At 40.5% G+C, this 219,045-nt stretch overlaps 8 protein-coding genes and 1 pseudogene across 9 annotated transcripts; 5 read left to right on the forward strand and 4 right to left on the reverse strand.

The window, feature by feature from the left end:
* Nucleotides 1-765: 765 nt before the first annotated feature.
* On the reverse strand, nucleotides 766-12,685 carry LOC141802292 (uncharacterized; annotated as a pseudogene).
* Nucleotides 12,686-44,988: 32,303 nt separating this feature from the next.
* Nucleotides 44,989-88,838, forward strand: htr1e (5-hydroxytryptamine receptor 1E). The gene is made up of 2 exons (XM_074684699.1): nucleotides 44,989-45,434; nucleotides 87,493-88,838. Exon 2 carries the CDS (start codon nucleotides 87,563-87,565, stop codon nucleotides 88,694-88,696), a length of 1,134 nt encoding a protein of 377 aa, XP_074540800.1. The 5' UTR covers nucleotides 44,989-45,434; nucleotides 87,493-87,562; the 3' UTR covers nucleotides 88,697-88,838.
* Nucleotides 88,839-91,414: 2,576 nt separating this feature from the next.
* Nucleotides 91,415-113,570, forward strand: znf292b (zinc finger protein 292b). Its single transcript, XM_074684698.1, has 8 exons — nucleotides 91,415-91,610; nucleotides 99,426-99,580; nucleotides 99,719-99,797; nucleotides 99,887-100,022; nucleotides 101,747-101,949; nucleotides 104,506-104,642; nucleotides 104,971-105,112; nucleotides 106,712-113,570. Exons 1-8 carry the CDS (start codon nucleotides 91,446-91,448, stop codon nucleotides 113,123-113,125), a joined length of 7,431 nt encoding a protein of 2,476 aa, XP_074540799.1. The 5' UTR covers nucleotides 91,415-91,445; the 3' UTR covers nucleotides 113,126-113,570.
* A 4,376-nt stretch (nucleotides 113,571-117,946) lies between these two features.
* gjb7 (gap junction protein beta 7) lies at nucleotides 117,947-118,735 on the reverse strand. Its single transcript, XM_074685341.1, has 2 exons — nucleotides 118,029-118,735; nucleotides 117,947-117,995 (listed from the first exon to the last, which is right to left on the reverse strand). The coding sequence occupies exons 1-2, from the start codon at nucleotides 118,733-118,735 to the stop codon at nucleotides 117,947-117,949; spliced, it is 756 nt and encodes a 251-aa protein (XP_074541442.1).
* A 3,891-nt stretch (nucleotides 118,736-122,626) lies between these two features.
* smim8 (small integral membrane protein 8) lies at nucleotides 122,627-125,639 on the forward strand. Its single transcript, XM_074685684.1, has 2 exons — nucleotides 122,627-122,924; nucleotides 125,205-125,639. The coding sequence occupies exons 1-2, from the start codon at nucleotides 122,796-122,798 to the stop codon at nucleotides 125,361-125,363; spliced, it is 288 nt and encodes a 95-aa protein (XP_074541785.1). The 5' UTR covers nucleotides 122,627-122,795; the 3' UTR covers nucleotides 125,364-125,639.
* Nucleotides 125,589-137,101, reverse strand: ddx51 (DEAD (Asp-Glu-Ala-Asp) box polypeptide 51). The gene is made up of 16 exons (XM_074685683.1): nucleotides 136,823-137,101; nucleotides 136,124-136,473; nucleotides 134,578-134,747; nucleotides 134,343-134,493; nucleotides 134,101-134,246; nucleotides 133,954-134,025; nucleotides 133,600-133,706; nucleotides 131,072-131,180; nucleotides 130,835-130,980; nucleotides 129,994-130,183; nucleotides 129,790-129,905; nucleotides 129,580-129,696; nucleotides 127,583-127,684; nucleotides 126,345-126,408; nucleotides 126,111-126,245; nucleotides 125,589-125,716 (listed from the first exon to the last, which is right to left on the reverse strand). Exons 1-16 carry the CDS (start codon nucleotides 136,843-136,845, stop codon nucleotides 125,693-125,695), a joined length of 2,022 nt encoding a protein of 673 aa, XP_074541784.1. The 5' UTR covers nucleotides 136,846-137,101; the 3' UTR covers nucleotides 125,589-125,692.
* Nucleotides 137,102-137,563: 462 nt separating this feature from the next.
* On the forward strand, nucleotides 137,564-188,173 carry cenpe (centromere protein E). The gene is made up of 56 exons (XM_074684803.1): nucleotides 137,564-137,737; nucleotides 139,727-139,839; nucleotides 139,924-140,013; nucleotides 140,103-140,221; nucleotides 140,303-140,422; nucleotides 143,281-143,362; nucleotides 143,457-143,524; nucleotides 143,603-143,677; nucleotides 143,781-143,832; nucleotides 143,950-144,037; nucleotides 145,769-145,898; nucleotides 148,932-149,051; nucleotides 149,154-149,306; nucleotides 149,385-149,541; nucleotides 149,642-149,735; nucleotides 149,819-150,086; nucleotides 150,179-150,235; nucleotides 150,351-150,518; nucleotides 150,687-150,740; nucleotides 151,064-151,132; nucleotides 151,408-151,539; nucleotides 153,954-154,131; nucleotides 155,290-155,444; nucleotides 155,526-155,798; nucleotides 156,243-156,389; nucleotides 157,988-158,092; nucleotides 158,178-158,345; nucleotides 158,438-158,587; nucleotides 158,985-159,197; nucleotides 159,503-159,736; nucleotides 159,990-160,223; nucleotides 163,079-163,300; nucleotides 163,385-163,477; nucleotides 163,585-163,668; nucleotides 163,778-163,894; nucleotides 163,987-164,103; nucleotides 164,200-164,433; nucleotides 164,678-164,890; nucleotides 166,102-166,185; nucleotides 166,294-166,410; nucleotides 166,503-166,619; nucleotides 166,716-166,949; nucleotides 167,041-167,115; nucleotides 168,683-168,763; nucleotides 168,861-168,983; nucleotides 169,088-169,267; nucleotides 169,359-169,568; nucleotides 170,569-170,781; nucleotides 173,770-173,973; nucleotides 182,742-182,918; nucleotides 183,008-183,108; nucleotides 183,247-183,344; nucleotides 186,608-186,743; nucleotides 186,829-187,172; nucleotides 187,260-187,298; nucleotides 188,034-188,173. The coding sequence occupies exons 1-56, from the start codon at nucleotides 137,682-137,684 to the stop codon at nucleotides 188,111-188,113; spliced, it is 7,815 nt and encodes a 2,604-aa protein (XP_074540904.1). The 5' UTR covers nucleotides 137,564-137,681; the 3' UTR covers nucleotides 188,114-188,173.
* A 2,200-nt stretch (nucleotides 188,174-190,373) lies between these two features.
* On the forward strand, nucleotides 190,374-197,262 carry rad51 (RAD51 recombinase). 2 transcript variants are annotated; one of them, XM_074684823.1, is made up of 10 exons: nucleotides 190,374-190,470; nucleotides 191,191-191,285; nucleotides 191,431-191,568; nucleotides 191,663-191,780; nucleotides 191,906-191,997; nucleotides 193,371-193,465; nucleotides 193,573-193,686; nucleotides 193,767-193,896; nucleotides 194,014-194,135; nucleotides 195,595-197,262. In XM_074684823.1, the coding sequence occupies exons 2-10, from the start codon at nucleotides 191,202-191,204 to the stop codon at nucleotides 195,716-195,718; spliced, it is 1,017 nt and encodes a 338-aa protein (XP_074540924.1). In that variant the 5' UTR covers nucleotides 190,374-190,470; nucleotides 191,191-191,201; the 3' UTR covers nucleotides 195,719-197,262. The 2 variants fall into 2 exon arrangements, with proteins under 2 accessions (XP_074540924.1, XP_074540926.1); XM_074684825.1 differs by having other exon boundaries at nucleotides 190,382-190,470; nucleotides 191,087-191,285.
* Nucleotides 197,263-198,393: 1,131 nt separating this feature from the next.
* On the reverse strand, nucleotides 198,394-213,420 carry rmdn3 (regulator of microtubule dynamics 3). Its single transcript, XM_074684815.1, has 12 exons — nucleotides 212,776-213,420; nucleotides 211,220-211,409; nucleotides 210,854-210,997; nucleotides 207,073-207,418; nucleotides 206,676-206,778; nucleotides 203,174-203,234; nucleotides 202,904-202,979; nucleotides 202,745-202,822; nucleotides 200,784-200,882; nucleotides 200,424-200,477; nucleotides 200,197-200,277; nucleotides 198,394-199,497 (listed from the first exon to the last, which is right to left on the reverse strand). Exons 1-12 carry the CDS (start codon nucleotides 212,978-212,980, stop codon nucleotides 199,438-199,440), a joined length of 1,497 nt encoding a protein of 498 aa, XP_074540916.1. The 5' UTR covers nucleotides 212,981-213,420; the 3' UTR covers nucleotides 198,394-199,437.
* Nucleotides 213,421-219,045: the final 5,625 nt, after the last annotated feature.

Raw genomic sequence — 219,045 nt, forward strand, 5'->3', positions numbered from 1 at the left:
GATGATGAAATTAGGTCCGACGACCTTTTTTTTTTTTTTTTTTTTTTTTTAATAAATGATGATGAACTGAGGTCCATCGACCTCTTTTTTTTTTTTTTTTTTAAATATATAAATGATGATGAACCGAGGTCCGATTACCTTTTTTTTTTTTTTTTTTTTAAATAAATGATGACGAACTGAGGTCCGACGACCTCTTTTTTTTTTTCTTTTTAAATAAATGATGATGAACTGAGGTCCGACGACCTCTTTTTTTTTTTTTTTTAAATAAATGATGACAAACTGAGGTCCAACGACCTCTTTTTTTTTTTTTTTTGTTTAAATAAATGATGACAAACTGAGGTCCGACGACCTCTTTTTTTTTTCTTTTTTTTTAATAGATGATGAACCACCACCAGTTATATGCTTACCAAGGATGAGGTTGCAAAGATCTTTGATTTGCGATGATCGTTTCAACATCTGGGCGGATGTATGATGTGTAAGCGGAAGAAGACCAGCGTCCCAGTCGTTGCAGTGTAGAAGCTGAAAGTCCATGAATGGCGGCAGTAGTGGCAGCTCCTATCCTGAATGAATGCCCTGTGTATAGCTTGGGTGATAGGTTACTTTTAATAAGCACCTTCTCTAAATGGATATAAAACCAAGCTTTAGAAAGAGGTTGGTTCCCTAAAAGGCAGAAAAGGGGTGAAAAAGGGCCTGAATTTGGTCTGAGCTTAAGATATCTGACCATGGATTTGAATGGGCAATAAACAGAATCAGTTCGAGCGACAACTACTTCATGCTCCTCATGAAAGGCATAATGACACTGGAGGAGGAGCGCCCTTTATTGATAATGCTGACTACAGCCTCATTATCACATAGCACTGCGATGCCCTTGCGATGCCAGTGATGCCCCCACACGTGGCATGCGACTGCTATGGGATAGATCTCATACAACGCCGATGACGATTTGAGCTGAGGAAAATCGTGAGGCCAGCGGCTGGCGAACCACTGACCCTGGAAAAAACCTCCGAAACCCACGGATGGAGCTGCATCCGTGGAGAACTGAAGTGAATCAGAGGATTGCACGAGCTCGTTATAAAAGAAAGTGACGCCATTCCAATGCTCCAGCAGATGAGACCAGAAGCGTAAATCTGAGCGACAACCTGCATCTAAAGAGATGTTATCGTGCAAATTTGGAACTGAAGAAGCCAAATCTAACAAACGGGAGATGAATGAACGCCCCTGAGGAATGACGCGCATGGCAAAGTTTAAATGGCCGAGAAGAGAGAGCAGCTGCTGTTTAGTGACGTTCTCTGCTGAGCAAGAAGAGGGGGCTATCTCTCGAATGTGCTGCAGTTTGTCTTCAGGGAGAGAAGCTTTCATAGCGACAGTATCTAATAAAATACCAAGGAACTCCAAACGAGTTCCTGGCCCTACTGTTTTCTCTTGTGACAAGGGGACGCCCAAAGACTCAAAACAACATTTTAGCTTCTTTAACGAAGCGCCAGAACTGTCATGAGGAGGATCTATCAGAAGGAAATCATCTAGCAGGTGGAGCACCGCGGGAACTCTGACCCTGTTGAGCAGGATCCAACAAAGTGCCTCTGAGACCTGGTTGAAAATAAATGGGCTACTCCTGCATCCAAAAGTCAGCCGCACCGCAAAGTAAAACTTTGACTCCCACTTAATCCCAAAAAGATGCCACTGAGAAGGATGAATAGGCACTATTTTAAATGCATCTGTGATATCAGCTTTGGGAGCCATACTCCTTGCCCTACGAGTTTAATGAGCTTAATGGCGTGATCGACTGATGTGTAATGGAGAGAAAAAGGCTCAGATGGAATGAGACTGTTAATGCTCGGAACGGGGCCAGAGTGAGGCGCTGACAGGTCGAAAAATAATCTTTTCTTGCCTAAATATTTCCTTGTCGCTACACCTAGAGGACTGGTACGGAAAATAGAAAACGGAGATCATTTAAAGGGGCCGATGACGTAACCTTTCTCCACCTCCCTCTCCAGTAACTGAGTAACTATATCGGGCTCTTTAACAGCTGACTGGAGATTATTGGCCACAAAAGTACAGGAGGGGAGAGAAAGAACCCCTACTCTGAAACCCTGGGATAACCCTGTAAGCAGGTGATCTACAAACACAGGATCGGGATGAACAGACAGTTCTGCTGCCAAACGTGAAGTGTTTATTGGAGTTGATGGGTGTTTGATTAGGAAGTCTTTGAACCTCGCCGGTTTTGCTACCGTGCAGAGGTCCAAGAGAACCGGCAGCGCCGGGGGCAGACCGAGCGGGGGTGAGCATCCTTGCAACCACTGCAAATGTGCAGAAACATGCATTTGGGAAATGTACACACATTCTCATTAAAATTATTACAAATAGGAATGTTGTTAAACACTAGAGAAGTTGCATTTCCTTGCAGCAAATGCGTTGAAATGCTGAAGCAGAAAAAGTTAAAATAGAAGTGGAAAAAGCTGAAAATGTAAAATAAAATAGCTAAATAGTTGAACAAAGTATGAACTGAAAAGAGGAAGAAAGAGGAAAGAAACAAAGAGTGAAAACAGAGTAAAGAAAAGTGAGAATACTAGTGGAAAAAAAGCTAAATATTTGAACAAAGTATGAACTGAAAGCTGAATGAAAGCTGAAATATGTTAAGTAGACAAAAGGTGAGTAAAATGAGTGAAGAATCACTTCACCACGCTAGGGGAGCATGAGCAGCTGATGGGGTTCGAACCGATGTCATCAGAGCGAGAAAAGAGGAGAAACCTATTGAGCCATACCAGAAACACGACTTGTAATTTTTACTTTGCTGTATGATGATGTAGTGATTGGTTGTATGCAGATGGTTCCTTGAGGACCATTGGAATTTTCACATCAATGACAAAAATACAGGGTCAAATTAAATATACAGCTTTTCGCTTAACTAGGGCGTACAATCTCCAGGACGCAAACTCGGGCCGCTGGGGTGCAGGGCAGGGAGGGACGGACAATGCCATTTGATGTGACATGTACAGGAAGTCAACGACACTATATGATCATTACTACTGTCAAAGTGCTGGTGCTCCGTCTTTGTATTATACTTATTGATATTAGCACAATTAGTATTATTATTATTATTCAGGGCCTCTGTTTGTCTTGAAAACGTATATGTACGTGTGAGTGAGTGTGTGCATGTGTGTGTGTGCGTGTGTGTGTGTGTGTGTGTACGTGTGTACGTGTGTGTGGGGGGGGTTCTTCAATTCTTGGCCTATTCTTAACATGAAAGTAAGAAATCCTGAATCCTGAATCCCCAACATGCAATATCGTTGAGGTGAGAAGGACTTGTGATTTTTACTTTCCTGTGGTAAGCTTCTGGAACAAGATCATAAATGAAGCATACCTTATCTTACCATGCACCACTTCTCATCAACAACAACATAGTTGTGGAGATGGTCAGCAGCACAAAGTTCCTGGGAGTGCACATCACAGACGACCTCACTTGATCTGTGAACACTGCATCACTGGCCAAGAGGTTCGCAGCAGTGGATGTACTTCCTGCGGAGGATGAGAAGAGTTCACCTGCCCCTACCCATTTGCATCACATCCCACAGGAGTACCTAATGCCGCGGCCACACCAAACGCGAACACGCGAATTTACTCGCGCGAATGGCCTGGCACGCGCCGCGTGAACGCCCGAGTCTCGCCGCTGGACTTTTTTGACAAGCTGAGGCGCGAACACGCAAATGCGCGGTACTGCGCATGCGGAGTAGAGAGCTCGTTCATTTAAAGACTGAAAGTCCAAAAGAGCAGCTGAAAAACAATGAGCTGTGGTTTCCAAAGCATGACAGGAGAGTGTGTGAAAGCTTTGGAGATCACAATCAATGCCTGCTGCCTCTCCCTGGTAATCCACCAGCCCTGCTTGGCTGTTCCCTGCGATCTCATCCCCGATCCCCCGAACCTCCGACCCCCCGTACCCCCGACCACCCGAACCCCCGACCCATGTTCCCGGAGGTCTCCCTGGGGATAATGAAGGGGTAGAGGAAAGAGAGGAGCACAGAGAACTTCCATCTTTTCCCTGGCTCTGCCCTGCCCCGCTCTTTCCTCCTCTCTATCAGGCTCAAAACTCTGCTGAGGAAAACACAGTCGGACTCAGTGATAGCCCGTGCAGGCAAATCCAGCTGGGAACGAATGTTTTCAGAACTTACATTCAAAACCTGTCTCCTCAGAGACTTTCAACCAAGCCTGCTCCTGTTTTCCTGGTCTCTGTGGAGCACACACGTCGTATCGTATAACTCTGGATGATGACACACCGCACAGATTGATTTCTCCTCCATCCTCCGGCGGAGTTGGAGCCGGAGCAGGCGGCAGTTGCCCCCCAACGTCGTCAAAACAATGACATCGTGGGGGAATATTTTGAACTTGAGCGAATTTGCGTCTACCGCCCAAACGCGTGAACGCTCCAAACGCTCGAATTGCGCCGCCCGAAGCGAATCAGCGGCTAAACGCGTCTTTGCATTGACTTTGTATGTAATCGCGCCGCAAATTCGCGTTTGGTGTGGCCGCACCATTAGAGAGCATCCTGACCAACTGCATCTCTGTGTGGTGTAGAGACTGCAGTGCCTGGACCGGAAGGACGTGAAGAGAGTGGTGAGGACAGCAGAGGGGATCAGTGAGAGCTCTCTCCCCTCCATCCAGGACTCTGCTCAGAACCACTACACGTCTTGCGCTTGGAAGTTCTGCACTGACTCTTCACACCCCTACCACAGACAGTTTACCCTACTAACCTCCGAAAAGAGGTTCCACAGCATTTGATGCAGGACCATCAAGTTCTACAACAGCTTAATAATGTCTTTTCAAAGCCCCCAATCCATCAGATTGTTAAACTGTTCAATTACGAACAATACTCACTGCTACTGGACATTATTGCACTACAACTGGATACTCATTCGTTTCATTCTGTAAAAATTCACTGTTTCGACACACAACACTACTGCTGCTTATTTATTTATTTATTTATTTATTTATTATTGTACATCCCACTGCTGTTGCACTTTCTTTTACCAGTCAACATTTACTGATTTTGGTTCATTTTATCATTGCTAATGTACATACTCTCTTCTACTAAACATAGGACCACTGCTGCTAATTTTTTATTACAGTCCACCATAACTGCACAACTGTCACTACTGCTAGGTTTTTTGATTGCATCTTACTATCACCTGCTGCACCTTACCACCCCTGCTATTTAATGTACCATTGCACCTTGTTACTGTTTGCACCTTGATCCCTCTTCTTTTGTACTGTATCAGTGTACTGAAAAACTGTGGCCTCTGCAAATGAAATGTTATCCCGTATACACCTGACCTTGCAGAGCAGATGGACCTGCCTGATTCAGTTTCTGAACTCCTGCAGGTCGATCTTGCCAGGCTCCAATGACAAACAATTTCACTCGCTAAATTCTAAACGGCCCAATCAGGGAAGAGAGGCGGGAGCTGTGGGAGCAAACGTGACGTCAGCAGACTTTCGTACTTGTCAGCGTTCCTTTGATTCTGAAGTTCAATTTATAAAAACGGAAGCTGTCGTCTAACGCCTTTTTCACAGCTGTTTCTCGTGATTCAGTAGTTGTTCATCTATTGTTTCTTTTTTTTTTTTTTCATCTATTGTTTCTTAGAAGCATCGGCTCACATAAGCTACGTCATACGGTGGCTTGATGTGGATTGGTCTGTGGTGAGCGTGTTAATGAGAACGGTCGTCCAATCACCAGCTGCTGATTTTTTTTTAAAGTCTCGCCTCTGAAAACAAATCTGAAGAGCTGCTACCCAGATGGACTAGTGAATATTTCTGTGGCGGATATATGAAACTGTTTGTCTGGCGTGTCAGGTTAGTAAACACCTGCATACAGAATGAGAATAAAGTCTAAGTCTAACTCTCAGTTATCTTGTTTTAACCTGTCTTATGCTAACTTATCTTATCTGACTGCCTGCTTCTGTGAAAACGGTGACAAGTGAGAACAAATATTGAAAGTTAAATAGTACATTTTATTTTTAAAGACAATCTGATTAAAAAGAGAACTGATTGGAAAAAAAAAACTTTTTAAAAAGAGAACTGATTAGAAAAAAAAAAATTTTTTAAAAGAGAACTGATTAGAAAAAAAAAAATTTTAAAAAGAGAACTGATTAGAAAAAAAAACTTTTTAAAAAGAGAACTGATTAGAAAAAAAAAAATTAAAAAGAGAACAGATTAGAAAGACAACTTGTTAAAATTTCTTAAAAGGCAAAAAAAAATAAAAAATAAAATAAAAAATGAATTTACTACTCTACATCTGCCTTTGTGTCCACCTTCCTGGCTTCTGTGATTTTGCCTCCTGTGATCTGCAGTTCCAGCACCAGGGGGGGGTTTCTCTAGGCATTCCTCAAAGGGGAGCCACACTTCTTTTGGGCTCAAGAATGTGGCTCCCCCTTCCAAAAGGACGGCAAAGTCTCCTGGACCATCTTCGTAGGCCCCCAGAACCCTCACCACCCTGGTGCTTTGGTTCTGCTGTTAGGCACAATTGAGAAAATTTTTGTTTTGTTTTGTTGTTTTTAAAAGATAACCTTTTGTTCAGTTTGACATGTGAACAAAAGAAAGAAAAAAATCACCTTCAGCTCAGTGAGTCTGGTTGATTGGAGCCTGAAGCCGAAGGCTGTCTGCTGTCCTTTCAGGTGACTAAATGTGTATTCGGAGCCCAGGATAACTTTGAGCAGCACAGCCTCCCTCCACAGGTTCACTGCGGTGAGGCTGTCGTCCTTGAAAACATAGGAAAAAAATGTAAGTCTTATATTTTAAATTTCTTACTTGGATTGTATGATACGATGACATTCAGTCAGACAGGATGTCAGTAAGTTGCAGGTCTAAGGTATGAGTTTGTAAAGCAAGGTGTCAGTCAATCAGACACTCAAGTACAGCAGAGTTTTTGTTTGTTTGCTTTTGTAATGATCCCAAAGTAATAAAGCTAATAAAGCCAGAGTATAAATACAAATTCTATAACAACAGAAAAACTTTGTGTATCTGAGGATTCCAGTCCAAAAGACAGTGTGTTAACTCAAATTATTTTATTTTATTTTTTTAAAGGGGGTTAAAATTGTGGCAGACTTTCAGAATACAAGAACTTATTTTAGGTTTTTAAGTGTTCATGACAGTCCATGTGTCCTGTGGGTTGGCTTATCTAATTATCTTTTTTTTTTTTTGATTCAAAGTCTTATTTTGCATTAGAAAAAAACACAACAGGTGTCAGTTTGTCAGGTAGAATGTATCTAAGTAATTCCAGTAGTGTTGTTGCCAGACAAAGACAGCTCTTTTTTGTTGCTGTCACTCTGTAGAACTTACCTGTCTTATTGTGACCACTTTCAGTGGCACCGCCACATTGTTAACAATAACCTTCCTTGTGGTCGACAACTGAAAAAATGGATGTTGGAAAGTTATTTTTAAATATAACGGTTAAAAAGCATGTAACAACATCTCCAGACATGAATTTACCAACCTCTGGCACTGTTCCCGATACACTGATAAAGCCCTGCTGACCCTGGACTTCAAACAGTTTCTTTTCAATACTTTTCGGGAACAGCAGCCTGGTCCCCTCTTCCCTTGCCTCCTCGGGCACAGGAAGTTTGGACGACTTGAAAAACTTTGTCTCTCCCGTGATATTAATCTTTGAGGTGCCGTCCCCCTTCAAGGTGTACCCAGTAATGTGATACCCTGTGTTCTCATAGATTTGGCCCTTTACATTTTCAAATAAAATAATTTGTTGGACAGATTTGCCATCCCAAATGATGACTTTTCTGTTTTTTCTGGAAACATTTTTTGTTGCTTCTCCTTTTTCATCAAAGTACCACTTGGTACATATTTCCTCTTCTTTTATGAGAAGCACCATGATGTGAAGAGGTGGGAGCTGGCTCCTTCCACCCTGCGCTTTCAAATGGTATACATCCATTTCGGCTCACTAGACAATACACACTATACACTACACACTTCACACAGACAGACACACACACACACACACACATATATATATATATATATACATATATATATATATATATATATATATATATATATATATATATATATATATATATATATATATATATATACACACACACACACACACACACACACACACCAAAATAAAGCGTTAGGACAATGCACCTCAAAATAAAACAACACTACTAGTTCAATCACTGCTACTGCTATAACTATTACATCTACTTTAAAGATCACTTATAACAAAAATAGAAATTATCTTTATTCTTGAAACTGTCAGACACTTTTTTGTATATTGTTGACAGAGTTGAAGTTTAAATCAAGTTTAAAATAGACTTATGGCCAAAAAATGTGAAACAATGTTTTATTCTGTTATTACACCACATTATTGATCTGTAGCTACATTAAAAGGATTTTTTAAATCAATCATTTTTTTAAATTACTTAATGTTCTTAATTTTATATGAAAAGAAAAAAATACAGCACTGTAGTTATGTAATCATGATAAAAAAAAAACAACAATGAAACATGTATTTATTTAATTATTCAAGTTTCGTTTTGAAGTAACTGACACCATTTGTTGTACGAAATTCTTTGTGACATTTCAGAAAATTTGGCGTGGACTATGCAAACAACCGATTTTATATACGTCACGTCCGTATAAACGTAATTTCCGTAAACAACGCTGGTAGCCCGGAACCGTGGTGCGTTTGGGCACTTACAGAAACTGAAGGTCATTGACCTCTGAAGCTGCTGCTTTCTTGCCGGAGAGTAGCAGCCTGCAGGCTCACAGGCTGCAGACGGACTGTGTCGCACTCAATAACTCACCCACTCACTCAATCAATCTTTATTCATCTCCCAAACTCGCAGCTGAGGCTAGTCCCTTTGAGACTACTGGACTACTACTCATCTAACGGTAAGTTCTTCAACGGTCACGCGCACGCATGTACCCGTCCTAACGGTTGGTAGCCGGACAGTTTTCCAACGGTTGTGATTGATAGCTGGCTATCGACGTTTTCCATCGTGTGAAAATAGGATAAAGGACCAGTTTTAAGGTCCCATATTCTGCTCCTTTTCTGCAGTTTAATATGGATCATTGATGTCTTCATGAAATGGTAGTAACATTTTTTGGTCCAAAAAGCCAATAAATCAAGCACAGCAGTATTGTTTCCAGGCTCTCATAGCCCCTCTGTTCAGAACGCTCTGATTTAGTGGGCGTGGCCTTAATATGTAAATGAGCCACAGCTGATACCGCCCCGCTCTTCAGCGTCACTGAGAACAGCGCCACGAGCTCCGAGTGCACAATGTTTAGAAAATAGCGAAGCTTGTTTACCGTAACATTACAGGCTAAAACAACAGGCTAACAGCAGCTTGAGCACATCCTTAAGCTAACACAGACATAGGGGGGCACTGAGGAAAAGATAGGAAGCTTGTGCATGGAATTATGTGGTTGTTTACAGCCAAAAACAGCCACACTCCTTTCCCTGTTGCTGGAGAGATTTCTCTACAGATGCGGGGAGAGGAGTGGGTGGGGAGGGGGTTCGGGGGGTTTTGCTCCAGCGGACCAATCAGGTCAGATTTGCTCCTGATTATTAAAAAAAGGGACTTGCTGACGTCGGCATACCCCGGAAATTCCAAACAGCTCATTTTAGGTCAGGATTTTATTTTCACAAGCACTACTAAGTGCAGGTTTTGTCATTAAATATCACATTTTGTGGGCTGGGAGGAAAACCAAACCCAACAATTTAACCAAAAGACTTAATAAAGTGATTTTTGCACAATATGACCTTTAATGTGTGAACAGATTCTTAAGTCGAAATCTGCAGAAGTTAGAAAAAAGTTGAAGTTGAAGGAGTTTTAGTGGATCAGCGGATTATTTCAGTCACTGTTTTTGATGGTAAAATGTTTTAAGTAAAGTTTAATCATTTAAAAGTTAAAAAAAAAGGGTAAAGATGTGAACCAGAGCTGAAAATGTGGAATGGAGAGAAGAAGAAGTAGCAGAAATAGGGGAAGAAAACAACAGTACAGAGATTAATATAGCTCTAGTAATGGAAGAAAAAGTAGCAGTTTGAGAATTATAAGGTGTGGGAAAAAGTTATAAGAATAGTGGAGCATGTAGATTAAGTCAATGGGGGAGGTATGGTATTATAAGTAACTGAAGTACATTTGTGTCTTTGTTCCTGAATGTTTTGATTACTTAGTATAAACAGCTGTGTGAGCTGAAAGATTGTCATGGTTACATGCTCCTAAGGCTGCAGGTGCAAGGCGACAGAAGATTCAAAGTAAGACTTTGAATCTTCTGTCGCCTTGTCACCGTTTTTGATGGTAAAATGTTTGTGTGTGTGTGTGTGTGTGTGTATTTGTGTGTGTTTTTGGGTTGGCTGTATGTGTGTGTAAGAGAGTTTGGGTTGGCTGTTTAGGAATAATAAAGAAACACATGTGTTTCTCTGTCCCTCAAAGACCTCATCAGTGATTATCCGCAGCTGTGTTGTAACCATGGTGATCATGATGATGTCATAATGAGTGTGAAGTGGCAGTTGAACTTTGGAGCACCTTTGTATCCACTGATCTTAAGCTGGATTTTTGGGCTAGACATAGGTCCGAACAAACTGCATTTACGCTGAAACCCTAAGGGCTAGAAGAAAAACAAAAACATTGAGAGAATCTGGAGACTCTGATGAACAAGATGCTGTTCTTCCCAGAACTGTGGGATTAAAACTGACCGCAGGAGGATGATTTATAAATGTAGTTAGGAATGAAGTTGATGAGAAATATAGGTCAGATTTTAACATTACTCCAGGTTACGGGGATATGAGCGTTACTCTCACACTGAGGCGTTTTTTGGCAAAACTGTACATTTTTTGGGTAAAATACTCCCTTTGTAAGAAGCAGGAGACGTCAGTGAATGTTTTAATGTACTTTTTATTTCTCTGCTGTGAAGATTTTGGAAGTTATGACAATTTGATCGAGATTTGCACAACCTGTCTGCAGCGGCCTGTCTCACTCTGGCCGAAAACATTCTGCAGTCTAAGAGCTGCGATTTTAGGGCAAAGTGGGAAAAGTTTATGTTGCTTGAAGAGTGAAATCTCAAAAACAGGAAAAGCTGTTTAAGAGTACATAAAAACCTGAAGAGTGGAAAGATAGCTGAACATTTTAAGTTTAATTGAAGTCTGTAAGTGGAAGTTAGAAGTTAGAGCTTGTTAAAGTTGAAGGAGATTTAAAGGAAAGAGCTGAAATTTTCCATCTGCTTAAAATAGAGAATTTTTTTTGGAAAAAGCTGAATAAATCAAAAAGTTATAATAGTTAAAAAAGTGAAGATATATAGCACACATTTCCTAAACAAGCTGAATAGTTTAAAAGTTAAACGGTGAAAATCGGACAAAATTTGAAGGTTGTGAAAAGAGCCAAAAAACGTACGGAAGAATATTGAAGAAGAAGATTAATAAAGTAGAAGAACAATAAGCACCTGCCGCCCACGAGCATCGGTGCGCGGAGAAGGATACGGCGGCTGCGTCTGGGGAGGAAGAGCCACAGGGGCGGGAGTCTGAAACGGTACTGACGGACACAGGGGATCGGAGTGACCTACAATGCCGCAGGTGCCGCATGAGACAGCCTGAGTCCCGCCAGCGACCAAAACCAGGAGCTCTGTGTCCAAAACCGACCAGTCCAAGCGAGTGTTAAACTGTGTAATGAAAAGTGCTGCTTTGCTGGAGAAGGATTTATGGTACTGATAGAATGTTTTGCCATATTTTAGGTTGAGATCACCTATTAAGGCCAGAGAGGCATCTAATTCTGCCCTTCTATCGGGATAAACGGAGCAAAAAACATCCCAGAAAATGCCGAAAGCTACCAGGAATTTGCCGATGGACATATCTCTGATGAGGCGAGGGTCTGTGTTTTTGATTACGGCTGTGACATTTTCCCCTAAGAGAGTTTTTTGTCACACTCAGGGGATAGCAGAATCAGGCTCAAAAGATTGATATCTTTGCCTTGCAGGATTTTTGACCTGAGGCGCGCTGAGATGTTGGCAGCCTGAGGAATAAAGGGCCTACCTCGAGGTGGAGCCTGGACGGCGGAGGCCAGGGAATGCTGAACGGCGGAGAGCGTGCCTGAAGCCGGGGTAGCTGTGAGCGCTGGCTGCGGCAGGAGCGCCTGGGTGGCCGGGAGGGTGGAAGGCGGCGCGGACGCAGCATTCTCCAGAGACCGTAAGCGAGCCTCAATGGATCCCAAGGAGTTTGCCAGGGACTGGATTGTAGTTGCCAGGAAAATCGCCCGATGATGATGGACCAGAAGTCGCAGGAAAGGCAGAAAGTCTCCGGGGAGTGATCCGGTGGTGAGATGAGTTTTCTCTTCTGAGCTGGGGTTTGCGTATTATTGGCCTCCCTGGTTCTTTTCCGTCCGCGTGAAGGAGCAGCTGGGGGAGCCGGCACCACGGGATCCGGACTCTGAGCGATTCCCAGCGGGCTACTGTGGGCTGTAATTTCCGCCAGCTGACGGAGTTGAGAGAGGGGCAAATCTGGATCTGGATTGATGCCGAGATCTTTAAGATGGAACCTTATCGCCGCCTCTTCATGAGTGGAAGTGTCCCGAAGCGGGAGGCGAGCGCTCCTGCGTCGGAAGCCAGAGGAGGTGGAAGCGGTTTCTACCCGGAAATCCTCGCCTAAATCCGGATCGCCCGGGAGCTGATCATGCTCGAGATCTGACATGGATACGACCGACAGAAGAATCAAAACGATTGTGAGTAAGTATGTTGCCATACGCGCACAGAGCCTGAAAGACAACTGACACCAGACAAGGCAAAATTAAAAATTTGACAGCTTCGTGATGATTGGCTAACCAATGAAGCAGGGAAGTTGTGATTGGATAGAAAGAACTGGCACGCCTCCCTCCTAGACAGCTGTTGAGAGAGTGAATGAATGAAAGGAACACCCAGACAGTCTTCCTGACTGAAATTACGCTATAGCTTCATATCTGTACAGGCAACAAGTGGAGAGAGGAAACTGATGTTTGTTCATTTAACTGTGTGAGTGTTGAATGCCTAAAAATCACGAGTTAGCACTCTGTCCTCATCATCATTACAGAGGATTAACACGACAGCTGTTATTGTGAGAAAGTGGTCAGTGTGTATCCTGTGCATGCAGCAGCACATTACAGCTGTGGCGGTTTGCCCATGGAAAGGGTAATAATTTGACCCAGAGTCCACAGCCACTGATGGCAGGCTGTGATTGTTTCTGCACGGATGTGAAACGGGTTTGAATCTCCATGGAAACGTGCTGAACAGCAGCAGGATGTTGATAATGAGTGTCTGCTCATTTCATGTGTCGACTGAACACACAGAGGATTTAGAAATCCACCGTCGCATGTCCACCATTCAGGGGCTTGGAATGGCTGGTTAATTTAACTGTGTGTTTGTGAATGATAAAGAAATAATCTATTTAGGAACCTCACACAGACAGCAGCAGGAGACTGGTGATAGCAGCTCAGTGTGTGCATCTGTTTCATGCTCTGTGTCAGAGCTACATCAAAATGCATCGTCAGATAAAAACTTACCCGAAGGCAGCCTTTAGACGGTGGATTCAGGTCATGTAGGAGAAATAGTAAACAGATCTATTAGCGTACAGGTACGCATTTAAAAGGCCCTTTAAGAGTTCTTACAGGCATGATAATCACCTAATTCAAAACTACCCACAGCCTCTTTTGAATCCTGAGTTACATTACATGTTATACCAACACTTTTTCAACCAGTTACAATGGTTCATAGAGAAATCATTTAGTGTGCCTTAAAAAATGTTCAATTTCTGTGATTCTCAAACAAAAGAAAATAAATACTTTTACTGTGTAGCCCGATGTTTGGTGTTATATTGAATATATAAGCAGTATAAACCCATTCTCAATCTATGTCATCATCCATTTTGGAAACAGAAGCCATGTTCAGCTCCATCCATTCATTGGCCCTCATTAATCAAACATGCGTACGCCCAAAACGTGTGTACCAAGGGACAACATCCAGTCAGTAAAAGTGAAGCCTATTGGGAATGACTAAAGAATGGCTGCAGAGAGACATAAGTCACGTACAAACCCAGCCATAAAAACGGACTTTTACCGCTTTAAAAACATATTTACAGCCTAGTTCAAAAAACGTCTTGGGTCTAAAATGCTGATTTCACTATCGGCACACACTGTACAGTGAGAGATTTTTTTTTTTCTATCTCTGCGGTTTACAAGTTATTAGGATTGTTTGATTTTCCAATCAGAGGCACAGTTCAGGTCACATGACCGCCAGGCGCCCTGTAGCTGCTCGGAGAACAACTCACAGTCGGCGTCATAGCGAATGTGGCTGCGTCCGCGGATTGGCTTCATTTCACGGTTTCAGGAACAGACGGGTGACGTCGCGGATGCTTCGTCCATGGTTTATACAGTCTGTGGGGTGTACGTTCCTTTCCACGCACGGATCAGCATTTATCAATCTGAACGTGGGCGTCAGGTACGCTCAAACCCCACACCAGGTCTCAGTTTGTGTACACAAGTTTCAAGTCAGTGGGGAGTGCGGTGCAGCGAGAGAAATCCATCTGTGGAGAAGAATTATTAGATCATATGAGCGCAAAACATTTTCAGAAATAAAAACTGATATTCTTAGATTAATATTTAGATCATTGAATTAGATACGACACCGAGAATGTTTGTAACATTTCACTCTTCCTTTGCCAAACTGTAAAATACATTGCTGTGAAAGAGCAGCACGAGCTGTCAGCCCCCCCAAAAAAGCACACATTTTTCACATTATTTCAACAAAAAAATTCCTTGTCTCCTATTCAAGTAAATATGGTATACCAAGGTTAATTAACCAGCTTTTGTGTCTTTCGGAGCTGTGGGCAGGAGCCACGTCCTGCTGGAAAGAGAAATCAGCATCTCATAAAACTTGTTAGCAAAGGGAAACATGGAGTGCTCTAAAATTTACTGGTAAACATCTACGCTGACTCTGGATTTCAGACAACAGTGGACCGACAGCAGAAGATGACATGCACCCCCAAGCCATCACTGTCAGTGGAAACTTTTCTCTAGACTCTGGATCGCTTCATTCCTATCAGATGAATTCCAAACACCCAGGCCCTGAAAGAAAGCACTTGAAACTGTGGGTCTGCTTCACTTTTGGTACCATGGTAGATTGAAATCATAGATCAGAGCGACTGCTGGATTGTTGGTTTCTGTGCTCTAGATTTGCCAAAGACTGGCGCTGAAACATGAACACAGAGATGAGAACAGAAAAGATCGAGAACCGGTCCAAACAGGATATGACAATAATAGAGAAGCTTGCCTGTCACATTGACCCATCGCCCACTTTCATCTTCCCTTGGCAGTCAAAGTCTGGAGCTACAGCGATCTGATCGATACAGAAACAATAGAAGAAGAGAGGGGGGAGGCTGTAGGTTTCTCACAAGTGATACACACTCCTCACTCTGGGTTTAGAGCCTCATTCATTGGACTCTGACTTCATCTCAGCTCTGACAACGCCTGAAGGCAAACCTAATCCCATCGGTACACACAGAGGTTATTGACCAGAGGCAACATGTAGGGACAGGATTATCCTCCCTCTGCTGTGTGTCAGACGTCCATCAGTGTCTTTCTGTTTGCTTCAAGCATATTAGCTGAGACAAGAGGAAAGATGATAAGATACAAGAAATCATGATAAAACCTCATCTTTTTTTTAAATCAGTAATCCAGAGTGAAGCCTCTGTGTTCCGTACTATTTACAGTAAAGCTGGGACTCAGCGGCAGATGAAGATTAGCTATAATGAACCATGAAGTTACAAGCTGTACTTTGAAGATATACTCTGGGGGGAAAATTTGATTTTGATTTTTTAAGCTAAACCATCAATTCTCAATGAGGTCCCAAGCTTTCAGCTTTGCTGCCCCCCATCCCTGGAACTCCCTCCCTCAAGCTACCCAGGACATTACCTGTCTCTACTCTTTCAAATCCCAGCTTAAAACTCTTTTGTTTCTAATAGCCTATTCTGATTGACTTCGCAATCCTCATTTCTGCTTTTTGTGGTTTTTATGTCATTCTTATTTTTATACTTTTATACTGTGGGGCACACAGCCTTCCGGGGCCCCCAGGCATCGCCCTCTGCAGCTGAACTGTAACAGAGCCAAAAAAGACGTTCAGTCCAAGGTTGTTGTGTGTGCCATGTGACTCCATGTGAGTGTATGTGTAAGCCCATGGACTACTTCCGCTCTGGACTCAACAATGTCTCTGCCATCTGATGGTGTCCGTTGAGGCGAGCTCGAAGAGTTCTGATCCAGAGACAGGTTCACAGGAGAAAGGTGGGGATGGGAGGGGGAGAGCATCTTCCTGCATGCCATCCAGGAGAGTTAAGCGTCATCAGCCTGCCAAGGCCAACGAGGAGGAGCCGAAAGAGAGATAAAATTAGTTTCGATCAGGCAGACTGTAAAATTTTCCATCTGCTTTAGAGTTTTGCCGGTCATCTCTGTGGCGATCCAAATGACCTAATTTGGTGGCTTATTACAGCCGAGCCAAGCTGACAACTTCTCCAAGTTGTTATCCATCTTATCCTGCCTGTGATTCATTCACATGTCACTTCAGTCAGAGTGTTGAGAGCCCTGCCCAATTCTTCAAAGACGGCTGCTTGTGGATAGAAATAACAGCCTGCAGCTTCTGAAATTTGCGATACATCAGGAAACCGAACAGCAGAACGCCTGTTATCATAAATCCAAATACGTAAATATCTTCAACATCCTTGACAGAACGGATCGACAGGATTACGGTCCTCCAAGTATCCAAAGTTGATCGTATACCCAAATGCAAACGTTCTGCCGGGACAGGTGGGCACCACTTTGCCCAGTTTCCTCATTGAGAAAATTTGACCAATTGCGTTGAGAGACCAGCCAATCAAATCCATGATTTTAGGTTTTGGATAGGACACAAAGAGAGGCTCTGATAGTTCAGACAGAGACAGACCAAGAGGGCAGATAGGGAGGAGGGAGCTAGAAGAAATGCATCCTCCTTCATTGAGAGCTGAGAGAAGAAAGTATAGGGTCCTTATACTTATGATGATGTTATGCTGATGTGCCAAAGATAAAATAATTCCTCATTTGTGAAAGCTATACTAAACTTCACAAGATACCAATACTGTTGAACAAAAGTGAGAATTGACAGCAGCAGCAAAAGAACCTGAATCACACACGAAATCAATCCACAGATAGTAGTATGTCTTATCTCTTCTCTGCCTGTTGACTCTGTGGTTAAAAAAAAAAAAAAAAAAAAAAAGGTTAGTGTCGTCCCCAGCTGGTCTCAGATCAGAGAAATACTGGTAGTTAGTTAGCTCAGATGTGAGAGCAGCCTGAGGAGCCACTGGACCTTCTCTGATAGAGGGAAGAGGAGCAACATCCTGTCCTGCAATCCAGACAACAACAGCAGAGCTGTAGAGAGACTCTGAGCTGCTGACCTCTGTGAAGTCATTTCAACCAGAAGAGGACGAGATAACAGCAGTGAAGTTCAAGGATGAAACATGCTTCTTGTTTTTGTTTAAAGGTGTCAGAGCCAAAACTCTACGAAGGAGCTGATCACCATGTCTCACCTTATCTCTAATGGGAGTGTCCACTCAGAGGAGGAAGTATTGGGCTTTTTTGGGCTTTAATCCGTTCCATCTGATGCCTCCATAGTAGCTTTACATGAATTTTAGCTGCTGTCTCTTTAAGGCTCCATAAACCCCCTTCCCTCTGATTAACCTGTCTCTGGAGGCCGGTCAGGCAGACTTTCAAGCTCCTCCAACATTTATTGAACCAGCTAGGAGGTCCTGATGTGATGACCTCATCATTTCACCAAGTCTTGTGAAGATCTCATGAAGATCTTGTGCTATTTTTAGAATGGAGTGTTTGGATCAGTTTACAGTTTCAGGGATTCCTAAACATATGGATATGTAGAGGTTTGAGAATCTGCATGCTGAGTCTGAACAGCCAGCATTCTTACTGTTTATCCATGAACAAGATATGTGTAAGCAGAATACTCCCTCTTTAATAAAAACATCATGGTGAGCCTTGTATAGTTGACACTCTGGTAATGTGATATAAACGACCTTTCAGTTCTCTCTGCTCCAGAGCGATCCCGTTAAAATGACCTTTGAGATCTAAAAGGTCTCCTTACTGCACATATATGTACGTGTCATGTGGCTGAGCCTTCATGGTCTGCAGCCTGAGGATAAATTCCTGCATTTCATCCATCCAGACCTTTGTGGACTGCTCACAGGGTTTGATTCCCACTGAGCTGATGCTGTTTGTCCAGCACAGCTCAGCCCTCTGCAGCACACCGGGGTGGGGAAACAAGAAGCAGCTGAAACATCTTTATGTCTCCATTTATTTTATCCTCTGCTCTCCATGTGGGGATCGGGTTTCACGGCACAAACACCCCGGATAGCCTCATTAACTCGTCTGGGCTGCAGCCAGGAAGTAAGGAGAGAACGTGCAAAGCCTGGCTGCTGCAGGAGTCTCCACTACTGTGGATGTTAGAGGTGTTAGTGATCCAAATACCTCAACCAAGAAGGACTTATCCACATGAAAAAATATCGAAATTGTTAATCATATGAAGGATTCTAATTAATTTACTGAGCTGGAGGTTTATAGAAGCCTCTATCTACTTAACCCTTCTGTTATGTTCCGGGTCAAATTGACCCGTTTTCAAGTTTGAAGATCTAGGAAAAATAGTTTAAAGTATTTTTTTGGTATGAAACTGCCTCTGCTTGCCTTAATTTGTGTAAGCAACATGCAAAATGAAAATGGTTAATCTCACATATATGCAACCCTTCCCTGCATGTTTATATCACATAGATACTGTTCGGGTCAATTTGACCCAGCAGTCAAAGTGGAGGTCAAAGGGTGTCAGAAATGTCAGACTACGGCTGTGTCCGAAATGGCATACTAACATACTACATACTACATGGTCGTTGTGTATATACTGCATACTACATTCTATAAGTATGATTAGAGTGCCAACCGTTTACACTGTAGTATACTACTCGGTTTCCCATGATGCATTTCAAAACCTCCGACGACAAAAATTGGAAGCACACATAAGTCTATGGAAGCACACCAGGCTATCAAATATCTCTGTTGATTCACCATATTTGAAAGTTTTAAGAACATTTAAGGCGAGAAAGTCATCATGTAGAATATCAAAATGTGGTCATTTGGGCCACAAAACGCTCGGATACAAATTTAATTTCGACATTTCGGACATTCTGTTAAGAGCGCCAATATGCTATCGAAGAAACTTCCAGTCCGCTCCAAAACAAGAGCCCAATTTACAAAAGTGTTAAAGAATTAAAGAAGATAATAAAAGATGCTTTTATTTTGAAAACGGGAAGTTCGCTAGTGGATGATTTTTAGCTAACACCGGTCTCAAGACGAATTCATCACTCTTCGAATTAAAAAATGTTTACTGCTCGCAGACACCGAAGACGATCCGTCCGTCGCCTCAGGCACTTTATTTCTATGTACTTGCGTTTAGGTTTCCCTGTACAGGTAAGTCCATTTTAGTTGCTTCTCATCTTGTCATCTCATTCTGTATTTACTTTTATGAATACGGGGCTCGCAATGCATTATGGGGCGTGTCAGTGCGACTAGTATGCCCACTACCCATACTTACAATTTTTACCGATATAGTATACATCCTGGTATTTCTCGCGCACACAATCTTTTCATACTATTTAATGTGAACGCACTACATACTATTTTTGACGTCACAATTAGTATGAGTAGTACGTTAGTATGCCATTTCGGACACAGCCTACTTATTTATTTCTTTGTAACTGTGAGACATATTTCACCCCAATTCAACACCCCCCCCCCCCCCCCCCCCCCCCCCCCCCCCCCCCCACACACACACACACACACACACACACACACACAGGTGCAGATGTTATAACTCATTTATGTTCCGGCGGGAAAACTCCACCCACACTCAGCAGAGGGGGGGGGGCAAAACATATAGATTCTCTACGTGGGAGTCCTGCCAACATTACACTCTGTCAGGCAAAGCTTTACAAAATGAGCAGCAGAAGCAAAACTATGACCGTCCAGGAGGCTCTGGAAGTCATATTCGATCATGACAGTGAAATAGAGGAGGATGTCTCTGAAAATGAAGACTATCTTGAGCTAAATTCTGATACTGATGATTCTGATTTTGAACCAGATGAGGGAATTGATATTCCTATTCCTCCAAGCAAGACATTCATGTCAAAAAATGGTGAAATACAGTGGTCTTCATCCCCAAATATGCGTCAGGCAAAACTGTCTGCAGAAAACATAATAAAAACAGTGCCAGGGCCCACTAGGATGGCAGTGACTCGTGTGACAGACATCAAGTCAGCTTTTGAGCTGGTCATGCCTAATTCAATACAGAAAATCATTCTGGAAATGACTAATCTAGAGGGGAGGCGTGTTTTTGGGGGAGAAGTGGAAAGAGTTGGACAAAACACATTTAGATGCATATTTGGGGCTCCTCATCCTGGCTGGGGTCTACAAGTCAAAGGATGAATCGACAGCCAGTCTGTGGGACGCAGAGACAGGCAGGACTATATTTCGAGCCACAATGTCTCTAGAGACTTTTCACATTTTCTCCAGAGTGATCCGATTTGATAATCGAGAAACAAGGGCTGGTAGACGGGAGAGAGACAAGCTAGCAGCTATTAGGACAGTGTGGGACAAGTGGGTAGAGCAGCTCCCACTTCTCTATAACCCAGGCCCTAATATCACAGTGGATGAAAGGCTGGTGGCATTCAGAGGTCGCTGCCCATTTAGGCAATACATGCATTCCAAACCAGCTAAATACAGGATAAAAATCTGGGCAGCATGTGATGCAAAAACTAGCTACGCATTGAACATGCAGGTTTACACTGGAAAGCCTGTTGGAGGGGCCCCAGAGAAGAATCAAGGCACAAGAGTTGTGCTGGACATGGCACAGGGTCTCAGGGGGCACAACATAACCTGTGACAATTTTTTCACAAACCACAACTTGGGTCAGGAGCTTCTAAAGAGAAAGCTCACAATGGTCCGAACTGTCCAGAAGAACAGGGCTGAGCTCCCTGCTGAGCTGCTGGTAATCAAGAACAGGGCCCCTCAATCTTCCATGTTTGCTTTCACAGACACCACTGCCCTAGTGTCTTACTGCCCCAAAAAGGGAAAAAATGTTGTGCTCATGAGCACTCTGCACAAAAATGCTGAAATCAGCACAAGAGAGGACCAGAAACCAAGCATGATCCTGGATTACAATGCCACTAAAGGGGGGGTAGACAACTTGGACAAATTAACAGGGTCCTACAGCACCAAACGAATGACTGCTCGCTGGCCATTGGTCATCTTTTATAACATGATCGATGTATCTGCCTACAATGCATTTGTCATCTGGACCGAGATCTTTCCTGACTGGAATGGGTCAAAGCTGTTCAAGAGGCGCATCTTTCTCGAAGAGCTGGGGAAGGCCCTTGTGACACCGCACATCCAACAGAGGCAGCATCTGCCAAGGACCCCAGCTGCTGCAGCCACAGTGAGGGAGATCCAGGAGAGGACCGCACCTAGTATGCCGGTGGTGAGGTAAGTAAGTGTGTGTGTAGGTCTGTGTGTTTGTGCATGTCTGTGCGTGTGTGTGTATGTATATAGGTCTATGAGAGTGCATTGTGTGTGTCTTGGGATCAGCACTATAGTAAAGTAATCATGGTCCTCTTGTTTCTAGGTTGCTGCTGGGGGAAAAAGGAAGAGGTGCCAGGTCTGCAGGTCATCTGATGATGTCAAGACGAGTATGACCTGTGCAAAATGTGCAAAATCCATTTGCACAAAGCACAGTGTGATGACATGTCACTCCTGTGCTGTGTAGATGTACAGACAGACACATAGACACATTGCTCATATTGTTGTTGCTTGTTATTTTGTTCATTTCTGGTTCACAAATAGTGCGTGTATGTAAAATAAAATTCAATGTTATGTTTCAATGTTGTGCAAAAGTATTGTGTTTTTTATGTTGGTCTTTCAGAAGTAATAAAGTGGTGAAACAATAAAAAACAGTTTGGATATGTATTTTTTTCAAATGAAAAACAAGTGAAATATCCTAATTAAACGATTACCTTTGAGAGGTAAGGTACACCATTGCACTAAACATTGATAGAAAAGTTAGTAATGGAGTTAGTAGTGAATAACTAACAATGCTTGCAGGGATTTTTGGGGTTTTGGACATCTTTCGGATAAATAAACATGCACCGGGTCAAATTGACCCGGGAACATCATGGCTGTTCCTGACAAACGAACATAACAGGAGGGTTAATAAACTGGCATTTTTGATTCATGGTTTTCTTTTCAATTTTTTCATTTATTTCATCATTTTATGTATATTTTTGTTCTTTATTAGAGGTGAGTGTAGGCAAGATCCTCATGATACAATACCCATCGCGATTCTTGGGTCAGGATACAATAATATCACAATATTGTGATACTCTACCCTTTTAACAAATTAATTAAAAACAACTTTTCTTTTTTATTATGTTTTAAATAATGAAAGTCTGATGCAGCCTTTCATACAGACAATAAACTTGGAAACATAAAGTGCATCAAGTTTGTGACATTAAACTGATATTACAAAAACATGTTATTGGGAGAAAGACGTAGTCAGTTGGTGAAACTGATTAATGTCACTTGGTGTAACCAACGTTACTCTTAAAAAAAACTGACATTGCAGAAAACGTGACTATGATTATCATTTTTCAATCTACTACACTGTAAAAATTAAACTTGAAATAAGTTTAAACTAACTGACCCAAGAACAGAGAGAAAAGATTGATGTTTACCACATCAAAACCCACATCCTCAAGTTTAAGGAAAATTATTTTGAATATACTTTGAGACTTTATTTATTATACAGTTTATGGGCAACATACAGCAAAGTAGCTCTTCGCCGCCATCTCTCAGTGGAGGTGTGGAAGATGTATTGTACTTCCAACTCCCCTAAAATATGTATTTTTATTTTAACAAAAATATTGATATTAAGGGTTTTATTTTTTTATTTTTTTTATCACAGGTCAAAGTATCGTGATATATTGCTGTATCAATATTTTTTACACCTCTATTCTTTATAGTGTTTTAATATCTAACAGTTGGACCACTGATTTTTTTTTTTTATATTTTATTTCAAAGAGGCTGTAAGGACTTTCTAAGTGAACTTGAAAAAATAATCATAATCCACAACTCAAAATGATATAATCAGCTCCAAAATGGGTTATTTTTTAAATGTTATCCTTCAGCTTCTCAGTCGGGTTAGGCAGGAGTGAAAAATTCATGTAAAAATTCCTATACAGGGATTATCAGTCTGTGTCATCACAAAGAAGCGCACGCATCTTGACCACAGAAGCAGTGTTTAACTCCATTCATTCAAATGAGTTAGTGTTTTTAAACACTAAATTTAACCTGTTAGCAGCATAAAAATGTACGGTTGTTCTATGATCAGTTTTTAGAAACGATACTATACAACAGAGGCAACGTCTATCAAGTTTTGACCGTCACAGAGCAAGCAGTGTTTTGGAGTTTATACCAACCATGCTAACTGGTGACTCTCAACTAACAGTTTTAGTGATTAACCAAGCCACAACCTTTGGTCTAAGAATATGAGACAATGCTGAAGTGCTAAAATCTGCTGTTTCTCAAGTGTCTGCTTGAGACTGGCTCTACAGGAAGTCAAATTCACACCAAGACAAAAAAAAAAAAAAAACTGTTTTCAAAGCAGAAATTAACCTATTTACAGCCTGGTTCAAAAAACGTCTCCTGTCTGAGCCGCTAATTTTACTACCGGCACCCACCGTACGGGGGGTGAATTTTTTTCTAACTCGGCTGTGCAGAGGATATTAAGATCACCAGCTCGCCCAATCAGAGGCACAGCTCAGGGTCATGTGACCGACAGTCGCGCTATAGCTGTACGCAAAGCCCTTGACACTTCTAATATGGCTGCTATAGCCAATGTGCTTCATTTACCGTTTCAGAAACAGACATATGACGTTGGGGAGATTACGCCCATGTTTTATACAGTCCATGTGATTAACAGTGGAGAGTCAGCAGTTAACAGGGTCACACTTTACTCTGAAACACCAGCGATGTCTGCGGGTAAATAATTAACTCTGGACGTAGTTTTATGGTTCTTTTATTATGAACCAGGTCTCAGACTCAGCAGTCCGTGTGGGGGTTTTTTAGGTTTGGTGGGGTTTCTGATTTATTGACACATGTTTACCTCCTGGTCTGTCACAGTCTGGTAGGTGTCCACGGATAATGCAGTCATGAGCATCAAGGGACAGTGGTGTGTTTAAATTGGTCTCTGGGTACACGGCGGATTTCTCCTCTAAAAACGTCTGTTCACCTAATATCTGTCCACTTAATGATCTCTTCTGACCACTCACTGCTTTTTCACAAAACTGGGAGCTGTTAAACATCTGTAAAAGTGGTGATATTTAGTTAAATAATGTGTTTTTCCTCCACGTCAGTTGACAAACCATTTTATTCCACAGTGCTTCTGCACCCAAGTTGCGTACACATCCGGTTGTTGATACACACATAATCCCTCTACTTACCACCAGCTGATGAAGTTTAGCAGCAAAGAGAGAAGTCTGTGTTTTTCTCTGCTGAAAAAGATTTCTCAGATTTAATCAGTGGTAATAGAATAGAATAGAATAGAATAGAATAGAATAGAATAGAATAGAATAGAATAGAATAGAAAATACTTTATTTATCCCCGAGGGGAAATTCAGGAGTCACCGCAGCATTTAAGAAAACAAAAGTAAGAAAGAGTATAGAAAGTGTAAAAAGGTCCATAAGAAATTAGATGACGACATCCCATCCACCACTCTCCAGCCCAGCCAGTCTCCACCTCCACAGGGTCCAGGACTGAGCCTCCCCAGCAGTCTCTTCCGGTCTCTGTCTCCTGGATCGTCCAATGTCAGCTCCGTCAGCCACGTCCGTGATCAGCACGATGCCGCTGGGTTAGCACGGCTAGCTCGTCCATCCCCCGGAGCTAGATCCCACATTCCCAACAACGATGGATGGAAGGACAGGTCCACGTCGTCACCTCCCGGCTCACACCCGAGAACCAGCACGTCGTCCTCACCTCGTTCGCCTCACCTCGAGGGAAATCATCAAGCCCTACACTAGTTAGCATTGACATGCTAACTAGTGTAGGGCAGCTGCTAACAGCTGAGTTCCCATGTAAACAATGCAGCCATGGTTACATGTAGGATCTCCAGACAAACACAGGTGAAAAGTAAGGAAAAATATCGCCGAAGCCACAAAAAGTTTGGTGTCCATGACCGACAATGAACCATACAAAGTAATGATCCACTCCAAATACAAAGATGACGAAAAAGAGACAAAGAAAATTTACAAGAAACGGACAAAGATGAGAGAGCTGCTGCAACAGGCAGCTACTTGGGCAGCGCCTCGCAACGGAAAAATGGTTGACACTGAAGCCGGACTGTCAAAAGGAAAAAAGAAAATCAGAACAGAAGAAAGCTAAACATGAGAGTGATGGAGCACAGGCTGAGGCAGAACCCAGGCAGCAACCTCTGGTCTTAAATGATGAGACAATAGGGGAAAGCTAAAGTCTGGATCTTTTCTTACTGGGCATTTTAGAGGATATGAAGATGGTGAGTCTGCCCAATCAGAGGCACAGCTCAGCTCACATGACTGATGGGCGTCCTCTAAGTGTTAGTGAGGAGACCTAAAGCTTGCTTTATTCCCAATATGGCTGCACCTGTCCATTTGCTTCAGAGTTCTATTTCAGAAAAAGACAGTTGAAGTCAGGGAGAGAAAGTCTTTTTATCGTACAGACTACAATCCCAACAAGGCTGCTACATCAGTGAGGAGATGTTGGAGTCATGTTTTAGGCTGGAATAATGAGGAGTAAGCTGGTTAGCCCTTTTAAGATCCCTCAATGTGTGAAAAAGACCTCAGTTTAATGTGTGTAGATCCTAACTGATCATTTCCTGACATGGTTTAAAGAGAAGAGCCATGCGACGGGCATGAAGGGAGGAAAAAATCATGGTGAGGCCACCATCTCCCCCTGACCTCTACTCTAATGAGAACCTGTGGAGCTTCCTTAAAGGTAGATCTCTGAGAGCGTGTAGCTGTTAACCTCAAACCAGCAGCTCTGGGAGGCTATTCTGAGCCACGCCAATTTAACCCAGGCAGCAAGTAAACATGGACTTACGGGTTCAATGGACGGGAGAGCTGTGAGGGGACATCCAAGAAGGGCTCCTGTGTTACAGGTTTTCTTGATTGTTGACACACATTTCTTAAAGCACGTCTCATACTTTCAGAATTCTATGAACAAATCAAAACACACAGGATAGGTAAAACTGCTCAGTTCTCCTGAAAAATAAAACGTAACATTTAAGAAATGGTATTTCTTATCCAAATGATATTTTGTTTCCAATGACACACACAAACCACCGTATGAAGAGACATTTGTAAGAGCCAGTTGAGAACTCATTGTAAAGCACTATGATAAATGGAAAACACCTCTTCTCCATTCATCATGAAGACATGAGCCTTTTCTTAAGTCTAGTGTAACACTGACTACAGACAGTACAGACAGATGTTGTTTTCATACTCCGAACACTCAAACACACTGTAACTTGTATTTTGTTTATCCCACAGAAACAATGAACACAGTGTACATCCCGACCAACATAAAACTGTAGTCCACATACAAATTAACAGAAGAATTTACTGTAAACGGTTGCAATTTAAACAGTTTAATTAACCCTTGATTTTACAGTATTTTTTCTGTTTTTTTGAAAAAACATTAGACAAAACTGTAAAATTACAGAAATTATCTGTTAATTGACACCCTGGATTTTTTTTTATTATTATTATTTTGGTTTTATGCCAGCCATGGACCCTGTACCCTTCTCACTCGTGGTTGCAATTCACTGTTCAAAAAAACTTAAAAAAAAAAAAAAAAAAACTGTAAAAGCACTGGCAGCAAAGTTTTCAGACAAATACCATAAAATACAGTCAAACACTGTAAAAATGCAAAACTACATAAAATAACTGTAAAAAATACAGGAGTACACTGAAGAAAACAAAAAGAACTGTAAAAAAAAAAAAAAGAAAGAAAAGAAAAGAAAAAAGCAATAAAAGCACTGGCAGCAAAGTTCTTCAGACAAATACCATTAAATTACAGTCATACACTGTAGGAACATGGAACTACATGAAATAATTATAAAAATACGTAACTTTACCATTAAAAAAAATAAAATCTGTAATAAAGCGGTAAAAGTATTGGCAGCAAAGTTTCCAAACAAATACCGTTAAATTACAGTCAAACACTGTAGCATAGAACTACATAAAAAACTATAAATATAAAGGAATGAATAGTTGTTTGATCAGAGACAAATTAAAAGAGAAAAAAAAAACTCCAAACTAAACACACTGCCCTTCTCCTAAAAACACTTTCTTTTCACACATTACTGGTTTTTCTTGCGATAGTGCTTGTAACTATGAGTGATGAGGACACACTGTGGATATGAGACTCTGCTATACAGGGGGCACAGCATGTTTGTGCTCCCCGGCGCGAACCAGCTATCTGTGCTCCAAGGAGCAGACCAGCTGTCTGTGCTCCAGGGGGCAGACTGGCTATCTGCGCCCCAGGTGGTGGACCAGCTCTCTGTGTCCTTTGGAGGAAACATCTGTTAAATAATGGTGTTTTTCTCTAAAATTACATTTTAACACTGAATATATGCAGATATTTATCTTTAGTTTTACGTACGGATGTTGTTTTTATACATTACAAATTTGATATTGTACATGGGAAAAATAGTATTTTCACAGGAAATTACTGAAGATTAATTTGACTTTCCTAGAATAAATAATTTATCCTATAAAATTACAGAGATGAACCTTAAAGTAATCTCATTTGAATGTTTCTTGACTGAACTTATATTTTATTTTACAGTACAATTGCCATTTATAGACTATGAAATTCTTGTTTTAATTTATTTTGACTGTAAAATCTAGTCCTGTATTTATACAATTATTTCATGTAGTTCCATATTTCACAGTGTTTGACTGTAGTTTTTCAGTATTTGTCTGGAAACTTTGCTGCCAGTGCTTTTACCATTTTTTTTTTTTTTTTTTACAGATTTTCTTTCTCTCTTTTTTTTTACAGTGATATGTTGTGGTCATTGTGTCTCAAGTACCAGTGTTTGTGTTTAAGTAGTTGGGGAAACTATAGCATGTAACTTTTTTCTTTTTATGTCTTCATTGAAAAAATTGAAGCAGCAATGCATTAACTTTGTTATGCATACAATTTGGGTCACTGAATTTAACTTATTCAAAAAGAAAATGCTTTTATTATCATCTGAAGTATTGGTTCATAAAATCTGGATTATTACGCAATCCCTGATGATTAAAAAAGTCAGACTGTTGTTTGTATTGACCATTAAGAAAATATAAACAAAACCAGCATGTTCATAATAATTTGGAACACAGTGTAAATGTTTTTTTAATGACTTGCTGTGGTTAGGAGGAGATAAACTTGATGTGACAGAGCAATGATAAATTAATTTCCCTGCAGAGATCCTCTGAGGCCCGGCAGCAGAATTGATGCTGTGTTAGGTTTCTGAGTTTAAAGATTTCTTCTGTGTGAGAGAGAAACATGAGAACATCTTTACCCAACACATCCACTTTCTCAGTCTGTGTAACATCACAGCCACACGCCACAGATGGCGTCAGCTCTGCTGGCTGTAAAGGTCATCACTGCTTTTTGTTATTTCAAAGGTAAACTCTGGGTTTTATGACCTGCAGAGCTCTCAGGGGAGGAGCGGAGCCCTCTCAGAGTCAGATCTGTGTCTTCACCCTTCTCATGTCTGATCTCTCAGGCTGAAACCTGTGAATTATTCACTTTTTCTCACTGAGATATCTTTGCTTTGAGATAATTATTTCATAAGAAACTCTCTGAGTTGTTTCTTTATCGCAATGCAACAGGGAGTTCATTGTTCCATGTGCTCTGTTGGTGTGCAGATCTTTCACCAGATGGTCTCCCCGTCGTCCTCTGCGGTTTAACAACATGACCAATAGTTTCTGTGTGAGTGTTTGTTTGTGTGTGTGTGTGTGTGTGTGTGTGTGTGTGTGTGTGTGTAGCCTTTGCTTTGCACCCTCTGCTTTATTTTTGTCTCTTAAAGAAGCAGCACATGCTCAGACACTGTGTGTGTCTGCTGCTTCTGTCCTAAATGTGTGTTTTGTTGCTGCTTCAGGACGGAAAAAGTTCAACAGGACAAAAACTGACAGAGGTGTGTCTTTGTATTCCTCAGAGTATAATTCTCGCTGCCATTATGTCATCAACACTGTCTACGTTTACATTATATTGATACAGAATCAGTTGGGTCTGGATTTTAGAGTTTGAAGTTACCTGTTCGTTCCATGCTTGAAGCCTGAGTGGAATCAACCAATCAGCTTTTGTCAGGTCTAGAAAACATATCAGTATGGAGAGCAAAAGCAGACGCAACACATTCCATTTTAATGACATCTTAATTGAGGATTAATGATTCTCCTCCAGATATCTGCATGCAAGTGTAGCTAACAGCTGTTCTTCAACAGACGTGTTTTCTTCAGGTCACTGTTCTGCTTGGTGCTGATTGGTGAAGCCCATTCCCAGACATCCTGGAAACACACACAGTAAAGGTAGTGTTGTTGATCTCCAGGGCCCAGTATTTCAAACATAATCCACCAGCATTAATCCTTGTGGATCGGATTAAACCCAGATCTGATCCAAAATTGGGTATTTCAAACAGCATTTACTCTTGATAATTTAAATCCAGATTTGGAAATCCAATCCTGCCTTTAATCCATAATTGAGCCTGTGTTGGGTATTTCAAAACTTCAGTCCCAAATCTGGATCAGTTTTATCCTGAAAAACAGCATTAAATTAATCCCACCTCAGGGTAGGATCAGAGTGTGATCCCACGTATTAGTTCCACATATACTCATCCATACATAGCTTTTACTTTCATTTCTCGCAATCATAACTATAAAAATATATTTTCAATAACTTAAACCTCCTCATGTACAGTTTTTTTTCTTTTTACAGAAAAAAAACAAAATTTCCCAATTGTCAGAAAAGTAATTCAAACAACAAAAATTTCCTCAACCCAAAATTGTAACACATAAACTTGAAGTTTTCACACTACTTTTCCATTTGCTTTTCCAGTAATTGTATTTTTAACTTGATGTGTTCTTGCTGAAGCATGGTAAGTTTTCTTGGCTCCTTAGCAAGTCGAATTTGCTGGTGTGCTGACTCACCATTTTCAAATGTGATCAGTGCCTCTCAACTGCAGTATAATATTGCCCTCAGCTCAACAAGAGGAACCATTTAGCGCATCAATGGCATTCTTAGACATAGATTTACCTGCTTGAATTATCTCAGGGTTGAACCCAAAAGAGCATGCAATAGCATTTGAGCCTGTATTGTGCTGCACAATATGGCTCAAGCACGAAAAGTTCCACTTTGTGAAGACGAGGCACCAGTAGCCCCAAAAGGTCCAGATCTTACACCACCTTTACCACATCTGCCTGATGAAGAAGCGGGAAGAGCAGTCAGAAGTGCTTTTGGTTGGTTTGTATTTTTCCCTGAAGTTCTAGGAATACTTTTGTTTTCCCTTTGTTTATGTTCAGTAAAGCTACTGGATATCTCACATTTGTTTTATGTTTTTATTTTATCACACTAGTCTGTGATGCCTTTTTATAAAATGCATCTCAAAATATGAAAGGTCAGTGACAAGGCAATTGTTTAAACAGAGAATTGAAGTGAACATTGACTCCATGCATCAGAAAATATTTTGAATGACTATATAATACTTTTACTTTTGGTACATTAATTTATCAAAGATCTCTGTCGCCTTAAGATGTACACAACACACATTCTGTCTCCTGTCTGTGACCCTGAGGGCGGGTTGATCCTAGGGGCGGGACGGATTTGAAAATCTCAATCCGAGAGGATCAGGATTATTCTGATCCAATCTAGTTAAATTTTGAAATACCGGGATAGAAGATCCTGATCCATAGATCAGGAAAGTGGGATTTGGAAATCTGGATCAATTTAATCTGGATTTAAATTTTTGAAATACTGGGCCCAGAGGATGGACCTGAAAAAGCTTTACTTTTTATGAGTCTGCATCAACCAGCAAACTTGACACCTGTCGAGATACACATGAATAAAAGACATATCTGACTGTTGAAGTAAGCCTGAGTGAAGCATTTGTGTATCTCAGCGGCTCCCAGAGTGGAAGACCAGACCCAGTGGGAGGTTGTGAATTACCTTCCAAGATCAAACACTGTTTACAACACATGTATCATCCATTATTATTAAAGATATTTTTAAAAGGGGGCAAGAAAACAGAAAATGTTTGATCTGTTTTCCATGTTCCTTTGTTGAAGACCCCCTAAGGTGACTAAACCAAGATAACGATGGCATCAGAGGAGGCATGCTGATTTAAGAAACTCAGCCACATGTGCTCAAAGGTAGATGAATTTTATTCCCATCGGCAAAATGAAGTGTCCCAGGCTCTTTTTTTCCCCTTGATTTTGTCTGGTTTTGGATCGTCCCATTTTGGATCAGTGAATTCCCACAGCAGGGGGTCACAGATCTCTGGCACCACTGTTATGGGGATCCCAGGCTGAAAAGTTTGGTAACTTACTTTTTACAGTGAAACTGAGATTCTCAAAAACTCACAGAATCTCACATCAAACGTGACATCAGAAGAAAAAAACATGGGGGACTTTGCTGGCTGTCTGTCCTGGCATTTGATCTGTTTTGGAAAAAGAAAGTTGTGAAAAAAATGGTGATAAAAAGGAGTGACAGTATGATCTTAATGTTCCACTGTGCTCAGGGCACAGTTGTGTTTCTGAAAGCTGCCATGATTGTGAGCTGTAAGAAGGCAGCATCATGTCATGGCGCCCCCTGTTTCCATTGCCAGTGTCATACCAGAGCTGCTGTTGGTCCTTGTTCCAGGCTGGTGTCTAGCTTAGCACCAGTTCTTTGTGTTTCCACTGACAAAGCACCAGCTTCAGCTCAAAACTGGTGCTTAGCAAGCAGAAATTCCGACCTTGGGGGTGTTCCCACTCGGAACTTGGAAATTCCAACTCCCAAGTTCAAATGGAACGCACCATAAGCACTGACAACATGGGGGCGCATGGGCGGGGCCAGTGTTGCCAACTGCCCAGCATCGGAAGTAGCTATAGGCCCGGCCAAAAGTAGCTAGAAGTCGGTAGGTTTTTTTTTCTTTCCAGCAAAAAAAAACATACACCCCCAGGCGGTGAGTAGGTAGGGTTGCCAGCTTTGAAGCAGAGAAATACAGGACACTCTCAGCAGGGGGGGTGCTAGTCTCTCGCTACACAGTACAGTGGAGGGGGCAACAGCCCCGCTGTTTTCAACTCAGCCCCCTGCTCCCTCTCTCTGCCTCTCAATCTAATTTCCTCTGCGGGGGGTCCAGGAAGTTCACAAGGATCCACTCACAGACACACTTATCCTGGGACAGATCCCCAAACTACCGAGACGAGCCATACCACTTTTTGGGACCCTTTCGTATGGGTGCCAGACTGAACCGATCAGCTCTCGGAGGCAGACTGTTGATTGGTCAAAAGAATTGTCTCTAACCCCGCGAAAGTGGCTGTATTTCTCCTGGCGGCTCACAGACTTCTCTAAAACGAAGCTTGATTGCACTTTGTATCAAAGAGCTACATGCCAATCACAGAGAGGACGAAATTCTGCATGTCTTCCATCTTTGCTCTTTGTTTACTGTGTCGCGTTTTTCTTCTTCGTTGGATTTATCAGCGGGGTAAACTGTGTCGCGCTGCTACGGCATCACGCTGTTGTTTAACAGCTGCTGATTTCGGCATCCAGCTTACACGCCCCCTACCACTAGAGGGCACAGTTTGCTGTTGAAACGCAAATGGGATCAGGCTTAACTGTACCAAACCGTGCCAAACCGTACTGAACCGAACCGGACTGCTTGGTGGAAACGCGGCTTATATCTAATCTCTGCCTATTTTTGAGGCTCCTAGCACCAACTTTGCTGCTGTCTCCTGCCCCCATGCATCCGCAGCCCACACCACCTCCGACGTGGCACAACCTGGCTCTTTGCCAATGGAAAACCAAACCCGGTTTTCGAAAGAAAGTGATTTGAACCAACCAACCAACCCCCCCCCCCCAGTGATGTTCTTATTTGTTGCACTGATGTGGATCCAACTTGGCTCTTTTAGATTAGAGGTGGTGACTGTGAACCTGACACAAAATGTCATTAAATAATAATGAAACCAAAAATTATGAAAAACTGATGATCTAAAAATCATACATTTAGAGTACAGGTATATGAAGTGTACATTTAAAAACAGCAACACACCAACAGATATTGTCATAAAATGTTGGGATGAATAAAAAACAGGGACATTGAACAGATGGCTGCTTTGATTGAGGAGACAGTCTGAAGCGGTGTCAATAGAGTTCAGTCAGTGTTTCCTGTTTCCTCCTCCCGTCAGCTAAAGTCTGAATTAATACTGTTAAGATTTTTACTCTACTCGCAGCCTTGGCTTTGTGTCTGTATGAGACGTGACTGTTGGATTCTGTCTCTCTCTGTTGGAAACGGATCAGCTGGTCTCTGCACGGCTCAGCGTCCTGCTGGGATCCTGCACTGAGGGTGTTGATGAGTTTCTGCAGCCTCCTCCTACTGTACGACAAGCACCATCTCCTTAAAGATCATCAGACTCCTTCTAATGAATCACACACTCAATTTAACAATCTGTGTGCTGTGAGGATAACAGAGGTACTAAAAATAAAGATATCATCTTTCACAGTGAGCGACAAAGCTAACAGACGAGAGACCAATCTGGAAAACACAGACACCGCTAAAGGACATCCTCACTGTGTGCATGAAATGTTTTTACACCAGCTTTAAAGATCATTGATCTGTCTCTGTGACGTCATTTCTTTTTATAGAAGTCAAACAAGAGCACCAAACGACCAAGTGGGGATGTTGGTGAAGCTAACGGCTACATTTCACCTGTGCGTCAGTCATCTCAGTGTCACAGTGTCAGCTGGTTTGCAAAAGTAGTAACACTAAAGGAAACACAACACTAGGAATGCAAAAGACACAACACAATGGAAGTTAAGAGGAAAGTTATTCTAACAGACACAGAAAAATTGTGAAAGTAAGGAAATTATTTTCTTTTTTTTACCATTAGCTATGATAAAAATAGCTCTAATGCTAACATTAATGATTCATAAAGCTAAATAAAAAATGACATATTTTTCTGGTACTTACTTTCACAATCTTGCTGTGTCTGCTTGGATAACTGACCTCTTTTAGCTGCCTTTTGCAGTCGGCCTCATGTGGACACTAGAGGAACTGCAGTTCTAAGCACTTCAGTATCAGTTTCATTTCTAAACACTGGTGGTTGCTGTTTTGGTTTAATGCTCTGAACGTAACTCTCATGAGACTTTTAACATAAATATTAGACACTATCTACTTCGTGACTATCTCTTGTTTTTTCTCCTGTCATTGAAATGTTTATGTTTCCTTAAACTTCACCTGACCTGAGCCATCCCAAACTGGAAAGTATAGGAATTAATCCAGTGTGCTGCAAGGCTCAACAGAAACACAGGGCAAATGTTTGTTGTCAAACCAATTACATGTTTAAATCAGTTCGCATGTTGTCTCAGACTATGCTGTACAGCTCCAGCAAGGCACGATGGGAAACGGAGTGTCTGAAAAGCAGGACAAACTGTGGATAACGGAGAAGGCATAAACCGCAGTCCCACCTTCTTCTCAGAGCTGTAGAGCGTAAATGTAAATGTATCCACATGTGTTCAATGGTCTGTTTTCACTTTCTAGTGTAATAAATTTCCACACTGCTGACATTTAACCTGCAGAGTTGCTGATGCTAAGCTAACAGGCTGTCCTGTTTCTTTCAGCTTATGAGCTATATATCTCTGGAGGCTATTGTTCCACATCAATGAACCAAACCTTATTTTATTATTTATCATTAACTTTACAAGGTTGGGCAAAGTCCTAAGTTACACTAATGCATTAGCATTTGGCAGCTCATTGTGCACAGTGAAGGCTAACATAAAAGATCAGATGAGATGATTGACTTAAAAACTACACTCTCTGATTAATTAAAAAATGCCAAAATTGGCCCTGGTCCAATACATTAGATCAGGGTAAGGACATCCCTACTGAAGAGTATTCATTTAAAAGGAGTTTGAGCTGTGAGGAGTTTGAAAGTGATCTGTGGCAGCTGTGGCTCAGGGGCAGTGTAGTTGCCTCTCAATTGGAAGGATGGGGGTTCCATTCCAGCTCCTGCAGTCACATGCCGAAGTGTCCTTGAGCACGGAACCCCAAGTTGCTCCCACTGTTGGGCAGTGGTGTGTGAATGGGTATGAATGTGTCAGTTAAAAAACTGGTGGTTTCCATAGGAACGCCACCATTCACCAGTGTGTGAATGTGGTGTGTATGGGTGAATGAGAGACTAGCAGTGTAAAGTGCTTTGAGTGGTCTGAGAGACTAGAAAAGTGCTATATAAGTACTGGACCATTTACCATTTATCTTAAAAAAGTTTCTTCTAGTGTGATCGTAACCGCACTTTGAAACGAGAGTATCAGCGCCAATATAGCAGGTTATAGGTCATTTTAAATTGCTACTTCTTTGCTTCCAGTTCGGATCGTCCAGGACCGGATCGATGTACTGTACGTCTAGGTCCCTATGACAACACCACACCGGCTGATGAAGTTTAGTAGAGAGACAAGATAAAACACAGAGATCTTTGTTTTTCTCTCCTGAAAACAATTTCTGGAGAGAAAAACACAACTGTTAACTGTCACTAAACTGTTTGTACTAATGTTCATTCCAACTGTCCAAACTGACAGTGTTTACTTGTTGTCGTGTTAGCCTACAGATACATCAGAGCACTGGGCTAACATATAGCCACTTGCTACAATGTTTGCTTGATGTCACGTTTTAAATCGTAGAGCGATGTTACTGTACTGATAAATACCTTACCTTGTACATTGTATCTATTGACTGTATAAAGAGTGGACAGCGTGGCTCCGCCATTTACCATTGTACAGTTTTGAAGCCAAAATACTACCGCCACAGGCGCAGCCATTGGTAGCAGTTGCAGCCAGAGTCTGCGCAGAAGAGACTGTGAGGGATTCTGGGAGAATCTGAGTGGAGCTGGGTGACAAAAATAATAATATTTTTTTTCTTTTGAGAGTCTAATCACCTCTTAACTCTCCCTCCCGACATATTTTACAATACCCGAAAATATACACGAGAACAGCAGCTGTCAATCATCGTTAAACATTACGTAAAACCTCGTTTTTAACCTCTCATAACTAATGAAAACGAAACTCTTCAGAAAAAACGAGGACTTGAATACAGACAGCCAAATGATATCTTCAAATCAACAGAACAATCGGAGAAACATTTCTACTTCTAAAGTTTGACCACAGCTCATCTTGAATGGCTGGAAAGCCAGATTTTTTAACCTATACTGCAGCCAGCCACCAGGGGGAGGTTGCGAGCCAAGCTTGCAAGCGTCAATTTTTTTTACAGTCTTTGATTGTATCCAATAAAAAGTTGTCTTGAACAGAGAAAATTTGTTTAGATCTGATCTCCATTTAATTCCAAAACAAACACACGCCTCACTAAACGTAATTTACTATCAAAACAGATCCTCCTCATAGTATCTGTATAATCTGTATAATAACATTTTAATTAAGATGAAATACTCCCAGCTTTATTTTGCTTGATTCTACTATGATGAAGACATAATGATGTATGTTTGAGCAGTGCTATTAAAGGGTAGTGAGCAAACTCTTTTGGCATGTCGAGATTTTTGCTTTTATAACCAAGAGGTCTAAAACTTTGAAGCATTTGTTTAAAAACTGAAGTACATGGAGGCTCTGCTTGAGGACAACGTGCCATAACTGGACTCTATGGTCGAGTCAAACACACTGAGAAACAGACTTAGAGCTGGTAATCTCATTTCAAATTGTGGAGTATGAACAGACAAATATATAAAAGTGAGATTATTTTAAGATCATGTATAAAGGTATAGAGACTTCACAGGGCCTTTTCAGAATGCTAACTTGTCTGATTAAATAAAGTTAACGCTGCTTCTGTTTCTGCCAAAGTGCCCACAAGCCTGATTTAAAGATGATGTCAGAACGCAGCAAACATTCCTGTTTACTGTCTCCTCTCTTCTTCCTCTGAGCAAGTTTGTTATTCATGTCAGAGTAATTTATTGTTTCTGCTTGAATCCATTCAGACTGAGATGATGAATCGCTGCAATAACAGGAAACAGCAGGGAGGGACGACATTAAGGAGGATCAAGTGATTATAATACATTCAATACTAACACAGTAACCAAAAGGCAACACAACAAGAAAACAACTGAAACCTTAAGGTAAAAGAGGCAAATGAATAGAGGCTGAGGATGTAAATCATCCAGACAAATCTGCAGCTTTAATCATGAGCATGAAAATACAATAAATCCCCTGAAAATACTCTGATACCAAACACATACACTCTGAGGCTCTGTTTACACGACTACGTTTCACCTTAAAATGCTAAAACACAGTGAAAAAAATCTGTGTTTACATGGAAATGCTAAGTGACTGAAAAAGCTGTAGTGAGCATGCCAGGCCTGTAGTTGGCGCTGTAACTGTCTTGTCCAGAAGCAGCTTTTGGTAGATGTCCACCAAAGTAGAGTTGAGCCAATAATCTGGGGCCAGTTGTTCAAGGAATGCAAAGTGGATATTGTGAAAATGTCTGACATGTTAAAAAAAGGCTAAATGTCCAAAAGTCAGCGAAATAAAAATCTAAAAAATGTCTGTGGCTCTCTGTGAAGCAGAGTCCAGCATTTTTAAGCTCTGCTTATAGAAGGGAGATCTGAAGTTTTTCTCTGGTATTCTGCAGTTTGCTCAGCTTGATTTGTCCCTCTGCCAGGAGTATCCGTGCTTCTGCTCTTTCAGTTTCTCTTCGTTTTTACTTTACTGTACTGAAAAGCTTCATTGATAGCCTAACTAACTTTATCTACTTTTTCACTGTAATGGTTAAACAAGTCAAGTTCAAGATACAGATAAAAGTATCAACACCAAATTGTAAAAATGTTGTTTTATTTGACAAATTTTAAAGTTTTGCTCCATTTTCTTCCTGAAATCCTGCCCCCTCTTAGGATCAGGGTAATCCTGTTTTTTGGATCAAAGTGATCCAAATCCTACCGAAAAGTTCTGAACAACACAAACTGAAGGTTTGATCCGGATAAGAATCCGATTGAATTACCTTTGAACGTCTGGCCCCTGGGGCCAAAGTCCAATTGGATTGGGTCATCAGATTAGATTAAACTCTGAAAAAGGGTTGTTCAAAAGGGAAAGAAGGATTTCAAAATCGGACGAGATCATGTATTCCAGTTCTAGTTTTAATCTGAGAAAGTGAAAGAAACAGAGAGAGCAGAAGCACAGATACTTCTAGCAGAGGAACAAATCAAGCTGAGCAAACTGCAGCAAACCAGAGAAAAACTTCAGATCTGCCTTCTCAAAGCAGAACTTAAAAATGCTGGACTCTTCCTCACAGATCAAGAACTCTGATTTTTTTTTTAAATATTTTGCTAACTTTTGGGACATTTAGCTCCTTTTTTTTTTTTTTTTTATTTACATTTTAGACGTTTTCAGAATATCTACTTTGTATTTTTTGTGTGATCCAATCTGGCGTTACTTTGAAAAACAGGCATAAAACTGAGACAGATCACCTGATCCTGGATAGCAAGAAACAGGATTTCCAAATCCGTATCCTTTTGAGCCGAATGACATTTTTTTTAAGAACTGGCCCAAGTGTATTGGTGAATACTAAGAGCAAAAGTGTAAACGAGAGGCCAAAACGCAACAATACTTTTGTGTTTTACCCTAAAATCATTGTCATGTAAATGTCCCCTTAGATCAACGCTGACTGAGTGAAAACACTCTAAAAAAAGAAACACGGACACTCTGAGACCAAAAACACAACAATTGAAACACACCGAGAACAAACACAGACGCTCTAAAACCCAATCATAGTGAGTTTAAACACTCTGATACAGTCAGGTCTAAATATGCCCGTGATTGTGAACTCAGAAATGTATAAATATTAACTAGTTTATGATGTCTCAGAAACAGAAAATATAAATTGTGTTACCCTTTACAAACCTCATGCAAATGAACCTTGTGAGCTCTATAGGGAATGTAGCAAGTTTTTTTTGTTTGTTTTGTTTTTTACTTACACCTACAGTGTACCTACAGTTCTGTCAGACTCAAATTATTTACATAAAGACAAAGGGCTCTAATTTCGTAGACCAGGAGCAAGCGCAGGCGCACCTGCCCTGCGCCGGCCTTCGACGCGCGGACAGGGCGAGACCGGTGCACTTTGCAAGTTTCTTGCAGTGCCAAGAGAGGCGCAGTCAAGGCGCAGAGCTGCGCGTCCATGCCTCGCTCTGTGCAAATGGCAGAGAGGGAGAAGAAAAGCCATGAGTGGGTTTAACACAGTCGAGCACTGTTTTCACCAATCAAATGAGCGCCTCTCCACACCTTTAAATGCATTGCGGCCGAGGCGCAGCGTCTGATTGGTCTGACTTCTCCCCAGCACGCGGGAACAGTGTGCTGGAAAGACCCCATAGTGGAGACGGTCAGAGCCGCTGTCCCTGCAGCAGGTCAATGGACAGAGGGGCACATCGGAGGACAGGAAGTGCATCACCGTGTGGGCCAGCTCCAGGGACAGATTTAATCTGTTCCTTTGTCATTAATAGGAGTAAAAAATGAAGAGACAGTTACACAGCTGGCTTATCCATTCAGAATACTTTTGATCCACCTGCACTCCTGGTTTGTCATCGCCAAATAGCAGAACCTTTGGTGATATACTGTATACTCTCCCAGTGTCTCTGCCTCATCCTCCTTACAACAATGTACTCCATCTTTTTAGATCAGGTTAAAAATAAAGACTAAAACAGAGAAATATGGGAAATCACGGGTAAATCCTGAGTGACACACATTTATTTTGTCTCTTTTTTCTTCGTCTTTTCTCTCCCTCTTTTCTTTGAATTAAATGAAATGAGAGAACCAGATATACTCAGTATCAGATGTTAAGGCTGTTTATTGTTTAATTGTAAGATGTGCATCAAACTTCCAGCTGCCGTCAGGTTAACTTTCCATTATGACAAACAGCTTTAATCTGACATCAGATGTGACGGGACAGTTAATATAGATATAAATGTATACGCTGGTTCAGACAGTTACATTAAATAGTGATTGCTGTGAATGTTTACTGCATTAAAATGTGCCTGACACTCTGGAAACCTGCCTCTGAGGCTTTGATGACATGTGCGCACATGTGCGCCTGTCACCAAATTACAGCTGTGGAGGGTGCGCTCCGCTTTGCGCCGAGGATAGACCAGGTTAGGGCTGTCGAGCTTTCAGCGCACTTTTTTGGCACAAAACTGTCACTGCGCCAACATGAATCTGCTGACACCTCCCCCTGGTGCGCCGTCAACTCCCCCTGGCGCACAGTCACACCCATCTCTGCGCAGAAGGTCTACCAAATTGTCAAATTGGCAGCGCACGGCGGTGCGCCGCACGAAATTAGCACTGCACCGGCTGCGCCAGGCTTGCGCCCCCTGCGCTGCGCCACGAAATTAGAGCCCAAAGAATCAAGAGGAAAATGAACAAGAGACCGAACTAATGGCTATTAATTTTCTATTCTATTTTATTGAACACTTTGAATTAGTATTTAGTTAGATGATGAACCTGACCTAAACTTTTAAAAAGACTTGGTATTGATCCTCTGTTGTATTGATGTTGTGACAGTATTTTGGGCTTTGAACTCACATCAAACACTTTTTAAATCTTTTCACTGTCATTAAACTCCTGTAATGTGAAGTAGCAGAGAAATCTGAGCTGCTGCAGCGCCTGATCAGTGAGATATCCCTTACAGGGGCGATTCTGTCAGTTCTGATCTGAGTACTCTCCTGAGGAGGAGGCGGGACTTTAGAATCTTAGCCTCTTAGCAGACAGCTACAGCGTGATTACCTGTCAGTGAGGTCAGCCATGCCCATATAAGGACAAAACTATTACGTTTGATAACTTTGAAGAAACAAGAAAAAATAATTATCTCTTATACAGTTTGTGACCCAGGCTGTAAACATGTTCATTTTTGCTGTGAAAATCAGCTTTTTAAATGGTTGTGTATGTGGTTTCTTGTGTCTGCAGTCAGCCTCAAGTGGACACTTGATGAACTGCAGTGTCTGGCTCTTCCACATTGGCTTTATATTTTTAAACTGTGGGTTGATAAAAACAGGTTAAGGGTTAGCAGGGTTCGAGACATGCTGTATAAAGTTAAAGGATGTTTAGAAAACTAGAAAAGGGTCAGTTCTTTTTAGATAATGAGTATGAATGTCAAAACAATGGCTGTTTCAAGTGTAAGCAGTAGAGATGTCAATAGCTCAGGAAGTTCCTGAAGAAAACACATGTTTGAATCTGAATTAGGAGGCTGATAAACAATAGCACAGCGGATGGAGTGACCAACTGATCTGAAAACTAATTCTGTTCCTCCATCTCTTTATGTAGATCAGAAATGCTGCAGGAATTCATAAATTATAAATCATGTCCTCTGCTGTTTCTACTTTTTTACAGCTCAATCGCCGTTTTTATTTTCAGTGTCTCCCAAAGATTTCTCCACTGATCAGAAGTGATGTTCTTAAAGACAGTTATTCTACAAAACTCTATATTTGTTTTTGTTTTTTTTCTTTCTCCCGTGGTCTGGTCCTGGAGTCTAGCACCAATTAGCCCGATTTATCCGACAGTGTGTCTTTACACCTTACAGTGAGAAACAGTGTGATAAGGGAGGAGAAACCTCAGCTGACACAGTGGGTTCAGGGATGTGAGAGACGGTCTGTGTAGAGAGCTGATTGGCTTATTCTCTCAGATAGCAGCTGTCTGACTACTTTAAGGTTAAAGGAAAGAAGACTGCAAACAGGAAGTGGATGCCTACACCAAAATACCTCGAAGTAACATCCACAGCAATAAGGTAAACTGGCTGAGCCTTGTGGAGCCGCGGCTCGGCTCCCGTTAACGATAATGTAGTCGGCCTGGTGCAGCAGCGGTCTGATGAGTATGACGTCGTGTCCCGTTATGCGCGACTATGCTCAACGAAGTTGTGAAGATGAAAAAAATACCTTATCATGTGTCGATAGAGTGCGAAAAGTGAATTAAAAAATTAATAAACAATGTTAGCCTGGGGAGGGGAGAGCAGCTTATAATACCCTGGGGGAAACCCTGTACTGTTGTGTAGGAACCATGACACAGCGCGTACCGGAACAAAATGTTTTAATCACTCACTGACTTTGCTAACATTACTATGCTCAGGCCGTGACTAGCAGAGACAACCATGCTAATTAGCATGCTTGCAGCAGTAGGGCATTATAATTCATTATATTGTGTTGTTGTTTTTGTTGTTTTGAGTGTACGGTGGTTGTAGCCAGAGGCTATCAACTTCACTCCAGTCGTTGTGTGAGAGGGAAGTGGTAGCTGGCGCTCGCACTCCGTAAAGCCAGGTCAAACCAACCAATGGAAACTATTCTCTCATCCAACAGCGTAGGCCCCGCCCATTAAGTGCAGTAGAATTCGCAAGTAAAACTTTGGAATTTGCAAACAAAAAGGACTGATTTTCAAGAGAAGGTTTTCAACCTGAAAGCAAAGAGGACTGATTTATAAGCCAAATGGAAAGAAATATGTTTTCCGTTTTTATTTTATTCAATTGCAACCTGTTGTATTTTGATTTCATTTTTTTTCTCAATTTCAACCTGTTCTGTTTTGATCTCAACTTTTTTTTTTTAATTTCTCACCTATTCTCTTTTGCTTTCAAATCTCTTTTTTTTTTTGTTTCAAATCTATTCTTTTTGATTGAATAATATAGAAACAAAATTCTCTCCATATACACGTTCCTATACTCTCCTGTGTTGTGTCTAGCCGTACTCCTGCTCTGAGCGGGACGATAGTCGGTTCAATGAAGGCTGAAGACCAGCGGCTGAATAGTCAGGTTTGAACTTACATAAAACACATTGTTGTCTGTCTGCTATGTTACCCTGTGGTTGACTGGCAACCGGTACCGCCCGTCACCCAGTGAAAGCTGGGACAGGCTCCAGCACCCGCCCCGCAACCCTGAAAGGGATAGCCGGTATAGAAATTAGTTATTACATATACATATACACGCCCCTACATTTCTTACTGGGAACTCAGAGGATCCTCACCAACCCCTCTTTGACAATCAAAGATGGCTGCCCCCCATTCTAAACAGTTATCAGTCTCCTGTAATAATCATTTTATAAGCACTTCTGACAAATGTTTGTGACACTTAATCAGTCGTACATAGTATAGTTCAACTTATATTTGTAGAAATGCTGCCACAGTGTTATTTACACCCCTTGTGTGGTATTTGTGAACTAAAACACAGGGCTTGCTTACAATGCCTAACACAACGGCCCTGGTTAGTCTGCACGTTCTTTTTCCAACTTAACGCTGATTTGAAGAAGACGTCACTCCCAGTTCCTTCTTCCCAGGTTAATTGAACACATCACCACAGGAGAGTCCATGGAGGTGTAGAGGGTGTCTGAGAATCGGTCGTGTCGCTCTGAAGTGAAATTGAATTGTAAAACTGAATCTGACTTTTGTGAACTGAAATTGGATTCATGTGTTTTTGAATTTAAATTCTAAAAAGAGTTGAATTTTTATAGGTAAAATACAGTTTCAAATTCAATTTTAAAAAATACAATTCAATAGAAAAAAATTCAATTTCAAAACATTAAATTACACTACACATCATGCTTTTCAAATTCAGTATTTTAATTCAAATTCAGTTTCTGATAGCACAAATTTAACCTCATATAAACACTGGTCTGGATGGAGACTGAATACTCTCTTTTTTTTGGAGTAAACTTCTACATCTATGTTTCCAATCATGATCCAGACATGGCTATATAACAAGCTCGATGTAGATTGTTGAGCACATGACCAATCCAGCTGGTCATCCAGCCAGAGATGTTCACAAGTCTAACTGAAGTCTTAAGTCTGGAAAAAATAAATCTCAAGAGCTTTTGTCATCTGTTGCTATCTGACTGATAAGAATACTGCACAGCTAAACCTATGAAGAGCATTCAGAGCATTTACTGTGTTATTATCACTCCTCTATTAGTATAGAGTATCAGCACTGATTTGTTGTTTGTTATATGATCCTATCCAGGTGAGTTTTCAGGTGCCTGACAAAGTTTGACTTGGTGGATCCAGCATCTTTTCAGATGTTGTCCTGTTTAAAGTTTTTTATAACCAAATGTAATGACAAAAAGTACAGCAGCAGCTGCAGGTTTGCCACAAGTTGCCATCGTCGTGACCCGATGAACAAGTGATACTGTGTGATGCAGCGAGGCACACACTGATGAGTAAATTGGTTACCATGGTTACCATGAAAAAAGGAAGGAATCACATTAAGCTCTTCAGAGTTTCCTCAACCTTGATACACCAAAAAAAAAAAAAAAACGTAATGATTGTTTACGGGTCCCAAAACAGGAGTCAGAGTCAAGTCTCAGGCTTTTGAAGTCTTTCCTTGGAGGTGTTCAGCTGCAGATGTTTTGAACATCTGAGTTTTTCTGCATGTGTCAGAGTTCTACCAAGGTCAGAGGTACACATGGAGAACAAGGCTAGAGAGAGTGCAGGCCCCTGTGGTGCTCCGATAAACAGCCTGCCCCACCTCTGTGTGAGTTATTTTTTGTTATGTTCTTTCCACTACAATGGGACCTCTGGCAGGCTGTTGTTTGCAGAGTAACCTTGGTGACATGACCTCAAATAAACTGACCGCTGCCCAAAACTGACTTTTCTGTGCTGGGTTTAGAAGACAGAAGAAGTAGAAATTAATCATCACTGCATTTATTTTACATATTAACACTGAACAGAAAAGTGTTGTGTTTATATGAATCTGTCAGCTGTAGGTTTATTACCTCACTATGTTCTCATTTGGGAGCACAGGAGTCTTAATTCTCGATTTTCCGACAGCACTTGAACGCAGCAGCGCGCAGACGGATCCTGCAGGAGGAGAGACGGGCAGAGGAAACAGAGCGCGTGCGGGAAACAGAAGTTCTCCTGTTCTCTCTCCACGCGCAGGTGGATGACACCTGACTCGTCTCGTGGATTAAAACACGCGGGAGTGACAAGTTTATCTGGGGAGAAAACGCAGATCTGTGCAACAGGAGCGCAAAAGACATCAGCCCTGATTCAGAGAGTTGGCAGACGGGATGGAGGAGAGGAGGAGAAGAGGAGACAGGGATGGTGAATGAAGATCGACGGTGAGTGGATTTCACTGGAAGCTGTGCATCAATGTGGAAAAATAGATCGTAGTGTAGTGTGATGCGTTCAGGTTTCCACAGGTGTTTCTGTGTCCGTCAGTGAACAGCCTGCTGCTCTAACTGTGATTCATAAAACAAGTCAGATACTATCAGTCTCCGCTGCAGCTGCTCGCACAGCGCCAGGTGATGCTCTCAGGTGTCCACAGAGGACATCAGGAGACACACCACCAAGCAGATACATTTTATGGATCAGGGAGCCTGTGGATAGTTTTATGAATGATTTAATGAAAAAATAATAATAATGACAAACTCTAACAAAAAGGAAACGTTAGAATAATGGTCTAAGATGTTTTCATTCATCTGTGAAATTCTGGTTCTTCATTAAAACTTACATTCTGCTCAAAGAAATCGTTTGACACAGGTTGGGAGAGGTAAGATATGTCCATTTTCTCTGCTGGTAAGGATTTCTTGTATTTATTCTGTAGTGATGGTGGACACTGGAGTCAGAAGGTACAAGTGCAGCAGAGCAGGAGAAAGCTGAACAGGAGAGTGATAGAGCATGGGCTAAAACACGAGTTAATCTGTGTATGATAATGTTGATTCCAACCCACAGTCAGCAGTTATTCTGCAGTGGTCTGTTCAAACTTGAGAGTCTATCAATAAAATGAAGAGTGAGGTTACATCAGCTCTGCTTGGTGAGGTTGGAGTTGGTAGATGAGCTCTGGTAGGACAGAACCAGTATTCAGTTTAAGTTACGGACACGTCGGTTCAGGTCTCATGAAGATTAAGCAAATCAGCTCAGTGATGTGTGGGAATATTGCAACACACTACCAGACCAGTAGAGGGTAGTAGGATAACAATGCAGGACATCCAGTAAAAATGACACCATGGAAGTAAGCCGCCATCTTTATGTGTTAGCATGTTAGCATGGAGGATATTCAGCCTGTGCTGGTTTTGATTATGATTTACTGCACTGCAGATGGATTTGTTGACACTTGAGAGGAGAGGAGAGCAAGTTGCTCATTCATTTCAAAGAGGATATTTTCTGTTTTTTTTTAAATGTCAATCTTTGTTGTCAAAAACATGAAGACTTGGGAGAGCAAATGTTTTGGCTTAAAACCAGTTGATCGATAACTTTTAGCAGGATGCAATCATCTGATGTGGATATTTTTGAACACACAAAATTTAAATAGGAGGCATCCCTGAGGACTTCTTCTGTGTTTGAACAGCTGTTGTAAACTGGATACGTCCACTGACACGTTCAGCTGAAGGTCTCCAGTTTACAGGGTCACTCTTTTAACTGGAACACCAGGAGCTGACAGAGACAGATTCACACTATCACCAAATTAAACATAATTATGGCCATGAGTTTAACGTAACAGCTAATTTAACAAGAAGTCAAAGATCTTCAGTTGCTCTGTTAAGAACAGGAATCCTCCCACTTGCTCTTAAAGTTGGCAGATTTAAAGACATCCAGGAGGAACAAACTTTGTGACTTATGTGAATTAAGTGAAGTTAAAAAGGAAGCATATTTTCTTCTGTACTGTCCTTTTTACGATGAGTTGAGAGCTCCTCTGATGAATGAAATGTACATTAAAAGTCCTGATATGTGTTTGGGTACTGATGATGATGTAATTGAAATGGTTGTTTAGTTAAAATGTTTACAAGTTGGCTTCCTTTGTATCCAGAGCCTGGAAAAAATGCCAGGATAGTTTATTTTTGTGAGATTATTATTATTATCTATTTTTTTTCTTTGTAAACATCAACAATGATCCCTGAACTTAAAAATCAAATCAAATCAAATCAATCAAATCAATCAGGCTTAAAGAAAACCATTGTTTAGGAGGTACTAAGGGGCCGTTTACATGACAACGAGTGAAACGCAAAAGTTTTGTTGCGTTTCAGCCTTGCATTTACACAAAAAGTTTGCGTTTTAGCCGACCTAAAACGCAAACTTTTGAAAATGGATTGTTTCCTGAAATGCTGTCGCAGCGTTGCCATGTAAACAGTTAGCCAGCATTTTCAGTGGAAATGCTGACATCACACTCTGCTTCATGCGAGTGCATCCAACAGGACAACAGTACCATTGTTACGATCGTCATGATCTACCGTGTTGTGCTCGTGCTGCTCAATCTGCTGACTGTCTATACAAAATGAGCATCTGTTGCTCCACTTCTGCTCTTTGTATTCACCAATACACCAGATGATCAGCCCAACTCTACTTCAGTGGAGATCTACCAAAAGCTGCTTCTGGACAATCATCTATAGCGCCAACTACAGGCCTGGCATGCTAACTACAGCGTTTTCAGTCCCTCAGCATTTCTTAACGCAGATTTTTCTTCACTGCGTTTTGGGGTTTTCAGGGTGCTCCACTAATCAGAGACTTTCAGCTTTCAGGCCCCGCCTCCCAAAGTTCCTAGGCTTCTGGAAATTATTACCCGCACCTTCGGCAGGGCTGTTTCAAGGGTTGATTCCCCCAGAAATAAGTTTAGACCCTAGCTCCTGCCCTTCAACAGCACTGAAAAACAAGATTTTTTTTAGACGGAGAAGCTCTGGCTGATATTCGAATAGTTTGACCGCTGGCCGTACTTTCCAGCAGAGGAACGGGGCTGCAGCACGGTTAGAATGGCCTGTGTGACCGCACCCTAACAGAACATTACCTGCTCTGTCACACACACATATATATATATATATGTCGGTAGAAGTAAATCTAGAGGTTAGACCTCCAGGTGTCAGGGAGTCAATACAATGGATTGTGTTCTACCTGATTTTGCTCTTCATACAAGTTGTTGATATCTTAGACTAGTTCCAGTTTGTTAAACACTTTGAAGCTTGTTGTTTGATTCAATTGATGAAGAAAATGCGCTGCACTCCTCTCCCCACTGCTCTAAGAAAGACCCATCCTGTTCTGACAGCGAGCAAGACAGGATTGTGTGTTTCTGGGGAGCTAATATGACGCTTCTCCAGTTACACACTTTTAAAATCTGGCTCACTTTCACCAGAGTCTCAAAACATGGCTATCCCTGCTTTAATCTGCCCTGAGATTCATTTTTAGCTGATAATGAATCCGCTCAGGCTCCAATTATCTGCTGAATCTGAAAGTAAGAAGGAGTTTATTTGATGGATCCCAGCCATGATTACTCATAAGCAGTGAGATGAGTAATGTGTGAGTTTATTCTGAGGGCTGTAAGGTTGAGCTGAGCTGAGTCAGTCCTGTCTGTCTGTCTGTCTGTCTGTCTGTTTCATGTCAGACTGAAGTCCAAAAGGTGAGGAGTGAAGCTGAATGGTCATTCTCATAATGTGCTGCGTTTGGTGAATCGACTCAGGAGGAGAGTGGGCGCACTGAGTCACTGAGCGTGTGTGAAAGCACGCTAACTGAAGACAGAGCAGACAGTGAGGAGAAAGTTAGAATAAAAGTTTAGGTACTGGATTTAATCCTGATCTAACCATTTAAGTTAAAGATCAGGGCCTGTTGGGGGCGGGAAAAAAAAATGATTCACAGAAGTATCAGGATTCTTCAATCAGGATGTTTTATGTTCAAAAATCAAGTTTCACATTTAAATCCTTTGTTTCAGTCTTTGTTTGTAAGCTTGGTTGGAAAGTAGTTACTGCTGTTCTCTGTGAAAGGGGAAAATGATTTTCTCTGACCTATGTGATGTGCATTTTTTTTTAAGATATGGCTCCTGGTATGGTCTGTAGACTTTATCATCACCATTCAATTTTTTCACATGGTCTGGTGTTAAAAGCAATTAAAAACCAGAAAAAGCGGAAATATTGAAGAATCGCAATATGAAATGAATTGTAAGTGCAGCCATCAGCAATGAAAAAACAGACTGTTTGTTCTAATGGTGAAAAAAATGGATAAGGTGTATGCATGATCCAGGTTAAAAGAGCATTAACTGCAATGGAGGTAGACTCCAGCATTACAGATGCTAACATCAGGATTACAGCGCCTGTTTGGCTGTTTAAAGGATGGTGGACGTCATGCTTTTCTGAGTAGATTCTCATTTATTCAGATCGTGTTTTTCTGACGACTGTTTTGTTTATCAAAGAAAACAGATATAGAGATCAAACAAATTCTTTGGAAAAGTATGATGATGTGGAGCCATAAAGCAAATTTAGATTCAGGAGTAGGGATGGTTACCTTTCATGTTTGAAACGATACAGTACTGATGCCCCATAACTGGCAATTGGTATCGGTACTCAACGGTACCAATTTTAGGTACTTTTTTGTGTTTATATAGTAAAAATTAGAGGTGTCCCAGTCTGATATTGATATCGGATATTGGTCGGATATCAGCAAAAAAACAAGTATCTGTATCAAATTGGAATGGATCTTAAATCTCCGATATAAGCAGTTTCTGTTTCCCATTGGTTAATGATAAATGGGTCAGTTTTTCCTCATACCTACTGTTGCTGACTACTGTTCTTTGTTTGAATAAAATCACTTAATCAAGCCTTTTCTAACATGACAGACATACTACAAAATAAGTAATAAAAGTATGCATGTTTAATGCTGATATCGTATCGCATTAATATCGGTATCGGCCAATACGCAATGCTGCAGTATCTGTATCGTATCGGAATCGTATCGGAAGTGAAAATGTAATATCTAGACATCCCTAGTAAAAATATCAATTTGTTAAATAATAAAATGTTGGTTTTTTTTTTTTTTCAATTTAACATATTTATTCTTCAATATATAACTTGTAATGCTGTGTTCATGTCCAGCATGGAAAATCGCACACTCACAGTCACAAGGATGGATTGGGGTACCCAAACATGGTACCTTGTGTTTTTACGTGAATCAGTACCTGTTACTTTTAACATTATTTGGTTGGTACCTATGAAAGTACTTAATTTGGTACCTTTCTCTATTCAGGATGCATTTTTTAGTAAACAGATGAGATAAGGAAAGCAATTCAAGTCTCAAACTGCTGTCAGTTTTTTTGGTTTGCTTTGCTGTTTTCGTCTGCATCCTGCCAAGATGTTTGTGGTGAAATGTTGGAGTTCGTCAAACAGCTGCTTGTAGAGATTTTCCTGGAGTTCCTGGAGCTTTGATGGGGTGCACGTTCTACAAAGCAGCTTTCATTTTGCTTATTTTATTTTAGAGATTATGCGCTCAGAAACACCTCACACATTTACTCTGTTAAAGATCTTTATCCAAACATTTCCCCTTCTCTTTGTTGTTCGGCTGACTAGCTGATAACAGCTGTTTGTTCGTTCTCTATTCTTGCAATAAAATTTCAATTTTTTGGGCTGAAAACTATTTCTTATTGCTGCTCCCAGGTTCATTGCTGTGCGTGCACAGAGTAAGCATGTGCATTTTGGTTTTGTTGGAGGGGTTTTCCAGAAGGTTTCCCTGGCCTATCATATTCTGCACCTGCCTCATTCTCATGGTGCAATTAGTTAATCAGCCAATTGTTTGCAGTCGTGCATGGAGGCTCAGGACTCATACACAAACGGGACCATTAGTCGTAAAGTACTGTTATGCAACGGCCCTTTTGGCCGTAGCATTAGTCGCATGCACAGTTGCTAAAAAAAGGCCAGTTAACTAATTGCACCATTAAATTGAGGCAGGTGCAGAACCTTCTGAAGAACCCTTATCCAAACACACAAATTGAAATTGCACATCCTTTCTCTGCGTTAACAAGGACAAAAATGTTTGACAAAGACAAAAACTAGAGATGTTTTTGTTGTAAGTATGGTTTAGTTAGTTTTGTAAACTCATCATACAGTTTAAATTAGTTATTGTTTCTTGGTAAAGCCTTGTTTTTGTTTTTATTTTTGTTTGTATTTCAATTAATGTAAAAAAGAAAACTAGTTTTTACATTTCTTTTTCGGTAGTGATGATAACCTTGGTCCTCTTTGACTCTTCACTGAATGTCTTTCTCCAGTCTTTACATTCCAGGAGTAAAAGAAGAAAAGGTATATAAGCGAAGATATATGTGTGAAGAGGGGATGTCATGGCCACAGAAGAGTCTTTGTATTTGTGAGCGTATTTCACAACACATAAGCTGCTGTCTGATTATAAATCCACTTTTCTCTTCTCAAACTCCTCAAACACCAACATGACAAGGTGTGAATCATGCCCATCACAGGGAAGGTCAAGGTGCGCCACTCTCCCCGCCTCTGTCCCCGCGCTATCAGGGCTTACAGCACGGCACATATTATGGAAATCTGTTGGGCAGACTGGAATATAAATGGGAGAACATGGTAATCAGTCATGATCCCCTCAGCCTGTCACATTATCCTTTTCAAAATATTTATTCAGCCTCTGAAAAGATGACGGGGCGTCATGGATTGCTCATTGAATAGAGACGGCTTTTTAAAGGGCTAGTTGTGATGCAGGAAAAAGGCAGAAATGAAGCTTTCAAAGACAAATTTATGTATTTTGGAGGCACTGATGTGTGGTTAGATATTTGAGATGGCACTAAAGGAGTAGAGGAGATGGAGATTGGTGAAAAATTATTTAAGCCTGGTGAGCGTTTGGGATCCAGACACCAGTGTCTGTATTCATGAAGACTGTGCAGAGAAAACTGCTCATCAGTGCAATCTGGGTTTTTTTTCACTTCAGCAACGATTCAGAAAGTCCTTTAGTAGATTTTTTTCAGTTGTAATGATGCTTCATTCCTGTGGGGGCGCTGTGTGTGTTACCAAACTGTGATTCCTGTTGTATAGTGGCCCCTCATGATGAAATGTTTGGTGTCTGGATAAAAAAGTTGTGCAAACAGAAGAAAGGAAAGGCTTTATTTAAATACTGAAACTTTTCAGCAACCATCAGCCAACACCCCTTTCATCTCTGGTCCATCTGTGCTCTGTTGTATTTTAACAGCATGCTCTCTTATATGTCAACTCACATCATCTGTATGTTTAGTCTGGTATGTCAATGATACTCTATTTTTTACTAGGGCTGTCATTTTAACGTGATAATTAGATTAATTAATTACACTGAAAATTAAAGCGTTATAAAAATTAACGCAGATTAATCTGGATCCGGCGTTCAAAGACGCACTTATTTTCAAATGTCTGGCATTTACAAACCGTTTGTCCTACATGAAAAAAGTGGTGTTCTCGTCAGATTTTCAAATTTCCGATGGTCCCTGAATGTATCACACCTGACATCAGCAACATGCTTTGAACCGGGGGGAAGAGAGAGAGCTGTTAAGGGGACTGCCATCCACATCTCGTTTATTCACACGTCCTTTTTGAAAATCTACAGAAAATTTGCTCTAGCTCAATTCTGTAAAAAACGGGTAATTTTACACTCTTTACTGCACCAAACAAGCCCTGAATGATCGATAAATGTCTTGTATTTAAATTTAAAGAATTCTTTGAAAATTTCCTTCCATCATCCTGGTGTCATGTTTCAGCTTGGGGCTGCTCTGCACCAATCAGCAACAGTTTGTGTGTTCAGAGCATGTTAGACTGAGAATACTTCACTTTTCTTTGATCCAAGACTTGAAAAAAGTGTTTTGCACATAGTTCCTCACAGTATTTAGCCTTTAGCCCTGGTTCTCCTGACCTCATAGAAGAATAGAAGTTCATATTACAGTGAAAATTGAGTCCACATCGAGTAAAAATGTGAACAGAAGCAAGAAACGTCCCAAAAATCAAATCAGCTTATCTTAGGTGCAAGACTGTGTAGATTTTGTAAAGATAGAACCATAAAACTTTTTTCATGTGTTCCTTAAGCCTCAGGGTACCTAAAAATGTGTTGAATATATTCCCACCTTATTTTTAAATGTCTTTTAATGTAATTTTAATGTCCTGGAATTAGAGCTGCACGATTTGGGGAAAAGGTGCGATTTGCGATTAGGTGGACAATTTTGCGATTGCGATTGTGCTTGCGATTTAATAAAAAAAGTTGTGTCATGATGAGTCTACAGACTTGCTTGGTTATCATGGAGAAAAATCTGAATTGCATGTGCTGACATTGCGAATGCGAATGCGAATGCGAATGCGATTGCGATTGCGATAATCGTGCAGCCCTACCTGGAATTCAAATTCTTTATTTTGGGACCTTAATCAGATATGAGAATAAAATGCGATTAATTAGATTAATTAATTACAAATCCTGTAATTAATCGCCTGGCAGCACTATTTTTTACCTTATCTATTGATTATTCTGGAATTTAATCAAGTAATATTCTAATAAATTTTGCATACTTTTCTTTTTTATTAATTGAATTCCTGATCTAACAGTGCTAGTTTCCCTGATGTGGTTATATAAAGGATTATCTTCTCTGGGGTTCTTCTCTAGGCTTAAAAAGATAAATAAATACACAAATAAATAAATAAAAGTAAATTCAACTGGCTGGTGCATAAAAACTTTTAAAATGTATTTTCATTTTATATTGTTAAAGTAGAGAGTGAAGCGAAAGAAGATAATCTGTATGCATGCACACACCCTGGCCACCTTACCCGTGTCAGTGCCACCTCAGTCTGAAAGTCTGGACACGCCTCTGAACAGCTGCCAACAGAAAGCAGCGGGACCTGAACCCTGTCAGCCTGTCAGGTTTGTTCAGCGTGAGCTAAAGGAGAACTCCTCTGTACATTCCTGAAGAATAAGAGAACAGAGCCAATAGGTGTCACTTCAGTCAGCGTCACCTGCCCCGTCATGCTCACAGAGGTCAATGTCACAATGCGCCATGTTCAGTTCAGTAACACCATGTTCCCTCGACATCCTCTGCCATACGTCATGTGTTCACAGGAGCAGGAAACAAGAGGTGGAGGACCCAGTGGCAGATTTTACACACAGGTTTATTGAACTAAAATTAAAATCTGAAAACTCTTACAAAAGAAACAAAAAACAAAAAAAACTCACACAATGAATACAGGTGGAACCAGGAGACTCGAGACACCAAACACACAGCGACAGGCTACAACGATGATGAACTGATAAGAACTGAAGAAACACTGAGACAAAGACCATGTCCACACGTAGCTGGGGGTTTGAGAAACTGCATATATTTTTATGCGTTTCAGCCTGTCATCCACATGAAACCATAGCTTTACTTCGCAAAACAATGATGCCTCCCGAAAACTCTGGCCAAAGTGAAGATTTTGTAAAACTCCAGTTTCATGGCTTTATGCAGACGCCAGAAGCAGAGGCTGTTTGGTTAAAAAGGTAATTTTTGGTTTATATGGGCTTTTAATGGATTTATAGAGGTAAACGTCTTTTATTTGATTGAGATTTTCCCCTTTTTGCATTCAAACTTAAAAAAACTCAACTAAAAGGTCTGCTTGAATCATTATACTGATGTCATTTTATGCATCAAAGAGTTGGATTTCACATTAATAAAGTTATTTAGAGGAGAATTCAGAAAATTGAGATATATATCGTGTATCAAGATATTGAATTTTGGCCTTATCGTGCAGCCCTAGTTTGACATGCTCCAAACCACTCTCACCCATTTCACCCTCTCACGATTTGCCCAGTTCATGTGGACGAAAGTATTATTTAAAACAAATGAGGGGGATATTTATTTTTGTAAATACCCAGGCACGTGGCCTAAGTAGTCACAAGGACAATCAACACAGGTGTGAAACGAGACACAGCTGAAACACACAAGGAGCAATCAAACTAGAGAGAAAAGCAAGGGCTGTTTTCGAATTCACCTACTACATACTACATGTGAATGTAGTATGTAGGGGGCACTACATACTACCTACTACTTTTGCTTATAGTATGTAGTATGACTGTTCTGTTGGGTCTGTTTTGTAGTATACTACTCTGCTGGTTCCCAGTTTCAGATGCAGAACAACAGATGATGTCTTTTTGCCTTTATTATTTGATTGATTTGATTTTGATTTGATTTGATTTATTTCGGTCAATTTAACAGTGGAAAATAGATACTGAAAGTAGAAAAATACAAAGGCAAAAAACAAACAGAAAATGATCGAGTCGTCAAAAAAAAACAAAAAAACAAAAAAACAGAGACTGACCGAAAAGGTGTAGGCTGAAGCAGAGCTTATAACGCCTACCCTTATCTCAAAAAGTAAAAAAGAATGAAAAAAGAAAAAGATAAATCAATAAATGAATATATATATATATATATATATATATATATATATATATATATATATATATATATATATATATATATATATATATACATATTCATATGTACATACACATATACATACTCTCTCGCTCGTTCAAAAATAGGAACAATATGATATCTTCAGTATAATTATCTAAATAGCGTTTTGGACTACATCCATGTATACGTACACACATCCGAGTACACGAATATACATATTTATATGAAAATATATGAACTTAAGCATAAATATGTACAATGTACAAAATATTATATACAGGCATATAAATGTACAAAACAGTCTATGGACAGATCTCTGTATGTAGTTATTTTGTTAATCATATCACAGCAGTACCATCATACTTGATTTCTAATCCTACACCAAATGTTATCGTTTACTGAAAATAAATCTGAAAGGGATTTTTATTTTTTAAAGCTGATGAAAAAACACTTCTATATAATCCACGTATGGTTTAAAGAATGAAAAAAATGAACTAGTGATTTATACAGGCTAATGAATTTGTAGAAGTAAACGCCTCTTTAATGACTGGAAGTGACAACATTCACTGATCTTTCTTCACATTATTTCACTTCTATCTCATGGACGGTCTAATGTTAGTGTTGTGTTGTATTTATAATGCTGATTAATTCCAGTAGATGGTGGAAATTCACCAAAACCTGCCACCACATAGACGAACAGCATTAGCGCCGTGCATTGTGGGAAACAGTATGCCAGATAGACTGATCTGTTGCATACTGAGAAATTTTCCTGGATCAGTAGGACATCTGGGGACTTTTAGTGTACTGCAGATTTTGCAAGTTTTCCCAAACTGACTACTATATACTGAATTACAGCCAAAATAGTGGGAACTGCTGGTGTAGTGGGCGGTTTGGAAAACATCCAAGGCCAGGAGGGACAACTAAATGAAAAATACAAGAATCCTACAAACAGTGACAAGATGAATCCAAAACACAGAAAAACTAAGAACAAACATAAGACCTACATACGACAAGAACCAAATCAAAATGACATTAACAAGAACTATATACATAGACATAAACAGGAAACAGAAAATGCACAAGAATAACTCAGACTAACACATGAAATACCCATACCCAAGAAAATTCAAACTCCAGACAACACAAACACAAACCATCACAGATACCTCTCAGTGATGACGGAGTCATGAAACTGCTGTGGCTGGATTTTAATTGAAGGAAAACTTTCCTGTTTTTAAAATATAAACAAAAGAAACTTTTTTATTGATAACTTTGATCGACAAGATGAGCCATTAAAGGCAGTAATTACAAGAAAACAGGAGCTGCTCGATACCTCAGGATGTGGTAAATCGTCTTCAGTAATAAGTGAAGTATTTATAAATCCTCGCAGTGAACTCAAGGACAATTCTGACGTGGCAGAGCACGCTAAACAACAACACAATGGCAGGAAATGATGAAGAAGCTTGCATTCAATAAAACACACACTGTGTTCATCACCTGGAGCTGATGTCCACCCTCAATGAACAGAAAAAAGGACTAACAGTGTTAGTGCCGTGCAATTTTTGGCAAACTGCAGATTTTGCTCTTTATCACATACTATGTTTTGGCCACATCAGTGTGTACTGCTGGTATAGTAATCTCTACATACTACATACTACATTCATATGTTGTGTGTAGGAGGCAGGTTTGAAAATAGTCTATGATTCAGATTGACATCACTGGAGTATCTCCATGCTGATTGGCCAATGAGATGTGAGTGATTCACGGGAGTTCAGATTTTTCCATTTTTTTCAAACAGTAGTAAAGTCAGGAATTCATTGTGTGATACACAGATCTGCGTGCTAAGCCCCCTCCTCTACACCCTCTACACTTTCAACACCATCATCAAGTTCACAGATGATGCCACTGTGGTCGAACTCATCCCAGGAGGTGATGAAACAGCACAAAGGGATGAAAGCCAAAGACTAGCAGAGAGCAAAGACTAGTGAAAACAATCTGGCCCTGAATGCATCCAAGACCAAAGGAGTCATAGTGGACTTCCAAAAATAAAGCACAAGCTGCGTTTCCATTACACTTTGTTACAAAGTCAAAGCGATATTTCTGAAAATGGTACTGGAACTGTACACCAACCCTCCATCAGCAGAGCAGCCAACATAAGAATGACCCCTCACACCTGAACATCACATCTGAACCACTGCCCTGTGGAGGGCGGTTCAGGTTTATCCCATCACCAACCAGTTTCTATCCCAGAGCCATGCAGGTGCTGAACACTGCAAGAAACCCACTCAGTATTAAAAAATAAATGAAACCCAGGAAATGTTTACGTCTCATTGCACCTTCTGCTGCTGTTTGCACATTACATCTCTCCGAGTATTTATAACATTGATTTGATGTTTACATCTTTTTTTTCTGTTTACATCTCTGACTGATTCCCAATCCTGTACATGGTTACTTCCCTCAGTTACTACCTCCATGTCCACCTGGTAGTGTTTGTATCTATTACTGGTATGATTAGGCCTGTCACGATAATCAATAAATTAATTAAGCGAATGATAAATAAAAACGTCCTCGGTAAGTTTGCCAGCCTCGATAAACTGACACGTGCATGCATGTATGTTTTCCTCCTCTCTTTCCACCAAAGAGGCTGAATGAGAAGATGGCTCCAGTAAGGGCTTTAATTTGGGTGGAGGACTGCCCTGTGTCTTGACGGACAGCCAATCAGATCCTCCGGATCGAGCAGGAGTAATTTTTTTGGGTCTACCACTTGACTTTTTGTTCCATAATGCTCAGGATCTTTAAAAAATGTAGAGTGACTGTCTCACTGCGTCCAACCTCAGCTGCAATGGCACACATTCAGACCACGTTCAAGAAGAGACAGCTTCTTAGCTTTAGACATCAAGAGGGCATGACCGTGTGAATGCCTGACAGGAAATGATTTTTTTTAGCAGATTTTGGCTTTAACAGCCTGTGGTCTCGATCAGGTGATAAACAACATGTTTCAGTTTTCTTTTTTGAATTACAAGTTCCACATGTTTTTTTGTCGCACTCCACCATCTTGCTTTTGCATATTGTAGCTCTGCTTAAAACCTCATTAAGGTCCAAAAGTGCAAAATGCATTATATATAGTTATATATATATATATATATATATATATATATATATATATATATATATATATATATATATATATATATATATATATATATATATATATATTTATTAAGGGTGAGAGTGAGGAGTAGGGATAGGTCCCTTGCACGTTCAAAACGGTATGGTAAAAATGCCTGGTTCCCTCGCAATCAGTATTGGTACTCAATGGTACCAAATTTCAGCTCTTGTGTGACAATACATATTAATTTTTGTGATAATAAAATCTCAAAGATTTTCAATCCAACATATTTATTTTGCAGTTTGTAAACTTGCAATGCTAGAAAATTGCCTACTCTTCCAAAATCTCAGTCACATAGATGCATTTAGAAACCTAAACATGGTACCATTTGATTTTATATAAATCTGTACTCGGTACCATAGACAGAATTTAAGCAGCACCTGTAAAAGTACCTCATTCAGTACCCATTCCTATTGAAGAGTGGCATCAAGAAGGTTGAATTCGAGCATGATCAACCAGCTCGATGGCTAACATCATGGAGAGTTCAACCTAGACCACCAGGCCTTGCTGTTGGTGATGTGTCATGTTAAAAAGATACAGCTCTAGGAGCTGATGTTTTGTAGTGAATCAAAAGAGGAATGAGAGCTGACTCCCAATGTTTCTCCTTTCATTGCTCATCAGCTCAGCTCCCACTCAGTCACTCGGCTCTGCTCATTGCAGAACTTTGTGTTGATTGGCAGCATGGCAGTCTTACAGCCACACTGATCAAGTGTTTTGTCTTATTTGAAGTAAAATTTGTCTTATTATGATTTTATTCATGTTTTGTTTGAAAATATCACTTCTTATAACACTTACAACCACCTGCTCACAATACTTTATCCTCTTGCCTTTCCTTCCCCTTTAATAATACCATCAGCCATATTTTCATCCTCTTGGTGTTCTCTGAAACTCCACACACTGAAATCGATCCTCAGTTTCTTGAGGTGGCTCAAGTAAAAACAAAAACAGGAACTGCATCTTAACTGAGTGAACTTCCTGGTTGTTATTTCCTGTGTTCAAACTTTGTTCAGGTGAACGTGTCGGTGACTAAATGAGAGCTCAGAGCTCCTGAGCAGCAGTCAGGTGTGTGTTCTTACCTGCAGGCAGACTTTCAACATGGGGCTGCTTTTATTCCCGTCTTTGCAATCAAGGATAACAGATCAATAGTGTGTTTGGTTTGCAGGGCACCGCTGAACGCCGTGCTGTAAACACAGGCGCTGATGGCCTTGTGTTGCTGGCCGTCGTTATGAATAACACAACAGCAACACAACTCTGATTCCTGCTCACCTCTCATGATTCATTCTGTTTACAACACGCTCCGTTTCCTGTGCTGGTGTAATGATGTAAAAACAGCAAGCAGAGAGGCTCAGCAGTCAACAAATCAACAAAGTGAATTAAGCTGCAGGTGTACTGTTTTGTGTCGAGGCTTCAGCTCCACAGTAAACGTCGTTACTGCACCGACGAGGCTGATTACTGTGGGTAATGACAGGAGCTGCTGAGGTGAAGCTGGTCCTACAGCCAGTGCTTCCCTTAAGATTCACCTTCGATGGCTTTTCTATTCATGTTTTAATTGGTTGACTTATCCAACAACTAGTTTGTGGATCTCTATAAATAAATGATTTTTAATAACAATGATTTATTACGGCTGGATAACCAAGGGCTGGTCTTATTGGGAGAGAAATGAGCTCATTCAGGTTGGCCACAAGTATGAAAACCAAAATCATTTCAGTTTTGTGAAAAAAAAAAATCCTCTGAGTAGAAAAATGGGGAACATATTTTTCCTACTGGCTCCACTCACAGCCTCTTCTTGGTATTCACAAACAAGCCTGTGCACTGTAAGAAAGGAAACCAAGGGCTGCTCGCCTAACGATGTGTTTTTAGTTAAAGAAATACTTGATTTTCCCTCTAACCCCATTTAAGTAATTCCTCATTTTTCATTGATGAGTTTTGTTCAACCTTCTGAGCATGCTCAGGCTTCCTCAGTCAAAGAATAGGCTGTACCAGGGGGAGTGGTTACCCTAAAGATGTCTAAACATTTTTTCCAGAGATGGCCGCCTTTGATTTTTTGAAAATGACCAAGAACCAGTGAAGGCACCATGTGAATTAGACCTGGGGCCATGATTGGCCCCTGGGCCTGACTTGGGACATGCCCGCTCTAGATTAATCTCAGTGTTAGGAGGGTTACTTACCAAAAAGTAATCCAGAATAATTGTACTGGATTAAATTTTTAAAGTTTAAAATTACCTGTTAAAAAATGAAATCAGCGACTAACTCTAAGTATTACAATATTAAAGTAATGTACCTGATTACTTTAAGTTACTCTTGGATTACTTTAATATTAAACATTCACATCACAACAAGTGGGTATGAAAGATGTGTCATATATATATTTTTCTAGAGAAACATAAAACAATAAAATCTCCTTTTACACTGCATACAAGAAATCCTGTTTTTGTTGAACACAAAGATCAAGACAACCCACCGTATTTTGAAGAATCAGGTGTCCATATACTGAACTTTTAAAAAAGGAAAATTAACATAATGATGCAAATTCAGGCAGTTCACCTACTGATTGTAAATTATCCAAGCATTTGACTGAAAAACCATGATGTTTACAAAAATGACAGAAAATGTGCTTTTTCAAAGCAAACTTAAAATGTGCCCCTTTTTAAGAATAAACTGAAAATATGCTCCTTTTACAAGGTAAATAGAGAAGGCTCCATTTTAGTCCATGGGTTAAAGCGTCAACGCTGCTTTTTAAAGGTCCCATATTCTGCTCCTTCTCCAATAAATCAAGCACAACAGCGTTGTTGGTGGACTGATCAGATCAGACTTGCTCCTGATTGGTCAAAAAAGGGAATCGCTGACGTTGGCAAATCCTCAAAATCTAAACAGCTCGCTTTAGGTCAGGATTTTACATTCACAGGCACTACTAAGTACAGGTTCAGTCATTAAATATCACATTTTGTGGGCTGGGAGGAAAGCTAAAGACTCACAAATTTCACTAAAAGACTTAATAAAGCGATTTTTGCATAATATGGGACCTCTAACAAACCATGTGTCCACACAGTACAGTGGTTGTTTACAGCTTAGCAAGCTAGCGAACCTGGACTTCTGTGTATTTCAGTAAATGTTAGCAGTTTGTTTTCGTACCTGTAGATGTTTTGTATGTGGAGTCCCTGGATGATGACAGCACTTTGTTTTTCCTCTTTTCTGATTTAAACTCAAAATGGTGCTGCAGTTTCCTCCCAGCGAAGGCTTTTTTGCCCAGCAGTGACCGTAGTGATGAATGACCTTAGCTTAAGTTAGGTTTACATACCGCCGGTGGTTACTCCATGTGTTGGTTTGTTGTGGTGTTTCATCGTAAAGTGTCACAACTTGTGCTCACTGTGCATTATAGTATATCCCATTTTACTAATATAATCCTGCCAAACGATCCAGTAATCTGATCACACGTTTTTTTCTGTACTGTAACTGACTACAGTTAATCTTTCTTTTGTATCCTAATTACAGAACCCTTTACATGTAATCCATTACTCCCCAAGCCTGGTTATCTTTAGTTGGCTGTAACCCACAACAAAAAGTTGAGACTTTTATTTTCAAAAAGTGAGCTGTTAACATGACTGTTGGCTCCCTGTCTGTAACAGTGTTGTAAAGTTTGAATTGGTAATTATTTAGGTTATCTGTAAATGGAAAAACAATAATGCTGTTATTCCCAACACGCCAAAGTGAAGATTTTGGAAAACTCCAGTTTAGTGGTTTCGTGTATACACTAGAAAACAGAGTTTTTGGTTTTCAAGCAGATTCATTCTGATTGGATGACACAGGGTCCACATCGGAAAAACACTGACTTATATGGTTTGGCATTCTTCCAACCACACTCACCAGCAGATTTGCCCAGTGCATGTGGACCAAAGAATTTAAAAAACAAATGAGGGGGGATAATGGTTTTTGGAAATATCCAGCTGTATGTGTACATGGCCTCACATAGCAGGAGGTGACTCAGCCCACCTGTGTCCAGCATCAGGAGCCGTGTGATGGTAAATGTTTTCCTGTTGTGGTGCTAGCTCCTGTTGATGAAAGTGTTTCTCCTGTCAGTGAAGAGGGAGTTTCCCCTCTAAGCGTTAGTGACAAAAGTTTGTTTGGATTTCCTTAAACCTTGTTTCCTTCTTTACCCTGAGCCTGATCTTTATTATTACTCCCCTCATCCTCACACCATCCTTGAGGAACGTACCAGGGTAATATACTTACTGACAAGTAGCACACAGCCCCACTCACAGGAAACAAACTATCCCCTCGAGGACTGATTCGCAATAAAACTCAGTGAACCATCAGCTGGAGAGTCAGATCATCCATCAGCTCGAGGATGTCGTCAGCGTTTATTCCAGGAGATTAAAAACATAGGAGTGGGCTTCATGGCATCATCACTGTGATGATATGAAGATATGATAATAGGATGAAGCAAACAGGAGTTACAGAAGGTCAGAGCACACTGAAGAGTGAGTTTTTCATTCCTCACTCATGTGGAAAGATTAGAGGGAGCACGGTGTAACATTCACTGATGTTACGTAACCTTAACAGCCATGCAGAAATGACTTTATGCTAAGCAGCGCTGAAAAATGAGACCTGGTGTCTCGATAAGATTACCCGTCCAAACAAAGGTTCAGGAAATAAAAACAGAGCTCTGAACAGGGGGCTGCTGTCTTGACAAATAGCTGGAGCTCGTTTGCCTCAGACGTTTGTAAATCAAAAGCCTTTTTTTAAGTGCAGAGCCCACAAAGCCCCACATTCTTGTGTCTCTGAAACACTCCCACACTTCACTGTTGAATTGTCATTGAATTATTGTGGAAGAGGAAGCTGAGCTGCAGCATGTACCGACGAGGAGCCCAGCCATTGTGAAGCTCTGAACATCAAGCCAGCACTGCAAAAACTGAAATCTAAACAAGTGTGTGTGTCTTATTCTCAGAATAATTATCTTATTGGGCTAAGTATGAGCTACATTCACTGAGTTCAGAAAAACGTCTCATTTTAGGAGGTGAAAACAAAATAGGCTCCTGAAAAAAGTGCTTGTTAAGTTTCTTGTGTTGAGACTTTATTCTCATGTCATCAAACCGAAGGTCTTTGGATCCTGTCCCACCTAAAGTAGTAGCAACACCCAGTTTTAACTGTGTGCTCTGTCATCCGTCAACTCACACCAGCTGTGTGTTCAGTCCAGCACGTTACAGGACCGCCCAGCTTGTTGGAGTCAGGAGACCGAGGAGTTCCCACGCTTCCCACTCCACTGATGATCTGTTCTCGTTGGGCTGTAAAACCTCAAACCTGTTGACTTCTGGTCTGACTCCAATAAATATAACCAATTCTTGTTAAAGTCAAGCTATTTATGATCTTGACTTAACAGTTCAGTTTATTTTAAAAGTCCCTAAGTGTTTGTAGTAGTGTGTCGTTAGTGAACGATTTGTTCAAAATGAACAAATCATCTAGGTGAACGAAGTGAATCACTAACTGAAAAGAGTTGTTCATTTCTCAACTACAGTTGCACTCTCCTCTCTACTGTCTCTTTCTCTTTCTCTTTCTCATAAACAGCTAAAATATGTCTCCCGTCCATCACAGGAGCCAGATCAGACAGGTTTCCATTCAAGTCAATGTGTCAACTTACACTGGATCTGCTCCGTTGTGGTCCAGCTTTGATCCTATTTTTGCCAGATGCCACAGTTGTGACAAGTCAATTCACAGTAAGGACGATTGAGTGTAATAGGAGGTAGAACCTATCTAAAAAAAAAAAAAAACAGTGACTTTCAAAATAAAACAAACCATGTCAAAATCAGTCCATATTTAGCTTGACTACGACAACAAATGGACATGATGAGCGGAGCCAGACCAGGAGTCAACAGGTTTGAGGTTTTACAGCCCAACATGAATGAAGAGAGACTTATCAATGGAGTGGGAAGAGCGGGAATTCCTCAGTCTGTGACTCCAGCTGTCTGTCAGTCGTGTGGTTTGCCGGGCTGAACACGCAGCAGATGTGAGTTGATGAATGCAGTCAAAACACAAGGATCGCAGCCGGGCTGCAGATGTCTCTGGTATACATGAGGCATGAGTGTTGCCAAAGACCCCTCCTTTTCCCTTTCATGTTGTTAATACTGACAGATCCAACAGGGCAGGGTCAGTTGGGCGTCTTGTGTCATCGATGAACCCGGCTGGAGCAGGGAGACACACATCGGAGAGGATCTAGTGTTAGTTGATACATTGACTTGAATATGGTAAATGGTAAATGAACTTGTACTTACATTGGGCTTTTCTGGTCTCTTGGACCACTCAAAGCACATTCACACACTGATGGTAGAGAGAGTTCCTGAGAGGAGCCATCAGACTTAACCAACACATTCACAGCCATTCATACACCACTGACCAACAGTGGGAGCAGTGGGGCTCTTCCTTCAGGACACTCCATGCCAGCCTCTGCATGTTACTGCAGAAGCTGGACTATCAGATTGAGAGGCGCAGCTCTACCACTGACCCACAGCAACAAGAGAAAAAAATCTACACGAAAACGCTGAGGGACTGAAAACGCTGTAGTAAGCATGCCAGGCCTGTAGGTGGTGTATAACTTGTCTTGTCCAGAAGCAGCTTTTGGTAGATCTCCTCTGAAGTACAGTTGGGCCAATCATCAGGGCCCAGTATTTCAAAAAATTAAATCCAGATTAAATTGATCCAGATTTCCAAATTCCACTTTCCTGATCCATGGATCAGGATCTTCTATCCTGGTATTTCAAAATTTTGCTAGATTGGATCAGAGTAATCCTGATCCTCTCGGATTGAGATTTTCAAATCCATCCCGCTCCTAGGATCAACCTGCCCTTAGGGTCACAGACAGACAGACAAGAAGGGGAGCCAAGCACAAGTCAGAGCAGTGGGGAGGTTCCCCCTGTACCTCCACCAAGACATCACTGGAAGAGGCATCACTGGAAGAGGCATCATACCTACCAAAATCTCCTCAAGATGGAAACTGAGCAAGCACACCAGCAAATTCTACTTGCTAAGAAACAAATAAAACTTACCATGCTTCAGCAAGAACACATCCAGTTAAAAATAAAGTAACTGGCAAAGCAAATGGAAAAGTAGTGTGAAAACTTTAAGTTTAGGTGGTACAATTTTGTGTTGAGGAAATGTGTGTTATTAAAAATATCTTTTTATACTAATGATTGCGAGAAATGCAAATAAAAGCTATCTATGGATGAGTATATGTGAAACTAAAACATGGGATCACACTCTGATCCTACCCTGAGGTGGGATTAATTTAATGCTGTTTTTCAGGACAAACCTGATCCAGATTTGGGACTAAAGTTTTGAAATACCCAACACAGGCTCAAATCTGGATTAAAGGCAGGATTGGATTTCCAAATCTGGATTTAAATTATCAAGATTAAATGTTGTTTGAAATACCCAATTTTGGATCAGATCTGGGTTTAATCCGATTATGTTTGAAATACTGGGCCCTGGTGTATTGGGAAATACTAAGAGCAGAAGTGGAGCATCAGATGCACATTTTGTATAAAGACAGTCAGCAGATTGAGCAGCACAAGCACAACATGGTAGTTCATGATGATCATAACAATGGTACTGTTGGACTGTTATTTCATATTTGAAATGATACAGTACCAATGGTTGGTACCTGGCAATGAATACCGGTACTCAACAGTACCAATTTTCAGTGCTTTTTTTTGGTTTATGTGGTAAAAATGATCGAGTTGTTTAAATTTAAAATGATAATTTAATAATAATAATTTAAAATAAAAATGTATCAACTTGACATATTTAGTCTTCAGTACTTAACTTTGCAATGCTGTGTTCATGTTCAGCATGGAAAACTGCCTACTCTTCCACTCCCTCACAGTCACAAGGATGCATTCAGGTACCCAAACATGGTACTTTTTGGTTTTACGTGAATCAGTACCCAGTCTGTACCTATAAAAATACCTAAGTCGGTACCAATCCCTACGCTCAGCATACAGCAATGGGTGAAAAGCGTGCTGTAAAGCAAATGCAAACTTTATCTACTGTACATCTAATTTCCTTGTGCCATGGAAACCATAATCCAGCCTTAAGAGTGTTTAGGGGCATCCTGACTTCTCATTCATTCATGTGACGTCACATGACGTATCAACCGCTACAGGAAGTTACTGGACTGCTGCCAACAACATGTGAAAAACTATGTGAGGAAAGTAAAACAATCAGGATCTGGCTGTAGTTTTTTTACTGCAAACACAAAGAGTCAGGAGATGGCCTTAAGAGAGGGGGAGGAACGTGGATTAATCGTAGACGCTCCACCGTCCTTGGTGAGGGACCAAAATAATGGCGACAGGCAAAGTTGAACACATGTCCAGCTGAGGTGACGTCCCCTGTGTCTGATTGAGGAGCACTCATGAAGGTGGCCCAAACCTTGATTTAAAGAGAACAGACTCCACGTGACTCTGCTGCTTTGTACGGACCTGTCAGAAAAACATCAGAGCAGAGTCTCAGATGAGCAAACACTCAGATTCAGGTCACTTTCAGCGTGAACTTGTCCTATTTGTTTATTTAAGGACTCTTGAGTTTTCCACTTATAAAAACGATTGACATTGAGCCGTCGCAGAACAGCAAACTGTACCAAAAGTCATTAGACGTCAGAGGAAAGACTTGAGCGGTGTATGAGAGAAGCAGAGCTGCTGATTCTCCTCATGATGAATGCTGCAGCCCCTGTGTCTGTGTGCCAACAGAGCAACAATGAAGACCAGCAGGAGGGAGAGATTTATGCTTCTGACTAATAAAACCTTTCACTGCTGTGTCACACATGCTGCCTCTCAGCCAGAGTTACACACACACACACACACACACACACACACACACACACACACACACACACACACACACACACACACACACATCTGTACAGTCTGAGCTGATGCTACAGATGTTACTGATCCGCATGGTGCAAGTTGCGATACATGAAGTGAGACAGAAAGTTAAAAAACAATGAATTGTTGCTGAGAGAAAACTTAAAGTTATTTTGGGATATTTTCAAGAAATATTTTTTAAATCTTGTTTTATGTTTGAATAAATAAGATTCTGATTAAACACAAATGTTAACAACAGAAAACACTAAAACTTTGAGCTGGGATTGAGTCGCTAAGACTGTCCCCAGACAATGGTATGTTTTTGGCATGCATTCCCCACAGGCTACTTTTAAAACCACCTATACTAACAGTTCTTAGTGATTGGGCCAAAATTCAGAAAGTAGTAAAGAGCAAAATCTGCAAAAAATGAAAAGTAAAATGCAGTGCTGTCAGGCGATTAAAAAAATTTATCTAATTAATTACTGGATTTGAAATTAATTAATCTAATTAATCTCATTTTAATCTCATATCTGCTTAAGGTCCCAAAATAAAGACTTTGAATTCCAGGACATTAAAATTACATTAAAAGACATTAAAAAAACATTTTAAAAAAAGGTGGGAATATATACAACACATTTTAAGGTACCCTGAGGCATAAGGAACACATGAAAAAAGTTTTATGGTTCTGTCTTTACAAAATCTACACAGTCCTGCACCTAAGGTAAGCTGATTTGATTTTTAGGACGTTTTTTGCTTCTGTTCACATTTTTACTCGATGTGGACTCAATTGTCACTGCAATATGAACTTCTTTACTTCTATGAGGTCAGGAGAACCAGGGCTAAAGGCTAAAAACTGTGAGGAACTATGTACAAAACACTTTATTCAAGTCTTGGATCAAAGAAAAGTGAAGTATTCTCAGTTTAACATGCTCTGAACACACAAACTGTTGCTCATTGGTGCAGAGCAGCCCCAAGCTGAAACATGACACCAGGAAGATGGAAGGAAATTTTCAAAGAATTCTTTAGATTTAAATATAGGACAAATATCGATCATTCAGGGCTTGTTTGATGCAGTAAAGAGTGTAAAATTACCTGTTTTTTACAGAATTGAGCTAGAGCAAACGGTTGATTTTCTGTAGATTTTCAAAAAGGACATGTGAATAAATGAGATGTGGACGGCAGTGCGCTTTACAGTGCTCTCTCTTCCCCCGGTTCAAAGCATGTTGCTGATGTCAGGTGTGATACATTCAGGGACCGTTGGAAATTTGAAAATCTGACGAGAACACCACTTTTTTCATGTAGGACAAACTGATTGTAAATGCTAGACATTTGAAAATAAGTGCTTCTTTGAACGCCTCGCGGGTTTGGGATCCAGATGAATCTGCGTAAATTTTTATGACGCGTTAATTTGCGGTGTAATTAATTAATCTAAGTAACGCGTTAAAATGACAGCCCTTGTAAAATGTGTTTTCTACTACACTTTTCTATTGTTTTGTAATACCTTCTGTAAGATAACTAAAATTGTCTGGATAAATAAAACAAACATCTAGAATTCCTTTCCTTTTCAGGAAAAAGGGGAGTCTCTCTTTGTATATGCTCCCGTTGGGATCCATCTTCAAAAAACATGGTGTCTCTTTTCATTGCTATGCAGATGACCTACAAATCTATCTGTCTTTTAAAACCAATGAATCTATGAATGCATTGTTGTCCTATCTAGAAGATGTCAAATTATGAATGGCGTTCAACTTCTTAGTGTGAATGACAAGAAAACTGATGTTGTGGTTTTTGGTTCTCCTGATCTGCTGGATGGTGTCAACAGTGTTTTCGGTAATCTGGGATCTCACTGCTGTTCCTCAGTCAGGAACCTTGGAGTCATCTTTGATACCTCTTTCAAATTTGATAAACAGATCAGTTCTGTTGTGAAGACACGCTTCTTTCAGCTTAGACTCCTGAGTAAGGTAAAGGCATACCTTCCTCCTCACGATCTCGAAAGAGTTATACATATGCTCATAACATCTAGGCTGGACTACTGTAACTCTTTCTACGTGGGTGTTGACCAGTCATCCCTCCAGTGCCTCCAGCTGGTTCAAAATGGGACTGCATGCCTGCTGACTGGGGGGAGATGACGTGACCACATAACACCTGTTCTAGCCTCCCTTCACCGGCTTCCTGTAAGCTTTAGGATCCTGTATAAAGTTGCATTATTGGTTTTTAAAAGTTTTTATGTGTTGGCACCCCTATACCTAAGTGAGTGTCTGAACCTGCATGCTCCAGTCAGAGCACCCAGTCAGGTCGACACACCAGGTCCTTCCCGAGGTACCAAGAGTGAGGCTTAAAACAAGAGGGGAACCAGTTTGGTGTAGACTGACAGATAAGCCATAAAAAGTTAAAGGGGACATATCATGCTGATCCCTGATTTAATACTTACATGTAAAATAATAAAGTTGAAAACAAGACCTTTCACCCCCTGAATTTTCAAAAAATGAGATATTGTGTTTTTTCTGATATCCTAGAACGAGATTTGATGCCTCGGAAAATAGGTCATTGACATTTGGCTTTGAGATTTCGACCTTAGTGACGACACAAGGATCCTTTCTTTTTATTGGAGTAATCTGATAAAGCAGCTCCTCCTCTGTGATGTCAGTTAGTCACACAACCGCCACTGAGGGATACACCCACCAAGAGCCGGGTATAAACGTATAAACTATACATGTTACAGTACCGGTTTGACTCACCACACTGAAGCGTCCTGAGATGATCTGTGTCCAGGTGGATTTTCTTCCCCCTGAGCTGCAGAACAATCCGGGTCTGACTCAGGGTCCAATACAAAAGGACGTATCCTACACTCTGCCATTTTATTAGTGCTATCAATGCCTTACGGTGAAGTTTTGGCAAACAGCAAACTCGCTCGGTCTGCTCCATTCAATGTGCCATGCTGAAAAAACCGCCCCCTAGCTCTACCCCCTCCGCCATTCTGATAGAACTGACCAATCAGAGCACAAAGGGCTGTGACGTTGCGAGGTTACTGGAGGTCATTCTGGAAACGGAGCGTTTCAACAAGATCTTCAGAATGGCCTAAAATGAGGATATTGAGAACACTATTGTGGGGCAATGAAGGAACTAAATGACTTGTACTGAGGGCAGAAATGCTTTACAGGCATCCTAGTCTGGCATAGTGAAAAGGAGAAACAAGCATGATATGTCCCCTTTCATGACAACCGTCAACTACGAGAAGACTAAAACGATTTTTTTCAAGGAAAGAAAAGAATAACAAAGAGAGAGCTGCTGCACCAAGCTGCCTCTCGATTGGCACCAGATTCATTTCAACCGTGTCCATGTATGAGCCTAGTTTTTTCCTGTTGAAAGGAGTGTTCTTGCTCCTAGCAGATTAATATTTAGTGTAAAAATAACATGGTGGTAAATGATTAAAAACTGGCTGTATGTTTTGATAAAATGTCACAGTCATAAGAAGAAGTGAACTCCTGTCTTCTTATAGTGTTGGTAACAGTGATGCTGGTTGAGAGATGAAATAAGTCCTTCCTCTGTCACTTCATCCCTCCATCACTCTGATATAAAGTGACAGCTTCTCTTCCAATTTTGTTTTCTCATTTCATTTTCTTGTCGGAGTTGGTTTGTCTCTGTCTTCCTGTAAAATGTTTGTCATGGGCACTTTGGCACAGAGACATCTGTGAGTATCGGAGGAGGAATCTGACTTTCTAAAGGTCAGCGTCATTCGTCTGCGTTTGGGCCAAACCGTGCCCCGATGGTTGATAGCCGGCGTGCCAGAATGTCGGCACTTTTATGATGATGCAAAATCTCCCCTTCAATCTGCGCCCCAAAAAGGTCGTCTGTTCTCCAGGTGAGCCGACAGCTGAGTAATGGCCCTCACTGCTGGATTCTCCAGGCGTGACCAGCTGCTCGGAGAACGATTTAGAGCTGTAGTCCCTGAAGTATGGCTCTGGATTTACCCGTGTTATAAAAGTCAGTGTCTCATCAGAGGCTGGATGACAGACATCCGCCGCCACTGCGTCCCCTGCAGAGATGATTTCATTCTAACCTGACAGCTTTGTGTGTTCATGTAAGACCTCAGAGACGTATTTGGTGGATAAAGACTGTAAGAATTCTCAATCCTGTAGAAATAAAGCATGTCTTTGAGGGAGCATCAGGTCCAACTGATGATATAATTGCCTTGAAAAGACTTCAGGACATAGTTTATTTACACTGTCAGAGCTGATTAGTGCTGTGACAGCTCAGTTTTATTCAGGGATGGATTTGAGTGACATGTTGCTATTTCTGTAACTCGCAGGCAGAGGAATAAAAAAAGATGAGCCAGACCAGACAAGCTGCTTTCTGCGGAGAAGAAGAACCCTAAAAAAAGGACTAAAGAAAAAACAAGTCGTCTGGTGTGGATGATAAAGATCCAAGCTAAGATTCTGTTTTGTGCACAAAAAAAAAAAACTTAAAGCTACCTAATTTTTTTCAGGATTAAGACTCTATTTCCCATGAGCATTAGCATCTACATTCTTATAGACTCTTAAGCCGCGTTTCCACCAAGCAGCTCGGTTCAGATCAGTACAGTTTGGTACAGGTTGGCTTGGTTACGCTTAGTCCTGTTTGTGTTTCCACAGCTAACAGTGCCCCCTCTTAGTGGGCAGCATGTAAGCTGGATGCTGATAGCTGCATCAGTAAAATAATAGTGTGATAGTAGCATGACACAGTGTACCCTGCTAATAAATCCAATGAAGAAGAAAAACCGGACAAAGTAAACAAAGAGAGCAACAATGCAAGACATCCAACAAATCATCTTCTTTGTGTTTGGCATGTGGCTCTTTGGTACAAAAAACAATCAAGCTTTGTTTCAGAGGAGACTGTGTGCCCCCATGAAAAATACAGCAGCCGCTGTCGCACTGATAGTGACGATTCTTTCAACCAATCAACAGACTGCAGTGTTGTAGCTTCACCTTCTGAGCTCGGATAGGTTTAGTTTGACACCCCTTCAAAAGGGTGCCAAAAAGTGGGATTGTCTTGGTTATTTGGAGATCTGTCCCAGGATTAGTCAGTGGAAACGCCGTAACATGCCGAGACAAACCGAACTGAACCGCTTGGTGGAAATGGGGCTTTAGCAAAACATGCATTCGTTTTGGAGCAGGTCTTCTTCTGAACTCTACCTTTCTTTGTTCAAAACTACATTTCCCAAGATGCAAAGTGACAAGTTAATGCAGGGCCGTGGGAACTAGGGGTGCGGGAGGTGCTGCAGCACCCCCTAGCGAAATGAAGCCCTAAACTCCTATTATTTCGAATTATGTTGCTTAAACTAATTTAATAATTAATTCATGTATTTTTTAACTGCTTTTTAATTCATAAAATGAAATACAATGTGCTTAAAAATAGGAAATTAAACCTAAAGATGTGTGTCCCAAAAGAGACTGATACCTGACCCTGATCCATGTACATGGAGACGTCGTCATTCTGTGTCATTTTTTGTGCTGCCACTGAGCAGTTCACATTTGTGTGTTAAATTTAATGCATCATGCATAATTAAGTGTTGATTGTTAGCACCATGGTCCACGCAAAAGCACCTAAACAGATATTCTAACGATAGGCCCGGCACCGCGTGTGCGTGTTTATAAATGTGTGCACACCTGTGTGTGCCTGTGTGTGTAAGCATGGCTTGTGTGTGCAGGAAGTGCATTGTTCCCCAGCAGCAACTCATTTCATGTTTTAGTAATTTATCTGTTTTGTTTAACTCAAATAAGCTATGCAAAGTCGTCAATGCCACACACACACACACACACACAAACACACACACACACACACACACACACACACACACACACACACACACACACACACACACACACACACACACACACGCTTTATTTTTATTTACCTTATTTATACAAAAAGCAAACTTTGTCAACTCAGTTTGTAGCATAGTGAAGAAACCAGCTATATTAGTGCTGCTAGAGTCCTTTTTTTTAGAGTCCAGCTCCAGTGTCCACTGTTCCCAAATAAATCCAAGGAATCCTTTTCAGCAGAGAAAAACTCAGATCTCTCTTCTCTTTTGCTTCATTTTATTTTCACCATAGAGTCATCTCAGGGACTTTGATGGGTTTCTGTTCTCTCTGAAAACTCTGACAGATACTGAGAAATAACTGTTTCCATAACTCATTTTAAACCATAGATTATGGCCTGGTATATATATTTATTAAAGTGAGTCTATTTCAAGATCTCATATAAAGTCCACACAGGGTCTTTAAGTTGAATAAAAACTGAATGATTGAAGCCGAAGCACAAGGCTCCCAACTTTCTCCTGATTCTATTTAAGGCGACTCAATGAACGATGTGGAAAAGATATGACTGAAAATGGCGACTCACTCTCCACAGATGCAACTGCAGGAAAGCCTGGCTTCCCCAATTTAATTTTGCAAAAATAAAAACCATAAATAAGCTTCACCATTATATATTCTGTTTATGCTTTTGTTGATTTATTGTTGTCAAAACACTGCATCAGCGTACTTCTGCTTTGGTAAAGTGTGATGAACAAAACATCATGGCTCCCCCAGAGAAAAAAACAACCTGTATTAGCCAATCAGATCGTAGCAAGGCTTTAATAGTTGAAGCATCATTAAAAAAAGAAAAATTTGAGAGAGGCTTCATGAAACCTGGCGTGTAACCAATCACAAACTGCGACTAAAAAATCATCCACACTTCTTTAGGTGAAGTCGCTCTGTAGTCCACAGCTACCTTACAAATGCTGTTGTTCCCAATTCATTAAATATCAGTCAGTGAGAAGCATCGTCCCCAAAACAGAACTCAGGGGTTGTTGTGTTAGCTCCAGCACAAGTTATCATCTGCTTCAGTCTCCTCACACCTGGCTAGATAAGGTAGTTGGCCCCAGTATTATAAGTCTGTCCAAAAACTTTCAATATCTGAATCTTGTTGGCTTAAAAAGATGATTTGATGTGTTTAATTTCTTGCAGCAGGTTAAAAAAAACCTGGAAGCTTAAGAAAAATAGCTTCTTAAGTTCCTAATTAAAATCCCCTAGCCCTCCTAATTAAATTTTATGAGATGAATTAGTAAATCTTATTTTGAGAAACTCAAAGAAGAACATGTCAAAGCTGTTCTTGTGTGTAACAAAAGAAGATTTATACACAGACCTGTGCTGAACAGGGCTCACTCCAGGTGGAAAGATGTTTTGATTGAAAAGGATCTGTGTGAGTGGGAAAGGACAGGCTGATGGCTCTGTGGGGGGAGAGGTGGGTTGTAGGAAATCTCATGGGATCTCTGTGTCCCTGAAGACGTCATGCTTTAAAAGCTCTGACCTTCAGATTCTCCCTGTGTTAGAGGAGTTACTCAGATCGAGGTCAGACCAGTGATGAATAATACTCTGTGAACATGTCACCTTTAAATTAAAAATACATGGGCAGTTTGTCCTTCTATGCTTCAAATAAAATGAAAAATGAATGAAAAAGTTATGAGCCAGGTTAAAGCTAACTGTATCATTCTAGGTGTCGAAACTTAAAGAAAGGGTACTGGGTCTTTGTTAGTCTTTATTCTTACCTTCTGGCTTTCCATGATTTAAAGCTCAGAAGAAAATCCCCATTTTTCTGAAAGCACTTATGTTATTCCTCTGTGAGGTGTGCTTTGGCGTGGCCCAAGCACAAGCATGCGTACACAAGGTCATGACGTATGATCCATCACAGATAACTGCTGAGTACGCTGCACTTCAAAAGTTTTTCTAAATAATAAAGTATGGAATGAGATTTGTGACAAAAAAATCAAACAAAAAAAATTAAATTGCGGACAAAAAATAAAATTTGAGAGATATAATCTAACTAGAGCAAAAAAAAATGTATTGGTTGCAATAAAAATATTTGTGTAACTGTGTAAATATGTCATATTTTCTGTAACTTAACAAGAAACATATGGTGTATTTTAGAAGAAAGCAAACATACCTGAAAGATTTTTTTTGGTTGACATGTCGTCATCCTTAAGGGTCACTCTTTTAGCTCCTTTGAGCCAAATCACGTGTACTTCTACCATCAAACCAGGTTTCCTGATGGAGAAGATACAACTTCTGGGTCATGGTGATAAGAGAAATTAATAATTAAATCAAAATCAGCCAGTGGCCTGTAATTGAACTTCCCTTTATGTGATCTATATTATCAAATGTTATATTGGAAAAACAAAAATATTTTCTTTTGTTTGTTTTCATTTCAAAAAGGAATTTTTTTTTTTTTTTAAACTCACTGTTATTCTTTTTTTTAATTATTGTTAATGATTGAATATCAACTAAAGGATTGGACGAATGATACACGGAATCCTGAATTTATTTATTTAATTTTTTAATTGCTCACTCAGACTTTACAAAGGGTGTCACATGCCGCACAGAACCGCATTCAGGGCAATGGGTAGTACCCAAAAACTAGTCAGCCAATGAGGATGCATTCCAGAGGTTTGTGTCAAAAATCGCGATCAAAAAGTCTGGCAGCGCAAACGAGAAAGCTGACGTTGAGAACAAAAGTCTGATCAGCGAGAAAAAAAGGCAAAACTGTGAACAAAAGAACTGATGATGAAAAAAAAGTAAACGGCTAATTACTTATTTATACAAATATCCTGATTGCAACTAATTGTTTTTTGTTTTTTTTTGCTTGAGTTGGATTGTATCTCTCAAATGTTTATTTTTTGTTTGCTATTTACAATTTATTCTGATTCTTTTTGGCACAAATCTAATTCCATCATACAGGGATGTCAGAGGTCTGTTCTGGGCTACAGACCTCACCTCTCAAGCCCCCAGCCCAATGTCAAATAAAATTACTGTCCAGTTCCAGTTTCAGTTTATTATTTCTGTTTAAATTGACGTTGGTCTGACACTTTTGTCCCGAGAACACATCAGTTTATTTGAAAACAAAATTGGAAGTCACTTTTAGTCAAGCGTTTTGATCATTTATGTATAATTTTTATAATTTACACACTCCAGTTGTTGATTTAGTAAAAAGCGTGAGATGAACTTTTCAGTGTGAAATGTTTTCTTAACAAAAGCCTGCTGATGAAGCCTAAAGAGGTTTAGTCAGCAACATAAAGATTTCTTGCAATCCTTTTCAAACTGTAGTTACTTGTAAGCTGTGCAGCATTTTTAGCAGTAATCTCTGTACTCAAGATGTCTGTGCATCTCTATTCCCTCATTCACTCTCAATCATTCAGTGATTTAGTTTTACGTTTCTTTTTTTTTCTTTTTTTTTTTTTTTTTGAGCTTTAGAAATCAGACATATAAAATAATAGCTTAAACATAATTTTATTTAATGTGATGAAGTATTGTCCAGTCTTGGGTACATCATAGAAAAGTGTGCAGGTAATGATAGATTTATCCAACGCCTACCATTTTCTCTGTGTGTTATGAAGTATTTCTATATCCGGTCCAAACGTGATAAATCACAACATTTCTGGGGCTGACATCAAAAGCTGAGGTCAGCAGGATAGGGGCTTGGAGATGAGGTTCCCCTATTAAAACCCCGTCATACTCTCCAGTGCGGGGATGGTGCTGTTGCTTGCTTGTGCTCGATTACAGCACGGTATGGCAAGTCAGTGTGATCACGCCCCAAGACTTCTGCTCCACAGACGCCCTTTCCTCTGGCAGCTTGTTGTGGTGGAGCTGTTGGCAGACCTTGGTGTTTAAGTCCCGCTCCTCTATCATATCATAAAGAGATCTTATGAATATCTTTCGCTATTTTAAAGGGGACATATCATGCTGATCCCTGATTTAATACTTACATATAATATGATAAATTTGAAAACAAGACCTTACACCCCTGAATTTGCAAAAAGGAGATATTGTATTTTTTCTAAAATCCTAGAACGAGATTTGATGCCTCTGAAAATAGGTCATTGACATTTGGCTTCGAGATTTCGACCTTCATGACGACATGAGGATCCTTTCTTTTTATTGGAGTAATCTGATAAAGCAGCTCCTCCTCTGTGATGTCAGTTAGTCACACAACCGCCACCTAGGGATACACCCACCAAGAGTCGGGTATAAACGTATAAACTATACATGTTACAGTACCGGTTTGACTCACCACACTGAAGCGTCCTGAGATGATCTGTGTCCAGGTGGATTTTCTTCCTCCTGAGCTGCAGAACCGTCCGGGTCTGACTCGGGGTCCAATACAAAAGGCTGTATCCCACACTCTGCCATTTTACTACTGCTATCAAAACCTTACGTGAAGTTTTGGCAAACAGCAAACTCGCTCGGTCTGCTCCATCCAATGTGGCGATTTTGTAAATACTGCCATGCTGCAAAAACTGCCCCCTGGCTCTACCCCCTCCGCCCCTCTGATAGAACTGACCAATCAGAGCACAAAGGGCTGCAGTTGCGAGGTTACTGGAGGTCATTCTCCAAACGGAGCGTTTCAACGAGATCTTCAGAATGGCCTTAAATGAGGATATTGAGAATTGTGGAGCAATGGAGGAACTAAATAACTTGTACTGAGGGCAGAAATGCTTTACAGGCATCCTCGTCTGGCATAGTGTAGAGAAACAAGCATGATATGTCCTCTTTAAGAACATAACTTTTGATCAATTTACAGATTCAGGGAATTCTTTAACATAAGAATTTGTAGAGGTTTGACAATCTGCACACTCTTAAGCCCTATTTCCACCAAGCAGTCAGGTTTAGATCAGTACAGTTTAGGACGGGTTGGATCAGTAAACCTTGATCCTGTTTCCACAGCCAGCAGCATCTAAGCCAAAAGTCGTCAGTTACATGAAAGCACGACACCATAGCAGCACAAGGCAGTGTAACCCACTAATAAATCCAACGAAGAAGAAAAACACGACACAGTAAACAGAGAGCAACGATGGAAGACATCCAGCAGTTTGTCTTCTTTCTGATTGACATGTGGCTCTTTGCCACAAAGAACAATCAAGCTTTGTTTCAGAGAAGACTGTGTGCCACAAAGAGAGATACAGCCACTGTTGCTTGCTCTGAAAATGATGAATTTTTCAACCAATCAATGGTCTGCAGTGTTGTAGCTCCACCTTTTTAGTCTAGAACCCCTTCAGAAGGGTCCCAAAAAGTGTAACAGTTTGTCTTTGTTATTTGGAGATCTGTCCCAGGATTGGTCAGTGAAAACACCACAAAATGTGTGCTGTACCAAGATGAACTGAACTGAACCACTTGTTGAAAATGGGGCTTCAATCTGAACATCTAGCATTATATCTGTATGGAGAGCAAAAGCAGGAGGAGAATATTTCAGTCAACAGAAATATAAACAGGTGAATGGGAGTTACTCTGGGGTGTGTAACCAAGAAATGACAGCGTGGGTGTTGTCGACATAGCAAGAGGAATAAATTGACCACAGTAAATCAGAGACAGTGTCTTCTTCCCGTTAAAGTGCTGCTTAATTAATAATGTACTTTTGATGATCTAGAAACTTAATTTAAATCCTCTCACCTCAGAGGAGAACAAGGAGGAGGTGGAGGAGGGGGAGGCTAAGTGGGGAGCTTTGGGACTCAGCCTGTGTCTATAACAACCAGAGATCCTGTAATGAAAGGACAGCAGACTCCTCCACACAGCTCTCCTGTTCAGTTGTACTCAGAGGACTCTCTGATGACTCATGTTGGAGAGAAGTGGATTTTTGTCCAATCTTTATTTCTGCACATACTATAAAACTTGACTTTCTTTTTTTCCCAGGGACTTTATAGTTTGATATTTTGAAAAGTCTTCTTCAGTTCAGGCAACATAGAGATGGTTGATGCATGTACAACAAAGGTCAACATTAGACATTTTTGGTGTTACTTACAGATAACATGAAATTTGAGACAGTTTGTTGGTTACACAAACTGGAGCTGTGTCCTGAGATCACAGCTCAGAAAGATGATGATGATGACATCCTTTGATTTTTAGTAAATGAGGGTGTTCCTGTGAGGAGGAAGCAGAGTTTTTTTTTTCATACAGGAAAGCCAGATTGATGGCCTTCACACACAATCACAGCTGTGAGGAGACTTTCTCTCTAATCAGAGAGTAAAATTTATAGGGGACTTGGGGGTCTTTCCTCAGGATGGTGATGGCACATAGTATCCTTTTCTTTATCACCACCTGCACCTCTTTGAGCAGAGTTCAGACATAAGAAGGGAGATTAGAGCTAGCTAGCAACAAGCAAACCTTGACTTGTTAGCCTGTTTGATGAAAGTTATGTACTCCCACTTTGAGGAGGACCATGCTCTGCCACTTCCTCAGCAGACAAGGTGGTCATGGAGCTTTCAATAATTTGTCACACCAGAGAAATCAGGAAAGGTTTAAAAGGCTACATCTGTCGCTATGACTGCACCACACTCTCCTGGATGATATATATTAAAGCTACGGTCTGCAGGAATTTTCACTTCTTGTTAGTAAACAGCAGAGGTGGGAGAAAGTCATTGTTTTGCAAGTTTCAAGTAAGTCTCAAGTCCTTAAACCCAAGTCTCGAGTCAAGTCTCAATTAAAGACGTGCAAGTCCAAGTCGAGTCTCAAGTAAAGAGAAGACAAGTCAAGTCAAGTCTGAAGTCTTGGGCTTAAAATTTTCGAGTCCATTCAAGTCATAAGATTTTTTTTTTTTTTTTTTTTTTTTTTACAAAAAAATAAGTAATTTCAACAAATAATCTAATTTGACCAGTACAATTTATGTATTTTGAGGTACTTTATTTTTCAGATAAAATGTGACCAGTGTTACAGAACTTAATGACAAAAAAAGAGTGCTGATATAGCGTTCAGAAAACAATGAGTGCTGAGCGCTGCAACAACAAATGAACTTTTGAAAATGTGGTCATTTTGTGATGTGATCATTCATTTTAACTCCTCTAATGTGTGTATGAGCTGAGTGTGTGTATACGGGCGTGTAAGTAGATATATAGGGTTGGTGTGTGCAAGTGAAGATGTTGGACTGGTTAACATTGGGTTTAAGGTGTTATGTGTCAAGTTATGTGTTTAAGTTTCAGTCTTACTGAAATTTTCAAGTATTTTCAAGTCATCACGCTAAAGTCAGAGTCAAATCCCGAGTCACTGATGTCAAAGTCCAAGTCGAGTTGCAAGTCTTTGATGATATTGTCAAGTCGAGTCCAAAGTCATCAAAATTGTGACTTGAGTCTGACTCGAGTCTAAGTCACATGACTCGAGTCCACACCTCTGGTAAACAGCATCCTAACTGGGCTCCTCCTCCTTGGAACAGTGCCAGCGGCAGCGCACACCCACAGCCTCCAAATGTGATTGTATGAACACACTCACTAGCCCAGCAACCACCTGCAGCATAGCGTGTCTATGTGGGAGAGACTTGAGAGCAGCGCACCTGACTTGGCATGTTAGCACAGGCTAATCATGGGTATTTGACACATACCTGCAGGGCTTGACATTAACACCTGCCAACCCGCCAATTGCGGGCGAATTTCAGTTATGGCGGGTATCACCATCACTCCTACTAGCCACTTTGGCGGATTGAATTATTTAATTGGGGTTTTCTGAAATGTATCTGAATACTAAACCCATTGCAGTATGAGACTACAACACTACAACTCCCATGAGCACTGCCTGCACACAGTGTTAGCTCATTGGTCCATTCTCAAAGTCTTTTGCTGACAGGCGCTCAGACGCGCTCCTCTCCAGCCTCCGTCTTGGACACCATGACAGCTCCCGGCGCCTGCTAACATGATTTAAAAGTTCACCTGTGACTTTTTTACTCTCTTTTGTAAACAGATTCCTGGGTTTAAGTCACAAACTAGCGCCAAAACTCCCGAAACTTTTTGAAAGTGAGGTATGGTAAGGAGTGGAGCTCATTTAAACTAACACTGCACCATTCTCACCAGTAAAACTCACCTAGAGCAGGGGAGGGGAGGAGGAGAGGAGAGGAGCGCACGTAGAAAAGAGAAACTGGTCACAGATATGAAGAGCTGAAGGAATAATACTTAAACCACCTAATGTACAAACATTTATCAAAGTTAAATGTAAAAAGTTCAAACTGAAAATACTGTTAACAAACCAAATTATTCTAAATATATGAAACTTATGGTCCAGTGTGACTTATATCTGTTGTTTTCCTCTTCATTATGCATTTTTTGACTGATACCACTTTAAAAAGATGTATGATTATACTCCAGAGTAACTTATAGCCCAGAAAGTATTGTACTCACTTTATTATTAAAAAAATTACAGTTGTAAATAAATATTTAAGCAGACAGTGTTTCAGATTTTCAATTTAGTTTTATTTTTTCAATTAATCTCCAACCTTCACAGCTTACATGAAATGCAATAATAAACTCCTCCTTTTATTCCTTTGATTTAATGGTCTGCATATTTTCATATTTAAGAAGCACAACCATTTCAGAGCTGAATACCTGATTTATGTGGTATCTGTTTGAGTGTGCACAGGAGACATTTACATCTAAAAAGGTTGTAAATGTATTTCAAGTAAACTTTATCATGTCATCATCTACTAAAATCAAAAAGTAATACCACAGTTTAAGAGTACACTGCATAAAATATTTTTTAAGTGCATTAAGTCTTCGGAAATATAAGCATTTATCCGGACCTAACTAACTGGTCATGTATCCTTCTGCGCAGCGCTAGTGCGCTCTGTCCCCCCTCCTCCTTTCAGCTGCAGGGAATGTAAACAAGCTGTGCTTCAGGCGCCGGTTGTAGCCTCGTGTAAGTTTGATCAAGTATCGTAATTCTTTTGTCTGTACTCTGAGGATTGTGAGGCAGCGTAGGAAATTCAAAATGAGTGACTATGACAGCGACGATGAAGTTTCATTCACTTTGGAACCAAAAGGATACCTGTATGAACCACGGACGGATGTTTCCTCTGTATTCCTTTCAGTCGCCATCTGTAGCAGCTCTTCTTCTGTTTACTCCGGTTCATACAGGTATCGTTGCACGGAAGGACACATGACCAGTTAGTTAGGTCCGGATAAATGTTTATATTTCCGAAAACTTAATGCACTTAAAAAATATTTTATGTAGCGTACTCTTAAACTGTGGTATTACTTTTTGATTTTAGTTCTTGTAGGCAGAGAAAATAGCCTTTGAATTTGGTACGGTCTTTCCCTGTTAGCGTCTATTTCCTCGTCACCATTGATTAAAGTTTGTGTCTTACTGAGGGAGAGGAGACAACTTTCTACTGTATCTAATGTCCTTAGTGGTCACATAGAGCTCATACAACCCCACTTCAAAAAAACTGAACTATCCCTTTCATCACATTAAACATAATAATACAACAACAAAATGACAACAAAGCGTCAACTTTGTCCAAGTGTCGAAAGTGAGTGAAAATCGAGTCAAGCGTCACCCTCATTTAGCAAAAAAGCTTTATCTGTTGGATGTTTCGTTTCATTATTGTTGTGTTTTTCTTTCTCCGTGCTACGTCCACTATCGAAACCACTCAGGATAGCTTCTCCCACTCACTATCATTAACACGCAAAGTCACTTGTGCACTTGGGCGCGCTGTGATTGTCTGATGTCGCCACACTTACCCTCCACCCAGAAAAATCCTGACACAACCAAAACATCAACATACAGGGAGAGGAGGGGGTTGAGGCAGACACTGACACTGACACACACATGTATAGAGATGCATAGGAGACGATTGAGCAGGATTATTCCCGAAAAGGAATTCTGGGAAAATTTAGGAAAATTCTGCAGACTCTACCTTTAGGCCTTGCTTGCAATGATGGAGAAGGTGAAATCAAACCATAGTTTGCTTGTTTCTCATGCTGTCCATATTTTTCATGCTAAACAACATGAATGAATAAACGGAAATAAACACCATGATGCTACTTCCCCATTCAGTCTCTATATCTCCATCTCTCCATCCATCCACTCTTCCCACTCAGGGTCAGAGGGCTGAAGCATGTACATGAACACACAAACAAGCATCCACTCACACCTACAAGCAATTAAGAGTCACCAAGTAACCTAACAAGCATGTCTTTGGACTGTTGGAGAACCAGCTAACAAGCTGGTTCCTGGAGAGCCTGGATCATGCAAACACCACACAGAGATTTCTTCCTTGCCTGAGGAGGCATCAGGACTAACCCCCGCACCTCCTTGCAGCTCTGCTCAGCCTCATGAAAGGTTGTTCAAAACGTCAGAAGTAACATATACAGGCTGTATTTACAGACTCTCTATCTTGGCTGTTGGTGTGGGTTGCAATTACTTGCACAGAGCAACACAACCCTCCTGTGAATGAGGTCCCATGTGTAGCTCTGCTGTGCTTTCAAACACCTCAGGAGCTGCAGACATGCACTGTCTTACTTCCTATTACTTGTCCAATCCCATTGTTCACCCCAAAGCAGTGGCACCGAACCTTCAGAGGCATTAATGATGTCAGTGTGCAGTGCATGTCTCTGTCAGTCCATGAAGGCTTAAAAACTTCACATGCTCCTGAGAAACAAGATGCCCCATTAAAAAATAACAGAAGCAGTGCATCTTAATTGTGAGCTCACTCGTCCTACAGTAAGGTGTTTTTTAGGGATGCACGATATTGGATTTTTGCCGATATCCGATATGCCGATATATCGGAACCCCTTTTGGCCGATACCGATACCGATACCGATAATCACAAGTTTGTTTGTTTTTTTCACTGTAAAGAAAGCGAAGTCTATCCTGTACTGGAATTTATATGTTACTCTTATTGTGACATTCTTATTTGTTTAAGAAACACACATAAAACAAGACAAAAAACATTTGATTTCACCATAAATAAGAAATGTATTATTTTTTCAAACTCAAGACATTCAGTATTGAAATACAGAAAAATAATTTCTTTAGATCACATGAACTTTAAATGTACAATGCATTTTTAAACATAACCAAGTTGCATTTGATTATTTTGGAGCTACTGTAACAACCTGGTGACAGACACAGAGCTCTGCAGTGCAAATAAATGAAGTGCTACATTTTATTTAAGGAGCTTATTTTTCAGATGGAAAAAAATAATAATGCTAACTGAATAGCACATTATCGGCTGTGCATATGGGCAGAAATTTTCATATCTGCCGATACCGATAAACCTGTTTTTAAGCTTTTATCTGCCGATACCGACATTGTGCCGATAATATCGTGCATACCGAGTGTTTTTATATTTAAGTTTTTTTTTGTTGAAATCTATGTTGTGCACTCAACAGAAAACTGCACAGCAGTGTTAAAACAGCAGCAAAGAAAAAACGATGAGTTGGGACACTGACTCAGTGCCACAAAAAGTGTGACTCATGAGTTCAGGGTCTTCATCAGGTGAAAGTCAAACTTGTGGACTGAAAAAGAGTTTAGTTTCATGAGGGCTGTCTATACATTGAATCCTTTCCTATTGGATGTCTTATCATTTCTTACTATTTTTATTGTCAACAAATCAATCAGCTTTTATCAAGATTAACCCAGATCCTGAAGATGGCGTCATTTATTCTGATCATCATGTTGATGGTCGTCGTTGCTGCGGGAGAAACAACAGGCAGAAAGCTCCATGACAGCTTCATCACCCTCTGATAGCTCATGTTCTGTTTGACAGAGCTAGCCTTCAACACTGAAGCACAAATCCACCTCTGACTGTCAGTGAGAAAAGAAAACTCAAACAGAGAAATGGTTATGTTGGACTTTACGATCAACAATAATCAACACTGTCAGGAACCGATAAACATTGTTATGGTAATGTAAACGTGACTCCCACCGATGTTTACTCTCCTTTCAGTCGTTATCTAGCTGTTATCTTCATTTCTTCTTGATCTTTTAGATGAAAATGTGATGATGTAAACCAGAGGTTGGCAACCCAGGGCACAGATGCCAAAGCTGGCACGTGAGGCTATTTATGTTGGCACGTGGATAATAATTACAATGAGGCAGAGGACAAAATAATAAATAAATAAAACTATTGAGAAGTATTCTGTTTATCTCTTCACAATATGTAGTGGCACATCCTTCCATGTGTTTATAAACCACCTGAATGAGTGGAGCCTTAGCTGCTGTCCCGACACGTGTCCACTTTTCAACTTTTCAAAAATAAATCCATTACTCATGAATCTGGTCCATGACCCATTTATTTTGCAGGTGCAAACTCCATTTTTTGTTGTTCATTTTTTAGGAATCTCATTTGTCCAACTGAACACACACACACACACACACACACACACACACACACACACACACACACACACACACACACACACACACACACAAAAAAAAAAAAAACTTTCTCCATCATATGGTCAAAAAACATTTGGCTTAAGCTCCATTCACCCTGCATGAAACAAAAGACTGACCCTCACACCTGCACTGACTGGCCTAATAAACAAAACTTCACCCATAATCAAGCACATTAAACAGTTTAAATAAACCTATGAATCAACATAAACTACCTACTTAATTATTCTACATTTAATATATTTAAATGAATGTGGTCCTTAGAATAAATCATATGAACTTAAAACTGTGGTTAATTTGCTCTGTCTGAAGCAACTTAAAATGGCCTCTATACAATAAATAGAGCACACTATAAATGTTTAATGGAAAAATTTAACAGAAAAAATTAAGTTATAAATTAAATCATGACATTACAATCTAGAAAATGTGTCTTGCAAGTGCATCACCACAAATCTCTTGGGAGGTCAGTCTGCTAGCTCACATTCTCAGCAATTTAGCGGTTTTATGGCAAAAGGACCAAGTTCCGATCATTCATTCCAACATAATTAGACAAGGGAGCGGTAGAGTTTGCTCCCAGAGGCCAAGGGAGGCCACACTTCCTCTCTTTTTTCAGACTGTGATTTAATGAAAATACTCCTTTTAACAGTTTCAGTAATTCTTCTGTGTGGTCACTGTCATCCCTTCCTTTTTTCTCTCCTCTACTTATTAAGCCTTTTACGATGTGTAAAACAGCGCCCTCCTAAATGTTCTGTGGTGAATGAGTGGTGAAAATACGATACTGCACACTGTTGTCCGCCAAGCTGAGTTGGCGTCCCTTGGTGAAAAAAAAAAAAAAGATTAACCAATCAGGTTAGGCTGCAGTCATAACACTGCTCACCTGTGATTGGCCAAGACTGTGTCAAAGGAAGCCACACTGTCCTTGGCCTCAAACCAATCAAATCACAGTATCGTCATCATCAAGCCACTGAATGAAATCAGGGAGGTTAGCACATTAGCAGTGTGCATGAAGTGGTCGGTTGTGTGTTTGAGTGGGCGGTTGAGTAAATTAATAAGATGTTTAAAGTGATACTCCGGGATGGAACAAGTTGGGTCCTATCACAAGGTTTAGGGCAGAAATGACCCCTACAGCAGTGTTTTTGTGCAGCAGAAGCCCAGGGCACTCGCACCAAACACCCCCTCCCTGCTCCTCTGCTGGTTTCCTCTGCACTCAGACGGGGCCATATTTTACTTGACCAAAAGCACAAATAAACGGACTCCTGGCAGAAAAATCTGATATTGGTTTGCATTCAAGCTTTATTCAGAGAATTTTCAGCGCGTTACTTTCACACAAAAACACCGCTAAATAAGGCTCTAGTTCTTCTTCTCCACCTGACTTCCAGGTAGATTTTAGGACAAACAGCCAGGCTGACAGTGAAAACCACATTTCACCCTTTCTGTCCCCCAAAATCTGCTGTAAACAAACATGGCCATTCATTATGTCTGCCTCCATGTACAGGACCGTGAACAGTAATGTAAATATAAAACGCTTTTTTCTAACTTAATAAAAAGAAAACAAAAGTTTTATGTTCAATATTGTTCACTTGTTTCAAGATACTTCACAATCATATATAAACATCATATCTCATTTCCACCATTTCTGTTCACCAAATGCTGCCAACTTCTACAGACTGCAGTTTTGAATTGTTTTGCCTCTTTAAGTTGCTTAACTTTTGTTGTCTTGCTTTAACATAAACAAGACTGAAAGAAATGTCAAACATCCCGATGACTCAAACCGTCTCAAAAAGTCAGGTGTTCTTTTTTTGAGTCTCATTCTGTGTTTTGTTGTTTCAGACTGACCCTTGACCCCTGAGAGTGAGCTGTCTCCCTGGATTCCAGGGAAAGAGGGGCTGGACTGGTTTACATGATGGACGTGGACTCAGAAGGGATCACCTCTGGACCCAACATCACAAACTGCTCGACGCCCCCTGCTGGTGGCCTGCAGGCTGTGCACTTCACAGATGGTACGGCCGTCATGGTCTTTGTGCTCAGCCTCCTCACCCTTCTCACAGCGCTCATCAACGGTGGCGTCATCCTCGCTATCTGCACCACCAAGAAGCTCCACCTTCCCGCCAACTACCTCATCTGCTCCCTGGCCGTCACTGACTTCTTGGTGGCGCTCCTCGTCATGCCCATCAGCATCCTCTACATCACCATGGAGACGTGGTCACTGGGTCAGGTGGTGTGTGAGATGTGGTTGAGTCTGGACATGACCTGCTGCACCTGCTCCATTCTGCACCTGTGCGTCATCGCCTTGGACCGATACTGGGCCATCACCAAAGCCATCGAGTATGCACGCAAGAGGTCAGCACGCCGTGCTGCCGTCATGGTTGGAACCGTCTGGGTTATCTCGGTCTTCATCTCCATCCCTCCTTTGTTCTGGAGGCAGAGGCCGAACAAAGACCGCCTCCATCAGTGCATCATTGAGCACGACCACCTGGGGTACACCATATACTCCACTTTTGGAGCGTTTTATATCCCCATGATCGTCATTCTGATCCTTTACTACAGGATTTACAACGCCGCCAAAACTCTGTACCAGAAGCGTGGCTCCTCTCGGCACCTCAGCAACCGCAGCATGGGCAGCCAGAACTCCATGGACCACTGCAGGGTCTCACACACGTTCTGCGTGTCCGACCTGTCCAACTCAGACCCAACCCTGACCTCTGACAAACTCAACACTGGCATCCGCATCCCGTCCTTTGAGACGGATGTGGACGGGCAGGACGAGAAGAACCAGATCTGCACCACACGGGAGAAAAAAGCAGCGAGGATCCTGGGCCTCATCCTCGGGGCCTTCATCGTCTGCTGGCTGCCGTTCTTCTTGAAGGAGCTCCTGGTGGGTTTGCAAGTGTTAAAGCCCTCCCAGCTCCTTTCAGACCTCCTCACCTGGCTGGGCTACGTTAACTCTCTCATTAACCCCCTGCTGTACACCAGCTTCAATGATGACTTCAAGCTGGCCTTTAAAAAGCTGCTCAGGAGGAAGGAGCACACATAGATGTGGATATAAAGTGATGAGCACTGAAGGGAATGTACGTGTGTCGAACTAATCATCTCCTGGCGGCACAGACTGTGATTACAGCTAAAAAAAGTGACATCTCAAAGAGTATATATCCTCTGTTTTTAATAAAGGAATTATTAATGACCACTCTCCATTACTTATTTGGCTTTTATTCATAAAGTTCTACATTAAATACTCCTTTTTAGAAAATGTCTCTCTGTTCTTTTCTTAGTTTCCTCTGGTGCTTTGAATGCAGTGCAACTGTGAATTATTCCATTATCAAACATATGAGAAGGACCTGGATCTTAAAACACAGATGACTGAATCAATTAACTCTACATTAAAGGAAATTACATTATTATTTAAAAGTTTGTGTCCCATCATTTAATTAGAAAGTTTGCTTTAATGGACAAATAGTTGATGAATAGTTCAGAAATGTCTCCACTAGTTTTCCTCCTCTGCTAGTTCAGATCACTGACAGGAACACAATGTTATAACATCAAAGCTGGGACCTTGAGAAGAACAGACCTTTTATTATGAAAGATAAGGATCATTTACCGGTAAAATATGTTGCATATATGTTTCTATGGTGTTATATGTTACACAAACATTTCATAACTCTAAGGTCACTCTACGTCAAAGAGATTAAAGAGACAGAAACACTAACACTGGCTTTAAAAACACACATAACCATGTTCTCCTGACTGAGAGGTGACTGAGAGGTGCCCCCAAGTGGCCAGAGAAAAGACTGCAGCTGGAGAAGTGTGAGCGCTTTTTAGGCAGGGGAGTCCAGACCGTTTTGAAGAAGGCTACAATTGATTTTGTGAAAATAACCAAGGTCCAACACTTTTATTGTTCATGCAATTAACACATGAATGCTCCGTTTTTGAACTATTTCTTTTGGCGATTTCTGTAAAAATCAGTCACTAAGTGTGCTCAAGCCTCACCTGTCCCTTATTTGTCTCTTGATCCCAGATGATCAGTGGTCAGTTTTCTGCAGTGTTTTATGCACCATTTTTTTGTCTTTACTGCTTCATTTGATAACTTATCTCTAGTCTTGTTTCTTCTAATGTGTAATTTGAACCTTCACAATTTGACACCATGGTATATACAAATTACTTCAAGACGTCAGCTGTAAAAGTTATTGAGTTCCTGCAGAATGTACAGAGCTTCAACTTTATACAAGTAGCCTATACACAATCCAAAGATAGATAGATAGATAGATAGATAGATAGATAGATAGATAGATAGATAGATAGATAGATAGATAGATAGATAGATAGATAGATAGATAGATAGATAGATAGATAGATAGGGAGAGCAGCAACATAAGAGTCCACTGCTTTGTCAATAAAGAATTTAAATAATCATCCACAAACTCTTAAAAAATGAAACATACAAAAAGAATAACATTGTCGGGTTAATCGCTAACTTTTGAACAACTTGTCGTTCAAAGCCCTGTTTCCGCTGCCTCATTTGTATTTAAAGAACTTCCAAAATTTACAAGCTTCAATTTGAGCCTTTGATGACCTTTTTTATCTTTAAAACCATATTTTCAGTGGCCTGAAATACATCACCTGAACCCAAATCAGACAACAGAATTTCCAGTTTCTAGCATTCCAGTTGGAGGTTATCCTGTTACTTGTCTCTAACCCAAACTCTGTGTAATCTTCCTCTATTGCTGACGAGGTAAAAAATATCATAAGTGATCAAGTGTTTTGTTTTTTTGAAAACAAAAACAAAACAAACAAAAAAAACACCTAAACTAAATTAAAAGTTGGTTTTATCATTTTAAAAGGAAAAGTGTAAAGTGACAGCTCAGACTGTTACTGTACTTGATTGTATAAAATAACCATTTTTTTTAAGTACACTCCCACGGCACAATTTTAAACCTTGAGTTAATGATTCCAGTTAATATAAACTCTTTCAAAATCTATTTGTATTAAACCAGATGAGCAGAACCCCACTGTAGGAAGGATGATGATTTGGTTTATGTCATAGGTATGGAGTAAAAAAATAAAATCAATCTAATGAATTACTCTCAATGTTGTGATTGCTACAGTTTCCATCATTTCAGCCCAGCACTGTTAAACTATATAAGTCTGGTCTTGAACCATTAGAAATTAATAACTGAGATCATTCAAGCATTAAAATGTATTTGTACACCTGCAACTAATGTTTGCATAAATTGTTCAGGTAAAAAAGAATAACATCCCTTTTTTAATATCATTTAAACATGATTATGCCTCTCTATAAAGTTTTTTTATGTCTTTAAAAGCATGTGTTAATAGTGTGAATTGATATAGAAGTTTGGTTTGCAAACTTAAACTCCAACGAGGAATCCTAAGCTACTTAAATTCAAACTGATGTTTAACTGTGACCTACAAAAGCAAACATGACCACCAGCAACAGGAGTTACAGTTTCTAAAATGTTAGTTTCAATGGCTGAATCGGCTGTAAGCAGCAGACCAGAACACTGACAGCCAAAAGAGAGTGAGCTTTCTGTTACTTTTTGTTTTTATTCTTATTCCCTTTTCAACATATAAAAGAAATATAACTGAATTTTTACTCTTTTTTAAAGACTTTTTGAAAATAATATTAAATTTGTCTGGGAGGATTTGACCTAAATTCTAATGTAGACCAGCCCCGGTGTGACCTCTGCAGTCGTGACATCAACACGTAAACAACGTTTTGCGCTAGAAACGTCATCACGCAGTGGTGGTACGCGCTGGAGTAGGGTGTGAAGATGGCGGACGAGGAGGCCGAGCAGGAGCGCAGTCCTGAGACCGGAATCACTGAAGCCATTGGAGAACTTAGACAACGGTTACAAGACCTGCAAGAAGACATAATTAGAAAGAGCGATGAGTGTCCGACCCAGTCCTCATCTGAGTTCTGCCAGGAATTCTGCAGAGTAAGTGATTTCTGTCCACATTTTAAATGAGCTAACATTAGCGAGCTAGCGTTAATCATAACGGTCCGTCGTGGCTCCTGAAGAATCCAGGGAAATACATGGTTTACACACCAATTCTGACTGAGTATTTGGGTTATTTCGGGCAATTCATTGGGCCTATTGTAAAGCGGATGTGTATGGCATTGAAACTTCATTTAATAAATGTAAGAGACCATTAAAAAACAGTCGTAAAGGAAGCTAACGTGAGCTCGCTCTGCTTGTAGCTTATGCTATCAACGTTAGCAATGTCTGCAGGGGGTTTGACCGTGATTATATTAGTGTAAATAATGGCTGTAACTCCAGGTCTCCAAATGTATTCTCGTGTAATTATAGAAATGTCAGTGAATATCTGTTTGTTCTGAAGGACGGGTATAATTCCCAGTAATTTGTTGAATATTTGACCGAAACGGATCTTCCTGCAGTCAGTTTAGCGTTAGCTCGTAGGCTGGTCTGTTTGTCTACATGCGCGTGCACTAGGAGGTTCCTGTGAACACTCTTCATTGTCAGTTCAACGAAAATATCAACAGTCTCTTTACAATGTTCAGAAATCATTATATCCATAGCTTAAGTGACCACGGTCTATTTCTTATGGCTTGAATTCTGCTCAGACTGTCTCCCTCATGTTTTTGGCACAGTTCATCTCATCCTTTATTAACGAATGAGGCTTCATGAAATGCCGCTGATGTGTGTGACACTTCGCAGTGTGTAATATCAAAAGGCACATTCTCCCATATATTAATATGAGTAATAATTTGACTGAAATTAGATGTGTGTTTGGTTGTTTATGCTTGTTTTTGTCAAGGTTTTTATTAACCAGGAACATTTTGTGCACAGTTAAAATTACCATGTAGATATACAAAGAATCAGTGAAGAATTCATATCGTGAGGATTTTCTGTAATAATCATTGAGAATGTTATAGGTTGTAAGTTACCTGTCAATTAACAACCCACGTCTTTTCCCTAAATCATACTCAGTACTCAATCATTGACGTGACAGAACATGTACATGAACACATGTAGCAGGTGTATAGATCCCTTCACTCTTTGTGAACAGTTACAGCTATGTGTGTGTGTATTGGCAACAGAAGTTATTTGGTGTCTAATGGTTTGTGAATTAAAACAAGGTGGTTAACGTCTAACAAAAAAACACATTTTTTTCCTAAAACTAATGTCACTTTGACAGACGGGAAATGAATCCTAGCCTTGTAAGAAATCAGTGAGTGACTGTAAGATATCAGCGAGTGGACACATAATCAGGGGACAGACCTTTTTGGAGGTGAAATCTAGCGTGTAAACCAGAGAGGTGTTCAAATATTTAAATCACTTGATGCTTATGACCACGTTATTCATGGACATTTACAGAGTGTTAATATGAAAACATGAAGTTATGTAAAAAAAAAAAGAGAGAAACCCCCCTGGGTCATAACAGGTCTCTTCGTCCTGGCACACTACCTGCGTTTGTTTATATCTGGCACGCTGCGTGCGCGCGGACTGATGCACTAAGCGGCAAGCGCCTCGTAGCCAGCTGTGGCTCTGCAGTGGAGGTAGCGCCGCCACTTTACTGTAGGAGCCAAAAGATCACAGCTTGTAAGCAGTCACAGTACATTTACACGCAGTTTAAGAAATTGGACCAAGAGCTTAGTCAGCAAAACATCGCACAATATTGGACTATTACAATGCATGAAAACAGCTTAGAGAAACAAAGAACGGATGGAGCATAGCTTTATCAACACATGTAGGTAATGTGGTCAACCTAGGTTGACAGCAGATTTTGTTACACCTCGACATTCAGTTTGAGCATATTCACGCGGGAGAGGAAGCAGATGATCAATAGAGTTACTGCACTCCAACACAACAAACACAGTATAATGTAATTAACACGCAAAGTATGTAAGATACATAAAGAGCTACGATTGCATCTATCTCGGCCATCGTCGTTAAAAGGTTATTTCCTTTTCAGGTGAATCAAAACTAGTTTGATACGCACGCAGCTTCACTTGTGCAACAAGGACACAGTGCCATCTATCCAAGCAGAGTGAGATGTTCTGAGCCAGAAGTCTGGTTCTCCTTTCTGCACGTATACGCAGACAAGACTAGATCCCCCACTGTGACTTTATGACTGAGCTATGACCAGACTGCTGCGTGCATGTAAACGTACTGACTGCTTTGCAAAGTACATCCACCCCAACTGCTTCACCAAATGAGTCACTGATCCCGAAACCAGTGGATGGTACCTCTTGCAATAAAAACTTTTTTAAAAAAATTGGTCTTTGCAAGAATGTGCTTGTAAGAATCTGATGGACTAATTCATCTCCTCTACCCTGTGTTAAAATAACATTTGAAAGGTAGTTTTTTGAATTTTTCAGTATTAAATAAGGAACATGTTGTGATATAAAGTTTAAAGAAAGCTACCAACAGTCTGTTGCAGCACTGAAAATAGATGATTCCAACACAAGTGCTGCCTTTGACGATGCAAATAACCAAATAAAATCTCACAGCATCCCTTGGGATGTGCCTCTGGATTGATCTTGCTCCATAGCTCATGATCTAAACCAGCCTTATTGTGCTTCATGTGCCATTCTGTTGTCCGAAAGAGAAACCCTGAACTTTGTTGATTTGACAACAAAGTTCACTAAATGAACACTTTGTTACATCCTCTGTGTCTTCTGCTGTCTCCTTTAGTCTCAGCAGATGTCTGTTAGACAAAAGTCTGGCTCTGCTTAAAGTTTCTGTTTGTCAAAGAAAGTTTGTTCCTCACACTGTGACTTCCCAAATGCTGCTCCACTCATAGGTAAAACTCTAGGTAAAAAGACTCAGGCTGTGACTCAAATCGCATGTTTCTGCACTTACTCTCACTATTTTGAATGCATAGGTGTGTTCACACTGATAGTAGGATGGCAACAACGCAGTGCACTTTGATTTCTCACCCTCATTCGTTGCCATTTTGACTATGAGAGGGGGGCAAGGGAGTGTACAGATCAAACAACACATGACCATTCATCAGGGAATAGCAGAAAAACACCTGTGAAGAATTGTGAAATGGGATTGTGATTTCCAGTATGTGCAAAGCTGCAGTGTTTGATTTGTAAGATTCTGTGCACCGCCCTAATAAGTACATAGTGTAGGTAGAGCACTTCATGTAAGGACACAGTCGCACTGGCAAACCGTACCGTGCTTAAGCATGCTTCAACCCTTAAGTCCAGTTTAGTGGGCCAGTTTAACCGCAAGTGAGCTGAGGTTAAGTAAAATTCACTTTTCTGCTTTGCCATGCTTCAAGGGGGTGGGCTTCAGCACAGTTCACTTCATGCACCAGCACAAACATACAGACAACACGTGATCCATGACGTATGATCGTCACAATCACTCCTCTGGACAGTCATTTTAAATAACAGTGGGGGTGTTAGAGGGCTGTGTCAGGACAAAAAGACTTTATATCAGTCACAATGTCCCTAAATTTGTAGCTGCGTTGTCTCTGCTCAATGTGCTGACTTTGATGAGATCGTGCTTCATGTAAAGGGGTGCTTCAAGGTAGGGCTGCAGGATATGGCCAAAATCCAATATCTCAATATTTGGAGGCTATATCTCAATACACAATATTTATCTCGATATCCTGATGTCTCCCCTCAATCACAATATTAATGTTAAATCCAACCCTTTGATGCATAAAATGACATCAGTATAATGATTCAAGCAGACCTTTCAGATGGATTTTTTTAATTTTTATGCACAAAGGGGAAAATCTCAATCAGGTTAAGTTTAACAAACCTTTAATTTTAACAATATGTTGTTACATATTTTTAGTAACAGTAAAAATGCATTCAGATTTATTCAACTGGCTTATTATATTATATTATATTATATTATATTATAAGTGCTGTCAGGCAATTAAAAAAGTTAATCTAATTAATTACTGGATTTGTTATTAATTAATCTAATTAATTGTATTTTAATCTCATATCTGCTTAAGGTCCCAAAATAAAGAATTTGAATTCCAGGACATTAAAATTATATTAAAAGACATAAAAAAACATTTAAAAATAAGGTGGGAATATATACAACACATTTTTAGGTACCCTGAGGCATAAGGAACAAATGAAAAAAGTTTTATGGTTCTATCTTTACAAAATCTACACAGTCCTGCACCTAAGATAAGCTGAGTTGATTTTTAGGACGTTTTTTGCTTCTGTTCACATTTTTACTCGATGTGGACTCAATTTTCACTGCAATATGAACTTCTATACTTCTATGAGGTCAGGAGAACCAGGGCTAAAGGCTAAAAACTGTGAGGAACTATGTGCAAAACACTTTTATCAAGTCTTGGATCAAAGAAAAGTGAAGAATTTTCAGTTTTACATGCTCTGAACACACAAACTGTTGCTCATTGGTGCAGAGCAGCCTCAAGCTGAAACATGACACCAGGAAGATGGAAGCAAGTTTTCAAAGAATTCTTTAGATTCAAATACAAGACATTTATCGATCATTCAGGGCTTGTTTGATGCAGTAAAGAGTGTAAAATTACCAGTTTTTTTACAGAATTGAGCTAGAGCAAACGGTTGATTTTCTGCAGATTTTCAAAAAGGACGAGTGAATAAAGGAGATGTGAACGGCAGTCCCCTTAACAGTGCTCTCTCTTCCCCCCGGTTCAAAGCATGTTGCTGATGTCAGGTGTGATACATTCAGGGACCGTCGGAAATTTGAAAATCTGGCGAGATCACTACTTTTTCCATGTCAAGAATGCTAGACATTTGAAAATAATGCTAGACATTTGAAAATTAGTGCGTCTTTGAACGCTTCGCGGGTTTGGGATCCAGATTAATCTGCGTTAATTTTTATAACGCGTTAATTTGCGGTGTAATTAATAAATCAAATAAACGCGTTAAAATGACAGCCCTAATTATATAACATTATTATATTATACTATATTATATTATATTGTCTTACAATTTGAAAATATGGACTAAAGTTGGAGATATTACTTTTATTTCCATAAATCAGCTACCTGGATAATGTTGGTCATGCTGAAAGGACTCTAGTCACTTCTGTCTTTGAGCCTGGGGTCTGGTTGAATTGTATTGCATTTGGGTTTGCTTCTGATAATATCCCAGTTTGCAGTATTTTGGTATTCAGCTGTAAAACAGCATCAAACTCATCTGCCTTCATGTTTTGAGCAGTGATTGGCCTATTACTGTGACTGAACGGCATTTAGAGAGGGGGGCAGAGTGCGCTGAAAAGCGAAAGTGAAAATTAAAAATACGCCATGTTTGTTTCCCCTTGTGGAGAGCTAGAAGAGAATCAGGGATCATACAGGCAGCAAAGCAAACCCAAATAAGCAACTACACTCTAGAAAACAAGCCCCAGGAACCTGCAACGACAGCAACTACGACGTGTAAGCGACTTTTATCTCTCCTCTCCTAACACACGCATGTGTGGATATATATATATATATATCCCCCAGCCCTACTTCACGGCGACGTAGGCGAGCCATGCCTGTGTGTGATACCTGCTTAAGTCTGGTTCATATTGGAGTAGTGTGACCACTGGGCGTACTCTCCAGCAGAGGAATGGCGCTTGAGTGCAGCACGGTTTGGATGGCCAGTGTGACTGCGCCCAAAAGCCGCGTTTCCACCAAGCAGCCTGAGTCGGTTCAGTACGGTTTGGGCCAGTTAAGCCTGATCCCGTTTGCGTTTCCACAGCAAAACTGTGCCCTCTCGTGGTGGGCGGCGTTTAAGCAAGATGCCGAAAGCCGCAGCTGTTAAACAATAGCGCGATGCCGTAGCAGCTTACCCCGCAATTATCGCAGGGCTGAGCCTGCTCCATGCAGCTCATCTGTTTATGACGCTGACTATTCGTCGTATCAAATACAAGCAGAGGTGAACTAGTTTGCTGTCACAAAGTAATTGACACTAGTTTGACTTTTGTGTTTGGGCACGTCGTCTGAATCTGTCACTCTTGCTCTTTAAGGAGGAGAGGATGCTGAACGGTGAGGTGCTTCATCATGTTCGCAGTGTGTCCTCTGTGTGTGTTTGTCGGTAGTAAGCTTTACAGACGGGCTTTGATACGTGTATTAGCTTGCAAAGCCGCCCCGACTGTCGGCTTCGCAAACAGAGCAATGACAACTTTCGCTCCGTGCACCGGCTTTTTCCACAAGCTGCGGCCGGTTCACAGGAGCGCTGTAACTTGGAGCCATGTCTGTAACTCCTTCTGTCTCCTTCTGTAAACCCACTCCTCAGAGAGGAGAGAGGACCCAGCTCGGTGGCTGCAGACTCACAGGGTGCCTGAGTCAAAATGTCTCTGATTCAGACGAAAAATTGCCTTGGAGTATCGGTACTTAAAACACGTGGTATTGTTTACTTTTTGAAAACAGGGGGTATCGATACTTTCTAAGTATCGGTATATCGTGCAACCCTAAAATACATAAAAAGATGATAAATATCTTGAGAAAAGCAGTAAGGCTTTAAAGATGACAGTCTATGACAATGAAAGTTCCACTTGTTCACACAAGTTACCTTCTTCCAGGACTGCTTGTAGAAACATCTTCATCTTTGCAGCATTTATTCATGGTTCAAAGATTGTGGAGGAGGTATTATCTTATTTACCCATCTCTTCTTTTAAATGCAGTAAATCTAAGGATTGAAACATGAAACGATGAATAAAGCCATTTCAGAGTCCAAATCAGTGCCCCATTGGTCTTTAGTTGGCTCTTCAGTAGAGATGCACTGATCACAATTTTCTGGCTGAACACTAATCACTGATCTTTAAAAAGCCTGACACGCTGATACCGATTTTTATTTTTTATTTTTAATAACTGACAGCCTTATATACCTTCAATGTTCCAATCTTATTTTATTGAAAATCATTGAACAATACCTGTGAAACAATAAAATCTTTATGGTTTAATTTAAACAACCAATAAAGTGTCCTGAGTTTTAGGTTATACAGCAAAAAGCAAGAATGGCTGGCTGTCAGACCTTCACAGAGGTATAAAAGATCAGTTTTATGTGTAAGGATGGGCCAATCACCAATTACCTATCCCCAAAATAAAGGAAATCGGCACTGATCGATCGGTGCATGTCTACTTTAAAGTATAAAATATTGGTGCGATAGTCACTTCCTCCAGCTCAAACAATGCCTTTCACAGTGCTTTGCAGTGGGAAGTGCTCTGTGCTGCTCTGTGAAAGGGAATACAGATAAGAAACTAAACCTTTTTCTGTCTTAGGAACTTGTTAGTTTGTAGTACTAGTCTGTTATTTTAAAAAAATCTCAAAGATAAACATGAACAGCAGATATAAAATCAAGATTGTTATCCCTCCTTGAAAGTCATGGAATATTCTTGCTTTATCCCTCAACCCTAATTGCATAACAAGTATTTCTACTGAGAAACCTTTACAGAGTCAAATCTAAAAGAAAAAAAAAATCATCTTGTTCTTTAAAGGAAGCCTTTTTTTAAGGAATGGTTTCAGTCTGTTTCTTCTTTTAGATTACAGACTGACAGACGCAAACACTTCAGGAAACATCATGTTTTAATAACAGCTGTCAATGTAACATCTCATCATTTGAACAATGTATTTGTCTCCTTTGCATCAGAAAACAAATAATCTCACAAGGACATTTTTAATTTGTTTAACAGAAACAGTGAAGTACTTTGCCGTGAAGCCATTTTAAATGCAAACTTTGTACCTTGTAAAACACCTCATCAGCAGAGATGAGCTGTTTAAACTCACTGACTGATGTTTTGAATATTTTTTAGTTAAGTGTTAATTTTGTTCCCTCTCTCAGACGCTGCTGGAATACGCAGGCAGGTGGAGGGTAGAAGAAGAACCTTTACCGCTGGTGGAAGTGTACATCGTCGCCCTGCTGAGTTACGCCCAGGCCTCTTCACATCTTTCCCTGCAGTGTGAAAGTGTTCCTCTTGTGGTTGAGAGGCTCTCGCTGTAAGTGCTATCAGATCTCAAACCTGTGCTCTCAAACCTGTCACAGTATTCAACTATAATCATGTTTAATCAGACTCTAAAAAATCTTATGAGTACAAAGATTATTATGATTTTGCTGACTTGTAACGTCTTCTGTAGGAGTTTTGTAGAGCTTTTGCTCTCACTGAAGGAGGAGCTTCCAGGGGATTTATGGGAGCAGTTGAAGTCGTGTGTTCAGGTAAAGCTAATGAACAGACTCAAACTTTGGCTAGTCTTATTCTTCTGCATTGTGTGTTGACGTCGTCGTTTTGTTCCTGTTTTGAACAGTTTGCTTCTAGTAAACTGCAGGAGAATGGCATCACACAGCCGTCCCTGCTGTCTGCTCTGGGTCAGCATGATGGTGTTTGGACCAACAGGATCCTTCAGGGCCTTCTGTCTAATGAAAATCCACCAACTGAACAAGGTGAGTTGTTGAGCATGAGAGGCAATAAGTAACTTTCAGAAACATCTAGCTTTACTTTCAGTCTTTTTCTATGTGCGTCGAATGGTTGGGGAAAATATGTAATGATTTTGGGTTTCATGCTGATTAACTTGAGTTTTGCGTGTGCTCAGAAAATCCTGTTTGGTTTGTATGGATACAGGCAATATTTGAACAAAGACAGAGCACAAACCTGCCACACAAGATTTTCTGATTTTTTTTTCCCAGCGTCTCACGTCTTCTGTTGTCTTTTTCTGCGGTTGGACATTTGTTGTGAAAGTCTCCTGAGTGGAAAGCCAAAAACTGAAACCTAAGCAAGTGCTTGTCCTACTTTTAATAAGAATTGTCTTATTTTTCTCGAATTTCCCTGTGATCTTTGTCAATAATGAGTCTTTCTTATTTCAAGACATTGAAATCAAAAGTGGCCTTGCTTGCTTCAATTTTACTGCAGCTATTTCCCCCATTTACACCTTCAAAATGTAATCAATTCTGCTGTTTGCCTTAAGTGCTTTAAAATAACTTTGGGCACTAAGTTACTGAATAACTATGGAGTTTGTTGTTTCTGCTTCATATATTTAAAAGATCTTATCTCCATTCATTTCTAAAACAAACACATGCCTTGTTAAGAGTTACAGCTTCACAACCCTGTGTCTGACTGCAGGCCAAAAGGTGTCGCTGCAATCCACTTTAGAAAGACCCTCCTCATAGTCCCTTTAACTGCCTGAAATTAGTAGGGATGCACGATATTATCGGCACAATATCGGTATCGGCAGATAAAAGCTTAAAAACATGTTTATCGGTATCGGCAGATATGAAAATTTCTGCCGATATGCACAGCCGATAATGTGCTTTTCAGTTAGCATTATTATTATTTTCCATCTGAAAAATAAGCTCCTTAAATAAAATGTAGCACTTCATTTATTTGCATTGCAGAGCTCTGTGTCTGTCACCAGGTTGTTACAGTAGCTCTAAAATAATCAAATGCAACTTGGTTATGTTTAAAAATGCATTGTACATTTAAAGTTCATGTGATCTAAAGAAATTATTTTTCTGTATTTCAATACTGAATGTCTTGAGTTTGAAAAAATAATACATTTCTTATTTATGGTAAAATCAAATGTTTTTTTGTCTTGTTTGATGTGTTTCTTAAACAGATAGGACCGTCACAATTAGAGTAACATATAAATTCCAGTACAGGATAGACTTAGCTTTCTTGACAGTGAAAATAACAAACAAACTTGTGATTATCGGTATCGGTATCGGTCAAAAGGGGTTCCGATATATCGGCATATCGGATATCGGCAAAAATCCAATATCGTGCATCCCTAGAAATGAGGTCTTTTGTTTTTCTTTAAGTCTGTTTCAGTCCCATAACTCTGAAAACACAAAAACAGATAGCTGTGTGAAACTGGCAGACACTGTTTGTTTTTTTTCTCTTTTTTCCATGACAAAGCTGAAAAATGAAACACTTTGTTGAGTCAAGGACGGAACAGAGAGTCTAACTTAAACTGTTTTTCAAAGTCTGGTGATATTTTATTCAGGCTGAAGGAAAGGACATGATACACCCTGATGGATCTGTGTTGTGATGGTCTCAATCATGTGTGAAAATGATCCCTGCTCTGGTGTTGCTCATGTTGAAGACATTTAATCAGAATGTTTAAAAAGTCTGAAAGATAATGACGCTTCTGAATCCTCCCTTTGTTTCTCAGTGGAGGAGTTTCTGGCACATGAAGGGCTGGTATTGTCGGAGATGAGAGTCAAACAGCTGATGAAGGACCGTCAGTTGAAGAAAGCCGCTCTGCTGGCAAAGACGTGCTCCGAGTGTGCTGCCTTCCAAGGGAACGGATCTTTCAAGCAGATGTACCTCGTCTGCCTCTGTGCTACCTCAGATCAGGAACAGCTGATGGAAGTGGTGAGTGCATCTCCTCCTCATCTCCTCAACTTGCATTTATCTGTTCGGGAATCAGAGGATTTACAAAAAAAAAAATGGCACTAGTGCTCCAAAATTGTAATGATTTCTGGATTATCATTTTTTTTAACCAAGCAAACAGCCATGACTACACACTGATTTATAGGTTCTGATGTTCTCCTTCACCTTGCGTTGGGCTTGTGTATGATCAGAGCTACATACTCGCTTCAAATTGAGTAGTAAAATAAAGAAAAAAGAAAAACACGAACCAAACAAAGCAAAAGCAGCCCGAACTAAGTGAGGGAAACTGAACAGTTTGAATTGTTTTATAAACTGTTCCATCCCTATGCATGCTTGACCACATGTCCTCAAAGCACAAGGAGAAAATAGCAGAGACAGACAGCATGCAGTCTCGCATCATGTCAGTTGTTAGCCCTGTTAGCACATGTCAGTAGCCACGTATACATGGACCCAAATATTCCACTTGCATTCGGTTTATTTGCTCAAACGGAAAGAATTTAACCTTTGTATACACCTCATTCTGAAAGAAAAGTGCCAGTCCGAATGGACATTCAATCGGTTTCACAGGGGTGGAATATTCCTTTCCCCAAACCGATTGAGGTATCATGTATCCACTCAAACAGAAAGTTGTCAGGGTACGTTCTTTCAGCGCACGCTCAGATATGATGTAAGACGCAACTAGAGATGGTCCTCAATTTTAAAAATGGCGGCGAGAAGTCAGCACTGGAGGAAAGTTTGCTTTTGATCCAAACTTTGAAGAACTGAACATAATTTCAAGACTGGACGGACACTCGCAATACGGAGTATTGCAACACCGTGATAAAAAAAACTGTTGTCCTCCGTCTTTGATAAATCTTGTGATGTTTACCTTTTTCTGAGCATGCCCCATTGACTATTCTGTTTGATTACAGCGGCGCATGTAGACCAGAGATTGGAATATTCCTTTCCATGTATACTATTGTTTTCGGAAAAGTCATTCAGAAAGATTCCATTCGGAAAAACGAAAAACTCCACATGTAAACGTGGCTAGTGTGACTCAACCAGAGCGGAGAAGATTATCCTGCTAATAACCAAAAAATGGTGACTGGAGGTGTGCTGCCATTAAGGGCGTATTCAGACCTGGACTGTATAGTCCACTTTAAACGGACCAGGGTTTGTTTCCCACGCTGGTGTGGACTTCTCATGCAGTTGTGAATAGACACAAACGAACCCTGGTGCGGACCAAACAACCGGACCAAGACCCACTTTTTGAGGTGGTCTCGGTCCGCTTCCAAACGAACTGTGGTGCGGTTCGTGGTTTTCTGGTGCAGGTCTGAATACAAACCAAGGTCCATCCGAACTAACTACAGGATACATGTGCCTTTTGGGCCTATAAAGCCACCGTAACCTAACCGTCTTTGGTTCATACCTGATCCTCCGTCTTCTGTTTAGCCACGCTGTTGCTGGTATGTTGTGGGTCAGGACACGCAGAGCATAGCGTCTCCTTGCTGCGCGCATTCGTCTTTGCTGTAACAGAATTTGAAACGGTGTTGTTAAGCCTTCTTTGAAGGAGCTGCTCTTGAAACTGAAAATGATTTTGCAGCTCTAATAAGAGCACAAACACACATGTTTACCTCCATTTCCAGGTCTGTATTCTGTGTGCCGCCCTTTGTCAGTGCTGTCCAATGAGAGCACTGATCGTCACACACGTGGATGTGTTTACAAAATATAGTCCACTTGCAAAAAGTACAATCTGAATACGAACCACACCAAATGAAAAAAATAAAGTCTGCTTTTGGTCGGGTACAAGTGGACCAAAGGACTTTTCTGGTCTGAATACAGCCTAAATTTCAAGGACGATGAAGGCCTCAAAGAGCTGATGGCGTTTACTGAGCTGAGCCACCGCCACAGAGAACATCTCTACAAAAGTGGGAAAGATGTATGTCAAGTCTATACTTACGGTCTAATGGACCCTATTTTTGTTTACGATTTTAAAAAAAAGAACATCTGTGAGTACTCGCTCATTAGATAATTAGAGTAATTGATTACAGGGTTTATTGTAAACTCCTATCCCTACACTGTTGTGCTAAAAAATTGCTCCACTTTTGGTCAGTACACCCCTAAAGAAGAACCATCAGAAACTACAGGACAAGATATTTTATGTACCAAGGAGCTCTGTTTTTGTTGCCAGGGGTTTCTTTGAATCAGCATCCCTTAATTTCTAAATCCATAACTCTTGTACCCTGAACTCTACACCCTCTCAGTCCTTTTTTTGTCACGGTTTCCTCAACCACATGATGGCAGACTTCACCTCACATTCACAGTCTCTCTGTTTTTAAAGTATTTTAGATGGTTGACTATGTTTAGTTTTGGCTTTTTCACCAGTTGTTTGTTTCTATGTGATTTGTGTTAAGTTCAATTTTTTTATACAAAAAAATCAATAAATATACAATGACTTAAAAAAGGTATTGCACGATGAGCCTCAAATGTTTCAGTTAATGTTTTTAATATCGTGTTTTGGTGAGGAGTTCTCACTGTTCTGATGCTTCTTCTTTACAGCTTTCAAAGGAGGATTGTCGTGATGCATTAGAGATGATCTGCAACCTGGAGTCTGATGGAGACGAGACAGCAGCTTTCAGCCTATGTACAGCCTTTCTAACCCGACAGCTACTGCAAGCAGATACATACTGTGCCTGGTGAGGGAACACAAAATGCTTTACTTTTCATCCTGGAGAGGAGATTTATTCTAGAGGGACAAACCACACTAAGACATTCAGTTTGTACCTGATTATGTACCTTTTTAAAATGTCAGTGCAGTCATCCTAACATGGAGAGAGTCTATTTTTTGTCAGTGGAAATCAACGCTTAAAAATGAGAGATTACATTTACATTTAAAACAGAATTGGCCCGTGTGCATACCCTGGTCAAATATACCAGCAGGACATTTAAGTGACTCTAAATAGCGAAATAATCAGATTTGTTGAAAAGAAATCTGAGCACTGAAATTCTTTTTCTTTGATTCAGGGAGCTCACTCTGTTCTGGAGTAAGCTGCTGAAGCGTCTGGAGCCATCGGAGCAGGCCTTCCTCGACAGATGCCGTCAGATGTCCTTAATGTCCAAAACAGTCTACCACATCCTGTTCCTCATCAAAGTCATTCAATCAGAGGTCAGTGCTGTTGCTGTAACACCATAATATGTACCAGTAGTAGAAGAAAAATGTATCACTGCCCTTTAACTCTCTACTATTTATGTTGTATTAATATTTTTCTGTGCACACTGCCTCAAATAATGGCAGTGTCTTGTCAGTGATGCCAATCAATAAAAGTCTTCAGTTTTTTTTCTTAGTTAAGAATTAGATTTTTATTTATTTATTTTAGTTATTTTGGGGAGCTTTCATGCCTTTAATGTGACAGGGGAGGACAGTGGATAGAGTAGGAAAGGGGTGAGAGTGGGGAGTGGCAACAGGCCACAGGCTGGACTCAAACTCGAGGGCAAACCTCATGGGGTGTAGCCCAGACCACTAGGCCATCTGCGCCCCATAATTGGATTTTTTTTTTTAGAGATGTTGATTGCAAGTCATGCATCCACATTTCACATGGACTACTATTTTGTTTGCTATGAAATCACATTGCCAACCTCTATACCTCTGGATTGGATATATGATGTCATCAGACACGAAGGTCTGCCTATAGCTCTGCCCTGACAGACCTCCAGAGGGGTAGCCAATCAGAGGGAAGGGAGTTGTAGAGCGGGGAGCCTTGAAGGGACAGCAGCTAAAATGAAGTGTTTCAAAGAGAGGCTGAAATAATTTCTAAAAAAATAAACAGTGTGAGGAAAATTGGGTTTGTTAAAGCTGTAAATCATGTAAAGCTACTACAGGGGTACCAGTGTGAAGACTAAACCAAAACACTTTATCCCCTTCTCAAAACATTAAAATGAAGACTTTTGAGATTTAGTTACAGTTTGCCCTGCTCTTGTTTTATCCTTGTGTGCACTGTGATTTATTTACCGTATTTTCCGCGGTATAAGGCGCTTCCGAGTATAAGGCGCACCTTTAATGACTAACCTATTTGAAAACTATTTTCATATATAGGGCGCACCACATTATAAGGTGCATAGAATAGAAGCTACAGTAGTGGCTGGGGTTGCGTTATGCATCCACTTGATGGAGCTGCTCCAAAGGGAATGTCAACAAAACAGTCAGTCAAACACAGGCTACATCCACACAGACCGGCACATTTTTCTATCGGACTATTTTCTGTGCCGTTTTCAAAAAAAGTGCGCTGTAAAGATGAAGCCGTTTCTGCCGTCAACAAAAGCCGTTTACAGAGATCAGTTCAAATGCCAGAGCTATGGGGGGCGCTGTGTTCCTTTAACAATGAACAAGAGAAGAAGCCTGGGCCAGCCTGTGAGCTAACGTTAGCACTTACAGGAATTCCTCTTTACCAGTTCTCACCGCTATTACTTCATCAACTACTACGGTAGCCATGTCTAATCAATACTGATCCATGTATAAGGCGCATCAGATTATAAGGCCCACTGTCGGCTTTTGAGAAAATTGAAGGTGTTTAGGTGCGCCTTATAGTGCGGAAAATACGGTACACAAAGATTTGATCTCAAAGTGATATTTTTTTCTTGCCTCACAAGCTTTATTGATTATTTAGATAAAAGATATAGAAATCAATTAGTGAACCCATTGCTTTACAGAACTATGGGTCTTACTTCATAAGCACCTGTAGCTAAATCTGTTTTCTGTTTTTGGCAGATGGACACCGTTGGACTTCCAGTTTGCATCGAAATGTGCATTAGGGCTCTGCGGATGGCCTCAGAAGATGGAAGCACCAAGGCCACTGTGTGTAAAACCATCTCCTGTTTGCTACCTGACGACCTGGAGGTGAAGCGAGCCTGTCAGCTGACAGAGTTCCTTTTGGAGCCCACAGTGGATTCTTACTATGCTGTGGAGACTCTTTACAATGAACCAGATCAAAAACTAGAGGAGGAGGATATGCCTGTTTCGAACTCACTGCGCTGTGAGCTGTTGTTGGTTTTTAAAACCCAGTGGCCTTTCGACCCTGAGTTCTGGGACTGGAAAACACTTAAGCGTAACTGTCTGGCACTAATGGGTGAAGAAGCTTCTATTGTTTCATCCATTGATTTGCTTAATGATACTGAGGATCCTGAGGAAGAGGTGGACTTGTTTAGTCAGGAGTTGAATAACGTCCCTGACCACTTGGTAAGCGGCACATATACACTAGAAGATGTATCAGACAAGAAACAGAAAAACCGAGAGATGAAGAAACTCAGAGAGAAAGGGTTCATATCTGCTCGGTTCAGAAACTGGCAGGCGTACATGCAGTACTGTGTGCTGTGTGACAAAGAGTTTCTGGGCCACAGAATCGTTCGTCATGCACAGACTCATCTGAGCGGGGGAGTATACAGCTGCCCGATATGTGCTCAGACCTTTAACTCAAAAGAAACACTGATCCCACATGTAACGTCACATGTGAAGCAATCATGCAAGGAAAGGCTGGGTGCAATCCAAACCAACAAGAAACTGTCAGATCCCAAAACGGCAGCCCCAGTGATAGCAGCATTTAACACAAAGAAGGAAAATGGACTGAATGGAAGCTCTCACTCTGTTGGAAAAAATGGTAGTTTAAAGAATAATGTTCAGGGCAGTGTAGCTCAGTCTATCGTAGGCAGTAGTGAGGAAAATGTGTGCCCTGTGGAAAACTGTAGAAGAAGCTACAAATTTTTCAAAAACCTCATTGCACATGTTAAAGGTCACGGTGATAACGAAGAGGCAAAGATTTTCCTTGAGATGCAAAGTAAGAAGGTTGTTTGCCAGTATTGCCGCCGCCACTTTGTTAGTGTCACTCATCTTAACGACCATTTACAAGTTCACTGTGGTGTGAAGCCTTATATCTGCATACAGCTGAACTGTAAGGCAAGTTTCTTATCCAACGCTGAGCTCATTGTGCACAAGAAAACACACACTGCCTTTAGGGCTAGATGCATGTTTCCAAACTGTGGCAGGATCTTCAACGAGGCCTTCAAACTCTACGACCACGAGGCGCAGCATTACAAAACTTTCACTTGCAAAGTAGCGGACTGCGGAAAGGTTTTTCACTCACTGCAGCAGCTGGATACGCACCAACAGGAGCATGCCCCTAAGAAGAAAGAGGAACGTCCAAGTACTGAACCTCAAATCCCAAGAAACAAGAAGCCTGGCACTTCACTCATTGAACAAATGCTCATGAATCACACTCCCATTAACCAAGACAGCTCCCAAGAAAAGTGGAACTCTAAAAGCCCTGTTAACTGTGATCAAGCAAAGCCAACCGTGTCCATAGAGAGTTTACTGAAATCTCCCTCAGCCGTAGAAACATCTGACCGATTCAAAGTGAAAAAAGAGCTACAAAGTCAACCTTTCCCACCTACTCAACCACACAGTGTACAGAACTCTGTAATCCAGCCTGTGAATCCCCACCCGTCTCACACTCATGGGAACAGGGAGAGCTCCTCTGGTCATTCTCTGGATTATATGAGGCCACCTCAACACAATCAACCAGTACCTCAGTTTGCAGCTAACGTAGGTAATGCATCACATATGTTTAAAAGAAATGTCTCACAAAGCCGGCCAGAAATTTTCCACAATACTGTAAAACCTGGAGCTATGGGCTACAAATCTGCAAGTGTTTTAACACCCCCAGAGCCGCAGGGGTTAGTGCACGGTACCAACCTGACAACATCCCCACAGATCCAAAACTCTTCAATGCCAGGGATGGCGCTACCTCTCCCTCCTACAGTTACCCCACAGACACATCCGGTGAACAGACCTGAGAACTCGGTGACGTCCTCCACAAGCACAGCTGCACCCCCAGGACAGAAAGAGAGATACCACTGTGCATATGAACCCTGCCCAAGAACCTACAGCTCTTTGAGAAACCTGACCAAGCACATGAAATCCTTTCACTTTGAATTCTATGAGCAGTGGAAAATGAACAAAACAGATATTAAGATAACCTATGCTCCGATTAAACAGCCCAGCCCAACGGTTTCAGCACAGAACAAGCAATTCAGCCAACCACAAGTCCCTACAGTGCAGAGGCAGAATGTTATCCAGTCTCCTCCTTACACTAACATGGGGACAAGCACTAAATTGCCGGCTATGCATCCTCTCATGTCCTCTTCTCACAGCCAGAATGCTTCACTCTTGATGCAAAATGTTTTAAATCCTATCGTTCTGTCACAGCTTGCACATGAATCAGGTCCAGTACCTACACAGCCTCATGTTTCAGGCTGTCAAAGCTGGCAACCAGCACCTGGAAATGGGCAAATCCAAAATTGCGGCCCCTCACAAGTCTATCCACCTGGTATGCAAGTGATGCCATCGGTCAATCCTCCAAGTGCCGCACTGCCGCTCAGTGTCCCTTCCTGCTCGGTAATAGAATCAGTAATGAACAGATCCCGAAAGTCCTTACAGCCTCCCGTTGTCGAAAATGGGTGCCAGTCAGTTAGGCCCTTGTATGCTGATGGTGCAAAGCAAGTGTCACAACAAGAGTTGCTGCAGGCATCCCTCATGCAAAGCAGTGTAGTTTCAAGTTCCAGGGTAGCAGAGAAAATACAGTCAATGCAGAGTGGGCAGCCTCATTTTCCCTCTCCAGAGTGTGTCACCACTGACCAACCGCAGAAAGGCCCTAATGTGTCTGACGACAGCTCTGAAAGCCAAAAGGCCAAAAGGAGAAGCAGGACCAAATGGCCAGCTATTGTTAAGGGTGGGAAGTTTGTTTGCTGCAGGTGTTTCAGAGAATTTAGTAGCCCCAAGTCCCTTGGTGGCCATTTGTCTAAGCGTACCGTCTGTAAGCCTTTTGACGCGTCATTGCTAAACACAGACTTGCCAGCATCATTCCTCGGCCTTCTTAATTCAGATCCCACAGTTGGCAATGCACAGCAACAGCTGTCTTACAATCCTGGCCCTATTCTTCAGGAGAAGCCCTGTCCAGTTGTACCCAACGGATCATCAGTCATTAAGGATTTCCCCCCATCTGACTATCCACAGAATGATTTACCTATGTATGAGCATGACGAGTCAAACGATGATCTACTGGACCAATTCATGGCTGATGCCAACACGTCTGAACTTTGTGTGCAAACACCTGCTCCAAAGACTTTGCTTCAAAACCCCTGTGGCCTTTATGCAGCAGGTGAACGTTTACCAGGGAGTTCAGTGATACAGCATACAGAAAATATCCAGCCAAAGAGACTAGACAATTCTTTCAGCACAGCCTGCTACCCTCAGCAAGGCATAGATGCATTTGTCGGAAGTGAATTCCCTGATCCTCTTCTTTCTCAAATTCTCTCAGAAAATTCTTCAGCTCCTGTCCCAGGAAGTGTTTCCACAAACAGTGAAGGGTACAACTCTGGGGCTGACATTCAGGCGGTAAATACAGATTCAAACCCAATGATGAAACCACTGTTACCTGACTGTTTGCTCAGTAAAAAAACAAGTGACACACCGGCCGAAATACAAAGGATGACGACCGAGCGAGATATAAAGAAGAGACTGCGTGAGCAGATTTTGACAGGTGACCTTCAACGCAGGAACATGTGTCATTCAAATAACACTGACCCCAACGCCAATTCAAAGCTGTTTGAGCCTGTGTGCAGCCCCTCCAATAACTCTGGCCTTAATCACATGTCTCGTGATACAAAGTCTGACTTGTCGAGTGATCGAGTTGTTCAGCAAAACTCTGCAGACATCCAAGATGCCTCTGACAAAACTGAACCACTAAACATGCAGAGCTTTACTGGTTTCAGGGAGACCCCCAGCCTGCAGCAGGAAGTTGTGAGCCCCACAGGGGTTTTGGTCAATGATGCAGACTTAGAGCCCACACAGTTATCTGCGAGCCAGCAACTGATGATGATAGAAATTCAAAGATCTTTTGAAAGGATGAACTTGGTCAGAGAAATACCAGATCAAACGGCAGCTTCAGTGAAACCCATCAGCAGCAGTGTAAACAAACAGACAAAACCTGTCCAGGTCAGCCCTAAACCATCACACTTTGTGAAACCATTTGTTTGTGAGCACTGCAGTTTCAACACCCTGTCAGGAGACGCTCTTTGGAAACACCTCTCTAAAAGCCATGACTACTCTCTGGACATGGTGAATGTGGTCAAAAAAAGATATGGTGAATATGCTCCATACAAGTGTGAGAAATGTAGCAAAAGATTTACCCGCAATTCAAACCTGCGCTCTCACTATCAGTCACTCCACAGATTATCATCCAAGGAAGTCGAAGAACTGGATCTGAAGCGCAGAGAGGCCAGAAATGCTGTCGTTCAAAACTGGCGTCTTAATAAAAACCAGGCCTGGGCAGCTCAAGCAGTTAAGGATGCTCTGCCACCACCAGAAAACAAAAAACAGGTGACTAAACCCCCCAAAACTCCAAAACAGGAATGCCCACCATCTTCTGTCATCAGGCAGCCAGTGGTTAAACCGACCTTTGAGACCCCCAAGAAAGCTAAAGAGAAGAAGCCAAAATCTGGCAATGCCATGAGTCCATACAAGCCGTACCGCTGCGTCCATCAGGGCTGCGTGGCGGCCTTCACCATCCAACACAATCTGATCCTCCACTACAGGTCTGTTCATCAATCTGCTCTCTCTGCGCTGGAAGTCAACAAGGACCAGGATTATACCGAGGAGCTGGATGAGAAAATGGACCAGGAAGGGGAAAATCCAGAGCATGATATCCCTCGAATTTCAGAATTCAGATGCCAGGTCAAAGATTGCTCCAGAGTTTTCCAAGAAGTGCCCCACCTCCTGCAGCACTACCTGCAGCTGCATGAATTCAACATGGAAAAGGTAGGCAGCATGGTGTCCTGCATCAAGCTCGGCAGGTTCACCTGTGGCCACCAAGGATGCACAAATAACTTCACATCTTTCTCGAGGTACATCGGGCACGTCAAAGATCAGCACAAAGATATAAAGTTTGTCAAACCAGAACAACTAATCAACATGTTCAAGTGTGAAATCGAAGGCTGTGAACTTGCATACGCCACAAAGTCCAACATGCTCAGGCATCTCATGAAGAAGCATAATGACTGGTACCAGATGAAACTAAAGAATCAACAGATTAGGAGAGAGGGGATTAAAAAGAAGGCCAAGAAGCTTCTTTTCCAAATAACAAAGACGAGTAATGGGAAAGAAAACATCGAGAGCAATAAAAAGATGCTGCAGAGAGCAAAAGACACCAAGAGATTCAGCAGTAAAACAAAAACCACCCACTGGACCACGTATGGGAAACCATCTCTGAAATCCAAAGTGGAGGCATCTGCAATGTGCACCAAGAAGTTCCCTTTACAATACCCGTGTATGATCAAAGGCTGTGACTCAGTCATGAAATCTGAGCGGAACATTGTTAAACATTACCTGGGACACGGACTTTCAGAAAAATATCTGGAACTGCAGAGAAGTCATTTTATATTCTGCAAAAAGTTTACCAAGCACAAGTACCGTCCAATCAGGAGTGACGATTCCAAATCTGACAACACCCCTGACGTGTCCGACAACGACGTTCCTGCAGAAGCCGTCCAGGAAGGAGCAGAAAACGGACACTCAAAGCCTTGCCTGCGCAAAAGGGGCCAAGCAGGAATCCCTTCTGCCTTCTTCGAGAACAAAATAGCCAACGGCGCAAACTCAGAAAGCTCTTTGGTGGTCAAACGAAAACGAGGTCGCCCTCGAAAGCTGATCGGAAAAATTGTGAAACGCAAGAAAATTCCACGAATAACCAAGGTTTCTGTAGTTTACCGCAGGAAAAATGAAATCAACTCCTCCTCCACTGCAGCTGCAGCTGCACCGGAGGTGACGACAGAACAAAGTACCTCACTGTCCACTTTTAAACCCATGGGATTTGAAATGTCATTCTTACAGTTCCTCAGTCAGTCGACTAAATGTGAAGTTCCTCTGACGAGGGCGATCATTGATCCAGAAATGTGCAGGAAAGCTTTGGGTCTAACCAGCAAAGAAACCTGTGTCAAGTTCAACAACCGTAGAAAGTTAAAGTCACTGAACAAGGTGAAAATAGTTCTGGATAAATCGTTTTCCAGGTTCTCTGTTCGGATGTTGAAACAGCTGCAGGACATGCGTCCCACAGTGATGTTAGAGAGAACATACTGAGGTGTTGTTGCTTTTTGTGAAGCAGAATCTCAGGAGTAGAATGAGTAGAATCTGTTGCAGACAGTTCGTCACGTCAGAAATGTTTTTACACACCCAGTTATCAAAAAAAAAAAACCTAACAGTTGCTTTGGATTATACTGTAATGTTGTCTGTACATGGTTTTGTCATTTTTATAGGATATAGCATGTTTTTATTTATGGACTCTCAAGTTGTAAAGGTATCCGATAGTTTTTTTTATTTTATTTTATTTCTGAAAACTGAAATACAACGTCAACTTCTGCTGTCTGTATCATCCCTGTGGGACTTGAAGACATGGACTATGAAGCGGATGCATTGTGTGTAGTTGTGATCAGAATATGTTGATTATTGTGCGTTGTGTGTGTATATAGTTGGAGATCACCCACTGCCACCAGCAGTCTTACTATTAAACGATCAGCCTTTTTACAATCACTAAGACGTCTTTTCTCTATACGTGGATTTCACTACGTGTTTGGGATTCTTTTGGTTATGGTACGAAGTTTGGAGCTTCTAGATAGAAAACAACTAACCCTGATAATTGACCAGGGCGTCACTATTGTTGAGGTTACGACTTCAGAGAGTAGAGTTTGGTTTTCTCTTCTCTTTTTGTTTGTTTATGGGCATCTTTGTCTTTACTGATGGGAACAGGAACTGGAAACATGAATTTCAGGAATCTGCAGCAAGGACTACACGCTGCAAAAACTGAAATCTGAGTAATAGTTTGATCTTTATTAAAAATCATATTAGTCTAAGAATTAGGCACATTTACCTCACAACACCATCGTCTTTTTGTTGGATGAAAAAAAGAAAAAGGAGAGAATAAATTTTGGGTTTCCAGTGGAAAAAAATCTGAAACTACCTTGGATGTTGTTTATGGTTTAGTATCTGGAAATTAGACATTTTTGGGTGAATATGGCTCAGATTTGATCAAATGGATTTTTTTTCCTTAAGAACCAAGACAAAAACTTGATTGGATTTCTGTTTCGGCTCTTGTTAGTGTCTGATTTTTTTTTTACTACATTGAAGTATGAATAAATCTAGTTCATACCGTTAAGCCTTGTTCCAACAACTTCAGCTGCAAAAATCTGCCACTCAACAAATAAACAATTGGAAAAATACAGTAGTAGTCAAAAAACAAGTAGTCAAAGAAATGGAATATCTGTGTTCAGTTTTTCTATTTCTATTGAAAAACATACGAAGAAAACAGAGATAATCACTGAGATTTCAGGCATTTTTGCGCCCTGCAAAAGGTCAAAATTAAAAAAGGATTTTTTCCTGATTAAAAAAAAACCCTCTAACTTTATGTGATGAGTTCAACAGAAAAATATCCAAAATAAGACACAAGCATTCCCCTCGGTTAGAGTTTTTTGCAGTGTAGCCTGTGCACAAATGATTTATCTTTGATACTAGAACTGGTTTTGTTTGAACTAGTTTTCTGTCACCACTGAAAAAAGGTGATTAGAAATCATCTGAATAGCATTAACCAGCAGAAAGTCATCTACCTCAGTCAGCTGGGGCTAAGGAAGAAAGAGCCGGATGTGACTGTCATTTTACATCAGATCATTCAAAATAAATTAAGGTTAAAGAGGAGCCTGATAACAGAGGAACCATAGGAACAAGATGCCACAAGCAGATTTATTGTATGATTACAAGTTTATTATCGTGTCAGTGAAGACATTTTTTGTAACAGTATAAAGTACCAATATAAAAGAAGAAAAATATATTTTTTACAGACATCATATACACAAACACAAATCAGTGCTTCATTTTTAGACAGTTTCAGCTGACGAGTGATGAGACAAAACAGTTTAAAGATACGCTCATTCAGAGGCTAGATTTTCAGAGTAGCGTCCAATCAAAACTACAAAAACAATGCATGTTGTAGGTTTTGGGTTTTGTGGGCTGCTAAGTTGTTTTGGCATTAGGCCCAAAACCTGTTGTTCAAATGGAATCAGAATTTTTTCAGATACAGTTAGTGCCACCTTCTTAGTGTGATGGATAAATAAAATGGGAAAAAAAAGGTTAAGCTTCTTAAAGTGCTGAAGCTTAAAGAGGGGGTATTCTGCTTTCTCATATTTTAAAGAGGGGGTATGAAGATGCAGTGCTGGATGTTTATAAAAAAAAAATGTGTGCAGATTTGTAAACCTCTACATGTCAAAAGAAGGGTTTTTTAAAACACCAGTGTGAGGGGAAATTGACTTTTTAAAGCAGGGGCACCAGTCAGATAGTGTACAGACTTAAGAGGGGGAAAAAAAACTCATTACCCCCTCTTTAATGGTTAATGGTTTTTTTCCCTCTTTTGTCAACTGACTCATTTCCATTTCTGATGTACTCTGGAGTCCAAAATTTAACTGTTGATGATAAAATTCAGGTACAAGAGGAGGGCTTGACTGTTAATTTGGTAAAATATTTAGACATCAGGTCATTTCAAGAGAGCTTTGTTGCGTTGATGCTTCACATCTGTCCAACGTCACACACTGAATGGACGGATTAGAGGAGTTTAGATAGAGGGCTTGAAGAATTTTTTGAAAATAAACTTTTGTTCGGGTTTCCCAAATAATGCAATACCTTTTTTTAGCACATTAGCACCACACACTTAGGATTGTGAATCCATGATGTCTGTTTTAAAGAAGGGGACATCTTTTGCAGACTTTTGCAACCACTTTTTGGTCTCATTTGATGATCCTTGAACAACATTTGAATGAAGGCATCTGGCTGCTTGTCTGATAAGACCTGATAAAACTACAGCCTTTCCCCTCCAAGATAAAAAAAAAAAAAGTTCTGTTTTAACCTTGTAAGTGCAAGACTTTCTTATGGCTTCATTATCAGGAACCTTTGACTTTTTCTTGGAAATTTCACATTTTTCCTCCCAAGTTTTCTATTTTTAACCTTCCTTCAAAATAATCTGGTCCAAGAATTGTTTCTCAAACTTGGCGTCAGTCACAGCTGGTTCTTATCATGCTTGCTTACTTTTAAAAGTGTTCATTTTTTCTGAGAAATTGATTTTAATGTGATATTTTTGATTCTATAAAACAGACTAATGTCCTGGATTATCAGAGTAGAGAAGGAATGGAGAGGGGAAACAAAAGGAAGACTAACACAAGAGTCCTTGAACTTTACATAATTCTGAGTATCTGTGGACTGGACCCACTTGAGGGGTCTCTGATATTCTAAGAAAAGACCAGACTCCTCATCTTGTCCTGGTGTTGGGTCTTTGTGAATGAAACGTTAGCAGGTCTAGGCCTGTTAATGCTTCTTCTAGAGTTTTACAAGCTTGTGTCCAGACTCACTACTCCAGTGTGTTAATTCTGTAGTCATATTATGGCTGTTATCACATGATGTAAATATTTTCAATATTCCTTTGGCGTGCCAGGGACGAGTGCGTGTCTCGTATGTTTTCTCACTGGGACACAGATAATATCTCAAATGTCTTCAACGGGGTATTTTCTTGCTATAACAAGGTATTATGTCTGCCAATATTTTAATGAAAGAAGTAATTTGGCCAAGGAAAGAAAAGTGTTGAAGTAAAATAAGTGCGATCAACACTGAAGCCACTGGAATTATAGACCTGCCTCTTCCACAGTGCATCTTAAAGAGGGGGTATTTCTAGAAAATACAACGCACAAGATCTTCACCAGATTGTCACGAGATCTTCACTAGACTTGCTGAAATTAAGTCATTGCAAATGCATGTCTAACAACACTAGAAGAGAAGAAGTTCTTTACATTGTTTACAACAAATTTTTTGCCAAAAAATGTTGCCACAATTTAACGTCAGAAAGTGTTCAAACAGTAATCATGGTGGAATCTGTTTGATGACTTATATAAAAGCCAGTATTTTTTTTTTTACTTCCGACACGAGGAGTTCCACCAAGTCTGTCCGGAAGTTAAACATTTCTGGAAGTGTGCGTCACGGTAATTCTCTGCATAAAATGAACCACACAAGGGGGCGAGGCTGCTAAAATGACATCATTTGCCCGCACAAACCTGCATTGATGTGTCAAGCATAGAGCAACCTCAAGGCTCTCCTAACTGACATGTTGGAGGGGCGGGCCCCAAACACCAAGGTCTGCCCATAACCTTGCCTACTACAAGCTTTCAGAAAGCTGGCCAATCAGAGAGAAGGGGGTTTGTGGAGCAGGGAGTCTTAAAGAGGCAGCAGCTAAATCAAAGTGTTTCAGATGAGGGCTGTTTTCTAAAACAGGTGAGAAAAAAATGGGGATTTCTTTAGAAATACAAATCAGGCAAAGATACTACAGGACCACGAGAGGGATAATACAAAGAATTTAAAAAAGCACAATACCCCCTCTACAATGCATGATTAGACCTAGTCAGTTTAGTAAACATCCAAAATATGTAGCAGTAAAGATTTGCGAGCAATGACAGATAACATCGCTCTGACGTCTTTTATCTTTTACTGTAAAAAACTCCTCCTGAGCCGCAGATATCTACAGCTAACTTTGTCTTTTTTCATTTGTAAAAAAATATTCTTGGATTCTTTAAAACCTTACTCCCTTCTGGTTGGGGTTCTTTGCGTCTAACAGAAGAGCTCTCTACAGACACAGACCTGTTGCACATCAGCAAGATGCTATTTAAACCAGAACAGCCTCCAGATCGCTCAGTGACAGATCACAGATGTGAACCTCTCTCGTGGAAACATTCAGCTGTTGGAGTAAAGGCCAGTAAATACGGTTATAAAACTTTTTTTTTTTAGGGTGTCTTTAAATGAGGCTCAGAGTCCGTGTTGGTTTTTCAGGTAATCGGAGCCCTCGCTGTGGTTTTCCTCGCTGGTAACTTGAACCTTTCAGGACCGGACTGTCTGGTTCTCAGCTGTGTGTGCTGGCTGTGTGCTGCTGTCGACTGTGTTTGCTGAGGGATCAGCTGACACAAACTGGTTGACAATAGGGACAGGTGGCCTGCTGTGGCAGGGCTTCTTCTCCTCCATGGGGACGTACCGCCTGGTCAGGTATTTCCACAGCTGCTTCCAGCCGATGTAAACCAGCTCCACGAAGTTCAGCAGGATGCAGAGGATGGAGGTGCAGCCCATGATGTAGAGGAAGATCTTCTTCTCTGTGGCTTTGGAGATGAAGCAGTCCACAGTGTTGGGGCAGGGGCTCTCGCTGCACTGGAGCATGATGGGAACCTCGAAGCCGTTGTACACAAAGTAAAAAACAAGCAGAGAGCCGACCTCGAAGGTGGTCTTAAAGATCAGGCTGATGACGTAGGTGCAGAACAGGCCTCCGTCAATGCTCCCTTTGTCTTTGTACAGTTTCTTCTTGAGCTTAGCCTCCCGGTGCTCCCTGTAGGCCACGTGCAGCGCCACCAGCAGGGACGGCGTGGACACCATGATGAGCTGCAGCGCCCACAGACGCACCTGTGAGATGGGGAAGAAGTGGTCGAAGCAGGCGTTCTCACAGCCAGGCTGACGGGTGTTACACACAAAATCCTTCTGCTCATCCTTCCACACCTGCTCCGCCGCCGCCACGTACACCAAGATCCTGAAGAGGAAGACCACGGAGAGCCAGATCCGACCAATCACAGTGGAGTACTTGTTCACCCCGCTGAGAACATTCTCCAGGAAACCCCAGTTCATCTTTGTCCCAGTCTGCTGTCAGAGCACAAACACACAGTCAGGATTCATTTTTAACCCTGTTCTATTCTATTTTATTCCATTCTATTCTATTCTATTATATTATATTATATTATATTTTATTATATTATATTATATTATATTATATTATATTATATTATATTATATTATATTATATTATATTATATTATAATATAGCTCTATTTAAGTGTCTTCTACTCTATTCTATTTAGCTCTATTGTTTTCAGTTTTCTTTATTTTTTTTTTCATTCTATATAATTTTGCTCTGTTCTGTTATTTTGTTCTATCAAGCGTGTTTTCATCTACTAAAATTTTTCTGTTTCCTTTGATTCTGTTCTATTCAGATAATTTAATTCATTTTCTATGGTTCCACATTATCTTGTTCAATTCACTTGTCATTTATTTATATTTTTGTTCAATTTCATTTGTTTTTGTTTTGCTTTAGTACGTTTTTCTTTATTCTTTTAAGCTCTAATCTTTTCTTTTCTTTTATCATATTAAAACTAGTTGTTGATATTTTTTTACTTTGACTATTTATTTTGTTCTTTTAAGCTGTCATTGATTCCATTTAGTTTCCATCTATTTCATTCTGTTTTTTTTCTATGAAATTAAGCTTTATTCTATTCTATTCTATTCTATTCTATTCTATTCTATTCTATTCTATTCTATTCTATTCTATTCTATTGTACTTATCTCTACTTTTTTAATCTATTCTGTTTTCTTTGATTCTATTCTTACTCGCTCTGTTCTTTTTGCTTTTACAACAAAAAACTTTGTTTGTAAATCTTCTTTACTCTGTTCTTGTTCATTCTCATTTGTTCTCATTTGTTATATCCTGTTCTATTTATCTTTTATTAATTTTATTGTATTTTTTTTCTACCTTGTCTGTTCATTCCTAATATTTCAGTTTTCTTTGATTCTGTTATACTCTATTCAGTTTTACTCTTTTTCTGGTTTGATTCCTTTTATTCTCTCATTTTATTCTGTCTGACTTTGACTGTCTGACTGCTGTTTTATCCTATTTTTTTTTTTTTTTTTTTTTTTTTTTACTTAGTTCTGTTATTTTGCCCCCGTTGTTTCTTCATGCCTCTTACATAATTCACAGTAAACGTAATAAGCATTGATATCATCTGCACATTATAAAAACTCTTTCTATCTGTGAAGAATCCATTACAGCTGAACAATATTTACAGGTTTAGGAGCAACACGAGACAAAGACTTCCTCAAAGACTTCCTCAAAGACTACCTCACAGATTTTAGAGAGACCATGACAAACCACATTCTGCACAGACTACAGCATCACAGCTCTGTAGTAGAAGAGTCCAGGAGCTGAACTGACCTGTCTGCAGTCCTGACTTATTACTCAAAATTTGTAGCATCAATACATAAAAATGGTAAGCCTGAGCTGCTGATCAAAATGGGATGTTTCACTTTCTAAACTTCAGAAACTGGTCTTCTTGTTTCTGGAGTTTACAGAGTGAAGTTCAAAGTGGACACAGGGATGACCTCGTCCTCTGTTTTCAGAGCTGGCACTGGATGTTAAATGTAAAATGAGCATATATTGATCATGATACAACATGTGGTACAGTTCCACCTTTTTAAAGGTTGACTTACTTTAAGCTCATTTTGATCCATATAATGTGTTTAAGATCAGCTCGTGATTTATAACGTAAGGGATCTATGCTAACAAACTAGCCTGGCTTCACTATGTTTTCCTTTCCTGAAGTTTAAGTACTGCATTAGTCTGATTTTATTCCCCTGTAGCATTCATCACAGACCTGCTTTAGTATCCTTTGTTACAGTCGGATCTATCTGACTGTTATCAACACCTCTCTGTCTGTCTGTTGGTTTTGTGCAGCCGCCTCGGGGAGGTTTCAGCCTACGCCTGGCTGGTTATTAAACACAGGCTAACACGGTTTGCTGTTGGGTAAATATCAGAGACAGGGTAGGAACACAAAACAGATTCAAAGACACGAGGAGAACTCTCAGATGTGTGTTTGTCGCAAAGTGTTTGACTTTAATTTCAGAGCTGGGAGGCTTCACTGGAGCTCTTGTTCTGGTCACTGAATCTGAGCCTTCACAGTCATTTCATGAGATAGACTTCAAGAAGAGGTCTAGATTTTGGCCCAGGTTATACATAAAAAACATCATCCTTTTTCATTTTCATTTACTTGTTATGAAACAGAAAACTCTTTAATAATTGTAACCCAGGGAAAATATTACATAACTTATTGTAAGGCAAAGATTTTTTTTAGGACCTTTTTTGTAAAAAAAAAAAAAAAAAAAAAAAAAAAAAGACTTTAAATGGGTCCCACGCATCTGACAAGTCCAGAAAAATACTTTATATCAAGATTTTAAAAGACAAGATAATGCCTGACTTGCTTGTAGAGAATAAAACAAAATCTGCTAATAAGAAAAAATACTATTAATACAATTAAAGTTTTCGAATTTGGAGGATGTTTTAATTCTGTGTAACAACACATGTCAATTTTTCTTACCTCACTGGAAATTTTTGTAGGCTTCACAAGCAAATCAAGCAGTCTGTGAAACTTAAAACCCAGAAATTAAAGAAAGTATTCAGTGTCAACTTATCAATGTTTGAACAAAATCAAATGTTTGTGGTCGCACAAACAGAAAAGATGTTTGTCTGTGACAGTCACTGCATTTTTTAGGCAAATATAAAGACAGAGCTCATCCCTACAGTAGCCTGGAGGATCAAAGCTATTAAGTTTGCTTCATCCAGCCTGTGGAAACTCTTATTCTGAAGGCTGAAATCATTTTAAAGGAGGTGAGTTAATGTGTTTTGTAAATGAAAGAGAGAAAAGAGAACTTACCTGTGATGCTGCTGAGATGTGTCCTCCGTGTGCGCTGACAGCAGGTGGTGCCGGGCACTTCAGAGTGTGTGTGTGCGTGTGTGAGAGTGTGTGTATGTGTACGCTCTGCTCTCTGCACACCTGCAGGCAAGCAGCCACACCTTGCCTAACCTTACAACAAACATTTTTACATCGTCATGTGTCATATCAGAACCATCACACTTTCTGTTTTGTTTTCAGGAGTTTTACTGTAGGTTACAAGAAATCACGTGAGACAGAAACTTCCCCCAGATAACCTGTAAAACATGCATAAAGAAAAGAATGTGTGTAAGAAAAAGGCATGTGTGTGCGTGTTTGTGTGTGTGTTCACGCACAGACAGCATCTCCATGGAGCCATCTAATGCAAATACTTTGTGCAGCTGATCAGACTGTGGCTCTGTGTGCGGGAAGAGGGCTCTGTGCTCTGTTTCCTGATTCTCCACCTGCTCTGAACTCACACATGTAACTTTGATGAGCTGAGGTCATTTTACGCGCAAGGTAATGGATAATACATGAGGTAACCTCAGTCCTCTGTCTGCTGTTTGTCAGAGCTTTACACCCACAGTTCAAAAATATCACCTCAGGGTTTAATTTAAAGATAACGCATGGATTTTACATCAGATAAGAATGGGAAAAAAGTCAACTCTAAAACTCCAGAGACTGGACTCCTCTGTCCCCCTTGAAGTTTACATACTATTTTTAAAAGAAGAGGGGCCTGTTCCAATTTTAATCGAAAGGTGTTATTATATTCAAAATGGGCTGATACATATTTCACAAAAAAAAAAAAGGTTAAATGTGTTAATGTAAACATCATTTTTTATCTTTGTTCTGTATAGAATATTGAATGTGGGTTTGTGAGATTTAGAAATCGCTGTACTCTATTTTTATTCACATTTTAATCAACATCCAATCTTTTTGGAAGTGGGCTGTAGTGTACAAATGATACAGACGTCACATACACCCAGGAGTGCAGTCCCCACCCGTGGCCACAGGGGGCGCTGTGATCCTCCAACCACTTTCTTCTTCTCCTGTCTCTTCGTCTTCGTCCTCTTTGACTTCAAAACATGTCTGCCTCTATGGATTCATCACAACATTAGCTCAGAGCTCTGTAATGTTTATATCTCCTCCACTGCCTTCACATAGTTAGATTCACTGACTGAGCTGCCCGGCGAAGCATCGGCCGAGCGGACATGGCGGAGAAAGAGGCCGGTAAAGGGAAGGAGGCCACCGGGGAGAAAGGTTCCAGAACCCCCGGGCTGAGAGGAGCTCAGACCACCACACTGTTCAGAGCTGTCAACCCTGAACTCTTCATAAAACCTGTAAGACTTTCACTTTCATCATCACACATTAAGTGTTTGGTTAAAGACTGCAGCGGGAAATCTTTTTACTGCAATAAATCTAGCTTCACATGTAGCTTCTATAAAGCTAGCATAACATGCAACTCGATGTGGTAGAAGAGAATGGATCCTTTTTCATTATTTAACTTGTTAATTTAGCTTGAAAGCTTCACCTCTAGTTTTTTTTTTGTTTGTACAGTAAAAAACACATGAGGTTTTAGCTGAGTATGTTAAACCTTTGAATTTTTTTTTTTCTACTTTAGTTTTAATGTTTGATCTCTGGAAGGTTCTTTAATCCTTTATCTTTAAATTGTTTTAATTTTTGCAGTTTTATGTTTTTCTAATGTTTTTTTCTTCCTTTTATCTAGATGTGGTTATTAGCTTTTCAGATTCTTTTTTAATTTTATGGTTATTAATCCTGTCCTTCAAAAGTATCTTTTACTGTTCATTTTAATTAATTGCACATTTTAACCACGTTTTATTATTATTATTATTATTATTATTATTATTATTATTATTATTATTATTATTATTATCATCATCATTATCATTATTATTATTACTATTATTATTATTATTATTATTATTATTATTATTATTTTACTTGGAATCAAAATAGCTTGTCCAAATCTGAAAACATTAACTTACTTTTACATTAATTTCCATTCCCGCATCTGTGTAGTAATCCTGACCACCTGACACACGTCACCATACAAACTAAAGAGGCAACTATTAAGAATAAAGATTCTTAATAATACTGTGTGAATGAAATGATAACAATTATTTTAAAAAAAAAGAAAAAGTCAGGGCAGTGCATGGAGCTGCTCTTCTGTCATTCCTACACTACACTTAGACAGACATAATGTCATATTGGGTGCGTCTCAAAGCTCCAAAGTTCCATCCTTCCTTCCTCCACTTGCGTCTTAGTCCCTCCCACTAGAGATGATGGAGAGACGCAAGGAAACGAAGAGAGGAGAGAGGATGGAGGAGATTAGTTTTTAGAGCAATGGGACATCCTCTCCTTTGGAGCGTCATATGAAGCGACGTGTTTTTACCAGTAAAATGAGTAATTATTAAATTATTTATGAATTATTCAGCCCTTATCTAGAGCACATCTGATCGTGAACTCTGAAACTTATCAATATAACCCACCTTATTGTGTCTCAGGAAGATATTATTTATCAGTCAGTTTTCTGTATTAATCCTCTGTTATATTGATTTGATGATGGTTGTGTTCAGTGTTTTGTGCTTTAAACTCACAGCGAACACTTAAATACCAGATTTATGACCAGTTCCTGAACGATCCTCTGTGCCTGTTTTCAGCTCGTCTTTTCTTTCATTAAACTCTGTTGTGTTTGTGAAGTTTTATGTAAAGTCTGAGCCACTGCAGCGCCCAATCAGAGAGTGATATTCCATATGGGGGCGTGTCTGTCAGTGAAAAGACTTCCACAAAGCCAGCTCCTGTGATTCCTCAATCATAACTCCTCCAGTCAGTCTCCTCCATCCTCTCTCCTCTCTCCTCCAAGCGCAATTATCACTTTGGGACAGTCTTCAAAATGGCGACTGGGAAAGTACTTTCGGTGCCGCGAAGGAGATGGGGTGGAGGAGACATGAAGTTAATGCATTGAGACGCACCCATTGTACCCCAAGGTGGACCACTCTGTGTCCCATGCCTTCTGTTTTACACCTCTGACCTCCACAAAAAAGCTTGTCAAAGTTTCTTGAAATAAAAATGTTTTCATGCGAGAAACTAAAGCAGTAAATAATGTATTTTACCACATTGGCAGATGTTTTTACTCTTTTCAAGCAATTCAGGCATTATTTTAAGTTTAATAACTTGAAATAGGACAACATGTTTCAATCTAAGTTTTGTAGACATTCCTTTGCTGCAGACATACAGTTTCACAAGTAACACTTTTTTTTGTGAGAACTGAAGAAGCAGGGGTAGCTGAGGTCCTTCAGTTCACAATCTGTAAACTGCTTACAGCGAGAGATCTCCATTATTTCAGTCCAAAACTGAATTCTTTTATTCTGTGATTTTTCCCCCCTCAGTCTTCAGTTTCTAAAAAACTCATACCAGCCAGGCTCTGTTAGAACAGATCTAAATTATTATGATTCATTCATGCTGTGGATTGTTTTGTAGGTCAGTGTAGTCAAACTGAATAAGAGATGAAGTGAGAAATGTTAATGTCTTTGTGATCAGGCCTGAAAATCAGCTCATCTTTTCTGTCATTACTAACACAAAGCTGTGTCGTGCTGCAGAACAAACCTGTGATGGCGTTTGGACTGGTGACCATCACGCTGTGTGTGGGTTACCTGGGTTACATGCACGCCATGAAGGAGAACGACCAGCAGCTGTATGAGGCCGTCGACAGCGAGGGAGAGAGATACATGAGGAGGAAGACGTCTAAATGGGACTAAAACTATCACACACAGACACTGTGTGTGATAGATGGACTGAGTGATTGAAGCCCGTGGTGTTTTCTCTCTGTGCTTCAGTTTAACTGTCTTTACAGTAGATCTGCTGGTTTAATCCAGAGCGTATCGCCAAGTGACTCGGCACCGATGAAAAGCAGACAACAAGGCGTTTCCTGAGGCTTCATGTATCGACCTCGGCTCCTTGTCTTGAGTTGAAAACTTGTGTTCAATAATTTTCTCACAGAGTTTTTATGATTTATTAAAGAACATGAAAAACTTCACAGCGTGATCTTTGTACGGGTCAGATGTCCGCTCACAGGAGAGGGTCAGAGTCACTGCTTTTTGGCTTTCTCCCCCTGCAGAGAAAAAAATGACACTGTAGTTGATTTTGTTAAAACCCACAGCTGTCTGATTAAATTTCTCTTACATGACCTCATCATTTCAGCAAATTTAGGGATTTCTACAACAAATGAATATGTAGATATTACAAAATCTGCACATTTAGTTTGAACATTGGTTATTGCTCATTTAAATCCATGTTAAATATGGGAAAGCAGAATGTACACCCTTTGAGGAGCACATTTGTGCGATGAACTCATGATTTGCAGGTATGTGCAGAAGGTGAAACACATTGACTTGCTTCTTGAGTTTTAATCCAGTTTGAAAAGACTTTGTTCCATGTGTACAGTTAAGAGTGGACAAGTTAAACAGTGGGACAAAAAAGAATTAACAATAAATTTCTGTGGTTACCTTGATAACGTCAGCGAGCTCCTGCAGTGTTTGTTCATACCGGGCTTCCATACTCTTTAGGTTCTCTGGTTTGACGATCTGCTTCTGAATTCCAGGACTCCCTGCTTCCTGAACCATCCGGAGGAAGTCCTTCTCCTGAGTTGAGCAAACCAGAAACACTTTTATTTTTCACTGTTTTTTATGAATCACCTCTTATTATTTGAGTCTGTCCTCTATTCATTTATCTACACGCACCTGAACCCCAAGTAGAAAGGTGAAGGCCAGGCCTGCTTTCCCTGCTCGAGCTGTTCTCCCGATCCTGAACAAAAACAGAGGATTGATCTTGATTTTTACCTCGTAAGATGGAGGGAATGAAGCATGAATGTAGGAGCTGTTAGTATGATTATTGTTGGCCACTAGATGGTGCTGTTTCTACCACTAATCTAGCACTAGGTGGGTTAAATGAGAGCAGGTAAAGGTGAAACCCAAAGCTCCAAAGTTTCATCCTTGCTTCCACCACCAGAGATGATGGAAGAGATGCAAGAAAATGAAGGAGAGAGGATGGAGGAGATTCGTTTTTAGAGCAATGGAACATCCTTGACGCGTTTCAGTGATGACGGCATCAGCTGATTTACCTCTAGCTCATCTGTCAGTCAGTTCTAACAGCTGTTTGTGCATCTGGGCATGTGCGCTGTAATAACTCTGATCAAACAGAAACAGTAACCTGTTTAACAAACATGTTACCATGACAAAAACACTCTGTTCATTCTATGTGCAGTTTAGAAGCTCACAGATCACTCCATCGGCAAAATGTTCCGTTATAAGATTACTTATTAATTATTTAGCCATCATCCTGAGTGCATCTGATCATAAATTGCGAAACTTATTAATAACCTGGTTAATTTTATTGATTTGATAATGGTTATGTATTTTGTGCTTTAAACTCACATCAAACCCATTTTTCATTCCAGCTTTATGATCCGTTTCTGAACGATCCTCTGTTCCTGTTTTCAGTTCGTCTTTTCTCTCATTAAACTCTGTTGTGTTTTTGTGAAGTTTTAAAAAAGTCTGAGCCGCTGCAGCGTCCAATCAGAGAGTGATATTCCAAATGGGGGGGTGTGTCTGTCAATAACAAGACTTCCACAAAGCCAGATCTTGTGTTTCCTCTCTTCTCTGAGCCCAATTAACACTTTGGGACGTCACCTAATATGGTGACACAGGAATTACTCATTGTACCGCAGTGGAGAGAAGAGACTGCAGTTTAATGCTTTGAGATTCACCCTGTGTTAGAAGATGACAGGAGCACATGGTTCTTCCCAGAACACAGAACATAAAAAGGCATCATTTAAGTTTAACAGCAGATGAAGTAATCAATTTTCATCCCATGGTAATAAATTGCTCTGGATAATGAACATGCATAAAGGACATCACCTGAAAAGGTTTGGACAGTCACCATAAAGGTATTAACTGGAAATATGTGATTTAAAGCTGACCTGTGGATGTACGTCCTGATGTACTGTGGCGCATCATAGTTTACAACACATTTGACCCCGGTGATGTCGATGCCTCTGGCGGCTGCGTCTGTGCTGATCAACCTGCAGAAGGACATGAATACTTAAATTACTTAGACAATACAAGAAATGACCCAGCTGTCTGAATTAGTCTGTCAATGAATGTCACATTTTTAAAAAATCGAACACACTTCATATCAGGGTACAAAAAACGTTCACAGAGAGGATATGTCTGTCACTTTATGGAAGGTATCAAGTTTTCCTTTACTGTTGGAAATGATTTGAAAAAGACTTCATTGCTTATGGGGCAGTAATCTGTACTTATTTTATACCCTGAAACAGGGGTTCTCTAACTTTTTTTAGACCATTTTAGACCCCTTTCAGCTTAGATATTTTTGCAGGAACCCCTTCATTATCATAACATCAATAAGTGTAATATTAATACTATCTAATGATGAACTTCTCAACAACAAAATTAAGCTACATTTATACTTTTCAAGTAATTAATTTTGTCAGTGGTGTGCACAGAGAGTGGGGGAAACATGCGCTAAAGCACCCTTCTGGTTGGCAAAACCTACTTAACCGCCCATTTGGATGGTTAAATATGGTAAACTGCTCTCTCTGGTGACAATGACAGATGTTGTATTTGCATTTTTTTCTTCTTTTTGCCCCTGCCCTTCAAAAAGTCTGTGCACGCTACTGAACCACAATGTCTTTTTGTTTTGTAGCTGTGTTGTAGTGTATGAACGGATCAACCGGTCACAAAAGCCACGTTTCCACCAAGCAGACCGCTTCGGATTCGTCTCGACACGGCACATGTTTTGTTGCGTTTCCACTGACTTATCCCGGGACAGATCCCTTAATAACCGAGACAAGCCATCCCACTTTTAGGGACCCTTTCGTATGGGTGCCAGACTGAACCGATCTGCTCTCAGAAGGTGGAGCAACAACACTGCAGACGGTTGATTGGTCGAAAGAATCGTCACTTACTGTGCTACAGCGGCTGCATTTCTCCTGGTGGCACACAGACTTTTCTGAAACAAAGCTTGATTGTTCTTTGTATCAAAGAGCTACATGTCAATCACAGAGAGGACAAAATGCTGGATGTCTTCCATCTATGCTCTTTGTTTACTGTGTCACGTTTTTCTTCTTTGTTTGATTTATTAGCAGGGTACATTGTCTCACTGCTACGGTGTCACGCTACTATTTAGCTGTGGCTGTTGGCATCCGGCTTACATGCCACCTAACAAGAGAGGGCACAGTTTGCTGTGGAAACGCAAACGGGATCAGACTTAACTGTACAAAACGAGCCAAACCATACTGCACTAAACCAGACTGCTTGGTGGAAAGCAGGTAATCAAATAAGAATTGAACTCATGGCACAAAGCTGAAATGGGCCATAGTACTGGAAAGAAATATCTGGTTTTATTGGTGCAAGAGATCCCAGTTTGTTGCTTTTTCGATGATAAAGCACACTTTTACAATTTCTTGAAAGTTATTCCCCGGACCCCCAAGCAATGGTTCGCTGACCCTCTGGGGTCCTGGGACCACACTTTGAGAAACACTGCCCTAAAAAACTAAAACCTAAGCAAGTGTCCTGTCTCATTTCTGCTAAAATTCTCTTATTGGACTCAAAATGAGCCACATTCACCTGAGAAGTCCAGAAGAATGTCTGAATCCAAGATATCAAAAACAAAAACGACGCCTGAATTTCTTGAGAGTTAAAAGAATTTGCTAATGAGGAAAGAAAAATGTGCATATCAAATTGTAATTCACTCATCTAATAACATGAAACTAAGCAAGTTTGAGTTTAACAGCTTAAAAGGTAAAAATTTTGCCGAAAATTCACCCTCATACAGAGTGTGCTGATAGAGAAATGATCTAAACTCGCATATATTTCTGCTGTTTTTTTTTACAACACCCTGCATAATCTTTTTCTCTGTCTTTGTCTCTCACACACACAGATAAAACACACTCACAGTTGGATCTTTCCTTGTTCAAACTCCTTCAGCGTCTTCTTCCTCTCACCAGGAGAGAGTCGTGAGGAGAACTCTGCCGCCTGAACGCCACCAAAGAGCTGCAGCAGCAGGAAGAGCCTGAAGAGTAATGATGAACAGTCAGGTCCAGCTGCAGGAGGAGTGGACAAGAAGTGGACAGGAAGTGGACTTTAAGGGTTTAGTGGGACTGACCTGTGGGCTGTCTCTCTGGAGTTGGTGAAGCAGAGGATGGGGCTGAGCTTGAGGCGCAGGATGAAGTGGAGGATGAGGAGGGGCTTCTTGCTAAGCGTGCAGGGAACATAATACTCCTACAAACACAGAGGGAGGGTGGCAAGAGTAAACCAACAGGTCTTTAGTTTCTGCACCATGCTTTCAGAGTTTAAAGCAGCCTCTTACCGTCAGTCCCTGGGGGAAGTCGAAGCGGTCTTGTGCCTGAGTGGGGGTAGCTGGCGTGGAGCCGGTCTGGCTGTGGATGGAGCTGAAGAGTCGGGGCTGGTGGAGGCCGAGCTGCTGCAGCTTCTCGGGATTCTGTGTGAGCGTGGCTGAAAACAGAAGCTTCTGAAGAGGCATCTGAGGAGGAGACAGACTGAGAGGACGAACAGGGGGTCAAATATAAACTCTGTGTGGGTCGAAGACGACAGAGAACGTTTTGCTTTTTCACATCACACTGCAAAAAACTGAAATCTTATCATGTGTTTTTGTCTTATTTTCAGTAGAAAATTCCTTTTTTAGACTTAATCTGAGCCACAATCATCTCCAGAAAAATCTTATTTCAAGTTATTAAAAGAAAAAATGCTTGTAACAAGTTACCAAAATCTGCCAATGGAACAAGAGAAAAGTTACTCGTAATCAGACATTTTTTTAGCTTTGAGCAATTCTTTTCTTTGTCTGTAAATAACTTGAAACATTTTTTTTTTGGATTAATCAATTGAATGTGGCTCATATCAAGTATAACAAGACAATTTTTACTTAAATTAAGACAAAAACACTTGATATGATTTCAGTTTTTTTGCAGTGCACCACATTCGGCACCTTTAAATCACAAAATCAAGGATTGAACCTCACAGAACACAGGAGCACTGTTCTGCCTCTGTCTGCACCTCTTGGTTTTTCAGTTAAGTTTGGTTGCAGAGACACAATGACTGCTGCAAACCTGCCGGATCAGCTAAAGCCACAGTAGCGATAAAACAGTGCCCTCACACTCCCTCGTCATGTCTTCAGGTGTGAACAGACTCACCTGGCCGCCGTGACGTGTGTGGTTTCAGTCCGTCTGAAGATGGACGTGGCGTCTGTTCCACTTCCTGTTTTGAACACCGCCTTCTCCACCTGACTGAGCCACGACTGGTGCATGCTGTCAATCATCCTGTCGGCCTCGTCAATAATCTGGATCAAATAATCAACATGATTAAAATCTGCAGCTCCTTTTTTTTAGATTATTCACAGTTAGCAGGGAGTATTCAGAATTAAGTCTCACCAGAAATCTGAGGTGTTCCAGGTTAAAGCCTGAATTTTTGTTAATGTGATCGACCAGCCGGCCCGGGGTGGCCACAACGATGTCTGCTTGACTGCGTCTTATCCCGCCTCTGGTGGAAAACCAGGAAAATGAGAAAAGAGAAACACACGTTGAATAAACTGATATGAAAATCTGAATTGTGTTTTAAGTGTGTGAAGGTTTGGCTCAGCAGTTAGAGCTCCTTAATATTCATTTTGTCTCTTCAGTGTCTTTCATCTTTAAGAAGGCACAAGGCTGCGATAAAAACTCTGTATAAAAGTGATTTCTTGGAATTTCAAGGAGCATTGAGCTCTTTTTAGTCTCTTCCATCCTCCTTGGACCACTAGAGTATCTTTACGTGATTTACAGTTAACAATAATCCCTATTTTTCTCACACTGGTGTTTTTTAAACCCTTATTTCAGCTCAGTTACACCTTTGACCTGAGAGGACAGGACAGCGTATGGAGCAGGAAACAGGCTGTAGGTTGGATCAGGTCGTATCCGTCTGTAATCTGGTTTATACTGTTGCGTCATATGGACGGCGTACCCTATGCCATAGGTCTGTGATGCCCTTTTTTTTACTTGCAAAAGCCTGCGCCTGTAGACTGATTTGAACTTTCTCTCAAGTGTAACTTAATAATGTGCCAAATTGTTGTGGAACGAAAAACCCTGTGATTGGTCCGCTGAGCAGACTCGTGTTCTGTATTCACAACATTTCAGGAATCAGCCACAGACTGTATAATTAAAGGAAGTAGTTTCTCTGATGTCACTCGTCTGTTTCTGAACCAGACTTTTGAAGCAGATCGGCTGTTGCAGCCATATTGGAAGTGATAGGCGCTTTGAGTACAGCTATAGGGCACCTGTCAGTCACGTGAGCTTAGGGATGGGGACCAAATAAGGTACTTTTTTAGGTACCAACTGAATAATATCAAAAGTACTGGGTTCTGAGTCACGCAAAATCAAAAGGTACCATGTTTAGGTACCTAAATGCATCCTTCTGACCGTGAGGGAGTGGAAGAGAAGGTGATTTTCCATGTTGGACATGAACACAGCATTTCAAGGTTATATATTGAAAAATACATTTGTTAAATTGAAAAAAAAAAACAATATTTAACAAATTGATATTTTTTACAACATAAGCACCAAAAAGTTCCGAAAACTGGTACCGTTAAGTACCAGTACCGATTGCCAGGTACCGGGCATCGGTACTGTATCCTTTCAAATGTGAAAGGTGCCCATCCCTACGTCAGCTGAGCTGCACCTCTGATTGGGTAAACTTAAGATCTTAATATCCTCTAAACTGTCAAGTAAGAAAAAATTTTGCAAAAAGCTTGCTTAATTAAAAATGTGGTTGGTCACACAGCAGTAATATTTTTAGGGGTGCTGGGAGAACATTTAGAGATGCTTCAGCACCGGCAAAAAGGGTCTGACAACACCCACTGAGAGCAGACAGCGTCGCAGGACTGGACACAGACGATCTGATGATCATACAGACCACACTGCCTTCATGAGCTTCAGAGGAGTTTTGTTGAGCAACATGAAAACATCGACACAGAAGTATGAAATGCTCAAAGCTACATCAGCCACTAACATGTGGAGTCAATGTTTAAGTTTAAAAACGGCTTTAAGTGATGACCTCATAATTTCAGCAAGTCTCATGAAGATAGGAATGGGTACCTTTCACGTTTGAAACGATGCGGTACCAATACCCGGTACCTGGCAATCAGTATTGGTACTCAGCGGTACCAATTTTCGGTACTTTTTTGTGTTTATGTGGTAAAAAATATCTCCTTTTTTAAGAATATATATATATATTTTTTTTTTCAATTTGACATATGTATTCTTCAACATATAACCTTGTTTTGCTGTGTTTGTGTCCAGTATGAAAAATCACCTACTCTTCCACTTCCTCACAGTCACAAGGATACATTTAGGTACCTAAACATGATACCTTTTGATTTTACATGAATCAGTACCCGGTACTTTTGACAGAATTCGGTCTGTACCTAAAAGGACGAGGTCACACTGGCCCTCCAAAACGTACCGTGCTTAAGCACGATTGCCCCCCTGCAGCGCCGATCCCCAGCTGGAGAGTATGGCCGGTGGTCACACTAAAAGTACCGAATTCGGTACCCATCCCTACATGAAGATCTCATTTTATTTTTACACCATTGATCAGTTCAGAGACAGATTCAGGAATTTCTCCAATATATAAATGTACAGGTTTGAAAGTCTGCACTCATTTCATTTGAACATCCAGCGTTGGTTTTAATTTAAATAATGTTTGAAACTTGTAAAAGCAGGATACACCATCTTCAAGAGGTTGAACCACTTTATTAATATGACCAGGGTGATTTTGTGATCACAGTTATTGAGGAGGAGAAATGTTCTCCTCTTAAAGGGACAGCTCAGTTATTTGAGGTGTGGCTGTGTGATGTACTTTTAATAGTTAACATGTCAGGAGAATCATTCATTTAACAACTATCCTTTAAATCTGAAACCAGACTCACCTGAGCTTGGAGAGGGACTCCTGCTCTGCAGCAAACGTCTTCTGACCGGCTAACATCACCACCTTCAGGTTGGTTCCCTCAGCGTACGATGTGAACACTTTACAAACCTGCACATTCAAAAAAAAATTAATGTATTAAATATACTGTGTGGACAGAATTAAACTTTGATTTTTTGGGTCAACTTGATCTCAAACTTAAAAACTGTCTCCTGTCTGTTTTTCTCCATACAGACCTGCTGATGCTCAGGCTATACACGCTCTTCAAACAGAAACTAGAAATGACTACAGTTCTTACACCTGACCCTCAAAGTCAGAGTAATGAAAGCAGAGAGTGTGTGTTTTTAAAGTCTCTGACCTGCTGAGCCAGCTCTTTGGTCGGCAGCACAGCCAGAGCCCGAACCTCACACACCACCCGCTCCATCAGCACCTGGGAACACATTCAGTCAGCCTGGGGTTGTTTCTCAACATCTGACATCTTCACACATGGATGAGCAGTGCTCACCTGTATGACAGGTAGGACAAATGCCAGAGTCTTGCCACTGCCTGTTGGCGCGGACACACAGATATCTCTGGGCTTGTAGCCTCCTTGGCCAATCAGAAACCCCATCTGTGAACTCTCCAAGATGGCCGGGATGACCTCTGCTTGCACTGTGAGATGATCAGAACTTTAATTTCTCAGTTTCAGGACACACTTCAAGTAAATTTACAGTATGATCTTTGTTATTACCTATTATCTCTTACTACCTGGAAAAAGATGCTGAATCCCATTACTCTGTATTTTTTTCACCAACTGGGCAGACAGTCCCGGGATGTCAGAGACAGGGACCAGGTTACTTTTAATGTCTCTGTGAATCACATCAGGCTGAGCGAGCCACTGAGGCAAGACTCTGTGAACCTGTGAACAGAATAAAGTCTCACACAGTGGGTTTTTCTCCACATCCACTCAGATCCATTTAGCTCCATCAACAGATGACTCTACCTTTTGCACTGGTTTGTTCTCAAACCCTCCCAGAACCGTGAAACCAGTTGGAGCAGACGTTTGTTTCTGTGTTTCTTTTTCTGTCTCTGCCTTCTCTTTTTCTCCTCCCGTGTCCTCCCTGTCTTTTTTTTCTGCTGCAGGTGTTTCCACAGCACCTCCATCTGGACCTCCTAAAATCCAGAGACAGGCATTCAGACAAAGATGCTCAGACAATCCAGTTTTACATTTAGGAGTTAATTTAAAGAAAAGGGAGGAACCTGTGAGGTGAGTCATGACTGGGAGTGAGTGTGTTGGTTACATGATTTAATAGAGAGCAGAGCTGAATGGTAAAGGAACTGCTGCAGTTGTAATTTATAGATAAATAAAAAAGCTGATCAGATAGCTTCTTTTCAACCCAGCCCAGAATGTAATAACATAATTTAATTTAATTTTTTATTTATATTTTTTCAAAAAAATGTCAACTTTGAGGGATTTAAAGGAGTAGGAGCCAAAAAATAACAAATTTCCCTCAGGAATCAAACCATTAGTACACTTCCTGTTAGAGATGAGGAAAACAGCAGGGTTAATGCAGTGAGAAATTTAATTTTAGTTCTTGTTTCTAAGTGTCAAATAAGGGTGGGAGAAAAAATCTAAATACAATACATCAGGATTTTTTGTTTGATGATATCAAAATTAGGGTTTTCTGTCAAAAAGTGTTTTTTTTTAATTCCCCATTTCAGTCTTTGTTTATAAACTGGATTGGAAAAAAGTTTCCTCTTTTCTCCAGCAGAGGGTAGCAGAGGGTGAAATGTTTCTCTCTGACTCATGTGATGTGCATTTTATGAGAGAATATGTCCCCTGATATAGTCTGTAGATATTTTCATCATCATTTAACTTTTTCACATGGTATGGTGTTGAAAAAGCAAACTAAAAATCGCAAAAATGGTAATCATTGAAGAATCGCAATTTGAATCGAATCGAAACCGCAAAAATCGTGATAGATTTAAATAATAAGAAAAGCGTATCGTCTCAGTCCTAGTGTCAAACTCCATTAGTTTGGCTTTAAAAGAAAAAGTATAATAAAACACATTTTATCCTACTCGAGCCCATTGGACTCCGCTTTCTGCTGTCAGCTAAAATCAAACCCTGCCGAGGAAAGCTTTTCAAGAGACAAAATGAAGGTGTGATGAAGATCTTATGTCATGTTGTAATATGCACAAAAAAAGGACTAATAGTCATACTTGAAATACAACACTTCTCTAATTATTCTGGTCTTTTTTCTTTGCCAGCATTTCTCAGAGGGGGTTGGTAGTTCCACATATTTCTATCATGGCCATGGAAAGAATTCAGAGTGTATGACTTGTTCTGTTCTTCTTTGAATCAGCTGCTCTTAACAAGCTTTCCAACATTAAAGTGCTGCAAAATGTGCAGATATACATCAGCTACAAACATGGTTTCATGGCATGTTTGTCAACAGGGCTGATATATGCCTATGTTCAAACAATGTACTTTTTGTGAATTACAGGGTTACAACATGAGAGGAGTGTTTATGAGCACAAGCACAAACCTGACTGATCCTTCTTTATCTTCTTTTTCTTCTTCTGTTTTTCATTAGCAGCTTTCTTTGTGCCCTTTTTCTCTTCCACAGGTTCATCCTGGTTATCAGAGTCTGAGACAGACTCCTTCCCTACTTCTGATTTCTTCTTTTTAGGACGCAGACACTCTTCACTGCCCTCATTGTCAGTTTTTCTTTTTCTTTTCACTTTCTGTTGTTGTTGTTTCTGTTCTTCGGGTTCCTGTTTCTGTTCTGTGAAATTCTGTTGCTGCTTTTCTTTTGCTTTCTGCTTCAGTTTATCCAGCAACGCCTGGGAACGAGACTCCTTTGAGATGCTGCCATCTTCCTCCTCCCCAAGATACCTGTGAGGCCCAGGACAGAGTTAAAGACATGGTACAGACTATTAAGTCAGCTCCTATGTCAGTTTACAGCTCTTTGAACAACATACATTTTGTATTATGGCAAAAAAAAAATCTCTGTCACCAACAGAATCATAAAAAGCATGAAATAGTGTTGTCACACAAAGATTTAAGTCACTTTCTTTTAATTTTGTATTACCTTCTAAAATGTTTTCAGCCTGATACAGTTACACATACATATGTAAAATCCCATACACATTATTCTGACTCTACGAAGGCGTGCAGTTATGTGACACACAGAGAGAGCAAAAGTGAGTGACACAGTTATGAGAAAATACAAAAAACACCCTACCTGTTCACAAGAAACAGGGACATTCCCCCTTGATTCGACTCCTCACGAACGTTATGAAATATTTGTGGCGATTAATTTTCGAGGATTCTTTAACACTTTTTATATATCAGCGCTGAAACATTTCCAAATCAGCTTTGTTTCTTCTAAATCCTATCATCGATAAACTTCGTTTTCAGCCCTCTTCTCATGTGTTCCCCATACTGTATCGGGCGCATGTTATAGACGTCACACAGGCTGGTGTTACAATTCAAAAGGCTACCCTGTTAACCAACGGCGGTTTTCGTGGTAGGCTAATAGCAGCTGTTGTGAAGAATATTTTTCCCATTTTATTTTAGCATTAATGGGTGTTATTTGTTCAAAGGTGTTACAAAATTGTGTGTCGTCTCTAACTAGACACCCTTAAATAAAGAAAAAAGCCTTCAGCTGCAAGTCGTCAGTTAGTAAGGTCCCTCGTTCAGTCATAACACCGGTAGCGATTTTATCGTCACTGACCGGGCGCGACCACATTCCCATATTTTACGCTGCCTTGAACATACGATTAACTTTCTTCATGCGCCTAATAAATTCGCTCAATTGATAATAAGAAATATCCGAGCAATAATTGGTTAAATTCTTCCATTTATTCTCAAAAAATCACTTTAGAAAATAAAAATAAGCTGTAGAACACCCCCATGCCAAAAGTGATCCCGTCCTCCCAGTGACGTACACCAATAAGAAAGCAGTGTTTGCAGTTGAACGAAATTCAAACGTCGTTACGTCGTGTGGTTGTAGTAGTTAGGGAGTGCTAATATTTTTTATTTTTTAACACGTTCAAAGAGAATGATTTATAGTGTAGTGGGAAAATACAAATAAAAAGAAAATGACAGAAGAGTCAGCGGTTAAGGTCTGTGTTCGAGTCCGTCCGCTCATTGAAAGGTAAGGAGCTACACATCCTTCAGTCTGACACTTAGCTGTAGTGCTAATGTTGATTGTTAGCTGCTAAAGGATAATATTGTGATTTCAAATTATATCAGAATCAACAAAGTGGTTGATAATTATTGTATAATTAAACTTTTGTCAGGTAAACGTATATATTCTCTGCAGAAAACAGATTGTTTTGAACTTATTCGACCTTTTGTTACAGCAGTGCTACAGTTCTAACGTTTGTCATCAGGCGGCAAAGAAAACAATTGAGATTTTAAGGTGGTACTTGACAGAAAAGAGTTACTTTTAGTCCTATGTTTACATCACGATAATGTTAGTTTCGATTTTCAAAACAATGAGTACTACTGCATTTTGGTTTTCCAACCCATTTTTAGGTTAAACAAGTTATGGAATGAGGTTAGTGTCAAAATCAGGCTGGGCACGCATTAAAAATATTACTAAATGTGTTATAACTGAGCGTTCCTTTTTGTTTCTTAAGTTACTAAATAAATAGATCAAGAATCCATTTCAAGCATGGCACTGAGTGAGATAAATATTTTCGGTGATTTTGATGCATATAGGATGACTACTTGCTGAGTTGTATTTCATTGGCTGCAAAAAAGGAACTACTTAAATATCGATTTCTTTTATTTGTTCATTTATTTGCTTATTTATTTTGAAAGGGAAAAATATATAGTGGAGACAACACCCCTGTTGAAAACACAGCACATCATACATATAACCACAACAGGTACATTCACAGGGAAACTGACAGTGCAATATTAAAAGATTAAATGTCAATTTTTAATTTATTTGATTTTAACTGAACAAGTAGACCTTATTAATAGGAAAAATCTGTTTTAAGAGTGTTTCCTGGTTGAGAACACAGCAGCAGCACCTTCCAGCAAAGTTATAAAAAAAAAAAAAAAAAACACAAAAATTTTAGAATACAAAGAAATATTCTGGATCACATCTACGAGATGAGGCATCTTCCTATTAAGACTTTTCTTTGAAGCACACAAAAGTGCAAACTTGCTATATAGCACATTCTTTAACATTTCTTTATTACGAGGAATAGCCCCTTGAGATAAGTGATCTCGTTTTCGAGGGGATCCTCAGATTCAAAACAACGTAAAGAGCAGAATAGCATAATACAAGATAGAAAATTATATATACACATGAAAAAGTATATGTAAACATAAACAGCAATAAAAAAATAATAATAAAATGAACAAAACAAAATAACAACAAACAAACAAATCCAAATAAACCCAACAAGCAAGAAAATAACAGCACACACACACAAACATACACACAAACCAGCTCTGCTTGTTCACCTCCCCCACCCAACAATATCAACGTCACACTACATCAAATAAAAAACCTTACAGTAATAATGCCATTACAATAATTTATAGTCACTCAAAGACAAAAAAAAATAAAAATCATATGACCAAGCTCCTCTATGGTCCCACATAGCAAAGCAACCAGAACAAAAGTGAAAAGTCACATGACCAAGTCCATTTAAGGTTGTACAAAGCAAAGTAACTCCAGAAAAAAAAAAAAAATTACATGGCCAAGTTTATTTGTGGTTGCACAAAGCAAAGTAATTAAAACAAACAAATTCAAGCAAACTAGAAACACTGGCAGGTATTATGAAGATATGTTAGTAGAGCCATATGGAATGAGGTTAATGATGTCACAGAGCGAATAAATACAGGGAGATTGTTCCAGTCATCAGGGGCCCTAACACAAAATGCATATTTACCGACTTCACGCTTCAAGCACATATCTCCCACAGAGACATCAATGGTAAAATATAAAAGCTGAAAGCATTTCTACCAAGTCAGGTTGCCTTTATTGGCGCAAGCTCAGAATTACCACAACTTACATGAGCATCAGCAGATAAAAATCCAGTCCAGGTTGACCACAAGTCATAAACCCATTTTTGCTCTATATGAATCTGTTGAAAATGTTGTTCATGTTTGCGTCTTGTTTCAGGGAGGAAAGTTCAGAGTCAGAGAATGCAGAGCCCGTCCAGCTGTTTTGGAAAGCTGACAAGAAATCAATTCAGCAGATCGATGATGGGAGTTCTACAAAGAGCTTTATTTATGGTACTCTCATTTCCAGAGATATTAATCACAGAATATGTGTTTGTAGTTAGCTTTATATTAAAGTCTCTCCTCTGTTGACCACAGACCGAGTGTTCACAGCTGATGAAACAACCAATCAGCTTTACCAGAACATTGCAAAGCCTCTGATTGTTTCTGCTGTTGAAGGATATAATGGTGAGTGATAGAAACTTCATACAGTCAGCCAGCTCATATTCACTGCACAGTTTTCATGCATGTGTAATTATTCTGTGTCTGTTTCACAGGGACTATTTTTGCCTATGGGCAGACCTCCTCGGGAAAGACATTCACCATGATGGGGAGTAACAGCACACCTGGAGTGATCCCTCTGGCTGTGGAAGACGTTTTTCAGACTATCAAAACTGTAAGTATCCTGTTGGAAATGAGCTGCATTTTTTGTTTCGTGATTCTCCTGATTTAGACCGACTTTCTTTTTTCCCTGCAGTGTCCAAAGAAAGAGTTCCTCCTTAGGGTTTCTTACATGGAGATCTACAACGAAACTGTGACAGATCTGCTCGTCGACAGCTGGAAGAGAAAACCTCTGGAAGTTAGAGAGGCAATCAATGTGAGTAGAAGATTGAGATTCAAATTTATCTTGACATAATCCTGCCAAACCTCTTTTTAATTTGCACGTTACATAAATCTGAAGGAAAAAATCTCTTTTTGACTAAATGTGACGCCTGGGGACATGACTAGAGACTAATTTAATAGCTGTTGCAGACCTCTAGGGCTGTATTCACAGGAATAGAGTTCTGAAAGCTTGGATTTTTTTCTGTGATGATCTGCACATGTGAAGTCAAACAGCCGAGCTCAATCAGACCATTGAATGTCTCTGCTTACTTTTAAAACCCAAAGCATCTGGGCTGACAGCTTCACTCTTTTGGGATGACTCAGTTCAAAATTGTGGTGGCACCAAGTTTAAAAACTTGAAGTATGAACTCAGTCTCATATAAAGTTTAGACTGAATGAAGCCACAAACCCTGAAAAGTCTTTGGTGTGTATTCACAAAGCTTTTCAGAGAGCTCTTTACTCAGCCTAAAAGTTGCCAGCAAAGACTCTTGACTCAGTGATTCAGGAAGTTTCTCATAGCAACTCTGAGCGAGGAGGAGACAGAGACTTTGATCTCATTGAGAAGGTGTGGTTAACCCCGTTGCTAGGTATGATGCAGTCTCCTGAAAGCTGTGATGGGTTGGTACAAAAATGGGAAAAGATGAGGAAAGAAAAGCGCTCTGTGCTCCTTGTAATGAATGGACAGTAGAATCAGCTGATCACATAACTTGGACTGGATTAAGAAATGTGTAGTCTTGGCATTAATTTCATATCATGATGATGAAACTCAGCAAAATTAGATTAATTGTGACACAACTTCAAAATTTTTGAATGTACCTAATTCACATGACAATTGATGTTCTGTTGACTGTCCATGCTGCTAATGTTACTTCTCAATGTGTTTGATTTTGATGGTGGACGAAGTCGCAGCTGTCAGCACTTCCTGGTGTCCTTTTACAAAAGCAGTTTGGTTTGGCAGAACGACCAAAACAATGAACAAAGTGGATTTAAAAAAACCTAGACAGAGCCTCCTGTTGGCTCAGCCCTGTGGAGGAAGAACTTGGGTCCTGGGATCACGTCACAAGTAAAGAGGCGCACTTGAAAGCACATTTCTCAAAAAATCAATGCTGTGTCTCCCTCCTTGGGCACAAATTGCGTATGAGTGTGGGAAGTGCTGGTACATGCTGCAATCCCAAGTGAGAGTGGAGATTACAGCTAGAAGTGACGTTGTTCTCTAACAGTGTTGTAGGCTACTATTTAGGTTATGGCGGCTGGCATCGGTTTCTTTGATAATTATAACTAGGGATGAATGATTTAGGAAAATAATATAATTGCGACTTTTCTGGACCAATATTGCAATTTAACATGGAAAGCATGGATACTAAAGGATACTTAAACATATGAACAAGTCTAGAGCTGAAATGATTCCTCGAATGATTCGAGGTACTCGATTACAAAAAATACTCGAGTAATTTTCTCCGCCTCGAGGAATCGTTTAATTTTAAAAAAGATCAAAGAGTGGTATTTTAAATAGAGCGGAGGCCATATTAAGAGAGTTTTCAGACCCCTCAAGCTACCTCTTTTACAAAATAGCAACTAGCAACAAATGTAGCTTCTTTTCTGGAGTTTGGAGACGAATGGGTCATTCTACGAAACGGGTGCCATTTGGGTCCACAACATTTGATGAGATGTACAAGGCACAAAAAAATGTGTCAAAGTGTGTTTACAAGCTACCAAAGCAAGTGCTCTTATTGACATCCTGTATCAGAAAGTTCTATTTCTTAAAGAGAAAAATAACTGCTCTTTAACTAAACAAAAATGTACTTTATTCAATTACTCGATTGATCGATGGGATTTTCAGTAGAATACTCAAATACTAAAATATTCAATAGCTGCAGCCCTAGACAAGTCTTTACTGTAAGCCGTGTTATAATGAAATTAGATGAACTCCTACATGAATTGATATGAATATCATGTCTCTATTTAACTATTACAATCACATTAGAATATTGACTGATAGATTTAACTTCAAGCCTCGTCGACGTGTGATATGATTATCATTAATAACCTTAAATACAATCAGAGAAAGAAACACAGCATAGCAGAGTGGGCCTAGTTTATTCAAATAAATGAATCCTACACTAAACAAAGTGCAGATATGTAAATCAGACCAAATCTCTGGCTCAACCACTGAAACATGTCAACATATTGAATGTATTTTTTTTTTTTTAATGAAATGAAACACTGAGTGAACATGAATATTAAGTGTATAAAAATCTCACTGATCTCTCATCAGTAACAAAACACAAACTAAAGTGCATAAATATAAATAAAATTAGTTTTGACTCAACCACTGAAATATGGAAACATGTGAATTACACTTCTTAAATGCACTTTGAAACTTTTTTTTTTTATTTCCAGCCTTTGCGATTTGAAAATTGCATTCTGTCACATCAGGATGTTGGTTTAAATTTGATTAATTGTTCAGCCCTAATTATAACTGTATGAATGTTATAGAATTTCATATCTTCATTACCTGGATGGTTTAAGGGGTGGATCAGCAGATAAACAGTGTTTAAACTGTGTTTAACCAGTTGGGAAAGTCTGATATCAGTATCACCGTCCACACTCAGGTGTCTTAGAAGTCCTCCTCCCTCCTCCAATTTTTTCCACCATAGGAGCTCTGTTAAAGCTTAAGACACTTTTTAAATAACTTTTATCTTACCAAGGGAAAATTCTAAGAAAAAATTTGAGAACAATACGTTTTTCCTAAGAATGACGTCACAAAGAGCTACTTCTAGCCTTGGGATGCTTTGTGAATATGGGCCCTGTTGGTTTTCCTCTGAATGATTGTTGTGTCTTGACGGTGTGCAGAAAAACATCTACGTGGCTGACCTGACTGAGGAAGTGGTGACAAATCCCTCTCAAGCACTTTCCTGGATCCGGAAGGGAGAAAGTGAGATCAATCAACATTTCATTTATTCTTGTACAGTCTGTGCTCTGCACGCTGCAAACTGAGTAACAACCACCTGATGTTGTTTTCTGCACAGAGAACCGTCACTACGGAAAGACAAAGATGAACCAGCGCAGCAGCCGCTCTCACACCATTTTCAGAATGGTAAGCTACTCTGCAGTATGTCTGAAGACCAAAGATTGAGTGTCAATCTGGATTACTTACGACTCATTTTGTTTTTAGATCCTGGAGAGTCGAGAAAGAAGCGACCCAGCATCAGGAGAAAACGCAGATGGAGCCATTATTGTGTCTCATCTGGTGAGCCAATTTTTTTGTTTATTATTGATTTGTTTTCTATCTTTAGGGGAGCTTTTATCTTTTTAGCTGTCCTAAATAATATGTGATTTTTTTTATCTTGTAGAATTTAGTGGATCTGGCTGGATCTGAGAGGGCGAGACAAACTGGAGCTGAAGGTGAGCTGCTGCAAAATCACAGTTTGAAATTTTAACGCTGAGTGATTATTTCTGGTGCAAGTCTGATGAACGCACACTTCTTTTGGTTTCACTTCCTCTTTTGTTGTTGTATTCTAGGTGCACGTTTTAAAGAAGGCTGCAATATCAACCGCAGTCTGTTCACACTGGGCCAGGTGATCAAGAAGCTGACCGATGAGAGCCAAAAGTGAGTTCACAACAGTTAATTCTTCATTTACAGTTCACTACCTGTGAATCATTTCCACCCATGACGTCTAGATTGGGTCTTAGCTGACGCCCAGATGAGGTACAAATGTGAATGTCAGATAAACGTCTAAAAACAAGTCCAACGATGACATCCGAATCTTGGATCTATATTGCACTTTTAAAGATGTCATGATTTGGTCATTAACGGATGTCCAGATGAGGTACAAATCTGAACATAATTTTAGGGCGTATTCAGACCTGGACTGTTTGGTCCACTCTAAACGAACCAGGGTTTGTTTCTCATACTGGTGCGGACTTTTCATGCAGGTGTGAATAGACACAAATGAACCCTGGTGCGGACCAAACGACCGGACCAAGACCCACTTTTTGAGGTGGTCTCGGTCTGCTTCTAAACAAACTCTGGTGCGGTTCGTGGTTCTCCGATGCAGGTCTGAATACAAACCAAGGTCCATCTGAACTAACTACGGTATACATGCGCCTTTTTGGCCTATAAAGCCACCGTAGCCTAAACGTCTTTGGTTCATACCCGATCCCCCGTCTTCTGTTTAGCCACGCTGTTGCTGGCATGTTGTGGGTCAGGACACGCAGAGCATAGCGTCTCCTTGCTGTGTGCATTCATCTTCGCTGTTACAAAAATGTAAATGATGTTGTTAAGTCTCCTTTGAAGGAGCTGCTCTTGAAACTGAAAATGATTTAGCAGCTCTAATAAGAGCACAAACACGTTTACCTCCATTTCCTGGTCTGTATTCTGTGTGCAGCCTTTGTCAGTGCTGTCCAATGAGAGCACTGATCGTCACACACGTGGATGTGTTTACAGAATACAGTCCACTTGCAAAAAGTACAATCTGAACCACACCAAACGAAAAAAATAAAGTCCGCTTTTGGTCCGGACCAAACAAGTGGACCAAAGGACTTTTCTGGTCTGAATACAGCCTTAGTGTCTATGAAAGGTCCAAAAATGACGTCTGATTTAGGGATCTATTTTGAACGTTTTGATGACATCATGATTTGGTCATTGACGAGGTACAAATTTAAACCTCAGCCTTAAGTCCAAAAAAGGTCTACTTATGACGTCTGAATCTTGGATCCATATTCGTCGTAATGATGTCTAGACTTGGTCTGCAAATGACCCCCCGAATCCTGAACGTCATTGCAACGTCCAAAAAAGGTCAGGTTTAGATGTCAAAATTTGTACCCATTATGCACGTTGCTTTGACATCTAGGTATGGTCTTTGACGGACCGCCCCAAAACTGATGTGATCTGCACGTCTCTCTGACGTCCAATGTTTGGTGGGTTGGTATTCTTAACGCCTCTTTGGCACATTTAGACAATTTTAGCATTGAGTAGATTATTTCAGGCAGCAACAGTCAAACATGTGAAAAATGCTGGAACTTAATCCTTGGAAACAAGTTTTAGTAGCTTGTGTATATACAGCTCAAAAAGTCCCTGCACACTGGTGTTTTAGAAAACCCCCATTTTCACCTCTGTCTGAAACCTCTTCCCCCTGATTGGCCAGCTCTCTGGAGGAGCTATGGGTAGACCTCGGTTTCAGGCCCATCCCAACTGAACCGGTTAGGAAATCCTGATGCATTGTCCAACAAACATGTGAATACACACGTTTTGGTTTGAATACACAGCATTGATAATTTATATCTATGATTTGGACATAGAAAAGCATTTCATTTCCTAAACATTATTTTCTATCTTCAGGGGTTTCACAAACTACAGGGACAGCAAGCTGACACGCATCCTGCAAAACTCATTGGGTGGAAACGCAAAAACCGTCATCATCTGCACCATCACACCCGTTGCCCTGGATGAGACCCTCAGCACTCTGCAGGTGGATGAAACTCTCTGATTCCTGTTGTCCACAGATCTTCTAACAAATTTAGAATAGAAAAGAATAAAGTGTATTCGTCCACAATGTAGGAAACTGTCTTTGATGTCAGAAATACAGAAAAGACTTTCGATACAAAGAAGACAACATTTACAAACAGAGAGAGCTCCTGCTGCTGTTGTTGAAAATCAAAGACAGAATTATTTCATAGGATAGAGATCTTTGGCAGTTCCATAGAGAGTGTGATTTCATGATCGGATGGAGGAGATCCAATGTAAACTCTGAACTCTGAGATATTCTGATATGATTTTTTATGAGGGCCAATACTGATACAGATTATTTGTGGACACAAAGGCATCAAAATTTTGAATGATACAAACCCCAACACTTAACTTTGTTTAAATGCTGTCAAGCATATGCTCCTGGGCTCAGCAGCATGTTTTATAAAGTGAAATGAAAACTTTAAAAAACTAGGACTGGGATGTTTGTTACAACTTCAGGAGGGTCTGCTGCCCTAAAGTTGCCTTCGAAACATATATCTGCTCTCTGGAGCTTCTCCTCTTGGTAAAATCTATTCTCCGCTGTGACTGTGAGAGAGTGTGCATGCACAGCTTTCACTGCTGATTGGCTGTTCTCCGAGCCATGGCTCTGCGTGTAACCAATCAGATGGTACTGTGGGAAAGAAAATGCTGCAGACAGAGAGGCACAGCTGCATCACAGCCAAATTAATACTGTTATAATTCTTTTTTTTTTTTCAACAGCCATTGGATTAAAACAAGTGTGATGCTGTTTTATTTTATTACCTCTGCCAGGTTTTGTTTTTGGGAGAGTTTGTCTGTTTGTGAACATAACTCGATGGATGGATTTTTCCAGGTCGATACCGATACCTATTGTTTGAAGTTAAGATGGCTGATAACCGATATTTGAAGCTGATATTAATTTGCAGTCAATGTGAAAATATTTAAGTCAAAATTTTACACAATACAAACTCCAACACTTAACTTCATTCAAAAACCTTTAAGAACGAGTTAATTAAACAGCTCCCAGGCTTAACAGCATGTTTTATAAAGTTAAATGAAACTTTAAAAAAATAAATAGCTAAAGTTTTCTACAGTAAATAAAGTTTTCCAAAATTTCAATGTAACTGTAATAACTGCACTGCTGACTGGCTGTATCCCGAGCCGCGGCTCTGCTTGTAACCAATCAGATGGTACTGTGGGTGGGACAGTGCTGGGGACTGAGTAGTGACTGCAGACCGTGGAGCAGCTGCTTTAGAGCTGCAGCAACACAGTTTTCAATTTGTTTCTTATCGGCCGTCGCATTAAAAAAAAAGTCTGATGCCAATATGCCTCAAAATGCCAAATATCAGCCCCAATAATCGGCCCAGCAGATGTAAAAGTACGATCCAGATCCTGGCAATATTCTGGGTACTAAGATCCAGAATATGAAATATACACTGGGATAATTCTTTAACTCTGTCAGGTAACAAATTAACATACAAACCTGCAACTAACAGCAAATTATAGCAGACAGTCTGCTGAAAGGGACTATAATACAGGGTGTCCGCCAGGTCTTAAAAAGTATTAAAAGTTGATAAATCAATTGTGGGGAAATTGAGGCCCTTAAAAAGTATTAAAAAGTCTTAATCATAATGTTATGAGGTATTAAATTTTATTGGTATTCAAGCTTTGACTCCAAAAGTATCCATGAATATTTATTTTCCTCCTTCCACTGTAACAAAATAATCTGACACACCAGACTGACAATTCCATAAATCCCCCACAGAAATCGTACATCTGGTTGGAAAATGTTTACAGGGTCTGAACTCTCAAAAATAACCACACCTGGTGATTGGACGATCATTTTGCTCGTCCCACTCATCACAGACCAGCATGAAGATCTGGAAAAAGCTTTAGCGTCTCAAAATATTTCTTTCTAGATCATAAGAGTTTCTCAAGCCTCCTGAAAAAAATTCTCGGACTTTAGATGACCTGGGATTTTGGATCCTTATGATTTAGAGAAAGCTTCCCCTGATCTCAGTTGTTTTGGAACAAATTTTCTTTGTTCAAATCACCTTTTTACTGGATACTACGCAATGTGATAAGTTATTTATCAATACAGTTACGTAGCTCTGTTGTTTGAGACGTGACAACAAGCAAAGTTGTAATTTTGTGAGGCGCGGGCTAAATGTAGCGTTAGCAGCCCAACATATCCATAGGGTAATGTGACAACTAACTCAGTTTGTACAGTAGTTTAGTAGCCTCCGTATGTATTTTGTGCAAGTTGGCCTTAAATAACTGTTACTTGTTTTGGTAATGGGAATGTCAATTAACCTGCCTTTAGTTTCATTAATTCTTTCAAGCTTTATTCCTTCTCAGCTTATCTAATTTATGTTAAAATGAAAACTACAATCATCAAAGATCAGTTCCTGACAGCAGCTTAAAGTCGCAGTAAGGTCTTGAGACTTTTTGAAAGGTTTTTAAAAAAGTCTTAAAAAGGTATTGAAGTTAACCTCAGGATTTCAGCATAGACCCTGTGATATTAAAGTAGGACTAAAGTGTTGGTGACGGTCACAAAATGCAAGGAGGAGGTCTGCACTCTCTGATTGCTTTTCAAGTTTTATTTTTTTAACTTTTATTTAACCAGGTTGGTCCCACTGAGATGAAAAACCTCTTTTTAAAGGGAGACCTGTCCAAAACAGGCAGCAGCAAAAAACACAAAGTTACAGACAGGAATCACAAAAAGAGACAAATCACAGTCAACAAAACACAGAATAATGGATTAAAATCACGTTCTAAGAATCAGTCCTTCAAACAACCGAGCGAAAACACTGACATCTTATAGATCCTGCTCCATGTCTTTCAACATATGTCAAAATGACAAATATCAGCGCGGTAATCGGCCTGGCCAATAATCAGTCCATCCCTAGAGCAAAGACTTCATCAAAAGCCTCCAGTCAGTCTAGAAACTGAGGTTTTATGAGAGATTACAGTCAGGATATGCAGTCTGATTTTAAGATGTGCTTCTCTGTATCAGTTTGCCAGCACCGCAAAGAAGATGAAGAACGACCCTCACGTGACCGAGGTGTCCGATGACGGCGCTCTGCTAAAAAGGTATCGCAACGAAATCGTCGACCTCAAACGCCGGCTTCATGAGGCAAGTTTAACTTCTCCATCTCGTTTGTTTTCCGATCATTAGTGTAAGTCAAACAACAGCTGCTCTCACTACCCACTCACTTATGCCTCACTTTTCCTGCAGGTTTCCTCAGTCACACAGACGACGGCGACAGAGAAGGAGGTTCTGTCCCAGCTGCTCCAGGAGAAGGATCAGCTCCAGAGGGAACAGGAGGACCGGATCAAAAACCTGACCCAGCTGCTGGTCACCAGCTCCAATCAGTTCACCTTCCAGAAGGTTAATACTCGACCAAACCCCACTGTAGTCAGACTTTAGTTTTTACGTCTTACTCACTCGTGTCTCATTTCTCTAAAGATGCGTAAACGCAGGATGACTTGGGGAGGAAACATTCGCCCGCTGGCGGTCGCTCACCCCTCGGCCTTTGAAGGAGGAGTGTCTGAGCACAGCTTTGCAGAAGCGTTCCCAAAAAGGAGGAAGGCAGACCGCTCCTGTCTGAGTGTGCTGGGTGAAGGTACAGTGAGGATCTCAAAATAACTCCAAACTCCCAAAAACTCCCAACAAAATGCACCGTCTGATAAACCATGGCTTTTGTTGGTGGTACGTTCTGACAGATGACGAGGACTTTCAGTGGGAGATTCCTGACGAGCCACCGGACGACGTGGTGATGAGTCAGAGCTGTGTGACTGTTCGAAGCTTTCAAGACAGGTAAAGAGCTTTTTACCACCTGTCTTCAAATGTTTGTGAGCACTTGAGCCTTCACTCATCAGCTTATGTGATCTTTCTTCCAGTCCCAAAGACTTTGTGTCTCCGGACCGGATGCATGAGCTGTCGGGGAAAGTGTCTGAGCTGGAGCTGCAGCTGGAGATGGAGATCCAGCAGAAAGACGACGCCATGGCAAAGGTGGAGACGTTGGACGGCAGAGTGTCGGCGCTGGAGCAGCAGCTGCAGACAGAGACCCAGCAGAAACAGGAAGCCCTGGAGAAGGTGGAGAGCTTGGAGCTAAGAGTGTTGGAGCTGGAGGAGCAGAGCCACGGCCAGAGCAACAATGATGGCCAGGTGATCTGTGACCACTTCACAGAGACTGTTTAGGATTAAGTTTGGTTGCTTTTGCTGATTGAAAACTGATCTTTAAACCATTTTTATTCCAGATGAGACGAGAGTTCGCAGAGACCATCCAGCTGTGTGAAAGCCTGGCTTCAGAAAAGGTAACGCCCCATGGCGTCTCTTCTGTGACTCTGGCTCATCTCAGAGCAGCTGGAGGCATCCTTAAGTCCAGAAACATGAATTCTGCAGCTTCAGTGAATCTTCTTATGTTTGCAGGAAATGATGGCCTCTGAGAGAGACTATCTGAAGCAAGAGCTGGGGATGTTCATCGAGCAGATTGAGAGTCTGGAGAAAGAGAACGCCGCTATAACAAAGGAGGTGGAGGAGAGGAGAGAGACAGACGAGTTCAAGACTCTAGAGGAGGAGTTCAGGAAGGAGCACGAGGTAAAGTCAGACGTTGGATTGGATTCAGGCTGAGCCCAGATCCAAACAAGATGTATGAGGAGCCTGTTGAGGTCCAAGCTCATGCTGCTCTGCTTCTCTTCCCTTTTCCTGGGGAGTGTTTTGTCTCATTTATTTCCACTTTGTTGATTTGTTTGTCTGTTCTCACAGAACAATTTGCAAAAGACGATCAAAGCCTCTGAACTCCAGTGTCGCGAGCTTCAGGTGAGATGCTGAATTCAAACTCAAAAATGTGTCAAAAGGACATCCTACATGAACCATTAGAGTGTCATGTGCAGGGTTTGGCCTGTTGGAAGAGTCTGACACCTGAAGCCCCTGTGCTGCATCCCCAAATCTCTAAAATCAAAGATGTGAAACCCTTAAAAGTATAACTTTAAAAAGTAAACACGTGACAGATTTTTATTTTTTATCTACAGTGGTTTCTTCTGTTTCCATTTTTTATGTCATTTTTTCTGTTGTGGCTGGAAAATCAACAATAAAACAGTATTTTCTATAATCTTCCTTTTTTTATGTTTTTTGTTTTCCAGAACAAAGTAGAAACTCTGTCCGAGGAGCTGAGGAAGCAAACTGAATTTGCAGAAGAACTAAAGAACATGGTGTGTTTGACTTCTTTCTTTGTTTTCACTTTGGAAAATATAAAAAAAATTCAGCAAATAGGTTGACTTAACGTCTTGATCAGAACACAGAGAGGCTTTGCTGAGCCACTTGTCTGCAGTTTGGTGTTTTCAACTGTCAGTTAAAACATTGTTTGGCTCGTTGGAAAAAGGCAAAAAAGAAAAGGGACCATGTTATGAAAAGCAGTGCATGACAGAGAAACACAAAGTGCTGAACACAGGAATAATAATAGCTGCATTCTGTCCTCTCCGTGCAGAGCGGTAAGGATTTGGTGCAGGAGGTGGCGAAGCTTCGTCGCTCCCTGGACGACGCAGAGGGGGTCAGCAGAGACACAAAGAAGGAGTGGGCTCACCTGCGCAGTCGTAACATCGCTCTGGAGGAGGAACACGTGAGTGCACAGAGACTCTCAAACATTTCTGTGGTTCGAATATCTATCGAGAAGTTCACTCATGAAATATGAGGATGTTAAAGCGCGTTTTAACAGTTTAAACCTACCGGCAACTACAGTTTCTGCACTTTTTTTTTTTTTTAAACTTCTTGAATCTCTTGAAGAGCTTTTTTGACTTTGGATAATTCAAGTTTGAAATATAAGAACTTGAAAAAAAAAGTCTATAAAATAATAATAAAGATCAATAAACAATAATAAAAATAAAATTATAACAATTAGGGCTGTCATTTTAACGTGTTCATTAGATTAATTTAATTACACGGCAAATTAACGCGTTATAAAAATTAACGCAGATTAATCTGGATCCAAACCCGCAGGGGCGTTCAAGAACGTACTTATTTTCAAATGTCTGGCATTTACAAACCGTTTGTCCTACATGGAAAAAGTGGTGTTCTCGTCTGATTTTCAAATTTCCGACGGTCTCTGAATGTATCACACATGATGTCAGCAACATGCTTTAAACCGGGGGGAAGCGAGAGTGATTTTCTGGGGGACTGCCTTCCACCTCTCGTTTATTCACACGTCTTTTTTGAAAATCTGCAGAAAATCAACCGTTTGCTCTAGCTCATTTCTGTAAAAAAAAAAAAAAAAAAACCCAGATAATTCTACACTCTTTACTGCATCAAACAAGCCGCAAATGATTGATATTTGTTCTGTATATAAATCTAAAGAATTCTTTGAAAATTTGCTTCCATCTTCCTGGTGTCATGTTTCAGCTTGGGGCTGCTCTGCACCAATGAGCAACAGTTTGTGTGTTCAGAGCTTGTAAAACTGAAAATACTTCACTTTTCTTTGATCCAAGACTTGAATTAAGTGTTTTGTACATAGTTCCTCACAGTAGTGAGACAGGATCCTTAGCTCCTTATCCTTAGTTCCTTAGCCTTTAGCCCTGGTTCTCCTGACCTCATAGAAGAATAGAAGTTCATATTGCAGTGAAAATTAAGTCCACATCGAGTAAAAATGTGACAAAAGCAAAAACCGTCCTAAAAATCAAATCAGCTTAACTTAGGTGCAAGACTGTAGATTTTGTAAAGATAGTACCATAACACTTTTTTCATTTGTTCCTTATGCCTCAGGGTACCTAAAAATGTGTTGTATATATTTCAACCTTATTTTTGAATGTATTTTAATGTCTTTTAATGTAATATTAATGTCCTGGAATTCAAATTCTTTATTTTGGGACCTTAATTTAGATATGAGATTAAAATGCGATTAATTAGATTAATTAGTTACAAATCCTGTAATTAATTAGATTAAATTTTTAATGGCCTGACAGCACTAGTAATGATATTGAATAATGATGAAATAGAAATATGAAAAAGGAAAAATACACATTATGTGCTAGGGGTGCCTATTGTCAATAACTCTTATACTATAATTTCACGATATTGTTATAAATATATATAAATTCTATATTGTACACGGTTAACTATTTGGTTGAAAACAACTTTTCTATTTTATTGTAGTTAAAATAAAGAAAGCCTGATGCAGTTTTTCATACAAACATTTAACTTAAAAACATAAAGTGCACAAAGTTTGTCACTTTAACCTCTGTGACATTAAACTAATGTTGCTAAGAAAGTTTTGGATGAAAGGCGTGGTCAGTTGGTGAAACTGATAAATGTCACTTGGCGAAACCAACGTCACTCATAAAAATCTAATATTGCACAAAACATGACTATGATTATTTTATCTGTCTACAACACTGTAAAAATCAAACTTAAAATGATTTTAAAATAACTGACCCTAAAACAGAGAGAAAATATTGATGTTTACGGCATTTAAACCCACATCATCAAATTTAGGAATAAAATATTTTGAATAGACTTGGAGATTATTTTTATTATACAGTTCAAGGGCAACATACAGCGCCATCTACTACAGTGGAAGTGCGGAAGAATTTTTATGAGTTTTTATTTTAACAAAAATATTGTTATTAGTAGTGTAAATACTAATATTTGATCACAGGTCAAAGTATCGCCATATACTGCTGTATCAGTATTTTTACACCTCTGTTATGTACTTGAGAACTTTCAAAATCATGTTAAGAAACTAATCAAGGAGATATTTGCCTGAAAGTAGAAAAAGAGTGTATACGGTGTAATATATAGAAGTAGAAAAGTAAAACATGAAAAGAAAAAATAGATAGCAGTTACACCTTTACACCTTAATGGATGTAAATAAACTTATTTTTTTTAACCAGACCTTGAAGATTAGAGGGAACAAAGTTTAATTCTTGTTGCTTTGGATTTGAGCGGTGCAAACATTTAAGCTCTGGTCCTGTTGGTTCATGTTTTTTTAGGTTTGTCTCAAAAATGTCTGGATCTCTCTTTAACGCTTGTCTTCCTCTTTAGGTGGTTCTGACCACCAGCCATGGCGAGATGAAGGCTGAGGTGGACAGTCTGCGCTCTCAGCTCGAGACAGAAAAGTCCCGTAACAGGAAGATGCAGAGCGATCTGCAGAAAGAGCTGAACGTAGCGTTTGATGAGAACACCAAGCTCACAGCGCTGCTGGACGGAAAAGTCCCAAAGAGTGAGTTACATGTTGAGGCTTTTATGTCACGTATAGTAACACCATTTCTGTTTATCTTTTTTTTCCAGAAACAAATCTATACTCTAAACTTTGACTCTCACCAACACAGAACAGCCTCAAGTACCAAAAATGAATGTTTAGCCCCTTATCCCTTCATGTAATCATCATCATCATCCTCTGTTTAGTGAAGTTAGATCCTACTGGGATAATTTAATGAATAAGATAAACTCTGAGTAGAAAATAGAATAGAGAATAGAATAGAAAATACTTTATTTATCCCCGAGGGGAAATTCAGGAGTCACCGCAGCATTTTAAAAAAACAAAAGTAAGAAAGAGTATAGAAAGTGCAAAAAAGTCCATAAGAAATTAGATGACGACATCCTGTCCACCACTCGTCCACCACTCTCCAGTCCAGCCAGCCTCCACCTCCACAGGGTCCAGGACTGAGCCTTCCCAGGAGTCTGTTTAGTCTCTGTCTCCTGGATCCTGTCTGCTCACAGCAGGCGAAGCTCCTCCAATGTGGCGCCGGCGTCTGATGTCAGCTCCGTCAGCCACGTCCGTGAACAGCACGATGCCGCTGGGTTAGCACAGCTAGCTCATCCATCCCCCGGAGCGAGATCCCACGTTCCCAACAACGATGGATGGAAGGACAGGTCCACGTCGTCACCTCCCAGCTCACATTCGAGAACCAGCACGTCGTCCTCACCTCCTCCTCCTCAGCTCGAGGGAAATCATCAAGCCCTACACTAGTTAGCATTGACATGCTACAGGCTGCTAACAGCTAATTTTGCATGTAAACAATGCAGCCATGGTTACATGTAGGATCTCCAGACAAACACAGGAGAAAAGTAGTAAAAAATATCGCCGAAGCCACAAAAAGTTTGGTGTCCGTGACCGACAATGAACCATACAAAGTGATGATCCACTCCAAAAACAAAGATGACGAAAAAGAGACAAAAAAATTACAAGAAACGGACAAAGACGAGAGAGCTGCTGCAACAGGCAGCTACTTGGGTAGCGCCTAGCAACGGAGAAAAGGCATGAAGGCATGCCCATTACCGGAGCTCTCACCAGGATTTGCATTGCAAATGTTGGTGTTGGTGAGAGGAAAACTATATCGTGTAAAACCAGATGATGTAAGATGTTGTGTTTTTGTAGACCTGATCGACAGCGTGGAGCTGGAGAGGACCGTAGCCGCCCTGAACAAAGATCTGATGGCGTCTCGTGAAGCAGAGGAAACCCTCAAAGCTCAGCTGCAGGAGCTGGCTTCATTACAGGCTCTTCCTGTTAAAGTGGACAGTCTGATGCAGCAGGTCAGTCCTACAGAAGTCCATCTCACAGATCCAGGTCTGATCACAGAACTCAAGTCCTCTTCTCTCATTCTGTTTCCTCAGTTGTGTGAGGTGACCGAGGAGCTGTGTGCCACTGAGACCCAGAGAGACGATCTGATCTCAGCTCAGACTCAGAGTCAAGAGGAGGCTGAGCAGCTCAGAGTCTCTCTGCAGACGAGTCAGGAGGAGATCCTGAAGATACAGGAGGAGCTGAGTGCTGCAGCACTGAGGGAGGAGCAGCTCAGGGAGCAGGTGGAGTCTCTGCGCCACGACCTGGAGAGCTCTGAAGCTGATAGAGGAACACTCAATGCTGCTACTGAGGAGAATTACTCAAAGGTAAGACCTGGAATATGGTCATGAGAAGTTTATTTAACACTGCTTCAGCCTTCTAGGTGATTTTACCCGGAAGGTTAAATTCATCAGCCACGTCAGGCATGTTTTAAAGCTTAACAAATTTTTTTGAAGTGTTTGTCCTTTTTTAGCCTTATTAGCCCCTGATATCATTCACAAATTTAGGTTTAAGTCAACATGTTTCATGTTTTGGTGTGTGTTTGTAGTCAGTATGGAGAGCAAAAGCAGACAGTACACAGTTCATTTTTGGTAATCTGAGAAAAGTTTATTTCTCTGATGCTAACAATCTGTTCACACTGAGACACAAATCTGCTCGATGCTGTTTCATCAAAGACAATCAGCGTTTAGATTTCCTGACTTCCTTGAATGCATCAGAAATGATGGATCCCACCTCCATTCAACAAAGATTGTAAAATGTTGTTATTGTAGCTGACGGAGAGTGAGGAGCAGAGAGCGTCCCTGACAGAGAGGGTGAATGAGCTGCAGCAGCTGGTGAAGGATCTGGAGGAGAAACTGGCCGACAGTGAAGTTTCCAGAACGGCTGAGGAGGAGATCAGCAAAGAACTCCAAGAACAGGTACAGATTCACAGCTTTCAGGCTTTTTTGTTTCACATTCACAATCAAATACATCAGTTAATCAGCTTAACTATAAGAAGTAAGGGTAAAAACTTTTCATCTTATCACTTTGACTAAACAGCTCCAGCTTGATCATGCAGAGAAAGACCCCCTCAGACATTGAAACTGCTCTCAGCCTCATAGGTTTCGATCAAAAGACTAAAAACACAGAAGGATTTGGTTTTAGAGCCATGGATTGTTTCAGCCTCTTAAAGGATATTTATAAGAGCATAATCTGTGAAGCGTTTACTGTTTCGTTGGTAATAAAAAGGCTTTACTTTAAGTTTCAGTCTACAATCCTAGAGTTTCATTCAGCAGAGCTTTTGTCAAAAGCAACAAAGTGCTTCAAGTTATTTGGCTGCAGGTGCTGCCATTAAATGCAAGAAGATTTCTTTTTCTTCTTGTTGTAGAATAATCTAGCCAACTAACCACAATTAATTGCTGCAATAATATACTTAAACCTTAAACAACATTCAGTAACTGCTGCTGAAAATTCACTAAGAGCTGAGTCTGAGACCTTCTGACTGATTCTACCCTTGAGGACAAAGAGGAGAAGGATCAGATTAAGTTCCTAAGTGTTCCCTGAACAGATGAGTCTTCAGACATCTCTTAAAGTAGAAAGAGACTCGGTAGATCGTATAGAGTTAGGTAATTTATTCCACCATTTGGACACAACAGAGGAGACGAGTCTGGCTAGAGATTTAGAGCCGTGCTGAGCTGGGAGCACCAGGTGTCTTTCACAAGCAGAGCGTAGTGGGCGAGAAGGAGTGTAGACCTGGATGAGGGACCCCAGGTAGGCAGGAGCTGTTTTTATCACTATTTTGTAAGCCAGAAGAAGAGCTTTGAATTTGACTGGAGCTGCCACTGGAAGCCAGTGAAGAGAGATTAACAGCTGGGTGACGTGTGCTGTTTTGGGCTGGTTAAAGACTAGACGTGCTGCTGCATTCTGGGTAATCTGCAGAGGTTTATATATACACACTTGGAGGCCTGCTAGAAGATAGTTGCAGTAGTTGATGCGTGAAATCACAAGGACCTGTACCAGAAGCTGTGTGGCCTGTTGTTCCAGGAAGGGTCTGATATTCCTGATGTTATAGAGGGCATATCCACAAAATTGAGCAATCGAGGCCACATGAACCTTAAGGTCAGCTGGTCATCAATCATGACACCCAGATTTCTGGCAGAGTTTGTGGGCTCAAGTTGATTGGAATAAAGCAGGACACTGATCTGTGATTGAACCGAGGAACAAGCTGGAAGGACAATGAGTTCAGTTTTGGACAGATTCCTTCATCCATGTGGAATATCAGCCACACATGCTGATATACGAGCCGAGACAGTTGTGTCTTCAGGTGGAAAAAACAGGAAAGCTGAGTGTCGTCAGCATAGCAGTGGTAGGAGAAGCCATGAAAGCGGATCACTGCACAGAGTGAGGTGGTGTTTAAGGAGAAGAGTAGGGGACCAAGCACTGACCCTTGGGGTACCCCTGTTTCATGATCCCTCACAGAAGCTCCAAAGTCGAGTGTTGTAATGCCTTTTTCCTGTCTGTTTTTTTTTTTTATCAGGCTTCAGAGACACAAAATCTGCTTCAGACTCTTCAAAACGAGCTCCAGGAGCAGAGGTCCAATCTGGAGAAGTTCCACCAGCAGGAATCTGGTTTAAAGGAACAGGTTGGATAAATATCTTTAATGCTTTATACTTCTGACCCTACCTCTTCCCGCAAGAGTGTAAACTACTTGTTTGTCATCTTAAAAGATTCAAAGTCTGACAGAGGAGCTTCAGCACGTCCGAGAGGAGAAGGAGACTCTACAGACCAGCGCTCAGAGCTCTGCAGAGGAGGCGGAGAAGCTGCTGTCTGATATGTCGTCTCTCACTGCAGAGAGGGATCAGCTCAAGATGGACCTGCAGGAAAACGTAGAGCTGGTGAGTCGACATATAAACGAAAAGGGTAACCATCCTCTGTCTCTGCAGTCCATTGTCTAAAACATGGAAATGTATTTTTCTTCACCAATCAGATGATTGAGAATCAGGAGGAGCTGAGGGCGGCTCTGGAGAAGAACAGCGAGCAGAAGGATCTGATCAAACAGCTGAAGGCTGCGCAGACGTCCACACAGGACGTTCCTCAGCCTGAGACCAGTGCACAGCTGGAGGAGCTGCAGACACGAGTAAGAGCTTCTGAAAACCTCAGGACAACAGCGTGAGAAAGTTTAAATCTCTGTGCTTCCTTAAACCTAAACAGTGGACAGAGTTTAATGTGCAGCAAGGACACTTTTGTTCTCATTGAGGCCAATAATGGTTCCAAAACTGTTCAAAATGTGTATGAAAATAATTTTAAAAGGTTTCCTCAACACTACATTAGCTTTTCTAGTCACTTTTGCAGGCTAAGCTTTATTCCACCTAAAAGCAGAAAAAAGATGTAAAAGGTGTTTGTTTTAGAAAAATCCACCTATTTTTCAGTTTCCTATAACATCTCATTCATCTGAGGAACACGGAATCATTTTCAGCAGCTAATTTCAGACAAAGATATGTGTCAGTGTTGTGAAACGTTTTGCGTCCCCACAGATTCAGAGCCTGACTGAGCAGCTGCAGCGTGCTGAATCAGAGAAGAAGAGAAGCTGTCAGAGCTCCTCAGAGGAGGTGGAGGATCTGCAGCACAGAGTGACGTCTCTGACTGAGGACAGAGATCAGCTGCTGCAGACTCTGGAGGCTCTGAGGCAGGACAAGCAGCAGCTCACACAGGACATGGAGGACAGAGAGGACACTCTGCAGGCTGAGGTTTGACGCACACAAGTTTACACTCAGTCATTCTAAAAGAAGGAAAAACAACTCAATTTACTATCATGGGATTATTTATGCAACCCAAAGTGTTTGATCTGAGTAACAACATTCCTCAAAGCTCTGTGGGTGAAGTCCTGAGCCTGGGCAGACTGACACATGTAAATGTTGTTTCCAGCAGCTCTAGTCAATTTTCTATGAAAACATCAATCAGTGCTCTGCCAAGTATGAGTGCCTGAGAGAAGTTTCTTACTTTAAAAGGTGCGATGTCAACAGCTAAAGAAAAACAGCTCTTCCTTCAACAGGTGAGGACACTGACTGAGCAGCTGCAGCGTGCTGAATCAGAGAGGGACGTCCTGCTGGTGGAGAAGGAGAGGAGCTGTCAGAGCTCCTCAGAGGAGGTGGAGGATCTTCAGCACAGAGTGACGTCTCTGACTGAGGACAGAGATCAGCTGCTGCAGACTCTGGAGGCTCTGAGGCAGGAGAAGAAGCAGCTCTCACAGGACATGGAGGACAGACACGACACTCTGCAGGCTGAGGTTTGACACACACAGGTTTAAACTCAATAAGCAACCCAAAGTGTTTTTTCTAAGTAACAATATTCTTTAAAGCTCAGTGGGTAAAATCCTGAGCCTGGGCAGACTGACACATGTAAATGTTGTTTCCAGCAGATCCAGTCCATTCTATATGGAAACATCACTCAGTGCTCCTGAATTTATGAGTGCCTGAGAGAAGTTCTTACATTAAAGTTGCGATGTCAACAGCTAAAGCAAAGCAACTTTTTTTCAACAGGTGAGGACACTGACTGAGCAGCTGCAGCGTGCTGAATCAGAGAGGGACATCCTGCTGGTGGAGAAGGAGAGGAGCTGTCAGAGCTCCTCAGAAGAGGTGGAGGATCTGCAGCACAGAGTGACGTCTCTGACTGAGGACAGAGATCAGCTGCTGCAGACTCTGGAGGCTCTGAGGCAGGACAAGCAGCAGCTCACACAGGACATGGAGGACAGAGAGGACACTCTGCAGGCTGAGGTTTGACACAATAGACTAAACATCTCACCCTGATTTCATGGGATAAATTATGTAAACATTTGTGTATCTTTCTCAGTCAGTACAACCTTTCATGCTTTGTGGGTGAAATCATGAGCCTGGGCAGGTTGACACATATTTATGTGGCTTTTAGCAGCTTCAGTCCAGTCCAGTCCAAAAAAATCTCTTAACGCTACTAAACTTTACGAGTACCTGGGAGAAGTTTTTTTTATACTGAAGGTAGGGTCTGCAGGAATTTTGGTCACTTGTTAGTAATCACAACATTTAATCTGGGCTTCTCCTCCTTGGATCAGTGCCGGCAGCAGTGCACACCCTCAGCCTCCAACTGTGAACACACTTGCTAACTTAGCAACCACCTGTAGCTTAGCATTTATGGATGGGAGATACTTGAGAGCCGTGCACCTAACTTGGTATGCTAGCACAAGCCAATCACGGGTATTTCATACTGGCATCGCCCTTCGTCCTGTGCTGCTCTCCAAGTGAGTGAAAGTTGAGTCAAGTGCCACCCTTGTTCATACTATACCAACTTTTTTTGTAAAGCACTTTTAAAATCAGCAACAGCTGTTAAAGTGCTGTTCAGGTAGGTGAAACAAAAAAGATTAAAAATAGACAAGAAAAACAGACGCACATAAAGAAAACATATTAAAACCTTTCAAAATCAAGTAAAAGTGAATGAGATCAGACAAAGAAGCTAAGTCTTGCTGGAGTTAAAAGCCAAAGAATAGAAATGGGTTTTAAGACATGTTTTAAAAGTTGACAGTGAGGGGGCCTCTCTCATGTGCAGGGGAAGATTGCTCCACGATCAGGGAGCAGCACCAAAAAACTTTCTGTTTGGCATTTCATTTCAATTTGGCCATGTTTTTCTTTCTCTGTGCTGCATCCACTATCGAAGCCCGTCACAATAGCCTCTTCAACTTACAATCATCAACATACAAAGTCACTTGTCCACTGGGCACACTATGATTCATTGATGTAGCAACACTAACTCTCCATCCAGAAACGTCCTAATACAGCATAGGGCTGGGGGATATATGGAATATACTTGATGTATCGTGGGTTTTTGCACGTGAGATGTGTAAAATGACTATATCGCAATCATCGAGTATAAACGGCAACCTAAATGTCTTCAAACGTCAGAAAGTGAATCTCTTTGGTGATTCACTCATTTCACTCTCTGCTGCTCAGCTGGTGCTCCTATCACAGCGAGCACCAGGCTCCCCTCGCACACACAGAAAAATTCTCCTGCGCATGCGCGTTTTGGTATTACGAGTTGTGGGTTCCCGGGGCTTGTTTTCTATTGTGTAGTTCAAGGATGCACGATATTATCGGCACAATATCGGTATCGGCTGATAAAAGCTTAAAAACACATTTATTGGTATCGACTGATATGAAAATTTCTGCCGATATGCACAGTCGATAAGGTGCTATTCAGTTAGGATTATTATTATTTTCCATCTGAAAAATAAGCTCCTTAAATAAAATGTAGCACTTCATTTATTTGCACTGCAGAGCTCTGTGTCTGTCACCAGGTTGTTACAGTAGCTCTAAAATAATCAAATGCAACTTGGTTATGTTTAAAAATGCATTGTACATTTAAAGTTCAAGTGATCTAAAGAAATTATTTTTCTCTATTTCAATACTGAATGTCTTGAGTTTGAAAAAATAATACATTTCTTATTTATGGTGAAATCAAATGTTTTTGTCTTGTTTTATGTGTGTTTCTTAAACAAATAAGACCGTCACAGTAAGAGTAACATATAAATTCCAGTACAGGATAGACTTAGCTTTCTTTACAGTGAAAAAAACAAACAAACTTGTGATTATCGGTATCGGCCAAAAGGGGTTTGGATATATCGGCGTATCGGATATCGGCAAAAATCCAGTATCGTGCATCCCTAGTGTGGTTGTTTGTTTGGGTTTTCTTTGCTGCCTGTATGATCCCTGATTCTCTCCCAGCTCTCCACAACGAGAAACAAACGCGGCATTCATAAGAATATTGGCTTTCACTTTTCTGCGCACTCTGCCCCCCCCCGAGAGCTGTTCAGTCAAGGCAATCAGCTGTGCACTGCTTGAAATATGATGGCAGATGAGTTTGATGCTATTTTACCACTTTATACCAAAATACTTCAAACTGGGATATTAGCAGAAGCCCTAACCCAAATGCAATACAATTCAACTGGACCCCAGGCTCAAAGACAGAAATCACTAGAGTCCTTTCAACATGACCAACATTATCCAGGTAGCTGCTTTATGGAAATAAAAGTAATATTATCTCCAACTTTAGTTCATGATATTTGCGAAGTGTATTATAATATAATATAATATAATATATAATCAGTCAGTTGAATAAATCTGAACGAATTATTTTACTGGACCTACAAATACGTAACTGCATAAATATGGTTGAAAATATAAGGTTTGTTAAACTTTACCTGATTGAGATTTTCCCCTTTTTGCATTCAATTTTTAAAAATTCAACTAAAAGGCCTGCTTGAATCATTATACTGATGTCATTTTATGCATCAAAAGGTTCGATTTAACATTAATAAAGTGGTTTAGAGGAGAAATAAGAATATCAAGATTTATATCCTGTATCAAGATATTGCCTACAAATATCAAGACATTGGATTTTGGCCATATCGTGCAGCCCTAAAACAACAAAAACATCAACATTCAGGCAGAGGAGGGGGTTAAGGCAGACACAGACACACATGTAGAGAAGCTTGGAGAAGACGATTCAGCATGAAAATTCCTGTAACAGTTGACATTTTATTTTTTTAGGAAAATCCTGCAGACCACTTAAACATTTGAAGAAACACACATTTTTCCACCAACAGGTGAGGACACTGACTGAGCAGCTGCAGCGTGCTGAATCAGAGAGGGATGTCTTGCTGGTGGAGAAGGAGAGGAGCTGTCAGAGCTCCTCAAAGGAGGTGGAAAAACTGCAGCACATTGTGACAATTCTGACTGAGGACAGAGATCATCTGCTTCAGACTCTGGAGGCTCTGAGGCAGGACAAGCAGCTGCTCACACAGGACACAGAGGAGATGATGGAGATGGTACATTTACTGAGGTTTTTCTGAGAAGCTGTTCATGTTTGCTCAGAAAGAAGGGATGACTGATGAGTTATTGTTCTGTTTCAGGATGGTTTATCTTACAGCGAGTGTCGCCTGTCGGTAACTCAGCATTTAGAGCAGCTGGATCAAGAAGAGAGAGTGTTACAACTTAAGCATATGGTTCTCTAACACATTAAGTCATATTAATTTATCAATTAAAAAAATGAATGCTGATTTCAAACAGAAGAGAAACATTATTGATTTCAAATGTTTCTTTAACTTCACAGAATCAAGAGCTTCAAGCTGGACTGGAGGCCGTCAGAGAGCAGAGGAGTCGTCTGGAAGAGGATCTGCACAGAAACAAGGAGCAGGTCAGAGGATTTTTTTAATGCATTAAAGCCTCCACTCTCAGTTTTAAAAAAAAGATAGATCATGAAGAAAAATGTGACAGGAAAATGTTCACCTTTGTTTTTGTTTCAGACTGCAGAGACTCAGAACGTGCTGGACACACTTCTTCTACAGATCGAGGAGCAGAAACAAGTAAAGATGGAGATGGAAAGACAGAGTCAGGAGAGACAAACTCAACTGGAACAACAGGTTTGAACTCTCAGCATGTGTCACTGAAATCAGACTTTTTGATGTTTCTTTACCAAAGGATTCAAACTCCTCTAACCTTTTCTTGTTTTCAGCTTGTAGAGACTGAAGGTCGTCTGTGTACAGCTGAAGAGGAGCTGCAGCAGCAAAAACAAAACCATGTAGATCAGATGAACGTCTGTGAGCAGAAAGAATCAGACTTGAAGCAACAGGTGAACAATAACTCAGATTAAAGAAGTTTTAAACTTGTAGCTCCTTCAGAGTCAGAGTTTATTGACTTCTGGTTGAACATCTCTCCATTCAAACAGATGAAGAGTCTGTCAGAGCAGCTGGAGGTCGTCCAATCAGAGAGGGACACCCTGCTGGTGGAGAAGGAGAGGAGCTGTCAGAGCTCCTCAGAGGAGGTGGAGGATCTGCAGCACAGAGTGACGTCTCTGACTGAGGACAGAGATCAGCTGCTGCAGACTCTGGAGGCTCTGAGGCAGGACAAGCAGCAGCTCACACAGGACATGGAGGACAGACACGACACTCTGCAGGCTGAGGTTTGACACACATAGTTTTACACTTAATCAGGTTTTCAGAAGAAATGCTAAAGCTAACGTTCTTTGTGAGTTAAATTCTGAGCCTGGGCAGACTCACACATGTAAATGTTGTTTCCAGCAGCTCCATTTTAATCTTTATGAAAACGTCCATCAGGTATCCTGAAGTTTATTTGTGCCTAAGGGAAGCTCCTTATATTACAAGGGCAACTTAAACCGCTGAGGAAAAATAACTTTTCTTCAACAGGTGAGGACACTGACTGAGCAGCTGCAGCATGCTGAATCAGAGAAGAAGAGAAGCTGTCAGAGCTCCTCAGAGGAGGTGGAGGATCTGCAGCACAGAGTGACGTCTCTGACTGAGGACAGAGATCAGCTGCTGCAGACTCTGGAGGCTCTGAGGCAGGACAAGCAGCAGCTCACACAGGACATGGAGGACAGACACGACACTCTGCAGGCTGAGGTTTGACACACACAGCTTCACTGCCAGGAGTCACATTGTTCTGTTTTTTTTTGTTTTTTTTTAAGCCAAAAGAAAAGGATACTTTGTTTTCACACATTTAGGGGTGGGAGAAAAATAATGAAAATTGATGGATCAGGATTTTTTGTTTGATGATATCAAAATCAAGATTCTTTGTAAAAAAAAAAATGTTTTTTTTTCCTTTTTCAAATTCAAATTCTTCATTTCAGTCTTTGTTTATAAACTGGATTGGAAAAAAGTTTCCACTTTTCTCCAGCAGAGGGTGAAATTTTTCTCTCTGACTCACTAATGTGCATTTTATGTGAAAAAATGACTCCTGATATAGTCTGTTGAAAAGATTATAATTTAATTTTTTCACACAGTCAGTCTGATGTTAAAAAATGCAAACTAAAAAACGCAAAAATTAACAATATTGAAGAATTGCGATTTGAATCGAATGCCGACAGGTGGTCTAACGCAGCCTTTCTGTAGGTTTGATCAAACGTGACTTATGTTAAATAAAGTTTGCTGCGTTAAGATGAATAATCTCCTAACAACAGCAGCCTCCTGTACCCTGATGCACAGAGCGTGTGAGGAGACGCACTGATCCAGACGGATGAGTTTTCAGCCAAGCGTCACAAAACCTCGCTGTTAGTTATACAGAGCTATTGTACATGTCTCACATTATCAGAGCCAGACTTGCAGAAACTGAATATTTTGTGTGGAGTACCCACATTCACACACTAAAATTCAGACCTTTTGATTGTTCTCTAAACGTTATTTTATTTTGTGCATCTTTGAATTTTTTTTTTTTATGCCGTTTTTGGTGAAAAAGTGAGGAGGTTGACTTGAACATGTTGCAAGTCGTCAGAGCCAAACCATTTGAGCACAAAACTCACATGGTCGTTGTAAAAGCAGAAGATCCCAGAGTTGAGTTAAATAGATCTGTCCTGTGGATTGGCTCTTTGTTTCTGATATCCAGTCTAACTTTCTGATTCTGGATGAGACTGAAACTTGATAACTGGCATTTACCAGTCAGTGCTAGCTCAGGATGCAGGCTTTGTTACAACTGAAAGACGTGTATTTGCACGGTTAAAGTGTTCAAACTATGTGCCCTGTCCTCTTCTGTGCACTTTTCCTTAATGTAACATTAATGAAGGAAAATCAAAATACAAGAAGTGATTAAGATTACAAATGTTTCTTTAACTCCACAGATTCAACAGCTTCAAGCAGAACTTGAGGCCGTCAGAGAGGAGAAGAGTCGTCTGGAAGAGGATCTGCACAGAAACAAGGCACAGGTCAGAGGATTTTTTTATGCATTAAAGCCTCCACTCTCAGATTAAAAAAAAGATAGATCATGAAGAAAAATGTGACAGGAAAATGTTCACCTTTTGTTTTTGTTTCAGACTGCAGAGACTCAGAACGTGCTGGACACACTTCTTCTACAGATCGAGGAGCAGAAACAAGTAAAGATGGAGATAGAAAGACAGAGTCAGGAGAGACAAACTCAACTGGAACAACAGGTTTGAACTCTCAGCATGTGACACTGAAATCAGACTTTCAAATGTTTCTTTACAAAAGGATTCAAACTCCTCTAACCTTTTCTTGTTTTTAGCTTGTAGAGACTGAAGGTCGTCTGTGTTCAGCTGAAGAGAAGCTGCAGCAGCAGAAACAAAACCACATGGATCAGATTAACATCTGTGAGCAGAAAGAATCAGACTTGAAGCAACAGGTGAACAATAACTCAGATTAAAGAAGTTTTAAACTTGTAGCTCCTTCAGAGTCAGAGTTTGATGACTGCTGGTTGACCATCTCTCCATTCAAACAGATGAAGAGTCTGTCAGAGCAGCTGGAGGTCGTCCAATCAGAGAGAGAAGCCCTGCTGGTGGAGAAGGAGAGGAGCTGTCAGAGCTCCTCAGAGGAGGTGGAGGATCTGCGGCACAGAGTGACGTCTCTGACTGAGGACAGAGATCAGCTGCTGCAGACTCTGGAGGCTCTGAGGCAGGACAAGCAGCAGCTGTCACAGGACATGGAGGACAGAGAGGACACTCTGCAGGCTGAGGTTTCTGCATTTACTAAACTACTGCTTGTCTCAGTCACAGTTTGTAAAGGTAATATTTCAGTTGGGTGACTGGTTTTTCTCCTGTCTGCAGATCTCATCCCTTCGGAAGAAGCTGAGCCATCAGGAGGAGGAGAGAGGAGAGAGGGAGGCGGAGCTGCAACACCACGTACGTCCAGATTCTGTAGAGTCAGAGTGAAATACAAAGTTATCTGCTTCTAATTTCATTTACTGTTGCAGATGTTGATCTCAGCTTTAAGAATAGTAGCAGGGAGTTGGTTGCCAAGTTCTGGTTTGATAACAAAACCTTAAGATTTGAAAAAAAAAAAAAAAAAAAAAAAAGAGCTATGGGAGACTTTGGTGTTGGAGGCCCACGCCACCAAATGTTGTGAACCAGTCCGGGGATCCTTCTAGCCCCCTTTCTACCAAGCGCTTCAGTTTGGTTCATCTCAGCATGGCATGCATTTTATGGCATTTCCGATGACTAATCCTGGGACAGATCCCCAATTTACAGAGACAAGCTGTCCCCATACATGCCAACCCTCCTGATTTTCCCGGGAGAGTCTCGAATTTCAGTGCCCCTCCCGAAAATCTCCTGGGTCCACAATTCTCACGAATTTCTCCCGATTTCCACCCGGACAACAATATTGCTACACCATCCTTCTCTTCCAACTGGGCACCGTTTCCGGCCCAACATTTATAAAGGTTACACCTGGGCTCGAAGTCAAGCGCGGCGAATAGAACAGAAAAAGAAGAATAAGCAGAAGAAGAAATGAGGAAGAAGAGAAAGTACTTGTGTAAATTCCAGAATGAGTGGAAAAGAGAATTCCGGGACGGCGCGAAGGGAGTGGGATATGCTACGTGCACATTTTGTAGATCTGACTTTTGGATTAAACACAGTGACCGAACGAATATCACAACACATCGATATGGACACACACACACAACCCTTTTTTCTTTTTTTTTTCTTTTTTTTTTTTTTAAATCTACCGAATTCTGAGGTTGGCAAGTATGGCTGTCCCACTTTTTGGGACCCTTCTGTAGGGGTGCTAGACTAAACTGATCCAATCCCAGAAGGTGGGGTTACAACACCGCAGACCATTGATTGGTCAAAATAATCTTCTCTTACCGTGTGACGACGACTGCATTTCTCTTGGTGGCACACAGACTTCTCTGAAACAAAACCTGATTGTGTTTTGTAACAAAGAGCCACAAGGCAAACACAAAGAAGACCAATTGCTGGATGTCTTCCATCTGTGCTCTTTCTTTACTGTCTCATGTTTTGCTTGGTGGAAACGGGGCTTTTTGTGATGACCTCATCTTCCGGGCAAGTCACATGAAAATCTTGTACCAGTTTTTTGACAGAGGATTTTAATCAGTTTACTGACAGATTCAGGGATTTCTTCAACTTAAATGTAGAGGTTTAGTTTGAACATTCAGCGTTTTTTATATCCATGTTTAAAGTATGAGAAAACAGAATGCCCCCTCTCTAGTTTGTTTGGTTTGATTGAGGGTAACTGAAGACTGAAATAGCAGGCAGTAAGTGATGACCTGTGATTTTAAAACATCATTTTAGACTTCTTATTAATTCAAAGATGTGCTTCACAGGGATCACTGACAGAGTGGTTTACCTGAAGTAGTTATTTAGAATATGTACATGTAGTCGTTAGTTATACCTCAGAAACTACCAGCCTGTTCAGCTGCTCAGCTCTCAACATCTGTGTTTTTGTCCTCAGGTGCAGCAGCTCGAGGGAAAGCTTCGGGGGTCCAGAGAGAAACAAACTAATGCTGAGGCTGAGGCCGACTCTTCACAGCAGGTTTGTTGCTACTGGGCTCAGAGTTTATTTATCCAGTTTGAGATCCTTCCTCTCTTCTATTGCAACTTCAAATGTATTTTCTCTGCTTCTCTTTCAGTTGCTTAGTGACGCAAACAAAACCATCTCCTCCCTCAAAGAGCAGCTGAGCCATTTGGATCAGAGCAGCAGGCTGAAAGAGTCTGCAACATCCCGTCTGCAAGTCTCAACCACCGACCTTCAGGTAATTTCAGCATCATCTTTTTACGAAACAACACCTGGGATCTGACTGATTCTGATTAAATTTAAAAAAAAAAAAAAAAAAACGCTACTCTTGTGTCACTGCAGGAGTTCTTCAACCATTTCCAGCGCTGGAGCAACATGTGTTCAGAGAGCAACACTGAAGCAATGCTCAAAAAGCAGAGCTTCAACGCCGACAAGTTCTGCCTTCCAGAACCCACTAGGAGCAAATACAGAGGGGTTCTTCAGCTCACGCGTCAGGCTGTGGAGACTCTTGGGAAATTTGTTGTAAATAGAAATTATATTCTTACTTTAATTTTCACAAGCGATGGGGAAATTGAAGCTTTAACCCAAGAACTCTCGATGTTTGTTTTCCCAGGACTACCTGCAGGCCAAGGCGCTGGACTACAAGACCCTGTTTGAGCAGGTGGTGCAGAAAGATCTGGATGTTTATGAGGAGAGACGGCTGCAGGATGTGCTGCTGTGTAGAGCTCAGGCGCCAAACTTCTCCGTGAAGGACCAGGACTTCACCTCGCTGTGGGAGCAGAGACTGACGGAGCTGCTGGACAAGAGGAGCCTCTACCTGCAGGTCAGCTGGATGCTCTGCCGTTTATACTTTGAAGAAAGTTCCAGTTCTTTTCTGAACCTTGAACCTGTAATAACTGGATAACAGACTAACATACCTTACATTTAAAGGCTAAGTTCGGTTAATACAGCTTTTACATTGTTTATAGAATGAAGTAGAACAAAATACTCACCCAGAAGGCTTTCCTGATCCAAGCAGTGCTTCGGGAGATATTTAAATCCAAAATCGTGGAGTGGACGTCCGGATAATGGGATCCATCAGGGCATAGACAGCGTCGCTCCTAAACCTGCATTAATCGTCCAAAAACTCATGTTTTTCACCAATATTCCATCGTTATCCGCTCGGGGTTAGTCCTCTGCTGCACTCCAGACAGCGCTGTGTGGCTGTGCTGACCTCTGAACTGATGAAGACTTTGTTTACGATTGCCCCTCCGCACGTCGTCATGTAGCCTGCCGTCTTCCCCTGAAACAGTGAGCCGCACTGCGCATGCGCGGAGGGGCAATCGTAAACAAAGTCTTTTCTCAGTTCAGGGGTCAGTACAGCCACACAGCGCTGTCTGGAGTGACACAGACTGCAGCAGAGCACTAACCCGGAGCAGACCATGATGGAATACTGGTGAAAAACATGAGTTTTTGGACGATTAATGCAGTTTTAGGAGCGGCGCTGTCTATGTCCCGATGGATCCCATTATACGGACGTCCGCTGCACGATTTTGGATCTAAATATCTCCCAAAGCACTGCTTGGATCAGGAAAGCCTTCTGGGCGAGTATTTTGTTCTACTTCATTCCATAAACAATGTAAAAGCTGTATTAACCAAACTTATCCTTTAAGGAGCTTCACGAACAAAGGTCAGGCAAAAACAAACCTAGAGCTCTTACTGAAGAAGACATTAGTTATCACCATACACTGATCAGAATGAGAGTAAAAAAGTCTGGTTGGCACTTTCTCGTGTAAACCCCGCAGAGGAGCAGTGAGTAACATTTGATCATTACTGTTTTGTAGAAAATGTGGAACGTTTGGGAGAGGCTTCGGGAAAGTTTTGAGCTCTGCTACGATGAGATGAAGACAAACTGCAACGGGAGAGAGAGGTTCTCCAATCAGCTGGAGGCGACCTACAACGACAACCCAAAGAACTACAGCGGGTTCAACAGCATCCTGAACCCCGAGATGGACCGCTTGTCTGCATTCATCCGCAGCAGCAAGACCACTCTGCAGGTAAAAAAAAAAAAAGAGCTTAATATGCACATTTAAGAGAGACAAGGTTTTTATCTGGATGTGAAAAGGCAACAGGAGAGCGGAGTCTGCAGGGTGACAGTGGTAATGACATGTAACCAGATGAGCCACAAAAATAAAAAAAAACATGAGGTTAGATAAGGAGAATCAATTTGATGAAGATAAGAACAGAAACAACGATATGCTGTTCTCACGATGTGGTTCTATCACGATTTTTTGGGGTTCCAATTTGATTTAATCTGTGATTCTTGGATATTTATGACTTTTGCGATTTTTGGTTTGCTTTTTTAACACCAGACCACCTGAAAAAGTAAAATGATGATGATAATGTCTACAGACTATAGCAGGAGCCATTTTTTCCCATAAAATGCACATCACATGAGTCACAGAGAAACATTTCACCCTCTGCTGGAGAAAAGTGGAAACTGTTTTCCAATCCATTTTATAAACAAAGACTGAAATGAAGAATTTGAACTTGGAAAAAAAATTGACATAGAATCACATTTTTGATATCGTCAAACAAAACATCCTGATATATTATCTTTTGATTTTTGCTCCCACTCCTTATCTATACTTTTTCTTTTAGACATGTTGTCATTTTGCATTTAAAAGTGTAGTTTCTGTCTCTTTTTCTGCTGTATTGTGGACATGTAACAAACAGCAGTTAAATCCAGCTGTTTTACTTTTTAAAGTAAAAAAAAAAACTGCAGGCATTCTCTGTAAAATCTGGTAGGTCATCTTTAACAACCCACATGACTTTTGCTAGAAACTATGAATTACTTAGTAATTGACCCTACAAGCTGAATAAAAAAATTGATTTATTTGCAGGGCTAAATGGATTTGAAAAATATCAATCTTATTGCAATTTTTTTGGATTAATATTGCAATTGTGATTTAGCATGCGATTTTTGGGAGGAACGTTTATCTTCTGCATTATTCACTAAACACAAGCTCAAGTCATTCTATAGTATAGCCAACACAACAAAGGATACTGTAACACATAAAAAATTCTTTCCTGTAGGCCAGGCCTACATGTTATGATGAAATTAGATGAAATAATGCACGAATTGACGCAAATAATATATCTTTAGTAAACTATTACAACCAAATGAAATATTGACTGATTAATTTCACTTTAAGCTAGGGCTGCAGCTATTAGTCGACATAATCAATTAGTCGACGATAAAAATTAATTTTAATAGTCAACGCGTCGTATTATTGTTTTTAATGTCGTTGTCACATGGTGAAATCAAATACCAGGGGGTAATACTCATTTGTAACTTCAGTTCACAGCATGAGGTGCTGTGTTATTGGATACTTTTATGGGAAAAAATCACTAAGTTCATACGTGAGGAATATTGATGAGGAAAATGCTCCACTCCCACAGAGCGCTGTGCGCTGACGGAGGCTCTGCATCTCCGGCTTGGACAGCCTGACAGCTCCCGGTGTTTAGCGTCTGATAACGTGATTTAGAGAGTCTCCTTCACTCTCTGTTACAGACAGTTTCTCAGGATCTGAGTCACAAACTAGTGCCAAAACTCCCCTAACTTTTGAAAAGAAAGGACATTTATCCGATGGAGCTCTCACTCTCAAGCTCACACTGCACCGGTAACACTCAGCGGGGAGGAGGAGGGGCGGAGTGTGCATGAGCCAAATAGCGCATGTAGAGAAACGAAATCGAAATTGTCATGGAGAGCTGGGAGAGAGTCAGACGAGATCATACAGAGAGCAAAAGCAAGCTCCAATAAGCAAATAAACATTAGAAAACAAGCCCATAGTCACTAATAAGCGGTCTGTCCAACACTGCGAACAACAACTTCATTTCCCTGTTACCTGCTTCATTCATTTTGAGATTTATTTAATTATTTTGTATAGTAGGCTACTTATATTTTTTAATGTCATCATGAATGAAATAAAAATAAACAAACAAACAAACATGACACAGGGCTGACCAATCAGAGGAGAGAACCTAACTCTGGGTAAATGCAGTGAAAATGCAACACACAGGTTGAATTTTAAAGGTCTGCACCTTTTAAAGGCCAAATTAGGTTGAAACACAAAATAACCGTGATTAATCGACTCATCAAAAAAATAATCGATAGATTAGTCGACTTTAAAAATAATCGTTAGTTGCAGCCCTGTTGGACTGTAAGAGTAAACAGACTGGCCTTTTTATTTTTTATAATTTTATTCTATATTTTGCACTTTGCTGTGCAAAACAGTGTTTTTTAATTAGCTCTGTTATGAGAGAAATTGTTTTGGCATTTATTTGGGATACGTTATGGTTTTGAAATAATTGAACAACAGAAAAGTAATTGTTACTCTCATCATTCAATTCATCGTTAGATTAGTCGACTAATCGATAACATAATTGGCGGATTAATCGTTTTAAAAATAATCGTTTACCTCCAGCCCTACTTTAAGCCTTGTAGACATGTAATAAAATTGTCATTAATTTCCTTGAATAAAATCAGAGAAGGGGACAAAGCAGCTCAGAACAACAGGCCTAGTCTCAGCAATAGTATAAAAAAATAAAAATGAATCCTCTCTTTTATGAATCTCACACTGAATAAAGTGTAGAAATGTAAATAAGACCAAATCTCTGGGTCAACCACTGAAACATGTCACCATCTGGATTTCCCTTTTTAAATGCACTTTAAAACTTTTTTTTAATTGCATTGTATTACATTGCAATGTCGGTTTAAATTGGATAAATTGTTCAGCCCTATTTAGTTGTAATGAAAAAAAGCCGCTTTATTCATTCAAAACTCCAAAATACCAAAAAGCTAAATACAGGAAAGCAGGGCCCACGTCAGGCTCAGAGAGTGTCTGTTCTATATCTGACAAAACGTAAATGTTTTTCCTGAAGATGTCTGCTTCCTGTAACCGTGCAGATATGTCTCAAAGAAACGCTGCTGATGTGTTTCCACTGTTTATAACTCTATGATTTCACTTGTCTGGGTCCTGCAGCCAATCATTGACGGCCACAACAGTCTGTATGAGGAGATGAAGCTGCTGCTGGCTCAGGCTGACAATGAGCTCAGGGAGGAGAGAAGCAGGAGGTCCACTCTGCTGCAGCCACTGGAGGGCGCTCCTCTGAAGACAGAGCTCTCTCTGCTGGAGGACAACCAGCAACTCGTCATCAGGCTCCAGAAGACTGAGGAGAAAGTCAAAGTAAGTATGCTTTAACTGATTTATTTCAATTTATTTCAATAGAATTTTTTTGGTCATTTCAGCTTTGTATTTTCCTCCATGAAACAATTAAATCAGAAGCTCCATCATTAACATAAATAAATCCATCATGGCCCTAAGACATTCTTTATTAATTTTCTGTACAGGTCATAATATCAACTTCTGTAAAATGCACATTAATGCATTTTACAAAATACACTGATGTATCATAAAGCCCAAATCAGGAACGTTCTGCCAGGTGAAGCAACATCTAAAAATATTGACGATTAAACCCTCCCACAGTGCAAAGAGACGTTCAGAGTACGTCCTTTTAATGTATTTTTGGACGTCTAACTTGGTCTCCTGATGGTGCAGACTGTTACTTCAGACGACCTCTTTTTATGACTGAACGTCCATTTATGGCTTCCACAGTCTCTCCATGGAAGAGCTACCTCAAAAAAAAAAAGAAATCACAATCCAAACCGGGGCTTGAACCAGTGCCCCTTCAGTTTCAAACACAAGTCCCTATGGACTGAGATTATCACTTCTGCTGCCACTGCAGCTGTTTTAGACATTGTTACAGTTTTTATCCAACTTCTAGTGTCTGTGTATATCTGTAGTCCAGTTTCAAAAAGTGGCGGACTGTTCCTGTTCATTTTCTTATAGCTGAGTGATTCTAGAATTAGAGGTACATTTCATGTCTGTTGGATATACTCATCAATTTACAACGTATTAATTTCAAGCAATGACCATTTTTACAGTGGGTCATACGGGTGATATTTCACTTTTAATTAAAACAGAAAATTAACAGGTTCCATCATTTATTAAGCTAAAAATGCAAATCGTGTTTTGGATTTTGCAGTGTTTGTGCTGTCCGATTTCTCAAACGTCATGTTTGTAGGGATGGGCACCTTTCACATTTGAAACAATACAGTACTGATGCCTGGTACCTGGCAATCAGTAACGGTATTCAACAGTACCAAGTTTTTGGTACTTCTTTGTGTTTATGTGGTAAAAAATATCTATTTGTTTAGTAATGAAAAATAAAAAAAAATCATTTTAACATATTTATTCTTCACTATATAACCTTGCAATGCTGTGTTCATGTCCAGCATGGACAATCACCTACTCTTCCACTTCCTCACAGTCACAAGGATGCATTTAGGTACAACATGGTTAGGGATGGGTACCGAATTTGGTAATTTTATAGGTACCGACCAAATTCTGTCAAAAGTACCGGGTACCGATTCATGTAAATTCAAAAGGTACCATGTTTAGGTACCTAAATGTATCCTTGTGACTGTGAGGAAGTGGAAGAGTAGGTGATTTTTCATATTAGACACAAACACAGCATTACAAGGTTATATGTTAAAGAATACATACGTCAAATTGAAAAGAATTTGAATTTCATTAGTAAAAAAGCTGATATTTTTTACCACATAAACACACAAAAGTACCAAAAATTGTTACCGCTGAGTACCAATACCGATTGCTAGGTACCAGGTACTGGTACCGTATCGTTTGAAACGTGAAAGGTACCCATCCCTAAACATGGTACCTTTTGATTTTACCTTGATCTGTACCTGGTACTTTTGACAGAATTTGGTCGGTACCTATAAAAGTACCCAATTCAGCACCCATCCCTACAAGTTTGCTCTTCAAAATTAACACTGGATTATATGTTAAAATATTATTTCCAGCATTATTTGTTTAAAATAATCATTAAAATATGAAAAATGAAATGTGTTTTTAAAACTATCCTAATAAGCTATATGGATAAAATAATTCATTTTTTGTGTGTCCGAGAAATCAGGGTCGACTGTGTTACCCATTGAATAAAGGCCTATAAATTAGCAATGGTTTGCTGCAAAGTCACATGACTTAAATTAATTAAGGTCCCAACCTTTTTGGTGGGAACCATGAAGAAAGTGTTACATATTTTAACTCCTCCTCATCAATATTTCATCAGAATGATTGTCTGTACATGGGCGCTTTAATTGTTCGTCAACTGTGTTACCGACATTTTCTGCTGTTCTTACTATAAATGTTAAGAAAAAAAAAAACTGTGAAGAAAATGTGCGGAAATATGAGGTGATGAAGGTCAAGTGGTGATATGTTCAAGGTCTGCAGTTAGCACAAGAACCAAGACATGAAGAAAATGTCAACTGTGTTACTGTGTGTTTTCAACCCTGTTACATGTGATTTTTGTGCCATAATTCTTTTAAATTTTGTCCAAACTGTGATATAAATGATGAGGAACATTTCTAGGGAGTGTAGTCTGACATTGAAATGTTGAATAACTCTAAATTCAGTATAATATGGATTAGAGCTTGACCGATGTGGGATATTTGGGGCCGGGCCGATACCGATACTGGGGGCAAAAAACTCCTGATATCCTATATATCGACCAATATCCAATATATCGGCTGACATATATCTTAAATTCATTGATATACACAGGATATATACTGTATTTGAACACAAACTATTGTAATACCCATATAGTTCAAGACAGAGACAGAACACTATAAAATTAAAACAAGGAACTTTAATTATAAAACTGTCAACATAAGAACTGTAGTGTAAACAAATGATAAATAAGAACAAGCTGTAAACACAGTAAGTAGGAAAAAAAAGTCGAACTGTAAACCGAAAAATGCCGTATTATAGTTTTACATTAGATAATGATGGACGTTTGAATTAACAGCAGCATTTATCCTTGTTAATCTCACAAAAAAGCAACTTTCACAACCTTAAAACGTTATTCTACAGTCTTACATTAGATAATGGTGGACGGAGGGGCCAGGCACTCGGGCAGTGTGCAGCCCAACACACAGACACACAGGAACAGGAGTGACAGAATCTCCACGGAGCCAAATTTTTTATGATGGCTACATTTTGGCCGATGTGGATTAATCAGTGACAGGCTTAATCGCTTATATGGATTTATGTTGGAAAAATAGTCACAACTTTTGTCCATAAGACGGTTGCCAAAATTATGCCCCCCAATTTTTTTTGTTACTTACATGTTTCAGAATTCATTAGAGCTTGCCAGCCAATGAATTAAAAATTAAGTATATTCCAGGTGTATCATTTGCAATCAAATAGAATATGAAACAAAAAAGCAAAACCGGAAACATTCCCCTAATTATAGAATCACTCAGCTTCATTTGATTTTCTCTGCAGCAGATAACTGTAAATACATACCAAGGTGTTATACATTTCCACTTCAAGGCTGCTGCTGAGCCAAATGAAGCGACAGGAAAATTAACCACTGCAGAATGAACTAGAAAAGCAATTTCTGAAGAAATTGCGCTGTGAATGCAGAATGCTGAAGCAGCTTGCGCTGAACTGCTAATGCAGAATGCTGAACATGAATGACTGAAGATATGTCTGAAAATGGCTGAATGAAGTCTTAAATAACTCGCGCTGAAATGCTAAAGCAGAAGCTGAACATGAATGACTGAAGATGTGTCTGAAAATGGTTGAATGAAGTCATGCAAGGCTTGCACTGAAATGCTAATGCAGAACGCTGAACATGAATGACTGAAGATTTGTCTTAAAATGGTTGAATGAAGTCTTGAAAAGCTTGTGCTCAACTGCTGATGAAGAATGCTGATCATGAATGACTGAGGATATGTCTGAAAATTGTTTTAAAAACTCCTGTAAAAGCTTGCGCTCAACTGCTAATGCAGAATGCTGAACATGAATGAATGAGGATATGTCTGAAAATTGTTTTAAGAACTCCTGGAAAGCTTGCACTGAAATGCTAATGCAGAATGCTGAATTAGCCTGCCATGAACTCTTGGATGAAAGGAAATAAATGGTCGAATAAATGGAATGGATGAAGAAATTTAAAGTTTAAATGGTTGCGTCTATTCAAAAATTAAAGGAATGTATCAAATTTCAAAGAACATTGATGGAAATAATAACCTGACTGAGGGGAAAAGTAAGTCGGCTATCTTAAACCCTGTTAAAATGTAATCCTGTGTGTCCTGTGTGTGAGTTTTTTAACCATGTAAGCCTGTAGGCTGAGGCCCATCTGAAGCCAGATGTTGCCATGGTGATCATTGTTTACCAACTGCCATTGGAGAGCTGGTGGAGTCTGTTTATTCCCAACACATTCCCTTTGAAATCAGGGTGTAAAGGTGCTTGCAATTCTGACAAAAAAAATGATGATGAAGCATGAATCAGTGTAATCTAAAATAGGATTTAAAAGTTTGACTGGCTGAATCAATTCAGGAATTAAAGGAAGGAATTTAAATTTAAAGAAAAAAATCTGGGAAAATAAGGAGCTGACTCAGGGAAATGGAAGTCAAATGCTGTTAAAGTGTGATACTTTCTGCCCTGTGTGTGTGTGTGTGTGTGTGTGTGTGTGTGTGTGTGTGTGTGTGTGTGTGTGTGTGTGTGTGTGTGTGTGTGTGTGTGTGTGTGTGTGTGTGTGTGTGTTCAATCATGTCAACCTGTCTGCTGAGGCTTATCTGAAGCCAGATTTTGCATTGGTGATCACTGATAAATTAACAGACACATGCTTGTCTTTGTTCCTGGATGTTTTGATGAGTTACTATAAACAGCTGCATGAGATCAAAGGTTACCACGGTGACCAGCTCGTTAAAGGCAGCAGGTGCAGGTGCACAACTTTGCCCTTGTAACTGTAATCTTCTGAAGATTTTGTGGCAAAGCAAGAGTCCGAATCTCCTGTCACCTTGCCAAAACCGTGAGGGCTAGAATAAAAATGAACACACCGTAGGAATCCTGAGACCCAGAGGAAGCTGTCGATCTTAATTTCATGCATGAAGGTCAAGAAACGAACCCACGAGAGCGATAGATAGATGAGGGAAATTTTACTGATCTCTGAGAAAACCCCTCAGGAATTAACATGGAGGTATATGGGGATTTTTTTGAACTTCTCATGACAGTTGGCCATTTTGTGAAAAAGTGCTCCATCCTTTTGCTTTAAAAACCACTTTTTCAGAAGCAGGACAAGCCCTCCTCCATTTTGATATATAAAATGCCTATGTGGAGTGAAAATTGTGACCAAAAGAGCAGTTTACCCAGAAATTTTTCAGGTTTGGTTTCACCCTCTCCCTGCTCTAAGCCGAAACATTCCATCCAATACACACCAATGTTAAACGGCTCGAAGAGCTGAAATGCATCATGACCTTTGAAGGGTCATTGTGAAGAAACTATGAATGCTAGGAAACATTTGAAACCAACTGAATGAAGCCAAAAGGTAGCTTAATATTTTAAAGTTTGAATGGAGTTTGTAGCTGAATGTATGACTAAATGAGGAGAGTTTGAAGCAGGCTGAAAAAATGTCCTGAAAGGAGAAAATTTTGAAAATTCCTCATTCATCTCTATGAGACCAAAAAACGCACAAATTCTGAAATATCTCGAAAAGTATTTGTGAAAACTTTCTGAAGAGTCATAGCCCCCTTGTCCCAACTGAAACACACGTTTTGAAGTTTGAACGGTGAAAATCGGTTGAAGTTTGCCTGAGTTTTAGCGGTCCAAAAAAGCGGGCGGAAGAATGAAGAAGAAGAAGAAGAAGAAGAAGAACTAGACAATTTCCACGGAAATCGTGAGAGGGGCTCGGGCGGCGGCCGGGCTTTTTGCAGTCATCAAACATCAGAAACACCGATGTGACCAGACCTTGTTTTGTACTGACTTCTGATTGAACAGGTGTCAAATTATCCCATGAACAATGAAGCGCGCTTCGCGCGCACACTTTCATATCTTGAAAATGTTCAGAAACACAGATGTCACCAGGACTGACATAGCGAAACACTCCTTAACATTTCTTATTTCTGAATCAACAGGTAATAAATTACCTCATGCACAATGATGCGCGCTTCGCGCGCACACTTTCATATCTTTACTGTTCTAGCCCCAAAACATTATGTCACAAATATACACCTACATATCACAAGACATGTGAGAGTGGCTGGTTGCAGAGCCTTAACCACAGATAAGCTCTTGAGAACTTGTTAAATTACTTGTGTGTGTGTGTGTGTGTGTGTGTGTGTGTGTGTGTGTGTGTGTGTATGTGTGTGTGTGTGTGTGTGTGTGTGTGTGTGTGTGTGTGTGTGAGGGAGAGAGGGAGAACTGTAAAGAGATAAGAGAGAGAGAGGGAGAAATAGGGAGAGAAAGAGAGGGTGAGGGAGAGAGGGAGTATTGAGAGGAAAATGGGTTCATGTTAGTGTGTGTGTGTGTGTGTGTGTGTGTGTGTGTACACACTTTCATATCTTTACTATTCCAGTTCCAAAGCAATACGTTACAAACATAGACTGCAAGCCAAAACACCTCCATCAAAGGCGCAGCCATTGGAAGCAGTTGTGCAGCCAGAGTCTGCGCAGTACAGACTGTGAGGGATTCTGGGAGAATCTGAGTGGGGCTTGGCAACAAAACTAATAATTTTATTTTTCTTTTGCGAGTCTAATCACTTCTTGACTCTACGCCCTTACATATTTTACAATCCCAGAAAAAAAATACACAAGAACGGCAGCCGTCAATTATCATTAGATGTGACATAGTACCTTGTTTTTAACCTCTCATAACTAATGGAAATGTAACTGTTCAGAAGAGAAAAAAAAGACTTGAATACAAGGCAGCCAAATGATATCTTCAAAATCATGCACCTGTGTGTGCGTGAGGGAGAGGGAGGGAGAGGGAGGGAGACAGTAAGAGAGAAAGAGACAGAGAAAATTGAGAGAGAAGAGATGGGGGTTTATGTGTGTGTGTGTGTGTGTGTGTGTGTGTGTGTGTGTGTGTGTGTGTGTGTGTGTGTGTGTGTGTGTGCACGTGGGTATGAATGGGTTGGCTGTGTGTGTGTGTTTGTGTGTGTGAGTGTGTGTGTGTGTGTGCGCGCTCATGCGCACGTGTGTGTGTGTATGGATTGGCTGTATGTGTGTATATGTGTGTGTAAATGAAGTTTGGGTTGGCTGTTTAGGCACAATAAACAAATACATGTGTTTTTCTGTCCCTCAAAGACCTTGTCAGTTAGTAGACACAGCTGTGTGGTTACCATGGTGATCATAATGATGATGTCACAGTGAGTGTGATCTGTCAGTTACACTTTGGAACTCCTTTGTATTCACTGATCTTAACCTGGATTTTCGGGCTAGACATAGGTCCGAACAACCTTCATTAATGCTGAAACCGTAAGGGCTAGAAGAAAAACAAAAACATTGTGAGAATCTGGAGACTCTGATGAACAAGATGATGTGCCTCCCACGATTGTAGTATTAAAATTGACCACACCAGGGCAATTTATAAAAGTGGTTAGGAATGAAGTTGATGAGAAATATAGGTCAGATTTTAACATTACTTCAGATTACAGGGATATGAGCGTTACCCTCACACAGAGGCGTTTTTTGGCAAAACAGTACATTTTTGGGGTAAAATACTCCCTTTGTAAGAAGTAGGAGATGTCAGGGAACTTCAAAATGTAGTTTTTATTTATCTGCTGTGAAGATTTTGGAAGTTATGACAATTCATTGGAGAATGCTGCAACCTGTCATCAACCGCCGCTCTCACTCTACTTTCAGACATTCCGCACTTGAGGAGCTAAGGTTTCAGGGCAAAAACCAAAAAGTTTATGTTGCTTCAACAGTAAAATCTCAAAAACTGTAATAGATATCAGAAAAAGAAGGTCATAGTCGTAGAGCTGAAAGATCAGTGAACATTTTAAAGCGAAAATGATGCCTGTAAGTGGAAGTATGCCAAAGCCTTAGCATCTCAAAGTTGGTGCAAATTTTGGGCAGCGAGAGGGAGAGATTCCTAGGTTCCCCATTCATTCTCTATGAGGGATTTTTCACCGTTTTTGGCCAATAAGTCGGCCAAAATTTGGCGAATCGGTGAAAAAAATAATAGCACACCATTCCCGGCCGAGCCACACATTGTGATATATAATTTGTGTGGGTTTTCTCAAAGCCCTTGGAGGAGTAGCGAGCCAAAGTTTTGTCCGGAAGATGAAGAAGTTGAAAAAAGAGGCGAACGGAAGAGCATTAGGGGCTCGTGGCTTCGCCACGAGCCCCTCTCCTGCATAGCTTGCTATGCAGGAGAGGGGCTCGTTCGAAGCCCGAGCCCCTAATAAATTTTTTTGTCACAGAAGAACATATACTGTGAATGCATTGCTGCATTCACAGCAATAACACATCATCATCTTAGAATGGAAACATACCTAATGTTTAAAATTAGATGTCCAAAAACAGATTGAAAGGACGTCCTTTGAACGCCCCTTTGTGCAGTGGGTTCACTCACTCCTGCTCAGACGTCCGTTCGACGTCCAAAAAGCCGGCGTTCAAATGTTGAACTGCGTATCAACATCCAAGTGGGGTCATGGTTAGACGTCCAAACCTAATTCAAACATAAGGTAGACGTCCAGAGTAGGTCTTGGACCAATAGACATGATATAGACTTGATCTGCACAAAATGAAACAGTGCTCTGAATTTTATGTTCTTACAATCCAATCATTAAAACCTCAGGTGTGGACTTTCCCTGGTGGTGGATTCACACCCAAAACGTTGGTTTGCTTCCAGCCCCGAGGCCCTTTTCCTGTTTGTCATTTTCACACACACTCTCTCCTGGTCCCTGCACCTTCCCATGTCCTGTTCTCCTAAGTACAGATGTGAAGGCTTCAAAATTTAACTTTAAAAAAATTACAAACATCTCTCCTATAATTTGTGACTTAAACTCTGTTTGCCTCTGACAAAAAAATATTTCCTTTGTATAAAAAGACTTGGTTTCATATACATGTGTTTGTTTCCAGGCTCTGTGTGCACAGAAAGAGCAGCTTGAAGAGGCCCAAGCCAAAGCCAACAGCCGAGTGTCCAACCACAAACAGGCCACACAGCTGCTGCAGACCAAGCTGCTGGACAGCCGAGCACAGGTGGAGGAGAAGGAAAACACGATCCAGACTCTGAGGAGCAAACTGAGGGAGTCTGAGGTTTGTCTGAAGCTGCTGCTGATTTTGATTTGAGCAGATCGAAATGTTTGACTTTCACTCTGAGATAACGTTTTGTTTCTGTGGTTTAGAAAAATGCATCCCCCAGCGCCGCTGAGCTGGAGAAACTCCACTCAGAACTGTTCAAGAAGGAGCTGGAGCTGAGTTCAGCGTCTGATAACCACCAGAAAGAGTAAGAGCACCAAACGTTAGAGTCTTCCTCTGTCTTATTTACTGGTTCAGGATTTCTTGTTATCTTGTTTAAGTAATCTTTTTAGTTTATGTTTTCAGCCTCTGACAAATGTAAAAATCTGACTCTTATCTTCCTCAGGATCCAGAAGCTGAGTGCAGTGCTGAAAGAAAAAGAAGAGTCTCTGAGGAAACTGAAGGAGACTTTGAGGAAATCACAGCAGCAGGGCGACGACTCCTGTAAGTCAGCAACGTGTGTGTGTGTGTGTGTGTGTGTGTGTGTGTGTGTGCGTGTGTGTGTGTGTGTGTGTGTGTGTGTGTGTGTGTGTGTGTGTGTGTGTGTGTGTGTGTGTGTGTGTGTGTGTGTGTGTGTGTGCTATAAAAGATCACAGAGACTTAAAGAAAGAGGCGTTTGGCTTTGTTTATTCAAAGTGGGAGCTTGAATACTGTAAGCAGCGTGACATCTCTGTCCAATGAAGAGAACATATCTCCAAACTTTTCTACAAGCTGAAATAACTTTTTCTCATAATTAATTTTCAAAATAAAACTCAAATACTGTGATTTGACAAAAACAAGGCTTGAAATGGAACCATCATATTTAGAGTCATTGTGAAACATTTTATATTTCAGATGGTCTTGTTGACATGTTTTTATCACAAATTATTACAATTATTACAAACCTTAGGTTTGCTGGTTAATGTCCCATTACTTTGGTAAACAACTATACTGCAATACTGTGTAGTAACTATGTCACCTGCCGTTGAGAAAACCCTCTCGCTGGGGACCTAAGCTTGGTTTATGCTTGACACCTCAGCTTTGTGCCTTCATTTTTGCAGCCCCACCCCTTCACATGGTCCTTTTCACGTTGCTCACCTCCAAAAATGTCTAACGTTTGCACGTAGACGCACGGACAAACTGGAGCTCCTTATGTAATCGCCAGTACTTTTTGTACTGTACACAGAGATCACCATGATAACTGTGTGATTATCAATTCCATGGTGTTAAATCACAACCAAACTCAAGAGAGAAGAAAAAATGGCAAAAAAAAAAGTTGTAAACGGTGTTAACTTCTTCTCCTGTAGTTAAGTACTGTGGTAGACATGCATTTGAGAAACACCGCCCCCTGCATCCTGGGAACAGACCACATATGTGCTTTCCCATACTGATTCCATGTGTCTTATTTCTTCGCGTCACGTTCATGTGGTGAGCATTTGACAGCCTTGGGGTGGCAGTAGGGCTGGACAATTATGGCAAAAATAATAATCTTGATTATTTTGATAGATATTGAAATCCCAATTAATAAACACGATTATTCATAATTTCAAAACTTGAGTATTTGTTGAACTACAACTTGAAAGAATAATCAAAAATAAATTATTTTCTGGAATCCTGGGTTGCTTACTGTACTGGTGGGGCACATAGCCTTTGCTAGCATGTCACAGCCTCCGTCATCTCTTGATGTCTCCAGGAGCTGGTGGGATATAGAGCAGCACTGTAAAGAGTGTCCTTAATGGAGGACTGTGTTGTCGTTGTGGTGCTGGCTGAGGCTGACAAGCTAGCATTTTTTTTGGCTCTTTTGGTCCTTTAAAACTTGGTCATAGTCCACTTTGTGGCTGAACTTTAAGTGGTTAAAAAAATTGGTCATGTTGTCTTGGAGAGTGGACATGACAGCATGACAAATTTAGCAAGTGATGTCCTTCTGGCGGATGTCCGATGACTTGAAGCCAAAATGCTTTCAGTTGATGACGTTAACTTAAGTCTCCCTTTCTGCCATGTTTGTAAACCGCTTTCTTCACGTGTTGCTGATGCACACAACACAGGTGCATTCATGGTGCTTTGGCACCGCAAGAAATTACATACACGCCACGCCGTGCTGCACATTAATCGTTTTTCTTTGATTGTAATGTTTTTATGATCGTGAGTTACCAAAATCGAAATCAAGATTAAAATTCAATTAATCATCCAGCCCTAGGTGGCAGTTACTTTTAATCTATAGTTAAAGCCTGGGTCCTCTGCTACTGCACATGAACGCCTATCTGTTAAACAGCCTCAGTAATGTCTTTGGCCCTGTCTGCTCTCAGATCCAGAGGCTCCAAAACAGTGGAGATAAGTTTTCTCTGTTTTCTTATGCCTTGCTCTGGTGATTAGCACATTGCCACTGCCATCCAGTATGCATTAGCATGTTCAACGTGTTTCCATTGACTCACCACATGACTATCAAACAATGTGGACACACTGTCCTCGTCCAGTCAATCACTTGCGTGCCATTACTGTTGTGTACCAAAATGTTCTTGTAGCGCCTGTTATCTGAACTCACCATGCCATCTTTTCTTCTTTGTGTGTTTTGCCATGTAATGGTGAACAGTTTTAGACTCATTACCACCACCTGGTTTGGAGTGCAGATACCGACTTACGGACTGCTTCCTCTCACAGCTCAGGCTTGTCTGACTGCATGTACTGTACCATAATGATTCAAGATGAATACATTTACTTACTGTTACGCCCCTAAAATTCACTTCCTACTAGATAGAGACAGCAGGATGAGATATGTGTTATTTAGAGTAATAATGTAAAAAAATGTCTCTCCATTGTTCACTGAAATGACGACTATGAGGCCATAGGGTCTCAAGGACTCTGTGTTAGTCACTGTGTAATATTTACGGTATGTCACACGACTAGGGATGGGTACCTTTCACATTTGAAACGATACGGTACCGATGCCCGATACCTGGCAATCGGTACTGGTACTCAACGGTACCACTTTTCGGTACTTTTTTGTGTTTATGTGGTAAAAAAAAAATAATTTGTTTCATAATAAATTTTTCAATTTAACATATTCATTCTTCAATATATAACCTTGCGATGCTGTGATCATGTCTAGCATGGAAAATCTCCTACTCTTCCATTCCCTCACAGTCACAAAGATGCATTTAGGTACCTAAACATGGTGCCTTTTGATTTTACGTGAATCGGTACCCGGTACTTTTGACAGAATTTGGTCGGTACCTATAAAAGTACCTAATTCGGTACCCGACAGGTAAATCAGAGTCTGACACTGAAGGTTTTGTCTCAGTTGCTGCTTGTAAGCTCAGATTTTCACTGCAACATAAAAGATTTAAGTAAAGCTGTCAGTGGAGAGCTGAAGAGAAAGAGAAGCACCATCTTTATGTACACAATGATCACTGCGGTGCGGTCACATGAAGAATGAAGCTCACACAAACCTCTTGTAAACATTTTACTGATTTGAAGAATTGAAAAAGTATGAAAGGAAAGACACTGTAAACTAAGGGGATTTTAAATTTATCATTGACATCAGACAATGACAAGCACCAAGGGAAAGGAAGTTTCTTAGCAGAGTGAAAAAATGCATGAAGGATAACTCGTGTGTTGCTGTGTTTAAACTCTGTCAACTAAACAGATCTTTATCCTATTTATGAAGGTTTTTTGAAAAACATAATCCAGTTAAAGAAGACAAAATAATTAATGTATCTTGTTGAATTCAGTCCTGCAGGGTGAGGACCTTCGGGCGAGGCTAACAAACACTAAAGGTTTACTGATCCAGAGCAGCGTCCAGCAGGAAAAGACCAAGCTGGAGGAGGAGGTCAAACAGCTGCAGATGAAAGTGACTGAGCTGGAGAGGTGAGATGAAGCCTTCGATGGTCAACCTGTCTCCATGCTTGGTTTTATTTGTTGTTTCTGACATCTTGTCCCTCTGTCGCCTCAGCCTGGTGTCCAGCCAAGAGGCAGAGATCAGCAAGTGGAAGAGCAGAGCCGTCAAGCTAAAGGCCAAGAGCCGAGCTGATGTGGACAAACCTTCACCCCCCTGCACCCCTACCAAACGGGGCCTCCACGACTCCACCGCCTCCACCATCTACAACTCACCCAAGAAGTTTGTGACCACCTCCCGGAATCTGCTGGACTCTCCCAGAAAACACCTGGACTCCCCGAAGGTCCATCTGCTGGACTCTCCTAAGAGCAGGTTCTTTGATGTTGGGGGAAGTTCAGATTTCCTGTCTCGATCCCGTCCCAGACAGTTCTTTGATAACTCCAGCCTGGGAACAGTTCCAGGTGAGTTCTGCTCTAAGTCCCTCTTCTGTACTGTGATTGGTCTGATAGTTGTGATGTCATAAAGACCTGGGCTGTTTGTTTTACCAGAGGTCTCCAATGTCCCCGACTCACAAGATGCAGAAGAGGGTAACTGTTGTCAGATCTCTGTCTCACTGAGGGTGTGCTAACAGGAGCATGGGGTTATGGGACTTCACCAGTCTGTCACTGAATGTTTAACTTGATCAGGACACATGAAAGCTAAACCAGCTGTTGGCTATCTTCAGATTAACTGGTGCTAACTGAGAGGGTTTTTGGTTGAGGAGAGACATGGGGTGTGTAGAACATGAAAATTTGCGCACAAAAATAAAAACTTTAAGTTACAGCTGATAATAACTTTACAATATTTTCATTTATTGCATTCAATTAATGGATGATAATCAGTAGTAATAATCATAATGTTGTCACATCATAAAACAACATTATCAGAAATGTTATATTGAGATGTTATAATGAGATATTGATTTATATCCTATTTTTCACGACATACCCCTGGTTTTTATTTTTTATTTAATGGTTTTGACAGGAATACACACAAACATGGGATCTGAGTGAGAAAATGTGTCCATTACTGACCATGATACTGAAAATGTGTCCATTACTGACCATGATACTGAAAATGTGTCCATACTGTACCATGAGACCAACGCTGCAGGTCATACTGCCTGCATTGTCTCTGCTCTTGGATTTGTTTTCTGAAAAATTCTCCTAAATTTAAAAAGAATAAAAAGAAATCTTTTTGTGTGTAGAAACCAGAGCTACTAATTTTCTGAGGCTCAGATGTTGATAGCTGTTTTAGTCTGATCAGAGTCTGGTGTGTTGCAGGTGCTGGAGCGTCTACAGACAGGGCAGAGGACGCATGGCCAAGGTCTCCAAAGCAGGAAGAGATGTGCAAAACACAATGAATTTCCAACTAAGTGCAATATGTTTACTTGTTTTCAAGCTTTTGTTGTCTTATCTTTTTGTTCCAACCTTTTATCTGTTTGATAATAAAGAACAATAATTTTACTAAACCTGTTATTTATTTCACATGTCAGTCTATGCCTCTCTTTTATCTGATGATTTATCATAATCATAATCATAATCATTCGCAGTCTTTTATCTGCTCCTCTGGGGCCCCTGTAGCATTTTTACATGATCCACAGCTCAAAGTAATCCCTATTTTTTTCTCACTGGTCTTTTAAAAAACCCTTGTTTCAGCCTCTTTCTGAAACGCTTCCTTTTAGCTGCAGGCTCCCCACTCCTCAAACCCACTTCCCTCTGAATGGACGGCCCTTTGGAAGCCTGTCAAAGGCAGAGCCATTGGCTGACCTTGGAGTTTGATGTCCACCCCTCCAAAATGTCATTAATCAATAAGGTGATCCCTAAGTAAGCCCTAAAGGTTTTGAGAAACAATTTAAAAGGAAAGTTTAATAGGTTAAATATGTTGCGTTTTGCATGTTTTTGTTTGTTTACAGAGGCTGGAAAGGCTTGTGTTTTTCCAGGATAAAGACCCTGTTGGAGCCAAGGTTGTAATAGTTAACTAAAACAAAAACTAAAATTTTAAATACATTGCAGTTAACTCAAACTAATAAAAACTAGAATAGAAAACAAAAACGATAAGTAAACTAAAACTGTATCTTGTGTTCACAAAACTAACTCAAACTAACTAAAATGATAGACAAAATTCCCTTAGTTATAGTTTTTGACAATATTAATAACCTTTAGGATTTAAATTAATCTGACACATTTTCCCAACCAATTTTAGACAGTTTTAGGCAGTTGTCAGTGCCGCACAGCACCATCACAGCGACGTACTGGGACAAGCTTGCTGACTGCACTGACTGGCTGTGCGCTGTGCTGCCACGAAACGTAGGGGAGCAATGAATCAGGGCATCTGTAATAGTTTAATTGATACAGAGTCCAATTTTTTTATTTATTGAAGCTCATATTATATTGATATTTTAAAATTTATGTTAATATTTTATGTAATTTATGTCAACATTATTTTATATATTAATGCTTATATTTTTTATACTAAGTTTATATTATTTTCATGTGTTTAAGGAAGCAGCCAACATTTCGGTATCAGCAGTGACTGAGCAGTGAGCACTATGTTGGACTTGAAAATAAACAGTATGACAAAATATTTACTCTGACCTTTTTGAATCCTGCACCTGGTTAATAAGGTATGAAAAAACTAAAACTACGCCTTGTTGCAAAAATCAAAACTAAAAAACTAGAATGCCTGCTCTAAAAATAATTGAAACTAAACTAACTAAAACTAAACTATAATGACAAATCCAAAACTATTATAACCTTGGTTGGAGCATGTGATTTTTGGCAGGGCATTTTTTGAGAGCCAATCTATTAAAAAGTGCTTCTTTTTTGCTTCAAGACAACTTTTCCCAGGATGCAAAGTGACAGGTAATGCATTTATTTTTAATTATGTAGAGCTCTTGTTTGAAATGTGATAACTATCAAACTCAGTTTGTATTTTAGTTGAGTGTGCAGAAGTTGAGCAGACTATCTGCTTAGTCTGTCTGTATCAGACCAGTGCTTGAAGGTGTGTCTGTTACCTGTAAGTGAATGAGTGAATCTTGGTTTTTGTATTGACAGACTCTCAAGTTTGAACAGAGCACTGCAGAATAACTGCTGACTGCGGGTTGGAATGAACATTATCACAAATAGCTTGACCCGTGTTTTAGCCCATTCTTTATCACTCTCCTGGATAGCTTTCTTCCAGACATCCAGTGTCTGTCATTTCTAAAAAGAAATCTAAAACACTTTCCATGAAAGAAACAGAAAGATCTTGCTTCTCACTGCTACACCTTGACAGTTAGCACAGTGTTATCATAGTGACGTTACCATGGACTGAGCAGGTCTTGTAAAGATACCGACAAATAGTTAATCTCATATGATATCATGCATAAAAGTTAAACCATTTCAAAGTAAATTATAAAGCCCTCACAGAAACTTTAAAATACACACGCTGAAGAACATTATTTAATCAGTTGTTAGAGTTCAATAAATAAACACTCATGTTCGATGAAAAGAAAAGGTATTTCTGGCATTTGATGGTTCGGGTTTTGTAGGGTTAAGTTTTTAACCTGAAAGCAACGCGCTTTTATTTTGAAGGATTGTTGAGCAGAATCGGTGTTCATGAAGTGACCAATCAGAAAACGCGTAACATATTGCGTCAGTACGTAGACCGTCTTAGCGTTGTTGCGCGGGAGCTTTGGTTATCGAACATCCCAGTTTGAGGGAAAGAAGAAACGGACAGGTAGGTGATAACTGCTGCTCTCTGCGTCAAAATACAGCCGAGTTAAGCTTTGATAATAGTGGAAAATGACGGGAAACAGATTTTATAGCCTGTTGTTGACTTCTAATCGATTTGACAGCGGTTTTATCAAGTTTGAAGGGGTCTGACGACAACTTCATGTGGGAATTGCTGTGGAAACAGCGCTAATGCTAATAGGCTAACAGCTGAAAGATTCTGAAGCTGGCTGAAAACAAATGATAATCTAAGAAAGTCTGGATCTAAATGCTTTAAGTTACATATAAGTAACACACGTGACGGTGTGGCCCGTATTTTCACCGCTTCGTCGTGTTATTAGTAAAAGAAATGATTCTAATATTAGCTTTTGAACGTAGATAACTGAAGAAAAACAGTTTCTTAGTTATTTAAGTGATTTACTTTAGGGGCTTTATGTTTAAGAGCAATACATGAAACCCAGGCTTAAATTTAATTTGTTTAGTTTTTATAACATTATCACTCAGCTCAAACATGGCAAGAGTACGGTGGCCCTGATGTGCAAAATTTGACAACAAGATAACGCAAAAAGAGAACTCAAAACAGTAAACAGTATCTACCTTTTTCATCTTCTCTTTTAAATTAGTTTTACTTTTTGGATTGGGTGTCCTGTTCATTTCAAAGAAGGCACTCCTTTCACACTTGCCAAGGCTCTTCTCATCTGTCACTGGACTCCCCTCTGTGTGTCAGGTTTTCACACCATGGCGATGAGGAGTGAGGCCCGGGTGGAAGCAGAGGTGGAGGAGGAAGAAAACTTTGGACCACAGCCTCTGTGCAGACTGGAGGTGTGTATCCTGAGAAACACTGAATTAAATAATTCCTGTTTAAAAAAAAGACCCATTATCTGCTCGTCCCTCTGAATAAGGAGGAGGTCTCAGTGTTGGAGAATTTGTTCCATCATCTCTGTTGTGCTGATTTCTCTGCAAACAGCAATGTGGAATCAGTGCCAGCGACATCAAGAAGTTGGAGGACGCCGGCTTCCACACTATCGAGGCGGTCGCCTACGCTCCCAAGAAAGAGCTTCTTAACATCAAAGGAATCAGTGAGGCCAAAGCTGACAAAATACTGGTTAGAAACAGAATCCTTCTAAAGCTTCATGAGGTACCTTTGTACTGTGCGTAATAAATCTGGAGAATCTGACCTCCTTCCTCTCCTCTGTCAGACTGAAGCTGCTAAACTGGTGCCGATGGGTTTCACTACAGCCACAGAGTTCCACCAGAGGAGAGCCGAGATCATCCAGGTCTCTACGGGCTCCAAAGAGCTTGACAAGCTGCTGCAGGGTTTGTACAGCTCACACTGAGATAGTTCAAGCCTCACACACACAAACACACATACACACACTCCCTCCTGTTGTAAACAGAGTGACTCTACATGGAGGAAAAACAAACTGTTGTTTGTTCTGCAGGTGGCATCGAGACGGGATCCATCACAGAGATGTTTGGAGAGTTTCGGACTGGAAAAACGCAGCTGTGTCACACGCTCGCCGTCACCTGCCAGGTACACTTCAGACAGGCTCAGACTCGGCACAGATCTGCTGACACAGGCTTAGAGTCAGAAACTTGTTTATGATTCATCAAGTAAACATTTGACTTTTTGACCAGCGTAAGGTATTCTCCAGTTCCACTTTTTTGAATATTTTTAGTGGGAAAATTTAGTTCATTCAAAACTCCAGCAACAACAAGCAGCTTGTTTTAAAATAGATAATAATAAAAGATAATAAATCAGTGTTGATAATTTAAGGTTGGTTTAAATCTCCCTCTACTGGTTAAAGTCAGGGAAAGAAATAAACATTATTTCAAAAATGAGAATTAAAATCAATCAAACAATTTGAAACCGGCAGGAAGTTGTAAATATGAAGTATCTGAAATAATTGTTAAAGGGGACATATCATGCTTGTTTCTCCTTTTCACTATGCCAGACTAGGATGCCTGTAAAGCATTTCTGCCCTCAGTACAAGTCATTTAGTTCCTTCATTGTCCCACAATAGCATTCTCAATATACTCATTTTAGGCCATTCTGAAGATCTTGTTGAAACACTTCGTTTGGAGAATGACCTCCAGTAACCTCGCAACGTCACAGCCCTTTGTGCTCTGATTGGTCAGTTCTAGCAGAGGGGCAGAGGGGGTAGAGCCAGGGGGCGGTTTTTGCAGCATGGCAGTATTTACAAAATCGCCACATTGAATGGAGCAGACCGAGCGAGTTTGCTGTTAACCAAAACTTCAGCGTAAGGCATTGATAGCACTAATAAAATGGCAGAGTGTAGGATACGTCCTTTTGTATTGGACCCCAAGTCAGACCCGGACAGTTCTGCAGCTCAGGAGGAAGAAAATCCACCTGGACACAGATCATCTCAGGATGCTTAAAACCGGTACTGTAACATGTATAGTTTATACGTTTATACTCGGCTCTTGGTGGGTGTATCCCTCGGTGGCGGTTGTGTGACTAACTGACATCACAGAGGAGGAGCTGCTTTATCAGATTACTCCAATAAAAAGAAAGGATCCTCATGTCGTCATGAAGGTCGAAATCTCAAAGCCAAATGTCAATCACCTATTTTCAGAGACATCAAATCTCGTTCTAAGATATCAGAAAAAGTACGATGTCTCATGTTTTGAAAATTCAGGGGGTGTAAGGTCTTGTTTTCAAATCTATTATATTATATGTGAGTATTAAATCAGGGATCAGCATGATATATCCCCTTTAAGGAAATATTGGAGAAACTAAGAATTAAGTCCAATTCAGAGACAAATTACCAAAAGAACTATAGAAATAACTTTAAAATGACCAGTCAGTTCTTTGTTGATGAGTTCATAAGCAGAGTTTAAAAAGTTTGAGCTCTGCTTGAAACTGTTATGTCTCCTGTGCCTCAGCTGCCCATCGATCAGGGAGGAGGAGAAGGTAAAGCCATGTACATCGACACAGAGGGAACCTTCAGACCAGAGAGACTCCTCGCTGTGGCTGAGAGGTGGGTTTAACACACGCTGCCACGTGGAGAGTTGTCACTCAGTGCTGAGACTTTCATGTTCACACACATCAGAAGTAGTGAGTCATGTGACCTCTACGTGCTCTCAGGTACGGTCTGGTGGGCAGTGACGTTCTGGATAATGTGGCGTATGCTCGAGCTTTCAACACAGACCATCAGACCCAGCTGCTGTACCAGGCCTCCGCCATGATGGCCGAGTCCAGGTCAGTCTGTCTCCATGGATACTGCAGGTTTGTTATTGAGTACTTTAGCCGTAACCATTCTTTGTGTGTGTGTGTGACAGGTATGCTCTGCTGATAGTGGACAGTGCCACAGCTCTGTACAGAACAGATTACTCAGGGAGAGGAGAGCTTTCAGCCAGACAGGGACACCTAGGACGGTTCCTCCGCATGCTGCTCAGACTGGCAGACGAGGTAACAGCTTCGCTTTTAGTTTGGTTCCAACTCATCAACTGCCTCATCAAACCCTTTAATAGTCTAAACATGTGGTTTGTTACTGACATGAGTGTGTATCTCCTGTCTGACAACAAGTTTGGTGTTGCCGTGGTGATAACCAACCAGGTGGTAGCGCAGGTAGACGGGGCTGCCATGTTTTCTGCAGATCCCAAGAAACCCATCGGGGGAAACATCATGGCTCACGCCTCCACGACACGGTGAGTGGTGCAGGTTTGATTTTTAGACACTGGATCAGAGAGAAATGAGGTGCTGTGGACTCCAGTGACAACTATGCTCACCAGAAGTTATTTTTATACTGAAAGACTGTATTGTTTGGAGAGGTAGCAACATGGGAAGGATCTCTACAGAGATGGAGCTCCTTCTTTAAAGTGATACTCTGGGATGGAACAAGTTGAGTCCTATCACAAGGTTTAGGGCAGAAATTACCCCTACAGCAGTGTTTTTGTGCAGCAGAAGCCCAGGGCGCACCAAACACCCCCTCCCTGCTCCTCTGCTGGTTTCCTCTGCACTCAGACGGGGCCATATTTTACTTGACCAAAAACACAAATAAACAGACTCCCACCGAAAAACTCAAATATCGGTCTGCATTCACGCTTTATTTAGAGAATTTTCAGCGCGTTACTTTCACAAAAAAACACTGCTAAATAAGGCTCTGGTTCTCATCGTGTCTCTTCGTCCTGGCAGACTACCTGTGTTTGTTTATATCTGGCACGCGGTGCGCGCGGACTGATACACTAAGCGGCGAGCATCTCGTAGCCAGCTGTGGCTCTGCAGCGGAGGTAGCGCCGTTTTACGACACGATGAGAACTAGAGCCTTATTTAGCGGTGTTTTTGTGTGAAAGTAACGTGCTGCAAATTCTCTGAATAAAGCGTGAATGCAGACTGATATCAGATTTTTTCGGTGGGAGTCCGTTTATTTGTATTTTTGGTCAAGTAAAATATGTCCCCGTCTGAGTGCAGAGGAAACCGGCAGAGGAGCAGGGAGGGGGTGTTTGGTGTGAGCGCTCTGGGCTTCTGCTGCACAAAAACACTGCTGTAGGGGTAATTTCTGCCCTAAACCTTGTGATAGGACCCAACTTGTTCCATCCCGGAGTATCACTTTAAATCGTGTAAAATTACAACAGGAGTTCCAAGGGGACAGAGTAAAGCCCACAAAGGACAATACTCCCTCTTTAAAGACATTTATCTCTATTAGTTTGATTTGATCCTATTTAAATCACTAAATCACCTGTGATATATATAAAACAGTGTTTTTCTACACATTAAGAATCTGTAGAGGAGGTTTAGTCTGAACATGCAGCAATCTTACTTTATACCCATGTTTACAGCAGCATATTTAAAGCAGAATACCCCCCCTTTAATCACACTCACTAAATATGAAGTTTGACATAGCTGGGCCTCCAGAGAGCTGACCAATCAGAGAGAAGGGGGTTTGTTGAAAGGGAGTCTTTACTAAATCAGCAGTGAGAGAAAAAAAGGGATTTTATTGAGCTGTAAATCATGTGAAGATACTACTGGAGTAAAAAAGGGGCAGTGTAAAGGCTGGTTTCGTGTTATACACAACAGCATACATATATGGGCTGTTGTCATGCAGCCTGTTGGTTGAGTGAAGTGTCACAGCACTAGTGTGTTCACGTCTGTGTTTTCTCTTCACAGCTTGTACCTGAGGAAAGGTCGAGGAGAGACGAGGATCTGTAAGATCTACGACTCGCCCTGCCTGCCAGAAGCTGAAGCCATGTTTGCCATCAACGCTGACGGAGTCGGGGATGCTAAGGACTGACGAGGACGGCAAGGTGGAGCGGTGGTACTCATCTGTCACACCTGCTGCTTCTCATGGACTATAGAGCTGTGTTTACCCTTAATACGCCTTCACATGAAGCCTCTGGAGGAAGAGAGGAGGTCCTGGCTGAAGACCGTCTGACTGTCAGGAGCTCAGAAGTGCAGCGATATCAAGAAACATATAGTTTTCTGCAAAATGAGGACAAACTGCATTTAAACCGGGGAAAGGAAAATACTGAAGCCTTCAGGTTGCACTCAGTGTGTATGAGAAACACTTCACAGAGAGCTTTTTGGTAGTTTGGTGACTCTATGATATAGAACAATCTGCTTTAAGATTAATAAATCAAAAATAAATAAACCCCTCTTACACTTCCCTATGAGAAAGAGCCTGAAGCCTCCTGAGGTCTCATGATAAATGAGTTCACGACTCGTGAACATTTTCTTTTCTATTTGGTTGAATGCAGTTTTCCGCCATCGTTGCTCAGAGGAGTGGTGTGTGAATAATAAGTGAACTATTTAAAATGACTTCTGGTTTCTTTTTCTTTGTTTTGTGTGTCTGCTGATCTGTTTCTGTCGTGTTTTTCATTCAGGCGTCTGACAGTGAAGTGAAGTGATGATTTGGAAACTTTAAGAGGAAGAGATGAGGATTTTTTTTTTGTTGTTCTTTTTTATTTAGATCTGAAATTACTTTGATTAAAAGTAGAACTTAGAGGTTTTTTTAACTTTCAGTTCTTTCCAGTGAGATGAGTGGTTTCAGGAGATGATGGTTCATTCAGGTTTGGTTGAGAGTAAAATAAGAGAATTTTAGGACCGTAAAGAAGTAAAACTTGATTAAAAGGCTGTTTCAGTGTGGAGTTGTTGGGTTTTTTTTAACAGTTATCTCAGAGTTTGGTAAAACAGTCTAACTTCACAAGTTGCTTCTACTTGATTTTGGGTGGTGAGTTGACTAATCTGATCTTTCCCTTCAAAATAAAATACAGAATAACAACGAAACCTACATTTTTACTTTATTCTCATTGGGTCACACTTTCATTCTAAATCATTACAACTTGACTCTTAGAAACAGATCTCGTTTATGAAACATTAACCTATTTTTAAATGACCCCGAGAGTACCATCATCTCATCTTCAGGAGGAAAAAAATCAGTTTGATGGGAGTTTTTTTCTTAAGATTTAAATAGTTTAACCTTAGCATAGAAAGAAACTTCCCACAATGCTACTCTTCTGCCCCCTGTGGCTTAAACAACCGTTACACCTCCAAACAACATTTTCTGAAACAGCCTAAAAATACATCCTGGTTCCCTATGAAATGCGGTCGTCTCAACACAAGTGGAAAAATCTTCTTAGAGGAGTCATTTTCCTCATCTTCCTCTTCAGGTTTCCAGATATTTGTTTGTTTTCATCTTGATGCTTAATTTTGGTTTGAAATTTATTTTAATTTAGTTTGTGTACCTTCTGCCAAGCAGCCTTTTCATTTTTCTCAACTTGTCTGCTGCTGCTCATTTGTTTTCTCTGTATTTGTCATTATTATAACCTGAGAATGAAATGTTCACAGCTCAATTAAACTTGTTTTACCACTAAAGCAGCTTGTCTTTTTTTATCAGCAGCACCAGGAAGAGCTTTGAGTAAGACTGTCGCTCCTAAAGGAACATCTCAGTAAATCAGAGTATGGTGGAAAAGGCGTTTTATTTCAGTTCAATCGTAAAAGGTAAACACATAAATTATTGATTCGCAAGGCTTCATTCCTCAAAAGGCATGTTGAAGCTCATTTAAAGTTTGCTAAACAGCATCTTGACAAGCCTGTAGAATACTAGGAGAATGTTGTCTGTTCAGATGAGACCAAAATTTAACTTTTGGGCTGTCATACTACATACCATGTTTGGAGGAGAAATGGCACTGCACATCACCCAAAAAACACTACACCAACAGTGAAGTTTGGAGGTGGAAGCATCATGGCATGGGGTTGTTTCTCATCTCATGGTGTTGGCAAACTTCATATAATTGACAGAGCAATGAATGGAGCCATGTATGGAGAAATTCTTGATATGAATCTGCTGCCATCCACCAGGATGATGAGGATGAGACGTGGCTGGACCTTCCAGCAGGACAACGATCCAAAGCACACAGCAAAGTTGACTCTCAAATGGTTTGAAAAGAAAGAAAATCAATCTGTTAGAATGGCCTAGTCAATCACCTGACTTAAATCCAGTTGAACATTTGTGGAAAGAACTAAGGGTTCACCAGAGGGCACCAAAGAATATTAAAGATTTAAAGACAATCTGTGCAGAGGAATGGGCCAAAATCACACCTGAGCAGTGTGGGCCATTAGTTCAAACATACAAGAAGCTTCTGGAAGCTGTCACTGCAAACAAAGGCTTCTCCACTAAGTATTAGATGAGTCTCAGTTAGCGTGTTCAATACTTTTTTCCTGTGTTATCATACTTAATTCCACATAATCATTATTTATGGACCTGAACGTTGTGATTTCTTTTCATGTGTGGATTATTTGAGTTCATACCAATGTTTGGTAGAAATTTTGTTTGAATTGCATCTTTGGAAATTAATGTGATGAGAAAAAATTTGATGCGTTCAATATTTATTTTCCACACTGCACATGGGTTTCGCTTTTTGAACTGAAGAGGAGCAAAGCTGTCAGGAAAATGCAACTGCAGCTGAATGATACAAAACAAGAACTTTATTCAGTGTCCGTTAAGTGCATTTTAACTTCACGATGGGGTCAGAGTAATGAGGATTTAAACATGTCAGTGAGAGCAGTGTCTGCTAAACCAGATCCCAACAGAAGAATAAATGTAAGTACAAAAAAAGAAGCTTCACGTTCACATCGTAAGAGAACACTCAAAGTTTAAAGGCAGAAAAAACCTGAAAGAAAAAAACAGGATTTAAATTAAATCATCAACACCGCACAGATCAATCTGCTCGTCAAACTCTGACTGTCGTGGTTCAGTGCAGTCGTCTTATCTTTATTTTTAATAAAAAGAAAATACCACAGTTTCACGTCTCCACAACACACACACACACACACACACACACACACACACCAAAGTGAACTGAGTAGTGACTCAGTGACATTTCTGTTCCTCATAAAGCTTTTAAAACATCCCTGATCAAGCTGCAGCTACGGTCCCTCGTCATCCTCACCTTACGCCTGCGTTTCCCTGCAAGTTACGATCCAGCTCCCTTTTATTACTCAAGAAGTTCATTTGTTGCACCTTGTGTTAACAAGCTTTGGATGAGAAAACACTGAGTTTAATAACAACCAGAGTCAAATTAAAAAAAAAAAAAAAATCCTTCATATGTGGATTATTTTATTTGTCCTGGCTGGAGGATCTTCCTCTCTGAGCTCCTGTTCACAAATAAAACCCTAAAAATGTTTCTTTGAGTCTGTGGCTGGACTGCTCCTTAAAACTCTGGTGAATTAAAGTGATCATGCTCACACGTTATCGGCTCAAAAGGCAAATAAAATATTAAAAAATAGATTAAGGAATGTAATAAATACCATGTTCATTACAATAAATATTACTCTGTTAAAGTCTGCAGAAAATAAATACACATCCATCAACTCTACGGCATTTCACAGTGACAGTTAGACATTTATATCCACCAGTGATAGAGAGGAAAAGAAAGAATGTGTTGAGTGCGTCTGATTGGATGACCAGCAGACTGACGAGCCAATCGGAGAAGGTCTTAGCAGAACATGAGGTCAGATTTTTCTGTTGGTCAAAGCTCGAAGCTGGGACTCCAGTTTAGACGTTTCTTCATCCTGGAAGTAGAGGAGACACCGAAACGTGAAATGAATCACAGGTTGTTGCTCTCCACACGGAACTGTCGCTGACACAGAAACACATTTAGCAAAGTTTTCTTAAGAAAATTACAACAGGATCTTTTTCTGTTGACCTAGAAAACTAAAAAAGAGTTTCTGACAGGCCAGACCAAGCCCACACTACCAACACACTGGGTCTGTTTTGCTCTTTGTGCTCCTGCCAGTTTAACAAAACCAGTTGAGATCATCTGATTAATAATAATGACACGTTTTATTTTTTGAAGCACTTTTCAGGACTTGAAGACACTGAACAGCCTTTGAAAGTAAATTCAGGGTTCAGGAGAAACTAGTAAGATAAAGCTACACACAAAACAAAAGACTACACTGCAAAAAAACTGGAATCTTATGAAGTGTTTTGTCATATTTTAAGTAAAAATTGTCTTATTATACTTGATATGAGCCACATTCACCTGGTCAGTCCAGAAAAATGTCTTGTTTCAAGTTATTTAAAGACAAAAATGAGGTCTGAACTGCTTATAACAAAAAAAAATCTGCCAATGGAACAAGAATAATTTGCTAAAAACTTTGCTTGAAACTAGAATGATATCTTCATACATTTATTTATTTATTTGCCTCATTACAAGCAATCCAGTTCTCCTTTTAGTCTTTAAATAACTTGAAAAGAGAGCGTGTTCTTACATCATCACTGCTGGTGTTCATCTTCACAGCCAGCTCGGTCCAGTTGGTGGCCTCAGAGATGTTGCCCAGCTCCTGGTGACACTGCAGGTCAAACAACATGAAGGTGAGTGTGAAAGAGCTTTAAAGCTGGTCTGGAGCAGAAAAATCTCCTGGGTGGCTTTGGATGTTTGAAACTGTCTTAATGTGAGGTTCATGAGGAAGAGCTGGACATTATCTTTAAGACAAACCTTGGCGATGTAAAGCCTGACGGTCTTGGAGAATCCTGGGCTGAGTTCTTCTGCCTTAGAGTTCACACGAGACAAATATTAAACATACAAAACAAAAAATGATACACACAAAACACAATATTCTTATATCTTCTTATATTCTTATGTATATACTATTCAAAACAGTGACTTAGAGCATTAACCTTGGGCTGAAAAGCCTCAGTGACAGTGAAATAACTTCTATTTGAGGCAGCTGTGGCTCAAAGTTAATCCCATGTAACACATGTAGGCGTGTGAGTTGGGTGAATTATAACTGATTGGCTCAAATAGAGAGCTGCCATAAAGGAGGAACACCCCCACTCTGCAGCACCAACAGGATACCTTCAGGAAGTTCTCCAGAGCGTCGTGCAGCGTGGCGTTGGGAGGGCTCTGATAGAGAGCAGCAGCTGCCTTCTTCTCCAACCAGTCCAGAGTGGCTACCTGTACACACACACACACATGAGCAAAGCCTCAGTTTTTACAGGTTGACATATTAGGCCTACAATAAAAAAAAAACGTTAATAATTCTTAAAACCAACAATTCTGGAGCTGATAAACAAGATTGATCAACACCTTAGCTGTGTACTGTTGATGTAGCTCCTCAGAAGTGGAAAAATCACTGAGATTTCACTCTTTAAACCAGAGGTCACCAGACTTTTTAAGCCCAAGATCTCTAAACCCAACCGACGTGAATGAAAGATCTACCTGACCTGTTGAAGGCTTGAGGAACCACATCATGTATTTCCAGTTTTAACAAGCCTAGATGTATGAATTATACTCAAGTCCATCGTATTTAAGTGTTAGAAGCTGCTTCACTTACCTGCTGAAACTCTTTGAATGTTATACCTTTTTCCTTTTACTTTATAAAAGATGGAAGTTTAACATGTGTTGTAGTCTGGCTCATAACTACAAACAGCCAGTCAGAGACAGTCAGTAGGGTGGCTGACAATAAGATGGCTCCTGTTCCTTGACTTGTCTGCATGTGACTGTGTGTCTATCAAATTAATATGGTGATTTATAAAGTAATAAGGAATGTTGCACACAGCATTTTTCATTTAATATGTTCTTTCCATTACTGTTTTAAATGTCCCTTTTGTAGTAATTCAAAGGTTTATCTTTTCAATTTTGTCTTAAAAGCTCTGCTTTAAAATAACAGAACGGCTGACACACATTATGTATAATACATTCCAAAAACTAAACCCAAAAACTGGGATTTAATATCTATACAATTATAGTTATTCATAGTTCTTAAAGTAGAAAATGAAGTTGAATAAGATAAATAGTGACAGTCTGTAAGTGTGCACATCCTGCCCCCCCTCATTGAGACACCCCAGTCTGAAAGTCTGGACACGCCCCTGCACAGAGACACACAGTAACAGTGTGGTATAAAAGCTGACAGACTTTCAGGTTTGATCACCATGCACTCATCATAACAGTATCCACAAACAGATTAAGATGAAGGTTAAATTAAATATAAACCCCACAAAGTGACAGGGGGTACTTCTGCTTCTAAATCTTATGAATCTGGACATAGCGTAGAATGGAAGTTTTCTCTGCAACTCACGGGATACTGACGGGAATCATTACGCCATAGAAAACACAGAGGGCGATAAGAACGCATCTGTAAACACTGGCAAATGATCATAGGAAGCGCACATTTGACTTCCTCAAGCAACTCCATCATGCATGATGAGGAGTGATTATTTTTTTTATTACTTTCAAGATCATCGCAATTGACAGAATGGCGACCTCTGCTTTAAAGACTTGAAATAAAACTGCTGTTTTTGAAGACGGGCATCCAGCATCCTTCCCCACACTCTCCCTTCAAACAAGCATCTTCAGATCCACTGACATCAAGTTATTGATGCACTTTAAAAGAGCTTCTCCAAATATTCTCATTAGCATCATATATTTTTCCAGCAGGGAAGTATTTACTAACTATTAAAAGAACAGATCAAACCATGACGGCCTTCGGTGAACAGAAACCCTCCAGTAAAGGAGTCATCATCTTCCTGCTCCACTAAGAGGACTCAAACTTGTCTGCATGTCTGTCTTTGCTGCTTTGTGATGGCACTGTGCTGCTGAAGCTCTGAATATGTAAAACTCTGAGATTGAACCGACACAATACAGCCTTTAAATTTTCAAGTACAGTTACTCACCAGCATTAAGAGCTAACGTTTGAGTTTAACTCTACGGGAGCATCTCAGAGGCCAGCTATCAACTAGCATCAAGCACAGAGTCTTAACTAGTCTTTAAGCTGGTAAGTATCTGGTATATGGTGTAAAAACAGCCCTTAGTCTCACCTCGTAGCACCACCTGCCAAGCAGGTAGAAGCACATGGGGTCATCGTCTCTCAGGGCGATGGCTCGGTCCAAATGCTCCTGAGGAGAAAACAAAGATTAAACTGGGAGCAGCTGAACATCCAGAGCTCTGACGAGCTCCATGAAACGAGTTTCTGTTACCTTTAAAATGTGACTGCTCTTCAGTTTGCTGTGCATGCTCTCATGCTGGGAGGTCAGTCCTGTCAGCACAGCCAGCCTGCAGACACCAACACAAGAAAGTTACGGGAGAGGAAATAAAAATAAATGAATCTGGATTTTTACTCTCTCTCATTTTTTCTAAAGACATGGCTGGAGCATCACTCTGTGAGAAAGTCTGACGTGTGGTCAAGTGAGGAAACAGAAAAGAAACCCAGAACGTCTGAGCGACTGTTTGTTTGATCACCAGCTTACCACTTGTGACAGTCTGCGTTCAGGCCGTTCTTCTTCAGAGCCAACTCTGCCTCCTGTCGACCTGCAACAACAAATCTGAGGTCAATGAACAAGAAAATACAGCAGACACTTTCTCTTTTTGATTAATAATATGTTAAATATCCCCCTGAGAGAAGTCCTTAAAGCTGCAGTGTGTAAAAGTTGTCAGCATTTGGCTGAACAGAAACTAGAAATTAGATCTAATGTTTCTAAATGTTTGTGAGGTATCTTAAAATAAGTAAAAAAGAAAACCTACAAAACTTTTGTTTTCTTTTTTTTAAGTCAGATAAAAGCGTTTTATGTTTATTTTAAGAAATTATAAGAAATAACTAACGGCCATGTTTGTCTACGGCAGGTTTTGGGGGACAGAAAGAGCGAAACGTGGTTTTCAATGCAAGCCTGGTCGCCCTCCCTGAAAGTCAGGCTGAGGAGAAGAGAGGGCGCAGTTAATTTTTTTACTCTGACAGAAGAAGAAGACAGCCATTGTTGTTGTTTTGTTAAAGAAGAAAAAGAAAAAGATGAAAAAAAAGAAGAAGTAGAAGAAAAGTATTTTTTGTTGTTTAGCACCAAGGAATCGTATTGAGAGTATTTTATGATGGAGAATCACAAACATGTATCACTTAAGGTGTGCCATATCATATCTTCTACAATAATACTGGTATAATTTTTTTGTCAATATAAATTTGTCATTTAACGATATTTACAGTGCAGAGACACAGTGACGTATGACACTCCCTGCTGTGTACAAAACAACAATGACCGAGAGTGAAAGTAGCACGGCAGCATCAACTTCATCCTCACATGAGGATTCAGAGCCTAAAAGAGGAGCTACCTCAGTAATGTGGAGGTGGTTTAAAGGGCAACTCCGTTTTTTTGACACCTGGACCTTATTTATAGGTGTGTGCATGCTCATATACTCACTCAGACAAACATCGTGCAGCTCGGAGTCCTTCGGAAGTTATTTAGATCCAACCTATTTTAGCCGCACTTAGCGGGGGCCACGGCAAGGGAGCTTCAGCGCGGGACATAATCTCTGCAAAATCGCTCATTTCAGCTATATTTTTTTATCCATCGCTACCCATCGTTATCACAAACACAGTCCTCTTCTGTTGCCATAGGCGAACACTGTCCACAAGCGCACCACCAGTTCGCATTGAGTCGTGGACGTGCTCCTGTTTGTTGTTCTCGAGCCAGCTCTTCGTCTCTCTCCCTCTGCATCCTTCTTTCATGGAGCTCCTCATCCGTGTACTCAGGCTCAAACCGGTAAGGACAACCGTCAAACTCGAAGTCATAGTCTGAAGACGGTAGATTAGCTGACTTTATGATAACACTGGCGATGGATGAAAAAATATAGCTGAAATGAGCGATTTTCCAGAGATTATGTCCCGCGCTGAAGCTCCCTTGCCGTGGCCCCCGCTAAGTGCGGCTAAAATCAGCTGGATCTAAATAACTTCTGAAGAACTCCGAGCTGCACGATGTTTGTCTGAGTGAGTATATGAGCATGCACACACCTATAAATAAGGTCCAGGTGTCAAAAAACGGAGTTGCCCTTTAACTGACCAGAGATCAGACACAAAGCAAAACACATTAAATGCAAAATGTGCAGGAGAAATATTACAACAAAGGGTGGCAACATCACAAACATGTTCCACCACCTAAAGTTGAAACACACGGCCGAATACAACCAGGCTCTGAAGACGCGTGAGGAGGACGAGAAACCTATGTTATTATCAGTGGATTTTTTGCCTCTAAGATGGACGTGTGGTCGAGCTGAACTTTCAAACCCTTTATCAGCCTTACCCCTGATTCAACCATTAAGCGTGAGTGCTGCGCAGCACAGGGCGGGGCCCATAGCAGCTGGATACCTTAGATCACAAGATCACAGGAGAACCACATGTTCCTGCAGGAATCCACCAATGGCAACGAACTGTCATGGTAATTAGCGTGTTAAGCTCATCTGACCCTCCCAAACTTCAGCTCTTTCAGTTCATGCCTTCTCCTTTCTGTTGGTGTCCTTATAGAAAGAATGTGTTGTGTCGTATATAGAGCTGAAATGATTCCTCGAATGATTCGAGGTACTCCATTACAAAAAATACTCCAGTAATTTTCTCCAGATCAAAGAGTGGTATTTCAAAAAAAGCTGAGGCCATATTAAGAGAGTTGTCAGACCCCTCAAGCTACATCTTATAGAAAATAGCAACTAGCAACAAATCCAGCTTCTTTTCTGGAGTTTGGAGACTAATGGGTCATTCTACGAAAACAGGTGCCATTTGGGTCTGCAACATTTGATGAGATGTTCAGGGCACGAAAAATGTGTCAAAGTGTGTTTACAAATTTTGGAGCTACCAAAGCAAGTGCTCTTACTGACATGCTGTATCGGAAAATTGTATTTCTTAAAGAGAAAAATAACTCCTCTTTAACTAAACAAAAATGTGTTTTATCTGATTACTCGATTAATCAATGGGATTTTCAGTAGAATACTCGAATACTAAAATATTCGATAGCTGCAGCCCTAGTCGTATAGAATTATCAAGTTTTTCACCTGCAAGATTAAATTTTCCTCCTTCAAAATGTCAGATTTCCTCTGGATCTGACCTTCTTACTATGTTTACATTTCAAGCTTGTGTAGTCGTAGTAAATGATTGGAAAAGTGGCCTCTACTGTGTGTGCAATAAAAAAGCTGTTATTCAGAAGCAGCAACCACTAATTATAAGTTGTTTGTTTTTTCCCCATATTGTCATAAATATCGTTATCGCAAATTTCCTTAATATGTCGTAATATCATTTTGTGGCTTTATCATCCACGCCTACATCACATGAGTATAATTCTATTACATTTTCATCAAGAAAGAAAAGGGAGAAATGAAGTAAAATCAGGACAAACAAAGACTGAAAAGGGGAGAAAACTAAGTTTCTAAGCTAGGAGTCATCAATGAAAAAGTTGGATCAGAACAACGACGATTAGGCTGCCTGTTCTCTGTAGCGATGTTAATTCATCCCAAACTGCATTTTTTTATTACTAATTGTTTATCACATGTTTGAGAGTTTTCTTTTCTCTCTGACAGTCAGCGGTGGATTGGTGCTTCATTGTTGAAGGCTAGCTCTGTCAAACAGAACATGAGCCATCAGAGGGTGATGAGGCTGTCATGGAGTTTCCGCCTGTTGTTTCTCCAGCTATTAGACATGTCCCGCAGCATCAACATGATGATCAGAATAATGATCAGTGATGGGATGTTTTCAGTCTAAAATCTGAACACTCCATGTCGCTAAAAATCTACTTTCTACGCACTGCACCTTTAAAGTGACAACTCTACCACAGAGGGGAAAGTTTGTTTTAAATATGCAGGAATGATCACTCAGTGGTGATGCTGGTACCACCCCTTACAGCTGACACAAACTGGCAGAAGCTCAATCACTGACTTAAGTCTGTTCAGTTTAACCAAGAAGTAAATTGAAAGAAAAGAGGGTAAGAGTATTGATATCACCTTGCTGTGCGTAGTTCTTCTTCTCCTGTTTGTCTTCTGTAGACTCGTACATGTCGCTGTACGCTCGAGCCAGGCGCCACAAAAACTCCCTGCTGTCTCCGTACTGAGAGCACAGGGTCAGAAAAACACACGGTCAGTTCACTGATGAGTCATTTGGCTGATTCTATGTAAGATAATATGATTGGTGGAGAGAAACAGGTGGGTTGTGAGTGTGTTTGGATCACACTGAAGCCCTTTGAGCTACATTGTTGTCCGACAGTACGTTACAAACATCTCTGTAACTCAAACACTGCTTTTGTCGTTATATTGAGTGTATTTGTGTTGCCCTCTGCTCTTAAAATCTGACCTCAACGTTGTAGAAATCGAACCCAGTGATCTGAGAGTTTCAGCGTCTCACCTCGGCTCTGTTGTCCAGCAGCAGCTGAAAACCTTCAGCCTTCAGGCGTGCGTCCCCCGTGTGGAGGATGTCGCTCTGAGCCAGCAGGAGAGCCAGCTCTCCACTGGGAACTTCTTTCAGAGCATCAGCCTGCCTCTCCTCCTCTTCTTCATCCTCCTCCTCAAACCCTCTCTCCTCCACTTCCACCTCCACCTCCTCCTCCTGGGAGTCTTCCTGGCGGAGGGTGAGCACGGTGGCACAGCTCTTGTCCTCCTCTTCCTCAGATTCCTGCTCGGGCTCGGGCTCAGGTTCCTCCCTGTCTGTGTCCCGGTCTGTGTAGTCTGACTCAGCGTACGCCGTCGAGTAGCTGGAGGAAACAGAGAGGCACCTTTCATTCACCAGCTCAGGTTACTGACCATGTGTGGAAGCAGCAAGGACAAACAGTTTTTTTTATAAAAGTTGACTGGCTTGGTTTTCAGATTGCAATACTTTTAAAGGGCCAGTTCACTAAATCACCAACAACATCCCACACATATGGCTCTTCTTCAGTACACTGCTTTAAAGCAACATGAAACAGCTGCATGAGCAGGAAACACTAAAAAACCTTTTCAGATCTTCTCAATCTCCTCAATAGATGGATTATACTTAGCTTGCGGGACATTTAAGCCAATTTGCTGTCAAAAAATACAGGAACACAGGACCAAGTGATAGCTGTGCTGTTATGATTTCCCCCCTATCTTCAACATGATAGTAGGAAAAGTCAGTCAGGCTAATGATTGATTCTTTAAAAACGATGAATTTCTTGGTGCCTGTCTTGTTTTTGTTTTCCTACCCATCCCAATTAATCTATTTCCTCTGTATTATCATCAACTTGCCCTTGGTCTGTTTTTAAACTTTTTACAAATGTTGTTTTATAAACATCCAAGATTTAGTGATGGGTACCTTTCACATTTGAAGCGATACAGAACTAATGCCGGTACCAGGCTATTGATATTGGTATATCAGAATCAGAATAGTTTATTGACCCCGAGGGGAAATTTCATTTCAGCTACATCCTTTCCAAGACATATTAGAAAACGACAATGGGGAAAAACAGGATTGGGATGAACCTAGGAGCTGCCAGCTACCCAGCGCCCTTTTGCAATAGATATGAAATAACAACACTGGGAGAAGAGAGGGGGGAAAAAAGTCTATTCCAGACTATTCCCAGCAGGGGGTGTAGTTTGAGATCAAGAAAAAAACACCTCAGCATAAAAGCACAAGCTAGCAACAAACAAAAACTCGAAGACTTGCACAAATGTAACAGCTCAGCCATGGGGGAGTGCGCACACAGTCTTACTCAGGCAGGTGGCATCAACCCTCTGCAGCTGAACTGTAACGGAGCCAAAGAAGGTGTTGAAACTCAAAAGTACCAATTTTCTATACCTTTTTTATGTGGTGATAAATATTGATTTGTGTAATAATAGAATCCCAAAGTTTTTTTTATTTAACATTTTCGTTTCTCAATATTTAACCTTGAAATGCTGTGTTCATGTCCAGCTTGGAAAATCGCCCACTCTTCAGTTACTTCACAGTCACGAGTATGCGTTCAGGTACCTAAACATGGTACTGTTTGATTTTACGTGAATCAGTACTCAGTACTTGGGACAGAATTCGGTCGGTACCTACAAAAGTGCCTAATTTGGTAGCCATCCCTACAAAGGTCAGAGGTGTGAAGCACAGGTTGGGTTAAATAAGAAATACACAGAGACCAGATGGCATTGCTGCTTCTTTCCTCTGCTCTCTGTCGGCTCTCTGCTCTCTCCACAAGAGACAGAAATGAAATAGTGTGTCTGTATGAGATAACAGAAAGGCCAAAATCACTGTATTTTCTGATCTGTAAATAAACAGAGTAAGCAGTTTATTGGCTGTGACAGAGGGCAGAGCAGAGACACGCAATGAGAAGGCACCTTCCCACACGTCCTTACCGTTTTTAATATGTAACCATATGTGTACAGCACTTAGTTGGCAGCTCTGAAGCCAGCTCATCAACCAAAAAACTGGAGATTTCAGCAGAACACTGGATTTTAAGATGCAAAGAAGATGCAGAGAAAGAAAAAAACTAAGATGGAAGAGAGCTGGAGCAAGAGGACAGGGGCGTTCAGAGAGAACGTCTCCTATCTCTCATTATGGGCAACTTGAGATCTCTGCTAAGCAGGAAGGAGGAGCTAACAGGACTAGCGAGGAGTCAGATGGAGCTTGGGGAATCCTGTATGATGTGCCCACTGAGACGTGGCTACATCAGCATATTACTAACTAAGCCATCAACATCATTGGCTGCGGTCGAAAAGTCCGTCCTATCGTCTTTTCCTAACCACTTTTCCTTGACCTCGATGGGAAACCGACTGCACTTACACTGGGCTACGTAATCATGCGATGGCGGATGTCAGTGACTTCAGTCGGTCTTGGAACTACAATGTCCCGAAGATAAACTACAAAAAACGCATATCTGATACTATTTATCCTATTAACGTTTTGCCCAATAAATACAGGATACTTACTCCCAGCCTGACTAGGCCACATTTCTCCTCCCACTGAAAAGATGCTCCAGCCGGACACGTACCTTTGATAAGGCGAGCGTGTCAGCGTCTGTGACTACAGTCAAATTAATTATTATTATTAATTATGATCTTGCTCAAGGGCCACCAATAAATCAACACTCAAATGACGACATGACTAACGCACACTGTATTTATCTTACACTAAAACATTAACTTGAATTTCATAATGTCACAACAGTAGCATGACGTTCAAAGTTCATGTAAAGTTTTACACATACTGTTAAGAGTTTTTAAAATTTAAAAATCTTTAAACATTATGAAACCGGGTTTTATCACACATGGAAAATCTTTGCAGATCATCTTCTCTTAAATCTTTAGCACGCACAACCTGCAAAATTTGAAAACAATGACAGGATTTCACCAAGATTATCTGACCAGAAAGAGCCGCTGTGAGCAGCGGAGCCTTTCGTCCAGTGCGCGCAGAGGGACAGACGTGAAACTGACGCTGAATCAGTCAAAAACGGCTGATCTCACACTGATCTCTGACGAAACAACAGTTTGATAAAGTATAACAATGATGTGGTTATGTGTTATTTCTAAGGGCATCATTTAACTGGCTCCAGTGAGCCAGTGGTGCGCGCTGACCCGGAGCCTTTCACTACGCTTTGAGCCCAGCGAGCGGGCTACTTCTAAAGTGGAGCCCTGATCTCTGAAGGAAGCAAAAAGTGAAAACATGTCAGCCTCTAATTGACAATGCTTTATAATCAACAGTAACTTACATAGTCACTCTGTCATTTTTCGGTCATGTTTTCCTCTAGGTACCTTCTTCTTCGGGTTTATTCGTTTATGTTTGTAAAGGGTTGGTCGCGTTAAATATTGTTGCCGCAAGGAATTGTGGGACAGCATTGTCTCCTTTCCTTTCGGAAAGGATGGTCAGATGTACCCTATGCTACAGGAGATTTGAAAGGAAGCATTGAATCTCCTTTCCTTTGGGTCTAGAGAATTCGAACAGCTCTTATCATGGCTGTCACTTAGATACTTCCGGGTCATTTCACTCTGTTAGGAACCTTCCTAAGCAAAAATGACTATTCGACCGCAGCCATTGACTTTCAGACTGTCAGGGCAGACCGGGATTACACCAGGATCACCCAACATCAGAGCGTATTGTACAAAGATTATTCTTCAATCCCTGTAGAAATTATGACTGAAGCACAATCAGAAAGCAAGTGTACTTCTTCTGACAGCACCGTCTCTTTACATACCCTCCTTCACTGGTCTCTTCGTAGTTGCTGGTCGCTCCCTGGCTAGCAGTGAAGTAGATGGAGCTTGAGCTTGCTGAGTCCGTGCGCTCCCTGTGAACAAGGTGGCGGCGCCGTCGTACCCTCTGGCTGTCCTCTACTCCCTTTCTGAAAAATCACAAAAACATCACACATAAAGTATCTAAGCTGTTGTTTGGACATGGTGTAAGGAGTTTTTTAGTTTGGGATGAGAGGCGCCCCCTGTGGGTCAAGATGCACATCTCATCACTCAGCTGATCTTGTTCTGTAAATACGGATAAACTGATCACGTTAAATGACAAAGAGTTTCTATGAGGTAAAAATTGTGTATGAAGGCTCATTTGAACTCACTTGACATCCTGGATGATCTGCACGGCTATGTCCTGCAGGCCGCCCCTCAGCTCAGCCACCTCGGAGCGCAGTGAGGCCACACAGGTCAGCACCTGGTCCAACTGGTTCCTTAGCTCCAGCTGCTGCTCCGGGGACAGACCCTGCACCACCGCCTCCACGGCTGCCAGAGCCTGCTGCTGGGCCTCTGCCTCTGCAGAAGGAGCCAAGGGGACACAGGATGTGACACATGGGGTTTGGACTTCTGAAAAACTGGGTAACTCTAGAAGCCCATATAGAAACTTGTACTCCTCCAGACATGAATATTTCTTGGTGATTCCTCTTTCTCCTGCTTATCCAACGTATTTTAGTGCCAACAAGTCATACTTATATCTGCGGTGTGGAAGCTATAACAAACTTCTAGTTTAGTAAGTGTGTGACTAAAGAGCGGGTATTCTGCTTTCTCATATCTTAAGTGATTTTAATAAGATAAAATCAAACAAATATAGAAAAGGATATTGCTAAATTTCATCCTGGGATCAATCAAGTATTTCTGATTCTGATTCTGAAGTAGACATGTCTTGAAAGAAGGCATTGTCCTTTTTTGGCTTTATTCTGTCCCTGTGGAAACCCCACAGTAGCTTTTTAATCTCTATTTTTCCTCACACTGTGAAAAACTCTAAATTTCACCCTCTGTCTGAAATGCTTCACTTTAGCTGCTGTCTCTTTAAGGCTCCCTGCTCCACAAACCCCCTTCCTTCTGATTGGTCGGCTCCCTGGAGGGTGAGAGACGGAGCTATGGGGCAGACGTTGGTGTTTGAGGTCCTCCCCTCCAATGACCCTGTTAGGAGAATCTTATGTGATGACCTCATCATTTCAGCAAGTCATTTCAATGTTTATCCACTAAAAAAACAAGCAAAACCCAAACACAGCTGTGCAACACATGATCTTACCACCACGAAAGGATGCGCCAGTTGGATAAACAGTATTGGTCCGATACTAGGGCTGAATGATCAATAAAAATTTAATCAAAACCAACATTTGGAGTCACAAAAATGTAGAAAAGAGTTAAAATATTGCAAAATAAATATGAAATTATAGTTAAAATAGGAATAGGATAAAAAGCAAGTGAAAACATCAATTAGAAGGGAGTTGGAATAAGTGGATTTAAAGAAGGGGTTTAATGAACGGAAATGATATAAAGTTATTATGTTATCATTATTATTAGCAGTAGTAGTAGTTTTAATTTATTATGCATTGGGCATTACATCATACTGAATGTTACCCTATGATTTCCAATCCTATTATTTTTAAATTCGTGATGTTATGGCTATAAAACCATGACATCCGTCAACACGCTTCAGAGGAAGTAGGTAACCAAACTAAAATAAGGTTTGCTAAATCAAACAATGAGGAACAATATAACTTTGGCTGCCACCAGTTAATCTTAAGTACCACATTTAAAGGGTAAATAAACGAATATCTTTAAGCCTGTGAAATCAGACAACGGGATGAGGTTTCACACACCAACATGCATTAACAAGCTACTGTCAGCACCAGGAGGAGCACAGTCCACCCACCCTGGGTATCCAGCGCCTCACGCAGCAGAGCAGCCCCGTCTACCCCCTCCAGCAGCAGCCGTGGAGCTTCCCGGGCCTCCAGCACCAGGCTCTGGGATTTCCTCCTGCTAATCTCCCTGTAAATTAGGAAGGCAATTAATCCCAATCCGGCTGTGGCTCCAACCGCCAGACCGATCAAACCGTTCCTCCCGAGCGGCGTGTTCATCCCTCCACAGTTCCTCCGCAGATGTGGTTCAATGAAATAACTTGCAGTTGATGTCAGTCACTTTAAATCGCTCCCTTCATATATCACCAAACATGACTTTGTGTGATGCTCAGTCTCACTATCACTTCACCCTAACAACGCTGATAATCTGGAGCTACACTCTAGAATTAAATCGACCTGCGGGCACGTTGCTAGCGAGTTAGCCTCAATGTCATTAGCATTTTTAATGCTAACAACAGCGTGACGACTCTCACTAATCTTGATGGAGATGTTTGATTTTTCCTCTGCTACTTCGAAGAACTGATCGCCCGACACGTTTAGAGGTTGTTTATTCTCTGTTAAAGCAGATGTCAGTCCTTTACTAGCAGTGATGCTGCCTAAATAACAACATCAGCACCACGAGCCAACTCCTGTCACCCACAGCCTGCTGTCACAGGAATACAAACTTCCGCCTCAGATTTTCAAAATAAAACGCGGGGATGTCGAACTGACAAATTCCGTACGTGTAACTTTTTATTCATTTATTTATTTATTTATTTATTTATTTATTTATTTATTTATTTATTTATTTATTTTATTTTATTTTATTTTATTTTATTTTATTTTTATTTTTTTTTATAACTGGCCATTAACTCAACCAGTTCCACAACTTAGGTGCAAGAAACGCAGTAGTGTTGAAAGTAACTACTGTACTTACTATTATACTATTACTGTATAAATCAGTCATAAAATGATGAATAATAAATTTACTGAGTCACAAAAATAGAGAAATACAGTATAGATGTGTTAAAATAGTTTTCATGTTTTAATAGAACACATCATCTAAACATTCTCAATCATTGTCAGAAATAACCTCCACCAAATGTTTCCTGTAGTTACAGGACCTGCACAACAGTCAGGAGAAATTTGGACCTTTTTTTTTTTTTTTTTGAACTGTTTCACTTCAGCAGTGAATTGCTCTTTTGAGGTCATGCCACATAATTTCAATGCAGTTCAGGACAGGACTCAAACTGGGCCACTCCAGAAGGTTTATTTTCTTCACTGAAGCCATTCTGTTGTTGATTTACCTCTGTGCTCTGGGTCATTGTCCTGTTGTATCACTTCCTGCTGCTGGGCATCCATTGGTGGACACATTGCCTTAAGATCTCCAGCAAAATGTCAACCTGGGAATTTGGGGAATTTATTTTCCGTATATGATAGCAATCTTGTCAGGCCCTAAGGCAGCAAAAAGGCAGCCCAAAGCCACAGATAGGATGAGGGTTTTAATGCTGGTGTGCTGTGCTCTTTATTCCTCCACACATCATCTGTGGTCCCCTGGAACTGGGGCCTTCACATAACTATGTGTATGTATACCTCTGAGAGTGATATATTCATTGTGTTTCCACCAGTAGATGTTGTGTCACTTAGCGTTATCTGGCCAAGCACTGTCTGCTGTATTATTTTTAATATTCAGAAAGCCAGGGTGAGGCTGACACATGTTGCAAAAAGTTCTTAATATTGGCACAGCACGGGCTGTATTCACCTCTTGTCCCGTCAAATCACTTAGTTGGATCATTATTTGCGTCTCTTTCCCTCTCAGCAGTGGTATATGAAGGTGACACTGACATGACTCATGGAGCGTCACCTGTTTGTGGTAATATTTCACTGAAAACACAAGATGGCGTCAGTGTCTTTATGTGGATGGATTTTATTCAACGCTCAACAATTGGTTTCAGTAAAACTGTTCAAGGTGTTTGTGGACTTAACTAAACCATAGATTCAAACTTAGTAGGGTTTTTTTTCTTCTTCAAATGATGAAATATTTTTGTATAATCATAACTTAATGGTATACATTCAAGATTGTCATTTTTATGTTTCTGCTTAAATTCTACATATTTTGACTTAAGTTCCATATATCAAAACTTTATTTTCTTTTTGTAGAATTTCTGCAGCATTAATTGTCATTTTTATTCCAAACATTCAATGTTGGCTCCATTATTTTATTCTCTTAACTGATTTCAAGATTCCTGGAATCACACAATCTCTTCAAGCTTTTTAAACTTGTTATGAAACAAACTGGAAGCAGCACTTGGGGCCTCTTTGTGGTTTTCAAAAGTAAACCCATAGGGGTGAAAAAAAACAGAATTTCTGTTTCTGATTTGTAGCACCTCCAATTACTGTTAGGAGTGTCAGACAAAGCAACATGCAACATGCAACATAGTACAGGACCCCCGACCCACTGTTTTACTCTTTGCACAGAAAATGAGGTAATGAGTGTTGCATCCGGGGCTCATAAAAAGCTTAATTTAATTCCTTTTTTTTGTCATTTTTATTTTATTTAATTTTTTTTCTTGTGAGAAGAGGGATCAGCAAACATGTAGGGATGGTGCTTTGTACACAGGGGACCAAAAATAAACACTAACTAAAAGTTCCTGACAGCAGCTCTAAGAGCCAATCATGTACCTTTCTTTAATCTGGAATCCAAATAAACAGAGTGAATGAATAATTGATTGGAATGTAACCAATGAATGTAAAAAATGAAAAAGGTTTTAACTCTTAATTATCCTTTTACATATATATATATATATATATATATATATATATATATATATATATATATATATATATATATATATATATATATATATATATATATATATATATATATATATATATATATATATATATATATATATAACAGTCAAGTTTATAAAATGTCCCTTTAACAAGGTCCTTGTTGTTGGTGGCGACGTCATCAAGCAGTGCCCACTTCTGTTTTACTTCATGACGAGACACAATGCGCTGGCTGGTTGAACTTTTTGCTTTATTGTGTTTTTCAAAAATATGGTGGTGGTTAAAGATGGTAACCATTTTGTTAATGTATGAGAGAGTAGCTGTACAACCAGGCTCAGTAAAGTTGGAGTGTTTAATAAACCTCTTTTATCCACTGCCTCGACCAAGCTGCACGGACCCAAAACCATTACAATCCACACAGGACTGAATCCTCTTCCACAGAATTGCTGTACAAAATGCACCTGCTGGAAGAAGAAAAAGAAAAAGAAGAGGACCATCTACCAACTTCAACTTCAACTGCTACATATAGGTTGGGATGAACATCATCACAAACGGCATAACCCGTGTTTTAGCCTCCACATTATCACTCTCTGATTTATCTTTCTTTCTTTCTTTCTTTCTTTCTTTCTTTCTTTCTTTCTTTCTTTCTTTCTTTCTTTCCTTTTAGACAATTCAGCTCTAGTGTCCACCATTACAACAAAGTAAATTAAAAAAAAGCATTTTCAGCAGAAAAAAACACAGATCTCACTCCTAAACTTTGCTGGCCTGTGTGATGTTGTCAAAGTTCTTCTACGGTGCCGCAAAACAGTCCTATCTTGGCTGAGTTGGCTGAGTAGGAGCGCCGGCTCTTAAGCCTAGTGGAGGAATGGGCCTCATCATAGTAATCAGGCCGTACCAAGTATCTCAGTGTTTTGTGCTTGTGTGTTCTTTGAGAGTCTTCTTGAGACTAACACTTTTTATGTGTCTCTGTTTTTTCAGTGCCTCTGTGATTGCTCCTGCAGCAGCTCATCGACAGCCACACTCTCTCCTCCTTCAAACCCACCTTTTACAATAAATACCCTCCAACCTGTTTTGCCTCCATCTCCTCTTGGGTCCCTTAAAACCTGCTGGTCACACAGACTGTCACAAAATATCTCATTTTAAATTGTGGGTTACAATCTGGCATATATCCAAAAGGGAGACTTCTCTGAGGGTATGCAAAAGCCACTCAAATCAATCACGTTTATCCTTCAGGTCTCCTGAAGCTGTGAAAGTGAGGCTCAAGGGCTCAACTTTTTAAACTTGGAGGAGGTAAAAGTGAGACCTAACCCTAACCCTAACCCTTTCCCCACCCACATTTAACACCTGTAGAGTATAGAAATCTTCACCAGACCTGACGCACCTGAAAAAGTGTTTGACTTAAAGAGCATGCCAAGGCTTTCATGAGTCCATCCAAAGAAAAAAAAATAATCATTATGATAAAGACAATTTAACACCATCCCTTGCTCTGATTTTTTGCTTAAAAGAAAATCTAGTTTTCATCACACCTACACTCACCTTATTTTCAGCCTAAGAGTTCGTGGAGGAAAGGACAAACACAGTTTTGTTTTGTTTGTTTTTTTTGTTTTTTTTTAAAGTGCCTTAATAAAAAGTGCAGTGAGTGGAAACATGCTGCAGGACTCCACTCCAAACCTCTGTCGACTCATGCCTCCTGTGTGAACCTGACCCAGATATGTGAGAAAAGACACAATGGGTGAAACTATTTTTGTTTCTTTTAGCTGAAACTGAAGCCTGCCAAGAATCTGTCTGACAGAAGGAACTGTGTCAGTCCTGAAGAGATGCAGAGATCATGTGACAGAAACTCTCAGGGAGGAAACAGACAGTTCACAAAGTGCTTCCCTGAGGGTTTGTTCACACAATCACTGAAACAGTTTTAAAAACACCTCACTTACAATTACAGATTGCTTTGGATATGTTTTTAGTAACATTTCTACAAGAGCCCCTTTGCTTTAGTGTTGGGATGGGTAAATGGCTGTTGATTGAGTAGTGATCTGTTATCTGACTGGTCGTTAATGTGTTAAATTTATCTTGATATATGAGGAGATGACCCTCCATATTTTCCCTGTTGTTTTTGTTGTTTCTTTCTTTTTCTTTTTAACCCGGGTCCCAAAATTTGTAAAACCCACCACTTGAAAAACAGCTGTTTGACATTTAACTGAGCTCTAGTGTCCCACCTTGAGTATGACATCAGATGTAAATTGCTGCTGTAAGTGCACCAATGATCATGATGCTTAGTTAAAGGGGACATATCATGCTGATCCCTGATTTAATACTTACATATGATATGATAAATTTGAAAACAAGACCTTACACCCCCTTAATTTTTAAAAAATGAGATATTGTATTTTTTCTGATATCCTAGAACAAGATTTGATGCCTCTGAAAATAGGTCATTGCCAGTTGGCCGCGAGATTTTGACCTTTGTGACAACATGAGGATCCTTTCTTTTTATTGGAGTAATCTGATAAAGCAGCTCCTCCTCTGTGATGTCAGTTAGTCACACAACCGCCACCGAGGGATACACCTGCCAAGAGCCGACTGACTGAATGCTGGATTCAGGGACCCTGCTCTGCTGAGCAGCTGGGCTTTACATGGTGAATTAGCAGTTAGAACACTGTAGTTTTAGCAGACGTCGTAATACTTGTGAGACTGATATTCGCATGCGTGTTCTGACATGCACTGTGAACCTGGACCACAATAATGCTGCGGTAATAACATAGTGACGAACTGACAGTAGAGGCAATCTTTAGACTACACTTTCAGCATGATGGATAAAACAGACAGAGAAAAGTGAACGAGCAGGATTGAGCCCTGTTTTAGAAATAGTTTATTGGTGAAGTCTGCCTATATTTCCACGTATAAACTATACATGTTACAGTACCGGTTTGACTCACCACACTGAAGCGTCCTGAGATGATCTGTGTCCAGGTAGATTTTCTTCCTCCTGAGCTGCAGAACTGTCAGGGTCTGACTCGGGGTCCAATACAAAAGGACGTATCCTACACTCTGCCATTTTATTAGTGTTATCAATGCCTTACAGTGAAGTTTTGGCAAACAGCAAACTCGCTCGGTCTGCTCCATTCAATTTGGCGATTTTGTAAATACTGCCATGCTGCAAAAACCACCCCCTGGCTCTACCCCCTCAGCCCCTTTGATAGAACTGACCAATCAGAGCACAAAGGGCTGTGACGTTGCGAGGTTACTGGAGGTCATTCTCCAAACGGAGCGTTTCAACGAGATCTTCAGAATGGCCTAAAATGAGGATATTGAGAACGCTATTGTGGGGCAATGAAGGAACTAAATGACTTGTACTGAGGGCAGAAATGCTTTACAGGCATCCTAGTCTGGCATAGTGTAAAGGAGAAACAAGCATGATATGTCCCCTTTAAATAATTTAATGTGTAAAAAATGATCTTTTTGTTCTTTACTGAGTGAACACTTAAAGCGGGTTACTTCCCATCTTCCCATCTTCT

This window comes from Halichoeres trimaculatus, unplaced genomic scaffold, assembly GCF_033239565.1.
Source record: "Halichoeres trimaculatus isolate MK-OKI-2021-1 unplaced genomic scaffold, fHalTri1.1 fHalTri1_scaffold_13, whole genome shotgun sequence".
NCBI lineage: Eukaryota > Metazoa > Chordata > Actinopteri > Labriformes > Labridae > Halichoeres > Halichoeres trimaculatus.

What these genes read in the sequence shown, in the direction of transcription:
- smim8 (XM_074685684.1), top strand. Translation starts at nt 122,796, where the DNA reads ATGGCGGAGAAAGAGGCCGGTAAAGGGAAGGAGGCCACCGGGGAGAAA. An exon ending in CTGAACTCTTCATAAAACCT is followed by an intron (nt 122,925 to 125,204) that starts GTAAGACTTTCA and finishes GTCGTGCTGCAG; the next exon opens with AACAAACCTGTGATGGCGTT.
- cenpe (XM_074684803.1), top strand. Translation starts at nt 137,682, where the DNA reads ATGACAGAAGAGTCAGCGGTTAAGGTCTGTGTTCGAGTCCGTCCGCTC. An exon ending in TGGAGGAGCTGCAGACACGA is followed by an intron (nt 158,588 to 158,984) that starts GTAAGAGCTTCT and finishes GCGTCCCCACAG; the next exon opens with ATTCAGAGCCTGACTGAGCA. An exon ending in AAACTCAACTGGAACAACAG is followed by an intron (nt 166,411 to 166,502) that starts GTTTGAACTCTC and finishes TCTTGTTTTTAG; the next exon opens with CTTGTAGAGACTGAAGGTCG.
- rmdn3 (XM_074684815.1), bottom strand. Translation starts at nt 212,980, where the DNA reads ATGAACACGCCGCTCGGGAGGAACGGTTTGATCGGTCTGGCGGTTGGA. An exon ending in TGAGGCGCTGGATACCCAGG is followed by an intron (nt 211,410 to 212,775) that starts GTGGGTGGACTG and finishes CTCCTTCTGCAG; the next exon opens with AGGCAGAGGCCCAGCAGCAG. An exon ending in TGCTGGACAACAGAGCCGAG is followed by an intron (nt 206,779 to 207,072) that starts GTGAGACGCTGA and finishes CTGTGCTCTCAG; the next exon opens with TACGGAGACAGCAGGGAGTT.
- ddx51 (XM_074685683.1), bottom strand. Translation starts at nt 136,845, where the DNA reads ATGTCCCTGTTTCTTGTGAACAG. An exon ending in TGGAACACCTCAGATTTCTG is followed by an intron (nt 130,981 to 131,071) that starts GTGAGACTTAAT and finishes TATTTGATCCAG; the next exon opens with ATTATTGACGAGGCCGACAG. An exon ending in AGCTCGCTGACGTTATCAAG is followed by an intron (nt 125,717 to 126,110) that starts GTAACCACAGAA and finishes TTTTCTCTGCAG; the next exon opens with GGGGAGAAAGCCAAAAAGCA.
- rad51 (XM_074684823.1), top strand. Translation starts at nt 191,202, where the DNA reads ATGGCGATGAGGAGTGAGGCCCGGGTGGAAGCAGAGGTGGAGGAGGAA. An exon ending in CCAAAGCTGACAAAATACTG is followed by an intron (nt 191,569 to 191,662) that starts GTTAGAAACAGA and finishes CTCCTCTGTCAG; the next exon opens with ACTGAAGCTGCTAAACTGGT. An exon ending in GCTTGACAAGCTGCTGCAGG is followed by an intron (nt 191,781 to 191,905) that starts GTTTGTACAGCT and finishes TTTGTTCTGCAG; the next exon opens with GTGGCATCGAGACGGGATCC.
- znf292b (XM_074684698.1), top strand. Translation starts at nt 91,446, where the DNA reads ATGGCGGACGAGGAGGCCGAGCAGGAGCGCAGTCCTGAGACCGGAATC. An exon ending in TCTGCCAGGAATTCTGCAGA is followed by an intron (nt 91,611 to 99,425) that starts GTAAGTGATTTC and finishes TCCCTCTCTCAG; the next exon opens with ACGCTGCTGGAATACGCAGG. An exon ending in GCAGATACATACTGTGCCTG is followed by an intron (nt 104,643 to 104,970) that starts GTGAGGGAACAC and finishes TCTTTGATTCAG; the next exon opens with GGAGCTCACTCTGTTCTGGA.
- gjb7 (XM_074685341.1), bottom strand. Translation starts at nt 118,735, where the DNA reads ATGAACTGGGGTTTCCTGGAGAATGTTCTCAGCGGGGTGAACAAGTAC. An exon ending in CCTATTGTCAACCAGTTTGT is followed by an intron (nt 117,996 to 118,028) that starts GTCAGCTGATCC and finishes CACAGTCGACAG; the next exon opens with CAGCACACAGCCAGCACACA.
- htr1e (XM_074684699.1), top strand. Translation starts at nt 87,563, where the DNA reads ATGATGGACGTGGACTCAGAAGGGATCACCTCTGGACCCAACATCACA.